Source organism: Trichomycterus rosablanca, chromosome 8 (assembly GCF_030014385.1).
Source record: "Trichomycterus rosablanca isolate fTriRos1 chromosome 8, fTriRos1.hap1, whole genome shotgun sequence".
NCBI lineage: Eukaryota > Metazoa > Chordata > Actinopteri > Siluriformes > Trichomycteridae > Trichomycterus > Trichomycterus rosablanca.
Genome location: NC_085995.1, coordinates 33,460,401 through 33,748,758, shown reverse-complemented (window position 1 = coordinate 33,748,758; position 288,358 = coordinate 33,460,401). Strand labels below are relative to the sequence as shown.

General features: G+C 40.4%; 7 protein-coding genes and 1 non-coding gene across 9 annotated transcripts in view; 6 read left to right on the top strand and 2 right to left on the bottom strand.

Moving 5' to 3' along the window:
- Positions 1–3,195: 3,195 nt before the first annotated feature.
- Positions 3,196–21,815, bottom strand: mmp15a (matrix metallopeptidase 15a). The gene is made up of 10 exons (XM_063000761.1): positions 21,596–21,815; positions 16,494–16,642; positions 15,464–15,595; positions 12,039–12,343; positions 11,697–11,858; positions 10,805–11,139; positions 8,644–8,782; positions 7,675–7,822; positions 6,392–6,507; positions 3,196–3,861 (listed from the first exon to the last, which is right to left on the bottom strand). The coding sequence occupies exons 1-10, from the start codon at positions 21,698–21,700 to the stop codon at positions 3,404–3,406; spliced, it is 2,049 nt and encodes a 682-aa protein (XP_062856831.1). The 5' UTR covers positions 21,701–21,815; the 3' UTR covers positions 3,196–3,403.
- Positions 21,816–24,877: 3,062 nt separating this feature from the next.
- zpd (zona pellucida glycoprotein d) lies at positions 24,878–37,361 on the bottom strand. Its single transcript, XM_063000095.1, has 8 exons — positions 37,339–37,361; positions 34,764–34,873; positions 32,542–32,750; positions 32,286–32,443; positions 30,453–30,695; positions 28,608–28,812; positions 26,407–26,512; positions 24,878–25,244 (listed from the first exon to the last, which is right to left on the bottom strand). The coding sequence occupies exons 1-8, from the start codon at positions 37,344–37,346 to the stop codon at positions 25,126–25,128; spliced, it is 1,158 nt and encodes a 385-aa protein (XP_062856165.1). The 5' UTR covers positions 37,347–37,361; the 3' UTR covers positions 24,878–25,125.
- A 4,979-nt stretch (positions 37,362–42,340) lies between these two features.
- vac14 (vac14 homolog (S. cerevisiae)) lies at positions 42,341–66,438 on the top strand. Its single transcript, XM_063000760.1, has 19 exons — positions 42,341–42,880; positions 47,126–47,276; positions 48,110–48,277; positions 51,000–51,062; positions 51,150–51,257; positions 52,002–52,111; positions 52,225–52,346; positions 52,430–52,567; positions 52,810–52,950; positions 56,638–56,701; positions 56,819–56,963; positions 57,057–57,122; positions 57,562–57,709; positions 58,699–58,831; positions 59,125–59,299; positions 60,578–60,696; positions 60,934–61,013; positions 62,430–62,580; positions 64,926–66,438. Exons 1-19 carry the CDS (start codon positions 42,777–42,779, stop codon positions 65,083–65,085), a joined length of 2,346 nt encoding a protein of 781 aa, XP_062856830.1. The 5' UTR covers positions 42,341–42,776; the 3' UTR covers positions 65,086–66,438.
- On the top strand, positions 54,754–54,824 carry trnag-gcc (transfer RNA glycine (anticodon GCC)). Its single transcript has one exon. It is a non-coding gene; the product is annotated as a tRNA-Gly (tRNA).
- Positions 66,439–133,477: 67,039 nt separating the features above from the next.
- On the top strand, positions 133,478–230,635 carry galnt18a (UDP-N-acetyl-alpha-D-galactosamine:polypeptide N-acetylgalactosaminyltransferase 18a). The gene is made up of 11 exons (XM_062999659.1): positions 133,478–133,688; positions 181,860–182,055; positions 183,892–184,058; positions 189,474–189,657; positions 195,169–195,366; positions 201,209–201,323; positions 211,480–211,665; positions 213,432–213,569; positions 215,188–215,283; positions 224,110–224,274; positions 230,456–230,635. The coding sequence occupies exons 1-11, from the start codon at positions 133,481–133,483 to the stop codon at positions 230,633–230,635; spliced, it is 1,833 nt and encodes a 610-aa protein (XP_062855729.1). The 5' UTR covers positions 133,478–133,480.
- A 12,983-nt stretch (positions 230,636–243,618) lies between these two features.
- Positions 243,619–247,428, top strand: LOC134319097 (protein preY, mitochondrial-like). Its single transcript, XM_063000093.1, has 2 exons — positions 243,619–243,867; positions 247,287–247,428. Exons 1-2 carry the CDS (start codon positions 243,701–243,703, stop codon positions 247,426–247,428), a joined length of 309 nt encoding a protein of 102 aa, XP_062856163.1. The 5' UTR covers positions 243,619–243,700.
- Positions 247,387–247,748, top strand: LOC134319098 (phosphatidylinositol N-acetylglucosaminyltransferase subunit Y-like). The gene has a single exon (XM_063000094.1). It carries the CDS (start codon positions 247,485–247,487, stop codon positions 247,698–247,700), a length of 216 nt encoding a protein of 71 aa, XP_062856164.1. The 5' UTR covers positions 247,387–247,484; the 3' UTR covers positions 247,701–247,748.
- Positions 247,749–273,313: 25,565 nt separating this feature from the next.
- btbd10a (BTB (POZ) domain containing 10a) overlaps positions 273,314–288,358 on the top strand; it is a 42,587-nt gene continuing 27,542 nt past the window's right edge. For both annotated transcript variants that reach the window (XM_063000759.1, XM_063000758.1), the window contains exons 1-2: positions 273,314–273,452; positions 278,624–278,780. In XM_063000759.1, the coding sequence (XP_062856829.1) occupies positions 278,668–278,780 (113 nt within the window). In that variant the 5' untranslated portion in view covers positions 273,314–273,452; positions 278,624–278,667. The remainder of the gene's footprint in view (positions 273,453–278,623; positions 278,781–288,358) is intronic.

Genomic DNA, 288,358 nt, shown 5'->3' with positions numbered 1-288,358 from the left:
CTGAAACGTGGTGTTAAAAGTCTATGGACGTCAGACATTTGCCATATTCCAAACACAAGCTGTAACTATGAGTCGTATCACTAAACACAAAAACTCCAGGGACAAATGGCGAGTAGCTCGAACCAAAAACAGTAAGTGTTTCATAAACAAGAGTGGATAGTTAGTGTAATGTAGGTCATGGTGACAATAGGAGCGCCGGAGCTTCAGCTCCCCCCATCCTCTTTTTTGGCATACTTAATGGAACTCGCTGGAAGGAAATGCTGGCCTGCTAAGAAGCCCCCTTCCCCCATCCCAACTCACTTTCTCTCTCTCTCATTCTTTACCTCTCTTGCCCTCCAAATTCTAAAATCAGCAACATCTGTGTAATGCAAGCCAGGTCCGGCGCCATCGGCACAGACAGTAAAGCCTGAAAGTATGTCCAGTGACATTTATTAAACACTTTAACTCTGTCCTCCCCTAAACGCTTTTACTGAGTCCACTTTTAGGAAGAGTCTAATATTTGTGAGCCTTATCTATCACATCTGTATGATATGGGTTATTGCTACAGATGATTGTATCAGTGTTTCCCTGCACTGAGAAATGAATTAAAGGAAATGTTTGTAAGAAGTTGAATAATCATTAATATAAATTGTAATTTTTCTCACTGCCTTATCCTGGTCAGGGTTGCAGAGGATCTACTTTAAGCCAGACACTGGGTGCAAGGCAGGAATATTGCACAAATTAAAGTTCTGCAATATATCCCATATCCGGACAAATTCCAGCTTTTGTCTTCTCCTTCTAGTTTTCCGACAGATGCCAACTCTTATACCCACAAGCTGACTGGACTTTTAACAAGCAAAACACTAGTTGTAGATGTCTAGTACTGGAGACCTGATCACACCTACATTCGAACCACATTTTGCTGGTTTTTCAGGGGTAGAACAGTGGCTAGTGGAAAGTGGGTAGCACTGTCGCCTCACAGCAAGAAGGTCCTGGGTTCGATCCCCAGGTGGGGCGGTCCGGGTCCTTTCTGTGTGGAGTTTGCATGTTCTCCCCGTGTCCGCGTGGGTTTCCTCCGGATGCTCCGGTTTCCTCCCACAGTCCAAAGACATGCAAGTGAGGTGAATTGGAGATACAAAATTGTCCATGACTGTGTTGTCCATGACTGTGTTGTCCATGACATAACCTTGTGAACTGATGAATCTTGTGTAATGAGTAACTACCGTTCCTGTCATGAATGTAACCAACGTGTAAAACATGATGTTATAATCCTAATAAACAAACAAACAACTGGATTTTCAGTTTTAGCTTCACCACTGTACAATTTCCTATTATTTTCTGTGCTGTGTGTGTCTGTGTGTGTGCTTGAGGCACTGCAGCCTGAAAAAAAAGCCTGAGTTCTGTGTGCCTACTAGGTTTTCAGCATCCTGTCTAAACCAGTTGAAAATGACACAATAGTGATTAAGAACATGCTCCCTACTCGGTCATAACCCATTACATTTTATTGCGCTATAAAGATGTCAAAAGTATTGACTTTATAAAGTTCAATTACGATGGTGCAGTGGGTAGTGCTGTTACCACACAGTAAGAAGGACCAGGTTCGATTCCCTGGCAAGACGGCTAGGGTCGTTTCTGTGTTGAGTTTGCATGTTCTCCCTGTTCCTCCTTTGTGCACAGGGGCACAGTCATGTTGGCACATGAATGGGCCTTCCCTAAACTGTTGCTCCAAAATTGAAAGCATATAAGTTCCCCTATATATTAGAAGGGGTGTCCAAATACTTATGTCATATAGTAAATATTGCGTTATTGCCTGATTGCGTTATGCTTCCTCTCTACTGGTGCTGACCCCCGCCCCTGATTGAGGAGAGCAAACTGACACACGCCCCCTCCAACACATGGGCAGTGCCCGACTGCATCTTTGTACCTGCATGAGGCGAGTTCTCATGCCAATCAGACTTGTGCACGAAGAGCCACACCCTGATCAGCATTATTCCTCGACTCTGTGCAGACGCCATCAATCAGCCAGCAGAGGTCATAATTGTATGAGGTCCCTATCCGGCTCTCTACCTGGATAAACGACAGCCAAACGTTGTTTATATAGCCGCCCAGCTCAGCCGGATGGCGGAGCTGAGATTCTATACAATGTATTCTAAATCTCAGATCTGGTGCGGTAGCATATTTTACCGCTGCACCACCTGAGTGACCGTTTGTACTTAAGTTTGATACGGAAGGATACTGGAAACAAGATGGTAGTGATGTGTGCAGAGCACTTTGTTTTTATTATGCCATGTTATCACATTTGTGATATTCACGGCAGGAATCAGTGTTTTATGCTAATTTTCTTGGTCTTGTATTATATACACCGATCAGCCATAACATTAAAACCACCTCCTTATTTCTACACACATTGTCCATTTTATCAGCTCCACTTACCATGTAGAAGCACTTTGTAGTTCTACAGTTACTGACTGTAATCAATCTGTTTCTCTGCATGCTTTGTTAGCTCCATTTCATGTTGTTCTTCAATGGTCAGGACTCTCCCAGGACCACTACAGAGTAGGTATTATTTGGGTGGTGGATCATTCTCAGCACTGCAGTGACACTGACATGGTGGTGGTGTGTTAGTGTGTGTTGTGCTGGTATGAGACACAGCAGTGCTGCTGGAGTTTTTAAACACCTCACTGTCACTGCTGGAATGAGAATAGTCCACCAACCAAATATATCCAGCCAACAGCGCCCTGTGGGCAGCGTCCTGTGACCACTGATGAAGGTCAAGAAGTTGACAATTCAAACAGCAGCAATAGATGAGCGATCGTCTCTGACTTTACATCTACAAAGTGGACCGACTAGGTAGGAGTGAAACAAGGAGGTGGTTTTAATGTTATGGCTGATCGGTGTATGTTTTTAGTCTTGTATTATTGAGGAGTTTAAGGATTATTTCTGTATTATCTTGGGTGAGGATTTTTTAAACGTATTGGGCATATGTAGCAATTGTCTTTCTTAGTTGTGTTTTGGACATTCATTCAGGATGTTGTATAGTGATTGGTTGTAGACCACTTAGTAAAACGAGAACTCTGGCAGAAGAAAATTCCTTAACCAAGAGCACAGAGAAAATTGCTGACCAGAGCGCTTGTGTTTCCCACAGTTGAGAAGTTTGGACTCATTAAGGAAGCAGAGAATCTGCCTCATACGCACAAAAACACAGAAAAGAACCACGACATAAAGCGACCACAGAACAAATGAAACAATCATTATAAAATCGACATGAAAGTGCAAATTCTGTTCAGAACAGTCTTAACCGGGCAGAGCACCACAATTGTGTGAAGGCTAAAAAAAAAAGTCTCACTGAGAAGATGATGCTGAGATACACTGACCAGCGTGAGGTGTGTTAGGGTCCTTATGTGTGTGTGTTTGCATGTACCCATCACACCCACTGCTGCAGGGATCGTCTACAGTGAACCAGCACTTTAGGAGTCTCTTTGTTCTGCAGAGTTTTGATGATAATGAAAATGGCTCCAAGAATGCACAGCACCAGGACCAGAGGCACCGTCACCAAGACGAGGGTCGTCACACGGTCGTTAGAGTCTTTGCCTTCTAACACCACTTCCACCTTGTCGTCTTCGCCGTCGCTTAAATCAACGTTGTCGCGGTCGCCGTCGGTATCGTCGCTGTCGTCTGTGTAGTTGTTGTCGTTGTCTTTGTCCCGCTCTTTCGTCTCTGGCTCCCGATGGTCTGGCTTCACATCCGGATCTGTGCTGGGATCGAAGTGGACGCGGCATCCCATGAAATCGTTCAGAATGGATCTCGGGTATCCTTGGTCCACCTTCATCCGCTTGTTGTCGAAGCGCCAGTATTTGACACCTTTGTAGAAGTAGGTGTATGCTGGGTAGGAAACACATGGACCGTAATTTAACCAGACGAGCAGTGGAAATTACAAGCAAAATTTTGTCTTAAACTAAAAAGGTTTTTAACCTGCAAGGCATACGAGCACTTCTCAGGAGTGACAGATGACGGGTTATGCTAAGTTCACACTACACAACTACACAAGATCTCATGTTAGTCAGATTAACTGGCGCTGCGTGTTGGCTTCTGGCTGCATCTGGCTTCTTGCCTCTGGGACCGGAGCTGCCCACCCCAAATATAGACAAAGGCACAGAGCTTGGGGGTTCATGACCTTGTTACCTGCTTGCTCTCCCTTTTAGTTATGCTGTAATAATTAGGGGTGCCAGAGTCTAAAGCTACTCTCTGTAAAACTGACATTCTACTGTTAACGATTTTACATTGTAACTACATCTTCTGTTGTTTTACCCCGAGGTGGTTCTAACGGAAACCTGTTTACCCTCTCGAGGTTAAAGACTGCAAGTCAGACTGCCGTGCCAACAATGCTGCTCCTACTAGATGGGATGGGTCCCTGCAGAGTCTGGTTCCTCTCAAGGTTTCTTTCTATAATTTTAAGGGACTTTTTCCCTGTCACTGTTGCCCTCGGCTTGCTCAACAGGGGTTTTTGGTCTGTTGGTCCTGGATTCTATAAAGTTGCTTTGAGACAATGTTCATTGTAAAAAGCGCTATATAAATAAATTTGACTTGACTTGTAATCAGGAGTCTTTCAAGTCGTGGTTTCTCAACACTACACGACTAATCGGCAATAGTGGGTCACACACTAGACAATCTATCACCAGGAGGAATCGCAGACGAGTCTGTCTGGTCTTCCAAACTATGTTTTGTCACAAAAATACAAGCGAGAAGTGACGGGGGGATAATGACACCATGTGTGAGATGTGTTTTTCCTTCCAAAAATGGTTGTCAGCAGGAATTGAGCAATCCAAGTTGTTTGTGTGTTGATATGTAGCAAAAAGACAAGAAGGAAGAGGAAAAGAATCTGTGTGAATCGTGGCAAGCAGGGATAATCTGTTCTTGGTATTTTTGGTTTGGCATGGACGATAAGGAGACAAATACTGTAAAGTGTGTGTGTGTGCTGATATAGTCTAATAGAAACTATTTTGCTTTTACAGCTCCTCCCCCGTTCTCATTGGCTGTAGTTCGACACCACTCTCACTGTCAATAACAACCTGATTGCAACACTTTTCACACTGAAGAATTCAGCAACAGGTCCAGATAATTCAGCACCCTAGATAATTTCCTTGAGTCTTGTGATCGGCGAGCCGCTCGGATCGAGTCGTTAAACAGACAGTGATCTGATTTTCGAGCCCTGAGCGATTTGCCTCCGAGCTGGCGCATATATTGGCTACCTGTCAGCGGGTGAAAATCAGGGTAAAATTGTGCAGTGTGAACTAGGCATTACTGGTTATTAAACTCTACATGGGTTAATCGGCCATAAATAGCAAGCCAACTGTTCTTTTTCTTTCTTTCTGCTGGTCCAATGTCTAGGGATCGCCACTGCGGATCTGCACAGCATACCAGACCTGGCACTTGTTTTTTTTTTTTATGTCAGATTCCCTTCCTGATGCAACCCTACTTTTTTAAATCTGGGCTTGGGATCGGCCGTTTTAGGTTAGGTTACTAGAATATAAAAATTGGAATGTGGCATTTACAAGTGTGATGCCACATTTATAATTTTCCCAGTATAGTACATTTTGAAATACAGATGACGCATTAAATGTGCAGAAAATAGAAAATTTTTTGCTTGTTCCTTGTAAATGATGTTTCCTTTTTTACTTCTTTACTCATTTCCAATTCCCTATTGCAGTTCCACTTCTGCAATCCCACCCCTTTCTGGCTGGGGAGAACACTGATGATAACCATTTATCTTAACCTAGGTTACGTTGATAGATTGCTAGCATAGGATTAACTTCTTCAGAATGAAATTGAATCCTTAATATTATAAAGATGTAGGTGCTTGGGTGGTGCAGTCGTAAATTGCACTAGCCTGGATTCCCAGCGTTAGCCTGGATTCCCAGCGTTTGCTTGGATCCCCAGCGGTGCTATAGGATTTCTACATAACGAAACGGTTGGGTATGTCTGGGGGGGGGGTGTTGAGCCGAGGCCCAGTGATAGATTTAGCAGCATCATTTAGCAGCCGCTTTTATCCAAAGCAACATGTGACATAATACAAAGCAAACAATAGAGGATTAAGAGCCTTACTCGTGGCCCAACAGTGGCAACTTAGCAGAACATTCTGATTACTAGTCCAGTACCTTAACTGCTGAGCTACTTTTGCTTTTTTCACTTAACTGTACATCTGTATCTGTAACTTTAACAAAACTGACGATGCCCAACAGTGTGAAGTGAAGCGTGAAGTAATCCAGACCCAGAAATGGAGCTTTTGGAAATCACTGCAACAGTTTTTCAGCAGTGAAGTCAGATTTTCCCTCTAACAGTTCTACATCAGTTGGTCACCAGTACTCTAATGAGGAGCATTTTCCTGGGCAGCTACTCTGAGGCCCTAACTCACCTCCGTCATCGCTGAGGAAGGCCCCTTTAGGAGAGCTGGGGATAGAACCCCACACGCTGATAGGTCGAGGGTAGTCTTTGTCCACGGCTCGATTTTCCTCACTGAAACGCCAGTACCTGCAGGAGAGAAGCAAGCAAGGGTTTTTATAAGACCCATGATAATAAATGAGTAAATGTAGAGCAGTAAAAATAATAAGCTGAGATGGAACATTTCACCAATACTATTTATGTAAGAACAAAAAGGAAAAACGCTGCACAAAATAAATCATTTGAAATGTTAAACCAAATTAACCTGCTAGAAGATGAATCATGACTTTTTATTTGCTATTTATCCATTTTTTATACATTTTTCCCTTTTTCAGCTTTTCCGTTAAAAAAGCTTGATGTGACAATGTATTAAAAGAACGACATAGAAACACTAAACCTCTCTTAATTATTACTGCTCATAAGTTCTCTCCACTAATGAAATCCGTTGCTTGTTATTTTAGCACAATAAGTCATGTTAATAGGAAATGACGACACAGTTTTGAGAAGCAGTTTTGTCACTTCTCATGTGAATGAGCCTTTACTTTTTTTTCTATTTTATTTATGCATTGTCTCCCATTTAGCGTACTTAATTTGTCTTCTGCTGCTAGGAATCCCCGACTGCATTCGAGGAAGATATATTTTCTGCTCATGCCCCCTCCGACCCTTGCGCAGTCCTTAGCAGATCCCTTTTTCACCAATGCACTCTGCACAGGCACCTCTATCTGCTAATCAGGATCCTTGCACCCACATACTCTGGTCATCCTGCCCTTGCAGACACAGTAGCAAATTAGTGTCTGCTGCAGGCACTGCCACTCATGCCCACAAGATGGCACCCAGCCGACCGGTGGCAACTCCGAGTTTCGAAATGAGGAGTGTGGAATATCCCGCTGCGCCATCTGGTCACCTTGAATGCCCTTTACTAAAGGGAATATGGTATTCCAAGATCAGGCATCTCCATGATTAAGAAGCAGTAGGAAACAATAAAGAAGTAAAGGTAAAGTGCAGGTTTTATTGTATTTTTATATTGATTAACTGGGTTTTTTTTGTATTTCAGTGTTTTTATATTATACTTGTGTTATTTTCAGTGTGTAAGTGTCAAAAACAACCCCATTATTTTACATTAGCCTAAAATATATGCAGTTCCATGGGACCGTGGAACACATTAACAGGTTTCCCAAACATTCTTATGGGGAAAAAATACTGTGAACTCACCACCAATATATATATATATATATATATATATATTATATATATTACCTGTCTCCTCTGAAGAAGTAGGTGTAACCAGATGGCTCCCACCATACAGCTGTGTCTATTTTATCGGGCATGCCATGACCATAGTGATACAGATCCTGAGGATATCCCGGTAGCACATCAGCCTCTCTGAAGAGCCAGTACTTACTGCCTGTAGGGTGAGAAATACCCCTGTTAATATGTCCTGAGTATAAGAATTATATCTGGATAAGGAGACCTATAAAAAAAGCAGATGCATGGCAGCTCAAAAAAAACGCTAGCCCACTTTCATGCAAAGTTTAAGCTCCTGAGTACAAGGTCTCTGGCATAGTGGGTCATTGCATGAGACTGCTGCACCACATCAGTGCAACAGGCTCTTTTTATTGACATTGTTTTAAAAATTCAACTCCAGCTTTTCCACTTTACCTCTAACAGAACTAATTATGAAGTCTTCTGTTTTTGAAAATGATTTCCCTGGTTATAACTCACATCTGCAAACTGAAAGATAGTCGACAGGCCAAGTAGGGTAGGAGGAGCAAAAAGATGGAACAAACAGGGCTTGGTTTTATATCTTTGAATGTCTTTAAAATGACAGACGTGTTATTGTGTGGCATGAAGTGCTTCTTTTTTCAAGTATTGCCCAATAATTTCTCCCAAATGAGCCATGACTGCTGAAGCTCTAACAGTGAGAGTGATTTGTAGTGTGCAGCAGCTGAGACCCGACACACAGCACTTTCCTTTCACTCCTCTTTTTCTAATGTGCAGGCTGATGCAACACAGACCCGATCTGGTTCTTCTGCCAAAACCCCCCTCCCCTTTCCTCTCCGCTTCAAGTGTTTTACCACTGACTCAGTTTGGCCTGTGTGCTATGGCAGGGACATCAGATGTTTTGAAAAAAGTGCATTGTTTGCTACATTTCTACATTTTTACTGGCTAAAATGTCTTAAAGCACTGCCCTCACCACATTATCAAAATTTGTGAGCAGATACGTACCTTTAAAAAATACGAATTTTCCATCGTGACGTTCATAGGCAGCATCTATGTCTTCAGGCAATCCCACCCAGAAGAAAGAAATAGGCATGGGGTAATTATCAAGAACCCGGTTTCTCCTCACCCTCCAAAACCAACGGCCCTAAAAAAGAAAGAGAAATGTACTTATGGTTAAAGCATTAGTTTGTCCCAAAACAAATTTTACACCATTTATTTACCACAAGCATTATAGACATTTGACGTTTGAAGACTATGGTTTTAGTTTTGCACTACAACAAGTCATTCAGCATTACAGGGATAAACTTGTGAGCAGTTGCTGGCTACAACTTTTCATTTGCCAGTGGTGGAGTGTTGTAACACGCATGAACAGCCATGCCATGAACTCTGCAAATATCTCACCAATGACCCATTCAACCCAATGGCGCACACAATTAATTTTGCCTGTTTAGGCACCTACTAAGTAAATAGCACCACCTGTGATTCGAACTTAAGATTTCATTTAGTTTTTTAATCAAAGCTTTATCCTGGTCAGGGTTGCAGTGGTTGCAGTTTCCACAAATTCACTTGGCATAATGCAGTAACACACCCTAAACAGGACACAAGTTCATCAGGGGGCCTCGGCCACCCCTTAGACATAACTAATCATGCCTGTATGCAGACACCCGACTGGCTAACAGCACCACTGGGGACTTGAACCCTGAATACCAGCAGCAGTGGAGCAGCGCAATTCACGGCTGTACCAGGGTGAATTTGATAAACAAATATTTACATGAATTCTAGTCTTTACGGACTTCCAAAATAACTCCAAAGGGGAAAGTGGCTTTCAGACATTGTGTATTTATATAAATGAAGACAAACATATGTGAGATTTAGACTGACACCCCCCTCTCCTTACTGCTGCTGTAACAACCTCCACTCTTTGTGTGCCTGTGAGAATTTGTATCCATTTAGTCAAAAGAGCAAATGTGAGGTCAGGCACTGATGTTGGACTAATGACAAGGTCTGGCTCAAAGCCATTTCTCCACTGTATTTTAAAGGTGTTCAGTGGGGTTAATATCAGGGCTTTGTGCTGGCCATTGAAATTCCTCCACAATAAGCTTGTCAAAGCACGTCATTATGGACTGTGCACAGGAAAAAAAAACCAAAAATATTTGCCAAATTGTTGCCTAAAAGTTGAAAGCTTTTAAGGCCTTTAATTAAATTTCTTACACCTGATAGCAAGCGGGTGTGGCTAAAACCCCTGAACTTAATACTTCTGGTCCCAAAAGTTGAAAGATTTTATGGTATTTAATTTAATATACCTGAGGGGTGTCACTAAAACCCCTGAACTTAATACTTCTGGTCACAGAGTGAAGCTCATTATACACAGATTCGGAATAACATTATGACCACCTTTCCTTATATTGTGTTGGTCCCCTTTGTGCTGCCAAAACAGCCCTGACCCGTCGAAACGGTATTCCCTGATGGCTGTGGCCTCTTTCAGAAGGATAATGCACCCTCCCACAAAGCAAAAATGGTTCAGGAATGGGTTTAAGGTGTTGACTTGGCCTCCAAATTCCCCAGATCTCAATCCAATAGAACATCTGTGGGATGTGCTGGACAAACAAGTCCGATCCATGGAGGCCCCACCTCACAACTTACAGGAGTTAAAGGATCTGCTGCTAACATCTTGTTTTTCACTTCACCTGTCAGTGGTCATAATGTGGTCATAGGCCTGGTCTGTGTATATTTAGTTGAACTTCAAGATGTTAAAATAAGTAGCAATGCCTGAATTTGAGCCTAATTTCTTCTACCATTCAAAACTAGGTGTAAACCAGTCACAGCTGTACAGTTGCCAGGTCACACAGTTTTCAGCTGAATTTGGTTTCAGTAATTTGAATATATATTAAAACATGAGTGAGTGGCCTTGTGATGTGGTCCCCTATCTTTCTTCACCTGTCTTATAAATTATCTCTGTATGTTTCTGGAGTAATATATTCAATGACAAGATTTATGAATTGTGTGAATCTATGACTTTTTGTTAAATATTTGCCATTGTCTTGTCTGCCAAAAGGGATCGATTGGTGCAACACCACATTACTGCCGATGGTCTTGGAATGAAATTATTTTTGGCCATAAAACATATATTTAACACTGGGCAAGTACTGCAGAGCTGTAGCATTACCTTAAAAACAAACATCTCGCCCCTTAGCAATGCAATTGTGTTAAAATCCCCATCACAGATGTCCGGGGGGCCCTGGTCTGACCGGCGGGTGGGCCGTGGTGCAGCTGGAGGAACCCAGGGCTGAGTAGCTCTCTCTGGTGGTCTGGTGGCTCTCTCTGGGGGTCTTGTGGCTCTCACAGGAGGTCTGGTGGCTCTTTCAGGTGGTCTGGTGGCCCTCTTAGTGGTTGTCGTGGTTATTCCAGGAGCAGTGGTGGGCGTTGTCTGGGGCTCAGTTGTAGTGTACGGCTTTGTTGTGGTAGGAGAATGCTCAGTGGTCACAACCTCAGGAAGGAATTCTGTTCACACACATCAACATAGTGCATATTAAGCAAGCAACAAGCTTGTGTTTTTGATGAATCCACACACAATGTAACTGAAACTAACTGGCATCACTGTTTTTCCACTGGTGAGCAGCTGTGGCAGGAATCCAGGGAGGCGCTCTGGCTCAGTGATGCAGCACAGGCCATTTAGTACGCCCACGATGGAGAAAACAGACTAATACGCAATAACTAAAGGAAATTAATGTTTTATTCTGCAGAAGCATGGAAAACTAGAAAAGACTTTCAGTTTGCTGATCCAGGCATACAAAACACAAAAGTGCACAAAAACTTTAATGGATGATTTTTCAGCTGCTAGCTTCAAGTTGACTTATAGGTTAGAAATGCTGTGTTCTTAAAACCATCTACCAATATTTTTGAGTTTAACACATGTCAACCAAGGAGTAGATATGACCCAAACAAGATTCTAAATACTTGGGTAAAAATAAACTGTATTTAAATTAAGTAAGCTCAAACCAAATGGTTGAGCAGATCATTAAAAGGTTAAGCAAAACAGACAATACAAAAGTGCCCACCGTAGAGCTGCTGAATGGCTCTGATGTCATCTTTGCTCAAAGAGAAGTTCTCCGTATCCATCCACTGGTAGAAAGGAGCCATGATGGCCAATGAGTCATTGGAGTGGTCTAGACCCAGTGCGTGCCCCAGCTCATGAACTGCTACCAAGAACAGATCAATACCTAGAGACACAGGGCATGAAAAACACAGACAAACATAGAGCAGTGAGTGCTTATAATTAAACCTGTTTAAATGTGGAAATGGAAATAGAAATCAATTACAGCCCGGAGTAATAGACTTAGGCTTGGTCTTTATTTGGAAAATGGTCTATTATATTGTTCCAAAATCAGATCTGGTGGTACCTGCTCCTTCCTGCTGGTTGAGGGTCCAGGGTTCATCCATATCAAAATGTGTGTCTCCTCCTATGGCAGGACCAGGGTAAAAAGCATGAGCCACTGATCCTCCCTCGCCATCGAACAGTGTCATGTCTCCGTGGTATCCAGAGGCAAACAGCAGGATAATATCTGGCCAAGTACTGCCATTCTTTATTTCATGGTAAGGGACCTCGTCGAATCTCAGGGGTATCACCTTCTCCCAAACTTTAAATGCTTTGCGAATGGCCTCGTACGACTGCTGCTGGCCGACGCGGGGTGAGTGGTTCTGAATGCTGAGAGAAATAAAAATAATGTTATATATTAGTGTCAGAGCTACAGTGCAAAATGTACAAAACAAATGCCAGGCCTCAAACATGCTTTTGGGTTAGATTAAATTTGCATACATTAATTTTTAATTATTTTTACATAATGCAGAAGGCCAGACACAATGCCACAGCTGGCACAGTGGGTGACACACAGAAACATGGGGCCTGGCAAACTGGGTTTGATAGCCGCTTCCAGTTAATGTCTTTAAGGAATTTATTTATTTATTAGGATTTTAACGTCATATTTTACACACTTTGGTTACATTCATGACAGTAATGGTAGTTACTGGTTACACAAGATTCATCAGTTCACAAGTTTAATGTCAAACACAGTCACGGACAATTTTGTATCTCCAATTCACCTCACTTGTACGTCTTTGAGCTGTGGGAAGAAACCGGAGCTCCCGGAAGAAACCCACACAGACACGGGGAGAACATGCAAAGTCCACACAGAAAGGGCCCATACCGCCCCATCTGGGGATCAAACTCAGGACCTTCTTGCTGAGCGGCGCCAGTGCTACCCACCGAGCAACCCCCAGTTCGGAATTGTCTTTTGGTGTATTGGAGTGTCTATCAGGGGGTATTCCTGTCTTGTGTTTCTGAATGGTGCAGGACCCATTGTTATCCTGACCATGATGAAGTGGATCATAAAGAAGAAATAAATGAACGAACCAATGAATTGAATGAACATAACAGACCATTCAAGAGACTAAGATTTAACTTGCTTTGTGGGCTTTGAATAAAGCCACTTTATTCAATAGTCATGTGTCTACATGATTGGATCATGTGACCAACACTCACTGTAAAAGACCTACTTGCCTGCTCAATGAACACTATGGTATATCTAAATGTTGACAAAGAGAAGTGTAGTTCTATAAGTAGTTAAAAAACAAGTTCTATAAGTTCTATATGTAGTTCAGAAACTTTTTGAAGATCCCTCGTATGATAAAGCTTTCTATAGCTTTCACTTCTCTCCTGCAAAATGTTCATGTCAAACTCCCATGTGTTGCAGGTTACAAATTAGCCATGCATTGAATTGTGTTAAATAGGGATGTAACGATGCACCACAAGACATTTAAAATTCGATTTATATCGATTCAAATCGGTTTACATGTATAATGAATCAATATTCATTTTAAACAGCAGAAGGCACTGGCGCTATTCACCTCGCCTGGTTGGCAACACTACAGGGTTGCCAGGTTCGGAATTTTCCAGCCAAATGTATTTATGTGAGGATACGTTCTTCATTTGTATTTTATTTATTTATTTATTTGGGATTTTTACGCCATGTTAAACACGTGTGTCATTTAATGGCAGGAACTGGGTATTATATATCTGTCTTTTTTTTATCTTGTCTTTATCATTTGGTCCATTTTATATTTTCATTTTCATTTTTATGGTTGCGAGGTAGGTTAATACTGTTCTTGTGTTGTCTTGTGTAATGATTTCTTTTATGGTTTCAGGCATGTGCACTTGTTGTCTTTCCTTTGTGTATTTAGGGCATTCGATCAAAATGTGTTATAGTTGTAACTGTTTGGCAGGTTTCACATGTTGGTGGGTTTTCTCCTTTTACCAGGTATTGGTGGGTTATCCTGATGTGGCCAATTCTGCATCTTGTGTATATGGTTTGGTCTATGCGTCGTCCCTGGTGAGTTCTTGGTTTGGTATTGATGTTTGGGTGTATTTCACAGAGTTTGTTGGTGGTCTGAGCGTTCCATTCAACTTGCCATTTTTTCTTGCTGTAGGAGTGTATTAGTGGTTTGTCTGTTGATGGGATTTTGATGTTTGCCGTATTTTGGTTTGTTTTTTCTCTAGCTAATTGATCTGCTTTTTCGCTCCCTTCTATTCCGCTGTGTCCTGGTACCCAGCATAGCTTTATGTCATACTCCAGTTCTGTTAGCATGTTGATTGACCTTTGTACATTGTTGATTATAGGATGGTCTGATGTGCATGATTCCAGGGCTTTAAGGCATGAGTGTGAGTCTGTGCATATTAAGATTTTGTGTTTTTGTTTTCCTTCCGCATATTTTAGTGCCATAAGTATGGCAAGGGCTTCTGCGCTGTAGATGGAGCTGGGTTGGGGTTTCTTCATTTGTATTGTTCATTTATTTATTTAATGTGGGATTTATTTCATTTGTTTTTTTTTTTACACAAAAAGGGAAATGTGCAGCATTGTTTTGCATAGTTTGTACCTACCTCAAAAAAAAAAAAAAATCTCTTTAAAAAATAAGGCATTCATTCTTTAGATAAATAAAATATATTTTATTTTTTAAAGAGAATAAAAGGAAACTTTGTCATAATTTGTCTTCAATTTCATTTTGTATCGTGTATCGTGAAACCAGTATCGTGAATTGCAATGCACTGTGGGTAGAGTGTATCGTTACATCCCTAGTGTTAGCCAGAGGGCTCAAACTCAATCACAGAGAGGGCCAAAATTAAAAAATTTTACTATGATGAGGGCCAAACAGGGTCAACATTTATATTTAGGTAGGTTACACGAGCATAACTGACTTCTGATCTCTGATGAATGTGCAATAGAGTGGAGGGAAAGGTGCAGCTGGGCTTGCAGGTCTTGGCATATTCACTGCTGCAATGCATTCTGGGACTTGTAGTATCAACAGTGTGCATCCTATATAATGGCGGGCCAGATATAGATGTACCTCGGGTCAACAGAATTATTCCCTTTTGTGTTGGGGTCTCTGTAGTGCTTTCTTTGCTATGAAAAACAACTTTTAGTTTGTGTGCTTCTGTAAACACATTATTTTCAGGACATGAATCATTCTCTCTCCACACCACCACTGAAGCAGCGACTCTCTTTAATGCAACAGCTTTCAATGTGCAGTGCAGCTGTTCCCGTTACACACGACACAAACCCACTTCGTGCGGATACACTTTATGCAATATCACTTGTCACCTCCCATTAAGCTGCTGCTGCCTATGCCAGACCCACAGCTGCCTCACAGCAACACAGTGAGCAGTATGAACACATCCAGGGCTGTAGCTGTAAGTATACTGCTCCAAGGATACAGAACCATCAAAGAATATGGTTCAGTGCTCTTTTACGGAAATCAATCTGTTGTTTTTAACCTGTAAGTCAGCCTGACTTTGTTCCACTTGCGGCTCGTCTTGGAATGCAGAGCGTATCTTTTCCGTCTGGCGTGTTCGTCACTGGTCACCTCAAATAGATCAGATACACCACAGCGAGGACGCCTCATCGCTCTGAAAACACATGGGTTAAAAAAGTCAGGAGGTTCTCCTGTTTACAAAAATAACAAAATACCACAGAGAAAATTGTTAAGGGTTACCAGCAACAAATTTCATACAGTGTATTCATCTTAAAGCCAGTATAATATCAGTGATCATTCTGATGTAGGGTTAATGCAGCACTATCATTTTTATTGCACTCTTCTACAATAACACTAGTCTAACTTAAATCTAATAGCGTGTTAAATATAGAAAATTTGCTAAATTGTTGCTTAGTTTTGCAATATGGTTGCTAAGGTGTTTTATCTTATTGTATTAATGGTTGCTAGAAAGTTGCTATGGTATTCCAGGTGGTTGTTAAAATGTCTTTTAGGTGGTTGGTAAGATGTTGCTAGGCGGTTGCTTCAGTATTTTAGGTGGTTGCTATGTTGTTACTACTGATTGCTATGGCATAAGGGCAGAGGTATCTCAGTGGTTAAGGTACTGGACTAGTAATCAGAAGGTTGCTGGTTCAAGCCCCATCACTGCCAAGTTGCCACTGTTGGGCCCCTAAACATGGTCCCTAACCCTCAATTGTTTAAACTGTGTTCAGTCATAATTGTAAGTTGCTTTGGATGAAAGTGTCTGCTAAATGTTGTACATGTAAACACATCCCAGGTGGTTGCTAGTGTGTTGGACAGCAAGGTCCCTAACCCTCAATTGCTCCAAGTGTGTTAAGTCGTAATTGTAAGTCACTTTGGATAAAAGCGTCTGCTAAATGCTGTAAATGTAAATTCATCCCAGGTGGTTGCAGGTATCAGCAAGTAATGTGCATCTAGTCTTAACTCTGCCTCCTACCTCAGACATTCATTAAAGCAAAAACAAGGCTGCTGGATATTAACTGATCCGAGTTCAGTTAAAATAAGGTACATACTTCAGAGTGACAGGGTCCGTCTGTCCGGTGACCTCTAGACCATAGAAGCGCTGCATGGTTTTGATAGCAGTGGACATAATCTTTGCTGACTGCATGGTGGACATCTGCTTGCTGGCCTGAGACAGGTAGCCATATCTTCTCAACCATGTCTTCAACAGCAAAGAAAAAGATAAAGAACAGGGAACTTGTTACATTTGGTAAATCAACACTCACATCAACACTAACTTTGCAAATAAAGATTAATCCCTAATTACATGTCTTAACATGCCATCATCTAGCTTGTTGGTTGACTAAGTTTGTTTGAATATCTGGATCAAAAGATTAGCAAACTAAATCACTCTTGATGATCTTCATTCAGTTTAGGAAAAAAAGTGGCAACCCATGGGTGAACACAGAGAGAGACCCAATGGCCAAATTGCCCAGCCAATAAAAATGTGCAAATGCACACCCCTAGCACAAAAAGACCTTAAAGAATTTCATTATTACAGGCCAGTTGGTAGGGCGGCACAGTGGGTAGCACTGTCACCTCACATCAATAAGGTAGAATTTGTATGGTCTCCCTGTGTCTGTGTGGGTTTCTGCCAGATGCTCCAGTTTCCTCCCACAGCCCAAAGACATGAAGTCACATTAACTGAAAATACTAAACTCAAAAGTTTCAAATGTTAGTAAAGCAGACTTAGAAAACCAGTGGGAGTTAATGTATACACTGATCAGCCATAACATTAAATCCACCTCCTTGTTTCTACACTCACTGTCCATTTTATCAGCTCCACACACCATATAGGAGCACTTTGTAGTTCTACAATTACTGACTGTAGTCCATCTGTTTATCTACATACTTTTTTGGCCTGCTTTCACCCTGTTCTTCAATAGTCAAGACCCCCTCGTACGTAGGTACTATTTGGGTGGTGGATCATTCTCAGCACTGCAGTTACAGTGACATGGTGGTGGTGTGTTATTGTGTGTTGTGCTGGTATGAGTGGATCAGACACAGCAGTGCTCCTGGAGTTTTTAAATACTGTGTCCACTCACTGTCCACGCTGTTAGACACTCCTACCTAGTTGGTCCACCTTGTAGATGTAAAGTCAGAGACGATCGCTCATCTATTGCTGCTGTTTGAGTTGATCTTCTAGATCTTCATCAGTGGTCACAAGACGCTGCCCACGGGGAGCTGTTGGCTGGATATTTTTGGTTGGTGGACTATTTTCAGTCCAGCAGTGACGGTGAGGTGTTTAAAAAATCCAGCAGCGCTGCTGTGTCTGATCCACTCATACCAGCACAACACACACTAACACACCACCACCATGTCAGTGTCACTGCAGTGCTGAGAATGACCCACCACCCAAATAATACCTGCTCTGTGGTGGTCCTGGGAGAGTCCTGACCATTGAAGAACAGCAAGAAAGGGGGCTAACAAAGTATGCAGAGAAACAGATAGACTACAGTCAGTAATTGTAGAACTACAAAGTGCTTCTATATGGTAAGTGGAGCCGATAAAATGGACAGTGAGAGTAGAAACAAGGAGGTGGTTTTAATGTTATGGCTGATCGGTATGTAAATGTCATCCTACATTTTTAATTAAATTATATATATATATATATATATATATATTAGGGCTGTCAAACGATTTAAATTTTTAATCGCGATTAATCTCAGAATTTCATATAGTTAATCGCGATTAATCGCATTAAAAAAAATCTGTGTAAATGTTATAGAAAACAAGGATTTTTATGTGAAATGTTACAATTAAAATGGTGAACACATTTTATGCTAAATGTACTGATGTTAAAAACTGCTGGGACAAGAGAAAACTGTAAGGGAGTTTTATTCCCTCACATACTAGGCAGTAAATGTCAGATTGTAGTTTAGAATTTCTCCATCAGCAAACATTGTAGATCAGCGGTGCTTTAGGTGGGATAAGGCGTAGTTATTGTAACAGACTTTTCTGTGGTTGTATTGTGACAATGGTTTGATGGCCGTTTCTACACGAAGTGAGTGTGTTTTGACCCTTTGGGGCTTCCATAGTGCATGGACTAACGTGCTTGACTCAGCTTTCCGGTATTTGGTACCTTAACAGAATAAGTTAATAAAAGTGTTCTGCTCCCGACAACTTGTGAATACAGCGTGTATTTATTTCTTTATAAGTGCATCACTACAACGCTCGGTTACATTATGTTTTTTAATGTCGGACTTGCCACCGTTTTTCATTTGCGGTTTGTTAACATAATGTAACCGAGCGTTGTAGTTCTACCAGTCAAGTCTCAACATTAACTAGAATTTGCGTTAACGGCACTATTATTTTTAATCGCGTTAAATTGAAATTGCGTTAATGCGTTATTATCGCGTTAACTTCGACAGCCCTAATATATATATATATATATATATATATATATATATATATATATATATATATATATATATATATATTATTCTAATAATTCTAATGTACATTGATTCATTGTAAAGCTGTTAAAAAGAGAGATTTTCATTGAACTCTTCAGCCATGACAGACTGGAGATAAACACACTCATGAGTGTGGAAGAATACAAACAGCTGTTGCAGCTCCCCTTGTTGCTACACTGAGAATCCAGCTTCTACTGGCGTAATTGCATTATGAATTACATCCTGACACACTATGAAATTCAACACTGTAAAATTGATATTGCATTGCTAAAAGACTGCATTCTTTGTTGCCTAAGTCTGCTTTTATTACATACTACCGTCATCATGTTACTTTTCTAACACCAATAAATTGCTTATTTTTTTCATTTATAAATCATATTTCTATTATTAATTTTGGTTAACAATCTTTAATTAACAATCTTTTGGTAAAGCCCTGTTTAAATAAAAAAGTGTCTGTTTAAATATTTGGTCATTGGAAATGTAATTTTCTAACAGTCAGTTCATCAGAGACCAAAATTGTATTCCAGCTGAGCCCCACCTTCCAGGCTGAACCCAGTGAACCTCAAACCCCCTAAATTCACAACATGACCTCCACAGCTGGAGCTGAAAATTTACAGATAAGAAAGAGGAGCCCCAGCAAAGACACAAACATCAGTAAAATATTTATAACTGTCCCGCAGCTGTGCTGAAATAACCTGTCTGATACACAGCAAATCCACAACAAAGAATTTTACAAAGTCAGCAAGTTTAGGGTTTTGCATAGCTTATGCTTTACAGTCAAAAGTATCAAATCCAGATTGTGTTACTCGACTCTGGGGAGATATTTTTCCAAGCTCTGGAGCACGGCTGCTTGAACAAAAGAAAAAACAGCTGTGGTCTAACTCATACCGAGATTAGATAGAGGATTGGATAGAGACTGGGTTGCAAATCTGGACAAAGCATCATAAAACAACAGGTTATATTACATGGCTTAAGGTTTCTGAACAACTGAATACCTACACATAATTTCAAAACCATAAGCAACTGTCAAAACAAGAGCTGGGTAATATGATTATATACAACATCCAATTATGGGAAGGTTTTTACCAGCAGAGATTTGTCTCTACCATTTATATTGAAGTAGTTTCATAAAGTGCCCCTGATGTCAAATAAACTGGACAGGACTGATTTATATAGTTTCAATAGATGTGAAATGATTGTAGAAACAAAATATAATCAAAAGACTTCAAATAAACATCATGGGTTTTTTTTGGCTTTTCCTATATTTTAGGGATGGCCACAACAAATCTGGTACGCATATCAGCCGTGGCCCAATTTCTACACCGGATGCCCTTCTTGATGCAACCCTGCTATTTATTTTGGGATCGGCACTGAGAGCACACTGACAAGTGTACCTCCCAATGGCTAAGCTGTTTCGGTAACCAATCCACCCCCACCCCCCAATAGTGGGATAGTGTAATTTAGTACTGCGCCACCAGAGCGTTTAATCTTGGTTTGTAATTGCACCTTGGGTAATTGGTCACTTATACCAAAAAGAAAAATATAGGATCTTTCCTATCACTTCTATGACAAAACCTGCTACTTTATTAAAAAGATCCATGAAAAAGGTATTGCAAACATACAGTTTAACATCAAATTCTTTTTTTACTGGAACTAAGGAGCACAGCAAAAATACCTTCAAAAATACCTCCATGCCATCTTAGCAATTAAGTATCATTGTAAAGCATTCTTGCCTCCTGGCCTCCTTTAATCCTCCTCTCCTACACTGTTGAATGATATCACCTTAGAGATCATCTCCAGTGTCCGATGCAGTGTGCTTTTCACCCCTCTTGCCAACACTTAATTTGAAATGGAACTTTAAATCATTAAGCTTTAGACGAACAGTTATTGTTCACTCACACAACTTTAAATTCACAATCACACATTTGCTAGTTATTTTAGTAAGGACGTTTTGTTTGAAACTCCATGAACACCCTTTTTGGGAGCACCTTAAGGCCCCTAACATTGCAATGGTACCCTATCGTACAGTATGGTATACATCCAAATCCAGGACTATTAATACAGCATACAGTACAGTATTGTCTGTTTCCAGTCACACAAGGGTACCCGTGAAAGTAGAAGTTTGCTGAAGGTGAGACAGTGAGAGCATTCTCCACCAGACACAGAGAGCCAATATGACACAGTAATTGTAAACAATAGTAGTAGCAACAACAGGACAATTTTTGGCTTGCCCCATTTTGGGTGCTGTGATGTTTTGTTTTCTATGCCTTGTTTTTTACTTGGCAATGAAAATAGACTCAGATTCAAAAAGTATCATACTACAGGGTACCATGCAGTGGAAAAGAAGCAATAAGTATGGTTGGTCTAGGAACATCACGTTGTCATTGCCAATAACTTCAGCATCTTGCTTAGAATAACAGTGTTACAGTAGCCGCTCTAGTGAGTTCCCTTCTAGGTTAGTTTGGAGGAGAGACCTGACCTAGGTAGCATGCCAGGAGCTTCATACTTTCTTTTCTTTCTTTATGAAGAACTAAATTGAGGTCTGGGGTATATTCAAAGATTTTTAAAACGATCTTGTATTGTTATCAGATGTGTATTGGAAACTTTTATCTCTCTTTTTTACATTATGGTGAACTGTCATAAGGTCTGTCAACAGGTATTTAAAGGCACTGTAAAAATGAAAATAACGAACGATCTACCTCAACATTGAACTCGTCCTCTTCTGCAAATATTCCAACACCATTCAGCGCCAACACAACAAGAGAAACAACTGCAGCAGGTGTGAATAAAGCCTGACAGATCATCTCTGCACGGGTTCGAATCCCGCCGGCCGATTCTCTTATCAAAGATGATCAGTTTGAAGTTGTCTTCACTAAGCGTGAACGCTCATGCACTGGCAACCCCAGCAAACTCTGTCCGTCAACACGTACCGACCAATTCCAAGATTTATAAACAAAATACTGTTGCACTTTAGCGTGGACTCCAAAAAAGCTGTAAAATCCAGTTTAGAGCTCGTAGTCTTTTAAAATACTCGGATATAACTTTAGTGAAGTTCCAGTCTTTAACAAATCACAGCTTGTTATTTGTAACGCATTAGCTTCTTTGCTCGTCTTCAAAGTACCACCACATGTCTTCGCGTCTTATCTAATAATAACAATTAAACGAACTTTTTGTTTTTAAACCGCTATTATTTCGAATAAATGGCAGAAAAAGGTCAGCTGTGAACTAGCGCCATGTCCTGTGCTGCTCAGTACCGGCTGAGTTTCGCAAAGAAAAGTTTTATGAAGCTGCAGGGTTGCCAGATTGTATAAATCATACTGTACGCCCAAACTGTGCAGAGTGTGGGCGGTGTGGTGAACAGCGTATCGCATTACATTAGGACACTACACTACAGATCACAGGTCCTGTGCACCAGGATTTAATCCTTAAAGACACTCACATTACTGTTTTTAAGATGTTTGGTATGTTCTCAGTGCAGTCAAATTCACTGAGCTCTGTATAATATGAGCTTTCTTACAGGTACTCTGGTGTCCTTCCACCTCTTAGTGGGTAGAACTGTCACCTCACAGCAAGAAGGTCCTAGGTGGGGCGGTCCTTTCTATGTGGAGTTTGCATGTTCTCCCCGTGTCAGTGTGGGTTTCCTCCGGGTGCTCCCGGTGTCCCCCCACAGTCCAAAGACATGCAAGTGAGGTGAACTGGAGATACAAAATTGTCCATGACTGTGTTTGATATAACCTTGTGTAATGAGTAACTACCGTTCCTGTCATGAATGTAACCAGTGTAAAACATGACGTTAAAATACTAATAAACAAACAAACAAACCTCTTAGAGCATGCAGTAGGTGGATTGGTTACTCTTAAATGCAGAATTTGAATTCAAGTCTCGAGGTGTCACCAGAAATGAGAAGTTGGAACTAGGAATGGCCGATAAATCCTGATTAATCTGAGGCTTAAACTGACATCCAAAGATTTATTAAGTTCCCTAATATTATTTATTTATTAGGATTTTAACCTCATGTTTTACACACCTTGGTTACATTTATGACAGAAATGGTAGTTGCTTGTTACACAAGATTCATTAGTTCACAAGCTGACATTGTCAAACAGGGTCAATTTTGTATCTCCAATTCATCTCACTTGCACGTCTTTGGACTGTGGGAGGAAACCAGAACCCACGCAGACACAGGGAAAACATGCAAACTTCTCACAGAAAGGACCCAGACCGCCCCACCTGGGGATCGAACCCAGTTCACAAGTTCTTGCTGTGAGGCTTGGAAAAAAAACTGACAATCAATTTTGACCTGCACTGTTTTACAACGTGTCAGCAAACGTTTGTTTGTTTATTAGGATTTTAACGTCATGTTTCACACCCTGGCCAAATTCATGACAGGAACAGCAGTCACTCATTACACGAGGCTCATCAGTCCACACGGTCACATCAAACACAGTCACGGACAATTTAGTGTTTGATACATCTCACTTGCACATCTTTGGACTGTAGGAGGAAACTGGAGCTCCAGGAGGAAACCCACGCAGACACGGAGAGAACATGCAAACTCCTCACAGAAAGGACCCAGACCACCCACCTGGGGATCAGGAAGGACCTTCTTGCTGTGAGGCTTGGAAAAAACAATGACAATTAATTTTGACCTGTACTGTTTTACCTTTTTAGTAATGATGTGGCAGTACTGAATGTAACATTCCACACCCCCCCCCCCTTTTCTCCCACATTAGCGCATCCAGTTTCTGCCCATCAATCATACTCTCACTAATGCTGGTCCCCGCTCCTGATTGGGGAGGACGAGGCTGCTCCACGCCCCCTCCAACACTTGCACAGCAATCAAACATCTTATCACCTACACTTGACAAGTGCAGTGCAGTACAACGCTGTGTACGGAGAGCCACACCCTCTACCACACTCCTTTCCCATCTCTGTGCAGGCACCACCAACCAGCCCGCAGAGATCGTAATCACACTAGTCTGAGAGAGTCCCTCTCCGGCTTAATTCTGGCCCTATCTGAACAACAGACCAATCGTTGTTTATGTGGCCGCTCAGCCTCAGCCGGCAGGCAGAGCCAAGATTCGATACGATGTATTCGAGATCTCAGCTCTGGTGAACAGCGTGTGTTTTTACCGCTGCGTCACCTGAGCGACAATGTAACATATTTGAAATGTTGTAAATAAGGATATTATGTGATTATGGTGCCAACATTAACAACTTGAACACAACGTTGGACAGAGATTGTGTGATTGTCAGGTTGATACTTTCAAAATTTCCTTCCAAGATCCACATTTACAACAAAAAAAACAAACATTACTTATTAGTATTATTACTAGTTTTCACAAGCATCAAAAGCCTTAAATGGTAACACAATTTAATATCTATGACAACCCTAAAAAAAAGCTTTTCCCTTGTACAAAATGAGACATGCTCAACACGCATGTTGGAGTATGTGTACAAGTGTGTGTGGTGCATGTTATTGATGGTACTTTAAGGTTGATGGTATTGATGATAATTAGAGGTGGTGATTGAGAACCAGTAATCTAAGACAAACACTACAATAATAACATTTGAAAGTAGAGCACTTTTGTATCATTGGAGCTGTGAGTAATTATGTTGCAATTACGTCATATTGTTAGTGCTGGCAACCATAGAAAAAACAACTTTTTTTCTGAATTTGCCCCCTTTGTAAATCTGGGCCAAACAAGATCATTAAACAGTATCTGTGGGCAACAGCTTAATACCGGAAGTTACTGTATTTTAATATAATCTTTACTCCCACAGAAAATATTTTCTATAACTATCTGTCTATTATTGGCACCCTTGGAAATTAGAGAAGAGTTTATTAAGAGAAGTGGGAAAAACCTCAGTCTGGCAACCCAAAGCCAACTCTTAAACCTGGTGGAAGCCAGATGTGTGTGTGATTTTGTAAGTTGTTTATTAAGCATTTAATACACAGATTGTCATTGTGAAAGTGGGCAACAGGAAAAGTATCACAGGCAATGTTATTTCTTTAATATTTTACGCTCAGTAAACACGGTATTATAAATCAAGTTGCAAATAAATCCAACACAAAACATTACTCATCACTGCCATCTGCTGTTCATATTGTGTAAATCATTAGCTTATTGCTCAGATTGCAGCAGCACGTAATACGAATGTACAGAAGATCTACTCTGTACATACACCTATTGTACACATTTTAAATACATTTACAAGTTTATAGTTTTTAAGGTGACTCGGGAGGCAGGCGTTTGTGGATTGCCTTGGCAAGGGCAATTAGGATGAGGAGAAAAAGTGCCAGGATCCATGCCACAGCCACAGGCAGCACCACCATCAATAGTACATCTACAGAAACACAAAGCAAATACAGTAAGGCTAAAATCAAACAGAAGTAGGCAAGGAAAAGTAAATATATAAACACCAATTCCAAAAAAGGGATTCAAAATACAATTTATTTGGAGAATGCATTTAGAAAAGTGATTTATAAATCCAGTTTGTTCTATATTTCAGCAAAATGACAGGAGGTCAAGATTCTTTTATTACACCTTTTTGTAAGTACACTGGAACCTCCATTTAACGGACCAAAGAAGTGGGGGGGGGGTGGTAAAAAAGTTTTTTTGCCATGATATAGTTTTTTTTCAATAATTTCCTTCGGGATAAATAAAGTATCTATCTATCTATCTATCTATCTATCTATCTATCTATCTATCTATCTATCTATCTATCTATCTATCTATCTATCTATCTATGTAACTCAGAGTATCTATTATTCTGAGTCTGAAGCACTGCTGGGGTCTACTGGAGCAGTGCTGGTGCATAACTAAGCACTAAACATGCAAAAATGAAGCATAAAACACTGAGAAAAAGGCGAGAACAAAGCAAGCCACCCGACTAAATAAAACCTACCACTAATGTAAACAGAGAGACGTGCGCCGGCTAGTGGACAATTCCTGAACTACTGGTCTTGATACACTTCTCGCTGGAATTTTAAACAATCGGACCGGGCATTTAGTTTTCCAGATTTTGTCAGTTAAATCCCAAATCCGTTAAATTGAGGCCCCACTGTACAGTCTATGCTTTGTTATGTTGAGGGGGGATGATGGACTTAATAAAGCACAAAATATGAATGTTGCAGCTGAAGATTTGCATGACCAAAATAGTAAAATATTTTCAGTGCACTCATTAGTGTCTTTAGATTATGTGAACATGAAGCTGTAAAAACCATGCAAGCATCAAACTTGAGATGAAGTTTACTAAAAAAAAAAAAAACAAAGTTCACAAGGTACACAAGTGTTTGTACTGCTTTCAGTTTAATACATGGTCAAAGAGAATTTATTAGATTTATTAGCATTTTACACACTGTTCCAACTTTCGTGGAAATGAGGTTTGCATGACGCACCAAACTAATTGTTAAAGATCTGTACCCGTTTGGTGTGGTAAATTATGTTAAACACCCACTAGCCTATCAGAAATGAGAATTCTGTGGCTATAAACACAACACACTTACCATACTTTGGCCGCTCTGGTACTTCTATTTTGATGGGTCCATAAGAAAGTATACCTTGAGGAGATTCATTCCTTGCAGCCTCTCTTTTAATGATGGATTTACATTCCTGAAAAAGAATTCAGAATTACGGTCAAAACTCCCAGTTCCATCTATTATTACAGACTTAGTGTGATCTATTAGAGTTAAGTATAAAGTCAAAGCCAAAAGGTTACACACACTAAGAGACAGTTTTGGATTTTTCTACAAGTGTTGTTTTCCCCCCTGAATGAACTAAATGATTAACACATTTTTGTCCAGCAAACAGACAAATTTGTTTATTGTAAGTTTCCAAAAGAAAAACAACCCAAAAGATAAGTTCGATCCCTAGGTGGGGCGGTCTGGGTCCTTTCTGTGTGGAGTTTGCATGTTATCCCCGTATCTGCGTGGGTTTCCTCTGGGAGCTCTGGTTTCCTCCCACAGTCCAAAGACATGCAAGTGAGGTGAACTGGAGATACAAAATTGTCCATGACTGTGTTCAATATAATATAAGTTTAGACATATCCATTATTATATTTGTTACAGGCAATTAAAAGTGGATAAATTAGGTGAAAAAACTTATACTAGTGATTATATAGGTGTGCTTTATCCTCCTCACCCCCGAGATTGGACGCTTTGAAAACAAACAATATCCTGTAACAACTCTTGTTCATTTCAGCCTTTTAAATGACATTATACAAAAAAAAAAAGAAATTTTGCTTGGGGACTGTGAGTTATTTAGTGTCCAGTATACTGGACATTTGGAATTAAGAGCATGAAATGTGCAAGATTCTGAAAAAATTTACATATTATTATTACCATTATAACATATCAAGTATTGTACATTTATGGCATAATGTCATACATGTTTATAATATTAAAAAGCATATACTAGTTTATACAGAAGTTAAAATTTACATTTTAATTATTTATATGAATATTTTAAATATTTAATTTAAAACTTTTAATTTTAAAAACTCAAACCTTAAAAATGAAAACTCAAACTTTTTAATTAAAACATTTAGCTGTGTTAATTTCCCCTTTTCTTATAAACAAACTTTCCCTTTATAGATATATTTTAAAAACAAGGAACATTACTAAAACATAAAACAGAATATTCAGTTTGTGAATATTAATTTTAAATTTTAAATTATCCACACATCTATCTTTCAATATAAATATTTTGAAAATAAATGATATCTAAATTATTCAAATCAAAACCTTTTGCATTTCAGCTTTGAGTTTTTCTTTTCTTTTTTTAACGGGACCTTGTGTGGAACTCATAAAAGCAGTTTCGTTCAACTTGAATGCAAAGAAATACATTACATTTTAAACATCTTATGCTTGATTTTTTGGTGCAGCCAGGGTTTCTGCACCTCTGAAAGCTGGTGCTATCACTATCCACCACTGGCAAGTGCTCTGCCCCACTGCATCTAACATCTTGGCTTAGAATCACTTGACTCCCTATCACTGTCCTGTTGATATTCATCCCACTACTCTCAACACTGCAGTCTATTACTATCATCTAGTAATTTAAGCACCTCATCTACTGTCAGCCCTTAACATACACGAAAAAGATATGTACAGCACGAAAAATGCAAAAAGTAATACTGATGCACATCTTCTAATTCATAGTTAGCATGACAAACTAAACAACATTCAATACGTTAAATCCAAATGTCCAGCTGGCTGGACATAAAACATTTGCTCGAAATTTAAGTATGCGTAAATACATATTCATCGCTTACATTGTTACCAATCATTACAAAAACCTTCTAAAAATACATCATTTCTAAAACACTTTGGTTATATGTGCACATTAATAGATAAAAACGTATGTTTTGTTCGGTCACGGAGGCAACAAGCGTCTTTCTCAACAGCTGCCATCTTCGGGTCTTTTTTCAAGAAGCTTAAAAAAAAATTTCAATGTCTTTGACCAACCAGTAGAAAGACAGAGTTGTGTTGGAGTGTCTAAAAGTGAGTGTAACAAAGTAAAACTTCCTGTCGAGTTATAAAACCCAGAAAAAAAATGTCCAGTATACTGGACATTAGGAGTGAGGAGGTTATGTATGTCTTTGACCTAGACGATTTCCACAGTCACAGAAAAAGAACGATTGCAGAACCTGTATCAAGTTTATCAAACATTTTGACTTCAGCTGTAAGTGTAGAAAGTTTTGATAGCTTACAGGAACACAAGAGTCTTCGAGATCCCGGATACAGAGATACACAGCACAGTGCAGGTAGAGCTCATGAGGCTCCATCACAAAACGAAACATCTCAAAGGAGAAGCGCACTGTGGAAGCCACACCGTTTTCTCCCTCCTGAGCCTCTGTACCATTTGGATTCTGAACAGATTCAGTTAGAAATGATACAGTTTCATCATCTGCACATCTGGAAATAGGATGAGAAGAAAATGGGTTTAGTCAAGTGTTTATTTTGGTGTATCACAATACAAACTCATAAAAAAATCTAAATGACCAAAAAACTAACAAAAAAAACCCCACAATTATTGTTCCAAAGGGCTGTTCTTAAGTCAAAATGTTTGTTAGTTAAATCTATTTTTCCCATAAGAAATAATGTAAATAGAATTAATCCGTGCCAGACCTCCCAAACCACCCCTTACCTAACCTTTCTCTTAAATTGTCTTTTTTGTTATAAATACAAGTATATTTTCCCTTAAATCTTAAATTATAGAATAGATAATACTGTAACAATAATAAACACAGTAGTACTGTACATAACGCATATCACATTTCAGTACAGTATGTGTGCTGTACCATACACCATAATACATTTCCTTCTTTTTATATAAAATGTATCTACCAGAAACAGCAATAACTCTCATATGTCTCTCATATTTCCTTCTTTATTTCAATAGCGTTGTATTTTGTAGGTGTAATCGCACGAAAGAAAGAATACTTTACTGAGCCGAATTCCTTCTTCTCTCTCACTCACTGTCCCCTCTGTCTGATACACAGTGACAGCTACTGGCAGGAGTAATTACATAACACAACAAATAGTGATTTTTTCATTTTCTCAGCACGGTGCTTTCTCTGCAGCTTCTTTGGGGACATTTTAATATTGAATTTTACAAAATATAAAGAAAACACCGGAAAAACACCGTCCACTGTCCGAATGTTCGCTCACTGTATATATACTGTGTATATATATAGAGAGAGACGGTTGGAGTCAACTTGTTCGTGACATCACGTGTTTCGCGAATTTCTGTTCGTAATCTGAAATTTGTTCGTACCTTAAGTTGAAAAAGATCGTTCGTAACCCGAAATGTTCGTATGGTAAACCGTTCGTAACTCAAGGGTACACTGTAGTTTAAATAAATAATAAAAAAATGATAGTTGGGGCATTTTGGTACATTACTGTTCCATCATAAAAAGATCAAGCAACATAAACATGTTTTAATGAACGTTTATTTTAAACCTTACCTTCCTAACTTATTACTATTTTTTTTTTTTTTTACTATTTTATTTATGCATTTTCATGCATTTTCTCCCAATTTACCGTTGGCAACGCCGAGTTTCGAACTGAGGAGTTCAGAATCTCGGCTCTAGTTCAGTAATTGTAGAACTACAAAGTGCTTCTATATGATAAATGGAGCTGATAAAATGGACAGTGAGTTTAGAAACAAAGAGGTGGTTTTAATGTTATACTTAATCGGTGTATGTATCTATTAGGTTTAAGTCAAGACTGTGATCAGTCCCCTCAAAACTGAACTAACTTTATTTTTAGTTGTTCAGATGTGGACCAGCTTGCATGATTTGAGTTATGAATTAGCTCAGTAATTCTATTCCACCTCAGCTTCAATGCACAGACAGATAACCTTACACTCTTCTGAGTAATTCTCCCTAATAAAAGTGAAGATCAGTCTGGGAAAACAAATTGCACAGAAATGGCTATTTCTTATGTTGGACTCTGTAAAGCAGTGGTGGCTTTAACAGAGTGAAAACAATGTGATTGCAATATAACAAAACATTCTGGATTAAGCATCAAAGCGACATGGCTGGACAGCTCACCCATTCAGCAGCAGCGTGTGAGAAAGGCTGGAGGTATCGTTAGGTTTGGGAGTCTGGGTTGCCCAGCACTCATCCACTCTCAAATTGAAGAAGTCTGCTGGCCAAGTTACGCTGACCTGTACAAACACCCTGTCTCTGAAGTGCATGGTGGGAATGCTGCTGAAGACCTCAGTGTACCCCTCATCCTTATACACACTCATTTCTACCTTCACGTCCTGCTCATCCACCCGCAGCACCTTCTCACTGTGTACCAGACAAGAATATTACAGAAACATCAACAAGAACAAGCTGTAATCCAGAACACAAGGATCTGTTTGGGTTCTGCTAGAACAAGCTGTAATCAATACAGCAAATAAAAGCTATTTCACCATGATATCAAAAAACCATAATATAGTGCATAACTAAAATTTAGGCTAAGAACATGGTGGTGATACTGAAGAATTTACAAAATTTAAGAAAGCAGTTTTTTCCTTAAACATCCTTCACAGACTTTTAAAAAAAGCAATGAATTTATGGTTTGTCACTGGATGTTTACTTTTGTAAAGTGTTTTAAAAAATACTTTCAGTTATTCAAACACCCACTATAACACAAGGTCTATAAAGACGTTTGTTTATTAGGATTTTAACGTCATGTTTTACACTGTTGGTTACATTCATGACAGACACGGTAGTTACTCATTGGCAATTTAGTATCTCCAATTCACCTCACTTGCATGTCTTTGGACTGTGGGAGGAAACCCGAGCACCCGGAGGAAACCCACGCAGACACGGGGAGAACATGCAAACTCCACACAGAAAGGACCCGGACTGCCCCACCTGGGGATCGAACCCAGGACCTTCTTGCTGTGAGGCTGACCTCAGTCCTACTGAACTACTTTGTGATGAAGTGGCTCAATTAAGGCTTCCTTGACCAACATCAGTGCCCAGGCATACAAATGCTCTTTTGACTAAATAGGGACAAATTCCCACACACGTTAAAGCCTTGTGAGAAGCCTTCTCAGAAGAGTGGCTTCACTTACAGCTGAGAAGATCACATAGATGTCATTATATTTTAACCATTTGTTTTTAAAGTGGGATGTCAAACAAGCTCATGGTGTCCAAATACTTTTTTGTATTAACTGACCATTGGGGGGACCAAATTTACCAAGGAGGCAGGCGGGACGGTTCCTGCCATTCTAAAACATACCTATCATATCAGGTGGGAACTGATGGAACACTGACAGATCCTTAGATTACATAAAGCTAGTGATAGCAATATGTTTATTTATCATTTGCCCCCCCCTCCCCCCAAATATATCGTGATAATGGCCTTGGCGTATACACAGATCAGAGATGGGGTGGCACGTAAGTCGCACAAACATCTGCAGGTAAAAAGTTAATTTCTTTGTTTCCTTTAAAGAGCCAAAAGTATGTAGACATGTAGCCTATTGGGCATCCTATTCTAAAAACATTGACATTATTATGAGGTTGCCCCCGTCTTCATCTCTTTCCAGACAACAGATTTTGGAGTGTGTCTATGGGCTATTTCCCCTTTCAGTTAAAAGGACATTTGTGAGGTCAGGTACTGATTCATTCTAGCTCATCCAAAAGGTGTTCAATCAGGTAGAGGTCATGGCTCTGGACAGAAGATCCACAAAACATGGAATTTAACCAGAGGTCTCCAAACATTTATGCAACTGTATTATTATAAAGGATAGTCTGAGGAATGGATGATTAGTGTTAGTGTAAAGTAAACTTATATAAGTTTGGGTTAGCAACATACCCATCATTATTTTTTTTTATTATGTAAATGAGTCAGTACTATTTATTGGCTAATGGTTATGACCGCACTACCTTAATAAAGGAAGGACAGGGAAGGGCAGGCTGACACTGCGTATATACGGGTATGCACACTTGTACTCGATCTTTATCACTGGCTCTCTCACAATATTCTTGTACACTTGTGCTTCTGACACCAGCACCAGTGAATGTACAATATGAGTGATGTTCGTCTGTAGGGAAGAAAACATTACCAGTGTGATTACGAATACACCGCTATAGATAATAAACAGTGACAAAGTCTGAAAAAGGGAGCAGATGCCCCCCATACCTCAACAGACTGACCACTACAGATCTCAGACTTCTCCGTCTGTGTTCTCACTGTGTAATACACAACGCCAGCGATCACCTTCTTCTTGGCCTGGCAGTCGGGGTTGGACAAGTGAACCGATTCATGGGGCACATTGTAGTATTCAAAAAAGTCTTTGTTCACTGAGATGGTGATGTAATCTTTTCCACACACTACATTCATCATCACATCTTTAAAGGGAAATGTTGAATTGTGTGATTATGATGAAGTTACTTGCAGTTTGTTGAAGCTAAAAAAACTTTAAAGATACTGTAACTTATTTAAAAGTAGCAATGCATGGCAATTTTACAAACAGGCCAATGTTGCAATTCCATTACATACAACAGTACTAAAAAACCTGTCTTCATACATTGGATACTTTGTTGGGTTGTAGTAGCTTGCTCAGCCTCTTGCTCAGCCTAAGAAAGATGAGTTTGTCTCAGAAATCTTTATGAAAATCAATTTTAGAGTGGCTTAACAAAAGAATTGTAATGAAGCTGGACATTACTACAATAGCATTTCTTAAATTCTGAATGTTAATCAGTGGAAGAATTTATTTACTATTGCTACATTCTCTAGGTCGCTCTACAAAGAGCACAGTGTACAATGCTGGAAGAGGTAAAAGAGGCCAAGGTTAACAACCTGCAGTGTACACAATACCATCTACATGTTCCACAAAGCTTGGATCACAGAGAGGCTTTATTGTAAATTGAGCTATATACAAGTACATATTGAAACAATACAACGTTCCGTCAGGACCAGGGTGCAACACAGAACAAAAAGTGCAAGACAATACACTGATCAACCATAACATTAAAACACTTCTTGTTTCTACACTCACGGTCCATTTTATCAGCTCCACTTACCATATAGAAGCACTTTAATCAAGAGATTCAAGAGTTTTATTGTAAGAGTTTTATAGTTCTGCAGTTACTGACTGTAGCCCACCTATTACTCTACATACGTTTTTAACCTGTTTTCACCCAAATAATACCTGCTCTGTGGTGGTCTTGGGAGAGTCCTGACCATTGAAGAACAGCATGAAAGGGGGCTAACAAAGCATGCAGAGAAACAGATGGACTACAGTCAGTAATTGTGGAACTACAAAGTGCTTCTATATGGTAAGTGGAGCTGATAACAGACAGTGAGTGTAGAAACAAGGAGGTGGTTTTAATGTTATGGCTGATCAGTGTATAATATACACAGTGCAGATAAACAACAGTACAATAAATACAAAAGACATTTCTAATCTAAAAAGTAATTAAGGGAGACAAAACTAGACATACATGTAGTAATGGCCAGTACATGGTACTAAGTAAATGATAGGTAAGGTAAAAACAATATTCTGATATACAGTTACACAGCTATACAGCAGTGTAAGGTTTTTATAGCAGCAGAGATATAAAAGAATAAGGTGCAAAAAATGCAATATTGTGCAAAGATGCAAGTAATACAATCACTAAGCAGTTGTATGTGTTGAAGTTGTCAGAGTCCAGGGAACAAGACTGTGTTGGTTGTGTGTGTGTATGTTCATATGAGTGTGTATATACATATGTGAGTAATTATGTGTCACAGTGTAGGTTAGTATGTGTGCAATTAAATATGTGAGTATGTGTGTTTAGGAGTAAGTATACTTGTGTGTCAGCAGGGAATGCTCTGTCTTCACCTGCAACAGGACAACAAGCCCAAACCAATGGAAAGAACCCAGATTTGCCTATGTACTAAAGGTAATATTCCCACATAGTCACAGATGATTAGGAACCACCAAAACAGGTCTGTTATGAATTAAAAGCTGCTGGAACATGAGTGATAAAGTAACCTTTACATTGCATCTAAGAGGCAGATGTCCATTAAAACCAACATTTGGTAAAGTGGTCAACTAGCAAGATTAATAATTCATTAAACCCAGCATGTGTTCAGGCCAATATATAACCAGCTTTGTGGTAAAAAAAAACAAAAAAAAAAACTTACTGGATAGATGAAGTTTTTACAAATATATAATTATACTAGTTTAAATTTTGGCCGTATGTAATTATTCATTAAAAAATATGCAGAAAGCATATTGCCCATCTCAAAGTCTAGCCACCTTATAATACTCTTAGGCCCCAGTTAAGCACCATATATCTTAGATTCAATACATTCTAAAGGTTAATTTACAGAACACTTAGTAGAAACAGCAATTACTAAAGAATGTAGTGAATTACCTTGATTACAGAGATCTCCAAAATACCCAGCAGCACACTTACAGCTTTCTCCATCTTTTGATATAATGCACCGGCTCCCATCCACACAGTGAGATATCTCACATATTCCTGATTTAACACAACAGACATCTCAGTAGATCATAAACCAACACAACTGTTTCATTTTTAAATATGATAAATATTTGCTTACCAAAAATATGCTCAATCGTGCACAGAAAAAGCACTGCAGGTAATGCGGAGGCCTATAACACAAATTACAATAGACATTGTAAATAAATTATGCAGCCTGAAATAAAGGTTAATAATTCATCATTAATGATCCTGAATGACACACCAACATAGAGAACAGCTTTAAGTTCTTATTCTGGGCCATAAATGCTAATTTATTTTAAGATTATCTTGATTTAATGTTTTATTTGTTATGAACTTTAATATTACATATAATTTAGATTTAATCTGAAAGTCTCGAGGAGAACAAGCACTAGATAGAAATAAGTTTACTGTGAGCGCTTATTAGTCTTAATCATCAACACCTGATACTGACTACGGTGCATTCAAGTGCAACTAGCACTTCCCAATTTCCAAATGGAAAGCTAGAACAATGACACACCCACCCCTAATGCAGGGTTAAAAAGGTGGGGGCAAATTGTCAAGTTTTGGTTCAACTGCATCTGTTGTTGCAGATACATGGAATAAAAAGCTGGAGCTGGACAACCCCTAAGCCCATAGTAAAAAAGCCCTCAATTCATTACAGACCTGTTTTAGTGACCTTTTGATTATTTTCTAGCCTTCTCAAAAGACCACTGTTCCATGTATTTTAATGGGTGCAGTTGAAGTAGCCTTATATATAGCCACGGTAAAGTCTCAAGCTATAGTCCATCATTCACCTATGAAGAAAATAAGGAGGCCATGCCACAAAGTTAAAGACCATTTTAGAACTTTTATTCTGTGTATCTAATGCATAATTTTGACCCAGCAAAATGAGAGAAAACCCACAATAAACCATTTAAATCAAATTTATTTCAATCATTTACCCACAGAAATAATACAAATCTCAACACGTTCATGTGTCCTTTCAAGTGTGTGTAAACTTCTGACTTTAGCTATTTAGGTAATTTTGGAACTGGTGTTTATATAATATATCACAGCTGAAGCAAATTAAAGGTGGTTATTGAGTTTCCAATACACCAACTAGGCATAACATTATGACCACCTTCCTAATATTGTGTTGATACCACTTTTGCTGCCAAAACAGCCCTGACCCATCGAGGCACGGACTCCACTAGACCCCTGAAGGTGTGCTGTGGTATCTGGCACCAAGATATAAGCAACAGATTCTTTAACTCATGTAAGTTGTGAGGTGGGGCCTCCATGGATCAGACTTGTTTGTCCAGCTCATCCCACAGATACTTAATTGGATTGAGATCTGGGGAATTTGGAGGCCAAGTCAACACCTCGAACTTGTTGTTGTGCTCCTCAAACCATTCCTGAACCACTTTTGCTTTGTGACAGGGCGCATTATCCTGCTGAAAGAGGCCACAGCCATCAAGGAATACTGTTTACATGAAAGGTTGTACATGGTCTGCAACAATGCTTATAGGTAGGTGGTACGTGTCAAAGTAACATCCACATGGATGGCAGGACCCACGGTTTCCCAGCAGAACATTGCCCAAAGCATCACACTGCCTCCACTGGCTCATGGGCCCCAGTGCAAAAAAACATATATATATACAGTGTATCACAAAAGTGAGTACACCCCTCACATTTCTGCAAATATTTCATTATATCTTTTCATGGGACAACACTATAGAAATGAAACTTGGATATAACTTAGAGTAGTCAGTGTACAGCTTGTATAGCAGTGTAGATTTACTGTCTTCTGAAAATAACTCAACACACAGCCATTAATGTCTAAATAGCTGGCAACATAAGTGAGTACACCCCACAGTGAACATGTCCAAATTGTGCCAAAATGTGTCGTTGTCCCTCCCTGGTGTCATGTGTCAAGGTCCCAGGTGTAAATGGGGAGCAGGGCTGTTAAATTTGGTGTTTTGGGTACAATTCTCTCATACTGGCCACTGGATATTCAACATGGCACCTCATGGCAAAGAACTCTCTGAGGATGTGAGAAATAGAATTGTTGCTCTCCACAAAGATGGCCTGGGCTATAAGGAGATTGCTAACACCCTGAAACTGAGCTACAGCATGGTGGCCAAGGTCATACAGCGGTTTTCCAGGACAGGTTCCACTCGGAACAGGCTTCGCCAGGGTCGACCAAAGAAGTTAAGTCCACGTGTTCGGCGTCATATCCAGAGGTTGGCTTTAAAAAATAGACACATGAGTGCTGCCAGCATTGCTGCAGAGGTTGAAGACGTGGGAGGTCAGCCTGTCAGTGCTCAGACCATACGCCGCACACTGCATCAACTCGGTCTGCATGGTCGTCATCCCAGAAGAAAGCTGACGCACAAGAAAGCCCGCAAACAGTTTGCTGAAGACAAGCAGTCCAAGAACATGGATTACTGGAATGCCCTGTGGTCTGACGAGACCAAGATAAACTTGTTTGGCTCAGATGGTGTCCAGCATGTGTGGCGGCGCCCTGGTGAGAAGTACCAAGACAACTGTATCTTGCCTACAGTCAAGCATGGTGGTGGTAGCATCATGGTCTTGGGCTGCATGAGTGTTGCTGGCACTGGGGAGCTGCAGTTCATTGAGGGAAACATGAATTCCAACATGTACTGTGACATTCTGAAACAGAGCATGATCCCCTCCCTTCGAAAACTGGGCCTCATGGCAGTTTTCCAACAGGATAACGACCCCAAACACAACCTCCAAGATGACAACTGCCTTGCTGAGGAAGCTGAAGGTAAAGGTGATGGACTAAACCCAATTGAGCACCTGTGGCGCATCCTCAAGTGGAAGGTGGAGGAGTTCAAGGTGTCTAACATCCACCAGCTCCGTGATGTCATCATGGAGGAGTGGAAGAGGATTCCAGTAGCAACCTGTGCAGCTCTGGTGAATTCCATGCCCAGGAGGGTTAAGGGAGTGCTGGATAATAATGGTGGTCACACAAAATATTGACACTTTGGGCACAATTTGGACATGTTCACTGTGGGGTGTACTCACTTATGTTGCCAGCCATTTAGACATTAATGGCTGTGTGTTGAGTTATTTTCAGAAGACAGTAAATCTACACTGCTATACAAGTTGTACACTGACTACTCTAAGTTATATTCAAGTTTCATGTCTATAGTGTTGTCCCATGAAAAGATATAATAAAATATTTGCAGAAATGTGAGGGGTGTACTCACTTTTGTGATACACAGTATATATTTGATCCCCTGCTGATTTTGTAAGTTTACCCCCTTACAAAGACTTGAACAGTCTATAATTTTTATGGAAGGTTTATTTTAACAGAGAGAGACAGAATATCAACAAAAAATCCAGAAAAAAACATTAAATAAAAGTTATAAATTAATTTGTATTTAATTAAGGGAAATAAGTATTTGATCCCCTACCAACCAGCAAGAATTCTGACCCCCACAGACCAGTTATGTGCCCATGAGGCACACAAATTAGTCCTGTCCCTGTATAAAAGACTCCTGTCACAGAATCAGTTTCTTCCGTTCAAATCTCTCGACCACCATGGGCAAGACCAAAGAGCTATCAAAGGACGTCAGGGACAAGATTGTAGACCTGCACAAGGCTGGAATGGGCTACAAGACCATCAGCAAGAAGCTTGGTGAGAAAGAGACCACTGTTGGTGCGATTATTCGAAAATGGAAGAAATACAAGATCACAATCACCCTCACTCTGGAGCTCCATGCAAGATCTCACCTGGTGGGGTAAGAATGATTCTGAGAAAGGTGAGGTCAGTCCAGAATTACACGGGAGGAGCTTGTCAATGATCTCAAGGGAGCTGGAAGCACAGTATATACAGTGTATCACAAAAGTGAGTACACCCCTCACATTTCTGCAGATATTTAAGTATATCTTTTCATGGGACAACACTGACAAAATGACACTTTGACACAATGAAAAGTAGTCTGTGTGCAGCTTATATAACAGTGTAAATTTATTCTTCCCTCAAAATAACTCAATATACAGCCATTAATGTCTAAACCACCGGCAACAAAAGTGAGTACACCCCTTAGTGAAAGTTCCTGAAGTGTCAATATTTTGTGTGGCCACCATTATTTCCCAGAACTGCCTTAACTCTCCTGGGCATGGAGTTTACCAGAGCTTCACAGGTTGCCACTGGAATGCTTTTCCACTCCTCCATGACGACATCACGGAGCTGGCGGATATTCGAGACTTTGCGCTCCTCCACCTTCCGCTTGAGGATGCCCCAAAGATGTTCTATTGGGTTTAGGTCTGGAGACATGCTTGGCCAGTCCATCACCTTTACCCTCAGCCTCTTCAATAAAGCAGTGGTCGTCTTAGAAGTGTGTTTGGGGTCATTATCATGCTGGAACACTGCCCTGCGACCCAGTTTCCGGAGGGAGGGGATCATGCTCTGCTTCAGTATTTCACAGTACATATTGGAGTTCATGTGTCCCTCAATGAAATGTAACTCCCCAACACCTGCTGCACTCATGCAGCCCCAGACCATGGCATTCCCACCACCATGCTTGACTGTAAGCATGACACACTTATCTTTGTACTCCTCACCTGATTGCCGCCACACATGCTTGAGACCATCTGAACCAAACAAATTAATCTTGGTCTCATCAGACCATAGGACATGGTTCCAGTAATCCATGTCCTTTGTTGACATGTCTTCAGCAAACTGTTTGCGGGCTTTCTTGTGTAGAGACTTCAGAAGAGGCTTCCTTCTGGGGTGACAGCCATGCAGACCAATTTGATGTAGTGTGCGGTGTATGGTCTGAGCACTGACAGGCTGACCCCCCACCTTTTCAATCTCTGCAGCAATGCTGACAGCACTCCTGCGCCTATCTTTCAAAGACAGCAGTTGGATGTGACGCTGAGCACGTGCACTCAGCTTCTTTGGACGACCAACGCGAGGTCTGTTCTGAGTGGACCCTGCTCTTTTAAAACGCTGGATGATCTTGGCCACTGTGCTGCAGCTCAGTTTCAGGGTGTTGGCAATCTTCTTGTAGCCTTGGCCATCTTCATGTAGCGCAACAATTCGTCTTTTAAGATCCTCAGAGAGTTCTTTGCCATGAGGTGCCATGTTGGAACTTTCAGTGACCAGTATGAGAGAGTGTGAGAGCTGTACTACTAAATTGAACACACCTGCTCCCTATGCACACCTGAGACCTAGTAACATTAACGAGTCACATGACATTTTGGAGGGAAAATGACAAGCAGTGCTCAATTTGGACATTAAGGGGTGTAGTCTCTTAGGGGTGTACTCACTTTTGTTGCCGGTGGTTTAGACATTAATGGCTGTATATTGAGTTATTTTGAGGGAAGAATAAATTTACACTGTTATATAAGCTGCACACAGACTACTTTTCATTGTGTCAAAGTGTCATTTTGTCAGTGTTGTCCCATGAAAAGATATACTTAAATATCTGCAGAAATGTGAGGGGTGTACTCACTTTTGTGATACACTGTATATATAATATAATATATATATATATATATATATATATATGGAGCCCCCCCACCCCACATAGTGCACTAGATTGTATATTAGATAAGAATTTATGTTCCTTACTTAGTGCACTAGATAGTGTACTAGATAATAGACTTATGTTTCTTACATAATGCTTTAGGTAGCGCATTAGTTAAGGGATTTAGGTTCCCTACATAGTGCACTAAATTGTATATCAGATAACGGATTTATGTTCCCTACATAGTGCACTAGATAGTATTTAAGATATGAATTTATGTTCCTTATGTAGTGCACTAAATTGTATATCAGATAACGGATTTATGTTCCCTACATAGTGCACTAGATAGTATTTAAGATATGAATTTATGTTCCCTATGTAGTGCACTAGATAGTGAATTAGACAATTGGTTTATGTTCCCTACACAGTGCACTAGATTGTATATCAGATCATGGATTTATGTTCCCTACATAGTGCACTAGATAGTGTATTAGATAATGCATTCATGTTCACTACATAGTGCACTAGAAAGTATAACTAGATGATGATTTGTGTTCCTTACATAGTGCACTAGATAGTGTATTACATAATTAATTATGTTCCCTACATAGTGCACTAGATAGTGTATTACATAATTAATTATGCTCCCTACATAGTGCACTAAATTGTATATCAGATAACGGATTTATGTTCCCTACATAGTGCACTAGACAGTATATTAGACAATTGATTTATGTTCCCTACATAGTGCACTAAATTGTATATCAGATTTACATTTTCAGCATACGCTTTTATCCAAAGCGATTTACAGAATGAGCGGAACAAGATGAGCAATTGAGGGTTAAGGGCCTTGCTCAGGGACCAAACAGTGGCAACTTGGTGGTGGCGGGGCTTGAACCGGCAACCTTCTGTTTACTAGTCCAGTACCTTACCCACTGAGCTATCACTGGGTAACGGATTTATGTTCCCTACATAGTGCACTAGACAGTATATTAGACAATTGATTTATGTTCCCTACACAGTGCGCTAGATTGTACAGGGGTTGGACAAAATAACTGAAACACCTGGTTTTAGACCACAATAATTTATTAGTATGGTGTAGGGCCTCCTTTTGCAGCCAATACAGCGTCAATTCGTCTTGGAAATGACATATACAAGTCCTGCACAGTGGTCAGAGGGATTTTAAGCCATTCTTCTTGCAGGATAGTGGCCAGGTCACTACGTGATGCTGGTGGAGGAAAACGTTTCCTGACTCGCTTCTCCAAAACACCCCAAAGTGGCTCAATAATATTTAGATCTGGTGACTGTGCAGGCCATGGGAGATGTTCAACTTCACTTTCATGTTCATCAAACCAATCTTTCACCAGTCTTGCTGTGTGTATTGGTGCATTGTCATCCTGATACACGGCACCGCCATTGGATGCACATGGTCCTCCAGAATGGTTCGGTAGTCCTTGGCACCAACAATTTGTCCTCTTTTGAACTCTGGTATGTCACCCATAATGTTGTGTGCATTGCAATATTTTGAGCAAAACTGTGCTCTTACCCTGCTAATTGAACCTTCACACTCTGCTCTTACTGGTGCAATGTGCAATTAATGAAGATTGGCCACCAGACTGGTCCAATTTAGCCATTAAACCTCCCACACTAAAATGACAGGTGTTTCAGTTATTTTGTCCAACCCCTGTATATCAGATAACGGATTCAATACGCGTACGCGTGCGCGTGTGCGTCGTTCTTGGCCGCTCGTTCTAAATTCCGGGAGATTTAATCTGACTTGCGGGCATCAGAGAGCCGCTATGTATATGCGGGAGACTCCCGGAACTTCCGGGAGACTTGGGATGTCTGCGTTAAATAAGGCGAGCAAAGAAATCCTTTCCAAACCAAACACAATCCATTAATCAGGGTTCAACTCATCAGCCTGCAAACGCAGAAGAGAATTAGTAGATCAGGGTTCGACTCCTCGGCCTTTCAGGGAGGGAGAATCATGTGAGCCGGGAGGTAGTGATAGTAACATTTTACTTATGAACTGACTAATGCACATTATATGCAGCATTATTATCGCACATGGACTGGATTTACACCTTTTAAATATAGAAATTGGTGTCGTGTGTGAGCGAAAGTGGGTGTTAGAGTAACTGAGAGGGTTTATTTGGGCTAATCCTCCTGTTTGTACATGAACCTGTACAGAGAAGCAGAAGAACATTGTTGTTCTCACACAGCTGGACTTTCTTTCTCTCTGATCGTGTGTCTACTAGATCTCGTTTAATCTAAAATTCATTTACTCAGATATCTGGATCCTCTGGAAGTGGCTGGCATGAGACTGGCATGAAACTGCACACATCTAGATGAAGTGAAACCTTACCTTTGTTATTGTAGAGCTATCTGATAGTGTGACATCACTTCATCTGTTACAGTCAACAAATAATTGGAGAAAATGAATACAGAAAAAGATTTCTCTCCTTTAACCCCGAATATTGTCAGAGCCCTCAATGATAAGCTGTATGAGAAGAGAAAAGTGGCAGCACTGGAGATAGAAAAGTGAGTACAAACCGATCTAACCTACACACAACTAACCTCCAACACTACACACTTACACTGATCAGCCATAACATTAAAACCACCTCCTTGTTTCTACACACATTGTCAATTTCATCAGCTTCACTTACCATATAGAAACACTTTGCAGTTCTACAGTTACTGACTGTAGTCCATGTGTTTCTCTGCATGCTTTTTTTTAACCTGCTTTCATGCTGTTCTTCAGTGGTCAGGACCCCCACCGAGCAGGTATTATTTAGGTAGTGGATCATTCTCAGCACTGCAGTGACACTGACATGGTGGTGATGTGTTAGTGTGTGTTGTGCTGGTATGAGTGGATCAGACACAGCAGCGCTGGTGGAGTTTTTAAATACCGTGTCCACTCTATTAGACACTCTTACCTAGTTGGTCCACCTTGTAGATGTAAAGTCAGAGACGATCGCTCATCTATTGCTGCTGTTTGAGTCGGTCATCTTCTAGACCTTCATCAGTGGTCACAGGACATGTTAGCCCCCTTTTCATGCTGTTCTTCAATGATCAGGACCCCTACAGGACCACTACAGAGCAGGTATTATCTAGGTGGTGGATCATTCTCAGCACTGCAGTGACACTGACATGGTGGTGGTGTGTTAGTGTGTGTTGTGCTGGTATGATGGAATCAGACACAGACCTCTCTGTCACCGCTGGACTGAGAATAGTCCACCAACCAAAAATATATCCAGCCAACAGCGCCCCGTGGGCAGCGTCCTGTGACCACTGACGAAGGTCTAGAAGATGACCAACTCAAACAGCAGCAATAGATGAGCGATCGTCTCTGACTTTACATCTACAAGGTGGACCAACTAGGTATGAGTGTCTAATAGAGTGGACAGTGAGTGGACACAGTATTTAAAAACTCCAGCAGCGCTTCTGTGTCTGATCCACTCATACCAGCACCATGTCAGTGTCATTGCGGTGCTGAGAATAATCCACCACCTAAATAATACCTGCTCTGTGGTGGTCCTGACCATTGAAGAACAGGGTGAAAGCAGGCTAAAAAGGTATGTAGAGAAACAGATGGACTACAGTCAATAATTGTAGAACTACAAAGTGCTTCTATATGGTAAGTGGAGCTGATAAAATGGACAGTAAGTGTAGAAACAAGGAGCTGGTTTTAATGTTATGGCTGATCAGTTTATTTGATTTTTTAATATATAGGAGATCCTCTCAGCCACAGAGTTTTGATAAAGTTTAAGTTTGCCTTCTAGCTGGCCCACTCAAAGCCATTTAAACACTTTTGCCGAAGCCACCAGTGTTGTTTTGGATGTATGCTTTAGGTCAGTGTTGAGTCAAAAGGTGGATTGTTGCTGTCTGAGTTTGCATGTGCTCGAGAGGATGTTTCTGTATTTGACTGCCTTTATCAGATCCTTTATTCTTACCTCTCTATTGTTTCCTGCTGCTGTGAAGCACCCACACAGCATAATGCTGCCACCACTATGTTTTAATGGATGGATAATGCTTGCAAATCTGTCTAATCTTCTGTCTTGCCTGCCTGTCATTAAGACATGATTTACGAATAAGTTACATAAGTGACTTCAAGTGACTCATTGCAGTTGCATTTTTAGACAAATAATTATGTGCCAGTCATCCAGTCACAGAAAAATACAGTTGCAAAGTAAGTGTAAACTTTAAGACTGGCATGGTATTCGTGTATTTTACAAATGTACATAAACCTTTGATTTTACAGTCAGTTTTGTACTTTACAAAATTGCTGAGTGAATAATCAGCTGACCTGCCATGTGATCATGACCAGTCCTCTAATGCTCTAATGAAAGTCTCCTTTCATGTTTTTAGTTAGACTGTATTAACATGATTTAAAAGGACCCAGAGTAAATCTTTCAGGTTCATTTTTATCTCTTGTCGAGAGAAAACCTAGATAGCATGTCGGTGATGTACAGCTACATAAGTGTTGTGGACCTGGGTCAGAGCTTAACTTCCTGTCCTCCAGCTGCTCAGGTTTTACCTCTCAATGCTTTTGAGTAGATGGACTGAATTGGCTAGTCTCCTTTGTCTTTAGGTGTTGCGGATTGAGGTAAAGGGTGATGCCCTGTGGTTTTGGTGCCCTGTTTAAAGTGCATTTTTGCCTTGCAACCTGTGTTTTTAAGATCAATACTCGAGTCTTCACTGAAGATGAATACATTTATTGATGCCCTTAAATGTACATAGTATAATATCTCTGTAGTAAAATGTATGCTTGTCGTTAGCTTTTGTATTGAGGTCAGGGCTGTGTGCAAACCTTTCAAGTTCTTTCATAATGGAACAAAGTTTTTGAATGGGGGTATTATCATCAAAGTATCCCTAAGTGCTCCCGATCATAAAAACAACCCCAACCCATTATTCCTCTTCACTATGCTTTTGGGCAATTACAGTTCCCCATCTGTCAAACAAAAAATTGTCTGTCATTCTGCCAGATGGTGACACCTGATTTATTAGTACAGAGATTGGCTTTCTCCTGCTCCAGAGTCCAACTGTTGGTTGCTTTTCACTACTCTAGCTTTCACTTGTGTGTTTTTAGGGCTGTTTGCTGCTGCTCTATAAATGGCCAAAATGAGGTACTGAGAGTTGAATTGGCTACAGATGTACACGGTTTTGCACTAGGTGGACTGGTTATGTGAGCTTGTGTTGCCTACTTTTTCATGCTGAGATGTTGATCCCTGCATTTCAGCTTTTAGAGTTGACTGGAGTACCTTGACCAGAAAGTAAGTAGAATGTTGAATGAAACTCAGCTTTTCAATACAACCAGATCTGCACCAGGACAAACCAGAACAGTGGTCAGATGAAACAAAAATAATGAGGGAAAACCTTTTTTTGTAAAAAGGGAAATGTAAAACCTTTTTGTGAATGATTTAGCTTGTCATATTTGGGGAAAAAAGTGTTGTGTATGGTCCCACACTGAACCCACAGTGGTATGGATGTGTGGAGGTGGGGGCATCATGACAAGGGACTGCTTATCTACAAACAACCCTATGTCAATACCAGAAACTAAAACTAGATGTTTTATCAATACAACAAGTTCAAACGTTAAGCCAAAATGGTGCTAGCATGGACTAGTCATTCTTCTGGAGGTTTTTGCAAAGTGTTCATCATAGGGCTCTTGAGGAACCTTGAGGAATTGACAATGGTTTGCCAAAAGCAATAGGCCAAAATTTATTCACACTGCTGGAAAAGGCTCATAATTTGGACTTGTAGTTGCCAACAACGGTTTTAGACTAATAAGTACTAAGTTACAAGTACTAATAGTGTTAATAATTTGTGGTGTATGATAATTGTTTCCCTCTGTCATTTTCATTTACAAACATATCATTGTTTATGAAAAAAAGACTGTTTTTATGTTTATAAGTATAAAGTGAAAAGCTATTACATATGTGATATTGAAGTTGGTTGTATATTGTGTATTAGATTTGTATTGAATAAAACCAGAGGTGGTTAAATGCTCTGAATCTCTACTTCTCACTGTATTTACCTTTGAACATGTGTTCCTGAAATTATTTAAATAAATCAATAGATGTTATTTATTTATAAACACTGTGTGGAATGGTATAGAATTTCACATCACCATAATAAGTGATGTTGCATAAGTGATGCCTCAACTCTCTGAGGTCTTTTTCATTCATGGTCCTGTGTGGCAGCCTGGTGACCCTGCAGTGTGACATTGCTTCTTTGGGAACATCATTTTAGAGCCCACATTGTCAGCTCTGAAGTTGTATTTTTGTGCTTTTCTTACTGTCATGTATATTTTATATTTGAGTGACTGTTCCTTGATGATTCCACTACTAGTAGTGCTTACTTGGGGTTACTTTTTTTTGGAACAGTTTAAAGTTTAAGACAAAATGTGGTAATTCTTGTTTTTACTACCACCTTATCCCAATCAGAATCACTGGAAGCAATGCAGTAACACAATCCATCATGGCCTCCATAGATGTGCTGCGGGGCCTCTGACAGCCCTACTTACCCCTCTTACTATCCCTACAAACCTTAAGACAAGTCAGCAACTATTTTACAGGTGGTTTTCTGTCAGCACTGGAAGCTTTAAATTGGGGCTCAGCTATATACGTATGTGTAACCAGTTGTTGTCCAACATTAAGGATTCAATTATGAAGGCTGGGTGATTTGATTAGTGACGCTCATTCATTAGCTTGAATCAATATGATTAGATCATTATTCTGACAGGCTCGATCCTGCATGATGTTTCTGTGTTTTTATCCACAGACTCGTAAGGGAGTTTGTGGCTCAGAACAACTCGACTCAGATAAGACACGTCATCCAGATTCTGGCATCTGAGTTTGCACTCTCGCAGCACCCGCACAGCCGAAAAGGAGGACTCATCGGTCTGGCTGCCTGCTCCATCGCCCTGGGAAAAGTAAACACATGTTACTCTACTACAGGTTATAATGTTCATTCAGATCTAATCACTTGCATCGTGTGTTTTAAAGAAGAAAAACACCCATCATCCAGCAATCAGTTCTTTTTTTTGCATAGCAGTGGATAGGCACGTGTTGGTGTAACTCTTGACTGTAGACAGTCATTTTTATTAAACTTTTGACTGTGTACAGTCATTTTTATTTCACACTTTCTTTTACTGGTGTTTTTTTATTACATCTGACACCCCCTCCCCTGCATTGGGTGCACCTAAACTGGCCATTTATCTATTTCTTTGTTATTTTATTTCTGCATTTTCTCCCTTTTTCCAATAAGCCAATAAGTCTCCAGCTGCTAGGGACCCCAATCTGAGGAGGGTATATTTACCTGACAACTGATACTCTCTTTGTCCACCAATCCCCTTATTCACCCATACTTTGGTTGAACTGCACGTGAGGCCAGTCCTGCGCACGGAGAGTCACACACTGATCTCCACGTTCCTCCACTTCTGTACTACGCCAAAAACTGGACATATTTAGATAGGCACATAGATTTTTTAACAGCTGTAGTCAGTTATAATCATAATAGTTAGGAGTAGTTCAGTAACATTATAGAACATCTTACGTGGATGTAATCTTTATATATAAAAAGCTGATAGGCTACAATGGAAGATTAAAGAAAATAAAGATTTTTTGGTTTGTTTTATTGGTTGATGTACACAGTATAATCAGGAACATAAATAAGGTAAGATAGTCAGTTTAAGGATAGTTTTAGGTTAAATCTTGACTCTTTTTGATCATCTTTGCATGTATTGATGTTCTCTGTGTGCTGTAGGATTCTGGACTGTACCTGAAGGAGCTGATTGAACCAGTGCTCACATGTTTTAACGACTCAGACAGCAGGCTGAGATATTACGCCTGTGAAGCTCTATACAATATAGTGAAGGTCGCCAGAGCAGCAGTGCTTCCTCACTTCAACGTTTTGTTCGACGGCCTGAGTAAGGTAAGGATTAGTATACAGGTCGTCCATGACCAGGTGCTTTCACTGAGATGGAAAAAAGCAGACGTTTCAGATACGGTTTATCCGTGATAACAAAAAAAAATTGTGTACTTCATTGGAAAATTACATTTTATTATTTAGCATAATAAAACTCACTCACACACACATGCTTGCACTCACACTCACAAACACACAAACAAACTCACTCATACATATGCACACTTGTACACGCTTACATACACTCACACACACAAACTCACTCAAGCACATACTCATTCACACATACACTCTCACATACACACAAACTCACTCAAGCACATACTCATTCACACATACACTCTCACATACACACAAACTTACTCAAGCACATACTCATTCACACATACACTCTCACATACACACAAACTCACTCAAGCACATACTCATTCACACATACACTCACGCACACACTCACATACACACACACTCACACATACTAACACTTACAAACTCACTCATACATACACACACTTGTACACGCTTACATACATACAGTACACTCTCATACACACAAACTTACTCAAGCACATACACTCACGCACACATACACTCTCACATACACTCACATACACACACACTCACACATACTACCACTTACAAACTCACTCATACATACACACACTTGTACACGCTCACATACATACAGTACACTCTCATACACACAAACTTACTCAAGCACATACACTCACGCACACATACACTCTCACATACACACACACTCACACACACAAACGCTTACAAACAACCTCACTCATACATACACACACTTGTACACGCTCACATACATACAGTACACTCTCATACACACAAACTTACTCAAGCACATACACTCATGCACACATACACTCTCACATACACTCTCACATACACACACACTCACACACACACTCACACACAAACACTTACAAACAACCTCACTCATACATACACACACTTGTACACGCTTACATACATACAGTACACTCTCATACACACAAACTCACTCAAGCACATACACTCACGCACACATACACTCTCACATTCACACACACACACTTACAAACAACCTCACTCATACATACACACACTTGTACACGCTTACATACATACAGTACACTCTCAAACACACAAACTTACTCAAGCACATACACTCTCACATACACTCTCACATACACACACACTCACACACAAACACTTACAAACAACCTCACTCATACATACACACACTTGTACACGCTTACATACATACAGTACACTCTCATACACACAAACTCACTCAAGCACATACACTCACGCACACATACACACACATACACACACACTCCCACATACTACCACTTACAAACTCACTCACAAACTCACTCATACATACACACACTTGTACACGCTCACATACATACAGTACACTCTCATACACACAAACTTACTCAAGCACATACACTCACGCACACATACACTCTCACATACACTCTCACATACACACACACATACACACACACTCACACATACTACCACTTACAAACTCACTCATACATACACACTTGTACACGCTTACATACATACAGTACACTCTCATACACACAAACTTACTCAAGCACATACACTCACGCACACATACACTCTCACATACACACACACTCACACATACTACCACTTACCAACTCACTCATACATACACACACTTGTACACGCTCACATACATACAGTACACTCTAATACACAAACTCACTCAAGCACATACTCATGCACACACTCCTACACACATAAACTCATATTCACACACATACACACACTTACGCACACACACACACTCACTCACACTCTCACACACACAAACACGCTCACACTTACAACACTTACACACAAACTCACCTACTTATACATATGCACACTCGTACACGCTTACATACATACACTCTCATACACACACTCACTCAAGCACATACATTCATGCACACACTCATACACACATACTGCATTCTCACATATACACACTCTCACACACACAATCACGCATTCACACTCTCACACACACTCACACACACACACACACACACACACACACACTAAAATTAACATACGCACACTTGTACTTGCTTACATACATACACTCTCATGCACACACACTCACTCAAGCATATACACTCATGCACACACTCATACACATATACACACACACACACACACACACACTCTCTCACACAAACACACTCTTGCACTCACAATCAGGCACACACATCTACTCACACACACACCTGTGACTATATTATTACTTGAATCTTTGCATAATATTGTCTTTTTGCACATTATTCTCTAATATATCTGCTGCTACTCTTACTATTACTTTGTACTTTTACTCAGTGCTGTGGACCTTCACTTTTTAGGTTAGATGTGCCTTGTATTCATTGCAGTTCTTTGTATTTGTTATACTGTTTTTTTTCTGTATTGTGTGTATTGTACTGTTTGCACATATGTTCTGTATTACACCCTGGTCCTGGAGGAACACTGTTTCGTTGTAAATAATACTATTATACTATTAGTATTTACCTGTGTATAATAAAGCCATAAGTAATGTGATTGTAAATATTTTATAGATGTTACAGCAATGGGTTTTCTTTGTTTAGTCAAAAGCACAGCAATAAAACTGCAAACTGCAAACCATAATAAAAAATAATTCATATTGACGCATTTTATTTTGTTCTCCCAGCTTGCAGCAGATCCTGACCCCAATGTGAAGAGTGGCTCTGAGCTTCTTGATCGCCTTCTAAAGGTAAGCCTAAAGGAGAATGAGGCTTCATTTGACTTTCTGTACCAATATTTATAAACCTAATGCTCTGACTTCTTACTGTTCTTATAGGACATTGTAACAGACAGCAACAAGTTTGATCTGGTGGCATTTGTTCCTCTGTTGCGTGAGAGGATCTACTCCAACAATCAGTATGCTCGCCAGTTTATCATCTCATGGGTGAGAAAAGCAACTCGCTTTATAATATTGATTGGTACCTAATCTATAGAAGAGGTGTCTTCTGTGCCTGTTGGTCACAATAAGGAAGGTGTGGTTTCTTTATCTGTCAGTCCAAGTGAAGAAGGTGTGGCCTCTGACTTGCTGTCTCAGTAAAGGAGACATGGCTTCTGTACTTTTATTTTTTGGGACTGAAGGTGTTTCCTTTGTACCTGTTAGTCTTTGTAAAAAGACACATGGGGCATTCCAATCACCCTAGTAGTTCCCTGTGAAGTTGACTACACAGGGAATTTGGCTATATTAAGTGATTCCAGACCATAGGGAACTGCATAGGGAGTAACGATCCTTTCAGGTCCTTTCTGTGTGGAGTTTGCATGTTCTCCCTGTGTCTGTGTGGGTTTCCTCTGGGAGCTCCGGGTACCTCCAGCAGTCCAAGGACATGCAAGTGAGGTGAATTGGAGATAAAATTGTCCATGACTGTGTTTGATATTAAACTTGAACTGATGGATCTTGTGTAACCAGTAACTACCTGTCCTGTCATGAGTGTAACCAAAGTGTGTAAAACATGCATTAAAATCCTAATATAATATATAAATAAATACTAAATAAAAAAATATGTACCTGTCAGTCCCCGTTTAGGAAAAATCAGTTGTTCGTTATCAGTGTGTGTAGGCAGGGGCGTATTTCATGTAACTAATGTTTGTATACAGCTTTGCAATGAATAATTGAATTGTTTTCTTCACTTAGATCTTGGTTTTGGAGTCAGTGCCAGATATAAACCTCCTGGATTATCTTCCTGAAATTCTGGACGGGCTTTTTCAGATTCTCGGAGACGGCAGCAAAGAGATCAGGCGCATGTACGTGTTTATTATTACTTGAGTCCCTTTATTATGATGATTTTTTCCTCCTCTATCTGTATGTGTTTTCTATGTTTCTCACAAAAAATTTTGTGTTTTATTTCATCTCATAGGTGTGAGGTGGTTTTGGGAGAATTTCTCAAAGAAATCAAGAAAACACCGTCCAGTGTCAAGTTTGCTGAAATGGCAAACATCCTGGTCATCCACTGCCAAGTGTCTGACGAGTCTAAACTCAGTAAGTGATCGTATGATCTTAATGTATTTTTCTTATCACTTGTATGTATTTTGACAACATATCTATCCCTTCTCTTTTTTCAGCTAATGATCTGATCCAGCTGACAGCTATGACCTGGATGAGGGAGTTTATACAGTTGGCAGGCCGAGTGGTTCTACCCTATTCCTCTGGCATCCTCACAGCCGTGCTTCCTTGCTTATCCTATGATGACCGCAAGAAAAGTATCCTTCATAACCATAAAAATGGCTAGATCCTCTGTTTTACCCAAAAGTGGCCAAAAGCCAGCCTTGCCACACACAGGCCACAAATGCCTCCAAAAACTAACATTCTAATAAGTAAAAAAAATACAACTTAAAATGTATTAATTTTAACCTGAGACATGAATCATGATATATGTTTTTTTAATTGTTGACTTGATGTACATTGATAGTTTTAAAATTACATCCTTAATCCACTGTACAAGGCACCAAAGAGGCCGCCAGTGCCTGCAACAACAGCCTGATGAAACTTGTGACTCCAGAGGATGATGAAGATGAAGAGTCACAGTCCTTAACCTCTCCAGTGAGCACAGACACGACCAGCAAGACTGAGACGGATCTTAATGGTGAGTTATGACTGTCGGTGGCATTGCTATTCATGTCTATGCAGACGCCCATATGCCTCTGTTTAGTATATGTTAAGAATGATATTGTTTAACAACGTGGAAAAACTATGGAATGAGAGAGGGAGAATTAAAGTGAACTGAAATGAAAAGAGAAGAGCTAAAGTGATAGAAATTGCTCCAAGTGACAATCTGTTACTTTGTCAGCTTTATGTGATCTGTACAGAACTTTTTCACTGTAATTCTTGTGGACCAGTCTAACGGGTACATTCAGACTAACCTTTTTCATACGCTCACCAGCACTAATGCATTAGTCAATCTTCATCAATTATGGGGAATAAGAGACCATGCCACAACGTTTAACAACATAATAGAACTTTTTAAATCAGAAATCTTAGTAGCTGTATTTATAGTTTAGACCAAGCATGCCTGGTCATATTTTTAAAACCAGCAAGAAGTTTGTGGTATACTACATATTTCATACCGTGATCATTAACTCACAGAAAAAGAACACCTGAAGTCATGGTTTGAACTATGGTGGGGTTCACCCCTTAATTAGTACTTTTAGGGGTAAAGAGGTAAAAACACCAGTTTTGGGGGGATCATTAGTTAGCTAAACTGTTCCTTAAGATGAAACCAGTTGATGTTAGTTGACTAGTTAATGCTAATTCAGAAACTCAGCACGACCAATAATGGGAGTGAAGGCAGGGCAGACAAGACACGAAATGGTATGGTCCACTTTAGGGGTGTCTGAAATATTATTCTTCTAATATCTAATAATATAATCTTCTTCTTCCTCGGCCTTTGTCCCGTTCGGTTGCGGGGTTGGCTCTCGGCGGATCATTGGGCACAATCCAGATTGATTGGGCACAATTTTTATGCTGGATGCCCTTCCTGACACAACCCTCCCTATTTTATCCGGGCTTGGGACCGGCACTACAATGCACTGGTTTGTGCTTCTAGCGGCTAGGTATCTATAGGACAATTCAGTGTTTACAATTAGCCTGGTGGCATGTTTTTGGACTGTGGGAGGAAACCGGAGCACCTGGAGGAAACCTACGCGGACACGGGGAGAACACGCAAAATCTGCACAGAAAGGACCTGGACCGCCCCCACCTGGGGATCGAACTCAGGACCTACTTGCTGTGAGGCGACGACAGTGCTACCAACTAAGCCACTGTGCTGCCCTAATAATATAATATAACAATATAAAATAATAATAATATTCTTCTAATAATATTCTTCTGGAATAAAGTGTGAAATATACAGTGACTATGTGGAGTAATTATTAAAATCAAATACTGTCTTGACCTACTTGCCCCTTTAATTTTATGCTTTAATCTAATGGTAAAACGAAAGCTGTGCATTGGCCTGTAATGAACCCTGGTGTCTGATTTACAACTTGCAGTACCACTTCTGACCACTAGTAGCAATGTTATACTTACTGTGCTGTACTGCCGCTGCAGTATCGGTTGTTCACGTTTAAATTTCCTAGTGCATAAAACCGACTGCTTTTCATATAAAATAAAAACCGTTCGGTAATTAAACATGCCAAAATGTACCATAAACAACGTTGTTATTTAATTGCTGCTTTCTTTGCCAAACTGTTACACATTCTAACGTGAACGCGCTTTACCTCGAAGCGCATGCTCGAGACGTAAATACCGCACTGTTTCTACAAAACCGATTAATATTTACCGTAAATTAGTAAAGTAATTGATTAAACGTTATTATGATTTAGTAGTTGGATAATATTACTATCACGTTCCGTTTTTGAGTGGAACGCAGAACGTTGCTTTCAGCGAAGCATTGGTGGTTCAGTGGTAGAATTCTCGCCTGCCACGCGGGAGGCCCGGGTTCGATTCCCGGCCAATGCACAGCTCCTTTTTTTTTTTTAAATCTTGTTTCATGCATTTTGCACTAACTCTTGTCTTCTCGGTGCAATTAAATATAAGCTGACCTAGTAATGTATTTACTGTATTTAGACACGTGCATTTAGATTTTAAATAACATGTATTTTGGTTTTTGTTAACAGCGTTTTCATGGTGTAGGTGTTAGTGCCCAGTGCCATCCCTGGACAGGCAGCCAATCTACCACAAAGTAACACAAGCTCAATCTAGGAGCAACATTAAGCAGCCAATTCTCATCAAGTTTCTGCATTATACCATGCCTACTATTGAATAAGAACAAGCATGATAATACAATAACATGATAAGGACATCACTCTTGTAACTTGTAAAGTGACCTCTGCCAACTGGGTCATTATCATCACTTACAGCCTGTAGAGTTTGGTGCTGTGCAGCAACATGAATCATGGTGCTGGGTTTAAAAGCATACAGTAGATGAACTGGCTACCTTATAACAGCTCTTAGGTGTAGATTAGTGAATCATGTCCAGGGTAAATTCCTTTCTTGCTTCTAAGAAGTGATAGCCATCTGGACCCTGATAAAGTGGTTAAAACTGAATAAATAAAGGCTGTATTTTTCTTTGAAAATCTATCAGAGATCTGTTGCAAAGCAGGAATCAATATCCACATGGACAGACTCTCATTGTAATAGTAAATCTGTTAACATTGCTCCTCTGCTGTCATCAATGGACATTAATTAACTTACTTTTTAGTTGCAAACACTACATTGTATGGGTAGTACTTCCATTATAACAAATCTGGTAAGACTATATTGAATTCAGTATAGGGTTTTTTAAAATAAAAAATAATAAATTATTTAAATAATAGTGGAAAAAAAACTCAATTAAAGTCAGAAATCTGACTTTTTAGCCAAAAAACATTTTGAGCCTTATTGTAAAATGAAAAGGCATTTTATGAAATAAATCATCAGGTTTTGTGTAATTGTAAACAATCAAAATGATTATTTAAATGATTTCTTGTTGAAACAATGCTTTTCACTTTGAACCGCTTCCAAAACACATGTGAAACTTGAGTTCTGGCGACATCTGCTGGACAGTTATGTGCAACTGCATCGAAAAATTTCAAACGAGACCTCGAGTTCAAATATAGTATTTCCATCTGAAAAAAGTGTCAGGATTGCACAGTAACAGAATGAAAGTACTCACTATTTAAACAATGTTTTAACATCTGCATTTTAAAAGGCAGTATTTAGAATACAGATTATTCATTTTGAGAGAGGATGGTAGTTCATGGTGGTGCTCTGGGTCCTGGAGATCTGGGAATAAATCTTTATTTTTTGGTCTGTCGGTCCTGGATGCTGTAAAACTGTTTTGAGAGAATGTCTATTGTAAAAAGCGCTATATATAAATAAATTTGACTTGACATTTTTTTGTTAATTAAGAGTCCCTCTGTGCCCACCAGTGGCACAATTTTGGGCCCCCTCAACAGATTTCATATATATGTTGTAATATAATAATAACGACCTCGCGAGTGCAGCCAATGGGGGAGGGGGGGGCAGTGCGGTAGGGGGTTGAGTGGAGTCCCCCCCCCCCCGCCATGGGCCCCAGTGCACCTGCCCCCCTTGCCCCCCCGGCAGTTACGCCCCTGGTGCCCACTTGTCTTTTATAGCTACTTATTTCCTTCCGTGTCCGAACACATAACCTAAATCGCCTCTGCCTATATAGGAATGAGTGAATAGGTTAGCATGTTGTATCCTGTGATGATTGTTTCCCTTATTACACAAACTTAGCCTTTAACGTCTTGCGTCTCTATTTTTCTTTCAGATTCTCTGAATGCCTCACAGGAGTCTGTTGGCTTGAGCAACATCTCTTTCTTCACACCAACCGGGTATGATGATCTATCGATGAGTAGATGATTTTAAACTCATGGCTGGTTGTTTGTTGACAGAGGATGGAATTATTTCAGTTGAAGATTTAGAAAACATGTACATGCATGTGTCTGTAGAAATGACCGGGTGCAGGTGACGCTGGACCTGGATAGCATCGTGCAGGTTCTGGACAGACATTTACACGACTCCTTCACAGGCATGATGACACGCATTGCTGTGCTAAAGTGGCTCTATCATCTTTATATCAAAACACCTCGCAAAGTAAGATCCCCAGAACATGATTTTTATTTCTTTGGATTATTCTAGTGACATCATGCTTTGGGTTAACATGTTTAACCTGTGAATTGTGTGTAGATGTTCCGTCACACAGACAGCCTGTTTCCTATGTTGCTGAAGACTCTTTCTGATGAGTCTGATGAGGTAAGAGCCTTTTTTATTCTTCTTAATTAATGTTTTGTCAACAGGCACTAAAAGCACAGCTGTAGAGAAGATCATGTTCACAGAACTTACCTTAGTGTTCACGAGTTTCAGAGATGGGCTGTATAATCAGAGCATTTGGGTCAGCCTTTTATCACATTCAGCTTGAGAGTGAAAAGAGGGTCTCATGGTTGTTGAGCATTGAGTCAGAGGATGTATTACAGTTTGAAATTGTCATTAGATGACAAGTCCTAAAGGCAGATCTTGACCTCTCCTTTGATGACACTGTTCTAAACAGAAACTGTCAGGTCTGCATGATCTGTACCACACTCTGCAGTTACACCACCTATTATGTCATTCTGATAGGCAGGTTAATGTCGGCTCATACTTGCAACCAGTTAAGTATAAAAGATGATTTACCAGCGCAAATAACTCCAAACAGGTGATTCTGAAAGACCTGGAAGTTCTAGCGGAGATTGCATCTTCCCGTGCTGGACAGACAGAGTCATCAGAGTTGAGTGAGGGTGCAAATAAAACTGAGCTTCACATTCCAGATGGGGGCAAAGCTGCACCAAAACAACTGGGAGTGGGTGAGTAATCAGATTTTTTTATTCCTGCTTTACTAAACCTTATATCAACCCTGCATCAACCATATCTTGACTCAAAGATGATTAAAGACCAGGTCTAAAGCCTAATAAGTTTAGCAATGACTACAGAGTCCTGCTTAACAAATGCTGCCAATATCCTAAAACAGTATATAGGAATTAAAAAGGTCAAATTCTGTGATTGTACACATTAGAATTAGATCATTTACTTAATAACATACATTTTTATCACAAAAATATTTCACTGAATTCAGTGATTGTACTAATTTCAAGTCCTGGTTAAACAACATTTAGTTCCTGCTTTTAACAGGAAATATTACACTGTTGACAAAGACAATTAAATGGGCTATTCCACTAGCACACCAGTGTTGTCAACAGTCGGCCTGGCACCATCTAGCCGGCATAATTGGCAGTGTCTGCAAGGAGGGATGAGCGGACTAGGTGGGCGGGGTCTTCAAACGCTGTGTAAGGACGCTGATTGGTGGATAGAGGCACCTCTGTAAAGTGCACGGGTGGAAAAGGGTTCCGTTGAGGGCTGCGTGCTGGTCGGAGGAGCCGTGAGCAGCAATGTACCCACCTCAACTGAAAAAAATCAGGGATCCCCAGCAGCGGAAGTCAAATTGACTATGCTGAATTGAGAAACGCACAAAAATATAATAGTAGAAAACAAAAAATTTAGTTTTCTAAATAGTTAAATTTTTCTGTAAGAAAATAAATAAATTATATATAATATTTTAATTTATTTCCGTATGGTGTAATGAGAGTCAGTGCATAAATGCTTTATGAGTTTAAGCCACAAGCTAGGATGAGTTGACTTACCTTTCTGTCGGGTTTTATACCTTTATATTAAAATCACAGATTTTTTATTTATAGATTAATACAGTGAATACTGTTTTATTTAGATGATTTTAATTTAATAAGATTTTGGAAGTGAAAGTTTGCCCAACATAACATGGTGCATCAAAATCTTGCAGTTTCCAAAGTGGCTGACTCGTCACCCTCCACTCCAAGCATGAACTCCTTCTTCTACAAGTTCATGATCAACCTGCTCAAGCGCTTTAGTCAGGAGAGGAAACTTCTGGAAATGAGAGGGGCTTTCATTATCAGGTAGGATAGTGTGGATATGAGCATGGAATTTGGAATTTGGTGCAATGTCATTTATTTGTTTACAAAGTACATTTCTTTTTTGCCTTTATTATTTCCCAGTTAGTTATATGTATGAAAGTAATGAGTTGTGGGGAAGTGGGGACAAAGGATTATACATGAGTGTATGTTGTATTTCAGCCTACAGAGTAAACCCTGTGCTACCTCTTTCCTTTTTCCATACGCACTACAGAGCCGAACTTGGCTTTCAAACTTTAATGTGTCCTTAAAATCCTCTCTTGACTTTTATGATGCAGGCAGCTGTGTCTCCTCCTGCATGCTGAGAACATCTTCCACTCCATGGCTGACATCCTGCTAAAGGAGGAGGACCTCAAGTTTGCATCCACCATGGTGCAAACGCTCAACACTATCCTGCTCACGTCAGCTGAGCTCTTCCAGCTCCGCAACCAGCTGAAAGACCTGCGCTCACCAGTAAGAGAGACACGTACCAGTACCAGTACCGATTCAATACAAATACAATTTCAATCAAATCACTGATTTCTATTAATAAGTCTTTAAAATCAACCAAAACATTAAAACCACTTCATTGTTTCTACACTCACTGTCTATTTTATCAGCTCCACTTACCATATAGAAGCACTTTGTAGTTCTACAATTACTGACTGTAGTCCATCTGTTTCTCTACATGTTTTTAGCCTGCTTTCACCCTGTTCCTCAATGGTCAGGACCCCCACAGGACCACTACAGAGCAGGTATTATTTAGGTGGTGGATCATTATCAGCACTGCAGTGACACTGACATGGTGGTGGTGTGTTAGTGTGTGTTGTGCTGGTATGAGTGGATCAGACACAGCAGCGCTGCTGGAGTTTTTTTTAAATACTGTGTCCACTAACTGTCCACTCCATTAGACACTCCTACCTAGTTGGTCCACCTTGTAGATGTAAAGTCAGAGACGATTGCTCATCTATTGCTGCTGTTTGAGTTGGTCATCTTCTAGACCTTCATCAGTGGTCACAGGATGCTGCCCACGGGGCGCTGTTGGCTGGATATTTTTGGTTGGTGGACTATTATCAGTCCAGCAGTGACCGTGAGGTGTTTAAAAACTCCATCAGTGCTGCTGTGTCTTATCCACTCATACCAGCACAACACACACCAACACACCACCACCATGTCAGTGTCACTGCAGTGCTGAGAATGATCCACCACCCAAATAATACCTGCTCTGTAGTGGTCCTGGGAGAGTCCTGACCATTGAAGAATAGGGTGAAAGCAGGCGAAAAAAGTATGTAAAGAAACAGATGGACTACAGTCAGTAATTGTAGAGCTACAAAGTGCTTCTATATGGTAAGTGGAGCTAATAAAATGGACAGTGAGTGTAGAAACAAGGAGGTGATCATAATGTTATGCCTAATCGGTGTGTATAGCTCCCAACCTGAGATTTAAACCCTGGAACTAGAGCACTGCTGGCTTAAACATCTAATCTGAGGAACTGGAGTGTCCCCATACTTGTAGCCATGTAGTGTATCTTAGCAGTTGGCTACAAAACTATATTAGGCTGATACTTTGCTGAGACTCGTTGTTGCTGCTCGAAACAACACTGCCTTTCGGCAAGAGATCTGCTACAGTCAGTAACTGTATACATTCACAGATCATCTACAGCCTTGTTGTTGCAGATCCATTTCAACTTAATGTATTGTGTAAGATAAATTAAAGTACATGTAGTACATGTGATTGTTCTCTGTACTGCAGGAAAGCTGTGCTTTGTTCTGCTGTCTGTATCGGTCCTGGTGCCACAGTCCGGTGGCCACAGTCTCCCTCTGCTTTCTCACCCAGAACTACCACCACGCCTACGACCTCATCCAGAAGTTGTATCCTTTATCAATGTGCATTTTCGAACAGGGTGCCAATCGACTGCAGGGCACAACACACCCACCTACTAGCTCGCTCACACCTATAACAGTTCACTGACTGTCTTTTTTTTTAGAAGGAAGGTGGAAAGAAACCAGACTACCCACAGAAAAAAACAACACAGCTGGAAAGAACCAGTAGTGGCTCAGAAATGCCCTCTCGATCACTTTGTTAAAACCTTGACTTGGGCTGAACAGTGGTGATCTGGAGGTGACTGTAGATTTTCTGATCGAGGTTGACAAACTGGTGCAGCTAATCGAGAGTCCCATTTTTACCTGTGAGTGTGTTTTTATTCCTAGTTCTTATTACACAAACATTAAAAGCAAACACTGAACACATTCTATCATTTGGCTACAGTGTGATGCCATGTTAGCAGCCATGATTGTTGAATATCAAGCAAAAACAAAAATTGTTGAATATCAAGCAAAAACAAAAATACAACAAGGAATGTTGTATTTTACCTTCTGTTTATTCATGTTTCCCTTTTTCACACAATCCAGTCATGTCCAGTTGAAGCCCCTCTTTCTCTTGTCACTGCCATTACCCCCATTCCTTACCCCCAAATTAGGAGGGTGTGTCTGTCACATGCTCCTACTGACACATAGCAGGATGACACGCTGGTTAACTATTTTGGGTGAAATATCCTTCGTGCACTTTAAAATATAAAGATGATGTTGGTGTATGCTATCGAAGTGCAATTTCTTAGTGTCTTGGGTGAAAAAAAGGCCTGGGAAGATGTCTGCTTAAATAAATGGCACACACTTTTATTCACAACAGGCCGTAAAGGCTGTGGGTTTTTATGCTCACTGGGCTATAGCTGATAGAATCGATCAGTAGATTAAAGACCAACTATTTAAAAAAGTAAAATTAAATGTTTGCTTGAAGTCTAAAGATTACATATATTTTACACACGTTTTTGTATTTTTTATTTTTTTAAAAAGTTTATTGTTGTCTAAAAAAAATCTACTGAAAGTCTACAATATACACAAAATATACACAAGTTGGATTTTTTTATTTAGTGGTATGAAAGTTCTTTAACGTCATTTAAATTTGTGGCACAGCAGCTTTTTTCTTGTTGGCAATGACTTCTCTGTGCTCATATAAAGTTAGTTAAACTGCCCTCATTGAAAAGTACATGAAACCGTCACCTTATGCTCGAGAACGTTTGTCCAGATGGTCACATGTTATCTAAAAATCACTACAACCAGTTTTGCCATTAAATAACACTGGTAAGACTGGTAAAAACACTGATAATACCGTTAATACTGTTCACAAACAAGCGGGCGTTACATCTTCTATTGGCTTAGAGAAGAACCCCAGCTGATGATCACATGGGTCAAATTAAAAGCAGAGACACTTGCCTATAGTGAGGTGACTTGATTTAAGTCACTTTTCTCAGTTTGAACTTTTTACAATGTTGAGAAGGTGCCAATAATTTTGTTCTGTCTATTTCTGGAATAAAATCAGAATTTGTCCTCAGCTGTTTTGTGTTGAAATAATGCAAACAAGAGGAAAAAAATGTGAATACCAGGGCATTTGTAATTGCAACAATTTTCTGAGAAAAGTGAAGGAATGACAATATTTTTGGCCATGATTGTGTTGAGATTGGTGGTCTTAAACACCCAAATGTACCTTTCCTATCCACTTCATTACAATGTATCACACTGTTTTATTTCTGTTTCTTCCTGTATAGATCTGCGTCTACAGCTGCTGGATGTAGAGAACAACCCGTATTTAATTAAAGCTCTGTACGGTTTGCTGATGCTCCTGCCGCAAAGCCAGGCATTCCAGCTGCTGTCCCATCGCCTGCGCTGCGTCCCAAATCCAGAACTCATGAGGACTGTGTGAGTGCAGCACTCATTACTCACAATATAAATACTTCAGCACCAAGGTCTTAGCTGATCAGCTGATTTATATTGATTAAAAGATTGTGAATGTTCTTTTTTTGTCGGCCCTTGTCGCCCATTTTTCCTGCTTCTAACACACAAACTTTGAGGATAAAATGTTCACTTGGTGCCGTCTTATTCACTTCACTTGTCAGTGGTCATAATGTTATGCCTGTCCGGTGTATTATAATATCATTATATTATTTTTAGTTAGTTAAGAGTATTACAGGCCTTGCTTAAGGGTTAGTCCTTATAACAAACCTCACACTAAACACATGCAGTATGTTTCCAGTGGTTTACTGGCATGGGATTAAAAGTGCAGTGTTTTCAGACCTTGAATAATGGTTCATCTTAGTTTTGTTGTGTTTAGAAATCAGTATTTGGAATATGGAATAATTCTGATTTTCAGTTGTGAAATTTGTGCTTGTGACATGCTCTTCATCAGTCTTTCACACTGATGTTGGGTGATTACATGCCACTCTGGCCGCAGTACTTTTGTTTGGTGCCTTGTGACCTTCCATTTTTCTCCTGATCACTGAGAAAACCAGGGTTAAATAATCCTCAGTCGGTTGGCAGGTTCATATGTTGTACCCTTATTGACCGATTGCATACACTATTTTATACTCTACAGTGGTACCTTGTAACTCACCGTCCCCTAAACTCAAAATCTTTGAAACTCAACACCCTTCGTCAAGAAATTTGCACCCTTAAACTCAACATTTCCCTTAAACAAAACGTGTGTGTGACTGCTGTTTTGTTCAGCGCTCGACTTAAGCGGTGCAGTAAGACGTCATCAAAGTGCAAATATGAGACAAATCTGCATTTGTGTGGAACAACCATCAGATTCACTCTGAAAGCTCCACATGTATCTGTGTTTAATAATGAAACGGGAGGAAAATCCAGATAAACTTGTGTTATGGCTTGAGGTTCTGAGAAATTGTAAGAATCAGCTTTAAGAATCAGCTTTTCCGAGAGTCTAAAACGCTTATCGTTAAATAAAGCTTAGTGTGACTTAATGTATTAAAAGAACGATGTAGAAAAACAAAGCCTCTCTTAATTATTACTAGGGATGTAACGATACACTCTACCCATGTTGCGATACGATTCACAATACGATTTTTGTCCCGATTTTTTTAAACAAAATGAAATTGAAGACAAATTATGACAAAGTTTCCTTTTATTATTTCTCTTTAAAAAAATTAAATAAAATACTGTATTTGTGCTTATCTTTTATTTATCTAAATAATGAATGCCCTTTTATTTCTGAGGTAGGTACAAACGATGCCAAATAATGCTGATTGTGTAAAAACTGAAATTAAATTTTAACACAAATCCAACATTATATAAATAAATGAATAATACAAATAAAGAATAGAGAAGTATCCTCATATAAATAAATTAGGCTGGAAAATCCCGTAACTGGCAACTTTGTGAAGTGCTGTCAACCAGGTGAGGTGAATAGTGCCAGTGCCCTCTGCTGTTTAAAGTGAATATCGATTCATCTTAAATGAATAACTGATTCAAATCGTGGCACATGTGCACCGATTTTTAACTGTCTTGCGGTGCATCATTACATCCCTACTTATTACTGTTTTATTGTTTTGATTTTTAACTGTTTTTTTAATTGTATTTCAGTGTTTTTATATTATATTTGTGTTAATTTCAGTGTATAAGTGTCAAAAACAACCCCATTATTTTACATTAGCCTAAAATATATGCAGTTCCACGGGACCATGGAACGCATTAACAGGTTTCACATACATCCTTATAGAAAAATACCTTAAAACACAACGCTTTTTAAACTCAAGGCCACTCCCAGAACCAACTGACATTGAGTTTTAAGGTACCACTGTATACGAATTATTTACAGAAAGGTCATGGTTTTAAAACATGCCTGCTGTTAGGCTGATTTTGGGGATAAACCCTGATCATAGCAGCGTAATGGGATGTTACATGCATGTCACATGCACTTGATGACATTTTATTGATTCCAACAACTGTTTAATATTTTGTGGCTGAATGATTGGAGCACATACGTCCATGTATTTCATAAGGTCAAAGTTAAACCACAGTACTGCAAAAAGCTTATAATTACTTACTGTAACTATCTCAAAACTGTAATTGCTTATGGCTTTTCATCCATTCCTTAGATTTCTTCTAATATCTAATCCATTAGAGATTACCTAATACACTAGTGCACTAATGCACTAATAAAATAACACATGACATTTTCCTCTAATGCTACAGGAATCCCACTTGTGTTTTGTTAAGTGCCCTTTATTAATAACCACGTCTCATTCCAGGGATGGCTCGAAGCCAGCCAGCACCAAGCCCAACACCCTGCTGCAAGTGGACTACGGAGAGCTGCTGCAGCATTTTGAACAAGTGCAGAGCAAACACCGGGAGGTTCGGCACCAGAGGACTGGCCACGCCGAGCACCCGGACAGGAAGCTGGTGCTTTGATTGCCCTCTGTCTGACACTAGAAGAGACTGGGCACTAAAGACGTGCGCCTAAGTGAACCCGCTGTGCTTCTACTCTGCTTTTAAAGCGTCAGTCCTACTGTAGGCATGAAGAGCTGCGATGTTCCTTGTTTTATTTGTTTATAAAGTGCTTTATGTTCAAGTGACAGAGTTAAATTATGATAGAGACTCGTTTAGGACTGCGGGCCAGTGGTTGTATAATCTTATGCCAGTGGTTTTAGCGTAGCTGGCAATCATAATCAACACAGGCATTCCAAGCTGATATAGATAACCGGCTTGGGTTTTAATAACTGCCGCCTGTATGAGTTGTTCATTCATTTCTACAAACCACTTGATCATGGTCGAGGCCACAGTGGGTCTGGCACACCTGGAACCACTGGGTGCAAGGCAGGAATACTTTTACCTCCACATTTATCAGTACATTTAAACCTTAGATCATTTTTATATTATATGAGGTAGAAAAAACTACCCAGATGGAACCCACAGAGAACATGCCAAATTCTTCATGGCTTGTATTACTTGGCAATGGTCAAATCCAGGCCTTCAGGAACTGCAGCACCACTGTGTCTACAATTTCAGCTGCTATTGAAGTGACAGTCCAAAAATTAAATTGGTACTATTTTTCCCTCTCCATTGTTTTGGTTTTAAATAGATCCTTAGTGGACAACAAATGGTCAGCCATGCTTGAATCTTTTATATTTAGTGTAAATTAAGTGTAGAAGATGGTGGCACAGAGGGTAGTATGGTTGCCACACAACCAGGTCTAAATATTTTCACATGTTCTCCATGTTTCTTTGTGGATCTCCCCTGGGTTCTTCAGTTATCTTTTTTTTTTTTTTTTTTTTTTTTTTTTTTTTAAGTTGCCCACAAGTGTTTTGGCTACTGTAAATTGTCCAGTATGTAGTCCTGCCATGCACCAGATATATTACACTTTGGCTTTGGAGGCACCACAAGCCCTGATCATGATAACATGCTAACTGAAAATAAACCAACTCCATAAAATCACTCGATCACATCACATTTCACACACAGTATGTATGTATATAACAGTAACAAACATTCCTTTGCATATCGCAGACTATCCCTTGAGCAATCTACTGCTTGCTCATGAACGAAATAATTCCACTGGTTTCTACTGTATGTCCAAAGCCCTTTTTTCTCTTCCATGCTTTTATTCTCGTGCATATTATTTTAATGGCATCATGCATTGTACTGCTCTGTCTTACTGATCAGTGTACTGCGAGTCTGTACCCTGGCCTTATTTGAACAGACTGAATTTTAGTCATTTGTCATGTTCCGAGACAAAGATGTAATAAATTGAACCGTGTTCTATCATGTTTGTGTTGGAAGAACCCTTAATTAAATATCTCAGAGACTGGATTGTAAGTAGGAAATAGCTTAATGGTTGTCTGCAGAGTATAATCACACCGACCAAGTCACTAAGAGTGCGATAAAGTTATTCAGACGTCCCTTATGTCCCCTCAGTCTACACCCTAGAAAGTTGTAGAATAGCCTGTTACTGGCAGACAACTATGCTACATTCATGAAAGTTTAAAAAACAGGAGCTTATCATTGGACCACAAGGTCACACATATTCAGCATTTCAGTAATTTCCCCCTGCGACTGCATTCTGCTGTAAGCAGGACTATAACTATGAGGAGTTAACGCACAGGCAATTAAAACCATTAGGGGTCACCACAGCAGATCGTGCATTTCCATCTTGCCCTGTCCTGAACATCCTTCTCCATCACCTCAACCACCTGCTTTTGTGACCTAATGGGCACTAATTCCCACAGACATACTTTGCAGTCTTCAGAAGCCTTCTCAGTAGAACGGCTGTTGTTATAGCTGAAAAGTCTACATAGAGGTCACTCTGTATTAATACCATTTGTTTTTGAAATAGGATGTCCAGCAAGCTCATGCATCTTTCCAACTTTATGACATCATTTTGGGAAATGCCCCCTCCTAGTTCAGCACGAGTGTTTCCCTGGCCACAAAGTGGAGACTCAGTTCAATCCCATGGTTTTAAAATGGGATGTCCAACAAGCTCGTGATCATACTGTATCTCTGACCATCTTGCATGTGTTTTCATTTTGTTCTTGGTCCAGCAGATGGCATTGTTGTTATTCTGGTATCTGTTGTCTATAACCCACAAACAGGACGTGTGTTTATTCACTAGTGACGCAAAATCTAGTTTTGTATATTTAATTTTCATTACCTGTTTTACCCTGGTCAGGTCAGATTATTAGCAGTTCAGATTCCACCCGGACACATTGGCAGCAAAGCATGAATACTCTAAACAGAGCTCCAATCCATTTCAGGGCTTTGGCCATCCTCACACTAAGACACAACCTATCATGCATGTGTAGTGAACTGGCCAGCTATAGCACCAGTGAGATTGGAACCCAGATCTCAGTAGTGGTGGGCAAGCTACAGTATCCAAACAATTAATAAAAAAAACTGGATAAAATTCGGGTGTTTGGGTGGTGCAGTGGTAAAGCACACTACCCCACTACCACTGACATCCAGGGTTCAAATCTCAGCAGTGCTAAGATCAGCTGGTCGGGAGTTTACACAGACTCGCCTGGCTCGTCTGATGGGGGGCTCTCCTAAACAGCCAGTCCCAGGCCCGGATCAAATGAGGAAGGTAAAAGGTTGCATCAGGAAGATAAACTGCCAAATCAGGTATGCAGACCAGTGTCATTTAAAACTAATGATGATTCACTTGGCCATAATGACCAGAAGTAAGTTTTAAGAACAACTAATGAAGCTGCATCAATGCCCAACAATGCCAAACCTACCATAATGTCAACCATGTAATATAATGCTTTGGGGTTATTTTACTGTAAAGAGGACATAGAAGAGAATAATGAACAAGAAATATTATCTCAAGGATCTTAATGCAGTTGGATGTTTTAGCCAGACAGTGATTTAAAACCAACAGTAAATTCATTTTCTCAGTCACTAGATAATAATAACTGCAAATCCCAAAAGTCCCAAGACTGTCATTACAGTACATGACCTCTACAAATACTGTATATGCCAACTTTTATTGTGCATACTTCTTAAAAGTAATATACAGAACAAAGCTCAACCACGAAACTTAATACATATCTGTACATATAAAGTATGTATTTAATGTTAATACATACACTAAAGTGCCAGATAAACTGGTACAATAGGGGAACGTAGTGACCGGTGGTGGCTCCATAATGGTATGGGGTTTGTTTAGCTGGCATTCCATAAGATCCCTGGTGCATCTTCAAACCTCTGACAGGTGAACACTATGTGTGCCTCCTGTCTGACAAATTACACCCATTCATGTCCTGCATTCATTCTTAAGGGTTAAAAAAGAGTTTAAAATGTCGAGAGACACCAGAGACACTAAATTATGGTTAGAGAGGAACACTCATCTGAGTTTGGGGTTTTGCCATTCCATCTAAGTCACCAGATCTCAATGTCATGGAACACATCTGGGATGTCATGCAATGGGCTGTGGAACACAAATCCTACACTGCAGAATACAATAGAATTGTGGACTGTACTGCAAAAAGTATGGTGTTTATTGTCCACGGAATATTTCTGCAAGCTTGTGGAGTCCATGCCCCGTTGTATTCCTGCAGCCCTATGCTCCTGTGAGGGACCTTTTATGTATTAGACTGAATTTTTTCTTTTATGTATTACCAGTTTTTTTGGCACTTCAGTGTACAAACACACAAATCTACACATGCAGTGTGGTCTGAAGACCTGAATATTCTGGCATTTGATAAAATAAGATATTCATCATGCTTAGCTAGAAGCAGTTTAACTGGGGAAGAAATACTGCATGGTGTAACATTTGTCTGGTTTTACTAGAGGTGATATTTCAACACATCCCTAACTGCCCATGTATAAAATGCGAGAACATAATAAAGGGCTATGCTACAGGCTGACGTGACTGAGATGATGGGTTAGTGTGGAGATTCTTCTATTCCTGGGTTTTTTTTTTTTTTTTTTTTTTGGATAAAGTGTGTAACAATTGCACTAAAGCTATTTTTTATCTCTCCACCACTGCTCTCAAATTCAGGTTCTTTTATTCTTTTAATTTTAGTTCATTGTGGGTTTTGTAGTAGTTTTACATCCTCTGGAACCTTTATTTACCTGACAAAAAGATTTACAATGTTTTACTGACCAACTGAAATTGTATTTTGTAATTATAAACAAATTAAGCATTCAGACTCAATGTTTACCATTATGTTACATCCCATTTGTTGTTATTATTACACTTTTTTTTTTTATCATCATTTAAGATGCTTCTTATCAGTCTGTGGTTGGCATTGTTTGATTCCCTTCTTAATGAAAATGAAAAAAAAAATGTTAATGATGCTGAAAACAGATTCTCTGTATCCATGAAGCCATGCTATTGAAATTCATGCAAAATGCAAAAAAGTCTGGTGTTGTTTTACATTTTCATTTTCAGCATTTAGCAAACGCTTTAATCCAAAGCGAGTTACAGTACTCTGACAGTATATTGTCTAAGCAGTTGAGGGTTAAGGACCTTGCTCAAGGGCCCAACAGTGGCAGCACTGCAGTGACACTGACATGGTGGTGGTTTGTTAGTGTGTGTTGTGCTGGTATGAGTGGATCAGACACAGCAGCGCTGCTGGAGTTTTTAAATACCGTTTCCACTCACTGTTCACTCTATTATACACTCCTACTGTTGGTCCACCATGTAGATGTAAAGTCAGAGATGATCGCTCATCTATTGCTGCTGTTTGAGTTGGTCATCTTCTAGACCTTCATCAGTGGTCACAGGATGATGCCTTGGTTGGTGTACTATTCACAGTCCAGCAGTGATAGTGAGGTGTTTAAAAGCTCCATCAGCATTTCTGTGTCTTATCCGCTCATACCAGCACAACAAACACTAACACACCACCACCATGTCCGTGTCACTGCAGTGCTGAGAATGATCCAACACCCAAAAAATACCAACTCTGTATTGGTCCTGTGGGGGTTCTGACCATTGAAGAACAGGGTGAAAGCAGGCTGAAAAAGTATGCAGAGAAACAGATGGACTACAGTCAGTAATTGTAGAACTACAAAGTGCTTATATATGGTAAGTGGAGAAACAAGGAGGTGGTCATAACGTTATGCCTGATCGGTGTATGTAATGTATGTATTATAATAATAATAATAATAATTATTATTATTATTATTATTAATTATTAATCAGATTATTGTAAAAAATTTATTTCTTAGAGTTATAAGAGTATGTTCAATAAAGCACAGGCATTATTTTATTCTGTATTCATTTGACAGTGGTGCTGATTAAAATTGTGTAATTTCTTTTGTACAGATCTTTCCACTACAGGAAGTCTGAGCCAAAAGCAAGCTTTTCTACTTTTTTCTTTTTACAAATAATTGGCACACCAGGAGTTCACGAGAATTCGGCTCCTGCTGTAGAACAACATTCAAGGATTAGAGCGTGAATAAAAAAATCAATTTTGTCTCTGAAGTCCAGCATTTGTGAATGTTTTAAATCTCTTTGTGTTGTAGGCTTTCATTTAAAAAAAGTGAATGGCTCTGTACTGCATGTAGATTGAAATCGATCACAAATCCTTACAAATTCTGACTGGCAGGGTATTTGAGGGTATTTGTTCTCCTCATGCTGCGAAAAAAACAGATGATGGGTTTATTGGACATCAAGGTCCCTTTACCGCTGCAGCTATAACAGCCTCCATGCTTCTTGAAAGGCTTTCTATGAGTTTGTGGAGCATGTAGAATAGAAGAATAGTATAGAACGCCTTTATTTGTCATAGATACACTGATCAGCCATAACATTAAAACCACCTCCTTGTTTCTACGCTCACTGTCCATTTTATCAGCTCCACTTACCATATAGAAGCACTTTGTAGTTCTACAATTACTGACTGTAGTCCATCTGTTTCTCTGCATACTTTTTTTTAACCTGCTTTCATGCTGTTCTTCAGTGGTCAGGACCCCCACAGAGCAGGTATTATTTAGGTGGTGGATCATTCTCAGCACTGCAGTGACACTGACATGGTGGTGATGTGTTAGTGTGTGTTGTGCTGGTATGAGTGGATCAGACACAGCAGCGCTGGTGGAGTTTTTAAATACCGTGTCCACTCACTGTCCACTCTATTAGACACTCTTACCTAGTTGGTCCACCTTGTAGATGTAAAGTCAGAGACGATCGCTCATCTATTGCTGCTGTTTGAGTTGGTCATCTTCTAGACCTTCATCAGTGGTCACAGGACGCTGCCCACGGGGTGCTGTTGGCTGGATATATATTTGGTTGGTGGACTATTCTCAGTCCAGCAGGGACAGTGAGCTGTTTAAAAACTCCATCAGCGCTGCTGTGTCTGATCCACTCATACCAGCACAACACACACTAACACACCACCACCATGTCAGTGTCACTGCAGTGCTGAGAATGACCCACCACCCAAATAATACCTGCTCTGTAGTGGTCTGTGGAGAGTCCTGACCATTAAAGAACAGCATGAAAGGGGGCTAACAAAGCATTCAGAGAAACAGATGGACTACAGTCAGTAATTGTAGAACTACAAAGTGCTCCTATATGGAAAATGGAGCTGATAAAATGGACAGTGAGTGTAAAAACAAGGAGGTGCTTTTAATGTTATGGCTGATCTGTGTCTATATACAGGTGTACTTGTTTGGAAGCTGGGGTCAGAGTGCAGGGTCAGCAATTGTACACCGCCCCTGGAGTAGAGAGGGTTAAGGGCCTTGCTCAATGACCCAACAGTGGCTGCATAGCAGAGCTGGGATTCGAACTCTCAACCTTTCAGTTGATAGCCCAAAGTTCTACCCACTAGGCTACCACTGTCCCACAATCCTTCACGTCTGTGGGATTTTTGAAAAATAGGAACAGAAAAACGGCTCTGTACTGTATGTGGTGGATCACAAATCTGGACATATTCTGTCAGGCAGGGGTACTTACTGTTTAGCGATACAGCAACCCAGTTGTCTAATTGATCGCTTCATATTGATCTGAGTTTAGTAGAGCTGTGCTGATGAAAGTATGGACTCAGAACAAAGGACTGAACTAAGCACTGGTTCTGCAGAGACATCTACGCTACTGAATAAAACTGGAGTGTGGGCATTTTTGTCTCTTGATATTCCGTGCCCAGCTGTCCTCTGCCTTTTTCTTTACTCTGAGATCAGACAGCCCAGCGGCCTCGCAGCTCCGGTCTCACTGAGCACTTCAACTCTTGATCATTTTCTTTACAGTCTGGAATTCAGGACACTTGTATGGTTACATTCTTGAAGGTATATTGCAATGCTTTATTACGCCGTAGCACTGCTCGGGTCTCATCAGCACCTCTCAGTGAGTTATGATGCCAAAGCTGAATAAAAGATGAAGTAAACACTGCATCAGCTGTACCAAGCTCAGCTCTGTTCTGGATAGATCATTATTTGTGGGGTATATGAAATATTTTCAACTGGTTTATGCTTTTGGAAAGAAAAACAGTGCAGGGTATGCAAAAGGATTCAAATGTAGCCCTGTGACAATTTTTGCCTAATATTTATGTGTGAAGCACAGCCTATTTCATATCAAATATCTCATTTGAGGGTATTTGTTCTCATGTTGTGAGGAGCTCTCCTTTTCGTTGCAGCTATAACAGCATCCATGTCTCTGGGAGGGCTTTCTATGAGCTTGTGGTTTATGTGTGCGGGATGTTTTTTAAAAAGGCCTTTTTTAAACATTTCAGTTTATCTGAAAGCATCAATTTAAGTTAAGTTTAGGGCTCTGTACATGCTACTTGAGTTTCTCCAAACCAATTTATTTCCTCTCTTTGTGCATAGGCACACAGTCACACTGAAACAGGAAAAACAGTAGGCCATGGACATGAAAGGCTAATGTCTAAAGTGGGGTGGGCAAAACTGCTTAGCCATTGGGAGGTGCTCTTGTCAGTGTGCTCTCAGTGCTGGTTCCAAGCCTGGATTAAAATAGGAGAACAATTTGTGAAAAAAATTCATAATAAGAGATTCTGAATTCCTCGGTTCGAAACTCGGCATTGCCACCGGTCAGCTGGGCACCATCTAGCGAGCATAATTTGCAGTGCCTGCAGCAGACACGATTCGGCTAGGGCGGGATGACCGGACTTCATGAAGGCTTTCACAGGACATCAGCGCCCACCTAGCCCACCGTCAACAAACCTGAGTAATCGGACAAAAGAGGCAGAACGACAGCGAACCAACATCCCTGATCACCACAAATTTCTATGACCTAGAACCCCTAAGCTCTGCACTTTTGTCTATAGTCGGGGTGGGCAGTTCCAGTCCTAGGGGTCAAAAACCAGGTGCAGCCAGAAGCCAACACATACCGGCCATGGTTCTGTTAGTGGCCGGTATGTGTATATATACATATATATATACTGTATATATACTGTATATATATATATATATATTATTAGTTTTAATAATAAGTTAGTTAGTTTTGTAAATGTTTTGTATAAAAAAGCTATTTAAACAGATATTTAATCTATGCTATTTATACAGAATGTTTTAGTTAAATAACATGACATAATTTAAATATGACTTTCCTGTCAGTTTGAAAAACATGGGAAAATTGTAGAAGTTTACTCAGTAAAAACATTAAAAGTTTTTTTTTTACAGTGTATCCAGTGTAACTGGTAAGATTTTTATCAAATCTTGGCAAAAAGACCACTGTTCCATGAACTTCATACTTCCAGACTATATGACTTGTTATATACACCGATCAGGCATAACATTATGACCACCTTCCTAATATTGTGTTGGTCCCCCTTTTGCTGCCAAAACAGCCCTGACCCATTTAGGACTCCACTAGACCCCTGAAGGTGTGCTGTGGTATCTGGCACCAAGATGTTAGCAGCACATCCTTTAACTCCTGTAAGTTGTGAGGTCCTCCATGGATCAGACTTGTTTGTCCAGCACATGACCCTATCGCTGGTTTACCACTGTTCCTACCTTGGAGCACTTTTGATAAATAGTAGTCCGGGAACACCCCACAAGAGCTGCAGGTTTGGAGATGCTCTGACCCAGTCGCATAGCCATCACAATTTGGCCCTTGTCAGATACGCTCACCATTTTTTCTGCTTCTAACACTTCAACTTGAGGATTAAATTTTCACTAGCTGCCTAATATATCCCACCCACTAACAGGTGCCGTGATGAAGAGATAATCAGTGTTATTTACTTCACCTGTCAGTGGTCATAATGTTATTCCTCATCGGTGTATGCAATGTATTTAGGATAAAATATGTATGTATGGAACAATATTTCACCTTCTTTATAATGAATCACTTTTAAATGTTACTTGAGCTGATAAAGTTATACACTGACCTTTAGGATGACAGCTTAAAAGCACTAATGAAAAAGTCTTCTCTCCAAATTCTTTACATGAATACCAGATTGTACCGATTGTTTTCTAACCAATTACCTCATTTTTTTTCGTCAAGTCAACTTAGCAGCATCGAGGAGAGACCCATTGAGCAAGCCAAGTGAGACGACACATTCATGAGGGCTTTCATGAATTCATTTCTGACCTTATCGTACAAAACATAACACCAACACTGCATTGCAAAAAATATTAATTAACCTCCAACTCACTATAGAACAATCCATGCTGTTCGCATTGCCAAATCCACTCAGATTCATTTATTTTTCCTCTTTGATTTTACGCTGTACATCAGCGCACATACTTTGATCACTCGCTACTTGTTGATGTGCATTTTTGGACGTGGTATCATTAAACCCCTCATCACTTCTCGCGTGTGTTTTCATGACAAAACGTAGTTTGGGAGACCAGAGAAGCTCGTCTGCGATTCCAGTTGGTGATAGATCGTGTAGTGTGAAACCCTTTATCGCCGATCAGTCGTGTAGTGTGTATACACACCGACTTCAAAGGCTCCCGATTACAAGAGATCCAGTCATGTAGCTGATGACCTGATGACTTGGAAAGTCATGTAGTGTGAACTTGGCATTAGTCTATAGTCTGGACGGGCAGTTCTGGTCCTAGAAGTCAAAAACCAGGTGCAGCCAGAAGCCAACACATACCGGTCAGCAAAGTGACAAAATATGAGAGCACCAGAATGCCCAGACCACCAGGATCAGAGCCACACATCCCTGGTTTGGAAAGACTAATCAAAAGTCTGAGTAAATAAATAAGTTTTCAATCTGGACTTCCAAACAGAGGCAGCGAGATTATTTGTCTATTAGATTCCTGCAGAGGGCCTAGTGTGATTCTCGGTTTATTAATGTCACCTCTTTGGGAATTTGACAAGTTATAACCCAGTACCTACAGAATTTATTGCTATTGCTTATAGTTTCCTCATTTTATTACTGCTGTTTTTATTACTGCTCTTAAAACCTACAGCTGTTGTTACTCAATCCCTTTACCCTCCATGGGCCCATCAAACAAACTTAACTTGAGCATGTAAAATAAAAAAAATTACCCTTAAGATGATATTTGGGATCCATTTAAAAAAACTAAAGGAAAGTCAGTTGCTTCAGTCTAGGATCAGGGTTGCCAGATTTCACTAACCTTGATAGAACCCCTTCTGAAAACCCACATTCACGATGAACCAACCCAATCCAGTCTGATGTGATTTGAAAAATAGCACAATATGCTGCAATCTGTCCAATCTGGCAGTCCTTTTAGTTCAAGCTCTGAGTGTGGGAGCATTTCTCTATATATGCATCTTAAACACAGCTGAAGCCAAAAGTTGACCTACACTTGTAATAGGTGTGTGATCGCCTGTCTGTGAGCTTGTTGGACATCCAGTTCCAACATTTCCCTGTGGCTTTAACAGCCGTTAGTCTTCTGAGTGGCTTTAGTCTAGGATCGGGGTTGCCAGAATGCTTCTTCCTAAAACCCATGTTTACTTTAAACCAACCTAACCCAGTCCAGTCTGATGTAATTAAAAAAGAATAATACAATATGCTGAAATCTGTCCAATCTGGCAGTCCTTTTAGTTCCAGCTCTGAGTGTGGGAGCATTTCTTTATATATGCTTTTTAAACACAGCTGAAGCCAAAATTTGACCTACGCTTGTAGTAGGTGTGTGAACTCCTGTCCGTGAGCTTGTTGGACATCCAGTTCCATCATTCCCCTGTGGCTTTAATAGCCTTTAGTCTTCTGAGTGGCTTCAGTCTAGGATTGGGGTTGCCAGATTTCCATAACTTTGCCAGAATTACCCCTTGCTTAAATCCACGTTCACTATGAACCAACCAAAAATATTACAATATGCTGAAATCTGTCCAATCTGGCATTTTAGCTCTAGCTCTGAGTCTGAAAGCATTTTTTTATATATGCACTTTAAATACAGCTGATCTCCTGTCTGTGAGCTTGTTTGACATCCAGTTCCAACATTCCCCTGTGGCTTAAACAGCCTTTAGTGTTCCGAGTGGCTTCAGTCTAGTATCAGGGTTGCCAGATTTCACTAACTTTGCCAGAACGACCCCCATCTTAAAACCCATGTTTACTATAAACCAACCTAACCCAATCCAGTCTGATGTGATTAGAAATATAGCACAATATGCTGAAATCTGTCCAATCTGGCAACAGCATATCTCAGCAGGATCTTCAGTCCTGTGTCACTAAAAGTGCAACATAATTACACTTCTAGCCAGGCCAGACATTTTCATCTGGCTGTGAAATATTAATCAATATATCAAAGGCAGAGTGTTTTGTCCTAGTCAGTGGCTTCATAAATCACACACTCTTCCATTACAGCGCAATAAACACCTTTCACAGAAATGGCTATATTATTATTATCGTATTATATTGTTCTCAGCCCAGGTGCTATACAAATTGTATCTATATTCCCCGTGCGTTTATATTGTTGTGGATGATGCAGGAAACTGCTGCTACAGCAAAACATAATGTTTATATGATGCTATAAATTTCCCCTCTATATTTTTTATTGTGGAGTGGTTTAACTAACGTGCATCATAAATTTAAGTAATTTTGGGATTAATTGATGTAATAGGTTATGCATACGCATTAATTCTGCCTGGAATAGTAGTTACATTGATGACAATTTTTAAACACACATCCAATTTTAACAAGCTCATATCTTGAGATCACAGTTTTGAGAAAGATATCCAGAGTTCAGTGGTTTACTGTAAAAAAAAAAAAGTGATAAAAACATAAAACTGATCTCACTGGTGTCAGATAAGCTAGCGGATATTAAACTAGGGGTGAACAGTGAGCTGCAGTACTGTTTACTCCGGATTGCTTCCTCCTGCACAATAACCCCGCCAGTGTGATTGTGTTTTATTCACTGACAGCCAGTCAATCCTTTTAGTTCCAGCTCTGAGTCCGGGAGCATTTCTTTAAATATGCATCTTAAACACAGCTGAAGCCAAAAGTTGACCTACACTTGTAGTAGGTGTGTGAACTCCCATTCTTTGGCATCCATTTCCAACATTCTCCTGTGGGTTTAACAGCCTTTAGTCTTCTGAGAAGGCGTTCCACAGTAGTGAGTTGAAACTTGTGCACATTTGTGAGGTCGGGCATTGATATTGGACAAAATGGAACAGCTTAGGTACATATAATATCGTCGCTGTCCGATAAAAAACACGTATCTCCACTTTTAGCGGTTTTCACTTTTTTACATGTGTTCATTGTGGGTATAAATCTCTGTCCGTCCATAGCAGCAAATATCAAAATGACCAATGAAAAGATGAAAAATCACACAATCTCTTTAACAAGTATCTCCATTGGTTGCTAGACCTGTCCATCAAAACTGTGTATCTCCTCTTCCTTCCCCTCCGGAACTGTCTGAGAAATGCGTAATGTTTGATCTATACAGTTTATTCAGGATATTCAACTGCATGGTTGTAAACATGATTTATATTTGTACACGTGAGTCCGTTTTACATATGAAACCGACAGACTGACGACCTGATAAAGATATACTTTTATTTCTGTGCTAAATTGTATGTAAATGTCACTATCTGTGGTTTGTTTGCACCGTTACTGTCAGGGGTAAAATTTTTTCTTTTTCCTGAAAAGTTGGGTTTTTGGAGATACGTGTTTTTCATTGGACAGCGACAATATATAAAATATTTCCTCTGGACATAAGATGATAGTTTGTGTGTGTGTTTTCATGGTTTAATGGGCTGTCAAACTAGGCTGATTAACTGGAACAGTCATTAAAACACTGGTAATTTGAACATTTGTACACTTTTCACTTAGATGAAAGTTTTTGATTGTTTTTATTGTATTTTACATTGTCCCAACTTTTCTAAAAATAGGGTTTGTTCTACTGCTTCAAAATGTATCCTTGATTGAATACAGAGACACCATCATCCTGAAATAGTAAAAGGCCTTTCTTAAATATGTTTTATTTAATGAACCTGTTAGCAATGGGTGTGGGTGGAATTCATTATTATAAACTGTGAAACAAACCATTCTTTTACAAAGTAGTATTTTGGTTTTCAAAAAAGAGGACACTTATGGTAAGATGGCAGCATGGGGTAACCGGACACCTGCAGTGGAATGTTTAGTTTCAGGGAGTATTTGGGTATTTGACAAATGCATCAATAATGGAACTTTTGCTGCACTTTTGTGTTTTACTGAACTAGCGCCTTTATTGGACACTTTGCAGGCTATACATTCTGCTTCCCAAGGATTCCGACCACACGAAAACACATTTTTTCTGTAATACATCTGTTGTTTGCACTTGGGCATTTTTAAGAGAAGTATGAGAATGTAAAAACACACAAAGATTAGCGCACGCAGACTATAAAAGCCGAATTCCGGATCATGTGAAAGTCCTGAGGGCCAACAGTTCCTAATGACATTATTTTAAACAATAAAATATGCATATAAATATAATCTTATTTAATAATTTTATTTTCACACAGCAAACAACAAAGTAACCAAATGTAAGCATTCAGATAAACAAATCAGAACATACAGAACAAGCTATCTGAATTTCTAACAGTAATTTAAAACTTTCAGAACTGCGATCTGGATTTACTACGCAGGGCAGGTTTGGTTCGAGTGGTTGACACACGTAAAGTGTCACGTAGGTTGGAGTTAGTTTCAACGATTATCGCAAAAACAGGATAATGTGGCTTTATGTACTAAAAGAACGACACAATAACACTTAGTCTCCAAATTATTACTGGTCATAAGTTTTCTCTACCATTGAAATTCTTGGGTTGTTGTTTTAGTACAATCCGGCACATAAAATTTTGTTCACGCTAAGCGTTGTTTGTACGGCCTGAGCCTCTTTTATTAGTCATATCATTAAGGACATTTCATTCACGGTTTTGCCGCTTCTCTTGTCTTGTGAATGCGTACTTACACAGTGTTGTTCCCACTATCTGGTAAAAAGAGGAATTGCATGTTGAATTTGTAGGATTTTTTCTGTTTGACTGTGTTGGCGGGACACAAATAATTTAAGCAATTTAAGACAGAAGACGCGGGCCGTATAGAATTCGACCTCGGGCCGTGATTGGCCCACAGCCCGGACTTTGGACATGCCTGGTTTAGAATTTGATTCTGAACATTTCCATGTTTTAGTTTGCATTTCGCATTAGCCTTTAGTCTAGTCAGCCATGTTAATAGTTCCTTCTCTTACCCTGTAATGTATCTTAGTATTAAATAAAGGTGTTTTTAGTTCATTGCACATGCGTCTGGTCAAATAATCTATGACAGGCAGACAACTGTAACAGTAACACTGGCGAATGTTGATCAGTTTTCAAAATTATTTCACTGTTTCATTTGAAACTACATTTTGATTATATTGCCCACCACACCTTAAATGTATAGCTACACTATCTTGTGAAATGATCATTTTGTCATGGTTACACTGAATATAAAAGTTGGACGATTTAATCTTTTTTACTTTATGGAAGCCGGCGCCGCTCACATCCAGTATCTCATCATCTTGAGGCTGAATTACTGTAACTCCCTCCTGGCCAGTTTTCCCATCTAATCCCTGTGACTCCCATCAGGTCCTTTCAACTAATTCAGAATGCAGCCCCACATCTGGTTTTCAATCTTTTCAAACACTGCAGTATCACACAACTGCCACACTCCCCATACAAGCTTCCTAAAGTTACTTAGGTCGACTAAGCAGAATACAAAAGAACTTCTGGATAAGAACATCTGCTAAAAGCTGTGAATGTCAATGTCTTTTTACTTAATGTTCTACCTTTGTATGTGGCCCTTTCCTCTATGTTAGTCCTGGTTTGTAATGTCAGATTGGAAATCTTACCATTTTAATGCATTTTGCAGATAAATACTGTAGGGCAAAATAAATCATTTGAGGTGTTTAAGCTGGTCTCATTGCTAACGGATTTATTAAATCAATAGAGGTCCATTTAGTTATGGTTTGATCTGCACTGAGCCCTGATCTCAACCCCAGCTGAAAACAAATTTGGAATAAACTAAATTGTAATTGCGAGCCTGGTCTTCTTGTCCAACTTGTCCAATGATTGGCTTTGCAAATACACTGACGAGGTATAACATTATGACCACTAAGAGGTGAGGTGAATAACACTGATTATATTTTCATCACGGCACCTGTTAGTGGGTGGGATATATTAGGCAGCAAGTGAACATTTTATCCTCAAAGTTGACGTGTTAGAAGCAGGAAAAATAGGCAAACATAAGGATTTGAGCTAGTTTGACAAAGGCCAAATTGTGATGGCTAGACGACTGGGTCAGAGCATCTCCAAAACTGCAGCTCTTGTGGGGTGTTCCCAGTCTGCAGTGGTCAGTATCTATTAAAAATGGTCCAAGGAAAGAACAGTGGTAAACCAGTGACAGGGTCATGGGCGGCCAAGGCTCATTGATGCACGTGGGGAGCGAAGGCTGGCCCGTGTGGTCCGATCCAACAGACGAGCTACTGTAGCTCAAATTGCTGAAGAAGTTAATGCTGGTTCTGATAGAAAGGTGTCAAAATACACAGTGCATCACAGTTTGTTGCATACGGGGCTGCACAGCCACAGACCAGTCAGGGTGCCCATGCTGACCCCTGTCCACCGCCAAAAGCGCCAACAATGGGCACATGAGCATCAGAACTGAACCACGGAGCAATGGAAGAAGGTGGCCTGGTCTGATCAATCACGTTTTCTTTTACATCACGTAGATGGCCGGGTGTGTGTGCGTTGCTTACCTGGGGAACAGGTGTACTATAGGAAGAAGGCAAGCCAGCGGAGGCGGTGTGATGCTTTGGGCAATGTTCTGCTGGGAAACCTTGTGTCCTGCCATCTATGTGGATGTTACTTTGACACGTACCACCTACCTAAGCATTGTTGCAGACCATGTACACCCTTTCATGGAAACGGTATTCCCTGATGGTTGTGTCCTCTTTCAGCAGGATAATGCACCCTGACACAAAGCAAAAATGGTTCAGGAATGGTTTGAGGAGCACAAAAACGAGTTTGAGGTGTTGACTTGCCCTCCAAATTCTCTTGATCTCAATCCAATCGAACATCTGTGGGATGTGCTGGACAAACAAGTCCGATCCATGGAGACCCCACCTCGCAACTTACAGGAGCTAAAGGATCTGCTGCTAACATCTTGGTGCCAGATACCACAGCACACCTTCAGGGGTCTAGTGGAGTCCATGCCTCGACTGGTCAGGGCTGTTTTGGCAGCAAAAGGGAGACCAACACAATATTATAAAGGTGGTCATAATGGTCATAATAGATACGATAAGATAATCCTTTATTAGGCCACTGTGGGACTAATAAAGGATAATCTTATCTTATCTATTCACTCAAAACATTACACCGATTAGGCATAACATTATGACCACCTTTATAATATTGTGTTGGTCCCCCTTTTGCGGCCAAAACACAGGCACAGATTCTCACATACAAGGTCTAAAGTCTTTAAAAAAATTAGGACCAGTAGCCACACTAGGCAAATCCATATTTATGCCCATGGTTTTGGAATGTTCAGATGGCCACATAGTTTTTGCCAATAGAGGAAAACTCATTTATCCCAAAAAGCCATGTAAAATGTAAAAGTATCTAAATGTGGAGAGGTCAGCAGTGGTAAATTTAGCTGTGACACTTCACAATGTGGGGAAAACACTGTGCTGCTGAAGTGAGTTTGGAAAAATTAAACTTTATGCAAATGTACATGAATAATTCATTAGAAGTGGTTCGTAGACAGTCAGGCTATTAATAAAAACTAATTTCCCACAGTCATGTGTTGACCTCAGTGTTAACCAAAAAAATGTTGTATTGGATTGTATAGATAATAAGTGTATAGTTACTATAGATACTAATATAGCCCGATTTACCTCATCACTCAGCTATACTGTACTGCAGATTGTCACTATTACTTAAGCTCTTGTGTGGTTGGGATTGTCAGTAACCATCTCTCACTCTCACCAAAGATGACCATGTGTAACCATTTAGGATTCCTCATGTTGCTTTGCACTCTAGACAGACACGGAAAGGAAAAAGTAAATAAAAGCACATTAAGAATAATGAACAGCTTATGTTTTTAGTGGATTTCTATTAAGCAAAAGATAAAGGTTTTGACCTAGCTGGCATGAAATGAAGGTATACGTTTATACAATAAAAATTTGATTGAAGCTGCTCAGTTGGTGCAACAGTAAAAACACACTAGCACACCAGAGCTGAGATTTCGAGTATCTGGCCCTGTCAGTGTTGGCTTTGGTCTTTGTTCGGTCAGTGTTGTTGGCTTTAGTTGTAGCCACCCTTGGAGTTTGTTTATGGATCTACCAGAGCATCCAATGAGAAGAGCATTTCAATAATAATAGTAAACCAAGAAGTTATAAATGCATGGATCAGTGCCACTAACAAAAAGTACATTTCTTATTTTAGAAATATTGTGCAGATGAAAGAAAGCAACTCTAGTAATATTACTAATGTGTGCATCAAAGGAGAGTCTGAAGCTAGTGTGATGCCCAAGGTTTTTACAACTGAGCTGAGAGTCTCCAGTAAAATATGATCAATAATATCAGAGGACAGTGATAGATTATTAACCACCCTAATAAATTAGGTTTAGGTTGGGTCTTAATCCTGACTGAAATCACTCACTCACTTTCTTAATCGTTTATCCAATTAGGGTCGCAGGGTGGTGCTGGAGCCTATCCCAGCTTTTCAGTGGGCGCAAGGCACAGAGTAACACCCTGGACGGGGCGCCAGTCCATCGCAGGGCAGACACACATGCACACACACATACACACACCCATTCATCTATAGGGCAATTCAGTGTCTCCAATTAACCTGACTGCATGTTTTTTGGACTGTGGGAAGAAACCAAAGTTCCAGGAGGAAACCCACACAGACACGGGGAGAACATGCAAACTCCGGACTGAAAGGACCCCGACCACCCCACCTGGGGATCAAACCCAGGACCTTCTTGCTGTGAGGCGACAGTGCTACTCACCGTGCCGCCCTCCTGACTGAAACGCTTTATTAATATTGTTTCTGTGCAGATAAGGACATAATTGTTGGGAAACTGCTTTTACTACTGCGTTTAGGATTGATATCGATCCATAATTAGACAGCAAATATGGATCTAGACTAGATTTCTTAATGAGGGCTTTAATAACTGTACATTTAAAAGATTTGGGTAAATAACCAAGTGGGTATATTGGTGCTCACGCCTCCTCCGACCCGAGCGCAGCCCTTTGTGGAACCCTTTTTCACCCATGCATTCTGCACAGGTGCCTCTACACACGTGTTACTGCCTCTCTATCTGCCAATCAGGGTCCTTACACAGCGTTTGAAGACCCCACCCACATAGTCTGGTCATCCCGCCCTAGCAGAGATGTGTCTGCTGCAGGCACTGCCAATTATGCCCGCTAGATGGCGCCCAGCCAATGGCAAGTTTCGAACCGAGGTGTGCTAGTGGAATATCCCGCTGCGCCACCTGGGCGCCAAGTTTCTCTTTTTAACTGACAAATGTTAAATCTGCATTGTTACTGTTATTTTGATTACAAACCCGCTCTATACCTTCAGAAAGATTTTAACAGTTTATTTATTTATTAATTAGTTTTGGTGCATTTTAATTGGGTGTTTTTCCATGGATCAGTGTCTAAAATAACTTTAGACTTTTGACCACATGGTAGTGGTTTCCTGAAGACTCTAGAACAAGTTTTACTGTTACAGTAAAGACCTGACAGTGCAACTTTGTTGAACCTTTTTTCACCTATGCGCTCTGCACAGGCGCATCTCTATCTGCCAATCAGGGTCCTTACACAGCGTTTGAAGACTCCGACCACATAGTCCGGTCATCCCGCCCTAGCAGAACCGTGTCTGCTGCAGGCACTGCCAATTATGCCCGCTAGATGGCGCCCAGCCGGCCAGTGGCAATGCCAAATTTCGAATCTCGGCGCTGGTGATTTTAATGAGATTATTCATTAATTAGTTTCAGTGCATTTTGATCAGATGTTTTCTCATGGATCAGTGTCTAAAATAACTTTAGACTTTTGACCACATGGTAGTGGTTTCCGGAAGACTCTAGAACAAGTTTTACTGTTACAGTAAAGACCTGACAGTGCAACTTTCATCTCTCAGTCCAAACCTGCAGATTGCCTCGAGCTGTGAGAAACTAATACATTTTTCATATCTCAGGAAACTGTAGGAAACATTAAAATCACTTTTTCTTTCATTGATTTTAACTTTCTCACCCGTTTCTGGAGCAGAGTGGAAACAAAAGCTCTGACCTTTCAGTTGAAGCTTTAATACTTGACGTATTGAGGCCAGCTTTGTTTTAGCAGTCAGTCTTAAAAGTCTGATTTTCGTAATCATCAGGAATATACACTCAGCTTTGCTTTATCAGTCTGATTTACTGGGCGAAAGGCAGAAAACAAACCGGACAGGTTGCCAGTCCATCACAAGGCAGACACACACACATTCACACCCACACACACACTCAAACGCAATTTTAGTAGCTCCAATTGACATGACTGAATGTCTTTGGACCTGTGGCAGGAAACTGGAGCACTCGGATGAAACTCACATGGACACAGGGAGAACGGAAAAAATCCACACAGAAAGGACCCTGGCCGTCCAGCCTGGGAATCAAACTCAAGCTCTTCTTGCTGTGAGGTGACAGAGCTTTCCACTGCAGCACCGTGCCACACCCGCAGATCAATCAGTCAAACATTTTTTCTAAATTCTAATTCAAAATTGATATTTGATGGGGCACTTAGGTGGCGCAGGGGTAAAATACTGCCATCTGTCTGGGCTGGGAGCCTACATGAACAACGATTGGCTGTTGTTCACAGGGTGGGAAAAGCCAAACCGGGTTCCTCATAACTGGTGCAATTATGACCTCTGCTGGCTGATTGATGGCGCCTGCACAGAGTTAAGGAATAATGCTGATCAGAGTGTGGCTCTACGTGCACAAAGCTGATCCGCATATGAACTCACCTCGTGCAGGTAAAAAGATGCAGCTGGCTATTGCACACGTGTCGGAGGGGGCGTGTGTCAGTTGCGAAGCTCCTCAGTCAGCAGTGGAAAGTTGTATCGGTAGAGGTGAAGCGTAACGCAACCAGGGTAATTGGGTACGACTACATTAGGGAGAGAATTGGAGAAAAAGAGAAAAAAAATTATATTTGAGATTGTTATCTTCTAGAAACATCAAATTTCATAGCCAGTGGGAATATTTGTTTTTATACTGTTTTTCAAAACATTTATATTAAGGCAGAGAAGCAGAATATCATGATGCCTCCACCTTTGTAAATTACTGCAAGGGAAACCAGAGGAACAAATCTGCTCTCAGTAATCTGGTAACCAATTAAAACCAGATTTACTTTATCACTCATTTATGTGCCAGGTGGGTAACTCAGGCTCTGACATGTTATTTAAAGTTAGAAGATTGACGTATTGAGGCTGACTTTGATTTATCAGTCAGCCTAGCACCACCTATATTCCTGGCATTGTGGTTTTACAGCAATCTATACTTCTACAAGTCAAGTTTCATCATTCATCACAAGTATCAAACACAGATTGAGTTTTTATGAACAAAGACAATTAATATAATTGAAAATGAGCTATCCATTACTGACCTAAACTTACATTGGTCCAGTATTAGAAACTTCTACATATATTAGATACAGTATATCAAGGACGGATTAAGGATAGTCTGGGCCCCTGGGCAAAGAGTTCTTCTATATTTTCCAGAAGTCAGACGTTAGGCTACAACAGCCATTGATGATCCTCCTTTAAAATGGGTTCACTGGCCAAAAAGATTAGGAAAACCTGGCTTAATTACTTTTTTTTTTTTTACCTCTGGGTCCTGGTTTGACTGGGTCTCCTTTCTCTACTGCAGGTCTAGGAAGTCCTGATGAGCCAGGTAAGCCAGGAGGTCCCACCAGGCCTGAAAATTTCAAGAACCAACAAACTTTTTTATAATAAACTTTTAATACATTTTAAATAGGGCTGTCACACGATTAAAATTTTCAATCAAGATTTATCGCGGTTAAAGAACCAAATTAACCGCAATTAATCGACTGCAAAAATAACTAAGCAAAATCTGAGCAGTTATGCACATTTTTATTGCAAGAAAATGTCATATATAATATAACGTCGTATAACGTCAGTATAGACCCACATCGTTAACTATGTTAAAGCTACTACAGTCCATTGCGATCCATTTAACACCAGTGTTTGTAATGTTCCCACAACATGTACAGTCCATGAGCTTTCCATTCAAATTCATCTGAAATAAAGTTGTCTGAGCTCTTTTTGCCTGTAACATGTATCCCTGCGCACAGACGCCTGATGAGACAAAGGTGTGCTTTGACCAAAGATGATATTAAAGCATCAATTAATAACTGTAATTTTGTCTAGTGATGATTTCTCACGCTTTTTGAAAACAAAAATTATTATTTGAAACACCCTCTATTTCTCAATATGTAGCAGCAGCAGCTCGAGTAATTTGTAACTCACGATTGCAAACTTGAAAAAGACCGGTGTTATCGTTATACAGTATAAACTAGTGATGGGCCGATCCACAAATTTTCAGTTCCGATCCGATTCCGATACACAACTACCGATACCGATACTGATACTTTAATATTATTATGATTGTTATTGTGTTAAGTGTTACATTATTAGGCTGAAACCACCCAGAACATCATATTAAAAGAGCAAAATAAATAACATTATCTTTTGTCCCGCTATCATGAACTACTGGTACTCTTTAATGTGAAACTCCTGCAGGTGCTTGATTAAACTGGTCATGTTATACGATGAAACCTCACTTCCACCCCTTGACACGCTAGCTTTACACACATTGGAAGTAGCTGTCTTGCTTTGCTTTGTTTCCAGACTAAAATATTTCCATACAAAGGACATTTTAGTAAAATAAACAGTTAATGGTATTTTTTTTCCCTGTTACTGACTGAAGTTGTCACGGGTTTATGGTAAGATGTGTAATGGAACTTGGATCAGTGACGTGCCTCATGTTACATTATGTTAAGTTACGGCGGGTTTATGATTCAGCACAATATGAGGACTGGAATTTGGATCGGTAAGTAGATCGGCCGGTCCGTCAGATATCCGATCTGTATATGACGTCAATATCGGACCCGATACCGATCCGTATATCGGGATCGGATCAGGCCCATCTCTAGTATAAACACAATGTTGCTATGTTAAAGCAGCGCAAATTACCACAGTGACATATGTTTAAAGTGGCACAAACACAGCCCAATAAAAATCGCTTGATTAAAAATTTTATTCTCTATTAATTTTTTTAATTGCGATTAAAATTTTAACGCATTAATCGCGTTAATTAATGCAATAAACGACAGCCTTAATTTTAATCAAATCATATTTGCACATTTATGGCATTTAGCAGCAGCTTTTATTAAAATCGACTTACAAGTGTGACTGAATACAAGGCACGTATTTGAGGGCTAAGGGTCTTGCTCAAGGGCCCAAAATCAGCAACTTCCAATTACTAGTGCAGTACCTTCACCACTGAGCTACCACATCTGCTGATGGAAAAAAATACATGTCTTGTCCATGTATTTAATTTACATTGTTGCTCTTTGTTCTCAGTTTTTCAATGCTGTATAATAACAATTCACCTCTAAACAGACGTGTATGGCCACTTTGCTATGTGATAAAGCATTTACAAGGTTACAACACAAAGACTTCAGAATCTCCTGAGGGTTTCTGTGAGAGTTTTTCAGTAAACAAAACCAACTTATTTTGCATCTGAGCATGCCTAATTATCCTAATTACACCAACTCTGTACAGGACTGGGTGTCTCACAGCAGTGCCTTCCTTTAATCTTGTACAAACAGATACAGACTAACAGCTGAAAACATGTTAGAAGGTAAATAAGGTATCAACGAAAGTAAAGAAATGCTGGTGGTGATGCAGAACCAGTGCAGTATAATTGCATACATAATGTATGTAGGTTATAAACATCAGCACCCACATGTGCGAAAGACTGAACCACAATTAAATCCTGAGGCTGTTTTGATTTGACTTAATAGTTGTTGTGTCAGAATGAATTTAGGTTTGATAAAGTCTCACACATACAGTATGTTTGTACTTCCAAACTAGCTTTGGCTAATTAGATCAGCCTGATCAGCCATAACATTTAAACCACCTCCTTGTTTCTACACTCACTGTCCATTTTATCAGCTCCACTTACCATATAGAAGCACATAGTTCTACAATTACTGACTGTAGTCCATCTATTTCTCTACATACTTTTTTTAACATGCTTTCACCCTGTTCTTCAATGGTCAGGACCACCACAGAGCAGGTATTATTTAGGTGGTGGATCATTCTCAACACTGCAGTGACGCTGACATGGTGGTGGTGTGTTAGTGTGTGTTGTGCTGGTATGAGTTGATCAAACACAGCAGCGCTGCTGGAGTTTTAAAATGCTGTGTCCACTCACTGTCCACTCTATTAGACACTCCTACCTAGTTGGTCAGAGATGCTCACTAATCTATTGCTGCTGTTTGAGTTGGTCATCTTCTAGACCTTTATCAGTGGTCACAGGACACTGCCTACGGGGCGCCATTGGCTGGATATTTTTGGTTGGTGGACTATTCTCAGTCCAGCAGTGACAGTGAGGTGTTTAAAAACTCCAGCAGCACTAAGTGGAGTTGATAAAATGGACAGTGAGTGTAGAAACAAGGAGGTGGTTTTAATGTTATGGCTGATCGGTGTAAATATATACAGTGTATCACAAAAGTGAGTACACCCCTCACATTTCTGCAGATATTTAAGTATATCTTTTCATGGGACAACACTGACAAAATGACACTTTGACACAATGAAAAGTAGTCTGTGTGCAGCTTATATAACAGTGTAAATTTATTCTTCCCTCAAAATAACTCAATATACAGCCATTAATGTCTAAACCACCGGCAACAAAAGTGAGTACACCCCTAAGAGACTACACCCCTAAATGTCCAAATTGAGCACTGCTTGTCATTTTCCCTCCAAAATGTCATGTGATTTGTTAGTGTTACTAGGTCTCAGGTGTGCATAGGGAGCAGGTGTGTTCAATTTAGTAGTACAGCTCTCACACTCTCTCATACTGGTCACTGAAAGTTCCAACATGGCACCTCATGGCAAAGAACTCTCTGAGGATCTTAAAAGACGAATTGTTGCGCTACATGAAGATGGCCAAGGCTACAAGAAGATTGCCAACACCCTGAAACTGAGCTGCAGCACAGTGGCCAAGATCATCCAGCGTTTTAAAAGAGCAGGGTCCACTCAGAACAGACCTCGCGTTGGTCGTCCAAAGAAGCTGAGTGCACGTGCTCAGCGTCACATCCAACTGCTGTCTTTGAAAGATAGGCGCAGGAGTGCTGTCAGCATTGCTGCAGAGATTGAAAAGGTGGGGGGTCAGCCTGTCAGTGCTCAGACCATACGCCGCACACTACATCAAATTGGTCTGCATGGCTGTCACCCCATAAGGAAGCCTCTTCTGAAGTCTCTACACAAGAAAGCCCGCAAACAGTTTGCTGAAGACATGTCAACAAAGGACATGGATTACTGGAACCATGTCCTATGGTCTGATGAGACCAAGATTAATTTGTTTGGTTCAGATGGTCTCAAGCATGTGTGGCGGCAATCAGGTGAGGAGTACAAAGATAAGTGTGTCATGCCTACAGTCAAGCATGGTGGTGGGAATGCCATGGTCTGGGGCTGCATGAGTGCAGCAGGTGTTGGGGAGTTACATTTCATTGAGGGACACATGAACTCCAATATGTACTGTGAAATACTGAAGCAGAGCATGATCCCCTCCCTCCGGAAACTGGGTCGCAGGGCAGTGTTCCAGCATGATAATGACCCCAAACACACCTCTAAGACGACCACTGCTTTATTGAAGAGGCTGAGGGTAAAGGTGATGGACTGGCCAAGCATGTCTCCAGACCTAAACCCAATAGAACATCTTTGGGGCATCCTCAAGCGGAAGGTGGAGGAGCGCAAAGTCTCGAATATCCGCCAGCTCCGTGATGTCGTCATGGAGGAGTGGAAAAGCATTCCAGTGGCAACCTGTGAAGCTCTGGTAAACTCCATGCCCAGGAGAGTTAAGGCAGTTCTGGGAAATAATGGTGGCCACACAAAATATTGACACTTCAGGAACTTTCACTTAGGGGTGTACTCACTTTTGTTGCCGGTGGTTTAGACATTAATGGCTGTATATTGAGTTATTTTAAGGGAAGAATAAATTTACACTGTTATATAAGCTGCACACAGACTACTTTTCATTGTGTCAAAGTGTCATTTTGTCAGTGTTGTCCCATGAAAAGATATACTTAAATATCTGCAGAAATGTGAGGGGTGTACTCACTTTTGTGATACACTGTATGTCTGTGTGTGTGTGTGTGTGTAATACGCTAATACACTAATGTTGGATGAGAAGGCCTTGCTCACAATCACCATTCCAATTCATCCCAAAGGTGTTCACTGAAGATCCTCTCATCACGAGATCTTTCAGTGTTTCTAAACTTTATTTTGCGCCCATTGACGCTATAAAGCTAAAACAGTGAAAGATCAGATGCTCTTAAACATCCACAGATTTATTTAATCAATTACACCTAGGAGCAATATGTTTGACACCACCACTTTATTCTGTGATGTCAGGGTCACGATGGGTCTGGCTTCCCCTGTATCACCTAGAGCAATGCAGTACCAAATCCCGGAGAAAATGTCAAAATGTCAATTGCGGGGTCTCGGCCACCCACCCCCCTTCCACCAGTTTCTCAGACAAAGCCAATCATGTCTTTATGTAGACCGACCGATACCACTGCTGGGGATACAAATCTTAGTGTTTCTAAAGGAAATCTGTACATACACAAGAACACCATGTAAAGCTCCTCATAGTTAATGACCAAAGACGAGCATTAAACTTTCTCAGGACTCATGTTGCTGTGTCACAATCAGTTTACTAGCTTTACCATGTTACTCCTTTTGGGTTTGATATTAAGTGAATGAACCACAAACACATGACAATTTTATTAATATTTACATGGGTGCCAAAAATACTGGAACTGACTAAAGCTTTTTAGTGCCAGTTTATTCTAACAATGTCTATCTAGTTTAAGTAGCTGCAGTCGACACAGCACTTCCATTCAACTGAGCCTGAACCTGCTGGTGGTGGGCCAAGACAGAGTAATGCCTAGTTCACACTACACGACTTTTGCCCAGATTTTCGCTCGGCGACTGGTTGGCGCTAGATTTGCCGGCTCTGGAGCAACTCGCCGTTTGCTCGGCGATCGAAACTCGGCTCTCAATCGCTAAGTGTGAACTACCCAACAACTCGATCCGACTGGCTCAATCTGACCGGATCGAGATTTCTAACATTTCAGATATCTCAATCTGAGTCGCACAACTGGCAATATGTCGAACAGCCAATGAGAGGATACAGTGTGAGGAGAGAGGAGGAGTAACGCAGGGGAGGAGTGTGGCCGTACAGGGGCTTAATACAGTTTATATCATAATACACCGGCACACACACAAGTTTTACAGTATTTCTGACCTTATCGTTCTCTACAAAACACCAACGTTGCATTGCAAAAATATTTATTAACCTCCAACTCACTATAGAACAATCCAAGCAAAATCCAATAAGATTCATTTATTTTTTCTCTTTGTTTTTACGTGCACAAACTTTGATCACTCGCTACTTGTTGACGTGCATGTTTGGACGTGGGATCATTAAACCCTTCGTCACTTCTCATGTTTGTTTTTGTGACAAAACGATATTTGTGAGAGCAGAGAAGCTCACCTGCGATTCCAGTTGGTGATAGATCGTGTAGTGTGAAACCCCCTATCGCCGATCAGTCGTGTAGTGTGAAATACACACCGACTGAAAAGACTCCCTGTCACGTGGGAGAGAAAGGACTCAAGCGCGGAGTTAAAGTAAATAAACGTTTATTTATTAACAGAAAAACACAGAACATCACACACAAGACAGAACTCAAAAACAAACATAAGGAACCCCGATGGACTTCCGCTGGGGAATGCAGGCAGCAACAAAAAGAAAAGAAGAAAACTAAAAGACGCTGGGCGCGAACCCCGGCCGCTCGGGTGAGAGCCGGGCGCGTAACCAGCGCGCTGCTGCAGCGGGGGAAAGCAGATGACTTCATGCGCTTAAGGCGCTACAATTATTTTCGGCTACAAAGCCTCGAAATCGCCTCAGGCGCAGTTCGAGGTAACAGACGGCTCCGTTATCAGCCGCAGCTAGAGCCAATCTGTTAAAGCACACAAAAGGGTGCGGATTCGAACCGGGGCGGCTGGCAGGACAGCCGCGCACTTAGCGGTGTCGCCACCCAGCGGTTGCTGAATCCCAGAATAATTATTTTTAAGCTACCGAAAACCCCGAAATCGCCACTGGCGAAGTTCGGGGGAAACAGAGGGCTCCGTCATCAGCCGCAGCTAGAGCCACTCTGTTATGAGAACTGAGTAACGAAAACCGGTTAACACAACAGTTACCCAAGCTCCTAGTGCGGATTCGAACCGGGGGTGCTGGCAGACCAACCGAGTGTCTTACCGAGACGCCACCCACCGGCTGCCGAATACCACAGCTAGATTAGCTAGGTCATCATTAGCGGGGAGAGGACCAGCGCCGTGTCACGGGGCTGGCTTCACCCGCTACTGCTAAATGCTAACGGGCAAAATAAAAACAGTACGAGGACTGCACGACATCGCACCACGCTACTTCTAAGAAGGTAAAAGAAAAGCTAATTACCTCAACCTTGCAGTTTACACACCCTGATGGCCTAATGCCACCGGGGGTACCTCTAAAACTACAAAAGAAGCGTGGGGGAGCCGTCAGCAGTCCCCACGGACACCGCAGTGCCCAAAACAAAAGGAGCAAACAAGACAAAAGGTGCGACACCTGCAGCCAGGCGGCGTACCCTTAAATAAGGGAGCCGCAGCTGCAGGTCGTCACCCTAACGAGCTGGCCTCTTACTAAAGGCCTAGCTCAATACTGCTCTGTAAGGCCTGTGACGTCGGGGAAGAGTGGTAAGTCCCACAAACGCCACAGAACCATTACAGTACCCCCTCCTTAAAGGGACCTCTCCTGAGGTCCCTAGCCAGCGGTCCAGTTCCCCCAGGTTGCTACTGGCAACCGGGGGATTCCCCCAGGTTGCTATAAGCAACCAGGGAGTGCCCCCCCAAAAAAATTATTGGGAGAGAATGGGGGTCCTCCACTGAGTCCAGAAATGGTCGCACCTTTCTGTCACGTGGGAGAGAAAGGACTCAAGCGCGGAGTTAAAGTAAATAAAAGTTTATTTATTAACAGAAAAACACAGAACATCACACACAAGACAGAACTCAAAAACAAACATAAGGAACCCCGATGGACTTCCGCTGGGGAATGCAGGCAGCAACAAAAAGAAAAGAAGAAAACTAAAAGACGCTGGGCGCGAACCCCGGCCGCTCGGGTGAGAGCCGGGCGCGTAACCGGCGCGCTGCTGCAGCGGGGGAAAGCAGATGACTTCATGCGCTTAAGGCGCTACAATTATTTTCGGCTACAAAGCCTCGAAATCGCCTCAGGCGCAGTTCGAGGTAACAGACGGCTCCGTTATCAGCCGCAGCTAGAGCCAATCTGTTAAAGCACACAAAAGGGTGCGGATTCGAACCGGGGCGGCTGGCAGGACAGCCGCGCACTTAGCGGTGTCGCCACCCAGCGGTTGCTGAATCCCAGAATAATTATTTTTAAGCTACCGAAAACCCCGAAATCGCCACTGGCGAAGTTCGGGGGAAACAGAGGGCTCCGTCATCAGCCGCAGCTAGAGCCACTCTGTTATGAGAACTGAGTAACGAAAACCGGTTAACACAACAGTTACCCAAGCTCCTAGTGCGGATTCGAACCGGGGGTGCTGGCAGACCAACCGAGTGTCTTACCGAGACGCCACCCACCGGCTGCCGAATACCACAGCTAGATTAGCTAGGTCATCATTAGCGGGGCGAGGACCAGCGCCGTGTCACGGGGCTGGCTTCACCCGCTAATGCTAAATGCTAACGGGCAAAATAAAAACAGTACGAGGACTGCACGACATCGCACCACGCTACTTCTAAGAAGGTAAAAGAAAAGCTAATTACCTCAACCTTGCAGTTTACACACCCTGATGGCCTAATGCCACCGGGGGTACCTCTAAAACTACAAAAGAAGCGTGGGGGAGCCGTCAGCAGTCCCCACGGACACCGCAGTGCCCAAAACAAAAGGAGCAAACAAGACAAAAGGTGCGACACCTGCAGCCAGGCGGCGTACCCTTAAATAAGGGAGCCGCAGCTGCAGGTCGTCACCCTAACGAGCTGGCCTCTTACTAAAGGCCTAGCTCAATACTGCTCTGTAAGGCCTGTGACGTCGGGGAAGAGTGGTAAGTCCCACAAACGCCACAGAACCATTACACTCCCGATTGCAAAAGATTCAGTCGTGTAGTGTGAACTTGGCATTAGCCAAAGTACAGAAATACAAGCTGAAATATATTGTTTTAAAGCACCCACAATAATTAAAGATTCACACTCCATGGTCAGAAGTATGTTCTTCTCTTCCTAATTATTAAGTTCAGATGCTTCAGCCACTACCACTGCTGACAGGTGTATAAAATCAATCGTATTAAATTAATAATATGCTCTCAGCTTTGACAAGTTTGGCGTGAATAACTCTAGTAGCCTGCTCATAGCTCTGACCCCAACCCTAGTGAACTAATCAGGTGGGTCAATTGCAAGGCAGGTCTTCTTCTCCAATATCAGTGCCTAAACTCTCATCAGACCCACTCCAAAATCTTGTAAAAATACCTTCTAGAGGTGTGGAGGTTATTTTGGGCACAAAGTAGAAGCCAGTTCCATATTAATGATCATGATTTTGAAAGGAAAAGTCTGACAAAGTCATGGTTGGGTGTTCACAAAAGTTTGGGCTTACAGTGTATTTTAATGTACCTCTTTACATCAGCACACAAGGTCGAGCGTGTATTTTAATATGCATGCCTGGTCTCTACCTAAATAGTTTAACATCATCCCACCGCTGTGATCTCTCCACGGGCTTCCTATAGCTGCCAAGACTTAAAACGATACCTGACTACATAAAGAAAATCGAGCATCCCCCACCTACATGAAAGCACTAGATGTCACGTATCCAGCCTGTCTGTTCTCCTGGAGTGCTCCTATGTGCCATGCCCCTCTGCCCGGGAGCACATGTTACAGGAGTGTAACAACGTGAATGGTCTCCTGTTGACGAGCCACAGCTGCACCTTGTTTTAGGTTGAATACTAAGAGGATTTAAGGAAGCATCTGTGGGTCACTAATGGGGGACCTTTGTCATGTTGGTTTGTGTCCTAGCGCATGTTCTTTTGGTTTGGTTTGGAATTCTCCTGTTTAGTTCATGCTCCTGTCTAGTTCATGCCCTTGTTAGTTTGCTCATGCTCCTTGTTTAAATCTTGTTTAGTTCATGTCTTGTCTTAGTCTAGTTCGTGTTTAGTTTAGCATTCTTAGAGTAGGGTCTAGTGTAGTTGAGTCAGGTTGCATGTGTGTTTAGTATTAACAATAAGTTTAGCTTTAGCTTTGTTCTTGTGTGTTTAGATTAGTGTTAGCTTAGTGATTAGCATTAGCATTTAGGTTAGCTTTAGCATAGGTCATGTTTAGTGTCTTCTTCAATCCTGTTGTTTCTTGTCTATTGTTTTAAAATAAATCCTAAACATCTCTGTATGTGTGTCCGCCCCTCTTGTCACATGCTTGTCAAATCATTACACTTGACAAGCAGTTCATGACATAAAGGCATCACAATGGTTATATTTTACCAGTTCTAAAAATAGTGATACTACCACCTGACTTTAAAAAATTCATATTAATTCCGTTTGTACCTATTTTGTCTTTATAAAAACTTACAGTATGTGTTTTATATCTGTGATGAGATAAAACTTGACATCTGGAAGCATAAATTGCTGTAAAACCACCATGCCAGGAACCCACTGGTTGTAGATTATAGGTGGTGTTTTAGATTGTATTGTATCTGTTAAGATGAATTCCCTCTGGTTAAAGGAACAGCCGAGTCTCTTGCTGTTTTCAAACGTAGACTGAAAACCCACCATTTCACAAAGGAATAAGAAACGAGCGAAAACATCCTGCTTCCCAAAACTGATTTCACCTGTCGTCCTGTTTCAAAATAAAAATGTAAGAAGTGAATCCATAAAGGAAACAAGCAAGACATGCATTTTAAGATTTGTAGAATTGGGTGGGTGGCTCTGTGGGTAGTACTGTCACCTCAGAGCAAGAAGGTCCTGGGTTTGATTCCCAGGTGGAATGGTCTGGGTCCTATCTGTGTGGAGTTTGCATGTTCTCCCTGTGTCTGTGTGGGTTTCCTCTCACAGTTCAAAGACATGCAGTCAGGTCAACTGGAGCTACTAAAATCGCTACTAATAGGTATGAGTGTGTGTGTGTGTGTTTGGTCTGTGATGGACTGGCGACCTGTCTGGGGTGTGCACTTTAAGCTACACGGATCAGCCATAACATTAAAACCACCTCCTTGTTTCTACACTCACTGTCCATTTTATTAGCTCTACTTACCATATAGAAGCACTTTCTAGTTGTACAATTACTGACTGTAGTCCATTTGTTTCTCTACATACTTTTTTAGCCTGCTTTCACCCTGTTCTTCAATGGTCGGGACCCCCACAGGACCACAACAGAGCGGGTATTATTTGGGTGGTGGGTCATTCTTAGCACTGCAGTGACAATGGCATGGTGGTGATGTGTTAGTGTGTGTTGTGCTGGTATGAGTGGATCAGACACAGCAGCGCTGCTGGAGTTTTAAAATGCCGTGTCCACTCACTGTCCACTCTATTAGACACTCCTACATAGTTGGTCCACCTTGTAGATGTAAAGTCAGAGACGATTGCTCATCTATTGCTGCTGTTTGAGTTGGTCATCTTCTAGACCTTCATCAGTGGTCACAGGACGCTGCCCACGAGGTGCTGTTGGCTGGATATTTTTTAAAAACTCCAGCAGCATTGCTGTGTCTTATCCACTCGTAACCAGCACAACACACACTAACACACCACCACCATGTCATTGTCACTGCAGTGCTGAGAATGATTCACCACCTAAATAATATCTGCTCTGTAGTGGTCCTGTGGGGGTCCTGACCATTGAAGAACAGGGTAAAAGCAGACTAAAAAGTATGTAGAGAAACAGATGGACTACGGTCAGTAATTGTAAGACTACAAAGTGCTTCTCTATGGTAAGTGGAGCTGATAAAACGGACAGTGAGTGTAGAAACAAGGAGGTGGTTTTAATATTATGGCTGATCATGTATATCATTTATAGTATATTGCCCTGTGATGGGATGGTGAACTGTCCAGGGTGTTTCCTGCCTTTTGCCGACTTATCAGACCACCGTAATCCTGACCAGAATAAAGCAGTGGTAAAACAGACAGTGAATGCTCAGTCTTCCATTTACATTAGACTATATAGTGTAGCTGCATGAGTAAGAAGCATACATTAATACTTTCTTTTATAATGACCACTTATGGGAGTGTCAGCAGCGGAATCTGCTTTCATATTTCCTGTTAGTGTGGGCGAATGTAACACTGCATACATAAAGCAAGAGGAAAATGAAATGCTCTTGAGTTTAGGAAGAATGGTACAGTGAGAGCTGTGCTGCTTTTTCATAACTGTCTAAATTCATGCCAGAGGTAATATTTCATCAACATTACTGCCAAAAAAAAAGAGTGTACACATCTGCCCTGTCCCTCACCTCTGTTTTTCAATTGTGCCTCACACAGACATGCCAGCTTTCTCAGATGAACCCTCTTGGTGAACTGAACTGCATGATGGTTTATCACTGCTGCTCTGTGCTTATGGTGTAATTCAACTTTTTATTACTCAAGTACATCACTGTGTGCACCACGTCCCCATCCCAAAACATTTTAGGTGTGATTTCTATAGCATTACTGTAATTATTCATGTGGTGAATTGGAATGTAGGGCAGGTGTAGCTTAGTGGTTAAGGTACTGGACTAGTAATGAAAAAGTTGCTGCCACTGTTGGGCCCTTGAGCATGGTCCTTAACCCTCAATTGCTTAGACAATATACTGTCACAGTATTGTAAGTCGCTTTGAATAAAAGCGTCTGCTAAATACTGAAAATGTAAATGAATCCAGTATAAATGGTGCAGCTGGTGTGATGGGTGCTGTCTAGTTACATGGATCCTGGAAATCACAGAACCTCAGAAAATGTTGGGACAGTAGGGAAAATGCAAATAAAGAAAACACTGTGTTTCTTATTTTAGCTTTTGTATCATTGCAGACAGTAGGAACCCGAGATACTTTATTTTATTTTTATTTTTTTAATGCATTTTCTCCCCTTTTTCTTTCTTTTAGTGCATCCAATGGCCGGATTGCGTCATGCTTCCTCTCCACCAATGCCGATCCCCGCTCTGATTGAGGAGAACTAAGCCAACCCACACCCCCCTCCGACACGTGGGCAGCAGTTGAATGCATTTTGTCACCTACACTTTGACGAGTGCATATATGCGAATCAGCACTGTGTACGGAGAGACACCCCTTTGATCTGCACTGTTTTCCCGTCTCTGTGCAGGCGCTATCAATCAGACAGCAGAGGTCGTAATTGCATTAGTTATGAGAGTGTCCCTATCTGGCTTTAATATCCCACCCCTATCTGAACAACAGGCCAATCGTTGTTCATGTGGCTACTCAGCCCAGTCGGCAAGCAGAGCTGAGACTTGATACGGTGTTCCAGCGTGTGTTTTTACCGCTGCGCCACCTGAGCGGCATTATTTTATTTGTTAATATACATACATTTCTGCATTTCAGGTCTGCAACATATTCCAAAAAAGTTGGGACAGGGGCAATTTATAGCTAATTTTCTATAGCACTACTGTAATTATTCATGTGGTGAAGTGGAATCCGGAAGAACTGGTGCAGCTGGCGTGGTGGATGCTGCCTAGTTACATGGATCCTGAAAACCTGGGTTTGATCCTTATGTCCAGTTACTGTTTATAAGGAGTCACACGTTCTCCCAGTGTCCAAGTGGCTTGTCACTGGGTAGTCTGGATTTCTTTCACCTTCCAAAAATGCAACACAAAATCTGCAAATGTTGGGACAGTATGGAAAATGCAAATTAAAAAAGCAGTGTCTCATATATTTACTTTGAAAGTTGGGACAGGGGCAATTTATGTTTAGTAATGAGGCAAAAAAACTGAATAATGAAGTAATTTTCTATAACATTGCTATAATTATTCATGTGGTGAAGTGGAATCTGGTGGGACAGGTGCAGCTGGCGTGGTGAATGCTGCCTAGTTACATGGATCCTGAAAACCTGGGTTTGATCCTTACATCCAGTCACTGTTTATAAAAAGTCACATGTTCTCCCAGTGTCCAGATGGTTTACATTCACCTTCCAAAAGGTGCATTGGCTACTCTAAATGCTTCCTAGTTGTAAGAAGGTGAATCAGAAAATGAATACGTTGCCTTGTTCTCAGTGTTTCTGGTAGGTATCAGACCATCCACAGTCCTGACCAAGAAGAATTACTTCTAAAGCACTGTTTTATGTACCAGACTAGGCATAGCACAATTATCAGCAGTTTTTCTCTCCTTTACTCCCTGAAGCAGTAATAAAGTTGCAGTAATGAAATCTCACTAAAGTGTGGTAAAATTACAGCCCTTGAATAAATAAATATGCCATAGAAACGACCATAGAAACAGGAGCCAATTTCCCCCATGAAGTGAAAGCTCCAGTCCTACACGAAGCCCACTGAGCCATTAAGTATTCTTTTCCATCTAAATAACTCTTCAAATAATTTGTTTCAGTTTCTGATTTGCATTAGAAAATGAAAACAGCTGCACTAAAGCAGGTATAAAGAAGTGGTTTATGGAGTTTAGTCAGAGTAATAATAAAACGGTCCAATGGAGCATCATGAAGGATTATTAAATCAGTAGGGATCTGTGTGGATGTTTGTTCAGGTTCAAAAGGGAGTTTAATTCAACGGTGGGATTTAATGAATTCACAAAAACATAACTGAGTTCCAAACATCTTTACTGCTGAAATATTTACTATAGTTTTTTTTGTTTGTTTATTTTCAGACCTCTACATCCAGAACGGTAAGAAGGCCAGCATCTGAAGATCTCAGTGAATGGGTTGGTGTGTATAAAACTAAAGGTTCAGAGAGGTAACAGGGGGCAAATCTGTGTAGTGCTTTATACATTTATACTGACAAGTATTTTAAACTGGATATGAGCTGGAACTGGATGTGTAACATGGTGGTGGCTGAATGATGTTTAGCAGCTGATCCACATTAGAAGCCATGTCTCTCTACGTTGCCTATGTTGGCCCGGCAAATGGGGCAGGGAGGTGCAATAGTGTGAGATCTGTCAATCCCTCTTGATTAGCAATTACCTTTGCCTTATGAGTCGGGATGTAACGATACACTCTACTCATGATGCGATGCGATTCACGATACTGGGTTCACGATACGATTTTTCCCCGATTTTTTTAATTGAAATTGAGGACAAATTATGACAAAGTTTCCTTTTATTATTTCTCTTAAAAAAATAAAATACTGTATTTGTGATTATCTTTTATTTATATAAATAATGAATGCCCTTTTATTTTTGAGGTAGGTACAAACTATGCAAAACAATTTTTATTTAAGCCCAATTTGGCTGAAAAAGCCCGAATTTGGCAACCAGGCATATAGCACCAGTGCCCTGTTTAAATTGAATATCGATTCATTTTACATGTCAAATCGATTTGAATTGTGGAATTTTTGAATCGGTTATTAACTGTATTGTGGTGCATCGTTACATCCCTACTTATGAGCGTTATTTGTTCCAGGTGGAGCCTTTTCTGGAGCGGGCACACCAGTAAAATTGGTAGTTTGGTACGATAGGGGTTCTGTTCGTGCATAGCCAATCTGGCAGGTTCTGATTCTATTTACATGCTCTGGTTTGTGACATCCTGTTATCACATCTGTGCTATCCTTGTTCTGTCCACTTTCTCCATCACGGGGTGCTGTTTTTGTGGCTTTGTTTCTATTTATTCTATTTATTATACTTTTAATTAGCAAGTTTCCTCTTATAAACATTTACACTTGGCTCTATTTCCATTTATGCAAATATCTGTATTCACCTCATTCTTCAATAGAGAGGCACGTCCAGCCCTTTCCTCAACTCTGTTGCACATTCAGTCGAGGTCAAAAGTCAATTACACTCATTACTTTTAATTATACTTAATAAGCCATTCACAAGAAATGGCAAAATGAAAAGTGGACTATAAAAACAGGGGCTTTCAAGAAAGGTGGGGGCAGAGTATATATTTACATACATTACCAGTAAACCAGTTTGCCTTGTTTGTGAAGCTGGCGTGGCCTTAATCAAAGAATATATTTTTTTGCACTAATATCCTGTTTAATAAATGTAAAGATAGTCCCGGTTTTTCATTTTTTCTAATTGGATAATTAAACAAATTAGCAAGTAAACAAGTGTTTCTAATGACGTGTTGACTGACTAAACAATCCAAGCATGCATATAAACAGTTAAGGGGTTAAAAATCCCACCAGCAGCTCTGGCAGTTCTACTTCTTGAACTTGCAACCTTTTGGTCACTAGCACAGAACCTTCTGAACTTCTGCCAGCCGTCCTTCAAACTGATTTTGCCAGTGTTCACGTTGGAACTAAAAATCAATGTTATATAATCCCTTTCCATCTGCACTTTATTGGTGGTGTAGCCTGCTGGCCTTGTAGCCTTCTGTGATTTGTGATTTTTGTCATGTCTCCAGAGTCTTAAATCTTCAGTGTCTGTACCCAAGATAAGTGCAAACATTACAGGTGTAAAACTGGTATTAAAAAATCTCAGGCTTGTTCTGACTTGTACTTTATATGGTAATATTTATGTGGACACCCCTTCAAAGCGTTAAGTTTAGAAGATTCAGCCACATCTAATGCTACTAGGAGTGCATGTATAGTCCCTTCCTGACCCTGCATGACAGTGTGCCTGTGCACAAAGCTCGCTCACTCACTTGCTCACTTTCTTAACTGCTTATGTTATCTTATTAGGGTCGCGCCTGGGGTTGGGTGGGTGATGGAGCCTATCCCAGCAGGGCAGACACACATACACACACACACACACACACACACACACACACACACACACACATTTACCTATAGGGCAATTGAGTGTCTCCAATCTCCACACAGAAAGGACCCGGACCGCACCTCCTGGGGATCGAACCCAGGACCTTCTTGCTGTGAGGCGACAGTGCTACCCACCGAGCCACATAAAATCTGTAAAGAGATGAATCAAGATGCCCAGGTGGTGCAGCAGGTTATTCCGCTAGTACTCTAGTGTATCGATTTTGATCTCTCCGAGTTCAAATCTCAGCTCTGCTACTGGTCGGCTGGGTGCCCCCTAGCAGGCGCAATTGGCAGTGCATGCAGCAGACAAAATTGGCCACTAGTCTGCTGGGTAGGAAAAGACTGGACTGAAATGGGGGTGGGGTCTTTCACAGTGCCTGTACAGAGGTAGAGGATCATGGAGATCAGGGCGCGACTCTCCATGCGTGAGACTGGTGTCACATGTGAATCCATCAAAGTATAAGAAAATAAGAAGAGGTCAGTGGACTGCGCACACATGTGTCGGGCAAATACACCCTCCTCAGATGCAAAGATGCAATCGGGGTCCCCAGCAATTAAAGACTGATTGGCTATGCTAAATTGGGAGGAGAATAAAAGAAAATGCATAAAAATATTGATTAACAGCAAGGGCTTCTTGTTCAATACTAGTGTTCAACCTAAAAAAAATCCCTCTTTTGATTGGCACAAATTCCCACAGACAATCCAAAATCTTGTGGAAGGTCAAGCTAGAGGAGTGCAGGGGGTAAGGGACAGCTCTATTCTTGCCCATGGTTTTGCAATGGGACGTCGAACAAGGTCATGGTCTGGTGTCCACATAATTTTGGCCAAACAGTGTACATTAAGCTGAGTAATTAAAAGACACAGTTTGAAGACAACAGCTCATATTGCTTCTTGCCTAATACACAATTCTAGGTCTAGTCTAAGACTCCAGATCATTGTTCTTCCTTGACTTTAGTGTGTTACCTCTGTGAAACATCTGCCCTGTCTGATTTCTTTACTGGTAATTATTGATTTAATATTGGAATTGTCTCCTGCTTATTTTACAGAGGTTAAATGGAACCACAACATGTTCAATCTGTTGTGTTTCAAACAATCTCAGTAGAATTCTAATAGTGTTTTTCAGTCGTGGACTTTCTGTGTGGCATTAGATGAGGTGTCTCATTTCCACCCAATCAATCTGCTCTGGAACTGAAGTGGCTGGAAAGCAATTAATCAGCTTCTAGAAATGCGACAAGGACTGATTGGTGGGTGTTTGGAGTCAGACTTCGGTCCCGGAGGGTCACATTACTACATAGTTTAGCTTCCTCCCTCATTCATCACACCTGATTCAACTCATCAGCTAATTACCAACACCTACCTGAGCTGAATTCGTAGTTGGCCTTCCAGGACCTGACATGGCTGATTTAGAGAATAAGCTGAGTATAAAGATCTTCTTAATAAGAAAGGATGAATGTGTGTGTCTTTGGAAATATCTTGGGTAAGATCATTTCTATTAAATTAAATAAATGTTAGCATGGTAGCTCAATTTCAAAACTTCCTGTGCAAAAGTTCTTGTGATTTTATATATAATCTACAACCCCAGATCAGAAAAAGTTGGGACAGTGTGGACAATGCAAATAAAATAAAAATGCAGTGTTCCTTACATTTACATTTATTTGATTTCAGAAAGTTTGAACCCAAGATATTTCATGTTTTGTCTGCTCAACTTCATTTCATTTGTTAATAAACATCCATTCCTGTATTTCAGGCCTGCAACACATTCCAAAGAAAGCCGGGACTGGGGCAATTTAGGGCTAGTAATGAGGTGAAAAAACTAAATAATGATGTAATTCCAAACAGGTGATGTCAACAGGTGATTGTAATCATGGTTTGGTACAAAAGCAGCATCCAGGTTAGGTTGAGTTTTTGATGAGCAAAGATGATCAATTTGTCAACAAATGCACGAGAAAATGATTGAAATGTTTAAAAATAATAAAAGATTGGAAGGGATTTGCATATTTCTCCCTCTACAGTGCATAATATCATTTAACAATTCAAGAATTCGGGAAGAATGTCAGTACGTAAAGGCCAAGGGCTCAAGTTTAAGCTGAATGCCTGTGATCTTTGATTTCTCAGACGGCACTGCATCAAGAACCACCACTCAACAATAGCTGATATAACCACATGGGTGAGGGATTACTTTGGCAAACCTTTGTTGAACACTACAATACAGAGTTACATGCACAAATGATACTTAAAACTTTACTGTGCAAAAAAGAAGCCTTATGTTAATCATGTCCAGAAATGGCGTTGACTTCTTTGGGCTTGAAGGCATCTAGGATGGACCATCACACAGTTGAAACATGTATTATGGTCAGATGAATCAGCATTCCAGGTCTATTTTTCCTTTTTTTAAAAAGGACGCTGTGTGCTCCGGACCAAAGATGAAAAGAACCATCCAGACTGTTATCAGCAACAAGTCCAAAAGCCAGGGTCTGTCATGGTATGGGGGTGTGTCAGTGCCCTTGGCAAAGGTCATTTACACTTCTGTGATGGCAGCATTAATGCAGAAAAATACATTGAGATCTTAGAGCAACATGTGCTGCCTTCAAGATGTCATCTTTTCCAGGGACGTTCATGCATTTTTCAACAAGACAATGCAAAAACCACATGCTGCACACATTACAAAGGCATGGCTGCGGAAGAAAAGGGTGCGCGTAATGGACTGGCCTGCCTGCAGTCCTGACCTGTCCCCAGCGAAAATGCGACAACAACGAACCCGTACTGTTGTACATCTTAAGACGTGTCTGCAGGAAGAATGAGACAAAATAAAAGCTGAAACACTAAATCACTTGGTCTCCTCGGTGCCAAAACGTCTTTTAAGTGTGGTGAAAAGGAATGGCAACAATACAAAGTGGTAAATGCTATACTGTCCCAACTTGTTTTGGAATGTGTTGCAGGCCTGAAATGAAGGAATGGATGTTTATTAATAAATGAAATGAAGTTGAGCAGATAAAACATGAAATATCTCAGGTTCATCCTGTCTGCAATCAAATAAAAGTCAAAGTAAATGTAAGAAACTCTCTCTTTATTATTTGCATTTTCCACACTGTCCCAACTTTTTCTGATTTGGGGTTGTATGTATTGCATATGAATGTGTCATGAAGCCCCAGTGTAGTTAGCCCTAAAAAAGTGTTACATTTATATTTTTGGCATTTAGCATACACTTTTACCCAAGTTGTGACAGTATACAATTTAAGCAATTGAGGGTAAATGGCAACTTGTGATTACTAGTCCAATGCTAGTATTTAGAATTTAATGCCTCAGTTGCCTCAGCATGCCATGTTGTTATGTGTACTTTGACTCTCTCATCCAGAGTTATTTACAGCAGTGCTCAAATAACAGTTCTTTATTGTTACATTTATTTAATAAAAATGTCAGAAGAATTTCTCTGACTTTGCTTATGACTTTATGTTCTGCTGCATGCTTCACTATACAGCCAAAAGCATGTAGACACTGACCGTAATCTTGTTGGAAAGCCCATTTCAAGACCAGTTAAAACCCCCCACACTTTTGCAGCTCAGTTAAAAAACAGTTTCTATTCATTTTTTCCATTTTTTTATTACCGTTATTTCAAATATTCCTCTTATAAGTACAAAGGTGCACTATGTAATATTCATATTTACACTGATCAGCCATAACATTAAAACCACCTTATTTCTACACTCACTGTCCATTTTATCAGCTCCACTTACCATGTAGAAGCACTTTGTAGTTCTACAATTACTGACTGTAGTCAATCTGTTTCTCTACATACTTTTTAACCTGCTTTCACCCTGTTCTTTAATGGTCAGGACCCCCACAGTACCACCACAGAGTAGGTATTATTTGGGTGGTGGATCATTCTCAGCACTGCAGTGACAATGACATGGTGGTGGTGTGTTAGTGTGTGTTGTGCTGGTATGAGCGGATAAGACACAGCAATGCTGATGGAGTTTTTAAATACTGTCTACTCTATTAGACACTCCTACCTAGTTGGTCCACCTTGTAGATGTAAAGTCAGAGACGATCGCTCATCTATTGCTGCTGTTTGAGTTGGTCATCTTCTAGACCTTCATCAATGGTCACAGGATGCTGCCCACAGGGTGCTGTTGGCTGGATATATTTTTGCTTGGTGGACTATTCTCAGTCCAGCAGTAACAGTGAGGTGTTTTAAAAACTCCATCAGCGCTGCTGTGTCTGATCCACTCATACCAGCACAACACACACTAACACACCACCACCATGTCAGTGTCACTGCAGTGCTGAGAATGATCCACCACCTAAATAAAACCTGCTCTGTGGTGGTCCTGGTAGAGTCCTGGCCATTTAAAAACAGCATGAAAGGGGGCTAACAAAGCATGCAGAGAAATAGATGGACTACAGTCAGTAATTGTAGAACTACAAAGTGCTTTTATATGGTAAGTGAAGCCGATAAAATGGACAGTGTGTGTAGAAACAAGGAGGTGGTTTTAATGTTTTGCATATACTATATTTATAATAATATAACAGTATACAGTGGTACCTCGTAACTCAACATCCCTTAAACTCAAAATCAGCGCCCTTCATCGAGAAATATGCACCCTTAAACTGAACGTTTCCCTTAAACTCAACATGTGTGCGACTGCTGCTTTGTTTAGCACCTGGCTTGAGCAGTGCGGTAAAACGTCAAAGTGCGAATATGAGACGAATCTGCATTTGTGTGGAATAATTGTCAAATCCACTCTGAAAGCTCCACATGTATCTGTGTTTAGCTGTATTTTTCTCCTGTTTCACTTTTAGACTTGTGTTACAGCTCGAGGTTCTGAGAAATTGTAAGAATCAGGTTTTCCGAGAGTCTAAAAAAGCTTAAAGTGGTTTAATGACACAGGAACACTAAACCTCTTTTAATAATTACTGAATTAAGAAGCATCAGGAAACAATAAAGAAGTAAAGCTAAAGTGCAGGTTTTATTGTATTTTATTTGTTATTGATTTGTAACTTTTTGGTTTTTAATTGTATTTCAGTGTTTTTACATAATATTTGTGTTATTTTCAGTGTATAAGTGTCAAAAACAACCCCATTTATTTTACATTAGCCTAAAATATATGCAGTTCCACGGGACCATGGAACGCATTAACAGGTTTCCCATACATCCTAAGGGGGAAAAAATACCTTAAAACTCAACACCTTTTAAACTCAGTCACTCCTAGAACCAATTGACGTTGAGTTTCAAGGTACTGTATTACACATTTTTTGCCCTGATTTTCGCTCGTCGACTGATCGGTGCTAGTTGCCGACTCGGGAGAAACTCGGCGTTTGCTCGGCAATCGAAACTCGGCTCTCAATCGCTATGTGTGAACTACTCAACAACTCGATCCGAGCGGCTCGCTGAGCGCTCAGCGACCTAAGAGAGATATCTAGCATGCTAAATATCTGGATCTGAGTCGCACAATTGGAAATGAGTGCTATGTCGAGCAGCCAATGAGAGCGCAAGATACGGTGTGAGGGGAAACACAGGGGAGGAGTTGTAAACAGGTGGAACAGGGGCATAATATAGTTTTTATCAGAATACATCGGCACACACTCGTTTTACAGTATTTCTGACCTTATCGTTACAAAACATAACACCAATGTCGCATTGCAAAAAATATTTTTTAACCTTCAACATACTATAGAACAATCCCTGCTGGTCGTGTAGCCAAATCCACTCAGATTCATTTATTTTTTCTCCTTAATTTTACGCTGCACATCAGCACACACACTTTGATCGCTCGCTACTTGTTGACGTGTATTTTTGGACGTGGTATCATTAAACCATGTTTGTTTTTGTGGCAAAATGTACTTTGGGAGACCAGAGAAGCTCGCCTGCGATTCCAGTTGGTGATAGATCGTGTAGTGTGAAACCCCAACAAAAGCCACAACAACTTGAAAGACTCCCGATTACAAGAGATCCAGTTGTATAGTGTGAACTGTACAGTGACCTGACGACTTGGAAAGTCATGTAGTGTGAACTTGGCATTAGTTGTCTTTTCCTTTCTGTTTTTACCACCTTTTTCTTGTACTGCTGTAACAGGTTAATTTCCCCAAGAGGATACATAAAGTCTTAACTTAACTTATACTATCTACAATCTGGAGAAATTGTATCACTGTCTGAAATTGGACAATAAGGCCTGGCTTGCAGTTGACGGTGCTCTGTGCAGGCCACTGTTGTCCGTCCACACCTCAACAAACCTTAATTTGTTGAAAAAAATGACCTTTCTCCTGTCGTGGCTACTGAGCTGGAAGTATAATTGATTGCTACACCTGTTAGCAATGGATGTGACTGAAAAGCCTGAGGTCAATAATTATACGGGGTGTCCATAAGCTTTTTACCATTAAGTGTAATTGAGACATGTAATGAATAGCTGGTTGAAACTGTTTTATTGGATGGATATGACTCATGAGCCAGACTGAACATCATTGCTTTTAAATGGAAAAAAAAGTCACAAGAAAAGCAACACCTACATTATTGGATTTATTTTCTGCACAATAACATTGACATTTACTGTAAGTGATCATAACAAATAGAAAAAAAAGACTCTGTTGGCACTGCCAGTACGTGTTTTATGTTTAATACGCTCGAATTTAATTCTGCCTCACTACTTATTCACTTTGGATAAAAGCTTCAGCCTAATGTAATAATGTGCTGTTGGACTTTATTACCCTGTTCTGCATCAGATGCTCATTTATTTAATGAGACCTGCCAGGAGAACTGATCTCAGATATGGAAAGTCTGGCTCTGCTTATGACTTTTTGTGAGGAAAATGAGTTTGTGCCCTGTGAGTGCTCCGTCTTCTTCTCTCTCGATCCGTTCCTATTATTATTATTTCTTGTTCACTGGTTGTCATCAGGGCTGACATGTTTTGCTGCGTTCTACATCAAAGATTCTGCTTTTAGCTGTTTTTCTGAGGATGCAGACCTCATTTCATCCCATCACCAAAGGGAATTTGGTTAAATTTAGGAATTTGTATGTTCTGACTTTATTCAGTGAGGATTTTAACAGACCTAGATTTTAACAGGTGGACCGTATCTGGACTGTAAACCTCTCATACAGAAATGTGGATATACAATTACTGACTTTGTTTATTAGGATTTTAACGTCATGTTTTACACTTTGGTTACATTCATGACAGGAAATGGTAGTTTATCTTCACACAAGGTTAATCAGTTCACAAGGTTATATCGAACACAGTCATGGACAATTTAGCATCTCCAATTCACCTCACTTGCATGTTTTTGGACTGTGGGAGGAAAACGGAGCACCCGGAGTAAACCCACGCAGACACGGGGAGAACATGCAAACTCCGCACAGAAAGGACCCGGACCGCCCCACCTGGGGATCGAACCCAGGACCTTCTTGCTGTGAGGTGACAGTGCTACCCACTTAGCCACCGTGCCGCCCATGTAAAGATACAGTACAATGAAATTATTTTTTTATGTATCCCTGCTTGTTTGGAAGCACGGGTCAGAGTGCAGGGTCAGCTATAGTACGGAGCCCCTGGACAGGGCAATGGACCGTGCAGTGGCTGCAAAGCAGAGCCTGGATTTGAGCCAAAAATCTGACAATTGATTGATCCCAAAGCTCTACCCACTGGGCTACCCCTGCCCCTTAAAATATAAATGTAGTGTTTTGACTCCTCTCAATTTAAACTGAATATTTGAAGATTGATTAGCAAGTGAATAGTTGGTGCCTGACATGCTCTTTCTCTGCAGCCATTAAGTGTATTACTTAATGGTAGTAAGTAAATCCACCGATCGACTGGCTCTTCGACTGCATCCAGGTGAGGACAAACTGTAAATTTCTATTTCTGCTGAACTATTCCTTTAACTGTACTGACTGTTGCCATCCATCAGCTTATTTTGCCGCATCTGGCTCCCACAGTGCAGAACGAGCCCATCCTATGGCATCTCCTTCTCTCTCTTAAGGCATCCAGTAAAGGGTGGCATTTACATTTACCCACACGTGCATGCAGGCGCAGGAGTATAAATGGAGGCTGAATGCTAAAACCAAGACTATTAAGATACCAACTAGAAGCCACCTGAGGCAAATTCTCATTCTTCAGACTTTCTGATCAGGCGGTTGCGATTAATTAATCATAAATGTATAATTTCGAAGAGCTTTTCTTGCATGGTTGCTGCATTAAGAAATGAAAAATGAGGCACATTTACCCTGACAGCACCTTCTACTAGGATTATAGCTCAGGCCTTAAGCAGAGGCGAAGCTTCACTGTTATAGCTTTGGGTAGCATGAGACAAAGGAAAAAATTAACAATTCATAAAAGCATGTATAGACATCTCCTAATTATTGGTTTAAATGTATCAGCGAGACCCAGTGCTAACGTGTAAAGTTTATTATATTAAATAATAAATTTTATTCTTTTAGCATTGTAGCAACAACAGCAGGGCACAATAAAGACATAGGCTGCATTCGAAATCACATACTTCCTAGGTACGTACTAGATTCGAGGAAGTATACACTGCTCAGCCGGTAAAGCAGTAAGCTCTTTCAGTACGCAAGTGTGCAGTATGCATGCAACCTTGTACGTACTACGTCTGCCATCTTATCAACGTCACGTGATGCATGACGTCTCATCGCAGTTATAACAATTTTAAAATCGGACAAAATTAATTCTGTTACTCATAACGTTACAGACATCGCAAGTCTCCCGGAAGTTCCGGGAGTCTCCCGCATATACATAGCAGCTCCCTGATGCCCGCAAGTCAGATAAAATCTCCCGGAATCTAGAACGAGCGGCCAAGAGCGACACACACACGCGTATTAAATCCGTTATCTGATATACAATCTAGCGCACTGTGTAGGGAACATAAATCAATTGTCTAATAACAGTGTGCACTATGTAGGGAACATAAATCCGTGATCTGATATACAATCTAGCGCACTGTGTAAGGAACATAATTCAGTTGTCTAATATACTGTCTAGTGCACTATGTAGGGAACATAAATCCGTTATCTGATATACAATTTAGTGCACTATGTAGGGAACATAATTAATTATGTAATACACTATCTAGTGCACTATGTAAGGAACACAAATCATCATCTAGTTATACTTTCTAGTGCACTATGTAGTGAACATGAATGCGTTATCTAATACACTATCTAGTTCACTATGTAGGGAACATAAATCCGTGATCTGATATATAATCTAGTGCACTGTGTAGGGAACATAAACCAATTGTCTAATTTACTATCTAGTGCACTACGTAGGGAACATAAATTCATATCTAAAATACTATTTAGTGCACTATGTAGGGAACATAAATCCGTTAACTAATACGCTACCTAAAGCATTATGTAAGAAACATAAGTCTATTATCTAGTACACTTTCTAGTGCACTAAGTAAGGAACATAAAATCTTTTCTAATATACAATCTAGTGCACTATGTAGGGAGCATACATCTATTATCTTTCACACTATCTAGTGCACTATGTAGTACACATTAATGTGTTTGTGACGCAAACACATGTCTACAAAATCATAACATGTTTAATGTCCGCTTCTGCCATCTTTCTTCTTTGCTACAAACGCCTTTGCAGCTCCAGTTGCATTATGGGAAAGATTATCAAAAGTGGTTGCCTAGGTAGAAAGTCATCTCAAAGTCAAATCTCAGTTAGTCCCTTTTCTAGTTTAGAGGGACAGCTAAACCTAGATACAGAACTTTTTGCCTTTAATTTGATACCTTACTAGAGGTATGAATGCTTTTTAATATCATATGTGTTTGCTTTGAAGTGAAGTCTTTAACTTGAACAGCCTTTTGACTGAATGAGCATAAAGTCTGGTGAAAAGCTTATACAATAAAGTGAAGGATGTGCAGACGCCTCAGCCGGTAAGCAGAGGCCACACCTGCACCAGCAACAAGGAGCCCAGTTCAGCCATTGTCCGTCCTTCTACAGATGCACAGCCAATTGTACGTATGTGTAGGTGCTCAAGACGCTATGCCGTGCAAACAACACAATGTACATAGTGCAGGTAAAACCAGTACAATATATGAACCTGAGAGCTTAAGATATCAGCAGTGGTAGACTAGAGTGTTTTTTCCACTGTGCCACCTGAAGGTCTAGAAAATGACCAACTCAAACAGCAGCAATAGATGAGCGATCGTCTCTGACTTTACATCTACAAGGTGGGCCAACTGGGTAGAAGTGTCTAATAGAGTGGACAGTAAGTGGACATAGTATTTAAAAACTCCAGCAGCGCTGCTGTGTCTTATCCACTCATACCAGCACAACACACACTAACACACCACCACCATGTCATTGTCACTGCAGTGCTGAGAATGATCCACCACCTAAATAATACCTGCTCTGTGGTGGTCCTGTGGGGGTCCTGACCATTGAAGAACAGCATGAAAGGAGGTTAACAAAGCATGTAGGGAAACAGATGGACTACAGTCAGTAATTGTAGAACTACAAAGTGCTTCTATATGGTAAGTGAAGCTGATCGGTGTACACAAGGTGCAGAGTCAGCCACACCAGAGTAACCCACCAACACCTGATAAAAGGAGAAAAAAACAACAACATGTAAAATCTGCCAAACACCTGTCCCGATAAAACACATCCTGATAGAAGGCCTCAATACACCAAGGAAAGACAACAAGCACTCTTACCTGAAACCATAAAAGGAACTTTTACACAAGACAACACAGGAACAGTTTTAACCTAACTAGCAGCCATTAAAACAAAAAATAATACATATTTTGCCATTAAATTACACCTACAGCATGTGTTAATCATGGCGTTAAAACCCTAATAAATAAAGTTGCAAAAACTGGTTCTGTTTTGCACAATCTGTCATCCTTTACTCCACCCACATCCATAAAAATTGACCACCACAGCCCAGATGTTATTTTGCTGGTGGACAAGAGGGAGGCTGGAGGAAAAGTGCATAACAGATGGGCTACAGTCAGTAGTGGTACACAGACAGTATACCTGATGAATAAATAATGTAGGTAATATTGCAGAACATGCATACTGCATATTGCATTATTATGTAGATTGAGCATATTGTAAACAATTCTGTATAGTCTGATTTATGTGTCTGACTGTGGACTGAATCAGAAGTGGATTCTGCTGTGTTTTAATACATGCAGTGCAAAATGAGCAAATGTAAATAAGGGCCAAAAAGCTTGAGGCCAAACAATACTAAAAACAGTGCTTATTCTCCTGCAATTACTTCTTTTCACTTCTCTCTGCTTTGTCCAGCAAATTTAATGACGATTTGCTGGCATGTGGTTGCTTCTGTTGAACAGGCTGAAGTGGTATACGTATAAGAGAATTATTTCTAAAAAAAAATTATTTTATGTAAACCACTTTTTTGTTTCTACACTCACTGTCCATTTTATCAGCTCCACTTACCATATAGAAGCACTTTGTAGTTCTACAATTACTGACTGTAGTCCATCTGTTTCTCTGCATGCTTTGTTAGCCCCCTTTCTGGCTGTTCTTCAATACTCAGGACCCCCACAGTACCACCACAGTGCAGGTATTATTTAGGTGGTGGATCATTCTCAGCCTCAACAGTTAGTATGTGTTGTGCTGGTATGAGTGGATCAGACACAGCAGCACTGCTGGAGTTTTTAAATACTGTGTCCACTCACTGTCCACTCTATTAGACATTTCTACCTAGTTGGTCCACTTCGTAGATGTAAAGTCAGAGACAATCGCTCATCTACTGCTGCTGTTTGAGTTGGTCATCTTCTAGACCTTCATCAGTGGTCACAGGACGCTGCCCACGGGGCGCTGTTGGCTGGATATTTTTGGTTGGTGGACTATTCTCAGTCCAGCAGTGACAGTGAGGTGTTTAAAAACTCTATCAGCATTGCTGTCTTATCCACTCATACCAGCACAACACACACTAACACATCACCACCATGTCAGTGTCACTGCAGTGCTGAGAATGCACCACCCAAATAATACCTGCTCTGTGGGGGTCCTGACCATTGAAGAACAGGGTGAAAGGGGGTTAACAAAGCATGCAGAGAAACAGATGGACTACAGTCAGTAATTGTAGAACTACAAAGTGCTTCTATATGGTAAATGGAGCTGAGTGTGTGTAAAAACAAGGAGGTGGTTTTATTGTTATGGCTGATCAGTGTATATGCCAATTAAAGCAATTGAATTAATTTTAATACAATTGGCGACAATATAATAGGATTTTCACAAGATTCTGAAGTGTGTCTGTGGGTATTTTTGCCAATTAATTTAATGCATTTGCTGTGATTTTTATATGTGGCTCAGATCAGGGCTTTGTACAGGCTGCTTTAGTTACTTAATTTTTGGCTAAAGTCTTTATGGCTTCGTACACAGATGCACAATCATGAGTACAGGAATAGGATATTTAGGGTCTTCCTTAAACTCTTGACACTAATTTGGAAGCATAAAATTGATCTCATGCATCCAAGGCAAAAGGTGTTGCTAAGAAACGTAAATTTAGAAGTGGTGTTGACATACTTTTGCCCACATAATGAATACTGCAGTAGATGATTTGGGATTTATTTCTCACCCCTCTTTAAAAAAACTCATATTTTTATGCAAGATTTTTTGCTTCATAAAGAGAGATTTTTTTTTACCTCCACTGATCTGGAGAGAATGTATCTACTCATGTGGAAAGGTTTATGATTGAAAAGCAGTCGGAGCTTCAGTGGGCCTCATTAAAGTGTAATCTGGTTAGAAAATGAGGCTGCGTATTAATAAACCTTCACTTCCTCAGTGTAAGCTAATTTATTTTAGGATTGTGAATAAGACTCATTTAATTCCAGTCACAATTATCAGATCTCATCTGTCCTCAAATCAGTCTCTTTTTTTCAAGCACGATTTCACGTTTTCATTTCATCGTAGGTGATATTAGGACAAGACAGCATTTGGAAAATGCAGGAAAGTTCAGATCTGTGTTATGGCTGCTCTCAGTAAGGGTCACTACTGAAATGGACTGTTATACACCGATCAGCCATAACATTAAAACCACCTCCTAGTTTCTACACTCACTGTCCATTTTATCAGCTCCACTTACCATATAGAAGCACTTTGTAGTTCTAGAATTGTAGTCCATCTGTTTCTCTGCATGCTTTGTTTCCCCCTTTCATGCTGTTCTTCAATGGTCAGGACTCTCCCAGGACCACTACAGGGCAGGTATTATTTGGGTGGTGGGTCATTCTCAGCACTGCAGGGACACAGACATGGTGGTGGTGTGTTAGTGTGTGTTGTGCTGGTGTGTTGCATCTCAGTCACTGCTGGACTGAGAATAGTCCACCAACCAAAAATATATCCAGCCAACAGCGCCCCGTGGGCAGCGTCCAGTGACCACTGATGAAGGTCTAGAAGATGACCAACTCAAACAGCAGCAATAGATGAGCGATCGTCTCTGACTTTACATCTACAAGGTGGACCAACTAGGTCGGAGTGTCTAATAGAGTGGACAGTGAGTGGACACGGTATTTAAAAACTCCAGCAGCATAGCTGTGTCTTATCCACTCATACCAGCACAACACACACTAACACACCACCACCATGTCAGTGTCACTGCAGTGCTGAGAATGATCCACCACCTAAATAATACCTACTCTGTGGTGGTCCAGGGGGAGTCCTGTCCATTGAAGAACAGCATGTAAGGGGGCTAACAAAGCATGCAGAGAAACAGATGGACTACAGTCAGTAATTGTAGAACTACAAAGTGCTTCTATATGGTAAGTGGAGCTGATAAAATGGACAGTGAGTGTAGAAACAAGGAGGTGGTTTTAATGTTATGGCTGATCAGTGTATGGTCAAATGTGGTAGACATCAGATATCCAAGCATCAAATAAAAAAGAAACATTTAATATGAGGTTGATTCCCTTGTAGTACTATTTTCCTCTGTTAAAGCTGTCCCAGTATTTGGAAGGCGACTGCAGGGATTCACTTCCGTTCAACCACAAGAGCATTTGTGAAGTTATGTCCTGCCTTGCAGTCAGTATTCAGTCTAATTTGAAAATACTGTATATGAGGCATTTTGTGCATGAGTCACTCCCCAAACTGTTGCCAAGAAGTTCAAAGCACACAATCTCTTAAATGCCATTAAATGTTTTATCAAATTTCTCTTCGCTGCTTCTACAGAGCCTAAAGCATCAATCAATATTCAGCCCCTGGTCATTATTTTAGACGTTCACCTCTCAGTATGTGTGATAAATAGCTCAGATGTTAAATCCAGCATGCTGGAAGCACAGAAACCCCCTAAAAAACTGTAGTTACAGTTTTCCTATAACCAGAGTTGATGAACCCTGCTTAGTACGACCTTAGCCGATGCTTGGCATTGTGCATGGAGATCTTAGGCTTGTGTGCAACAGTTCAGCTGTAAAAACTGGAACTGTCAAGGTCCTGATTAACAGATCCAGCACTGACTTATGTTATGGGTGGTTTGAAACCAGAGACGGTGATCATGATGTTTCAGAGACCATTAATTTATGTCAGCTTTCTTTATTGGTGGTTCTTGTTGCATGTGACCATTTAGACAAATTTCCTCTAAGCATAGAATGACAGCAGTGTATTTTACAGGTCAAGTCACAAGTCTTTAGGCTAGAGTCAGAATCAGGTCACAAGTCTTTAGGCTAGAGTCAGAGTCAGGTCATAAGTCAATAAAATCTACACAAAACATATATTGGATATGTAGCGTAGAAATAAACATATAATATGTAAGTTCAGATAAACAACAGCAGATTAGCAACTGTATTTACTTTCCTAGTCATTGTGCAAATGAATGTAATTTCCAAAAAATGCAAAAAAAATCATAACCACTGCTTATCTTAGCTTATGCTCTTCCAGATGCTATTACATTTATAATCGTGTGTCCCATTAGAAATATAATCCGTTATTTTGTAAATGAGCTTATAATTAAAAACCTTCAAACTTTTCCCGGTTGTGAAGTAAAACACGAACTTGTTAGAAATTAACTCAAGCGTTCCATTGACACATCATTTGTGTGACGCAAACTGAATAAATGCAGATAACAAAATTTCTTAATAAATGGTTCAGAAAGCGGTCTTTCAACCATTCAAGCCAATTCTGTAGGAGCGTTCCATTCACCCCAGTTGTTCCTTGAAGCTGGCGGTAACATTTACCCATTGCGTGCGTTGCGGGTTAAGACGGCCGGAGCATTATTAGAGAGCAGAATATTTATAATAATTATATATATATAAGTCATTTGAAACAAGTCATTTGAAACAAGTCAGAGTCGAGTCTGAAGTCGCTGGGTGTGCGACTAATGCCTAGTTCACACTACATGATTTTTGCCCTGATTTTCGCTTGTCGACTGGTTGGCACTAGATTTGCCGGCTCGGGAGCAACTCGGCATTCCCTCGGCGATCGAACTTTGCTCTCAATTGCTATGTGTGAACTACTCAACAACTCGATTCGAGCGGCTCGCCGAGCACAAAAATCTGGATCTGAGTTGCCCGACTGGCAATGAGTGCTATATCGAACAGATAATGAGAACGCAAGATACAGGGTGAGAGGAAACGCAGGGAAGGAGTTGTAAAAGGGTGGTACAGGGGCATAATGTAGTTTATATCAGAATACATCGGCACACACACAAGTTTTATACAGTATTTCTGACCTTATCGTTCTCTACAAAACACAACACCAACGTTGCATTGCAAAAAATATTTATTAACCTCCAACTCACTATAGAACAATCCATGCTGGTCGCGTAGCCAAATCCACTCAGATTCATTTATTTTTTCTCTTTGATTTTACGCTGCGCATCAGAGCACAAACTTTGATCGCTCGCTACTTGTTGACGTGTTTTTTTGGACGTGGTATCGTTAGACCTTTTGTCACTTCTCGCATGACAAAACATAGTTTGGGAGACCAGAGAAGCTTGTCTGCGATTCCAGTTGGTGATAGATGGTGTAGTGTGAAACCCCCTATCACCGATCAGTCATGTAGTGTGAAAACCACACCGACTTGAAAGACTCCCGATTAAAAGAGATCCAGTTGGGTAGTGTGAACTGTACAGCTACCTGACGACTTGGAAAGTTGTGTAGTGTGAACTTGGCATTACGTGCGACCCATCTCTGGTGTGTGTGTTGGCCCTGTGATGGACTGGCGACCTGTCCAGGTTGTTTCTTGCCATTTGCCCATTGAATTGGACCCACTGTGATACTCACCAGGACAAAGTGTTGGTAAAACAGACAATAAAAGAATGAATTTAGTGTATGTACCAGTGGCGATTTCTCTAAGACTGCAAGGGAAGCTCAGCTTCCCCTAAAATGTCCAAAATTAAATGGTCAAATATGTACAGTTGTGTTAACATTTCATTGACTACAAATGCGTTAGAACACGTTCATCTCGAAGACGAGTTCGTTCAGAATCAGCTAATTATCACAAATCGACTCGATTTTCTTAACTTCACTCATACATTCCCGTAGCGTCAATGCATTTGCCCGCAGAAGCTGAGCGTTTCTTCACTTCTATGGGACTGCGTTGAGGTTTTTTTTTTATGCTCCGAAACTCGGACCGGACGCTGAGCGTCTCTGGGGGTGAATGGGGCTGTGGGCGGGTCTGGACGCTGAGCTTCTGCAAGATGATTGGAGGATCAGTGGAAAGGCTGAATCCCGTTTTGATTGACAGCTCATTTGAGCGCTACACCGTCACTTCTCAAACTCAAACTCAAAAGAAGCTTTATTGGCATGACAAATAGGGACATTCGTATTGCCAAAGCAATACACTTCATTAGTCACTTAATCACTAGGAGCTTCAGTCCCATCGCGGATTTTGCGAGTGAAGTCGAAAGACAAACTGCAACCCATTTCAGGCCATTTTCTTGTAAAAGGAACAGAGGGCAGAATTTATGTGTAAATAAATTGAGAAATTTTATGATGTAAGCCGACAATGAGCTTCCCCTCTTTGAAAGACCAGCAGCCGCCACTGGTATGTACCTAGATGTATATAAAGATTTGGGTGATCTATTAGATCCTAAACCTTTCCATTTGGAAAATAAAATAATAAATCATAAGAACATAAGGTTCTAATCTTATTACAGGAGCAAATTATGTAAACTACTATAGCAAGCATTTACCTAAAGGAATTATTTGTCAGAAAAGTGAAATCTCTCCAAGCGATACTGCTCAGAGCCTCATTTTTCCATCTCCTATATTTAAATCAATAAATCCTGGTAATACTGAAATAGAATGAGTGAGAGAAATAAGGTGACATATTTCCTGAATCATGCCCAATTTCATTAAAGGCATTTCACCTTCAATAAAGCAGCGGTTACAGATTGAGTCCTGTCCTAAACCAGAAGGAATTTAAAGTGCCTGTCTCCTCAAACGACGATATAATCAGGTTGTTCAGATGAGCGTGAAACTTGACTCTGCCTTTTAATGGATTCTGGAAGAATAAGCGACACGCTGATATGAACCTCACGACCCTCCACCGCTCAGCTGTCGGAAAGCTGTGGAGCGACAACGTACGGAATAAAGACTTATGATAGTTTTACTATTAAACAAAAATGTTTAATAAGAAAAGCAGCAGTCAAACAGATTTTCATCTCCTGTTTTCTTCACTGGCCTTGTAGCAAAGATCATGTCACTATGTGCAACGAGACCTTGAAATGAGACCCTGGAAAATATATCTGATATTTATAAATGATCTGAAGTCTCAATCTTCTAAAGTTATAAACTGCTTTTGGAAGTTAGAACAAAAACTGTTCATCAGGAGCTTGATAGTTTGGGTCGCTGCCCAAGGACATTGTTTACACTTCATCCAACCTATATGCTAAGTATCAAAACTTCCTGACTGGATCAAGTGTATAGAGAGCAGGGAATGCTATAAACTCTGCAGGATCCCTGGTATACACAGTATACAGTACACCACCACAGTGGTATAACTAGGAGCTCATGGGCCCCAGTGTGAAAAAATTTATATATATATTCATATACAGTATATACTGTGCACTTTATACCACACACACACACACACACACATATACTGTATATATATATATACACGTGTGTGTGTGTCTTTTAGTTATTTCAATATTTTACTTAACAAAAATATTGTAATATAATAATAATGACCTGGAGAGTGCAGCCAATGGGGGGGCAGTGCGGTGGGGGGTTGAGTTCATATTGTGGCCCCCCACGGTAGTTACGCCCCTGCACCACCAATGGACTCATGAACTGGCATTTGGAAGACATTTACATTTTCAGTTGACACTTTTATCCAAAGCGACTTACATTATACAGTCTAAGGAATTGACAATTAATGGCCTTGCTCAAGAGCCCAACAGTGGTAACCTGGCAGTGGTGGCGTTTGAACCAACAACCTTCTGATTACTACTCCAGTACCATAACCGCTAGGCTGCAACTGCCTAGAAGACAATATTCTACTTAGTAGTACATAATAATATTAAGAATTTATGTTGCAATTTTTATCCACATTTTCCTCCAAAAAATCTAATGCTTCTATGCTTGGACAACACCCAGGTCCGTATACTTGTCAGTGACAGATTTGTATAGAGAGATTTTAAATATACAGAGGAACACGCTATGCTTTCTGTATATCCCCTACCACTAGGTTGGCATGTCGGCCAGACAGTAGGACCCACTATTGCATCAGCACAGTCGAACCCAGTAAAACAGTAGAACCCACCAATGCATCAGCAAGTGGATGAATCTTTATCTGTCATGTGACACATGTTGCAGGTGATGGGCTTGCATATTCAACTGCTACGGCATTTTGGCACACCTACAGTCTGTAACAAATACAAAGGGCAACAGTTTGGACAGAGAGACAAACTGTTGAGGATGTCTTCTTTAAAGGACATACAGCCCAAACTTTAGAAATATACATAGATAAGTGTGTACTGAGTCCTGGTCTCCAGGACCCTGGAGCTGTGTGGCACATATGATCAGCTGAGCCACTGTGCAGCGTTGGCCTAATCACAGCATTACTCTGTATGACTGGACAGTAATTAATCACAATGTTGGATGCTCTAGGGCACAGTGAATTTGAACTTGGTGATTAGAATTTATATCTATTAATTAACTACATTATGCACACGTTATGCACACGGATAAACTACCTGGAAATATTAAAAACCTCAGGACTGCTTTAGGAATCTCACATGAAATTAAGGACTGGCTTGATCAGTCCTTCTGCCTTCTGAATGTTTTTGAGAAATAGAAGGACTCAGGGTGAGCCTGACCACAGAAAGGAGTGAAACCCAGGTCATTAAAGCCATGTGCCGCCCAACACAAATGAAGTCTTTTGATGTTAATGATCCACAGCTGCTACTCATTGCAGGTAATGCTCAGGGCATTTACGGGAGCAGCTGTGGATCTTTTAGTGGAGACTATTTTGCTGTGCTGTGTTGTTGTCTAGTTCATGTGTGTGTGTCTTGTCTTGTGCAAACCTGTCTAGTGTCATCATTATTTTATTTTATTTATTTATTTATTTATTTTTTATTATTATTTTACCCCTTTTTCTCCCAGATTAGCGCATCCGATTTCTACCCGTCAATCATCCTCTCACTAATGCTGGTCCCTGCTCCTGATTGGGGAGGACGAGGCTGCTCCACGCCCCCTCCGACACGTGCACAGCAATCGAACATCTTATCACCTATACTTGACGAGCGCAGTGCGGTACAGCGCTGTGCACGGAGGGCCACACCCCCTACCGCACTCCTTCCCCATCTCCGTGCAGGCGCCGCCAACCAGCCAGCAGAGGTCATAATCGCACTAGTCTGAGAGAGAGTACCCCATCCGGCTTTAGTCCCGCCCCTTATCTGAACAACAGGCCAGTCGTTGTTCATGTAGGCACTCGGCCACAGCTGGCAAGTCAGAGTCGATATTCGATACGATGTATTCGAGATCTCAGCTCTGGTGAACAGTCTTATCATTATTAAACCGTTTGCTATACATCTCTGCGTGTGTCCGCCCTCTCTTGTCACATCTAAGCCAAATTCATTACAATATCTTAGTAGAATGCCTCAAATATATCAAAGAGAGACACCATACATGCATCACTGGAACTGTTAAAGTAACCCTCACCCAAGAAAACACAATCCTAAATCAAACAGAGACAAGAAATGATAAGAACTAAACATAACACCGATCATGCTATAAATTACACAATAAAGATTTTGAAGATAATAATCAATACCCTGTGATTGAGACACACTAGTACATGCCTTGTTATTTAAATAAGTAGTGTACACTGTGCACATTCAGGTCAGATATAATAATAATAAACCTGATCAGATTTCTGCATTGTCTGCATTGTGTATTGTTTAAGTAATCAGATTAAGTGAATTGCTCCCGGCTCTGAGTGTGGCTGAAAAAGCAAGCCTTTAGCCATTGATATTCCACACACTGCCTCCTGCTACAGTGCTGAAATATCCACCAGCTCACCGTATAAATTACGGCCCAATAATATCACTCTGCAGTGGGGGGGTTGGTGCTTGGAGCACACACTGTGCTCGCTCATTGATCTTTTGAACTGCTGAGGCATGGGTGCCATGCAAAAGTACAGAAGCGTATTTCTTTTAAAGTCTGTTTGGGAAACACTACGCTGAATGAACTCCAGAGGCAGAAAATATACCTGTGCAGTTCTGTTTACAGGGAAAGATTTTCAGTGCTTGTTTGGCTTAAAATATAAATGCAAAAAATAGCCTTCTTGACATTCAGTATACTATATGGCCAAAAGTATGTAGACGCCTCTCCTACTTGTTGAGTTTAGGTGCTTCTGCCAACCCACTGCTAACAGGTGTATAATAAATAAAGTATATGCTTTCCTTTTCTGTTCCAGCAGTATAAAGAAAAGTCAAGAAAATCATTGTTTGACTAGTTTCGTGTAGAAGAATTCCACTGGCCTGGACAGAACTTTTACCATAACCCCTGTGGAACACCAGTCGGATAAACTGGAACCTCAATTTCAAACCAGGTATTTTTCTCCAACATTGGGTCCTGTCTAGCAGGCATCACACACATTCCTAAATGAATCAGGATAAAACATTAATTTTTTATAGTCTTTTTGTTCTGATGTAAAATGTTTACTGAGCGGAGGGGTGGCACGGTGGCTCGGTGGGTAACACTGTCGCCTCACATCAGGTCCTGGGTTTGATTCCCAGGTGGAGTGGTCGGAGACCTTTCTGTTTGGAGTTTGCTTCTCCCTGTGTCTCCCCAGGGCAGTGATAGCTCAGTGATAGCTCAGTGGTTAAGGTACTGGACTAGTAAACAGGTGGTTGACTGTTCAAGCCCCGCCACCACCAAGTTGCCACTGTCAGCAAGGCCCTTAACCCTCAATTGCTCATCGTGTTCATCCCATCATGTAAGTTGCTTTGGATAAAAGCGTCTGCTAAATGCTGAAAATGTAAACGTAAAATGTCTGTGTGGGATCCTCTGGGAGCTCCAGTTTCCTCTCACAGTCCAAAAACATGCAAGTGAGGTGAATTGGAGACACAAAATTGTCCAAGACTGTGTTTGACATTAAAGATTTGGTCTGAGAATCTTTTGTACCCAGTGATTACCTGTCCTGTCATGAATATAACCAAAGAGTGTAAAACATGACGTGAAGCACTTTTGTATATCTCTCTGTATGAGTGTCTGCTAAATGCTCTAAATGGAAATAATGTTCCTTGTAAGAATTTAGTGAATCAGAACCAAATTAGTGGGTTTGTCATTACGGGTTCTCAAATTTGCTTTTTTATTTTACACAACTTTGATTAATGAGTGCCAATGTGTTTTAATGTTGTACTGAAATATAAACACAAACTTTTATTAGTTGTATCAGTATGTTCTTATGCTGCAAAAACTATGATGGCGTATTAGGGCTACTGTAAAAAATATTTTAAGTTTTAATTTCAAGAATAAAGTCTAAAGTAGGCTTGTCAGTTTTGAGAAGCACGGGTCTCAGTACCTGGATCGGCCCCCAAGCGCTAAGGACAGCCTCCAATGTGCATTACTGTACTTATCCAATAACCCGCGATTATTTTTGGGTGGTTGTTTGTACTGGACGCTTCCATCCACATGACATGACGACTAAACCCGTCAATGCAACCATTTATAACGATGCCATACGTCTTCAGTTTATCATACGAGTCCATAAGGCTCGGTTGAAGTTTTGGCGACAATGCAGAGCGCACCAATCTTCTAAATAAACACAGTTTATTGCAAAGCCATTTCAGAATCCTTATACTAATAACAAACTGGTGCTGATGTGACAGGAGATTGGGGATTTCTTTATTTGTGAAACTGATACGAAAGTATAACTTCACCAGATCATGAACATCCCTCATTTTAACATGAGGAGGTTGCTATGGCCATCATATTTCGACTTTATTCTCGAAATAATTTCGACTATATTCTTGAAATCATTTCGACTTTATTCTCTAAATCATTTCGACTTTATTCTCGAATCATTTTGACTTTATTCTCTAAATCATTTCGACTTTATTCTCGAAATCATTTTGACTTTATTCTCGAAATCGAAATAAAAAAAATATTTGTCTTTAAAGTGGCCCTAATACGCCGTCGTAAAAAACACATTCCTGTGCCAACTAAAAAAACATTACCACTGGTAAATAAGATTTCACACAATTGTTTTAATTTTAATGAAGCTTTCTATAACGTCTTATGGATAGAAGTATTAAACACTAAAATAAAAAGCTACAGAACCACAACAAACCTCTCAAAAATCAATACAAGAACAAGTGATTTGATAAACTGCAAAGTCTGCTCTCAGACTAATGACAAGGGAGGTAAGAAAAGGCCATCATTCAAAGAGCTGTTGCTCTACAGACACAATTAGTGTACAGGAAAGGGAAGGCTAGGTAAGGATTTACCTTCTTGCCACTGTAACAGCAACTTCCACCTGCACATGTGGTGCAGCAATAGAGTGAAAATTGGTAATAAAGAAGTAGTTGGTTGCTATGCAAGTTTGTACAAATGTACAATTGAATAGAGTAAAATTGTACGTCACTGTATTTAGATGTGAACAGAGCATTTTGGCATCTTCCAAAATATACTTGAACATGACAATAGTAGGTGGGCGGCACGGTGGCTCGGTGGGTAGCACTGTCGCCTCACAGCAAGCCGGTCCTAGGTTTAATTGCCAGGCGGAGCGGTCCGGGTTCTTTCTGTGTGGAGTTTGCATGTTATCCCTGTGAGATACAAAAATTGTCCATGACTGTGTTTGACATTAAAGACATCATGAAGAATGAATCTTGTGAAACAGTGGTTACAGTCATGACAGGACAGGTAATTAAAGAGTGTAAAACATGACATTAAAATCCTAATAAATAAATAAATAAAAGAACAGTAGGTGGTTGTATGGTGGCGGCATTTAAATGTTTTTCATCTTAACAGAAAGGCTTCACTTGTACCTAATCAGCAGCACAGAACATGTTGAAGGTCAGGTCAGACTTTTGCTAAAGGGTAGTGTTAGCTGAGCTTAAATACTATTGATCAAAAGGTTGTTGTTTCGGGTTCCTCGGTCACCAAGCTGCTACTGCTGTGCTTCTAAGACGAGCTTTAACCATCATTTGCTCGCTTTGGATTCAATCACAGCTTTAATCCACTTAAAGTGTTTACTCAATTCGTCAAATGTAAAGTAAGGCTTTTTAGTTGTTTTTTTTGTTTGTTTGTTTAGTTTTTTTTGCATCTTCCCCCAATTTTCCTCCCCATTTAGTTGTATCAATTGCCCGATTGCATTACGCTTCCTCTCTACTGATGTTGACCTCCACTCCTGACTGAGGAGAGCCGCGACTAACACTAACACTCCTCCTCCAATACATGTGCAGTACCGACTGCATCTTTTCACCTGCATGGGGCGGGTACATATGTAGATCAGCTTTGCTTGGAGAGACGCACCCCGATCACACATTATCTCCCGTCTCTGTGCAGGCACCATCAATCAGCCAGCAGAGGCCATAATTGCACCAGTTATGAGGAATCCCCTCCAGGACCCTCCATGTGAATGAGTCAATCATTCGTTAGGTGCCCAGCCGGCCGGTAGCAGAGCTGAGATTCGAACCCCACAGCTTTGAGATGTCAGCTCTGGTGTGCTACCATGTTTTACCGCTGCGCCACCTGAGCACCTCCACGAATTTGGCGAATTTGCATGTAGTGACTCATAGTGACTCGACTTGTACAGATCGCAAGCTTCAGTTACAAATCCTGCTCTGCACACTTGCAGAGTTTTGCCTTCAGCCTATATCTCAAATCTACAAATGCTGTTTTTATATTTATATAAGTGAAAGATACGATAAAAAAAAAAAAGTGATCTATGCCTTTACAAATGATGTTCTACAAATAGTGTATTTCGAAAATGCTCAGCGGTTAAGGTACTGGACTAGTAACCAGAAGGTTGCCGGTTCAAGCCCCACCACCGCCAAGTTGCCACTGTTGGGCCCCTGAGCAAGGCCCTTAACCCTAAAAGGCGTCTGATAAAAGCGTCTGCTAAATGCCTAAAATGTAAAATGTAAAGTTGTAAACTGTACACACACACACACACACACACACACATTTACAGTAAGCCCAGTACCCCCCCCCCCCCCCACACACACACACTTGGCAGAGGAACAGGAGGGATGAATCAATATAATGTTTCTAAAACAATATATCATGCAGCTATACACCGATCAGCCATAACATTAAAACCACCTCCTTGTTTCTACACACACTGTCCATTTTATCAGCTCCACTTACCATATAGGAGCACTTTGTAGTTATACAATTACTGACTGTAGTCAATCTGTTTCTCTGCATGCTTTGTTAGCCCCCTTTCATGCTGTTTTTCAATGGTCAGAATTCCACAGGACCACTACAGAGCAGGTATTATTTAGGTGGTGGATCATTCTCAGCACTGTAGTGACAATGACATGGTGGTGGTGTGTTAGTGTGTGTTGTGCTGGTATGAGTGGATCAGACACAGCAGTGCTGCTGAAGCTTTTAAACACCTCACTGTCCCTGCTGGACTAATAATCATCCACCAATTAAAAATATATCCAGCCAACAGCGCATTGTCCTGTGACCACTGATGAGGGTCTAGAAGATGAACAACTCAAACAGCAGCAATAGACTGACTTACCTACAAGGTGGACCAACTAGGTAGGAGTGTCTAATAGAGTGGACAGTGAATGGACATGGTATTTAAAAACTCCAGCAGCACTGCTGTCTGATCCACTCATACCAGCACAACACACACTAACACACCACCACCATGTCAGTGTCAGTGTAGTGCTGAGAATGATCCACCACCTAAATAATACCTGCTCTGTGGGGGTCCTGACCATTGAAGAACAGGGTGACAGCAGGCTAAAAAGTATGTAGAGAAACAAATGGACTACAGTCAGTAATTGTAGAACTACAAAGTGCTTCTACAGTGTATCACAAAAGTGAGTACACCCCTCACATTTCTGCAAATATTTCATTATATCTTTTCATGGGACAACACTATAGACATGAAACTTGGATATAACTTAGAGTAGTCAGTGTACAGCGTGTATAGCAGTGTAGATTTACTGTCTTCTGAAAATAACTCAACACACAGCCATTAATGTCTAAATAGCTGGCAACATAAGTGAGTACACCCCACAGTGAACATGTCCAAATTGTGCCCAAATTTGTCGTTGTTCCTCCCTGGTGTCATGTGTCAAGGTCCCAGGTGTAAATGGGGAGCAGGGCTGTTAAATTTGGTGTTTTGGGTACAATTCTCTCATACTGGCCACTGGATATTCAACATGGCACCTCATGGCAAAGAACTCTCTGAGGATGTGAGAAATAGAATTGTTGCTCTCCACAAAGATGGCCTGGGCTATAAGAAGATTGCTAACACCCTGAAACTGAGCTACAGCATGGTGGCCAAGGTCATACAGCGGTTTTCCAGGACAGGTTCCACTCGGAACAGGCTTCGCCAGGGTCGACCAAAGAAGTTGAGTCCACGTGTTCGGCGTCATATCCAGAGGTTGGCTTTAAAAAATAGACACATGAGTGCTGCCAGCATTGCTGCAGAGGTTGAAGAAGTGGGAGGTCAGCCTGTCAGTGCTCAGACCATACGCCGCACACTGCATCAACTCGGTCTGCATGGTCGTCATCCCAGAAGGAAGCTGACGCACAAGAAAGCCAGCAAACAGTTTGCTGAAAACAAGCAGTCCAAGAACATGGATTACTGGAATGCCCTGTGGTCTGACGAGACCAAGATAAACTTGTTTGGCTCAGATGGTGTCCAGCATGTGTGGCGGCGCCCTGGTGAGAAGTACCAAGACAACTGTATCTTGCCTACAGTCAAGCATGGTGGTGGTAGCATCATGGTCTTGGGCTGCATGAGTGTTGCTGGCACTGGGGAGCTGCAGTTCATTGAGGGAAACATGAATTCCAACATGTACTGTGACATTCTGAAACAGAGCATGATCCCCTCCCTTCGAAAACTGGGCCTCATGGCAGTTTTCCAACAGGATAACGACCCCAAACACAACCTCCAAGATGACAACTGCCTTGCTGAGGAAGCTGAAGGTAAAGGTGATGGACTAAACCCAATTGAGCATCTGTGGCGCTTCCTCAAGTGGAAGGTGGAGGGGTTCAAGGTGTCTAACATCCACCAGCTCCGTGATGTCATCATGGAGGAGTGGAAGAGGATTCCAGTAGCAATCTGTGCAGCTCTGGTGAATTCCATGCCCAGGAGGGTTAAGGCAGTGCTGGATAATAATGGTGGTCACACAAAATATTGACACTTTGGGCACAATTTGGACATGTTCACTGTGGGGTGTACTCACTTATGTTGCCAGCCATTTAGACATTAATGGCTGTGTGTTGAGTTATTTTCAGAAGACAGTAAATCTACACTGCTATACAAGCTGTACACTGACTATATCCAAGTTTCATGTCTATAGTGTTGTCCCATGAAAAGATATAATGAAATATTTGCAGAAATGTGAGGGGTGTACTCACTTTTGTGATACACTGTATATGGTAAGTGGAGCTGATAAAATGGACAGTGTGTTAATACAGTAATTCTAAAACAATATATCATATCATAAACCCCTTTAAGCTGTTTAACATTCCATTTAAACATCTGCTAGTTTATTTCTTGTTTAACTATTCCTAAAATGGTTTAATTAATAATACTAAGTATTACTAAGTAATAGTCAGGAAGGAGCTGATGCAGTAAAAGCTGTTTCTAGTGGCTCATTGCTTTTTTTAAAAACTTACTTAACCTACCCATAGCAATTACAGCTCTAACATTAATCAAAACTGAACTGTGCAATTTGCTCTTTCAGTAATGCACCTCATTTAAACCACTGCAGGTGTCGTGTGCAATTATAAGTTTCAAATTCCCTCTGAAAATCTCACACATTAATGTTTCAGTCAGTGTCATTCATATTTCATGATATTCGCTGTTCCCTCACAGACACTCTGTCAGTGAGAATCCTGAACTGGCCAGGAGCAGGTTCACATACAACAGCGAAGACACAGATTGATTGATCTCATCTAAAAAGTTCCTGATTTGCACTTTCATTGTCTGCAAATATCTAGTACATTATACTGACTAAATTACTCATGTTAACCTGTGTAACTAAAAGTATGTGGACACCCCAGACCAGTAGCATGTTGGACATCCTATTGAAAAACCACAGGCATTAGTATGGAGTTGCTGCAGGCTTGCAATAGACATTCTGGTTCAAACCAGAGATTTTCACTGACCTGCACAGTCCTGATTCCAGACCTCAACCCCAGTAAAGTTCAAACTGAACTACAGTACACTGATCAGCCGTAACATTAAAAACCACCACCGTGTTTCTACACTCACTGTTCATTTTATCAGCTCCACTTACCATATAGGAGCACTTTGTAGTTCTACAATTACTGAATGTAGTCCATCTGTTTCTCTACATACCTTTTTAACCTGCTTTCACCCTGTTCTTTAATGGTCAGGACTCCCACAGGACCACCACAGAGCAGGTATTATTTAGATGGTGGATGATTCTCAGCACTGCAGTGACAATGACATGGTGGTGGTGTGTTAGTGTGTGTTGTGCTGGTATGAGTGGATCAGACACAGCAGCGCTGCTGGAGACTTTAAATACTGTGTCCACTCACTGTCCACTCTATTAGACACTCCTACCTAGTTGGTCCACCTTGTAGATGTAAAGTCAGAGACGATCGCTCATCTATTGCTGCTGTTTGAGTTGGTCATCTTCTAGACCTTCATCAGTGGTCACAGAACGCTGCCCACGGGGCGCTGTTGACTGGATATTTTTGGTTGGTGGACTATTCTCAGTCCAGCAGCGACAGTGAGGTGTTTATAAAGTCTAGCAGCGCTGCTGTGTCTGATCCACTCATACCAGCACAACACACACTAACACACCACCACCATGTCAGTGTCACTGCAGTGCTGAGAATGATCCACCACCTAACAGCATAAAAGGGGGCTAACAAAGCATGCAGAGAAAAAGAAAGTACAGTCAGTAAATGTAGAACTACAAAGTGCTTCTATATGGAAAGTGGAGCTGATAAAATGGACAGTGATTGAAGAAACAAGGAGGTGGTTTTAATTTTATGGCTGATTGGTGTAATTATAAGAGGTCCACTAACTTTTAGCCATACAGTGTAGATTTCGGACCCACTGTGGTCACAGAACAAAGTGCTTACTAAGCATAAATAAGTGATTGAATTAAATTTATAGAAAGGTCACTAACACTATCTGTTTAGTAAGTTTTTTTCTCCCAATGCCTCCATGTGTAAATGAATGAGTGTAATGTCCTGTGATCAACTGTCCATTGTGTATGCCTGCTTTCTGTCTAGTATTTTAAAAATAGACTTTAGACACACCATGACCCTGACTAAATTAGTTATCTACTATCTATGACTTTCAGCCTGTGTGGAGATTGTTGCTAGGAGTGATGACGTTTAAGGGTGTATACTCTTGCATTTAAGGTTCTAAAGGCTCTGTACCCACCAATTTTGACCAGGATAAAGCATTTACTAACAGTGTAGGGGAATGTTTTCTTTTTTATGGTGTGTTTGCCCTGAGCGTGGTCATATTGGCATACATTACAAAGTGGTTACTGAGAATAAATAAATGAATGAATTAATGAGTAAATGAATCCATTGCCAACTGTACATCTGGTTGCTGTGATGTATGGTATGGTTTTCTTTCCACTGCTCTAAAACATGACAGAAGGTGTGTGTGTGTGTGTGTGTGTGTGTGTGTGTGTGTGTGTGTGTGTGTGTGTGTGTGTCAAAGAGAGAGATACTTTTTAATGAAGTGACACTGTCCAAGGTTTGCTTCCCTCTGTATCCAGTACTTCCAGGAAAGGTTTCAGACACAAGCTGTTCATCAAGGTGCATCAATGAAAGATTACCCATGGTCTGTGTAGGTTCTTTCTTGGTACTCTATTTTTCCCTAAATCTCAAAAACATGCTGTTCGGTAGATTGGCTATTGTACAGTAAATGTGTGCTTGAATAGGAAATTAGTGTATTGTGTGCTTTGATTGACAAATGTACTGTCCAGGGTGTACCCTAACCCTAACCCAAACCCTAACCCTAATTTTGTGTTTGTTTGTTTGTTTGTTTGTTTGTTTGTTTATTAGGATTTTAATGTCATGTTTTACACTTTGGTTACATTTATGACAGGAACGGTAGTTACTCATTACACCAGTTCACAAGGTTATATCGAACACGAACAGTCATGCAGTGGCGGTTCTGGGGGGAATACAGTATATGTAACTCAAATTGAATATGAAAAAGCAAAGGACTGAATAAATGACATTTAAGCAGAGCAAATGCCTTAAATTGTGATTCTTTGTTGATCTGTTTACATCCAACTCAAGAAAATGTAGACTGAAAACTGCATAAATAAAATGTTGAATTCTATTGAATATTGACTGTTTCCTCTTAATGCCCACAATGCACATTTGGGCAGAAAGTAATTGGCCCCTCTAACATAGCCTCTGGCCCCCTCACCTCACATGGTTTTCTCTCACAGTCCGAAAACATGCAACTGAGGTGAATTGGAGATACTAAATTGTATTGTGCAGTGGCTGCAGTCATGGACAATTTAGTATGTCCAATTCACCTCACTTGGATGTCTTTGGACTGTGGGAGGAAACCGGAGCACCCGGAGTAAACCCACGCAATCACGGGGAGAACATGCAAACTCCACACAGTAAGGACCCGGACCGCCCCACCTGGGGATCGAACCGAGGACCTTCTTGCTGTGAGGCGACAGTGCTACCCACTACCCACTACGCCCGAATTTTGTGTAATAAGTAACTACCGTTTCTGTCATGAATGTAACCACAGTGCGTAAAACATGACGTTAAAATCCAGATAAATTGATATCATGTTATGCTCCGAGCCCACCGCGACCCTGGTAAAATAAAGTAAAGACATCAATGAATAATAGACCAACCATCAGTGTGTGTAAACTTTGACTGAACAGGTTGTAAACAGGCTCGGGTCTCTGCTCGTCAGTAGCGCATCTCACCGGCACTTGCGCGCCTCGGTTTGATTGGCTGCTCAGTCAGCTGAAGCGCACCGAGCGGAGCGGAAACCACAGACAGAGAGCAACCGGTTACTGATTCTGCACGATTAGCATCGAGATCCCGACATGTCTGGTCATAAAACAGTCCCGTGCAGAAATGTGGAGCATCTGTGATCGCGATCGGTGTGTTTCAGACAGAAGAACCTGACGGATTTTGCCGAGTTTCTGAGCCGCGCACGCACACACACGCACCGGGATGTCGGGATGGCATGCGGGAGGAGAATGAAAACTTTTGCCTCGACCTGTGTCATTATCAGCGGCATGACCAACATCGCCTGTCTCATTTATGTCGGCTGGATCACCAATTCTAGCAAAAACCCGGTGAGAAAGTTGGAGGAAGATAAAGGAGAGACGCAGCGCATCATGGAGAGACTTGAGAAACTGGAGAATGTGGTGAATACTCACATCCAAGGTACAAACACATTTATACACTAGTACTGAGAACTGCATGTGGTTTATAATCCAGAGCTTTTAGTTTTCATTTTTTTTGGCTGTGATTTGTGTTTTAAAAGCTGCATTAATGTGGGGAAAAGTTTGGACACACCAAAAACACTACAAAACTCTGGTGGCGTGATTACTGATGTCCAATTATTTATATTGCACCTGTTGGAACAGTGGTTTCCAACTATTTGTGGTTTATGTACTTGCATGCTGTGTGTGTGTGTGTGTGTGTGTGTGTGTGTGTGTGTGTGTGTGTGTGTGTGTGTCTGTGTGTCTGTGTGTGTGTGTGAGAGAGAGAGAGAGAGAGAGAGAGAGAGAGAGAGAGAGAGAGAGAGAGAGAACTGAACAGTAATACTAATATAGAGTTGGTCCCCTTTTGCAGCTATAACAGCTTCCACTTTTCTAAGAAGGCAGGGTGGCTCAGTGGGTAGCACTGTCGCCTCACAGCAAGAAGGTCCTGGGTTCAATTCCCAAGTGGAGCGGTTCGGGTTCTTTCTGTGTGGAGTTTGCATGATCTTCTCATGTCTGTGTGGGTTTCCTCCGGGAGCTCCGGTTTCCTCCCACAGTCCAAAGACATGCAAGTGAGGTGAATTAGAGATACACATTGTCCATGACTGTGTTTGACATTAACTTGAACTGATGAATCTTGTGTAACCAGTAACTGCCTGTCCTGTCATGAATGTGACCAAGGAGTGTAAAACATTTCTCACATTTCAACAGTATAGACCCGAGTGGCTTCTGTGTAATCTTTTCAGCTTTAACAACAGCCACTTTTGTGAGAAGGTGAGAAGCCCTCCTAAAAAACATTGATGTCTGTGGGAATTTGTGCCCATTTAGTGAAGAGTATAGCTGGACACTAAGGTAGTCACACAACGACGGGGTCGGTAAAACGAATCAACAAACTCAAATACACATTTGTACCGCCATTTCCAAGACTACATATTCCTTTTTGATATTTAAATTCTTGTATGTACAGTGTATCACAAAAGTGAGTACACCCCTCACATTTCTGCAGATATTTAAGTATATCTTTTCATGGGACAACACTGACAAAATGACACAATGAAAAGTAGTCTGTGTGCAGCTTATATAACAGTGTAAATTTATTCTTCCCTCAAAATAACTCAATATACAGCCATTAATGTCTAAACCACCGGCAACAAAAGTGAGTACACCCCTTAGTGAAAGTTCCTGAAGTGTCAATATTTTGTGTGGCCACCATTATTTCCCAGAACTGCCTTAACTCTCCTGGGCATGGAGTTTACCAGAGCTTCACAGGTTGCCACTGGAATGCTTTTCCACTCCTCCATGACGACATCACGGAGCTGGCGGATATTCGAGACTTTGCGCTCCTCCACCTTCCGCTTGATGATGCCCCAAAGATGTTCTATTGGGTTTAGGTCTGGAGACATGCTTGGCCAGTCCATCACCTTTACCCTCAGCCTCTTCAATAAAGCAGTGGTCGTCTTAGAGGTGTGTTTGGGGTCATTATCATGCTGGAACACTGCCCTGCGACCCAGTTTCCGGAGGGAGGGGATCATGCTCTGCTTCAGTATTTCACAGTACATATTGGAGTTCATGTGTCCCTCAATGAAATGTAACTCCCCAACACCTGCTGCACTCATGCAGCCCCAGACCATGGCATTCCCACCACCATGCTTGACTGTAGGCATGACACACTTATCTTTGTACTCCTCACCTGATTGCCGCCACACATGCTTGAGACCATCTGAACCAAACAAATTAATCTTGGTCTCATCAGACCATAGGACATGGTTCCAGTAATCCATGTCCTTTGTTGACATGTCTTCAGCAAACTGTTTGCGGGCTTTCTTGTGTAGAGACTTCAGAAGAGGCTTCCTTCTGGGGTGACAGCCATGCAGACCAATTTGATGTAGTGTGCGGCGTATGGTCTGAGCACTGACAGGCTGACCCCCCACCTTTTCAATCTCTGCAGCAATGCTGACAGCACTCCTGCGCCTATCTTTCAAAGACAGCAGTTGGATGTGACGCTGAGCACGTGCACTCAGCTTCTTTGGACGACCAACGCGAGGTCTGTTCTGAGTGGACCCTGCTCTTTTAAAACGCTGGATGATCTTGGCCACTGTGCTGCAGCTCAGTTTCAGGGTGTTGGCAATCTTCTTGTAGCCTTGGCCATCTTCATGTAGCGCAACAATTCGTCTTTTAAGATCCTCAGAGAGTTCTTTGCCATGAGGTGCCATGTTGGAACTTTCAGTGACCAGTATGAGAGAGTGTGAGAGCTGTACTACTAAATTGAACACACCTGCTCCCTATGCACACCTGAGACCTAGTAACACTAACAAATCACATGACATTTTGGAGGGAAAATGACAAGCAGTGCTCAATTTGGACATTTAGGGGTGTAGTCTCTTAGGGGTGTACTCACTTTTGTTGCCGGTGGTTTAGACATTAATGGCTGTATATTGAGTTATTTTGAGGGAAGAATAAATTTACACTGTTATATAAGCTGCACACAGACTACTTTTCATTGTGTCAAAGTGTCATTTTGTCAGTGTTGTCCCATGAAAAGATATACTTAAATATCTGCAGAAATGTGAGGGGTGTACTCACTTTTGTGATACACTGTATATATCGGTTATAATCTACATTATTTTATCTACATATATTGCTATTATTATTATCATCCGTATATTACCACTACTATACTCATCCATACCTATGTCTGATATATTCTAGATCTGATGCACAGTCTATAGTCATATTCTATTATGTATATACTGTATATATATATATATATATACATATATAATTTATAAATATTTACATTGTATATATCTATAACTATAGCAATATCCTTATTTCTATATTTATTCTTATATATCTGTATATATTGTTTATAAGAATAGATACACTACTGCTTCTGTTACCAGATGTACCAGATGCACAATTTGCACATACTGTTTTTCTGTTGCATACCATATGCTGTATAAATGCACCTTATTTACCTACTTACTTAGTTTGTATTTGTATTAGTTTCTCTTTTTTTTGCTTGTTAAACTACTGGAGACCAATAATTTCCTTTGGGATAATTCCTCCATCCATCCATCCTAATCTAAGAAAGCCTTAACTGATGTTCCAGTTAATTCCAAAGCTGTTTGTGCACAAAGGTACTGGAACCATAAAGGGCCTTCCCAAAACCGTTGAAGCAAAGTTTGAAGCATATAATTTCCTTCATAAAATTGATTGACTTGTGTTGTGGAAGAATGAGGTGAGCTGATAAATGAAAACAGATTACAGTTAACTGGATTGAAAGAATTTATTGGCACCATTGTGGGTTCTTACATAGGGGAATAGCTGAAGAACAAGAGACAGAGCTGTGGGCCTCTCTTTATATTGCTTTACTTACATTACATTAGGTGCTGGACTTTGAAACCTCCATTCTGTGCTGTTGTTTCTTATCTGCTTACAACAGACATGTTGCTTATCTCTGTACTTTAGACTCCCAGTCACATCTCAAGCAGCTACATAAGGATTTAAAAACTATAAGTATTTAATGCACAAGCTGTAAAATACTAATATTCAGACGTAATATCTAATTTTTGCATAACACTTGTGTTTGAAAATGTGTTCATGTTGACATGATTGCAATGCGATTTGTCTGCTACATATTTGTCCACATCCCAATGAGGCTCTGTTGGATTCAGATCTGATGAAACACGTGATCTAAGCTTTTGACTTTAACTGAATGCCAAATAATAGCCAAGTAACATAGACTACCCCAAATGTTCATCAGCCAAGATGTCCATTGTTTACTTACTCTCAATCTTCTGTAAATACACATCCACACATTTTACACAAACCTCATCAGTTAAGTCTCGAGTCTTTTTCAGATGTTGGATTTACTGATTTTGCACTCTGAGTGAGTGTTCGGGCCACTCAGGCTAATTAGCTGAAGTAAATGGCAGTGGATGTAAGGTCAGGCTGGTAACAACACAGCGTCTAAATCTCATCAGTGTGAAATCAATGGCCTTTGCATCTGAGACAATAATTGTTAGTGAAGTGTGGAGAGAGTAAAACAGAACGAGTATAAAAACCAAGATTCTGTCTGAAGGAAAAAGGTTATAAAGGTTCAATGACTCATAACAAACCATCATTTAAACATGTTGAGATGTTTACTTACAAATTAAATCAAAAGTAGATCCAAAAGACTTGCAAGGTAGAGATACACCGATCAGCCATAATATTAAAACCACCTCGTTTCTACACTCACTGTCCATTTTATCAGCTCCACTTACCATATAGAAGCACTTTGTAGTTCTACAATTACTGACTGTAGTCCATCTGTTTCTCTGCATACTGTTTTTAGCCTGCTTTCACCCTGTTCTTCAGTGGTCAGGACCACCACAAATCATTCTCAGCACTGCAGTGATACTGACATGGCGGTGGTGTGTTAGTGTGTGTTATGCTGGTATGAGTGGATCAGACACAGCAACACTACTGGAGTTTTTACATACCGTGTCCATTCACTGTCCACTCTATTAGACACTCCTACCTAGTTGGTCCACCTTGTTTTTAGTTGGTGGACTATTCTCAGTCCAGCAGTGACAGTGAGGTGTTTAAAATTTTCAGCAGCATTGCTGTGTCTTGTCCACTCATACCAGCACAACACACACTAACACACCACCACCATGTCAGTGTCACTGCAGTGCTGAGAATCATCCATCACCTAAATAATACCTGCTCTGTAGTGGTCCTGGGAGAGTCTTGACCATTGAAGAACAGCATGAAAGGGTGTAACAAAGCATGCAGAGAAACAGATGGACTACAGTCAGTAATTGTAGAACTACAAAGTGCTTCTATATGGTAAGTTGAGTGATGGTAGAAACAAGGAGGGGGTTTTAATGTTATGGCTGATCAGTGTACAATACAATGTGAATGCTTGCTGAGCTTGTTTGACATCCCTGACTCATTTTCTGGTTAGGCTTTCCACAAAATTCTGAGGTATGTCTAAGAGTTAGTGACAATTCTGTCAAATGAGCACTTGTGAGGTCAGACACTGATGATCGGGCAGTAAGACCTGCCTCGAAATCAGCATTGTTCAATAGAGTTGGGGTCAGATGGGGTTAGGTCGATCTGGTCAGGTTTTGAATAGAACAAGTGTAAAAATGAAATCGAAAAAGAAGACTGCTAGGGTCAGAGAGTAGGAGTGGATAATATGAAAAAAATATATATATCATAAAATGGGGTGGCACGGTGGCTCAGTGGCTATGTTCAGGGTGTTTCCTGCCTTTTGTCATGGTAAAACAGATAATATAATAAAACGTGAAGATAGCTTCATCATGGAGGCTATTATAGCTGGTCATCCAGTGAAGAAATTGTGACTCTACAGCTAGACTATACACTGATCAGCCTTGTTTCTTCACTTACTGTCCATTTTATCAGCTCAACTTACCAAATAGAAGCACGTTGTAGTTCTACAATTACTGACTGTAGTCCATCTGTTTCTCTGCATGCTTTGTTAGCCCTTCTTTCATACTGTTCTTCGATGGTCAGGACACCCACAGGACCATCACAGAGCAGGTATTATTTGGGTGGTGGATCATTCTCAGCACTGCAGTGACAATGACATGGTGGTGGTGTGTTAGTGTGTGTTGTGCTGATATGAGTGGATCAGACACAGCAGTGCTGATGGAGTTTTTAAACATCTCACTGTCACTGCTGGACTGGGAATAGTCCACCAACTAAAAACATGCAGCCAACAGCGCTTCGCGGGCAGCGTCTTGTGACAACTGATGAAGATGACCAACTCAAACAGCAGCAATAGATGAGCGATTGTCTCTGACTTTACATCTACAAGGTGGACCAACTAGGTGGACAGTGAGTGGACATGGTATTTAAAAACTCCACTCATACCAGCACAACACACACTAACACACCACCACCATGTAATTGTCACTGCAGCACTGGGAATGATCCACCACCTGAATAATACCTGCTCTGTGGGGGTTCTGACTATTGAAAAACAGGGTGAAAGCAGGCTAAAAAAAACTATGCAGAGAAACAGATGGACTACAGTCAGTAATTGTAGAACTACAAAGTGCTCCTATATGGTAAGTGGAGCTAATAAAATGGACAGTGTGTGTAGAAACAAGGAGGTGGTTTTAATGTTATGGCTGATCGTTGTATAAAGGCATTACAAGAATGATAGATTAATGGAACACTATGCTTATATAGATTGGTAATCTACTGTATTATTTATTGCTGTTGTTTATAAGAAAGGTTGCCGTTGGGTCAAGGAGATGTGTAATGTGTTTATGTTCTGTCCCAACTAATCACCAAAACATTGTTATTTTCCCCATCGAGTGCTATTATTTACTGAAATATGTTTACCACAGGCTATACATCATAAGCATGTTTGAGTATTCTCAGTTTTCCTGAGCTGATAGCTCAGTCAGGCGGATCTGTCTGTATAAAAAACAGGAAGAGCTTACTTCAAGTGCATGCTGCTCTGCTGTCTGACAACTGTACTGAGGCAGCAGAGGTTTTTTTTTACCAGGGTGATGCCTATTGCTCCAGAATCCATTAAAAGACATTCACGCTCATCTAAACAAGCTGATTATATTGTCGTTTAAGGAGACAGAAACGTCCGATTCACTCTACTTTAGAAGCAGCCACAGAACAGTTTATTGAAGGAGATGTAGAACAAAGTAAAACGCATTAACAGCGACATCGTTCCTGCGTTTGCTTTCTCGCTGTGCTGCTACCGCACAGCCTAATTAGTGGAAGTAAATGGCAGGGGATGTAAGGTCATAGTGGTAACAATATGCTTGCTGAATGTCATCGGTGTGAAATCAGTGCCTTGTGCAGCTTAGAATCGCTGATTTCAGAGCATGAGCAAGAGTAAAACTGAGGGTCATAAAGTAGTGGTGGGCAATAAAGCAAAAAACTAAATTACACTTTAAGATGTCTTCGTGCCATTCTAGTAAGGGAATTGTCAGTACTAGTAAAGAAGGTGCAGCCGATGACTCTTCACTGGGACAGTTGGCACCAGGGTCACATCTTTTGGTAAATAAGGCCGCTACTCTTCACTGGGACAGTTGGCACCAGGGTCACATCTTTTGGTAAATAAGGCCACTACTCTTCACTGGGACAGTTGGCATCAGGGTCACATCTTTTGGTAAATAAGGCCGCTACTCTTCACTGGGACAGTTGGCACCAGGGTCACATCTTTTGGTAAATAAGGCCACTACTCTTCACTGGGACAGTTGGCATCAGGGTCACATCTTTTGGTAAATGAGGCTGCTACTCTTCACTAGGACAGTTGGCACCAGGGTCACATATTTTGGTAAATAAGGCCATGCCACTACTCTTTACTGAGGTTTTTTACCAGGGTGATGCATATTGCTCCAGAATCCATTAAAAGACATTCACGCTCATCTAAACAAACTGATTATATTGTTGTTTAAGGAGACAGAAACGTCCGATTCACTCTACTTTAGAAGCAGCCACAGAACAGTTTATTGAAGGAGATGTAGAACAAAGTAAAACGCATTAACAGCGACATCGTTCCTGTGTTTGCTTTCTCGCTGTGCTGCTACCGCACAGCCTAATTAGTGGAAGTAAATGGCAGGGGATGTAAGGTCATAGTGGTAACAATATGCTTGCTGAATGTCATCGGTGTGAAATCAGTGCCTTGTGCAGCTTAGAATCACTGATTTCAGAGCATGAGCAAGAGTAAAACTGAGGGTCATAAAGTAGTGGTGGGCAATAAAGCAAAAAACTAAATTACACTTGAAGATGTCTTCGTGCCATTCTAGTAAGGGAATTGTCAGTACTAGTAAAGAAGGTGCAGCCGATGACTCTTCACTGGGACAGTTGGCACCAGGGTCACATCTTTTGGTAAATAAGGCCGCTACTCTTCACTTGAACAGTTGGCATCAGGGTCACATCTTTTGGTAAATAAGGCCACTACTCTTCACTAGGACAGTTGGCATCAGGGTCACATCTTTTGGTAAATAAGGCCACTACTCTTCACTAGGACAGTTGGCACCAGGGTCACATCTTTTGGTAAATGAAGCTGCTACTCTTCACTAGGACAGTTGGCATCAGGGTCACATATTTTGGTAAATGAGGCCGCTACTCTTCACTAGGACAGTTGGCACCAGGGTCACATATTTTGGTAAATAAGGCCATGCCACTACTCTTTACTAGGACAGTTGGCACCAGGGTCATATCTTTTGGTAAATAAGGCCACTACTCTTCACTAGGACAGTTGGCATCAGGGTCACATCTTTTGGTAAATGAGGCCGCTACTCTTCACTAGGACAGTTGGCACCAGGGTCACATATTTTGGTAAATAAGGCCATGCCACTACTCTTTACTAGGACAGTTGGCACCAGGGTCATATCTTTTGGTAAATAAGGCCACTACTCTTCACTAGGACAGTTGGCATCAGGGTCACATATTTTGGTAAATGAGGCCGCTACTCTTCACTAGGACAGTTGGCACCAGGGTCACATATTTTGGTAAATAGGGCCATGCCACTACTCTTTACTAGGACAGTTGGCACCAGGGTCATATCTTTTGGTAAATAAGGCCACTACTCTTCACTAGGACAGTTGGCATCAGGGTCACATCTTTTGGTAAATGAAGCTGCTACTCTTCACTAGGACAGTTGGCATCAGGGTCACATCTTTTGGTAAATGAGGCCGCTACTCTTCACTAGGACAGTTGGCACCAGGGTCACATATTTTGGTAAATAAGGCCATGCCACTACTCTTTACTAGGACAGTTGGCACCAGGGTCATATCTTTTGGTAAATAAGGCCACTACTCTTCACTAGGACAGTTGGCATCAGGGTCACATCTTTTGGTAAATGAGGCCGCTTCTCTTCACTAGGACATTTGGCACCAGGGTCACATATTTTGGTAAATAAGGCCATGCCACTACTCTTTACTAGGACAGTTGGCACCAGGGTCATATCTTTTGGTAAATAAGGCCACTACTCTTCACTAGGACAGTTGGCATCAGGGTCACATCTTTTGGTAAATGAGGCCGCTACTCTTCACTAGGACAGTTGGCACCAGGGTCACATATTTTGGTAAATAAGGCCATGCCACTACTCTTTACAAGGACAGTTGGCACCAGGGTCATATCTTTTGGTAAATAAGGCCACTACTCTTCACTAGGACAGTTGGCATCAGGGTCACATCTTTTGGTAAATGAGGCCGCTACTCTTCACTAGGACATTTGGCACCAGGGTCACATATTTTGGTAAATAAGGCCATGCCACTACTCTTCACTAGGACAGTTGGCACCAGGTTCATATCTTTTGGTAAATAAGGCCACTACTCTTCACTAGGACATTTGGCACCAGGGTCACATATTTTGGTAAATAAGGCCATGCCACTACTCTTTACTAGGACAGTTGGCTTCAGGGTCACATCTTTTGGTAAATGAGGCCGCTACTCTTCACTAGGACATTTGGCACCAGGGTCACATATTTTGGTAAATAAGGCCATGCCACTACTCTTCACTAGGACAGTTGGCACCAGGTTCATATCTTTTGGTAAATAAGGCCACTACTCTTCACTAGGACATTTGGCACCAGGGTCACATATTTTGGTAAATAAGGCCATGCCACTACTCTTCACTAGGACAGTTGGCATCAGGGTCACATCTTTTGGTAAATGAGGCCACTACTCTTCACTAGGACATTTGGCACCAGGGTCACATATTTTGGTAAATAAGGCCATGTCACTACTCTGCACTAGGACAGTTGGCATCAGGGTCACATATTTTGGTAAATGAGGCCACTACTCTTCACTAGGACATTTGGCACCAGGGTCACATATTTTGGTAAATAAGGCCATGCCACTACTCTTCACTAGGACAGTTGGCATCAGGGTCACATCTTTTGGTAAATGAGGCCACTACTCTTCACTAGGACATTTGGCACCAGGGTCACATATTTTGGTAAATAAGGCCATGCCACTACTCTTTACTGAGGTTTTTTACCAGGGTGATGCATATTGCTCCAGAATCCATTAAAAGACATTTACGCTCATCTAAACAAGCTGATTATATTGTCGTTTAAGGAGACAGAAACGTCCGATCCACTCTACTTTAGAAGCAGCCACAGAACAGTTTATTGAAGGAGATGTAGAACAAAGTAAAACGCATTAACAGCAATATCGTTCCTGCGTTTGCTTTCTCGCTGTGCTGCTACCACACAGCCTAATTAGTGGAAGTAAATGGCAGGGGATGTAAGGTCAAAGTGGTAACAATATGCTTGCTGAATGTCATCGGTGTGAAATCAGTGCCATGTGCAGCTAAGAATCAGTCATTGAATTCAGAGCGTGAGCAAGAGTAAAAATGAGCTTTAAAAAAAAACTGACTACTAGGGTCATAAAGTAGTGGTGGACAGTAAAGCAAAAAAACATAATTACACTTGAAGATGACTTTATCTTTGTGCAATTCTAGTAAGGGAATTGTCAGTACTAGTAAAGAAGGTGCAACATTTTTTTAATAAATAAGGCCTTAAAAATAATGTCTTAAAAATAATGTCTTAATTACCAAAAGATGTGACTCTGGTGCCAACTGTCCTAGTGAAGAGTTAGCGCCCCTTCTGCCTTTTTGTACTTCTGTATAGTAAGCATTTTGCATAGTGTCTGTCATGTATTGGTCAAGTACAATAAAATCTGCCTCAAATATCTAGGCATCATTTTAGTCTTTGTTTGGGGCACTTTTCCCATCCCAGCGCAGTTAGGATGTTTTAGAGACAAAATTAGGGAGGAGGGGTTAAGATGGTTTGTGCTTGTGCAGAAGATGGATGAGTTATATTGGGAGAAGGGTGCTGAGGAGAAGAGGAAGGTTTATAGATGCAATGAGGAAGGACATGCAGGTGTTTTGGTGACAGAGAAAGATGTTTAGGATGGAGATGAATGATCTGCTGTGGTGATCACTAACGGGAACACAGAAGGTTAAACTCACTGACTGTGATAGGTGGACACTAAGACAACCACAGAAATCAATGAGCACCTCTATGACCCATACAAAAAACTGCAAATTCTCAAAAGGATTGCCAGTGACAATGACATGGTGGTGGTGTGTTAGGGTGTGTTGTGCTGATATGAGTGAATCAGACACAGCAGCGCTGCTGGAGTTTTTACCGTGTCCACTCACTGTCCACTCTATTAGACATTCCTACCTAGTTGGTCCACCTTGTAGATGTAAAGTCAGAGACGATCACTCATCTATTGCTGCTGTTTGAGTTGTCATCTTTTAAACCTTCATCAGTGGTCAAAGGACACTGCCCACAGGGCGCTGTTGGCTGGATGATTTTGGTTGGTGGACTATTCTCAGTCCAGCAGTGAAAGTGAGGGGTTTAAAAACTTCATCAGTGCTGCTGTGTCTTATCCACTCATACCAGCACAACACACACTAACACACCACCACCATGTCAGTGTCACTGCAGTGCTAAGAATGATCCACCACCCAAATAATACCTACTCTGTAGTGGTCCTGGGAGAGACCTGACCATTGAAGAACAGCATGAAAGGGGGCTAACAAAGCATGCAGAGAAACAGATGGACTACTGTCAGTAATTGTAGAACTACAAAGTGTTTCTATGTGGTAAGTGGAGCTGATAAAATGGACAATGTGTGTAGAAACAAGGAGGTGGTTTTAATGTTATGGCTGATCGGTGTATCACATTACAGTGATGGGAAAATTATAATTCAACACTTGTGTTTTTGTCATGTAATATACTGTACATTCAGTGCACCTAACCTTCTCAAATGTACACATAATGCATATACGTACATGCCTGTTTATCTGTATGTGATATGTCCATAGTAAGAAATCATTTCTTCAGCATTGTGCTTCAAATTTAGCTCATTTGTCTTAAACATTTTCACTTTCCCAAGATAACAAGCTTTCCTCTGAGGTACAAGTACATTGCTCTGTTAATTTTTCTTTGTTGATGATACCACAGTACTGTTTGCACAGAAGCACTGCCGAGTTCTATTTGAATTTTATCAGACCAGATTCTGTTGTTTCATGAGTGAGTTGAATTGCCTAAATCCTTGTGTGTAGATTAGTTTGATGTGCTGCTTTTTTAAACAAAAGAGGTTAGTATAGGGTGTCGGAACTAGAGCTGGGCGGTTCCTGAATCACCCGGGTTAATGATTCGAATCTTTGTTCTGAATCAGGAATCACGAGTCTGAAATCTCAATTAACCCGGATCCTATGACTCCTCTGACTGGCTGCTGCTAAGTACACAAGGCGAGTGAGCAGACTTACTGAAACACCGTGGACTCAGATGATTCTTCACTCCAGTCCGTAAATCTAAGTAATAAGTTAGATATTTCAATAATCAAGCGGTTAAACACACTGGTGTTTGTTATGTGGCTGATTTTATGCACATGCTATTATTATTATCAGTAGTCGAGGTATAGAAGAGTACTGCAGCATATTTTCTTGTAAGCAAAACAACAACAAAATCTAGTTATATTATTATTAAAATGCAAATGCTTACAGGCTACTTTAAGACTGTACCACTTAAGGAGTATTGTAGCCCCCATGGTAACTTATTGACTGTTTGTTTTGGTGCCACTGTGGCTGCCTGAATGGGTGAAGTTACCATGGCAATTTGTTGTTGACCATCCCCCTTGAACCCTTGACCCATTAATATACCCATCTGATTGGTAGGTGAGTCCACCCCCCTCTCCCGAATGATCAAGATTCCACTTAGAAAAAGTGCCAACTTGTCACTGACAAGAGAAGTGTGAGGTGCCAAGATAATTAAGAGAGAAGGATTTATTTATTTACAGAAGATGAGTGCACAGAAGACAAGTGATATTTGGATGCATTTTCATGCAGTAAATCAATCGCAATCGAGATATCAGTACAAGTGACTCAACTGACTCAAGTGAACCGGTTCACATTACTGAGTGACTCAGATTAACCCGAGTCCATAAAATGAATCGGATTTACCACCACTAGTAGGAACAGAGATGATTGCAGTGCACTTCATTGATTACTGATCTCTGTTTGCTCCTCGTTGTTTGGCAGCTCTTGTTGAGTGACTGCTGCACCTTTCTAACCTTCCTTATTATCATTCTGAGAGAACATTGTGGACGAAATTGTGGACGATTTGTGTTGCCATAAATTGTCTACATGTGGATTATCCAATCAGTTGTACTGACAGGGATGTTTAAGGTGTTTGCTGTGGCTCGGTAGCTCGTACCATTAGTGTTATTTAATCATTTTGTCCTTTTCTCCTTTAGCGTAAATGCTGCTTGTTAGATAAAATTCTTCTGAACAATACAAAATGACCATGTGCTATGTGCACAATATATTTATTTATTACATGCAGCATTAGTATTTAAAATGAATTCATACCTAGTTGGTCCACCTTGTAGATGTAAAGTCAGAGATGATCGCTCATCTATTGCTGCTGTTTGAATTGGTCATCTCTGAGATCTTCATCAGCAGTCACAGAACACTGCCCACGGGGCGCTGTTGGCTGGATATTTTTGGTTGGTGGACTATTCTCAGTCCAGCAGTGACAGTGAGGTGCCTAAAAACTCCATCAGCATTGCTGTGTCCTATCCACTCATACCAGCACAACACACACTAACACACCACCACCATGTCAGTGTCACTGCAGTGCTGAGAATGATCCAACACCTAAATAATACCTACTCTGTAGTGGTCCTGGGAGAGTCCTGACCATTGAAGAACAGCATGAAAGGGGGCTAACAAAGCATGCAGAGAAACAGATGGACTACAGTCAGTAATTGTAGAACTACAAAGTGCTTCTATATGGTAAGTGGAGCTGATAAAATGGACAGTGAGTGTAGAAACCAGGAGGTGGTGTTAATGTTATGGCTGATCTGTGTATGTTGCGTGTATATTGTGAGTGTGTATGAGTCTCAGCGGTTCCACTGGTCTGGCCGGGTGCTTGAGTCATAATTGACCATAGGACTGGCATGAGTACTGAAAGAATTCTGAGAGAGTTGTGGGGTCCTCCATACTTGCAAGGGCTCTTGAAAAGAAACTGCCGTTGGCTATTCTAAGGAAGCCGTCTGTGGCTTCACATGTGCCGGAGGAAGTGTGTGCTCATCTGCTGCTCTTCTCAACTAGTGTGGGTTTTAAGCCCAGGGGAAAAAAGACAAAACTATTTCCACCAATCTCTGCACAGCTGAGGTTCCAACAGCAGAGATTGGTAGGCTAGTGCAATCGACCTTCCTCTTAGCTGGTTGTACCTGAGGGCAAAAGGCGGTGAAAACAAATCTGTGATTTCTTCTAAACCTTTTAAACCTTCATTTAAGAGAAGATTTTCAATGTTTTTATTCATTCACTCATTTTCTTAACCGCTTATCCTGTTAGGGTCACACACCCATTTACTTAACCAATTAACCTGACTGCATGTCTTTGGACTGTGGGAGGAAACCAGAGCTCCCTTTGGAAACCCACGCAGACACGGGAAGAACATGCAAACTCCGCACAGAAAGCACCCGGACCGCCCTGCCTGAGGATCGAACCCAGGACCTTCTTGCTGAGGCAACAGTGCTACCCACTAAGCCACCGTGCCACCCTTAATGTTTTTATTGATCAACTAAATTGTAGTTTATAACCAGCAAGCTTCCTAGTCCATTACCACAACCGTTAAGCTACCACTGACCATCTGGTTAAGTTTCTTATTAGTGTAAAGTAGCCATTTGAATTTTTTTATTACCTTTGGCAAGAGGCCATTGTTTTATGCACCTACATTTACGTTACATTTATGGCATTTAACAGATGCTTTTTTTATGGCATTAAGTTGACAATTGTGCCTGCTGTGTACATGTGGGTTTACTACAGCTATAGTAGGTAAATCCAGGACACCCAAAGACGATGGGTCCCTGCTGAGTTTTTCTCAAGGTTTCTTCCTGTAATTGTAAGGGAGTTTTTCTTTGCCACTGTCGCCCTTGGCTTGCTCAACAAGGGTTTTTGGTCTGTCGGTCCTGGAGTCTGTAAAGTTGCTTTGAGACAATGTCCATTGTAAAAAGCGCTATACAGATACATTTGACTTATCTTGAATCTAAGCATTTGAGGGTTATGTGTCTTTGCTCAAGAACACAACAGTGGCAAACTGACTGTCGGGCTTGAACCAGCAAGCGTCCTAGTCCATTACTACAACTGTTAAGCTACCACTGACCTAATGTAAAGCTAATGGTTTGAGAAAGACCATTTTTGTTCTACGTAGTATGACTGTACCCTTGTATACAAAACAAGGTGTATAAAGATATGGGTTGGTGTTGAGGAACTCCAGTAGCCTGCACGTCCTGGTCTTAACCACACTGAACACCTCCGGGATGAAGTGAAACATCTATTGTGAGCAAGACCTCATAACTGGCGCAATTACGACCTCTGCTGGCTGATTGATGGCATCTGCACAGAGTCGAGGAATAATGCTGATCAAGGTGTGGCTCTCTGTACACAAAGCTGATCCGCATATGAACTCGCCTCGTGCAGGTGAAAAGACGCAAATGTGAAAAGGTGAAAGTCGGCTACTGCTCATGTGTTGGAGGGGGCGTGTGTCAGTTGCAAAGCTCTTCAGTCAGCAGTGAAGTGTTGTATCGGTGGAGGTGAAATGTAACGCAATCAAGGTAATTGGATACGACTAGATAAGGGGGAAAGAAAATTAGTCAGTTCTCTCTCCTCAATTTAGGTGGAGGTCAGTGGCAGTAGAGAGGAAGCATAACGCAATTGGGTAAAACATTGGGAGAAAATGGAAGAAAATGCATTAAAAAAAACAGTCATGTGAAAAGTTTGGCTCGAGGGAGAACCTTAGATAATGTTCTGGAGGTGCTTGTATTGGGGGGGGGGCATTAAAAACAATTTATTTTACTGTGACCAACTAATCGGAACTCTAACTCAGACTCTAGCCTAAAGACTTGTGACTTGACTCGTACTCTAGCCTAAAGACTCGTGATTGGACTCAGACTCTAGCCTAAAGACTCATGATTGGACTCGTACTCTAGCCTAAAGACTCGTGACTTGACTTGGACTCTAGCCTAAAGACTCGTGACTTGACTCGTACGCTAGCCTAAAGACTCGTGATTGGACTCAGACTCTAGCCTAAAGACTCGTGATTGGACTCAGACTCTAGCCTAAAGACTCGTGACTTGACTCGGACTCTAGCCTAAAGACACGTGACTGACTCGGACTTACATTTTATGACTTGTGAACATCGTTGTTATAATGACATGATGTTTTTCTCCTTGAGTTCTTTGCCAAATTAACTATTTCTTAGCAGCTTAGCAAGAAAAAAGAAAGAAAGAAATCCCTCGACCAGCTGTGAGGCAAAAAATCGATTTCAATCCCAAATGTCAGCATCTCCACTTCATCATTCAGCTCAGAGCTGCCGACAGAGAGAGATTGCAGGAGGACTGTAGGTTACAATAACGAGCTTTTTGTTAATTAAGTTCTCCAACCGTGACGTAAGGGGGACCATATGATGAAGTAGCAATGCACACTCAACCACTGTAGTTCCAACACAACAGCACTTCATATTTATGAGCTTACACACTCAGACATCTGCAGTTCATCCCCCAAGGACCCCAAGCCAGGACTCATTTTTCTTCTCAATACACCTGTGCCAGGTAATCAATTGCTGTGCAGTGTAAATTATTACATGCACCTGTGCCAAGTGAGCATAAACCTCTAGTGTTTAATACCGATGTGTCCGATCAGAGCAGATGTGATTAAAAATGTCTGCACTGTGCGAGGATGTAGAAATCAATTCCTGAAAATAGTTTATATTCAAATTTCTTCCAGGAAACATCAGGATTGAGCTGTCACAAGATACTGTTGGACGTCCTTTCCAAAACATTGCCTATTAACATGGACTAGCCTTCTCCCATGTTGTATCTACAACAACCATCTAGTGCCTATTTAGTCAAGGAACATGTGTGAGGTCAGGCACAGATGTTGAATGCGAAGGCCTCGCTCACAACAGACTCTTCAGTTAATTGAGATCAGGAAGTGCAGGTCACTGAAGGTCATCCACACCAACTTACCAAAGCATCTTTTTGGTGGATCATTCTCAGCACTGCAGTGGTGGTGTGTTAGTGTGTGTTGTGCTGGTATGAATGGATCAGACACAGCAGCGCTGCTGGAGTTTTTAAATACCATGTCCACTCTATTAGACACTCCTACCTAGTTGGTCCACCTTTTAGATGTAAAGTCAGAGACGATCGCTCATCTATTGCTGCTGTTTGAGTTGGTCATCTTCTAGACCTAGGACGCTGCCCACGGGGCACTGTTGGCTGGATATTTTTGGTTGATGGACTATTCTCAGTCCAGCAGTGACAGTGAGGGGTTTAAAAACTCTATCAGCACTGCTGTGTCTGATCACCTCTGATACCTGCTCTGTAGTGGTCCTGTGGGGGTGCTGACCATTAAAGAACAGCATGAAAAGGGGGCTAACAAAGCATGCAGAGAAACATGAACTACAGTCAGTAAATGTAGAACTACAAACTGCTTCTATATGGTAAGTGGAGCTGATAAAATGGACAGTAAGTGTAGAAACAAGGAGGTGGTTTTAATGTTATGGCTGATCAGTGTAAATGGCAATTCACTGGGGTATAAGGTCTAAACTATAAAATTCATAGAAGCACTTCATTTTTTGAGTATAATTTTTAAACACTGTTCATCTCACACTTGCAATCCAAGAGGGTGCTCTGTAATTTACCACTGACCCAAAACTTTTAAAAATTTGCTATTAAACATGCCAGTTTAAATCAGTTGATGGAGCAGAATCTCGTAAAAATGAGCATATTACATTTTATATAAATCCAATTTGTTATTACAGCTTGATTAGTACAGACAGATCCAATATGCCTAGGTGATACGTCTGTGCAGAGACTCATCAAAAGACATTGCTTCAGAGAGCAAGGACGTCTCATTTGCAAAACACATTTTGCATTGATTCCTCTGTCCTTGCTTGCCTTCCTTAAGTGTTTGGACAAGTATAAGCAGCAGAAAATACAGTAAGAAAGAAGCTGTGCGTGCATACATTTCAGGTTTGTGTATTTTGCTGGTTTTGAATTAGAAGTGTTTATTCATGGTTTCAGCATTTCAGAAAAGTAAATTAATTGTAAGCGTTATATTAGGTAAGAATTGTGTAGTTGACTAAAGTTGGCTTTATTTATGTGAGGAGATGGTTGCTGTTTACAGGTTAAGCAGGGTTTTATTGTTGATTGGCAACCTCTAAGACCATGGTGATGTGAAACTCACTTAACTGTGGACTGTAGTATAACGCTCAGCTCATCAGCGCTTTGTCTGTAAAGTGACAATTCTGGAGCAGGGACCTTTTTACTGCGCTTTCTTAATACCATAGTGATGTAAAATTTGCTTGATTGTAGACAGTGTGATCCATGTAGCTGCAGCAGCTTCTAATTTATGGCAGCTCTGACTTCACTGGTTCGACCATCTGGTTGAATTTTTTGTAGCATAAAGGAAACAACTGTTTTTTTACTAACTTTGGAAGGAAGCCATTGTTTTATACTTCTACATTTACGTTACATTTATGGAATTTAACAGATGCTTTTTTATGGCATTAAGTAGACTTACACTGATCAGCCATAACATTAAAACCACCTCCTTGTTTCTACACTCACTGTCTATTTTATCAGCTCTACTTACCATATAGGAGCACTTTGTAGTTCTACAATTACTGACTGTAGTCCATCTGTTTCTCTGCATACCTTTTTAGACTGCTTTCACCCTGTTCTTCAATGGTCAGGACCCACACAGGACCACCACAGAGCAGGTATTATGTAGGTGGTGAATGATTCTCAGCACTGCAGTTACACTGACATGGTGGTGGTGTGTTAGTGTGTGTTGTGCTGTGAGTGGATCAGACACAACAGTGCTGCTGGAGTTTTTAAATACCGTGTCCACTCACTGTCCACTCTATTAGACACTCCTACCTAGTTGGTCCACCTTGTAGATGTAAAGTCAGAGACGATCGCTCATCTATTGCTGCTGTTTGAGTTGTCATCTTCTAAACCTTCATCAGTAGTCAAAGGATGCTGCCCATGGGGCGCTGTTGGCTGGATATCTTTGGTTGGTGGACTATTCTCAGTCCAGCAGTGACAGTGATGTGTTTTAAAACTCCAGCAGCGCTGCAGTGTCTTATCCACTCATACCAGCACAACACACACTTACACACAACCACCATGTCAGTGTCACTGCAGTGCTGAGTATGACCCACTACCCAAATAATACCTGCTCTGTAGTGGTCCTGTGGGGGTCCTGACCATTGAAGAACTCCATCAGGGTGAAAGCAGGCTAAAAAAGTTTGTAGAGAAACAGATGGACTACAGTCAGTAAATGTAGAACTACTATATGGTAAGTGGAGCTGATAAAATAGACAGTAAGTGTAGAAACAAGGAGGTGGTTTTAATGTTATGCCTGATCAGTGTATATCAACAAGCAAGAATGAGGATGGAGACGCATTTACATTTTGAACCCTTTTTTGCTATGCTGTCGTACATGGTCATCCTCAGAGCACTTTTTATTGGCAGTCAAACAAATCTAATTTACTCTTGTTTTTTTCCACCATCTGCCCACATATACTCAAGGTGTACAGCGGAAAAGCTGCGTTTTACTCATTCAAGCAAAAAAAAGGAAAACAAAACAAGGCTTTCTATCCCAAAATTCCATTTCCATACTGATGGGAGGCCAAAACACAGAGAAGAACTTTTCTAAATGTTTTCTAAAATACACTAAATGGCCTAAAGTATTTGGACACCTGACCATGAGTTTAAAAGACATTCCATTAAAAAAAGTGACCCCTATGTGATTTTTTTCAGCTAAAACAACAGCCACTGTTCTGAGAAAGCTTCTCACAAGACTTTGGGCACAAACTTACACAGACATAGTTTATACTATCGAACACACAGTCATGGACAATTTAGTATCTCCAATTCACCTCACTTGCATGTCTTTGGACTGTGGGAGAAAACCGGAGCACCCTGAGTAAACCCACGCAGACACAGGGAGAACATGCAAACTCCACACAGAAAGGACCCGGACCGTCCCACCTGGGAATCGAACCCTGGACCTTCTTGTTGTGAGGAAGTGCTACCCACTTAGCCACTGTGCCGCCCCAATGTTTATTGTAAAACACACTATTCAAATAAATTTGACTTGACTTGATTTTGGAAAAGAGCATTTGTATGGCTGGGCACATCATGGCATATGGCATCACAAATGCTCTTATCTGAATGGGCACAAATTCCCACAGACATATTTTAAAGTCTTGTGAGGAGCCCTCTTAGAACAGAAGAGTGCCCTCTGTATGATCTTTTTACTATATTTTCGTACCAGTTGTTTTTGAAATTGAAGGTCTGAGCACATGGTCAGGAGTCTAAATACCTTTGGCCAAATGTGGTGTATTTCTTAGGTGATCTTTAATTTATTTAAGAAAAAGGTTTATGCAACTTATTACCCATGTAAAAACAAAAAGTATGCCCTGTAAAATTAACTGGTTGTGCCACCTTTATCAGCAAAAAAGCAACCAAACACTTACAGTAAGTAGCAGAGATGGGGACTCGAGTCTGCGACACACAGCGAATTCAGACTCGTTTCAAATGACTCAAACTCGACTCATGACTGATTGGCTTTCTAACGAGTTAGTGTTTTACTTCACAACCGGGAAAAGTTTGGAGGTTTTTAATTATAAGCACAAATTTACAGAATAACGAATTATATTTCTAATGGGACACACGGTTATAAATTTAACATCTTTAGCAAATTTAGCATCTGTAAGAACATAAGCTAAGGCAAGCAGTGTTTTGGAATTTGGCCGCTGTGCCGTGATTTATTGCACGCTTTTGTTTTGCAATGAAAACAAAATGTATCAGTTTAAGCTTCTGGTACCTTCTTGTTATGGAAATTACATTCATTTGCACAATGACTAGGAAAGTAAAGGCACTAAGTAAAATGACAAAATACAGTTACTAATCTGTTGTTGTTTTTTATCTGAACTTGCATATTATTTATTTCTACGCTACATTTCCAATATATGTTTTGTGTATACTATATTGACTCATGACTTGACTCGGACTCTAGTCTAAAGACTTGTGACTTGACTCTGACTCGTATGTGACTTGTGAACATCTGTGGTAACTAGACATCAGTTTTTACATGACTAAAATGGATTTTGGCCCATTATTTCTGTTGAATTGCTTTAATTTTAATTTAAAGCATAAACTGCTCTTTTTAACTGCTCCTACCCAAGCATTTTGATTGGCTTTAAGTCAGGACTAACAGGTTGTTCCAAAAATGTATTATTATCTTTTTTTTTTTTTATCCCTTCATTCCACTCATCAGTCCACAGATTATGACACACACAGCATTGTTCTACGTCTGGGTTTGTAAATAAATGTTTGTGTCTAGGATGGAAATTTAAACTGACTTGACGAGTTTATTTCCTGTCAAAATGTCATGACCGCTTATATCACACAAGTTGACAAGCGTTTGTCAATGTTATGACGGACAGTTGAAGTGTTACTATCTTCTCTCACACTTTAACTTCTTTCCTCGTCCAACAGACCAGCAGTGTTTATTTCCGAATCATTTATGGCCATTAGTCAGCGTGAGGTTTTTGCAGTTCAGAGAACTGAGAATTTCTCCATCTGGGTTCATTTTTAACTGCTCATCCCTCTTGTATGTTGAGGACGGTTTGTGGGTGATTGGCATGGTGTCTCAGAGGGAGTGGCGTTCATTAGCATACTTCACAGAGCGCTGAACAGAATCAAAGACTCTCACACCAGAAATATCTAGACAAATCCAACCTATAACTGAGTAACTTTATTCTTATAAAATACAAACTATTTATATTTAACATCATCATGTCTTATAATTTTACCTACACTATTTAGTATTGTTTGCAACTTCCAGAGGTGGGCGATTAAATTTTCCAAGGGGCAACATGAGAAACTGGGACTGTTATGGAGGGCCAGACTAAAAGTCTGAACTTAATTGTGCTCAATATTAGTTTATCTCTTTATATCATGCAGTAAATTGTACATTTTAGGTAAGCGGTCACTTTTATATTTATATACACTACTATATTGCCAAAAGTATTCGCTCGCCTGACTTCACACGCATATGAACTTGAGTGACGTCCCATTCTTAATCCATAGGGTTTAATATGATGTGGGCCCACCCTTTGCAGCTATAACAGCTTTAACTCTTCTGGGAAGGCTTTCCACAAGGTTTAGGAGTGTGTTTATGGGAATTTTTGACCATTCTTCCAGAAGGCCTGGCTCACAGTCTCCGCTCTAATTCATCCCAAATGTGTTCTATTGAGTTGAGGTCAGGACCTTGCTTTGTGCACTGGTGCGCAGTCATGTTGGAACAGGAAGGGGCCATCCCCAAACTGTTCCCACAAAGTTGGGAGCATGAAACTGTCCAAAATCTCTTGGTATGCTGAAGCATTAAGAGTTCCTTTCAGTGGAACGAAGGGGCCGAGCCCAACTCCTGAAAAACAACCCCACACCATAATCCCCCCTCCACCAAACTTTACACTTGGCACAATGCAGTCAGACAAGTACCGTTCTCCTGGCAACCGCCAAACCCAGACTCATCCATCGGATTGCCAGACGGAAACGTGTGATTCGTCACTCCAGAGAACACGTCTCTTGTATGTAGCTGAAATGACAATAAAACCTCTCTGACTCTGACTATTTGCCACAGCATCCTCTGACCCCACTCTGTCATTTTACGTTGCCTACCACTTTGTGGCTGAGTTGCTGTCGTTCCCAATCGCTTCCACTTTGTTATAATACCACTGACTGTTGACTGTGGAATATTTAGTAGCGAGGAAATTTCATAACTGGACTTGTTGCACAGGTGGCATCCTATCACGGTACCATGCTGGAATTCACTAAGCTCCTCAGAGCGACCCATTCTTTCACTAATGTTTGTAGAAGCAGTCTGCATGCCTAGGTACTTGGTTTTATACACCCGTGGCCATGGAAGTGATTGGAACACCTGAATTCAATTATTTGGATGGGTGAGTGAATACATTGGCAATATAGTGTATGAGGGTTCTTCAAAAAGTTTCCGCACTTTTTTAACTCTATAGGAATTTCAAAACAAATGACAACGCTTTTCTCTAGCCACGTTCCGATGCATTTTTCCCAGCATTGTACCAACGTTTTTAATGCCATCAGCAAAAAATGTTTTGGTTGAGCACGTAGCCACTGATGCACTGCTGCTTTTATATCATCACATGAAAATTTCCTTCCCCTTAAAGCTTCATTGAGCGTTCAAAAAGTTAGAAATCAGATGGTGCTAAATCCGGACTATAAGCGTCTCATAGTCTCTAAGACACGACCAATTACTACTTCTCCCACCCTCACTGTTTCCAAACAAAATATAAAAGTGTGCAAACTTTTTAAAGATCCCTCGTAATAAGTACTAACAATAATACTGGCACAAATATATAACACAGTAAATGTATTACAGCCCACCCTAAACAGACAAATATTCTATTATAAGTCTGAAACTCTGCACTTTTTAAGGATGAAGAAAAACTTACTTTGGCGTCCTTGTTTCCTCCAGACACTTAGGGAAATTAGTGATCAATGAACCTGACTTGTTCTAATTTCTCTTACGTCATGTTGGAAGGTCAGCGTCGACGTCTCGTCTGCAGGATTTAGGCGTTCTCGTTCTGCTCTGGGCTCCTGAGACGAAGCCTGAGCTGCACCGAGCCTCTGTAATTATCAGCTCTTCTCAAGGATTATCAGCTGCATACACTGCAGTAATTAGAGGCAATGGAGTGTAACTCCTGATTTACTGAGCGGGGAGAAGCTTTCAGGCCCGATGAGCAGCCTGAAGAGGAGGAAGCGAACAAGGGGGTTTTCACATGCCAAAAAATCGTACTCATTTTTATGATTAAAAAAGATTGGTCCTCTGCTGTCGGATTTAATGATTCTTGTGAAAGCTTTTATGTTTTATGTCTATTTTGGATATTTTGAGTATAAAGCTGGATTTGATACAGCCATGCAATTAAGCTAAGAAATGATTTTTGATAGAAGAGTCCTTCATGCACTGGAAGGATGATTCATGCTTGATTTTGTGTGGAGGAAATTAAATTAAAACACCTAAACATACATATATACACTGATCAGCCATAACATTAAAACCACCTCCTTGTTTCTACACTCTCTGTCCATTTTCTCAGCTCCACTTACCATATAGAAGCACTTTGTAGTTCTACAATTACTGACTGTAGTCCATCTGTTTCTCTACATACTTTTTTAGCCTGCTTTCAACCTGTTCTTTAATGGTCGGGACCCCCACAGGACCACAACAGAGCGGGTATTATTTGGGTGGTGGGTCATTCTTAGCACTGCAGTGACAATGACATGGTGGTGGTGTGTTAGTGTGTGTTGTGCTGGTATGAGTTTTGCCTGTTACAGCATGACTGTGTCCTGGTGCAAATTGCAAGGTCTACAAAAACATGGTTTCATAAGTTCAGTGAACACGTGTGCAGTAGCCGACTGCGTCTTTTCACCTGCACGAGGCGAGTTCATATGTGGATCAGCTTTTTGTACGGAGAGCCACACCCTGAACACATTATTCCTTGACTCTGTGCAGGCGCCATCAACCAGCCAGCAGAGGTTGTAATTGCATCAATTATGAGATCCCTACTCGGCTCCCCACCCTGTATAAACAACAGTCAACAATCCGCCCAGCCGGAGTTTCGGACCGACAAGTTCAAAATGTCAGCTCTGGTGTGCTAGTGTGTTTTACCGCTGCACCACCTGAGTGGCCCCATAGTTTTTAAATAGTTGTTTTTTTTTATCAGTTGTGTCCACATACTTTTGGATGTATAGTGTATTTTTACAAACTGCTTCATTCTGGTATTGGATAACAGTGAGTCTGCCTTGAACAAGGACAAAAACAAGTCACCAGTTTACCCCAGTTTTCTGCATTGTTCAAACAGTGAGAGAAAACAGGAGTTCATGAAGAAATTTCAGCTGGACATGAGAGAAATGGACAGTGACCAGAAGAGTGGATGGAAGCCAGATTTCCTGATGGACCCATGTTGCTATAGGGGGCACAGTTATGTTATGTTGTGCTTTTGGGGAGGCTTAATGATTTGTAGCCTGTTCACAAAATCCTCAGATGTGATGCTCAGTGCCGAATCCTAAAACACCCTCTTTGTTTTATCCCTCTATTTTATTCCTCTTTTTATTTTGAAATCATTTAAATGTATGTGCTTTCAGCAAAATCTGATCACACAGGCTCTGTTGGCTGACAGATGGAAAGCCTCGATTAGGGGTTTTGGGACCTGCAAACAAAAGCTGTGTGTTTCTAATTCCTCAGCGATTTCACATATACAAAAACATTCCGGAATGGCTCAGAAATAAAATGGAATGTTACATTAGAAGTTTATAGTGTTATTATTGTGGTGGCACAGTGGCTCAGTGGGTAGGACTGTCACCTCACAGCAAGAAGGTCCTGGGTTCTATGCAAACTTTCTGTGTGGAGTTTGCATGTTCTCCTCGTGTCTGTGTGGGTTTCGTCCGGGAGCTCCAGTTTCATCCCACAGTCCAAAGACATGCAAGTGAGGTGAACTGGAGATACTAAATTGTCCATGACTGTGTTTGATATTAAACTGTGTGAACTGATGAATCTTGTGTAATGCGGCATGGTGGCTAAGTGGGTAGCACTGTCGCCTCACAGCAAGAAGGTCCTGGGTTCGATCCCCATGTGGGGCGGTCCGGGTCCTTTCTGTGTGGAGTTTGCATGTTCTCCCCGTGTCTGCGTGGGTTTCCCCCAGGGTGCTCTGGTTTCCTCCCACAGTCCAAAGACATGCAAATGAGGTGAATTGGAGATACAAAATTGTCCATGACTGTGTTCGATATAACCTTGTGAAGTGATTAACCTTGTGTAACGAGTAACTCCCGTGTCTGTCATGAATGTAACCAAGGAGTGTAAAACATGACTTTAAAATAATCCAAATAAACAAACAATCTTGTGTAATGAGTAACTATCTGTTCTTTAATGAAAGTATGTAAAACATGACGTTAAAATAACTTTAGGTTTCTTCCACCTCCAAAAATCCATCCTGCAGGAGTTGGATTGTGTGTGATGCCATATGTGTGGTCTGGGTGAAGTGTGTGATGATCTGTAATGAACTGGTGCCCAGAATAGGGTGTATTGTATTCCTAACGTGCTGCTTGAATGAGTTAATCCAAAACAATGTTTATAATTATAAACAAATGATTTAAAAAATGTATACCACTGTTGGGCTTGGTGGGTAGCACTGTCTCTCACAGCAAGAAGGTACTGGGTTCAATCCCCAGGCAGGGTGGTCCTTTCTGTGTGAAGTTTGCATGTTCTCCCCGTGTCTGCATGGGTTTCCTGCGGGAGCTCCGGTTTCTCCCCACAGTCTAAAAACATGCAGTCAGGATAATTGGAGACACTAAATTGCCCTATAGGTGAATGGGGGTGTGTGTATATGTGTGTGTGTCTGCCCTGCGATGGACTGGCGCCCCATCCAGGTTGCTACTGTGTGCCTTGCGCCTATTGAAAAGCTGGGATAGGCTCCAGAACCTAATGAACACAACCTAATGAATTGGATAGAACTTGATTAGGGGAGAAAATTGGGGGGAACAAAGAGAAAGGACCTGCACCCTCCACCTGGGAACCAAACCCAGAACCTTGGTGCGTGGTGACAATGTTACCCACCGAGCCACCGTGCAGCCCTACTTAAACAACAGTTTACCAAATTGAATAGTAAGCCAATTTAGTCTAGTGAAAAAGTCTAGTGCTTTAGGACTCCAGTAAACAACAGAACGAGCCATTATCTCCAACTAGGGGATGCGAAAGACTAATATTAACCTTGAGCGCTGTTTTCTGTCCACTGTGCACAAAGCAAAGTCAATAAAAACATGATTTGACACTTTTAATGTATAGGAACCCTGAACTAAACCTCAAACAATACGATGCCCAATGAGCTCATGGTCAGGTGTCCACATACTACAGCTGTGTCCATCATTAACATGTCTTCTCCCTGGTCCAGTTTGCTACTCTCCTTGTCCTGCACACTTTGGTTCACTGCAACTCATTGCGGAGCGGCGTACTTGCTTCTGCTTTAACAGTTTGATATTATTAATGTATGAGACTTGAGGTTATACCCGTTAACGTAATTAGGACTTAAACAGATAATTAGAAATCACAGCAGGTGTGCAAAGTCAGCCAAGCAGCAAGGATTTATTCAGCTCTGGTGTGTTAGAAGCCTTCATGTGTTCTGTTATAGAAGTCTGTACTAGGGCTGGCTCGATACCACTTTTTTTTATGTCCGATACCGATACTGCAAGTTGAGTAACTGCCGATACCGATACCAATCGGATACCGTCATTTCTCCTCTCAAACCACTAAGCAGTAATAATACATGTCTCAATGCACCATGGTTAAACTAGCTATCTAAATAACAAAGCTCAGACTGTGAAACTAATATTCTAATGGAATAAATACAGAACCTACAACATCACACTTCTGCAAAACTGCTGCTTTTATTTGAACTTTTACACACAGAACATTTAGCAGCATTTTTGGTTTCACTTACGTTTGAGCTGTTGTTCACGTGACACATCTCGCTTTACGGCGTGTCGTCCAAAGTGTCTACAATTGGAAGATGTGGATGTCAAGCAAACGCGATGGACCAAATAGAATTGATGCAGAGTTGAGATTTTCCGTTAAAGTTCTGTCACTTTTTTAGATTATTAAACCCTGCTGGATTTTGAAGAGGACATCTGTGGCTAAACGGGAAATGGTGTAGTTTGTTTTATTTCATAACACTAATGGATTAACCGTTGAGGATGTGAGAGATCTCCAAGCCGGGACAAGATAGGTTCTTTATCTCAGGTGAGCGATGTATCATTTATAAAGCGATTTTTATTGTGTTTAAACAGTGTTTTTAGATGTGGCAGTATTAGATGATTTTTATTGTGTTTAAACAGTGTTTTTAGATGTGGCAGTATTAGATGATTTTTATTGTGTTTAAACAGTGTTTTTAGATGTGGCAGTAGTAGATGATTTTTATTGTGTTTAAACAGTGTTTTTAGATGTGGCAGTAGTAGATGATTTTTATTGTGTTTAAACAGTGTTTTTAGATGTGGCAGTATTAGATGATTTTTATTGTGTTTAAACAGTGTTTTTAGATGTGGCAGTAGTAGATGATTTTTATTGTGTTTAAACAGTGTTTTAGATGTGGCAGTAGTAGATGATTTTTATTGTGTTTAAACAGTGTTTTTAGATGTGGCAGTAGTAGATGATTTTTATTGTGTTTAAACAGTGTTTTTAGATGTGGCAGTAGTAGATGATTTTTAAAATGCAAATAGTTTAAGTAGATCAGTGTGTTTTGATTTCTGAATGGCTGTTGCGGATGAGTTGTAGATCAGTGGCACATGTTAATCGATGCCGAGTGAGCTGGCAATCAACGGCGCTCTGTTGGAACGTATCTTCATGTGTTATTTGCTTTACACACAAACAATGGCCTTATTTACATTAAGTGTTATTTACATTAAGTGTTATTTACATTAGGCGAGAGTATCGGATCAGATTACAGGTTTTTTCCTTCCGATATCCGATCCAGTGATTTGGGCCAATATTGGATTGATACCAATATACAGTATCGGATCCGTGCCAGCCCTAGTCTGTACCTGATTCTTTATCCGCAGATATCTGCAAATCAATTGTGTAACCCAAACCAACCCATTTATACACAAACCACAAATCTGCTGCACTCGCTCATTATGTCTGCCACCTTTTATTGGGTTTATTTATTACTCGTGCTGTAAAATTTAAAAAAAGGAAGCTAAATGATTTAATAACTTGGTCACTGACCAAGTAGTTGCTTTGTTTTTGGCTATACAATACATAGTTTAAAAAGAGCTGACCCTGCAGCTAAGACGGCAGCTCATATGTTACCGGAGTGCAAACTTAAGGGCACAAGGAAGTGTTTCGAAAACTGAATCTGTAATGCTGCATTTGCATTGATTAACTAGCTGCTTGGAACATATAGGAATAGAAATAATGATAAAAATCTGGTCCACACATGCTTTCGTTTCATCAGATTTGCTTAATTTGCACCACAGGCTCTATAATTTATTTCCTTACATTAATATTTTAGCACAGTGCTATTTCACCTACAGCAAGCAGTAACCAACCATAAACACACAGACAGCATTTTTGTTTATGTGCATTACAAATAATTATGACAAAACAAAAGTCTCCAAAACTTACAAAATGAAAACTGATCTTTGCAAGTTGAGAGCAAAGCATTAAGAAATTACTTCTCCTAACAGGTAAGGGGAATCGAACACAGGCCCTTCTGAACCCACCACTCACAGATCCAAACCTAATAATACCTCATTAACATGTCATGATTTTTATTTTTTTTTAATGCATTTTCTCCCCATATTCCTCCCAATTTAGCACAGTCAATTTGTCTTCCCCTGCTGAGGGATACCCGATTGCATCCCAGGACAGCACATCGCTGCTCACGCCTCTTTCGACACGTGCACAGCCTTCCTCTTCTCACCCCTGCACTCTGCACAGGTGTCTCTTCCGCAAATCAGGGTCCTTACACAGCGTATGAAGATCACACCCACACATAGTCTGGTTGTCCCACCCGAGCAGATATGGTGGCCAATTAGTATCTGCTGCAGGCACTGCCAATTATGCCCAGCCGACCGGTTTCGAACAGAGGAGTTCAGAATCTCGGTGCTGGTACATCATGATTTTTTAAATATTTGTGACCTATTGACATGATACTGTTACTCTAAACTGATGCAAAGACCCATCATTAGTAATATTTATCATATGAAATAGTTTTATAATAGAAAAGGGTTTTTTTGCTTCCTGAATTAATTTGCTTTTTAATTGGTTAATTAAACAGCTTTGGATAGGGTGATATGGTGATGAATAGGGTATTAGATCACTCTTCCTCAAGTACCTCAAGTTGTGCTTTCACTTATAATACCAGATGACTTAAAATAATGATCTGAAATTGTTTAGTGTGAGAATGCACTAACAGAGCCAACTGGAATAAAGGCAATTTCAAATTTTTTTTTACTATTTTATTTATTAATATTCTCCCCTTTTTTCCCCAATTTAGCGTAGCCAATTAGTCTTCTGCTGCTGGAGACCCCGATCAGGTTTAAGGAGGGTATATTTCCCTGACACACACTCCTTCCAACTCGTGCACAGTCCAACAATTCCTTCTTATTCGCCCATACTTCAATAGATTCGTGCTTGAGGCCAGTCTTACACTGATCCCTGCATTCCTCCACTTCTGTACAGGCACCTTGGATTACTAATTAGGGTCCTTACACAGCGTTGAAGACCTCACCCACTTTTTAGTCCGGTCTTTTTCCACACAGCGGACTAGTGGCCAATTTTGTCTGCTGCAGTCACTGCCAATTGTGCCTGCTAGGGGCGTCCAGATGCGGAGCGGAGATTCGAACTTGGAGAGTTCAGAATACCAGTGCAGTGCTGGCGGTATATCCCGCTGTGCCACCTGAGTGCACATTTACTTTTTTAACCCACTGTATTTGTATGTACTGTATTGTTATGCTGTACCTCTATTGGTGTAGGTCTACAATACAATCAGAATAATGTTAATGTACCATGTGAAGTGCTTTAAAACCATAGTTTTCTACTCCTGACTGAAAATTTGTGCATTTTGTACATCAGTTAAACCCACAATGGGATTATCAGAGACCCACCTAAAAATGAACAAAGACATTTTTGATCTCCAAAAGCCCTTCTGTCTGATTTTGAACAAAACTGTGTCAAACACACAGAAGTTTTCCTGCAGCTGCCGTGATTCTCTCTTTAATTAGCAGAAAATGAAACAACCGATGCTTGTTAAACGTTACACCCTACTGCTCACTGCTGGACTTCAGTGACCGCCTGCTGATTCTGCAGCAACCTGCTGATTCTAACAACTTTAAAGACCCCTCACCCAAGTGCACCAGGTTATTGATAAAACAGGATCTTTAGTTTTTCTTGCCTTTGTCTCTGGCAGAACAGAGCCTTGATCTGAACACAGGTTTAGATAGATTGAAGACTGTTTATAAACCTTAAACCTTTTCATTACAGCAATGACCGTGGCAAGCATCAGGAGACCTAACCCCCACCCATGTATTACACCCCAGCTTTCTTATGGTATAGGAGCTATTATTTATACTTTACCAATTATTATATTAGATTAGATTCAACTTTATTGTCATTGTGCAGAGTAAACAAGTACAGAGCCAACAAAATGCAGTAGCATCTTACCAGAAGTGCAAGATAGAGATTATTTACATACAGTATATTACAGTTAAAGTGCAGAAGTGACCAGATAAGTGAAATGAGGAGACATATGTTAAGAATATTAAACAGATATTGATAATATTAAACAGATAATGTTGATTGTACAGTGTATAGACTAATATATAATTACAGAGTAATGGAAGGTGACTTAAGTGGCTAGATGAATGGGTAATGAATGAGAATAAATTAAGTAGAGTATATAAGTATAGCAGATATACACCGATCAGCCATAACATTAAAACCACCTCCTTGTTTCTACACACTGTTTCTCAGCACTGCAGTGCCACTGACATGGTGGTGGTGTGTTAGTGTGTTGAGCTGGTATGAGTGGATCAGACACAGCAGCACTGATGGAGTTTTTAAACACCTCACTGTCACCGCTGGACTGAGAATAGTCCACCAAACAAAAATATCCAGCCAACGGCGCCCCGTGGGCAGCGTCCTGTGACCACTGATGAAGGTCTAGAAGATGACCAACTCAAACAGCAGCAATAGATGAGCGATTGTCTCTGACTTTACATCTACAAGGTAAACTAGCTAGGTAGGAGTGTCTAATAGAGTGGACAGTGAGTGGACACGGTATTTAAAAACTCCAGCAGCGCTGCTGTGTCTGATCCACTCATACCAGCACAAGACACACTAACACACCACCACCATGTCAGTGTCACTGCAGTGCTGAGAATTATCCCCTGTAGGGGTCCTGACCATTGAAAGCAGGCTAAAAAAGTATGTAGAGAAATAGATGGACTACAGTCAGTAATTGTAGAACTACAAAGTGTTTCTATATGGTAAGTGGAGCTGATAAAATGGACAGTGCGTGTAGAAACAAGGAGGTGGTTTTAATGTTATGGCTGATCAGTGTATATGTATATATGACAAATAAAAGCGTTCCTCTTCTAGGGCAGTCGTAGCCTAGTGGTTAAGGTCCTGGACTAGTAATCCAAAAGTTGCTGGTTCAAGCCCCACCACTGCCAGGTTGTCACTGTTGGGCCCTTGAGCAAGGCCCTTAACTGTCAATTGCTTACAATATACTGTCACAGCACTGTAAGTCGCTTTGGATAAAAACGTCTGCTAAATGTCAAAAATGTGAATGTAGGTCTGAAGTATGAAACCTTCTTCATTCTTTGCCTGGTTGTCTGTACCTTTTTTGGTGATTAAAATTAAAATTCTTTTTAAAGCTTTTGCATTGCAACACATTGGCCACTATTTAAAATAAAGCACAAAGCGTTTGCTCCCTGAAGTTTTAAAGCTCATTTAACCACTAAGACATTAAATCTGTTATATGTTCACAGACTTTCAAACAACCCTCTGATACCCTTCTTAAAAGGACAGCTCGATCAGATGTCTTTTTTTGTTGTAGTCACACTGGCACCAGGATATTTAGCAGTCTGTGCTTACATAACAACACTTATTGGGGTCTTGACCTTCTTCACTGACAAGAGGTTCAAATCACAGGGTGGCTGTTCATGCTGTCATGTTAGCATGCAGATTGTCTACTAATAGGCAAGAAAGTTGGGAGTGGATGATACATTGAGAATTTTGATGTTGTATAGTGTTTTATGGCTCTGATACTTTACACTTGTAAGGGATTTCTATGTCATAAACATTGGCAGAAGTATGTGGACACAGACCCAAATTATTCAATTCAGATTATTTAACTACACCCATTGTCTACAGGTGTGTAACAAGTAACTTATGACCTTCCAAAATTGTGTCAACAGTTTGGGTAAGGACATTTCCTGTTTCAGCATGAATGTGCCCAAATTCGATTCAAGAGTTTTATTGTCATGTGCACAGACGAACCAGCAGTTACACTGTACAATGAAATTCTTACTTTGTTCATCCTCCAAACGTCAATATAAGTATTATACAACAGTTGGTTCCGACCTTACAATCTGATTGGTTGAGAAGCGTTCTAACCGTGCTGATATTTGTGATAACAGCACGGCCTTTTCACACCACAACTGTATTACTCCGCTGACGCATTGACAGTAACGACGACATGCACGCAGACGACACAGACTTTTTTCCCGATCGCGTTTTAAATCCGTGATCTGATATACGTACAATCTAGCGCACTGTGCAGGGAACATAAATCAGTTGTCTAATATATTGTCTAGTGCACTATGTAGTGAACATGAATGCGTTATCTGATATACAATGTAGTGCACTGTGTAGGGAACATAAATCAATTGTCTAATATATTGTCTCGTGCACTATGTAGTGAACATGCATGCGTTATCTGATATACAATCTAGTGCACTGTGTAGGGAACATAACCAATTGTCTAATTCACTATTTAGTGCACTATGTAGGGAACATAAATCCGTGATCTGATACACAATCTAGTGCACTATGTAGGGAACATTAATGTGTTTGTGACGCGAACAATTAGCTTAATAGCCCAGTTTGCAGCTCCTAAAAGTTCTGTTATCACCCATATTCTTTGGTGTGTGCGAGAGGTTTTTTATTTCTTTTTTCCCCTTCGGAGGTTCTTGCCTTCTTCTTACCTCCCTGAAATGAGTTTTTGCAACTTGGGATGTCTGCTTTGTAGTGTTAAACTATATGCCTTTTTTAGCCTACTGTGTTAAGGCAGGGTCGGGAATTTTTACCGTTACTCATTCGTTGTGGAACTACTTTTTGGCGGAAGGTATTGTCAATATTAAAGCATATTTAATATGAAATTCAGGACTTCTCTTATTTATTTTCTTTCTTTATTTTGTAAAAACTGTTGCATAAAAGCAATAGAACACTTGAGGTCGTGTGTTATCGCGAATAACATCACGTGAATAACATTACGGCTGTGTTCTATTGCTTAATTATACATAAAAACAAAATTAAACTAACAGAATAAAAGCTTAATATAAAATCTTTTTTTTAAATATCAATTTAAACTATAAAAACTTTTATATACAATGAATAAAAAAAATGACCTGCACAGTCATACTGAAACGCAGAGCTTTGGGGTGAATTGGAATGTTAATTGTGAGTCACATCTTCTTGTCTGACATCAGTGTCCAACCACCCAAACAGTCCTTAAACTAAATGGGCACAAGTTCCTACATACAAATCCAAAACTACACCAATCAGCCATAACATTAAAACCACCTCTTTGTTTCTACACACACTGTCCATTTTATCAGCTCCACTTACCATATAGAAGCACTTTGAAGTTCTACAATTACTGACTGTAGTCCATCTGTTTCTCTACATACCTTTTTAGCCTGCTTTCACCCTGTTCTTGAATGGTCAGGACCCCCACAGGACCACTTCAGAGCAGGTATTATTTGGGTGGTGGATGATTCTCAGCACTGCAGTGACACTGACATGGTGGTGGTGTGTTAGTGTGTGTTGTGCTGGTATGATTGGATAAGACACAGCAGCGCTGATGGAGTTTTCAAACACCTCACTGTCACTGCTGGACTGAGAATAGTCCACCAACCAAAAAGCAGCAATAGATGAGCGATCGTCTCTGACTTTACATCTACAAGGTGGACCAACTAGGTAGGAGTGTCTAATAGAGTGGACTGTGAGTGGACACAGTATTTAAAAACTCCAGCAGTGCTGCTGTGTCTGATCCACTCATACCAGCACAACACACACTAACACACCACCACCATGTCAGTGTCACTGCAGTGCTGAGAATGATCCACCACCTAAATAATACCTGCTCTGTAGTGGTCCTGTGGGGGTCCTGACCATTGAAGAACAGGGTGAAAGCAGGCTAAAAAGTATGTAGAGAAACTACAAAGTGCTTCTATGTGGTAAGTGGAGCTGATAAAATGGACAGTAAGTGTAGAAACAAGGAGGTGGTTTTAATGTTATGGCTGATCAGTGTACATATCATATACCAGTGTGTGTAAATGTTTGACCTACATTGTAAGTCCTAAAATATCTAAATAAACAGACTTTTACAAATAGTAGACTTAATTTTGCATATCGTATTGCTTTGGAACCAGAATCATACTAAAGCTGCTATGTTTGCAGTTTTTTCTCCGGTCAGACGAATGGACATTCGAAACACGTCCATTCCTTCTGACTTCCACAGGTTAGCTCTTCACTCCAGCCACTCTGGGCTCTCCTGAATTCTTTTACTACTATTTTATCTGTGTTTCTCTCTCCCAGCAGAAAGTTACAGGGAATTAATTCTTCTGCAAAACTGACATTTTATACAGTGAGCTGTTCATCTCCATAAGCTGCTCAGGCAAAGCTGAGAGATAGATGAGGAGTGTCTTTGCTGATAGTGGGTTTAGTCTGTTAATGGAGAATAGTCGTGTTTGGGCTGTGTAATGCCTGAGTGCTGGGGGAAAAAAATTCTCAATAATGTTTCCAAGAATGGGGCCATTGATGTCCTTCATACAGTACTGAACTACCAAGGACAAGTATGGACATAATGTAGAAAATTATTTGTTTCTATTATTGGAGTAGTATATAACATTTACTGTATATCCCTATGCTTGACAGGCACAATGGCATCATTTGTCTGAATTTCTGAGGCTTTTTCATACATAGACATTCACTGATCAGCCATAACATTAAAATTACCTCCTTGTTTCTACACACATTGCCATTTTATCAGCTCCACTTACCATATAGAAGCACTTTGTAGTTCTACAATTACTGACTGTAGTCCATCTATTTCTCTACATACTTTTTTAGCCTGCTTTCACTGTTCTTCAGTGGCCAGGACCACCAAAGAGTAGGTATTATTTGGGTGGTGGATCATTCTCAGCACTGCAGTGACATGGTGGTGGTGTGTTAGTGTGTGTTGTGCTGCTATGAGTGAATTAGACACAGCAGCGCTTCTGGAGTTTTTTAATACCGTGTCCACTCACTGTCCACTCTATTAGACACTCCTACCAAGTTGGTCCACCTTGTAGATGTAACGTCAGAGACGATCGCTCATCTATTGCTGCTGTTTGAGTCGGTCATCTTTGAGACCTTCATCAGTGGTCACAGGATGCTGCCCACAGGGCACTGTTGGCTGGATATTTTGATTGGTGGACTATTCTCAGTCCAGCAGTGACAGTGAGATGTTTAAAAACTCCAGCAGCACCACTATGTCCAATCCACTCATACCAGCACAACACACACTAACACACCACCACCATGTCAGTGTCACTGCAGTGCTGAGAATTATTCACCACTGAAATAATACCTGCTCTGTGGGGGTCCTGGGAGAGTCCTGACCATTGAAGAACAGCATGCAAGGGGGCTAACAAAGCATGCAGAGAAACAGATAGACTACAGTCAGTATTTGTAGAACTAGATAGTGCTTCTATATGGTAAGTGGAGCTGATAAAATGGAGTGAGTGTAGAAACAAGGAGGTGGTTTTATGTTATTGCTGATCGGTGTATACTTGATTAACCTCAACTTTGGCTGTTTTTTTGTATTATTAGCTGATGCTTTTATTTTGTACAGTTCTTGTCCTGTACTTAGTAAAAACTACAAACTGTCATTTATCATGATGTCCATGTCCTCAGACAGTTAAAGAAAATAGAACATTTCTGTTTCAACACTTTTTATTTATTTCTGATGCTTGTTTGTCAGTCTAAAGGAGTTAGTAACTCAGTCAATGACCCCCCCCCCCACACACCCCAGTAATTTGCTTCAGCACCAGGTGAGTTATTGTCCTTGTTGGTGAAATTCTCTGAGCTGAACAAGACTCATGATGTATTGACAGAACTGCTGAGAAAGCAACAGCGTTCACTTAAACAGCCTCTCGGTTTTTATGGGTCAGCGATGGCTTCTGCCCTGCAGCGACATTTCCTTTGTAAGCAGTATTGGTTTGTTAGCGTGATAAGTTGATGATGAATTCTTTGTCATTTTTAATTACGTTTATATTTGCAGCATTTAATGGAAGCTTTTATCCAAAGCGACTTACAATTATGACTGATACAGTTATGAGCAATTGAGGGTTAGGCCTCACAGCAAGAAGGTCCTGGGTTCTTTCTGTGCGGAGTTTGCATGTTCTCCCCGTGCCTGCGTGGGTTTCCTCCGGGAGTTCGGGTTTCCTCCTACAGTCCTAAAACATGCAGTCAGGTTAATTGGAGACACTGAATTGCCCTATAGGTAAATGGGTGTATGTGTGTGTGTATGTGTGTCTGCCCTGCGAAGGACTGGCGCCCCGTCCAGGGTGTTACTGTGTGCCTTGCGGCCATTGAAAAGTTGGGATAGGATCGCGTGACCCTACTTGGATAAGGGGTTAAGAAAGTGAGGGTTAGGCACCTTGCTCAGGGGCCCAACAGTGGCACAACTTGGTGGTGGTGGGGCTTGAACCGCCAACCTTCCGATTACTAGTCCAGTACCTTAACTGCTGACCTACTGTATCACTGCCCTAAAGTCTTTTCATCTGGCGGCAGCAACCATGGTTTACATATACAAGTTGTTTTCGTTTGATGCTTTTATCCAAAGTGACTTACAATTAGGACTGTATACATTGCAAGCAATTGAGGGTTTAGGGACCTTGCTCAAGGGCCCAACAGTGGCAACCTGCAGATGTGGGGCTTGACCCAGCAACCTTCCAAATACTAGTCATATACCTTAACCACAGCTGTGAATTAGGAAGGGTCTTAATTATAGGTGTGCATGTAAGTAGGGTTGTGGGAGGGTTGTCATGCTGGTACAGCAGCTGGAGTTATCCTGATAATTGATTTTAGACTGAAACAGATTTAGAAAAGTTAGTGAATGTAACACTTTTATCTGCAGCAGCTCTGTAGTGTTTGACACAAGCAGCCTAATGCCAAACATTTGCTCTGTCGTTCTAAAACAACAAACCAGCAGAACATCAGCTGTGTGAGCAAACACTGTCCTGCACAACATAAAGCTGAATAAACACGTTTTTTGATTAAGGACGTGTGTGTGTGTGTGTGTGTGTGTGTTGTTGGATTCACCATGACCCTGACCAGGATAAAGTGTTTACTCACCCACTTTAAAACTGCTTATACAATTAGGGTTGCGGGGGAGGGGGGGGGGGGTGATTGGAGTCTATCCCAGCCCTGGACGGGGCGCCAGTCCATCGCAGGGCAGACACACATACACACACACATACACCCATTCACCTATAGGGCAATTCAGTGTCTCCAATTAACCTGACTGCAGGTTTTTGGACTGTGGGAGGAAACCGGAGCTCCCAGAGGAAACCACGCAGACACAGGGAGAACATGCAAACTCCACACAGAAAGGACCCGGACTGCGCCGCCTGGGGATCGAACTCAGGACCTTCTTGCTGTGAGACGACAGTGCTACCCACCGAGCCACCGTGCCGCCCTAAAGTGTTTAGTAAAGCCAAATATATTGATAAACACAATATATGGACACAGTTATTAGGGCACCCCATCTAATGATTAAATGCATGTGTTTCCACCACAATAACTGTTAACAGGTGTAATAAATCAATAATATAAAGGAAATCATATGCCAAAAGGAAGGCCTTTTTCTGTTTCATGACTGTGTCCCAAAGTCCACAAAGCAAATTATATAAAGACATGAAGCAAAGCTTGGTTTAAAGAAACTCAGCCTCACTGAACAGCTCTGGAATAAACTGGACATTACATTAATTGAGGCTTTCTTGACCAACATCATTGCCCAGCCATACAAATCCTCTTTTGACTGAATGGGCATAGATCACATAGAGGTCACAGTATTTGAATGACATTTGTTTTTGAAATGGGATGTCCATCAATTCATGGTCAGGTGTCCAAATACTTCTGGCCATATAGTGTTAGTATGATACCCTGGTTTTTAAATGACTAGTCGGTTGTTCTGACACATCCCTGGCATGTCTAGCACTGGTACTGCTGGGAATACAATACACAGGGTACATCTGTTTAGCCGAAGGCAGCATCTGGGTTCCAGAACAATATACTGCTGTGTAAAAGTATTTGCCCCCTTGCTGATTTCTTCTTTTCTCCCTTTTGCCTGATTGCGTCATGCATCCTCTCCACCAATGCTGATCCCCGCTCTGATTGAGAAGAACGAAGCTAACCCACACCCCTTCCGACACGTGGGCAGCAGCCGTATGCATTTTGTCACCTACACTTTGACGAGTGCAATGCGGATCAGCACTGTGTATGGAGAGACACACCCTGAGAGCACTCTTTTCTCATCTCTGTGCAGGCACCATCAATCAGCCAGCAGAGGTCGTAATTGCACTAGTTATAAGAGAGTCCCTATACAGCTTTTAATATCCCACCCCTATCTGAACAACAGGCCAATCAGTTGTTCATGTGGCTACTCAGCCCTTTCGGCAGGCAGAGCTGAGATTCGATATGATGTATTCAAGATCCCAGCTCTGGTGTTCAGCGTGCGTTTTACCGCTGCGCCCCTTGCTGATTTCTTTAGTTTTTGGATATTTGTTTTATTTAAAGCAACATGGGTCATGGAGGCCTGGGTTTAGTACTTACCTCCAGTCACTGTCTGTGAGGTGAGCAGTTTCCTCACACCTCTCATAATCTGCAAATAGAAAAATAACGCAGTTAGTAAAATTAAATAGAGTAGATTAATGTTTTATTCAGTTACACTGCTGGCTGTTTTATTCAGGGATCCTGTACGCAGCTGATTGTGTTATTCTGAGTAATGTAGGAACATTAGATCAGTAATGAGCCTTGTTAGGATTTTTAGCAAACGTCTGTCTTCCTCTGTCACATCCCCTACGAGACACCAGAGTGCACCAACATCGTCCATTCTTATCCTTCTGATTTTCATGGCATTGTCTTGCACTGCAGTTTAAAAGATATGGTAGCTTTACTTGTCTCAGAGAAAGCACTTGCTAGCCCAGTTTATTACCAGTCCTGCGAAAGAGTAGATAGTGGTTCATTAACTTGGGTGACCATAGAGCCAGCCATACCAATAAAACCACCTCCTTGTTTCTACACTCACTGTCCATTTTATCAGCTCCACTTACCATATAGAAGCACTTTGTAGCTCTGCATTTACTGACTGTAGTCCATCTGTTTCTCTGCATGCTTTCACTCTGTTCTTCAATGGTCAGGTCTTTCCCAGCAGCTATTATTTAGGTGGTGGATCATTCTCAGCACTGCAGTGACACTGACATGGTGGTGGTGTGTTAGTGTGTGTTGTGCTGGTATGAGTGGATAAGACACAGCAGTGCTGATGGAGATTTTAAACACCTCACTGTCACTGCTGGACTGAGAATAGTCCACCAACCAAAAACATTTAGCCAACAGCGCCCTGTGGGCAGCCGCCTGTGACCATTGATAAGGGTCTAGAAGATGACCGACTCAAACAGCAGCAATAGATGAGCGATCTTCTCTGACTTTACATCTACAAGGTGGACCAACTAGGTAGGAGTGTCTAATAGAGTGGACAGTGAGTGGACACGGTATTTAAAAACTCCAGCAGCGCTGCTGTGTCTGATCCACTCATACCAGCATATTACACACTAACACACCACCACCATGTCAGTGTCACTGCAGTGCTGAGAATTGTAATTGTAGAACTACAAAGTGCTTCTATATGGTAAGTGGAGCTGATATAATGGACAGTGAGTGTAGAAACAAGGAGGTGGTTTTAATGTTATGGCTGATCAGTGTACATGCAGATGCTTTCAGAGTGGATTTGACGGTTATTCCACATAAATGCAGATTTGTCTCGTATTCGCACTTTGCTGATGTTTTACCGCACCGCTCAAGCCGAGCACTGAACAAAGCAGCAGTCACACACATGTCGAGTTTAAGGGTACACATTTCTCGACGAAGGGCGTTGAGTTTCAAAGATTTTGAGTTTAGGGGATGTTGAGTTACAAGGTACCACTGTATTGCCTTATCTGTCATGGTTCATTCTTGTTAGCCTGAGTCTGGGAACTCACCCGGTCTCACAGTGTTTTTTGGGCCTAACGATGGAACAACCCTGGAGGAGTAAATTCCCCCAGAAGCAGTGTGACATTACTTTTCCGGAGCGGACTTAGCACTAGGCTTTCCTGGCTTTCTTTTTTTCTGAGAGCTGAGTTCTGGAGCAGGCTGTCATATTTTGTCAACCAATTTTGCACTGTCCCTGTTCTGTTCTTTCTCTGCAGATGTTTGTCACAGTATTTTTCTACCTTGGTTAAATATTCTGCACTTGGATTCATTTTTAAATTCATGCAGATACAGGGCTTCACCCACGCTTCACTTGCGAGGTGCAAGACGATATAGATGCAGTGATGTTTACACGTGCATATTTTGCAGTTACCATGATTACAAAATATTCCAATTGTGACACCACTGAAATTATATTTTAATTATTAAAATGATAATCAAAGGCACCCAGGTGGCACTGCGGGATATTCCACTAGCACACCAGTGCCGAGACTCTGAACTCCTCTAATTGCCAGTGCCTGCAGCAGACATGGTTCTGCTAGGGCGGGAGGACCGGACTATGTGGGTGGGGTCTTTAAACGCTGTGTATGGACCCTGATTGGCAGCTATAGAGGCACCTGTGCAGAATGAATAGGTGAAAAAGGGTTCCGCTAAGGGCTGTGCGTAGATCGGAGGAGGTGTGAGCAGCAATATACCCTCCTCGACTGCAATCAGGGATCCCCCAGTAGCGGAAGACAAATTGACTACGCTAAATTGGGAGAAAATGGGAGAAAATACATAAATAAAGTAGAAACTAAATTATATTCAAAATTACAACAAAACAAGGATTGTTAAAAGGTAAAGAGTGTAAATAAAAAGTTATTTAATATACTTATAATAGAAGTTATTTTTTATTGTTTTAATGAAAGCAATTTATCTGAATAGTTAAATTCCTTCATCACTCATTTTTTCTTACCTGTATTTTGAGGTATTTTGAGCAATTTGTGCATTTGTACCAAATACGTTTTTGTCACAAATCACAAGCAGCTAATGGTCCACAGCTGCTCCTTGTTGCAGGTAATGCTCAGGGCATTTAAGGGAGCAGCTGTGGATCCTTCAGTGGATACTTTTTTGGTTTGTCATGATTTTGACTTTGTCTTGTTGGTTTGGTATTTTTACTCCTGTTGATTATGTTTTGTCATGACTTTGGTTTTCATGCTCATGTAAAGGTTTGACAGGGTTTTAACTTTGTCATGTTCTCATGCTCATGCTTCTTGGTTTAAAGTCTTGTTTAGTCTTGTTCCTAGTGATGAGCAGATGAAGCCTCACTGAAGCTTTTGAAGCTTCTTCCTAATTGTACTGAAAATTATTTGAAGCATTGAAGCATTGAAATTGGACATCAGAGCAGAGTGACACCTGGTGGCTGTAATAATGCATTGCAGCCTGCAGCTACTCAACGCTGTAAAACATACAAACCCTCGATCAGTGAGTCAGTGAGATAATGGACAGCACCAAAGCTTTAAATCAGTCCCGCCCATTTCTGGTGGTTTATTGACGTTTTCCAAGCTCCCAACGTCATAGTCACGTGAGGGTAGGGTCTTCAATACAAGCTCCGATACACTGAGTCGACTCAGCGAGTGTTACAAAGTGAAACAAGCTTTGAAGCCTCGGTATGGAATGTCCCATCCCTACATGTTCCTATTTTGTGTTAGTCCAAGTTTATGTTTAGCTTTAGCATTATTGTCTTAGCTTAGGGTTTAGAATAGTATAGTCAGGTTTTTTTTATTTATTTTTTTATATATATTTTGTGCATTTTCTTTTCAATTGCCCGATTGCATCATGCTTCCTCTCCACTAATGCCGATCCCTGCTCTGATTGAGAAGAACATGGGCAGCATGCCGTATGCATCTTATCACCTATACTTTGACGAGTGCAGTGCAGCTCAGCGTTGTGTACGGAGAGACACCCTGAGGGCACTCTTTTCTCATCTCTGTGCAGGCACCATCAATCAGCCAACAGAGGTCGTAATTGCACCAGTCATGGGAGAGAGACCCCATCCGGCTTAGTCCTGCCCATATCTGAACAACAGGCCAATCGTTGTTCATGTGGCCGCTCAGCCACATGAACCGGCAGGCAGGCAGAGCTGAGATTCGATACGATGTATTAGAAATCCCAGCTCTGGTTCCAGCGTGTGTTTTTACCGCTGCGCCACCTGAGTGGCCTGTATAGTCAGGTTTAATGTGTGTTTAGTTTAGTAGTTAGCTTAGCATTTAGCTTAGGTCTGTGTTGGTGAGTCTTGTCTTGTGCTACCTGTTTTGTGTCTTTTTATTATTAAGCACTATGTTTAAACATCTCTGCATGTGTGTCCGCCCCTTGTCTCTTGTCTTGGCCCAGTTATTACAGTTGTTCTGCTTTGTTTCTTGTAGCACCTCTTCTTAGATGCGAATCATTATATTTCATGAAATAAATGTAATTCTTTATTCTATTTAAATTCCATTCCATTTTTTTAAAATTTCACTAATACTTTAACGTTTATACTGTTTTGTTGGTGTGTGATGTGCAGTTTGGCAGGAAGCAGTTACTTTAGGGTGAAATGTATAAAGAATGAATTGTCTAATTAAATTAGGAAAAATAAATTGCCTCACTGGCACTAAAGCACAGAAAAATCTCTGATCAACCTGCTGTATCATACCAGAACAAAAGATCAGCTGAAGCCCATACATTAGCCTTGTGTGCTGCATGCTAAAATCACATCGCCTCTCCTGTCAGTTAGCAGCCCATAGTGATCTGCATTAGCCTTTTAGCATTAGGGTGACCTTGCCAGGGTTTTATTGGTTAAGTGCTTTGAAATAATAGATGTGACAGTATTGCTGTGCTCCGCTGTTCTGTTCCCTGTAGATTTCAGTGATTGTGGAGGCTGTGGAAATTTCACTCTCATTTCAACAATTATTATTCTGTCACTGAATGTTACATTAAAAGCTTTTTTTCCTTTTCCTGGGTGAAACAAAGAAAAAGGACAGCTGAATGGAAATATCAATCTGTGTAAAGGCGGAGTGTGTAAGGCATGAGTTATCAATGATTTTTGGCCAACTACTTCAGTTTAAAAATGTACTCAATACTGCCACAATCCCACTCACCGCATTGTAGCCTTTTCCCACAAACACTATTGTAAAATAGTGCATATTTAACACATTGTTTATATAAGTGCATCAAATGAAATAGTTATCAGATTTTTAAATCCTGTTCAACAGCATCAACACTAAAATCCTAATAACACTAATACATCTGTTACACTTACACCAATACATCACACTCTGTTATTATCAGTGTAAAGTATAGTGTATTAGAGGGCGTCTCATGTGGTCCATTTCGATTAAGGGAGAAATTGGGTAGAGGAAGGTGACAACTAAATGTGCAAAGCAACAGATGGACTATAGTCAGTTATAGTATACCCACTAAGCTTATCTGTATTGTAGATGTAGCTTATGAAATAATTAAAGAATTTATGTACCAGGTAGGTGTGCTTAATAATGTGCTTGAGTGTACATACTGTATATTTGTTCACATGCAGGGTAAAAAAAAAAACACATTACAAGTATATGCATGAGTACCGATACTCATACTCGCAAACGAGGCTCCGATACTAAACATCCGATACCGTGTGCCTAGTGCACGTTGCTGCGTTATGCCTGGTTCACACTACACGATTTTTGCCCTGATTTTCGCTCGGCGACTGGTCGGCGCTAGATTTGCCGGCTCGGGAGCAGCTCGGCGTTCACTCGGCGATCAAAACTCGGCTCTCGATCGCTAAGTGTGAACTACCCAACAACTCGATCCAACCGGCTCGCCGAGCGCTCGAGTTTTCTAGCACGTCAGATATCTGATCTGAGATGTGCGACTGGGAATGTGTGACCTGTCGAACAGCCAATGAGAACGCAGGATACGGTGTGAGGGGAAACGCAGGAGAGGAGTGTAAACAGGTGGGACAGGGGCGTAATATAGTTTATATCAGAATACACCGGCACACACACGTTTTACAGTATTTCTGACCTGATCGTTCTCTACAAAACATAACAACAAAACACCAACATTGCAAAAATATTTATTAACCTCCAACTCACTACAGAACAATCCATGCTATTCGTGTTGCCAAATCCACTCAGATTGATTTCTTTTTCCTCCTTGATTTCATCACATCAGCGCACAAACACTTTGATCACTCGCTACTTGTTGACGTGCATTTTTGGACGTGGTATCATTAAACTTCTCCTCACTCCTCACGTGTGTTTTTGTAAAAAAAACGGTATTCTAAATAGGTATTGGTATCGGCAAGTACAAAAATACATGTACTTGTACTTGTACTCGGTTGGGAAAAAATGGTATCGATGCATCCAAGAGCAAAAATCATTAATATGTTATTAGTCTAAGTTTAAACATATTAGGTGTAAGAATATTGGGATTATTGGAGTGTGTTCAATATCAAACAGATGTGGTTGAATACCTGTAAATGCTACTCTTGTATATAATATAAATAGACCTAAATTAGCCCTACTAAATTAGGCAGCGGCTCATTAAATAGGAGACGGCTCATTTCACGGTCCGGCCATGAGTTAGGTAGGGCCTTAAATATAAAACAAATGACATTGCAAAAAAGAAGAAATGACACATTTGCTTAATGATTTTAGGCACTGTCAGTAACTTAGTAGCAGGTTATTATGTGTGTGTTTAGATGTCTTGAAAGCATCAATGTAAAGTATTTCTGTAATCTGCTTTCAGGTTTTATTTTGCTCATTTAATTTAAGGCTTAAATTGTTTGATTTGAACACTTACATGAGCACAACATGGGCAAAAATGTGGCAACCAGTAGGATACAGTGGAGACCAAATGTCTCAGACAACTAATGAAAATGCTTCTATTGTTGCCTTTTCTTGATAATTATACATTGTTATGCATATTATATTATCAGCATAACAATATGAATGTTTGAAAAATGTTTATAAATTTTGTAACTATATAGTCATTTTATGAGAAACTGTGTCATAACAACTACATATTATATTGTTATTATAAAATGCCAAAGATCTAACCTTTGTGGTGTTATAATACATGTTGGCATACAAGAGGCTCCACTGTGTTTTTGATTTGACAGTGCTGTTGACTGAATCAATTTAATGTTACTTTATGCTTGGCTTAAGTCACAGTGAAATCACAGTGAATGTCACTGAGCAGCTGGTATTTGGTATTTTTGGTGTAGTATTTTTTTCATTATTCACACATCGTAAAGGATTCTTAAATCTCAGCATCTAAACAGATGTAAATATCAGTCAGACAAATTAGACATTGCGTTATTCCTAACCGAGCATCTCCAATGGCATGGCAAGCGTCACGCTCATTAGAAAGCATATTTTCTCGTAAAAAAAAGTAAAAAAAAAAAAAAAACATTTTCTGAAGGGTTTATTTTCTATTCTGCTTCACAGCAATACACTACTGTAATACAGGCTCTGTCTGATAACCTAGTGAGCTGCCTTGCTGCCTACTGCCTACCTGGGCAGCTGCCTCAGTAGAGATGATTCTGATAAGACACTCATAATGAAGATTATTTTGACGCATGTGAAAAAGTTAGGACACCCCATGAGAACCTTTGTTTTTTTGAACACATTTAAACATATGAACATTTGAGCTTCATTTGAACAGTACTGAGAGATGGAGCTTAAATAACTAAACAAATAAAACTGAAAAAATTACTTTTAAACTGAAGTTGTGAAATGTAATGAACAAAAATGGAAATCTATTGCGAGGAAGAAGTTAGGACACCCTATGCTCTAATAACTGGTATTTCCCCCTTTGGCTGAAATAACCTCAATTAGATGTTTCCTATAACCATCTACCAGTCTCTGACATCGACTGGGAGAAAGTTTTTCCCACTCCTCCATGCAGAATTTCTTCAGCTGTGTGAGGTCTTGAGGGGTTTCTTGCATGCACAGCCCGTTTCAAATCACCCCACAGCATCTCAACTTTTTCACATGACTGTATACAGTGATGATGGCAATTATGTCACGACAGTTTTTTACTTACTAAGCTAACACATTTAGCCTCAGGCCATTCAAACCAATGGGCTGAGGCGGCACAACCCGCTTGCATGCCAGCTAGCGTCTCCCTAGTGTACCGAAAATGGTTAAATTGTTACTAACAAGCCTGAATTTGCAAATACAAGCCCCCTGGGGGGGAGGGGTCACATCAGGGATCCTAATTTTAATATTTTTATTGTAGGTTTTTTCTTTGTTGGGTTGTTTCCTTAATTTAGATAAACTCATTGTTTCTGTGCACTTTTTAACCATTGTTGGTTACACAACACCATTGCTGGCTGAGGAGGACTGCAGACTGACACATGACTCCAGTCGATGATTGATACCTACAGAAAATCTTGGTATTTTTGTGTTGATGTCTCAACCAGACAGCAGTTGCTGTTACAGCGGCAGGATAAATATTCTGTAACCTAAAATGCTACTGCTACTCACCATCTTACATTTAACTCCACATGAGCATCAAACAGAGCCACTACTGGTGCACTGGCAGCCGTCCAGCCGCTCACACGAGCTCGGATCAGACCCTGCTGCCGGTCATGATGCACCACCTTGATGATGTCTGGACGCCGCTGGTTAGTCTCCTCCACAAACCTCTGCAGGTTACCCATTAGTTCAGCTATCAAAAAGAAGCAAGAAAAAAAGGAAAGGAAGTGAAATAATTGAAGTATGATTATAATAAGGGAGAAAACAAGAAAGGGTACAAGATAAGTTTAAAAAAAACAACACATGTGAAAGGTTATTTGTATTTAGATTTGCCGTACTGAGCTGTGGGAGTCCATTCAGATTATGCCAATATACTGTTGAGCTTTCAGCCAGTCCTGCGTAGCTTAGTATTCATGTGCAATTATAACTGAACTGTTTTCTCATTTCTGTAGAAAGACCTCAGAAGGAAGGCGAAGACGTGGCTGATGTTTCCCTCTCAGACTCTCCACTATTCTCACGTTGGGGTCGGGACCTGGGACCCGAGAGTCGCCGTGTCGCCCAGCACAAGTTTCAGTATTACGGTTATAACGCCTACCTCAGTGACCGTCTCTCTCTGGACAGAGCTATCCCTGATCTAAGACCAGATGGGTAATAGGCTTTCTTTTATATTCTTCTTTCAACATTTCCTTCTTAATTGTCCCTCTCTGTCTCAATTTTTCTTCCCTCATGTATATCGTCTACTTTTGCTTGAGCAGACAAACAGATGCCAGGCGCACAGACAACTCCTGCTGAGCCTCTTGAATCTTGCTCGAAGGAACAATGCGAAATGGGGCATGTTATCAGCTGGAAATAAACACATGGTCGTTTGCTTCGCTGGACTACTGTGGCTTTTATTCTTTAGATTTTCTTTCTTTTATTCCATTTAGATGCAGATCTTTTGCACCAATGCATCCCTTTCTCCCTCTCTTTCTTTATATATATATATATATATATATATATATATACTGATTAGCCATAACATTAAAACCACCTCCTTGTTTCTACACTCACTGTCAGCTCCAGTTTATCAGCTCCACTTACTATATAGAAGCACTTTGTAGTTCTACAATTACTGACTGTAGTCCATCTGTTTCTCTACATACCTTTTTAGCCTGCTTTCACTCTGTTCTTCAATGGTCAGGACCCCCAAAGAACCACTACAGAGCAGGTATTATTTAGGTGGTGGATCATTCTCAGTACTTCAGTGACACTGACATGGTGGTGGTGTGTTAGTGTGTGTTGTGCTGGTATGAGTGGATCAGACACAGCAGCGCTGCTGGAGTTTTTAAACACCTCACTGTCATTGCTGGACTGAGAATAGTCCACCTACCAAAAATATATCCAGACAACAGTGCCCCGTGGGCAGCATCCTGTGACCACTGATGAAGATCTAGAAGATGACCAACTTAAACAGCAGCAATAGATGAGCGATCGGCTCTGACTTTACATCTACAAGGTGGACCAACTAGGTAGGAGTAGGACACAGTATTTAAAAACTCCAGCAGAGCTGCTGTGTCTGATCCACTCATACCAGCACAATACACACTAATACACCACCACCATGTCAGTGTAACTCCAGTGCTAAGAATGATCCACCACCCAAATAATACTCTCTAGTGGTCCTGTGGGGGTCCTGACCACTGAAGAACAGGGTGAAAGCAGGCTAAAAAGATATGTAGAGAAATAGATGGACTACAGTCAGTAATTGTAGAACTACAAAGTGCTTCTATATGGTAAGTGGAGCTGATAAAATAGAAAGTGTGTGTAGAAACTAGGAGGTGGTTTAATGCTATGGCTGATCGATGTATATATATTTATATACATGCACAATACACACACATTGGTGTATGTACTATGTACCAATTTTTTAAAAAGGTTAAACATTAAATAAGGTCTGGGTACTTTTATTATGAACAGGTTAAACAAAATTTACAAATCACTTTTTTATTTGCATTTTACATACTGTGCCAACTGTTGACTGTGTATATCTGTTTACTGACCACCGCTAATGTTAAGAGTCCTCTCAGCTTCAGCAAGCAGTTTAACTATCAGCTCAATAACTAATTAATAGTTAGACTATAATAGATGGCTATCCCGACACTAATTCCTTTTCTTTTCATTGACTGAAAGCTTTATTCCACCATGCTCCATCATTAAAGAGGTTTTATTGTTAGTGTGTCCACAGAGCACTCTCTGGAGTGTCGTTGAACACTTGAAAATGGGAAATTAATTCTGACAGGGTTTTACTTGTGTGTATATTGTGTTACGTTTTGGTGAACAGTGTTTGTCTTTTATTCATACTTAAATGATCAGACAACACTTAATCAAATGGCACTTTAAATTTAATTAACAGGCAGTTTTAAAGGACTTACAAACTTGCAACCAGAGATTTATATTTGATTTAAGGACTTACGATTGATTCTCTCTTCTTATTTTCCTCTTTAGATGTAGAAACATTTCATATCCTACCACGCTGCCTCAAATCAGCATCGTCTTTATTTTCCTGGACGAGGCGCTGTCGGTGATCCTGCGCTCCATCCACTCAGCCATGCGCCGAACCCCCTCACACCTGCTGAGAGAGATCATCCTGGTGGATGACTGCAGCAACAATGGTACACACACTCACCCACACACACACACACGTTGAGAACTCATTACTATGCTGTAGCATTGCTTGTTTGTCTGACAGGTGTTACATAGCGGGCATCACAAGCATGTGTTTTGATCTCTCTGAATCTTTGATATCAGCATGGTGACTGTGCCAGAAGGTAACACAGTGCTGTCGGAATATGGATACAGCTTTGCACGTACATATTTGCATTTTTCGCTCTACGCTGTATGTATGGAGCTGTTTAGATGATATATAACTCAGGAATTAATTACTTGCTTGGTTTGATTAATTGCGAAGCATTTGGCTATGAAGGAGCTGTATACAAGATATACAAGTTCTAATGTATATGAAGGCTTTAATATACACTATATTACTAAAAGTATTCGCTCGTCTACCTTCCCACGCATATGAACTTGAGTGACATCCCATTCTTCATCCATAGGGTTTAATATGATGTCGGCCCACCCTTTGCAGCTATAACAGCTTCAACTCTTCTGGGAAGGCTTTCCACAAGGTTTAGGAGTGTGTTTATGAGAATTTTTGACCATTCTTACAGAAGTGCATTTGTGAGGTCAGACACTTATGTTGGACGAGAAGGCCTGGCTCACAGTCTCCGCTCTAATCCGTCCCAAAGGTGTTCTATCGGGTTTAGGTCAGGACTCTGTGCAGGCCAGTCAAGTTCTTCCACACCAAACTTGCTTATCCACGTCCTTATGGACCTTGCTTTGTGCACTGGTGTGCAGTCATGTTGGAACAGGAAGGGGCCATCCCCAAACTGTTCCCACAAAGTTGGGAGCATGAAATTGTCCAAAATCTCTTGGTATGCTGAAGCATTAAGAGTTCCTTTCACTGGAACTAAGGGACCGAACAACCCCACACCATAAACTTTACACTTGGCACAATGCAGTCAGACAAGTACCGTTCTCCTGGCAACCGCCAAACCCAGACTCGTCCATCGGATTGCCAGACGTAGAAGCGTGATTCGTCACTCCAGAGAACACGTCTCCACTGCTCTAGAGTCCAGAGGTGACGTGCTTTACACCACTGCATCCAACGCTTTGCATTGCGCTTGGTGATGTAAGGCTTGGATGAAGCTGCTCGGCCATGGAAACCCATTCCATGAAGCTCTCTACACACTGTTCTTGAGCTAATCTGAAGGCCACATGAAGTTTGGAGGTCTGTAGCGATTGACTCTGCAGAAAGTTGCCGACCTCTGCGCACTGTGCGCCTCAGCATCTGCTGACCCCTCTGTCATTTTACTTGGCCTACCACTTGGTGGCTGAGTTGCTGTCGTTCCCAATCACTTCCACTTTGTTATAATTCCACTGACAGTTGACTGTGGAATATTTAGTAGCGAGGATATTTCACGACTGGACTTGTTGCACAGGTGGCATCCTATCACAGTACCACGTTGGAATTCACTGAGCTCCTGAGAGCGACCCATTCTTTCACTAATGTTTGTAGAAGCAGTCTGCATGCCTAGGTACTTGGTTTTATACACCTGTGGCCATGGAAGTGATTGGAACACCTGAATTCAATTATTTGGATGGGTGAGTGAATACTTTTGGCAATATAGTGTACATTTTAAATTATGTAACACTCACAAACAACAGCTCAATGCAGTCAAACTTTGGATGAGACCTTATTCTTAAAATGTAAATGTGAATGCTAGTTAGTTTTATACTGGGTTCTGTTTGTAGTGAGTAACTCGACAGACTGCGTACAAACCCAATTCCAAAAAAAGTTGGAAAATATGTAAATAAAAGCAGACAAAACTAATTTGATAGTCATTTTAACAGTCTGTATGTGCCAGCATCGTGTAAAATCTGAACCTGATCCAGTCGACATGTTTTTTGTCTCATGAGATTACCCAGTTATCCCAGTTAAAAGAGTCTGGCCTTGTTAAATACCCCCCAAATCTGTCTGTGAGCTAAAAATACTTACACAGGCTAACCAAAGGGATTCAGCACATGTATGCTACTGATGCAATAGCTAGAAATGTTCAGGTTAATTAAGGTAAAGCAGAAGCTATTAAGTTCAGAACCACACAGTCTCAGCTGACCTTGTTAAAGTATCCGGGTCATTCATTGGTGGGTCTTCAACCTAACAAAAAACACACTTCCATAAACAGTCTGCACAGGGTGCCTGTTCATCACAGACTATATGTCATTTACCTACCTACTCAGTTAGTCACACCGAGGTGCAATTAAGAGCAGCCTACACACCTATTAGTATGTTATTGGGAGGTTAGAGCAAATCTAAATACGTAAATGAAAATGACACAGACTGTGGAAGAACATACTGACTCCTCACAGACAGTGATCACATGACAATTCCTGTTCTGCCATGCAACCACTGAGCCACTGTTGGGCCCTTGAGCAAAGTTCTTAACCCTTAACGCCTGCTTTCACCCTGTTCTTCAACGGTCAGGACCCCCACAGGACCACCACAGAGCAGGTATTATTTAGATGGTGGATCATTCTCAGCACTGCAGTGACACTGACATGGTGGTGTTATGTTAGTGTGTGTTGTGCTGGTATGAGTGGATCAGACACAGCAGTGCTGCTGGAGTGTCCACTCACTGTCCACTCTATTAAACCCCCCTCCTTAGTGGGTTCACCTTGTAGATGTAAAGTCAGAGATGATCGCTCATCTGTTGCAGCAGGTCATCTTTTAGACCTTCGTCAGTGATCACAGGACGCTGCCCATGGGGCGCTGTTGGCTGCATTTTTTCAGTTGGTGGACTATTCTCAGTCCAGCAGTGACAGTCTGATCCACTCATACCAGCACAACACACACTAACACACCACCACCATGTCATTGCCACTGCAGTGCTGAGAATGATCCACCACCCAAATAATACCTGCTCTGTAGTGGTCCTGTGGGGGTCCTGACCATTGAAGAACCGGGTAAAAGGGGGCTAACAAAGCATGCAGAAAAACAGATGGACTACAGTCAGTAATTGTTGAACTACAAAGTGATTCTATATGGTAAGTGGAGCTGATACAATGGACAGTGAGTGTAGAAACAAGGAGGTGGTTTTAATGTTATGGCTGATCGGTGTATATATAAAAAATTATGTTTATTATAGGTTTATGACACAGAGAAATCATAACATGTTTCAATCTGTGACAATTATTTGTGTGTGGTAAGTGGTGTATTAGGCAAATAAATTTGGCTAGTTCCACAGTGTACTGTGACTAAGTGAAGTGTGACTACACGATTTCAGCCTTACCTTCAGCTAGCCGGCCGAGCAGCTGCTAGAGTTCGTTGTTACAATACCCTTGGTTTATTTCTTGCATACCATGCCACAGAAGGACAGCAGGCACCCCTCTAATAAAGCTGGGCATCACATCAGGTTGATAGGAGCCAGGCACTCGCTGGCCTTTTCCTAGAGGGCAATAAAGATCCACTGACTGAGACGAACATGTGATGTGATGATTGATGCAACCCTTATTGGTGTAAACAGTCCTCCAGAAGGGTGAAGGTGAATTTAGATTAGAGTGCAATGAATATGATCAAGCGGACTTCCATCAATCTGTCACTTCTCACCATTGTTGGTTTAAACGCTTGATATGGAGTGAGAGGGAAGTTTTATAAAACCAAGCAAGCTGGCCCAGTGATTCAGATTGAAAGCATTATTTATGTGACCCTGCCTGTGCACTCTTGACATCTTTTTTGTCCGGTTTTTTTAAGTCCACAAATTTTGATGTTGTTCAACTTGTTTTTGATGAAGGTTAAAAATACAAAAGTGCACTGTGCTACCACACACTCCTGTGTATTACCAGAAAATGGGGCACTTTGCTGTCTGTTTGACCCTCGCTTTATCCTATTCAGGGTCGCAATGGGTACAATTCACCAGGCAACAAGCAAGAAACACCTACCCAGGTCACCAGTCCATCACAGGGCAAACACACACACATATTCACATCTAGGGCAATTTTAGTACAGTAGACCCTTGACCTGTGAATTTAATTGGTTCCGAAGGGCTGTTCTTAAGTCAAAATGTTTGTTAGTTAAACCTATTTTTACCATAAGAAATAATGTAAATTGAATTAATTCGTGCCAGACCTCCCAAACCACCCCTTACCTAACCTTTCTAATGTCTTAAATGGTCTTTTTTGTTATAAATACAAGTATATTTTCCCTTAAATCTTACATTATAGAATAGATAATACTGTAATAAACAATAATAAACAACAATTCACAGTAGTACTGTGCTGTACATAAAACACACACATCACATCTCAGTACAGTACGTGTGCTGTATCATACACCATAATAAATTTCTTTCTTTTTATATAAAATGTATCTACCAGAAACAACAATAACGCGCATATTTCTCTATTATTTTCTTTCTTTATTTCAGTAGTGTTGTATTTTGTAGGTGTAATTGCACGAAAGAAAGAATACTTTACTCCGTGAATTCCTTCTTCTCTCTCTCACACTCACTTTCCCCTCTGTCTGATACACAGTGACACCTACTGGCAGGAGTAATTATACAACAACAAATAATAATAGATTCATTCTTTGAGGCCATTTTAATATAGAATTTTACAAAATATAAAGAAAACACCGAAAAAACGCCGTCCACTCTCCACTCACTGTATATATATAGAGAGAGACTGTCTGAGTCAACTTGTTTGTGATGTCACGCGTTTCGCGAATTTCGGTTCGTAATCCGAAATTTGTTCGTACGTTAAGTTGAAAAAGATCGTTCGTAACCCAAAATGTTCATATGGAAAACCGTTCGTAACTTAAGGGTCTACTGTAGCTCCAATTAACCTGACTGCATGTCTTTGAACTGTGGGAGGAAACAGGAGCTTCCAGAGGAAACCCACCTGGAAATCGAACCCAGGACCTTTTTGCTGTAAGACCACAGTGCAACCCACCGAGCCACCGTACCACCTTTTTTGTTATTAGCCTGTCAGGTGGTTACTGAACTGCCTCTTAAAAATGTGAACATGTGTGGCTGGGTGGCTATATAAACAACGTTTGGCTGTTGTTCATCCAGGGAGGGAGCCGGACCAGGGTTCCTCATAACTGGTGCAATTACGACCTCTGCTGGCTGGTTGATGGCGTCTGCACAGAGTAGAGGAATAATGCTGATCAGGGTGTGGCTCTCTGTGCAGAGGGCTGATCCGCATATGAACTCGCTTTGTGTAGGTGAAAAGATGCAGTCGGCTACAGCTTACGTGTCGGAGGAGGCGTGTATCAGTTGCGAGGCTTTGATACAACTAGATTAGGGAGAAAATTGGGGGAAAATTTTGGAGAAAAAGAGAGGTACATCTGTGTCCTGTGAGTGGACAGTGAGTGTAGACACAAGGCGGTGGTTTTAATGTTATGCCTGATCGGTGTATATTCCTACTTTAATTATTTCATTCCCTTTTCTTTCTTTTTTGCTTCTTTTTGATAGCTGAACTAATGAGTAACCTGCAGAGGTTTGTGGAGGAGACTAACCAGCGGCGCCCAGACTTCATCAAGGTGGTGCATCATGACCGGCAGCAGGGTCTGATCCGAGCTCGAGTGAGCGGCTGGAGGGCTGCCAGCGCACCAGTAGTGGCTCTGTTTGATGCCCATGTGGAGTTAAATGTAGGATGGTGAGTAGCACTAGTATTTTAAGTTACAATGTATTTTCATTTAAATGCTGCTTTTTAGGTTTGATTAATATTGCATAGGGATACAATTAGGCTCTGGAAAAATAAACTGAGAACCCATTATCTCCTCTTACGGGTGTCCTGGGAAAAGCCTGCAGCTCAACAGCATGTCCTAATACTTGCAGTTGGTAAATAATATGCAGTCTGTTTTTGACCAAGTAGTTTAATGTTTGTGTAATGGGCGCTCCTGACATAGAGTACTTCTGCGTGTCTCAGTTACGTAATCATGTCCTTTTTGTTGAATATGGCCAGCAGAGGAGGCGTGGAGGCGTAGATGATTGATGTGTCTGTAGAAGTGCTTCTATTTATCACAGTTTCTTTCTTACAGATTTGATGCTTTTTCTGGAAACCATTATGCAAGGCTTGATATGGTCCAGTTTTCTGCTGGTACATGATGCCAGCATATTTCAACTTCTTCTGGGCTGGCATTGTGGCACTTTTTGGCCGTTAGAAGGGAACCACCCTGAATAAGCATGCTGGCCCAGAGGCCTTTTTTCCTAAGCGGGCCAAACGTTTGGACCCAGCTGGGCACAGGTTGTGCCAGTTGGAGGGATAGGGTGCCACTTGTGCATTGCTGTCACCAGCTTGTTCTTGGTGTCATTTCTTTTCTATTTTACTAGAGAACTGAGTTGTCACAGGCGCTCTGAGCAGCTTCCCATATTGTAATGACCAGTTTTTATGTTTGCACTGCTTTTCTGTCCACTTTCTCTGTTGTGGGCTGCTGTTTTAGTGTCTTTCATCTGTTTCTTGGTTTCCATTGTTATGTCCTTTTATCACTTTTTGTTTAAGGCTTTTTAGCCACAGTATTGTTCTACCTTGGTTACTTTGGTTTAATTTTTTTAATGTGTGGGACTACTGGTGCCTCAGTGGCGAGGAGCAATCTGCCCTGTTACAAAGATAATGGATAGAAAACGATGCAAAAATTAAACCTGGTAGTCAAAATTAACCACTAAAACAACTGTTTTGAATCTGTTGTAAGTGAATACATCTAAAACTGTGAATATTTTAAAACTATGCAGGGGTTTAAAATAGGGCTGTCATTAATTGCGTTAATTAACTCGATTAACGCGTCAAAATTGTAATCGCGATAAAAAAAATTAATCGAGGGCCGCTTAGGTGGCGCAGCGGTAAAAACACACGCTGGAACCAGAGCTGGATCTGGAATACATCGTATCGAATCTCAGCTCTGCCTGCCGGCTAAGGCTGAGCGGCCACATGAACAACGATTGGCCTGTTGTTCAGATATGGTGATAAGATGTGATAAGATGCATACGGCATGCTGCCCATGTGTTGGAGGGGGCATGGGTTAGCTTTGTTCTCCTTAATCAGAGCAGGGATTGGCATTGGTGGAGAGGAAGCATGATGCAATCGGGCAATTGGACGCGTTAAAAAAGGGAGAAAAGGGGGGAAAATGCATAAAGAAAAAAAATAATTTAATTGAGATTAAAATGTTTAATCAAACGATTTTTATTGGGCTATATTTGTGCCACTTTAAACATACGTCATTGCGGTAATTTGCGCTGCTTTAATATACATAACATACATACACAACATTGTGTTTATACTGTATAACGATAACACGGGTCTTTTTCCAGTTTGCGTCATGAGTTACAAATTACTCGAGCTGCTGCTGCTACATATTGTGAAATGTAGGGTGTTTCAAAAAATATTTTTGTTTTCAAAAAGCGTGAGAAATCATCACTAGACAAAATTACAGTTATTAATTGACGCTTTAATATCATCTTTGGTCAAAGCACGCTTTTGTCTCGTCAGGCGTCTGTGCGCAGGGATACACGTTACAGGCAAAATGAGCTCAGACTTTATTTCAGAGGAATTTGGATGGAAAGCTCATGGACTGTACATGTCGTGGAAACATTACAAACACTGGTGTTAAATGGATCACAATGTACTGTAGATGCTTCAACATAGTTAACGATGTGGGTCTACATGACGTTATACATGTTGCATCTAGAGATGATTCACTGTAGTACCCTGAGCGCCTGTTGTCAGTGGCAGGGTTATGAACAGATTCTCACTTTTGCCAGATAGTGTTGCCAGACTTTTCTATATAAGCATTGGCTGACTTTCTAAAGATAATTTAGATTTAATAATTTTATCATAATTTTTTTTTTTTTTGGTAAACATTTTCTTAATAAAAATTAAAAAATGTATTAAAATACAATAAAAATGTGCATAACTGTTAAGATTTTGCGTAGTTATTTTTGCAGTTGATTAATCGCGATTAATTTGGTTCTTTAATCGCAATTAATTTGGTTCTTTAATCACGATTAATCTCGATTAAAATTTTAAATCGTGTGACACCCCAAGTTTAAATCCTTGCAGCCTGCCCAACTGACCACAAAATCTCCCACTGCTCACAAGATTAAACTGAACTAAACCACAAAGTTGAATCAGTTCATCTGGACACAAGTTTGTTGTAGAGATACGTTTCGCCACTCAATCCAAGTGACTTCTTCAGTCTGAAGAAGTCCAGACTGAAGAAGTCACTTGGATTGAGTGGCGAAACATATCTCTACAACAAACTTGTGTCCAGATGAATCGATTCAACTTTGTGAATTTGTGTACCTGGATTATTGAGCATGCATCAAGAGAAACTGAACTGATGTTCAGTGTTGGATGTTCAGGCTGAAGAGAGAAAAGTTGCAGGCAAAAATCTGACATAGATCAAATCTTATTCATTGATTTTCATATTTTAGGGGGAATTGCAAATGATAGTGCTTTGTTCAAAAGATCAAGATTAATTAATCTAACGCGATTTCAAAATTTCTAGATTTTTTTTATTATTATTGAAAATGCTATTTTAATGAAAGCATTGTTTCAATTTGTTAAATACAGTAGATGTAATTAATATGTAAAATTCAACATCATTGTCTGTTTTACCCTCTGGGTTTCCTCTGGGAGCTCCGGTTTCCTCCCACAGTCCGAAAACATGCAGTCAGGTTAATTGAAGACACTGAATTGCCCTATAGGTGAATGGGTGTGTGTATGTGTGTGTGTGTGTGTGTGTGTGTGTGTATGTGTGTCTGCCCTGTGAAGGACTGGCACCCCGTCCAGGGTGTTACTGTGTGCCTTGCACCCATTGAAAAGCTGGGATAGGCTCCAGCACTCCCCCGCGACCCTGATTGGATAAGCGGTTAAGAAAATGAGTGAGAGTGTTTTACCCCTGTTTATCCTATTAAGGGTCATGGTGGGTACAATTCACTGGGCGAATCACCCAGGAAACACCCCGCCAGTCCATCACAGGGCAAACACACATTCACACACACACACACACACACACACTTAGGGCAACTTAGTATCTCCAGTTAACCTGACTGCATGTCCTTGGACTGTGGGAGGAAAATGGAGCTCCAGGAATAAACCCACACGAACATACAAGAACACAGAAAGGACCCGGACCGCTCCATCTGGGAATTGAATCCGGGACAGACAGCTTTTTGGAAGCAGATTTTAAAAAAATGTGACCAAAACACATCTGTGTTATTGCTGATAAGTATTGTGATCCTTCATAAGGACACTTACAGAATAAGAGTTTTCAAATCTGTAGTTGCTGAGCCTCTATCATCCATCATTAACACAAATGCTTTGCTGTTTGGGATTTTAGGCATGCATCCTTTCTAAACTGTAAAATATTGTAAAATGTATTGCCACCCTTGGTAAGATTTCTTTGTCCTTGGGGTTAGTTATCTCAGTCCCAAAATGAAAATATAAGATATTTTTATGTAAAGTCAATTTATTACCAGGAAAGTTTCTCAGTCCTCCCTCAATGTCTACAAATCAGAACCAAGTCTTCTCCTATAATGCTAAACCCTTGTGTAGTCTTACCATTCTAAAATGTATACTTCCTATGTCCTACGAGTAAAAAATGACCTATCTTTTTATAAACCCCTAAAATAAGGCAGCTTAATTCATTTTCTTTATTTTGCATAAAGAAATAACCTGTCATTTATCGCAAACTTTCTGGGGTTACTCTCTGGGGTTACTCTAGGAAGTCAAATCTGCTGATAATCATATTGGTGGGTCATTTTTGACCCTTAAGACAACTCAAGGGTTAATGGGACTGGAGTAAACAGAGCAAGGCATTTGTCCAGTTCTTCCAAGCTCCTAGGTCATCTCTTGTGGGCTCTTTTCTTCCATGAAGAATAATTACAGCTTTTATTGTTATAAGCTTAGTTACTATATTTAGATATGTAGCACATTAAAACCACCTCCTTGTTTCTACACTCACTGTCCATTTTATCAGCTTCATTTACCATATAGAAGCACTTTGTAGTTCTACAATTACTGACTGTAGTCCATCTGTTTCTCTGAATGCTTTGTTAGCCCCTTTCATGCTATGTTTTCAATGGTCAGGACCCCCACATGACCACTACAGAGCAGGTATTATTTAGGTGGTGCATCATTCTCAGCACTGCAGTGACACTGACATGGTGGTGGTGTGTTAGTGTGTGTTGTGCTGGTATGAGTGGATCAGACACAGCAGCACTGCTGGAGTTTTTAAACACCTCACTGTCACTGCTGGACTGAGAATAGTCCAGCAACCAAAAATATATCCAGCCACTAGCACCCCTTAGGCAGTGTCCTGTGACCACTGATGAAGGTCTAGAAGATGACCGACTCAAACAGCAGCAATAGATGACCGATCTTCTCTGACTTTACATCTACAAGGTGGACCAACTAGGTAGTAGTGTCTAATAGAGGGGACAGTGAGTGGACACGGTATTTAAAAACTCCAGCAGCGCTGCTGTGTCTGATCCACTCATACCAGCACAACACACACTAACACACCACCACCATGTCAGTGTCACTGCAGTGCTGAGAATGATCCACCACCTAAATAATACCTGCTCTGTGGTGGTCCTGTGGGGGTCCTGACCATTCAAGAACAGGGTGAAAGCAGGCTAAAAGTTATGTAGAGAAATAGATGGACTACAGTCAGTAATTATAGAACTACAAAGTGCTTCTATATGGTAAGTGGAGCTGATAAAATGGACAGTGAGTGTAGAAACAAGGAGGTGGTTTTAATGTTATGGCTGATCAGTGTATGCTGCCTTATTTATCGAATGCACTAAGTTCATAAAGAAATGGATTAACAAGCTTAGTGTGGAATCAGACCCAGTGTGACCCTGACCAGGATAAAGCGGTGGTAAAACAAACAATGAATGAATGAAGCTTAGTGTGGAGGAACTATAGTGGGTTGCACAGAGCCCCACTGAACACCTTTAGAATAAAATGTAACATTGATTGAGAGCATCATCAGTGCCTGACTTTACAAATGCTTATTTAACAAATCCAACAGACACACCAAAAAAAGCCTTCCCACAATAAGGCTGGTGGTTTATGAATGACCTGTCCAACAAGATGAAGGCCAGGTGTCATTACCGGTCATTCTGGAGTTTACTGTGTCTGTTTTGTTTGTGTTGGTGTTTAAAGGGCTGAGCCAATTCTGCACAGGATTCAGGAGGACCGTACACGAATCATCTCCCCTTCCTTCGACAATATTAAGTACGACACCTTCGAGGTGGAGGAATACCCTCTGTCAGCACACGGCTTTGACTGGGAACTGTGGTGTCGGTACCTGAACCCTCCCAGAGCCTGGTGGAGTCAGAACAACCACACTGCACCCATCAGGTACCACACAAACACCTTTATTATATACGTTAGTCTAGGGAATGTTTACATTAATTGCTTTAAAGTTCATTTTGTGAACTTTGATTATATTTTTTTTTTCATTTCATTTATATGTTTTTTCACTTTATCATGGTCATGGTCTTGGTGGTTCCAGCTTTCTGGAATCATTTGGTTTAATGCAGTTCATTGCTGGGCTTCAGTCATTCTGCCCCCATTCCATCAGAAATAGTCAACCATGTTTGAGGAATGTTTGTAGATGCCTGACCGGCTAATAGTATTGCTGAAATGAAATCACTGATCCCAGCGGTAGTGGTCTAGCGCAGATTACAGTTTTTTTGCACTCTAGTAAACATAATACACCTAATAGAAGTCAGTAAAATAATGAAATCAATTTAAATTGTTAACAAAATCACAATAAATTGCAATGTGAAGATAATTATTTAGCCATGCATTATACTTATGTTATATTGTTTAACCTTGAGCCTGCCTGACATCCTATTCCAAAACCATGTCATTTCAGTTAGATCCCTTTTGAGACCATAACAGCCACAACTCGTCTGAAAAAGCCTTCCACAAGATTTTACAGAGTGTTTCTGGGAATCTCTGCCCCTCCAGTTAAAAGAACATTTGTGAGGTCAGGTACTGATGTTGGCAATGAATGCGGTGAAACAACTGAACTCAGTGAGAAGTGTACACTTCTATAGTGTACTTGTGATCATAATCAATTCTAGACTATCTAACAAGGTCAAAGCTTTTTATGTGATTATTGAGAAGTAAAGAGAAAAATGGGAGTAGAAATATGGCACATATAGTTCATGATTATTAGAATTTATATTAAAAAAATTAGACTGTTTACATCATAAAAATTCTAAGAATGTGTATTTATTTTATATAGTTGAGAAATGTATCTTATCTTATTAATCTTCATTAAAAAAGATATGATAAAATTAGTAAAGAGGCATTGCAGTGGCACAGCAGTCTGTTATGCTCGACTTACGGCTGCCAGTCTGGTCTACAGGCACAGATAACTACGTCTGAGGAAATAAAGGCTGGTTAGGGTACTGCCACTGCAAGGACGGCAGCTGCTGTGTGTTCAGGGTGCCTGCACATATAATAGAAAAAATATTTCAGTAATGCATGTTGCTCCATGGGTGTTATGGCTTTATTGTAAAATCTACCACTGGCTGGTGAAAAGAAGGACCTAAAGGCTACACTCATCAAAGGGTGTGTGTGCTAGACTGGGGTCCTCCTTAGCCAGCATGGATGTTGTGCATGAGGCAAAGGTTGGTGTTACAGAAGGGGGAATGGGGGCGGGGGGGGGTATTTTTACTACTATAGTCTGACTGACAGAAAATTGTCTTTATTAAAATGTAATGTTTGCCATTGCAGATAAACTTGGTAAACCTTAATGAATTAATTACTGGTATTACAAATGTTAACTGGTACAGAATTTTTGCAACGATTAATCCATGTGTTTTATCAAATACAAACGAATTATTGTGGTGCCCAGGTAGCACAGCGGGATAATCCGCTAGCACACCAGCGCTGGGATACTGACCGAACTTGTTATAACCTTGTGAACTGATGAATCTTGTGTAATGAGTAACCACCGTTCCTGTCATGAATGTAACCAAAGTGTAAAAAATGACATTAAAATCCTAATAAACAAACTTTCCTAAGTAATAAAGTTTGTATCAGTCTGATATGCAGTAAAATGTGAGTGAGCAGACTGGCTGGTTTTTTTTTATAGATGAAAGAAATTCATATGTGACATCTAGGGTCACTTTGTCAGACACCAAGAAGATAATTAACATCAAACTGTCAGATTAAAGTGTAACCACCATGGTCTGAGGGCTGAAGTTAATATCTGATTGACAGAATTGTGTTAGCATAAGCATTAGAATCTGGATATAATATGGCTGGTTTTGAGACATAGACATGAGGGAAACAAGAGGGCAGACAGAGTGAGGAGGGTAAAAAAGGACCTCAAGTTATCTGTGACTATGACTGGAAATCTTCTAAGAGAGAGAGAAAGAAAAGAGAAGTCTTAATAATGCTTGTAGAAAATCATTGGTAATTTGACATTCAGTTATAAAGTGCATGTACACTCACCCAGCACTTAATTAGGTACACCTATCTGGTACACACATTCATTTTATAAGTTATACCTACCGTACAGACGAATATCGTGGGTATACAATTACTTACTGTAGCCCGTCTGTTTCTCTGTACACTATGGGTGTGTTCGAAAACCTAGTGAGCTGCCTTGCTGTCTTACTGCCTACATAGGCAGCTGCCTAAGTAAAGAGGATTATAATAAGTCATCGATTTATAAGGCAGGTTATTCGAACGTGCTACTCAGACAGCGATTCCATCAGTTTTCTCTTACTAAGCTAACACAGTTAGCCTTATGCCATTCGAACCAATGGGATGGGGTGGCACAACACGCTAGTATGTCAGCTAACATCTCCCTCTGTGTACCGAAAACGGTTAAATTTGCTAACAAGCCCGAACTTGCAAATAAATGACACTTGTGCAAGTTTATACAAATTACAAATCAATAATAATTTATTTACGTTTGAAAATAACTCGTTCATTGCTCTGCATCGTCCACCATATATATATATTTTTTTATTGTGGGAAAAGTTGTGCCGCATTGAATGCTGGGATTGCCATCACCGCTAAGGTAGCATTGGATGCTCCCTCATTCTTGAGTCAAAATACTGTTAAAGTTTTAAGATACCTTACTAGTGAGCATATTAAGGCATCTAGGATTTCGAACAGCTTAAAATGCTGTCTATGTAGAGAGCTCCCTAGGTTTTCGAACACACCCAATGTCACCCTTCTGTACCCTGTTTATCAATCAATAGGACGTCTACTGACCAAATTTTGTTTGTCTCAGCAGTGATCTGCCACTAACACGGCACCAGTAGAATAATTCTTCATCGCAATCGTCCATCAATTTTTCATTTCCATAATGTCCAGCAAGGTCAGCTACAGTGCTATGGGCTGTAACCTTCTTAACAGACACATGAGATTTTCCATGATTTTGAATAGTTTTGGTTCTTACATCCTCTATGGGGTACATAGTAACACTAAGATTAAGTTACTTTTCTCAATTTAAACTGGTTGATAGTGTGATTTCTATACTGCAGCACCTGTCACTTGCCACAGGTGAGTTTAAGTACAAATTAAATGAGCATCATTTGGGGCGGCACAGTGGCTAAGTGGGTAGCACTGTCACCTCCCAGAAAGAAGGTCCTGGGTTCGATCCCCAGGTGGGGCGGACCGGGTCCTTTCTGTGTGGATTTGTATGTTCTCCCCGTGTCTGTGTGGGTTTCCTCCGGGTGCTTCGGTTTCCTCCCACAGTCCAAAGACATGCAAGTGAGGTGAATTGGAGATACTAAATTGTCCATGACTGTGTTTGATATAACCTTGTGAATTAATTAATCTTGTGTAATGAGTAACTACCGTTCCTGTCATGAATGTAACTGAAGAGTGTAAAACATGACGTTAAAATCCAAATAAACAATCAAACTTACAATTCTGAAAATAATTGTGTCCAGTTCATTTCAAAGTTCTGTGTCAAATGATATCAGATTGGACTTTTTTAGCTTTTTTGGAGGTTTTCCAATGCAAACATGCTTAAAAGAAATAAACGTGAATACCAAAGCATTAGTAATTGGAACAGTTGTCTGGGAGAAGTGCTGTAATAGGTGTGTATATATTAAAATAGTGTATGTGCACTGAAAGTATATTAAATAACAAAAACAAAAGTGGGTAAATACCAAATGTATTAAATAAATAAATATAAATCTTAGCTGAATTGTGTACACTACATTATAACAGCGTATTAGGGCCACTGTGAAAAAATAAGTTTTGATTTCTAAAATAAAGTCATATAAGTTTAAATTTTGAGAATAAAGTTGAAATGATTGTGAGAATAAACTCGAAAGGATTTTGAGATTAAAGTTGAAATGATTATGAGAATAAAGTTGAAATGATTTCGAGTTTAAAGTCAAAATGATTTCGAGATTAAAGTTGAAATGATTATGAGAATAAACTCGAAATTATTTCGAGATTAAAGTCGAAATGATTATGAGAATAAAGTCAAAATATTATGGCCAAAGAGTGTGCAGCGGTCATAGGTTTGTCAGTTCAGAGAAGCACGGGTCTCAGTACCTGGATCGGCACGCAAGAGGGCAGCCTCCACTGTGGTTATCCAGTAACCATTTATAACGATGCCATACGGCTTTAGTTTATCGTACGAGTCCATAAGGCTCGGTTGAAGTACTGGCGACGACGCAGACGCAGAGTGCCCCAATGGTGCACGTTCTTTTAAATAAACAGTTTATTGCAAAGCCGTTTCAGCGGCTAGGTATTATACTAATAACAAACTGGTGCTGATGTGACAGGAGATTGGAGATTTTTTTATTTGTGAAAGTTTAACTTTACCAAATCATGAACATCCCTCATTTTAACACGAGGAGGTTGTTATGGCCATAATATTTTAAACTTTAATCCCGAAATCATTTCAACTTTATTCTCAAAATCAAAACTTAAAAAAAAAAATTTCTTTAAAGTGTCCCTAATACTATTAGAAAGCCTGCGGTAGCTGGTGAACGACTCCCGGGTTCCCGGAGAAGCAGGCGTTACAGAGCTCAGGAAACAAAGGCTTTAAGTAGGAAGCCTTCCAATTAGGGCTGATTGCCTGCAGCTGGGAGCTGGCTTATTTAAGCCAGCTCTGCTCAGCAGCAGGTGTCGCACCTTTTGTTTCTTTGCTCATAGTGGCAGCTCGTCCACACTCCTTTTTAGGGTCAGTAAGGTACCCCGGGTAGCGCTAGGCTAGTCGGGTGTGTAGGCTGAAAGGCCGAGGTAAGAGCTTTTATTTCACCTCTTACAGGGCCAGTGTGGTGCGACGCCGTACAGTCCTCGAACTGCTGTTGTTTTGCTCGTTAAAGTTTTGCGCAAGCGGCTTCGCTAAGCGCTAACCTTAATGTGCTGTAGCTTGCCGCTTCAAAGCGCTAAAACTGTTATATTGGTTCCGGATTCTGCTAACCGCTGGGTGGCGCCGCCGTAAAGCGCTTGGCTGGTGAGCCAACGTCCCCGGTTCGAATCCCAATCCTTGCCTTGATCGTTTTCTCTAAACTGATTTTTCTCTTTTACAGATCGGTGCGCTTCCCCCGTTGTATTCCGGTGAAGTGTTCGCCGACAACCCTCTGTCTCGACCAACCGCCTCCCAGGGTTGGTCACAAGCGAGCATTGCCGTTCTAGTAGCGGTTTCTCCGCAGCGCTATACAGCGCTTATTCTCTTCTCTAACCCGCGTCTACATAGCGCGGTGGTAACGCACCTGGCGCGCACCGTCGCGACCCAGGTTCGCGTCCTGCTTTTCTAGTTTTCTTTTGTATTTTTCACTTTTGTTATCTGCAGCGCCAGCGGCCTTCATCGGAGGTTCCGATTGTTTTTTGTTCCTTTTTGTTTCTTTTTGTATCTTTTGCTTTAATAAAATAAAATCATTATTTTATTTTCAATCTGCGTTTGAGTCCACCTTCTTCCACATGACAAATACACTGTCGTACTACATGGCCAAACGTATGTAGACGCCCCTTCTAATTATCAAGTTCTAGCCATCCAGTATGACTGTTTGAGTTTGAGAGGATTTGCTATAAAAAATAGGATAAACTGCTCAAATTTGCATGTGCAATGCTTGTAAAAAACATTTCCAAATTCTGAAGCTCTTTATAGATTTTTTTAAAATAATAAGTGATAAATTATAATGTTCTTTAGTAATTTGAGGTAAAGCTGGTGATTTATAACATCTTCTCCTGCTGATGTGGACAGGAGTCCAGCGCTGATCGGCTGCTTTGTGGTGGACCGGCAGTACTTTCAGGAGATTGGTCTGCTGGATGAAGGCATGGAGGTCTATGGAGGAGAGAATGTAGAGCTGGGAATTAGGGTAAGACATTTAAGTCTTGTTTTTCATATTGAGACCCCACTCAGAACTATAAATATTATAATAGATAGTTCCTTACTGAAGAGATCTGCTTAAACTTCACAGTAAACACCAACAACTTAAATCTTCTCTAGTTTATTTGCAGATACAATCAGACAGTTCAGCAACATCATCAACACAGCGGTCTTGCAGCATCTCATTATCTCTGCTTGCTTTTATAGCACTGAGCAGAAATTATGGTCAGGTGTGAAAATGTGTCTTCAAGCTGGCTGGGTGATTTCATACTAGACATTGATTTGTGAATTGTTCCTCCACCATTAGTGAAGAATTTCAGAAGGAATCAAAGCGAGCCAACAATCCACCGATCAAACAGTAGTCTGACAGACGTCCTGTAAAGCCTTTTGATTTAGCGGGTGAAACTGTACTCAGTTTGCTCTCTGTGTGAGGGGAAAAACAAGGACTCAACCACTTCATTTTAATGATTTAATCCTCCCAGTGCATACATCCATGTCCTATGAATAGAAATAAGAACATATTTACATCAATCAGCCATAACATTAAAATCATTTCCTTGTTGTCCATGTTATCAGCTCCACTTACCATATAGAAGCACTTTGTAGTTCTACAATTACTGACTGTAGTCCATCTATTTCTCTACATGTTTTGTTAGCCCCCTTTCATGCTGTTCTTCAATGGTCAGGACCACCACAGAGCAGGTATTTTTTAGGTAGTGGATCATTCTCAGCACTGCAGTGACACTGGCATGGTGGTGGTGTGTTAGTGTGTGTTGTGCTTGTATGAGTGGATAAGACACAGCAGCACTGATGGAGTTTTTAAACACCTCACTGTCACTGCTGGACTGAGAATAGTCCACCAACCAAAAATATCCAGCCAACAGCGACCCATGGGCAGCGTCCTGTGACCGCCGATAAAGATTTAGAAGATGACCAACTCAAACAGCAGCAATAGATGAGGGATCGCCTCTACAAGGTGGACCAACTAAGAAGGAGTGTCTAATAGAGTGGACAGTGAGTACTCATACCAGAATGATCAACCACCTAAATAATACCTGCTCTGTGGTGGTACTGTGGGGGTCCTGACCATTGAAAAACATGGTGAAAGCAGGGTAAAAAGTATGTAGAGAAACAGTCAGTAATTCTAGAACTACAAAGTGCTCCTACATGGCAAGTGGAGCTGATAAAATGGACAGTGAGTGTAGAAACAAGAAGGTGTTTTTAAGGTTATGGCTATAATACACTACCATATAAAATATATTTTACCAATTACCCTGATGCACTTTAGACCAGTTGTTGATTACATTAATGGTAAATTAGATTATGGATGCACACTGCAGCATTACCATTATTCGATCTGCTTGTACCACTGTCAGTTGGTCATAATGATTTGTCCCCTATCAAAGTCACTTAGGTCTTAATGCCTGTCCATATGTGTTGTATAGAACATGTGTAATACAAGTAACCATTACAAGCACTGTGAGCTGATAATGACCGTCAGCATCTGGGGTTCCAGCTGCCTCAGCTGTCCTAAAGCGCTTCACTTTAAAGCTTCTTATGTGAAGCTAAAAACAAATCTGTTATACCAAAGCTCGGGTTCCTTTTGATTAGACCTAATTAAGCAGTTCGGTCATTCCTCTGCAGGTCATCACGTGAAGAATCAGTGCAGAAATGAAACAGAGGTTTATTTGTCTTCACCTATTATGTGTTGAACTAATAATAATGTTTAATTTAGCTTTTATGGCAATTACACACATAGTAATTATTTATAGACGGCCGTGTGAGGAAATTAAAGACAACCTGAACGCAGCATATAAAGCCCCTGAGGTGTAACTATAGCAACCAACATTAAAACTTAATTGAGGTTAACAGGTTTTCCTAGTAAAATACCTTAATTTATATAAAATATGGGACAGCTAATAAAAAGCATGATTTGAAACCATTTTTTGCTAGATGTGGCTGAAACACATGAAATTGGGCAGTGGTAGCTCAGTGGTTAAGGTACTGGACTAGTAATCGGGAGGTTGCCGGTTTAAGCCCCACCACTGCCATGTTGCCACTGTTGGGCCCCTGAGCAAGGCCCTTAACCCTCAATTGCTCAAAATTGTGTTCAGTCATGATTGTAAGCAGCTTTGGATAAAAGTATCTGCTAAATGACATAAATATAAATTTATAGTTAGTAAAAGTGCCAACATATTTTCTGCCATATAGTGGTTCTTATAGTTTAAAACTATTGTTTTCAGATGTGCAGGATCTTTCAGTAAGTAAAAAATGTAAGAATATTCATTTGCTCCTGAACCTTTTGGCCTGTGAGTCAGTTTAGCAGATTTTCGATGTAATGAAATCTGACAGCTACTTTCTGCAGCGAAATGCAAGTGTGTCTGAATGCTCGATGAGAACACACATTATTCATTCATGAATCATCAACCCTGTTCATTAATAATTATGCCAACCAACCATTGCGCTGGTGAATCAAAGCTCTGCACATCTGTCTGCTTACTGTTTAGATTTTGCATAATGAATGTTGTTTGGAGCTAATGTGATTTCTTGTCCTCACTGTTGGTCATTCCCAAGAGAAAACACACATCCATGTGTGAGTGTTGAAAAATGGATAAATACGTCTTGCTCTGATCCTGTACACCAGATGTGCGCCGGCGTTTGATCTGAGAGTCAGTGACAGAAATGACAAGGTTCAGGGATGTACTGGATATCAGCTCAGACTTACTATGAGCTGAGTATTATCAGCGTGTTAAAGGTAAGAGAAGCCATTCGAGCATGTGACTTTACCAAGAGACTGAGTGTACATGGAAAATAGAAGTAGACCAAGTACAGAACCTGTGGGACTCGGTTAAAAGATTGCATTGAGATGATGTAAGTCCACTTTATGACACCTGGTAGGAACCAGAGATGTTCACAAGTCACAAAATACGAGTCAGAGTCAAGTCATGAGTCTTTAGGCTAGAGTCAGAGTCAAGTCACGAGTTGTGTATAAGCTACACAAAACACATATTGGAAATGTAGCGTAGAAATAAACAAATAATATGTAAGTTCAGATAAAAAACCACAGCAGATTAGCAACTGTATTTTGCTGTTTTACTTAGTGCCTTTACTTTCCTAGTCATTGTGCAAATGAATGTAATTTCTGTAACATGAAGGTACCAGTTACATGCTCAAACTGATACGTTTTGTTTTCATTGCAAAACAAAAGCGCACGATAAATCACAGCACAGCGGCCAAAATCCAAAACACAGCTTATGTTCTTCCAGATGCTATTAAATTTATAACCGTGTGTCCCATTAGGAATATAATCCGTTATTTTGTAAATGTGCTTATAATTATAAACCTCCAAACTTTTCTCGGTTGTGAAGTAAAACACTAACTCGTTAGAAAGCCAATCAAGCGTTTTATTGACACATCATCTGTGTGACGCAAACTGAAAAAATGCAAATAACAGCATTTCTTACTAAAAATTAAAATCAGAAGGTCTGATTGGTTTAGAAAGCGGTTCTTCCAACTATTAGCTCCAGTTCTGTTGGAGCATTCCATTCACCCAGTTGTTCCTGTGAACTGCACTACGTAGGGTATTCCACCTTTTTAAGTGAGATTCCAATCCAAAGGTAATGAAAATGTTCAAATGAAGTGACCTTTAAATATAATTGTCACACGTAACTAATGTTAACACATGCTGACGCTAGGGACGCTAGTTTATGAGTCATTTTTTGAGTCTGAGTCATTTGAAACGTGTCAGAGTCCAGTCTGAAGTCGCTGTGTGTCTCGAGTCCCCATCTGTAGAATAGAAAGAAAATATAAAGAATGGCAGCAATTCTGCCAAAGTAATTGATAAGGCACTGCACTGACAGCATGGTCATTAAAAGTACAACTTATATATGTATAACTTCTTTATTTTTCAGTAAAAGTATAACTTGTATATGTATAAATTCTTTATTTTTTAGTAAAAGTATATCAAAACAAATTGAAGTGTCTTTAATTGGAAGATAGACTCCCAAAATTCTGCTTACTTTTGATGTTACTCAACAACAATGTATGATGAATAATTATTTTATATTTCCAAAAAGCATGGATCCATAATTTCAGGTTTCATTAACAATTATGAGACCCTTTGAACAGTGTAATGAAAGGAAACCGTATTTTTACCTATGTTGAGGTTTGCAAATGGTTTAGACAACAATGTTCAATATTCATCTTGCACAGCGTGTGTGTGTGTGTGTGTGTGTGTGTGTGTGTGTGTGTTTGTTTGTGTGTTTGAATGTAGGTAATAAAGTATAATTTGTTCTTTTCTTTACTGCTGTCACCTGCTGATGTCCTTTTTATGTCCATGAGCATGTAAACAACCTTCCTAATTATGGAGTTCAGTTTTTGAAATTTACACCCATTGCTAACATTGTATAAAACTACATGCTTATACATTTTTGGCAACAGTTTGCAGAAGGCTCCTTCCAGCATGACTGTGCCAGTGTGCACTAAGCGAGGTTCATAATGACATTGTTTTTTTGTTTTTTGTTTTTTTTTATTGCTGCTCACGCCTCCTTTGACCCGTGTGCAGCCCTATGCGGAACCCTTTTTCACCTCTCTATCTGCCAATCAGGGTCCTTACATAGCGTTTGAAGACCCCATCCACATAGTCTGGTCGTCCCTCCCTAGCAGAACTGTGTGTGCTGCAGGCACTGCCAATTATGCCCGCTAGATGGCGCCTAGCCGACCGACGAGCTTCAAACCGAGGAGTTCAGACTCTTGGCACTGGTGTGCTAGCGGAATATTACGCTGCGCCACCTGGGCGCTCAAAATGACATTGTTTCGTTTATGCATTTTCTCCCCTTTTTCTCCCTTTTAGCGCGTCCAATTGCCCGATTGCGTCATGCTTCCTCTCCACCAATGACGATCCCTGCTCTGATTAAGGAGAACGAAGCTAACCCACGCCCCCTCCGACACATGGGCAGCAGCCGTATGCATTTTGTCACCTACACTTTTACGAGTGTAATGCGGATCAGCACTGTGTACCGAGAGACACACCCTGATCAGCACTCTTTCCCCTTCTCTGTGCAGGTGCCATCAATCAGCCAGCAGAGGTCGTAATTGCATCAATCATGAGAGAGTCCCTATCCGGCTTAATATCCCACCCTTATCTGAACAGCAGGCCAATCGTTGTTCATGTGGCCGCCCAGCCCAGCCAGTAGGCAGAGCTGAGACTCGACACAATGTATTCGAGATCCCAGCTCTGGTGTTCCAGCGTGAGTTTTTACCGCTGTGCCACCTGAGCGGCCTCATAATGACATTGTTTGACATTTTTGACAAGTTTGACACCCAATAAACACCTTTAGGATCAATTGAAAAATTGATTGCAAGCTAAACGTCAGTGCCTGACCGTACATTTTGACTAAATGGGCAAAAATTAACAAATACACACACAATCTCTTTTGAAAGCATTCCCAGGTAAGTGGTGGATGATTTTTTGGAATTTGGGTGGTAATAATAGTGAGAATAGTAATTTAAATAAGCTTTATTTGGACAAATTGGGTGGCACAGTGGCTTGGTGGGTAGCACTGTCGCCTCACAGCAAAAGGGGTTTTTTTCTGTGTGAAGTTTGCATGTTCTCCCTGTGTTTGCATGGGTTTCCTCTGGGATCTCTGGTTTTCTCCCACAATTTAAAAACATGCAAGTGAGGTAAATTGGAGATTGACTGTGTTTGATATTAAACTTGAACTGATGAATCTTGTGTACCAGTGATTACCTCTACTGTCATGAATGTAACCAAAGTGTGATGGTAAAATCATAATTAAATTAAATTAAATATTTGGACATACCTAACAGTGTCTGGAAGCTCTCCTGTAAATTAGTGCTTACTTCATTTACATTTAAATTTACTTTTTCGGCATTTAGCAGACGCTCTTATCCAGAGCGACTTACAGACGTGCTTCCATAGTAAACATTAACTTACTCTAGTTTAAGTAGACAACAGTCCAAGAACACAAATCTGCTAAAACTCAGTTTTTTTGGGTTTTTTTTACAGGAAATGAATAAGAGTGTTAGTAAGTAAGTAAGTACAAGTCAGCTTAAGTGCTTGGTAAAGAGGTGATGAAGGTTTTTAATCGTTTTTTAAAGACAGCAAGAGACTCAGATGTTCAGACAGACAGAGGAAGTTCGTTCCACCACTTGGGTGCCAGTACAGAGAAGAGCCTTGATGCTCGTCTTCCTCGAGTTCTGGATGGAGGATCACGTCGAGCGAGACTAGTGGCTCGTAGGTTGCGTGGTACAGAGCGGGGTTTGATTAGACCTTGAAGGTAGCTTGGGGCTGGTCCGTGTTTGGCTTTGTAGGCGAGCGTCAGTGTTTTAAACTGAATGTGTGCAGCTACAGGAAGCCAGTGAAGAGAACGCAGCAGTGGGGTGATGTGGCAGTGTTTAGGCTGGTTAAAAACCAGGCTGGCAGCTGCATTTTGAATGAGTTGCAAGAGTTCAATAGTGGACATGGGAGCACCTGCCAGGAGGGAGTTGCAGTAATCCAGTTGTGAGATTACAAGTGACTGCACAAGAATCTGAGTAGCTTCCACGTACCTAAAACCTAACAACTCTTTTACTTGTGTGTGGTAAATTGGTGGAAATGAATTATTAATTTTGTTATTTACCAGCGTTAAGCTTAGATTCGTTATAGTCTCTTTGTACAAAAGCTTTTATCAAATCATTCAGTTAAAATATACTTTCATTTTCTCTTGCTTTTATTCCATAAAATGCATAATGCTGCTTTTCTCCTTTAGACCTTTAGCGAGCGCTTTTATAAAGTGAGTGCTTGGATTATTCTAATCGATAGAAAAGTAAACAGTAAATATGTCTGTAGTGCTCAGCAGGGGTGCAGCTGGTGGATAAAAGGCAATCAGAGAGAAACAGAATCTCACACACATCACAGGCTCATCGCTACACATTGTTTGTACTACTGATAAGTTTGCTGTATCTTAATTCAGTAATTCTCTGTGTAAACAATCCTACAAAAGTGCTACGGGCTTTATTGTATTCAGCACGGCGCTCGCCATTTAGTTTCACAGCAGCTGGGAATCAGTAAATCAGCTCTCAGTAAATCAGTGTTAACGCCATATCAGAGGAATCTTTTTAGCAGGACTAAATACAATCATCCATACAGAATAGCACATTCATTTACTATGACGAAGTTTGAGTCTCAGCAGGGTCGCCGGTATGTCCCTGAGAGATAGAAAATGCTGGATGGGAAATCAAAAGACATAATAAAAGACGTAAAGGCAGGATTGGGTTTGCAGGTAGATGAGTTTCATTTTGTGACAGCATTACATATACTATTATTAAGTCTTCTTTAGTTCTGATGTTTCAGTTACATCCACTGTTAACAGATGAATAAAATCAATTAAGTTTGGGGAAGATCCTGGCTTGCTCTATTACTGTCCCCTTGTGCATAATGCAATGTCCATTAAAACAGTGGTTCTTAAACAGGGGTCCCATTGCATTTTATTAAAAAGAGAGTAAAAATAATCACACAAAACCACTAACATTAAAACCACCTCCTTGTTTCTACACTCACTGTGCATGTTATCAGCTCCACTTACCATATAGGAGCACTTTGTAGTTCTACAATTACTGACTGTAGTCCATTTGTTTCTCTGCATGCTTTGTTAGCTCCCCTCCCTTTCACCCTGTTCTTCAATAGTCAGGACTCTCCCAGGACCACTACAGAGCAGCTATTATTTGGGTGGTGGATCATTCTCAGCACTGCAGTGACAATGACATGGTGGTGGTGTGTTAGTGTGTGTTGTGCTGGTATGAGTGGATCAGACACAGCAATGCTGATGGAGTTTTTAAACACCTCACTGTCACTGCTGGACTGAGAATAGTCCACCAAACAAAAATATCCAGCCAACAGCACCCTGTGGGTAGCGTCCTGTGACCACTGATGAAGGTCCAACTCAAACAGCAGCAATAGATGAGCGATCGTCTCTGACTTTACATCTACAAGGTGGATCAACTAGGTAGGAGTGTCTAATAGAGTGGACAGTGAGTGGACATGCCAGCACAACACACACTAACACCACCACCATGTCATTGTCACTACAGTGCTGAGAATCATCCACCACCCAAATAATACCTGCTCTGTAGTGGTCCTGTGGGGGTCCTGACCATTAAAGAACAGGGTGAAAGCAGTTTTTTTTTATGTTATGGCTGATCAGTGTACAGTAGATCTCATGGTGTAATATAAATCTATTTTAAACTACCGTAGCCTACTCTAGATCTTTGAAAATGGACAAATATACACAGAAATTGTTTGCTGCAATGACAGGCATTCAATTTAAATGTAGGCCAAGACGAAGCATTGAGGATGACATTGTTTAATCAAACAGAATAATCAGTCGTCTTCAGCAGCAGTCATCACACAGATAAATGAATCATGAATCAATGAATGAATTTTTAAGGAGATATTGAAGGTCTGTGTAAAAATGTTGAACAGAAGGCTAACAAAAGTCTGTTTGAAACCCTTTTGTCATACCTTTTGTCATTTTTGCTGAGAGTGTATGAATAATAACATAACACACGTTTAAAGGGGTCCAAGAAAAATACCTTGAACACAGAGGGGCAATAATACATGGTTTGACAAGTTTATTGTTGTGAAACTCCAGTGACCTTCACAGAGCCCTGACCATAACCCCAGTGAACAGCTTTATGATGAATTGAAATGATTGATTGCAGCTCAGACCTCCTCATCCGACATCAGCAGAGTACAAATTGTTGAAGTAGTATTTTTTGATTATGCATAAGTAACTTAGTGTACATGACAATCACCAAAGCTACTCTAACGGTACTTTACTGTATCTGTATTTGTATCTGACAGCATTAGAACAATAAAGTGTTTTTTTGTAATATTTTTACTATTAAGTGTAACAAATGCTGTGGTGAATTAGGTATATTTATTATTTAAAAGTACCAAATGTTCCATTTATTGCCAGTTTTTGTGAATTATGCTGACTATAAACTTTATATATATATATATATATATATATATATATATATATATATATATATGTATATATATATATATATATATATATATATATATATTTGTTTATGCATTTTTCTCCCCTTTTTCTCCCCTTTTAGCACGTCCAACTGCCCAATTGCATCATGCTTCCTCTCCACTAATGCCAATCCCCACTCTGAGGAGAACGAAGCTAACCCACGCCCCCTCCTACACATAGGCAGCAGCCGTATGCATTTTGTCACCTACACTTTTGACAAGTGCAATGCGGATCAGCACTGTGTACAGAGAGACACACCCTGACAGCACTCTTTTCCCCGTCTCTGTGCAGGCGCCATCGATCAGCCAGCATAGGTCGTGATTGCATTAGTTATGAGAGAGACCCTATCCGGCTTTTAATATCCCACCCCTATCTGAACAACAAGCTAATCGTTGTTCATGTGGCTGCTCAGCCCAGCCGGCAGGCATAGCTGAGACTCGATACGATGTATTAGAAATTCTAACTCTGGTGTTCCAGCATGTGTTTCTACCGCTGCGCTGTCATTTTTTACAATAATTGTTTTGTTACAAGCACAGTCTTTAAATAAGCAACAGTTTAAATGTTGTAAATACCCTGGGTTTCGGCCCTGCATGATATATAATAAAAAGAAAGTTGTAGAACCTGTGAGAAGAGTGCTTGTAGATGGAGTTTTCACACGAGATGTAATTTCTTGTTAGATTTTTTTTGTGTATTACTGGTAGTATAAATAAACATATTTTTTCCATGGTAGAATCCTGTGGCGTAATACTCTGATTTGTTTACCACCAATTAGATTTGATTCACCACCTGTTTGCATTACGGTTTGTTTTATCTCTTTTAATGTAGCTGATAACACATTATGCAGTAATAATAGCTTTTCTTCTAAATGTGGTTTAATCTGGGCTGTGCTGCTGAATAAATTGTGATAAACGAGCAGCACTGGGTATTTTGTTTGTATAAATTGGCTCTAAATGAAATTCTGACATTTAGCTCAATTGGCAGTTGCAGTCCATTAGTGAGGTGTTGCATTTCTCAACTGGGTTAATGCCCAGACTGCAGGCTGACAAAATTATGTGTGTGTGTGTGTGTGTGTGTGTGTGTCTGTGTGTGTATTCCCAGGTTTGGCTCTGTGGGGGCAGTGTGGAGGTTTTGCCCTGTTCCAGAATAGCTCATATTGAGCGTGCTCACAAGCCCTATACAGAGGACCTGGCAGGTCACGTTCGCAGGAACGCTCTCCGGGTGGCTGAGGTGTGGATGGATGAGTTCAGGAACCATGTATACATGGCCTGGAATGTTCCACTACAGGTACAACAGTCCAACAATGCACCATATTAAAGTGATTTTGTGGAACCAGACTAAGATGACTTGTGATAAGAAAGCACTGTCCATGTGGTTAGATTTCCATCGGCAGCCAAAACTGTCGAAGCAAGGCTAGTTAATTGAATTGTGTTCTGATTCTAGTATCTGCATGATCAAAGTAGAAACCAGGATTCAGGATTCATCATATCAGTAACTGTAACTGAGTTTGTGTTCACTGTAGCATCAAAATTACGTCATAGGTGTAAAGGAGTGGAACTCTATGGAGGTAAATATGTAAACTGCAGCAAAACTGCAACCGCTAAAAAAATTTACTGCAGAGTCCGTTTGTGCAGTTTTATTCATTTTTGGATGTTAATTAGCTGAGAATGAGATGAAACTCGAATGTCAGGAGAATGTCCAATATAGAACTACCACGGTTAAACTCATTAGCTAAAAAGTTGACATTAACTAGCAGGCAACACGCAGGCAGCATCTACCATAAAACCCACAGCAACACTAATAAGGAAGTTATGACATAAGTTACGATGTTTCATGATCCAACTACACTGAGACTTTGTGATTGTTTGGCATTAGGCAGCCAAACAGACACGCTTCTTGGTGTGCTAAAAAAGGCTCCTTTGATTGGTCGGGAATTACGTCTATTTCCCCCTTTGTCCACCCCCTGCGCCCCTACGCCACGGCCCTCGCCAGCTACAGGTACAAATCAGTTTTGCAACAAGCTGACTGAGATATTTGTTGCAAAACTTTTGGCGGCCAGATTTGAAACTGCGATGTGATGTTTTTATTCTCACACTGAAAATAAAAGTACAAATGTATTTTCAACAGTTAAACATTTTTTTACAGTACAGATTTTTTTTTTACAGGTACAAATGTATTTTTTACAGGTACAAATTTTTTTACAGTACAGATTTTTTTACAGGTACAATTTTTTTTTTTTTACAGGTACTATTATTTTTACAGGCACAATTTTTTTTTTACAGTACAGTTTTTTTAAAGGTACAATTATTTTTTACAGGTACATTTTTTTTACAGGTACAACTATTTTATAGTACATATTTTTTTACAGGCACAAATTTTTTACAGGTACAAATTTTTTTTACAGTACAGATTTTTTTTTTAAGGTAAAAAATGTTTACAGTACAGTTTTTTTTACAGGTACAAATTAATTTTTTACAGGTACTTTTTTTACAGTACAGATTTTTTTTACAGATACAAATGTATTTTTACAGGTACAAATTTTTTTTTACAGTACAGCTTTATTTACAGCTACAATTTTTTTAACAGTAGTTTTTTTTACAGGTACGAATTGATTTTTTACAGGTAAATTTTTTTTACAGGTACACATTTTTTTTACAGGTACCAATTTATTTTTTACAGGTACAAAATTTCTTTTAAAGTACAGATTTTTTTTTTTTACAGTACAGATATTTTTACAGGTACAAATGTATTTTTTACAGTACAGATTTTTTAACAGGTACAAATTTTTTTTTACAGTACAGGTTTTTTTACAGATACAAAATTTCTTTTACAGTACAGATTTTTTTTTTACAGTGCAGATTTTTTTACAGGTACAAATGTATTTTTTACAGTACAGATTTTTTTGCAGGTGCAGAAGTTTTGCTACATATTTACCTCCATAGAACTCCTTTATACAATGCCCTACTGCGACATATCTGGCTGATTGAGAAATTACACAAATAAGCAGGTGTTATGTTTTATTATATTAATGGTAATAATGTGTGTGTTTATAGAACTCAGGAATCAATATTGGAGATATCAGCGATAGGAAGCTTCTAAGAGAGAGGCTGCAGTGTCGACCATTCCACTGGTTCCTGCAGAACATTTATTCAGAAATGAGAACGTACACTGACACCATCGCCTATGGTGTTGTAAGTACATCCTGTCATGCTTCTGTCATGTCATGTCTTACAGTGTGCATGATGAACCACAGCTTTGGTTAATTAATCGGTAATGCAGGACAGATTGCAGTTACAGGTTGCGTAGACCTTGTCATCTTTGTATATACAGTTCCAGTTATTTTTATTATTCAGAACTTAAAGATTTTGCTTTTAAGATGCAAATTAATTCTCATGTAAAGATAATGTTTTTGTAAGCACGCATTTTCCTATTAATTGCAGCATTTAGCTGGCAATTCAACTAGTTTATTGTATAATTATATAGCAAAACAAAGTGCCAGATTCATTTCTTTCTTAACGGTGAATGATAAAAACATTAGTAATAAAATTATATTCATCTCCTCAGGCAACCTCTATTAACATTTCTAATTGGTTCATTTTTAACAATCCGAGGCTGGTGGAGAAGTTTGCTAATTGCTGTTCTTTTATGGACCTGCATGATTAAGTGCTGTGTTGGGAGGAAAAAGCCTGTCTGAGCTACAGAGCTCTGAGGATGAAGTCGAGGCTGTTAACAGAACAAAGGAAATGGCTTCTGATTCATAATCTGTTCCTCCGTACCATTTGCTTTTTAATTAATATTTGCATAAATGATAACTTGAGGTTTGTATTTTACTAGGAACCTTAATTTTTAATCAGACACATTTTTGCAGTATAGAACAAAAAAACTATTAGTTTCAGGGCTGCTTGGATGGTGCAGTGGTAAAACTAAACACTGCTAGCCCAACAGTGCTGAGATCCCAATCTCTCAGGTTCAAATCTCAGCTCTGCTGTCAGCCAACTGGTTGTCTACACAGACCCACGATTGGCTGTGGGACTGAAGAGTATGAACAATGGCTGAACAATGGCTGAAGCAGGTTTCTGTTGGGGCAAGTGGGGTGTCTGTGTACCAGTTGATGTTGGTTGGTCATGAATGGCAGTGCATGGCTCTTTGCCAGTAATACTGCACTTTTTTTGAGACCCCGTAGGCAGGTGAAAAGAACTGATCAGTGGCTGCATGCATGTCAAAGGGGCCGTGCCAGCCTCAGCCCTCATCGATCAGGGGTGTAGGTAGCGACAGCAAAAAGAGAGAGATAAGCTCCAAATGGCAACGAATAAAGTTACTTTACTAGATTTTAAATATGCTAGTGAAATCAACGGAACATGCAAATACGAGGGATCTTCCAAAAGTTTCCGCACTTTTATATTTTGGTTGGAAACGGCGAGAGCGGGAGGAGTAGTAATCTGTCGTGTCTGAAAGACTGAGAGATGCTTATAGTCCGGATTTAGCACCATCTGATTTCCACCTTTTTGGATGCTCAAAGAAGCTTCAAGAGGAAGAAGATTTTCATGTGATGATGTGAAAGCAGCGGTGCATCAGTGGCTACGGGCTCAACCAAAAACATTTTTTGCTGATGGCATTAAAAAGTTGGTACGGCGCTGGGAAAAATGCATCAGAAGGTGATGATGTAAAAAAGTGGTGAAATGTATTTTTAAAATTCTTAATAAATAGAGTTTTAAAAGTGCAGAAACTTTTTGAAGAACCCTTAGATCTTGTGTAGCTGAAATTTTTTTAAGGCATTGTAAATTCTAATCTAATTGTCTGTTTGTGCAGCTGAAGAATAGTGTGAGACCAGATCTGTGCGTGGATCAGGGGCCAGACTCTGACAACATTCCCATTTTGTATTACTGCCATGGCATGACGCCTCAGGTGAGTGCCCACTCGAATCCTCCTGACCTGTCACTCACTGATATTTTCATCTGTCACTTCATTTAAAGTGTCTCTGTGTCAGTAGGGAGAAAAAGCTCACTTCAAAAAATACTATTAGTTCAGGTCTGGTGTTTGAGCTTAGGATAATAAACCAGAAACGACTGGTGAACACAGTGAAACAGAATGTGGTGAATGTGAATGTGAACAGACTAGGGCTGCCACTAACAACTGTTTTTCTATTGATTAATCTATAGACTATTTTACTGATTAGTCGATTAATCTAAACGATTTATTTTCCTCCAAGAAATTTAATTCAGAATCTCATTTAAGCTTCTTTTATTTTAACAACAAACTGTATGGCATAATAATATGGCACAAAACTAAATGTAAACAGGGTTTATGTCCATATTATCAAATTCTCAAGTGCTCCATATTAAACAAAGTGCAACATGTGTTTATGACATTCCGTACACAAAGCAATGTGCTTAAACTTGGCAAGTTAAGCCCAACATACAGTAACAACAGAATGAGCCCAGATATTAACCTACACGTTTACTCAAAACTTACTTCAAATTCTAAGCCATGTAAACAAAGTGATAATTGTTATGGCGCATTCACATGAGAAGCTTTTTGCGCTTTGAGCACCGCAGCAACCGAAAAAATTTAGTGCCCAATGCAGCGAAAGTGCATGGCGCGTGGGAATGTGCCCTAACTGAACTCGCTAAAAAATCTGGTATTCAGGACTGCTAAGGTGGCACAGCGGTAAGACACATGCTGGAACCAGAGCTGGGATCTCAAATACATCGCATCGAATCTCAGCTCTGCCTGTCGGCTAAGGCTGAGAGGTCACATGTACATTGATTGGCCTGTTGTTCAGATATGGGCGGGACTAAGCCGGATGGGGGTCTCTCTCTCATGACTGGTGCAATTATGACCTCTGCTGGCTGATTGATGGCGCCTGCACAGAGATGAGGAAAGAGTGCTCTCAGGGTGTGTCTCTCCGTACACAACACTGAGCTGAGCTGCACTGCACTCGTCAAAGTGTAGGTGATAAGATGCATACGGGATGCTGCCCACGTGTTGGAGGGGGGCGTGGGCTAGCTTCGTTCTCCTCAGTCAGAGCAGGGATCGGCATTGGTGGAGAGAAACCATGGCGCACTCGAGCAATTGGACGCCCTAAAAAGGGAGAAAAAGGGGAGAAAATGCATAAAGAAAAAAAAATCTGCTATTCCAAGATCTCCGCAAATAAGAAGCTTAATGAAACAATATAGAAGTAAAAATGTGCCCTAACTGAACTCGCTAAGAAATACAGTATTCCAAGATCTCGTGATTAAGAAGCTTAATGAAACAATATAGACATGCAACATCGTGCTAGTGCTGCTGTGTAGTACACAACAAGCAGTGCTGAGGGAAATCATATGAATGGTTATATGAATGGAGACGAAGGGATCATTTATAAACATAGTTTTAAAAACGATGCATCAATTTAAAATTCTGACGTGTCGCACTTTTAGCATTGGCGTCATTGATTAGGTCAACCAACTGCGGCAGAACAGACCAAGTGCATCGGGAGAAAAAAATTGAACCAGGCTGGCCAGATTCCATTTGCCCTGCTAGTTATTTTATAGAATTATCCCCGAAACCTCTTACCTTATTCCTTAACCATGCCAGTAATTAAATTAAAACATGGAAAAAAACATGACTTGACATGGTTAGCATTTAGTGATCCATGATTAATGTGGACCAGACAGAATCTGATTTTATACTTTACCTTGTCAGTTTGCAGTAGTTGCACAAGGTTTCTTTCCTTCAGGTTAAAATTCTCTTTTCACATTTGATGTCCACACTCATGTGATATTCCAAACTGCCCTGGGGCATCATTAGACCCAATTTAACTGCAGTTCATCACTGCAGTGACTGTGCAAAGTCAGCAGTTTCTTTCCATCAGGAGAAAATTAGCTTTTAATATTTAATATCCATATGAGTCGTCTTATTCAGTAAAGAGAATCTAAAAATCCCAACCTGCTCTTTTTTTTAATAATGAGTGACAACCCCAAAACTGAACTTTCTTAATCTTAATTCTGACCATATCTGACCATTCTGACTTCAATAATTGAATCGTATTCTTCGTTATGTTCAATACAAGGGTGGCATGGTGGCTAAGTGGGTAGCACTGTCGCCTCAAAACAAGAAGGTCCTGGGTTCGATTCCCAGGTGGGGTGGTCCGGGTCCTTTCTGTGTGGAGTTTGCATGTTCTCTCGGTGTCTGCGTGGGTTTACTCCGGCGTGTGTTTTTACTGCTGCGCCACCTGAGCGGCCTGAGCGCAGAGATTCTTAACTCCTCGGTTCGAAACTCGCCATTGCCACCGGTCGGTTGGGTGCCATCTAGCGGGCATAATTGACACTGCCTGCAGGGGGCCAGAATATGTGGGTGTAAGGACCCTGATTGGTAGATAGAGACGCCTGTGCAGAGTGCATCGGTGGAAAAGGGTTCCGTTAAGGGCTGCGCGCGGGTGGGAGGAGGCGTCAGCAGCAATATACCCTCCTCAACTGCAAAAAATTGGAAATCCCCAGCAGTGGAAGACAAATTGACTACGCTAAATTGGGAGAAAATGGGAGAAAAACGCATAAAATATATATATATAAAAAGTACATTTAGAAAATGATTGCTATATGTATATGTACGGCAGTAAACCTGACGAATTCATCATTCCAACTCAGTTTCTTTCTGGAACTCCATTGGGCTCCTTGTGCTGAATGTGTTATGCAGCTTGCTTCTGCATCAGCAAAAATTCACAGGAGAACATTTTCAAATCTGGAGCCATGGGAAGAGGTTTGCGAGGAGCATGAACTCGCAGTGGGAGATGAGGACACACATATTGCTGGATGTGAGATAAAAAATGCGTGTTTATAAGTTAGAGGAAAGGTTCCTCACATAATAAGAACAGATGCAGAGGTGATACGTAAACACACTTTTCATGTATTTTAAATTTTGTTTACATATGCTTCATAGCCAAAATTATGTGGACAGCCCTTTCGAATGCTAGGTGTATCAGCCACACCTATTGCTAAAAGAAAAAGTTGGGACAGTATGAAAAATGCAAATAATAAAAAACCACAGAGTTTCTTACATTTACTTTAACTTTTATTTGATTGCAGACAGGATGAACCTCAGATATTTCATGTTTTGTCTGATCAACTTCATTTCATTTATTAATAAACATCCATTCCTGCATTTCAGGCCTGCAACACGTTCAAAAAAAAGTTGGGACAGGGGGCAATTTAGGGCTAGTAATGAGGTAAAAAAAACTAAATAATTATGTGATTCCAAAAGGTGATGTAAACAGGTGATTGTAATCATGGTTTGGTATAAAAGCAGCATACAGGAAAGGCTGAGTCTTTGATGAGTAAAGATGATCAGAGGATCTCCAGTTTGTCAACAAATGTGTGAGAAAATGATTGAAATGTTTATAAACAATGAACCTCAAAGAAAGATTGGAAGGGATTTGCATATTCTTCCCTCTACAGTGCATAATATCATTAAACGATTCAAGGAAGCGGAATTTCAGTGTATAAAGGCCAAGGGCGCAAGCTTAAGCTGAACGCTCGTGATCTTTGATCCCTCAGACGGCACTGCATCAAGAACTGCCACTCAGCAATAGCTGATATAACCACATGGTCAATGGATTACTTTGGCAAACCTTTGTCAAGCACTACAATACAGAGTTACATGCACAAATGCTACTTAAAACTTTACCATGCGAAAAAGTCTTATGTTAACCATGTCCAGAAGCGGCGTCGACCTCTCTGGGCTCGGAGGCATCTAGGATGGACCATCACACAGTGAAAACGTGTATTGTGGTCAGATGAATCAGCATTTCATGTGTTTGCAGGAAGAATGGGACAAAATAAAAGCCAAAACACTAAATCACTTGGTATCCTCGGTGTCAAAACGTCTTTTAAGTGTGGTAAAAAGGAATGGCAACATTACAAAGTGGTAAATGTTTTACGTTAATGTGTTGCAGGTCTGAAATGAAGGAATGGATGTTTATTAGTAAATGAAATTAAGTTGACCAGACAAAACATAAAATATCTCAGGTTCATCCTGTCTGCAATCAAATAAAAGTCAAAGTAACTAAGAAACTCTCTGTTTTTTTTATTATTTGCATTTATATTATGCTATCCCTGCTTTTTCTGATTTGGGGTTGTAAAAAAAAACAGTACCCAGAGAAAACCCAGATAGGCACAGTCCATAAATAACATACCTATCTCTTGAAGGCAAAGTTTAAACCCAGGCACCCAGGGAGTAGATTTGAGTGAATGCAGTGTTTGTAGATGTTGAGATGTGGTATGATAGAAGATCAGGCCTGCAGAAATGAAACAGAAATGATCTTGTTCCTGTGCAGCTCTCTAGTATTGATACATAATAAAGATGGATGCTTAGAACCACCACTGTTGTTTACAGAAGATGTCCCAACACCAGCTATTTACTGCAGTATTTCTGCTGAAACTTAATTTTGTTCCCAGTGGGTGCAGAATATATACACCAGAAGGAAAAACTTTTACTGGTGAACTACATTTGCATTTGCATTGCAACCCTATTAAACTTCTGAACTTGTAATCCAAAAGCAGTCCCTGACCTCACGAATAAATATGTTAAATACACAGTGATCTGAATGAGAAGCAGTTTGACCAGTAGTTATGGGTAGGGCAGTGGCGATTTCTCTAAGACTGCAAGGGAAGCTCAGCTTCCCCTAAAATGTCAAAAATTAAATAGTCAAATATGTACAGTTGTGTTAACATTTCATTGACTAGAAATGCGTTATAACACGTTCATCTCGAAGACGAGTTCGTTCAGAATCAGCTACTTATCACAAATCGACTGACTCAATTTTGTTAACTTCTCATACATTCCCGGAGCATCAATGCATTTGCCCATAGAAGCTGAGCGTCAATTCACTTCAACGGGACTGCATGGAACGGTTTTTTTCATTGCTTCGAAACTCGCCGGTTATTGGATAAATGCCACGATTTCGTCCCGCCCCCGGACGCTGAGCATCTCTGGGGGTGAATGGAGCTGTGGGCGGGTCTGGACGCGGAGCTTCTGCAAGATGATTGGAGGATCAGTCGAAAGGCTGAATCCCGTTTTGATTGACAGCTATTTTGAGATCTACACGTCACTTAATCACTGGGAGCTTCAGTCCCATCGCGGATTTTGCGAGTGAAGTCGAAAGACAAACTGCAACCCATTTCTTGGTATTTGCTTGGTGAAATTACTTGACCATTTCCATTGTTCATTGTGTAAATAAAACACACTCATAGTATTTGTTTCAGTTTAACATAATTTTAACATTTCCTTGTTCGAGTTCAGGCCATTTTCTTGAAAAGGAACGGAGGGCAGAATTTATGTATAAATAAATGTACAAATTTTATGATGTAAGCCGACAATGAGCTTCCCCTCTTTGAAAGACCAGCAGCCGCCACTGGGGTAGGGCGTGTACATTATTGACTAGATGTGACATGTGAAAAGGCGAGATCTACAAAGAAGGATTAAAGAAATGCAAGAATGCATATGCAATGTTTGGCAGCTGTAATAAACCAGCGTAAACATTAAATCAACCCAAACCCGAGACATTTTTAGCAGTTTTAGAAATCCTGTCCGGACACATTCCCAAAAAGTGTCTTGCACTCGGGGTCCTTTAAAATTAGAACGTGACTGCAGTGTACCTGAAGGCATAATCTGTTTCTAGAGACACGACGATCAATACGGTCTCAGGCGGAGAGCTCTCCGGGAACTGTGTTGCATTTGATAATGAAACGTAGTGCCTAATATGGATTTTATGGAACAAAATCCACAGATGTGGTTTCCTTGCAGATTCTTGCTGACATCTGGTTTCCAAAAATCATTAAAAGACTATTTTCAGACAGCAGCTCTCTCAAAGTTATGATGAACTAAACACTGTATTTTTTTCCCCAATTTTTGGGTCAGCAATGTCTGCTGATACTAAATTCAAAACCAGACTTGATATTTTAGATGGCATAATGTATTAAGTACAACTCATGGCCAAAAGTGTGTGGACATCAGACTATGAGCTGGATGGACATCCATTTTTTTTTCATATGTTCCAATATGGACCCCCCTGGATATTTGTTTCTGCAACAGCCTCCACTCTTCCACGCGGTTGTGGAATGTTCCTGTGGTCATTTGTGCAAATTTCGTCAAAAGATCAATTCAGAAATCAGGCTCCAATATCAGACAAGCTCACAATCAACATTCCTTCCAAACTTATCAACACATGTATTTATGAACCTTTGCTTTGTGCCCAGTAATACAGTCATACTGGAACTGGAAAGGGCCTTTCCCAACCTGTTGCCACAAATTTTGAAACATATATACATGTATGACATACCTACACTCAATAATCAGAACAGTTGTTCACATACTTTTGGCCATCTAATGCAGGGTTTTTTAAACTTTTTTTCAAGTGACCTGCATTTAGTCCTGGATTTTTACCACAAACCCAGGGAACACAAACAATGCATTAAAACAAAACACAAAACAAAATATTGTTAATTAATAAAAATGGTGGGCCGCTCAGGTGGCGCAGCAGTAAAAACACACGCTAGCACACCAGAGCTGGGATCTCGAATACAATGTATTGCGTCTAAGCTCTGTCTGCCGGCTGGGCTGAGCGGCCACATGAACAACGATTGGCCTGTTGTTCACATGGGCGGAGTATTAAGCTGGATAGGGACTCTCTCATGACTAATGCAACTACGACCTCTGCTGGCTGATTGATGGCGCCTGCACAGAGACGGGGAGAAAGTGCGGATCAGGGTGTGTCTGTCCGAACACAGAGCTGATCCACAGCTGATCTCGTCTAAAAAGTCGGGAGAAAAAGGGGGAAAATGCATAAACAAAATTTTTAAAAAAAATAATATAAAAATGGTAGTAATCTGGTCCCACTGTGATTTACAAGATATAAAGTCTGCACAAGGGAGCGTTCGTGTACAAGTTCATTTTGTGTTTATGTGACTGTTAAAATTACTTTTTTTTCGGCGACCCATTTTTTTGGCTCGTGTCCCACCCAATGGGGTCTGATCTCGTGTGATCTAGTGTACAAGGTTTTCTAGTCAGCCAGTTAACTTCACACCCAATGTACTAAAATGCACAAATATCAAATGCACATGAGTCATCCTCATGACTAAGTGTAAGCCTCGTTGGATTATTTTTATTAAACAAGTAATAGGTTCGGTTAGGAAATATAGTAGTATAAAATAAATACAGTTGTCTGTAGGTACAAAGGACATAAAAGTGGTCTCTCTGTCAAGGTCAGGAAAAAACCCAAACTGTCATCCTATATTAAAGAAATTTTTTTTGATTGTCAGATACCACCAGTAATACAAGAACCAGCAAAAAAAGGTCTGCCATGAGTTAGATGCCACCATCCAGCTCAAAGGCTTAGAGGCTGTTAGAAACCTGTGCTTCCAAATCATTACAGAAAGCTTGACTGACATTCGTTACTGATCACATGGACTCAAGAGCATCCTTTCACTTAGCATTAAAGCATTAATTCAAGCATTTCTGATCGGCCACTCAGGTGACGAAGTGGTAAAACATGGTAGTGCACCAGAGCTGACATTTTGAACTCGTCGGTTCGAATCTCAGCTCTGCCATCCTGCTGGTCTGGGCAGCTACATGAACATTGGCTGTTGTTCACACAGGGTGGGAAGCCGGACCAGGGTTCCTCATAACTGTGTGAATTACGACCTCTGCTGGCTGATTGATGGCACCTGCGCAGAGTCAAGGAATAATGCATTGATCAGGGTGTGGCCTCGTGCAGGTGAAAAGATGCAGTCGGCTCTTGCACACGTGTCGAAGGGGGCGTGTGTCAGTCTCGCTCACCTCAATCAGAAGTAGGGATTAGCATCAGTAGAGAGGAAGCGTAATGCAATCGGGTGATTGGATACGACTAGATTGGGAGGAAAATTTAGGGGAAAATGCAAAAGAACATTTTTTTTTATATTTCTTTACGCATTTTCTCCAATTTTTTTTCTCCCTTTTTTTAGCGCGTCCAATTGCGCGATTGCGTCATGCTTCCTCTCCACCAATGCCGATCTCTGCTCTGATTGAGGAGAACGAAGCTGACCCACACCCCCTCCGACACGTAGGCATCATGCCGTATGCATCTTATCACCTACACTTTGACAAGTGCAGTGCAGCTTAGCGTTGTGTACGGAGAGACACACCCTAAGAGCACACTCATCTCTGTGCAGGCGCCACTAATCAGCCAGCAGAGTCGTAATTGCACCAGTCATGAGAGAGAGACCCCATCCGACTTAGTCCCTCCCATCTGAACAACAGGCCAATTGTTGTTCATGTGGCCGCTCAGCCTCAGCCGGCAGGCAGAGATTCGATACGATGTATTCGAGATCCCAGCTCTGGTTCCAGCGCGTGTTCTTACCGCTGCGCCACCTGAGCGGCTTGTTTTTCTATTTATCATATCATTGCCACAAAACCCTCTAATGATCCATTTATTCAAACCCATAGCAGCTTTCCTCATTAGTTCCAGCATATGATTTGTTAAAGATTTTTGAAGGAAATGAATAATTAAATGAAGAATGTATTCTTATGTTCTGTAAGACAAAAAGTAATTAGATAAATACATTTAAAAAGCTGTCTTTTGTTAACTGTAGGTTGTCTTTTTCATAATCATCTTACTTTTACACACTTCTCAAAAGAATTAAGAATGTCTTCTTTTTTGCAACCGGCATTTTCCTTCTTTGTGTATTACTCACTATTTTTAACTCCTTTTTATGATTTCAGAATGTGTACTACACCAGCTTTGGGCAGTTACAATTGGGTGTGTTGAGTCCAACTATAGATGACAATGATAACAAGTGCCTGGTGGATGTGAACGGACGCCCACGACTGCTGGAATGCAGCTACGCTCGAAACAAGCACATGAAGCTCTCCTGGTTCTTTACTCAGGTTTACTCACAACCCACAATTTTCTACATCCTACACATTACAAACCACTGCAGTGTCATGTAACTGCAATATTACGAAGACTAATGAGACGTTAAGCTGGGACAGGTTACTGATTTATTTTTGATTATTAAGGATAGCATGATAGCATAGCTGTGAGATGAATAAACAAAATTGATCATTATATCCGTCTGTTAACCAAAAACTCCAGTCTTGGTTTAACAACACTGAGTTTGTAGGCAAATGCTAGTGGCTACTGGCATGTTCTGCTGGACACTAAAAATAGCAACATGATATCTGACAGTACTTTGACAGTCCACAGATAAGCTGTTTTAAAATACTATTAAAGAATGTAGAATTTAGGATGGCAATGTGTGTAACAAAATGCTAAGTTTACAGTTTTATAAGATTTACAAGACTCTAGACAATTAAATATTCCTACAATTCAAAGTAAATTTGAATTTGAAAATTGGTGGATCATTCTCAGCACTGCAGTGACACTGACATGGTGGTGGTGTGTTAGTGTGTGTGTTGTGCTGGTATGAGTGGATCAGACACAGCAGCACTGATGGAGTTTTTAAACACCTCACTATCCCTGCTGGACTGAGAATAGTCCACAAACCAAAAATATCCAGCCAACAGCGCCCCATGGGCAGCATCCTGTGACCACTGATGAAGGTCTCGAAGATGACCAACTCAAACAGCAGCAATAGATGAGCGATCGTCTCTGACTTTACATCTACAAGGTGAAGCCACTAGGTAGGAGTGTCTAATAGAGTGGACAGTGAGTGGACACGGTATTTAAAAACTCCAGCAGCACTGCTGTGTCTGATCCACTCATACCAGCACAACACACACTAACACACCACCACCATGTCAGTGTCACTGCAGTGCTGAGAATCATCCACCACCCAAATAATACCTGCTCTGTGGTGGTCCTGTGGGGGTCCTGACCACTGAAGAACAGAGTGAAAGCAGGTTAAAAAGGTATGTAGAGAAACAGATTGACTACAGTCAGTAATTGGAGAACTACAAAGTGCTTCTATATGGTAAGTGGAGCTGATAAAATGGACAGTGAGTGTAGAAACAAGGAGGTGGTTTTAACGTTATGGCTGATCTGTGTATATATATATATATATATATATATATATATATATATATCACCATTACAAATTGACACCGTCACACTCTCTAAATGGCTGCATACTTCTTGGCTCCAAATTCCTCTGCTCTGTTTTTTATCTATGTGATAAAAACAATTTTCACATGCAAATGGATTATGTAAATGTTGTTTTGATAGGGCTATAATAAACCAATTCTGATGGGTCTAAGACAATTAATAGCTGAGATTAACCTGGGATTGTTTCTAATGGAAGTCCAAATAAGAGTGACACCTAATTGAGAGACAGGACAAAATACACTAACCAATGTAGTTAATATTAAGTGTTTACGCTATATAAACACTAGGAAGTGGTTTGTGAATCAATGTACGTTTTTTTGTAGTTTTTAATTGTTTTGGCATTTGTGCAGTGAATGAATTTAAGCAGACAACTGATTCAGTATTTTATTAGGTAGAATGTTAAAAAAAAAATACAGCGCCTCATGGGCAGCGTCCTGTGACCACTGATGAAGGTCTCAAAGATGACCAACTCAAACAGCAGCAATAGATGAGCGATCGTCTCTGACTTTACATTTACAAGGTGGACCAACTAGGTAGGAGTGTCTAATAGAGTGCACAGTGAGTGGACATGGTATTTAAAAACTCCAGCAGCACTGCTGTGTCTGATCCAGTCATACCAGCACAACACACACTAACACACCACCACCATGTCAGTGTCACTGCAGTGCTGAGAATGATCCACCACCTAAATAATACCTATTCTGTGGTGGTCTTGTGGGGGTCCTGACTATTAAAGAACGGGGTGAAAGCAGGCTAAAATTAGTATGTAGAGAAATAGATGGACCACAGTCAGTAATTGTAGAACTACAAAGTGCTTCTATATGGTAAGTGGAGCTGATAAAATGGACAGTGAGTGTAGAAACAAGGAGGTGGTTTAAATGTTATGGCTGATCAGTGTACAGTATATTTAAACAGTATCTTAGGAAGATTCATGGCCAAGTACTCCAGCTCTTCTCATTTTATGTACTTTTTGGATCTTAGTAAATTAAATGCTACAAATCATAGTTTATACTCCCAACTGATTAATTTTATCAGTCTAAAAATGTATGAGGCTACTATAGGTGTTAGAATGTAAATAATCATCCTTTGCGATCCTCTGCAGTCGTTATTTTTATTCAAGAGGGTCATCAGCACCCGCTTCACGTTAAAGGCCATTATTCTTCACTAGCCTGCTGCCTCATTAAACTTTACTATTCCCCAAGCTGCCTCATTATTAAACCAATGCCTTTGTAAATCATATTAAATGTCAAAATTTGGTTCTGTCAGAGGTTTGTAAGACCTCCTTCAAGTTTTGGACATTATTCATTTGGTAGAGCTGGCTGTCATGATGTGTACCATGTGTAAACGTTTACGTCAAGAATAAAGCACATGACCGGCTCGGCTCGGATGTGCGATATACTTTAAGTGCTTAGAAATCCACTGTGAGAATGCATTTGCTCTCTGTACAGACTGGCTGTAATTAAATTCCCACTCCTGAGCACTGCAGACATCTCAATTTCCTTTTCTCGCCACACTCATCTTGTACCTTTCAGCAGCTCGGGCAGAATGCATAGTTTCATTATTCGAAAATTAGCATGCCAGTCAGTTTGTGTCAGCAGGTGTCACCTCAAGAGTGTCTGCCATAGATCTGGATATTACACACATGTATGGCATCACTGTAAGAGCCTTGAAGTGATTGGCAGTTCAGTCAAAATACTAAATCAAGGCATGTCAGCAGGCCCACGGGACTTTGTTGTTTAAATGTGCCAAATGTGCTGCTTTTCGGGAGTCAGATCCTCTGTGGTCTGTGTTCCAGACTGTGAATTACTGTAGTGAATAGGTTTTTGAACTCATGGAAATGACTGCAAGATGAACTGGAATTAGTTTGGGTCTGCGCCATGTCCTTCTGTGCTCTGAGATCTGCATGGTTGATTCAGGCAGCTTGACAAATGCACCATTTTACATTTACATTTTCAGCATTTAGCAGATGCTTTTATCCAAAGCGACATTATACAGTCTAAGCAATTTAGGGTTAAGGGCCTTACTCAAGAGCCCAACAGTGGCAACCTGGCAGTGGTGGGGTTTGAACCAGCAACCCTCTGCTTACTAGTCCAGTACCTTAACCACTAGGCTACAACTGCACCAGAAGAATGCAAACATGTTCAAAATTGCAGAGACCAAAAACATCCACATCTACTTGTTGAACATGTCATTTTATTACCATGAGCAATCATACTGAGACCACATGAGCACTAATGAATTCATGCTCTGTTTTTGACAGTAAACCTGGTTCACAGTCAGATTTCCAATTCATTCCAAATGCTTTGTGCAGGCTAGTCATTTTATTTATTTATTTATTTTTATATTTAGTTTTTATGCATTTTCTCCCCCTTCTTCTCCCGACGTTTTGGTGCATCCAATTGCCCGATTGCGTCACGCTTCCTCTCCACTAATGCCGACCCCCACTCTGATTTGAGGAGAACGAAGCTAACCCACGCCCCCTCTGACACGTGGGCAGCAGCTGTATGCATTTTGTCACCCACACTAGGCGAGTGCATATATGCGAATCAGCCTTGTGTATGGTGAGACACACCCTGATCCGCACTCTTTCCCCACCTCTGTGCAGGCGCCATCAATCAGCCAGCAGAGGTCGTAATGCATCAGTTACGAGGAGTCCCTATCTGACTTCATACCCCACCCCTATTTGAACAACAGACCAATCGTTGTTCATGTGGCTTCCCAGCCCAGCTGGATGGCAGTGCTGAGACTCGATGCGATTAATTCGAAATCCCAGCTCTGGTGCACTAACATGTGTTTTTACCGCTGCACCACCTGAGAGGCTGCTAGTCAATTTATTAACTCTGCAATTCTTTTTGTATTCTCCCGGTCTGCAAATCAGGGTCCTTGCACAGCATTTGAGAACTGCTAAAGGCACTGCCAATTGCGCTCACTAGATGGTGCCCAGCTGACTGGTAGCAGAGCCGAGATTCGAACCAGAATTCAGAATCATGTCTCGGTATAAAGAGTAGAGGAGTATCCTCACATAAACACATTTGGCTGAAAAAAATCCAATACCTGGCAACTTTGTGAAGTGCCGTCAACCAACGCGAGGTGACTAGCGCCAGTGCCCTCTGCTGTTTAAAGTGAATATCGAGCCATCTTAATGAACATGTGCACCGATTTTTAACTGTCTTCTGGTGCATCATTACATCCCTAGTTATAATAAAATTGGATAGCAAACAGTAAAAAAATTTTGACTGAAAAACAGTAACAGTAACAGCAAACAGTAACATTTATCAAATATGACTGAATAAAATTAGGAGTTTAAGACCTTGTTCAGGGGCCCAATGGTGCAGCTTTTACCAACAACCGTTGAGTAGTATTCCAGTACTGTAATCATTAAGCTACCTCTGCCCTGTAAGATAGTGTTTTTCATAAAGTCTGAAACCTAGAACATGTCACTTTCTAGCTGTGAAGCAAGAAAAAAATCCATAGCATTTCACTTTGGCTTAAATAATATTTGGTCTACTCGAGCTGTTGAGAGCGTACACCACTACATTAGCAAAGACTCTTAACATAGCCGTTTATAGGCACTTACATCCCATCAGTATGCTCTCTCGAGACATCCTTCAGCGAGAAGTCGGCTCTGTCCCTGACATCTGCTCTTACAAATAAGAGCTATACCAAGCCAAATATTACAATTTATTTCCACTTAAACTGAGTGGCCCTACGAATACAGAACATCCCCAGACAAGCATTCATTTTACACTACACTTTACAGCTGACACAATGTATTTGAAATGTAAAGGCCTTCTGCTATCCATCAAGCCCAGACATTTCTGTCAGACTGACAGCTTTAAAAAAAAATTTAAGTTGTTACTGTAGTGAGTTTTGCAGCCAACAGATGAATGTTAAACACAACGTGCTTTAGGTCCCAAAGGTCTTGTTGTGTTGACTTCTGTGACCTACCACATTAATTCTGAGCTAATGATGGTCCTGCATGTTTCCACTTAACTGCACTTATTGACTGGGACAGCTCGAGCAGGCAGAAAGTAAATAAATTACTAAATATAAACACACCGTCCTCAAGATTTTCCACAAATTTTTAGTTACATACTTAAATTAGATAATATTTCTACTACAGAAAATAATCTACCAGAAGGCTCTAGAGTTTGTTACAGAGCATATATTGATCAGCCATAACATTAAAACCACCTCCTTGTTTCTACACTCACTGTCCATTTTATCAGCTCCGCCTACCATTTAAAAGCACTTTGTAGTTCTACAATTACTCACTGTAGTCCATCTGCCTGCTTTGTTAGCCCCCTTTCATGCTGTTCTTCAATGGTCAGGACTCTCCCAGGACCACTACAGAGCAGGGTGGATAGAAGATTTGGGTGGTGGGTCATTCTCAGCACTGCAGTGACACTGGCATGGTGGTGGTGTGTTAGTGTGTGTTGTGCTGGTATGAGTGGATAAGACAGCAGTGCTGCTTACACCTCACTGTCACTGCTGGACTGACAATAGTCCCCCAACCAAAAATATCCAGCCAACATGTGACCACTAATGAGGGTCTCAAAGATGACCAACTCAAACAGCAGCAGTAGATGAGCGATCATCTCTGACTTTACATCTACAAGGTAAAGCAGGTAGGAGTGTCTAATAGAGTGGACATTGAGTGGACACAGTATTTAAAAACTCCAGCAGCGCTGCTGTGTCTGACACAGCACAACGCACACTAACACACAACCACCATGTAATTGTCACTGCAGTGCTGAGAATGATCCATGTAGTGGTCCTGTGGGGGTCCTGACCATTGAAGAACAGAGTGAAAGCAGGTAATAAAAAGTATGTAGAGAAATAGATGGACTACAGTCAGTAGTTGTAGAACTACAAAGTGCTTCTATATGGTAAGTGGAGCTGATAAAATGGACAGTGAGTGTAGAAACAAGGATTTGGTCATAATGTTATGCCTGATCAGTGTATGTGGAAAACTCATGTTTTGTCGTTCTGTCTTTCTCATAGGGAGCTTCCATCCAGAACATCGAGTCAAAGCGCTGTCTTGAGCTCATCAAAAGCAAGGATGTGGAGGTTGGCTATCAGCTTGCTCTACAGACCTGCACAGACCAAAAATGGACGATTACGAACATACTCCCTGGCAGCTTTGAGGCCGTCCAGCCCAAACGAAGCTTTACAGTAAACTAATATTTTAAAACATAAACTTTATCCCTTTAAATACAAAGGCTCAGTTTAGACGGATGCAGTGAAATTAAGATTAACAGTAAAAGGATACAAATGCAGACATGGTCAGTATGATTCAAATGTGTGTAAACCATAAATATACGTATTAAAAGAACTACAAGGCTGTAGGGCTGTGCGATGTGACAAAAAAGTCATCTCGATATGCTTTTGAGAAGTGGCATATACGATACGATATAATGTAAAGTACAATAGCAGGCCACTGCTCGTATTTTAGCTTATTTTAAGTTATCTTAAATACATAAAATACTGTAGTTCTGATGCATTCTGACAGAATTACAGTGTTCATATTTTTTATTATTACAAGGCTGTATTTATATTCATATTGACAATATTAAACAAACCAGCAGAATCTCACAGTCACATTTATGCTGTCCAATTTACTTCAAATAAATGAGCATCAAAAAATCCCGCAAACGTTTAATATTTGATAATGCTTTGCTATCATGGCAAAATAAAAGCCCACGGTAAACAGCAGCACTGCGACCCAGATTAACCACACAGCAGCATAAAATCATTACCACTGCTTACCTGAGCTTCTCTTCTTCAAATTGAGACCAAATCTATATCCATGTGTTGTTCCATTAGGAATATAATCCACTTTTTGTCTTCTTGAAGGCCATCTTGTATGTTTTCAGAATATTTCCAGAATATATGAATCCATTTCCAACTGTGTTTGTCCGTCTAACTAATAAAAATTGTTTTAGATCATTTATTCTCTCGGCTTTAGCGGTAAAAGGCTAAAACTGGTAATTCGTTAACTAAACTGTCACTTATACAACAACCAGTGAAGAGAGAGATTAAAATTCCGTCCAAAATCTGAATTCTGAATCTCTGCTTGGTTTATACATCTGAATCTCTTTAACAAATGAACTGATTCATGGAGTTGTTTACACAAAACGAATAAATCTTCACCATAGATAAGAGCACAGCTCCCTGATTCGATTCCAGTGAATAATTTGTTTGAAAAGAGTCATTTCTGACTCGTTGACTCAGTGATTCAGTTTGCATGTGTGTGCGTGCACGCGCCCACCCGCTCTGCGCAGCGCTTTTGTGCTGTTTTAAATGTTTTCAAATGGTAACCTGTGTATCTCAGGCGTGCTCGATATATCAAATATGGTCATTTTCAACATCGTGTAAAAAGTAATATCGGGTGCCCAGGTGGCGCAGCGGGATATTCTGCTTGCACACCAGCACCGAGTTTCTGAACTCCTCGGTTCGAAACTCGGTGTTGCCACCGGTCGGCTGGGCACCATCTAGCGGGCATAATTGGCAGTGCCTGCAGCAGATACTAATTGGCCACCGTATCTGCAGGGTGGGGACCGGATTATGTGTGGGTGGGTGGGTCTTCATACGCTGTGTAAGGACCCTGATTGGCGGAAGAGACGCCTGTGCAGAATGCAGGGGCGAGAAGAGGAGGGCTGTACACGTGTCGGAAGAGGCGTGTACAGCGACGTGCTCTCCTCGGATGCAATCGGGTATCTGTCAGCAGCGGAAGACAAAAATTGAGTGTACTAAATCGGGAGGAAAACGGGGAGAAAATGCATTTTTTTTTTTTAATTATTAATTAAAAAGTAATATCGAATATATCGATATTTGCGATATACCGCCCAGCCCTACAAGGCTGTAAAAATCCTCTTTTCAATTGCCTCATCACAGCTGTGATTATCTACTCTAGATATGGCAGGTTCACAGTAACACATTACTTCAAATGTTCTGCTGGTTTTATATAAGTTATGCAAAGTAACAAAGTGTAACAAAGAAAACACTGGATTGTTTTAAAAATTAAGAAGAATTTATTTCTGCCACCAGAAATGTACAAACTCCAAACAAACCCTATTTATTAAGAATTTGGAACATGTAGTATGTAAAATGCAATAAAAACATGAAGTTTTAACTTCAAATAAAAGGTGTTCAGTGTTTCAGTGACTGTTTTAATACCTGCAACATGCTCAAATAAAACTGGGACATTGCATGTTTCCAGCTGTGTTACAGCACATTTTCTATCAATGCCATCCATTTGATAATCTGTGGTGGTATGACAACATCAAGTGGCACCATTTACCATGTTTTGCTTCCACACACAGTAGCAAAGCAGATTATAGATGTGAGTATAGACAGACTGGTATAGACAGACCTCATGTAGTGTTTAAATATGTATATCTATGGTGAAAACACATATAATTGTTTTTTGATAAGTTATATATACATAATACATAGTATATTTACAGTTGTGTCTCCTCACTGAAATACATCAAAACAATGTTGATTTAAAGTGAGTTAAAGGGGCTGATTTAGTGGTACATTTAAAGACTGGATTAACGGTTTTGATATTTTTGCTACTGTGTAGCAGGTGTTTGCAATGTTTTCATATTTATTCTTTTTTCCTCACATGTCTCAGGTCTGTGGCGTTTGCATGAGCTGTGTTCTTGACAAATGGGAACCGGAAAATAACAGACTTGGCTCCTCTTAGAGCATCTCTGCTTATTTAGATGTTTTCAGTCTTAAAAATGGACAGTAAGCTAGTACTTGGTATTGCAATTATATACATACTGTATATACCTGTATATATAACTCACAAAATAACCTTTTTCGCTGCAACGAGACGCTGCTCCAACCTGGGGGTGATTGGAGACATTAACCCCCGTAAAAAAGTAGTATTTTCATTGCTGATGATGTGATCTCTAATTATTTATTCTTTCTGTGTGGCCCAGTAATAAATGACCCAAGGACCGGTACCGGTCTGTGGCCCAGTGGTTGAGGACCACCGATTTAAATCACAAGACTGCCATGGTGTACGTCATGTTACCTTTGACCTCAATTGTATTGAGTATTAAAAATAGTCCCAAAGTATTAATGAATTAAGCAACAATTGTATTGACATTTATTTTTTTACTTTGAAAAAATGTCCAGTTCCCACTTGGACATGAACACAGCATTCTGATACATTTAAGTTATGCAGTTTAATGTCAGCAAATGCTAATATTTTACAAATGTCCATATTATTTCTAAGGATTTTTCATAATAAAATGTTTAAAGGAAACACAGTGGTTGTATTTTTGGAGTATAGACCTTCATGAAAACTTTTATAAGCAGTAAGTTCAAATAAAATATAAATAATTAACCAACCATAGAGGACTTTTAGGCCTTAAAAGGAATGTTACAATAAGTGAAGATTAAAGATCCTATTTAAGAATGCAGACAAAGTCATTTTGTGCTCACTGAGAACAGCAACCTCATCCCAGTGGCCTATTTTCTCTCAGGGACAAAAAAAATCAACCACATTAATCAAAAGTGCTTGATGGTTTGGATACCTAATGCAGCCTGCTTTCCCCAAGCACAGCCTGGCATAAAGATCATTTAAGAAAGGAAAGCAGTGAAATGACTTTGAGCGCTGTCTCTTAAAGTTAAGATGAGCTTTGGGCAGTCAGGGCCCAGAACATTTAACTCTTTAGTTTCACCTTAATCACTGTAATCCAAAATGTGTCCAAAATGCAAAAATGTGTGTGTGTGTGTCTGTGTCTGTGTCTGTGTGTGTGTGTGTGTGTGTGTGTTGTGTCAAGTTGTGTTTAGATGAAATTTCTGGCCAGTGTTTAACTGATAATAGTACTGATGCCTAATTTTGTGTTGTAAATATAAATATATATAAATATAAATATATATTATATATATATATATACAGTATATATACTGTATATATATATATATATATATATATATATATATATATATATATATATATATATACACTGATTAGCCATAACATTAAAACCACTTCCTTGTTTCTACCCTCACTGTCCATTTTATCATCTCCACTTACCATATAGAAGCACTTTAGTTCTACAATTACTGACGGAATTTGTAGTCCATCTGTTTCTGTACATACTTATTTTTGCCTGCTTTCACCCTGTTCCTTAATGGTCAGGACCACCACAGAGCAGGTATTATTTGGGCGGTGGATGACTGGGTGGTGTGTTGTGCTGGTATGAGTGGATCAGACACAGCAATGCTGCTGGAGTTTTAAACACCTCACTGTCACTGCTGGACTGAGAATAGTCCACCAACCAAAAATATCCAGCCAACAGCACCCTGTGGGCAGCATCTTGTGACCACTGATGAAGGTCTAGAAGATGACCAACTCAAACAGCAGCAATAGATGAGCGATCGTCTCTGACTTTACATCTACAAGGTGGACCAGTTAGGTAGAAGTGTCTAATAGAGTGGACATTGAGTGGACAGAGAAACAGATGGACTACACTCAGTAATTATAGAACTACAAAGTGCTTCTTTATGGTAAGTGGAGCTGATAAAATGGACAGTGAGTGTAGAAACAAACAAGGAGGTGGTTTTAATGTTATGGCTGATTGGTGTGTATCTGCACACAATTTTTGTTATAGGCTATTTTGGAAATTAATGACCAACAAGCTTATGGTGCATTGTTTGCATTGTGAATGTACATGATGACCACAACAAGTCTGGTCATCCATCAAGTTTTGACCTCAAATGTACATGTTAATTGGTAGCTCCTGGAATGTGAGAACTGAAAAGTAAAACCAGGCCATTGTTACTAATGAATGAGCCCAAAACCCCACCTGGACTTGTTTTCTAGTCCTAATCACGACTATTTAAAGTTCTTCCACACCAGATTGCATTTTACTGTTGTGTAACCAGAAGAGTTTATTTAGGCAGCTGCCTTTTTAATTATGAACACTGTTGTAAATCAAAATTATTGAGAATAAAAAACACCTCCATCTACTTTCACTGTGTCTATTAAAACATTTCAGATTGCCATGAGGCCTGTGAGAGATAAAATGCTAGGTCAGCTGGTGGAAAACTAGAAAAATGAATCTCAGAGCTTTCAGCTTGAGCTTCTGACCTTATTCAATTACAGTTTCTGCCAAGAGAAGTCATTGTGTGGTTTTATCTACTGCATGCAGATGTGTAAAGGACTTAGACAATTAAGAATTTATGGAAATAGACAAAAAGTGTACCAACATTATATAGTGATGAGGAAAATCACTGTGGGTAATACAGATATTTTCAAAGTATGTGTACACTGTAGTGAAAATAATGTACAATTGCAATGAGATATATTCAACTCCCCAAAGAAATAAGGATTTATTATTCTAAATGAAGCCTTCATCAGGAGATGAATACAGCAAACAAAGAAAAGTAGCAGGTTTAATAATACTTTTAATAATACTGCCAGATAACAATTATTCAACCCATACATAATACACTGATCAAACTCACTGTCCATTTTATCAGCTCCACTTACCATATAGAAGCACTTTGTAGTTCTACAATTACTGACTGTAGTCCATCTGTTTCTCTACATACCTTTTTAGCCTGCTTTCGCCCTGTTCTTCAGTGGTCAGGACCCCCACAGAGCAGTTATTATTTAGGTGGTGGATCATTCTCAGCACTGCAGTGACAATGACATGGTGGTGGTTTGTTAGTGTGTGTTGTGCTGGTATGAGTGGATCAGACACAGCAGCGCTGCTGGAGTTTTTAAATACTGTGTCCACTCACTGTCCACTCTATTAGACACTCCTACCTAGTTGGTCCACCTTGTAGATGTAAAGTCAGAGACGATCGCTTATCTATTGCTGCTGTTTGAGTTGGTCATCTTCTAGACCTTTTATCGGTGGCCACAGGATGCTGCCCACGGGGCGCTGTTGGCTGGATATTTTGGTTGATGGACCATTCTCAATCCAGCAGTGACAGTGAGGTGTTTAAAACTCCAGCAGCATTGCACAACACACACTAACAAACCACCACCATGTCATTGTCACTGCAGTGCTGAGAATGATCCACCACCTTAATAATACCTGCTCTGTGGTTGTCCTGGGAGAGACCTGACTATTAAAGAACAGCATGAAAGGGGGCTAACAAAGCATGCAGAGAAACAGATGGACTACAGTCAGTAATTGTAAAAGTGGAGCTGATAAAATTGACAGTGGTTGGTCCCCCCTTCTGCTGCCAAAACAACCCCGACCTGTCGAGGCATGGACTCCACTAGACCCCTGAAGGTGTGCTGTGGTATCTGGCACCAAGATGTTAGCAGCAGATCCTTTAACTCCAGTAAGTTGTGAGGTGGGGCCTCCATGGATCGGACTTGTTTGTCCAGCACATCCCACAGATGCTCGATTGGATTGAGATCTGGGGAATTTGGATGCCAAGTCAACACCTCAAACTCGTTGTTGTGCTCCTCAAATCATTACTGAACCATTTTTGCTTTGTGGCAGAGTGCATTATCCTGCCACATGGTCTGCAACAATGCTTAGGTAGGTGGTACGTGTCAAAATAACATCCACATGGATGGCAGGACACAAGGTTTCCCAGCAGAACATTTCCCAAAGCCTCACACTGTTTTTGCCGTCTTGCCTTCCTCCCATAGTGCATCCTGGTGCCATGTGTTCCCCAGGTAAATGACACACGCACCCAGCCATCCACATGATGTTAAAGAAAACGTGATTCATCAGACCAGGCCACCTTCTTCCATTGCTCCGTGGTCCAGTTCCGATGCTCACGTGCACATTGTTGGTGCTTTCGGTGGTGGACAGGGGTCTGCATTGGCACTCTGAATGGTCTGCGGTTATACAGCCCCATACGCAACAAACTGCGATGCACTGTGTATTCTGACACCTTTCTATCAGAACCAGCATTAACTTCTTCAGCAATTTGAGCTACTGTAGCTCGTCTGTTGGATCGGACCACACGTGCATCAATGAGCCTTGGCCGCCCATGACCCTGTCACCGGTTTACCACTGCTCCTTCCTAGGACCACATTTAATACTGACCACTGCAGACATCACAATTTGGCCCTTGTTAAACTCGCTCAAATCCTTACGCTCGCCCATTTTTCCTGCTTCCAACACATCAAGGATAAAATGTTCACTTGCTGCCTAATATATCCCACCCACTAACAGGTGCTGTGATGAAGAGATAATCAGTGTTATTCACTTCACCAGTCAATGGTCATAATGTTATGCCTGGTCGATGTATATGTTAATATAATCTTGAGGCTTCTGTTTCACCCTCTGCATGTTGCTGCCTTGAAAATGAAAAAACAAATTGTCCGCCAGTGTCTACACCATTACTCTATAAACACAAAATGCTCCAGAGAAGAACTCTAGGTTTCTGTGGTTTTCTTTATATAAGCTTTTTCTGTAATGTTCATTGCTCACCAAAGAAAATCAAATAAAGGTCCAATCCCATTTACTTATACCTCTAAGCTATGTGTGAAAGCTGCTCCTCTGAGTCCAGACTGTCTGCAGCAGAAGCCATTAGATGTACCAGTTATGGTGCTCACCAAGCCCAGAGGCTGATTACTGAATCATTGTAGGGGACATTTTCAGTATGTGTTGCTTTCTCTCAGGGCCCAACAGGGAACAGAACACTGAGAGAAAAATAAGCTATTTAGACTGTCAGAGCAAAATTCTTCACAAGAAATCCAAAATATATATGATGAGGCATCTTTCCCAGACAGGTGGTTCACTGTCCAGGGTCTGTGCACTCAGCATCCCACCTTGCACCCAGTGCTTTATCCTGGCCAGGATAAAATGGTTAAAAAAATAATGGCTAAATATGACCAGTATTAGAGACACAGCCGTGTAGAAGGTGGTTGAGTACTACATAGGCTCTGGACTCTGGGGACCTTATCCATTCAAATTTTTCGATACAATATTAGAAAGTAATGTATACACACAGCAGCAACAGACAGTGTTAGTAGTAGTAGTAGGTAATGCTGTACCACACAGCTTCAGCAACCCAGGTTCAATTTCCACTCTATATCTGCAGTTCAGCATTTTCTGTATATATCTGCAAAAACATGCCGGTATTGTCTGTTTTATTCCACAGAATGAGTGTATGTATGTGTGTGTGAGAGAGAGAGAGGGAGGGAGAGTGACGTTTATGGTGTATTTCTGCTTTATACCCAGTATTTTCCGGGCTGGACCTAAGCGAACATGATAGCATTTTGGTTCAATTTTGAGCCCATTCCCATGATCAAGTACCATTACCAGAGGTTTCGAGAGTTTCACTTGCAGTTTAAAATCCATCATACATTTTCAGTGTGATCAGGATTGGTTAGGCCAATGCAAGTACCTTTGACTTTAGCTATCAGTTCTACATTTTGGCTTCATGTTTGGGTTTGTTTTCTTAATAAAACATCCACTTTCTCTTCAATTTCTTGGATGACTTCCTTTTAAAAGCAGGTGCAATATATATATTAATAGAATAGGAACAGAGTCAAAAGAGATGTGTGTACATGTGGATAAGTGGATATATGCAGTAAGGTATGTTGAATAACAAAAAAATATATACACAGACCAGGCATAACATTATGACCACTGATAGGTGAAGTGAATAACACTAATTATCTCTTCATCACGGCACCTGTTAGTAGGTGGGATATATTAGGTGATGGCTACACAACTGGGTTAGAGCATCTCCAAAACTGCAGCTCTTGTGGGGTGTTCCCAGTCTGCAGTGGTCAGTATCTATCAATAGTGCTCCATGGAAGGAAGAGTGGTAAACCGGCGACAGGGTCATGGGCGGCCAAGGCTCTTTGATGCACGTGGGGAGCGAAGGCTGGCCTGTGATCCAACAGATGAGCTACTGTAGCTCAAACTGCTAAAGAAGTTAATGCTGGTTCTGATAGAAAGGTGTCAGAATACACAGTGCATGGCAGTTTGTTGCATATGGGGCTGCATTGTTGCAGACCAGTCAGGGTGCCCATGCTGACCCCTGTCCACCGCCAAAAGTGCCAATAATGGGCAAGTGAGCATCAGAACTGGACCACGGAGCAATGGAAGAAGGTGGCCTGGTCTGATATATCACGTTTTCTTTTACATTATGTGGATGTAACGCCGGGTGCGTGTGTGACGCTTACCTGGGGATTCGAAAATCTTTATTTTATTAATGCCAGAACTGTCAAATCTAAACATCAAACAACAGTCATTAAAATCTACCAGTCTGAAAAAGGTAACAAAGCCATTGCTAAAGCTCTGGGACTACAGCAAACCACAGTGAGAGCCATTATCCACACTGTGATAACTCTGTTCAGGGGTGAACCATCCCAGGAGTGGCCGGCTACCAAAATTTCACCAAGAATGCATCAACAACTCATCCTAGAGGTTACAAAATAATCTAAATATCAAAAGAACTGCAGGCCTTACTTGCTTCAGTGAAGGTCAGTCTACATGATTTCACAGTTAAAAGACATTGCAAAAATGCCATCCATAGGAGAGTTACACAGCGCAAAAAAAAAAAAAAACATGACCCTTAAAACTTTTGGGATAATATTCTATGGACTGATGAGAGAAAGGTGGAACTTTTTGGAAAGACATGGGTGCAGTTACATCTGGCATAAAGTTAACACTGGATTCCACCATAAGTCAAACATGATGGTGGTAGTGTGATGATCTGGGGCTGCTTTGCTTCTGCAGGACCTGGACAACTTGTCAGGTGATGAAACATGAATTCTGCTCTTATCAGAAAATCCTGAGGGAGAAAATCTGCCAGTCAGTTTGTGACCTAAAGCTAAAGCACAGTTCCAAAGCTCACAAGCAAGCCCACCACTGAACGGCTCAAAGAAAAATAAATTAAAGCTTTGGATTGGTCTGACTCAATGAGATGCTGTGGCACATCCTTAAATAGGCAATTTGTCCTTGAAAAGAGAGTCCATCAAGAACATCCATGGGAAATTGGCAAACATGAGGAAAAAGGTTCTCTGGTCAATAAGACAAAGATAAAACTCTTTGAGTTGAACAGCGACGGTGACAAAAACCAGGCACTCAACATCACCTGGATAACACCATCCCTATAGTGGAATATGGTGGTGGCTGCATCCGCTGCAGAACTGAGGGAAGTATTGAGGAACAGATGAATAAAACCAACTACAGGAACATCCTTGTATATTTGGTAGGTTTAAAGCCCATGCTATAAACACAGGTCCAGGGACAGTGCTTATTTGTCCTTATTTGTCATGCCAGTAAAGTTGCTGTTGAATTTGAATTGAGTGAGTGAGTGAGTGAGTGAGTGAGTGAGTGAGTACATGTGTGAGTGAGTGAGTGAGTGAGTGAGTGAGTGAGTGAGTGAGTGAGTGAGTGAGTGTGTGAGTGAGTGAGTGAGTGAGTGAGTGAGTGAGTGAATGTGTGAGTAAATGTGTGAGTGAGTGAGTGAGTGAATGTGTGAGTGAGTAAATGTGTGAGTGAGTGAGTAAGTAAATAAGTAAATGAGTAGGTAAATGTGAGTGAGTGAGTGTGAGTGAGCAAGTAAATAAGTAAATGAGTAGGTAAATATGAGTGAGTGAGTGTGAGTTAGTAAGTAAATAAGTAAATGAGTAGGTAAATGAGGTGAGTGAGTGAGTGAGTGAGTGAGTGAGTGAGTGAGTGAGTAAATAAATGAGTTAGAGAGTGAGTGAATGTGTGAACATCCTCGTATAAGCAAGGCCCTTAACCCTGTCTGCTCCAGGGTCATACAATGCACTCTGACCACAGCTTCCAAACAAGCTGGGATATGTGAATGAAGAATGTTATTGTACTGTACACACGTATATGTGTATCTTCTAAAAACACTAGGACATTAAAGGGCATCCACAATCACTCATTCACACTCAGCCAGGAGCTGTGCTGATTTTTAGGGAGATGTGGTATTTCTATGAGAATGTACTAGGTGGGAGTGTGTATTTTTATTTACACACAGCTGTAAACAGCTTTCAGCCATAATGGTGCATGAACATGTAGCAACACTGACACCCTGCGTTCAAATCAGACACCTGTCTACTAAATCGTCAAGCAAATTTACAGTTTTACACATGGAAGTCATTAAGAGTGGCCAGTCGACCTACTGGTATGTTTTGTGAAGTATAAACCGCAGAACTAAATTATTTAAAGTAATACCTTTAACAGATGTGTGGATAGATCTCAGAGCACTGTTACACCGTGCTACCCATTATATATTTGGGTTAAAAGTCTAATTCAATAAAAACAGCCAAAACCTGTCTAAATGTTTATTAGAATATTTAACGGCTAGTCTCTCAGCGGCTAGTGTGGGTGCCCCTTTTGTGGTTTTATTCCTAACCTCTGGTCACCAGTTGAGAAGTTTTGCAGGTTTCCTCTCATCTTCCAAAATCATGAGTGAGTGAATGTGTGAGTGAGTGAGTGAGTGAGTGAATGAGTGAGTGAATGAGTGAGTGAGTGAACGAGTGAGTGAGTGAGTGAACGTGTGAGTGAGTGAGTGAGTGAGTGAGTGAATGTGAGTGAGTGAATGTGTGAGTGAGTGAGTGAATGAATAAATGAGTGAGTGAATGTGTGAGTGAGTGAATGTGTGAGTGAGTGAATGAATAAATGAGTGAGTGAATGTGTGAGTGAGTGAATGTGTGAGTGAATGTGTGAGTGAGTGAGTGAGTGAATGAATAAATGAGTGAGTGAATGTGTGAGTGAGTGAATGTGTGAGTGAGTGAATGTGTGAGTGAGTGAGTGAGTGAATGAGTGAGTGAATGTGTGAGTGAGTGAATGTCTGAGTGAGTGAGTGAGTGAGTGAGTGAATGAATAAATGAGTGAGTGAATGTGTGAGTGAGTGAATGTCTGAGTGAGTGAGTGAGTGAGTGAGTGAGTGAGTGAGTGAGTGAATGTGTGAGTGAGTGAATGTGTGAGTGAGTGAGTGAGTGAATGAGTGAGTGAATGTGTGAGTAAGTGAATGTCTGAGTGAGTGAGTGAGTGAGTGAGTGAATGAATAAATGAGTGAGTGAATGTCTGAGTGAGTGAGTGAGTGAGTGAATGAGTGAGTGAATGTGTGAGTGAGTGAATGTCTGAGTGAGTGAGTGAGTGAGTGAATGAATAAATGAGTGAGTGAATGTGTGAGTGAGTGAATGTGTGAGTGAGTGAGTGAGTGAATGAATAAATGAGTGAGTGAATGTGTGAGTGAGTGAATGTGTGAGTGAGTGAGTGAGTGAATGAGTGAGTGAATGAATAAATGAGTGAGTGAATGTGTGAGTGAGTGAGTGAGTGAATGAGTGAGTGAATGAATAAATGAGTGAGTGAATGAATGTGTGAGTGAGTGAGTGAGTGAATGAGTGAGTGAATGAATAAATGAGTGAGTGAATGTCTGAGTGAGTGAGTGAATGAATAAATGAGTGAGTGAATGTGTGTGAGTGAATGTCTGAGTGAGTGAGTGAGTGAGTGAGTGAGTGAGTGAGTGAATGAATAAATGAGTGAGTGAATGTGTGAGTGAGTGAATGTGTGAGTGAGTGAGTGAGTGAATGAGTGAGTGAATGTGTGAGTGAGTGAATGTCTGAGTGAGTGAGTGAGTGAGTGAGTGAATGAATAAATGAGTGAGTGAATGTCTGAGTGAGTGAGTAAGTGAATGAGTGAGTGAATGTGTGAGTGAGTGAATGTCTGAGTGAGTGAGTGAGTGAGTGAATGAATAAATGAGTGAGTGAATGTGTGAGTGAGTGAATGTGTGAGTGAGTGAGTGAGTGAGTGAATGAATAAATGAGTGAGTGAATGTGTGAGTGAGTGAGTGAATGAGTGAGTGAATGAATAAATGAGTGAGTGAATGTGTGAGTGAGTGAATGTGTGAGTGAGTGAGTGAGTGAATGAGTGAGTGAATGAATAAATGAGTGAGTGAATGTGTGAGTGAGTGAGTGAGTGAATGAGTGAGTGAATGAATAAATGAGTGAGTGAATGTGTGAGTGAGTGAATGTGTGAGTGAGTGAGTGAGTGAGTGAATGAATAAATGAGTGAGTGAATGAGTGAGTGAATGAATAAATGAGTGAATGAATAAATGAGTGAGTGAATGTCTGAGTGAGTGAGTGAGTGATTTGATAAAGATCAAAACAATAATCAGCGCTCGGGGAAGCTTGTTGCTTGATAGGAACGTTTGTGCTGATTGTGTTTCCTCTAAACCGATTATTGAGACGCACCGTGTATGTGTATGGTGTTGCGGATTGAGGACAGGTTAAACTAGTTTGGTTTGATTCTTTATAAACGCTGTTTATCGGACATGTCTCAGAATGTACTGATCAGATTATCTACACAGTGTATCAGAGGGTTTGTGAATATCGGATCAGGTCTGAGGTTGTTTCAGACTTCAGCTGCAGTGAAGGACGAACAGTTCGATGTTTCACTGCTGCAGTTTCTGGTGTGTCCTCTCTCCAAGAAACCTCTCAGGTAATCATCACACATCTCACATCAAACATCCCAGTATAATGTTCACTAAACCTGTACAAGCTTTAGAGTGGAACAGTTTACACTATTACTGTCTGTGGATTTAAGGGCTAATGAAATAAGACTTTATTGTCATTGTAGTTATATAACGAGACTTTGTTTGGTAGCTCTCAGTAGGACCAGCAGCAATAAAAACATATATAAACTTGGTACAAGATAAAAAATAAGTATATAAATATAAAAATAAATATATAGAACATGTAGAACATTTACATAGCGATATATGTTAACACTAGTTATTATTGCACTGTAGTAATTTAAATGAGGATATAAAGTGATCAGTACTGTAGCAGTTTAGGCAAACCGGTAATAAACAATTACTGGCCACATTATTTGGAACACCAGTTTCGAATCTTTATATACCCCGATCAACCATAACATTAAAACCACCTCCCTGTTTCTACACGCACTGTCCATTTTATCAGCTCCACTTACCATATAGAAGCACTTTGTACTAGCCCCCTTTCATGCTGTTCTTCAATGGTCAGGACCACTAAAAAGTTGGTATTATTTAGGTGGTGGATCATTCTCAGCTCTGCAGTGACACTGACATGGTGGTGGTGTGTTAGTGTGTGTTGTGCTGGTATGAGTGGATCAGACACAGCAGTGCTGCTGGAGTTTCTAAATACCATGTCCACTCACTGTCCACTCTTGTCAGACACTCCTACCTAGATGGTCCACCTTCTAGATGTAAAGTCGGAGACGATCACTGATCTATTGCTGATGTTTAAGTTGGTCATCTTCTAGACCTTCATCAGTGGTCAGAGGACGCTGCCCATGGGGCGCTGTTGGCTAGATATCTTTGGTTGGTGGACTATTCTCAGTCCAGTAGTGACAGTGAGGTGTTTAAAAACTCCAGCAGCACTGCTGTGTCTGATCCACTCATACCAGCACAACACACACTAACACACCACCACCATGTCAGTGTCACTGCAGTGCTGAAAATGATCCACCACTTAAATAATACCTGCTCTGTGGGGGTCCTGACCATTGAAGAACAGGGTAAAAGCAGTCTAAAAAAGTATGTAGAGAAACAGATGGACTACAGTCAGTAACTGTAGAACTACAAACTGGTTCTATATGGTAAGTGGAGCTGATAAAATGGACAGTGAGTTTAGAAACAAGGAGGTGGTTTTAATATATACAGTGTATCACAAAAGTGAGTACACCCCTCACATTTCTGCAAATATTTCATTATATCTTTTCATGGGACAACACTATAGACATGAAACTTGGATATAACTTAGAGTAGTCAGTGTACAGCTTGTATAGCAGTGTAGATTTACTGTCTTCTGAAAATAACTCAACACACAGCCATTAATGTCTAAATAGCTGGCAACATAAGTGAGTACACCCCACAGTGAACATGTCCAAATTGTGCCCAAATGTGTCGTTGTCCCTCCCTGGTGTCATGTGTCAAGGTCCCAGGTGTAAATGGGGAGCAGGGCTGTTAAATTTGGTGTTTTGGGTACAATTCTCTCATACTGGCCACTGGATATTCAACATGGCACCTCATGGCAAAGAACTCTCTGAGGATGTGAGAAATAGAATTGTTGCTCTCCACAAAGATGGCCTGGGCTATAAGAAGATTGCCAACACCCTGAAACTGAGCTACAGCATGGTGGCCAAGGTCATACAGCGGTTTTCCAGGACAGGTTCCACTCGGAACAGGCTTCGCCAGGGTCGACCAAAGAAGTTGAGTCCACGTGTTCGGCGTCATATCCAGAGGTTGGCTTTAAAAAATAGACACATGAGTGCTGCCAGCATTGCTGCAGAGGTTGAAGACGTGGGAGGTCAGCCTGTCAGTGCTCAGACCATACGCCACACACTGCATCAACTCGGTCTGCATGGTCGTCATCCCAGAAGGAAGCAGACGCACAAGAAAGCCCGCAAACAGTTTGCTGAAGACAAGCAGTCCAAGAACATGGATTACTGGAATGCCCTGTGGTCTGACGAGACCAAGATAAACTTGTTTGGCTCAGATGGTGTCCAGCATGTGTGGCGGCGCCCTGGTGAGAAGTACCAAGACAACTGTATCTTGCCTACAGTCAAGCATGGTGGTGGTAGCTTCATGGTCTTGGGCTGCATGAGTGTTGCTGGCACTGGGGAGCTGCAGTTCATTGAGTGAAACATGAATTCCAACATGTACTGTGACATTCTGAAACAGAGCATGATCCCCTCCCTTCGAAAACTGGGCCTCATGGCAGTTTTCCAACAGGATAACGACCCCAAACACAACCTCCAAGATGACAACTGCCTTGCTGAGGAAGCTGAAGGTAAAGGTGATGGACTAAACCCAATTGAGCACCTGTGGCGCATCCTCAAGTGGAAGGTGGAGGAGTTCAAGGTGTCTAACATCCACCAGCTCCGTGATGTCATCATGGAGGAGTGGAAGAGGATTCCAGTAGCAACCTGTGCAGCTCTGGTGAATTCCATGCCCAGGAGGGTTAAGGCAGTGCTGGATAATAATGGTGGTCACACAAAATATTGACACTTTGGGCACAATTTGGACATGTTCACTGTGGGGTGTACTCACTTATGTTGCCAGCCATTTAGACATTAATGGCTGTGTGTTGAGTTATTTTCAGAAGACAGTAAATCTACACTGCTATACAAGCTGTACACTGACTACTCTAAGTTATATCCAAGTTTTATTTCTATAGTGTTGTCCCATGAAAAGATATAATAAAATATTTGCAGAAATGTGAGGGGTGTACTCACTTTTGTGATACACTGTATATATATATATATATAGAGAGAGAGTTAAATAATAAATAATTGTGATAGGACTGTATTAACAAATTATCTGGTGGTATTTTAAAGCAGCAGATCATTTATAACGCTGAACTTCTTAATACATACTGTTAGTCTGTATGATCTAAAGCTGGATTACAACAAGATTAAATCGTTGCGACTCCAAAACCACCCTTAATATGCTTCAGCAGTAATGTGATGCAACTATGGTGAAAACATTGCGGCGGCTCCGTGGGTAGCACTGTCGCCTCACAGCAAGAAGATCCTGGGCTTGATCCCCATGTGGGGCGGTCCGGGTCCTTTCTGTGTGGAGTTTGCATGTTCTCCCCGTGTCCGTGTGGGTTTCCTCCAGGTCCTCCGGTTTCCTTCCACAGTCCAAAGACATGCAAGTGAGGTAAATTGGAGACACTAAATTGTCCATGACTGTGTTCAATATAACCTTGTGAACTGATGAATCTTGTGTAACCATTAACTACCTGTCCTGTCACGAATGTAACCAAAGTGTAAAACAACGTTAAAATCCTAATAAACAAACATGGTGAAAACATTGAATTTCTTTGTATGAGATGTGTTTACCTCACAACATGCTAAAGTCCAGTTGCTTTCAGATATGAGGAAACAACAAACGAACTGATCAACGATGAGCATGGCATCGCATATCCGATCCTTGATGGCATCCCTAACATGATTCCTCAAGATGCACGGCTGATCAAGAAGACTGAAGGAACTGAAGAACCAACTCAGTCTTAGGTGGATCTTATCTAGACGTCTTTTTTTTTGTGCACTAACGAAATCTCTAAGCCACAATGCTGTTTTCTCTCTCTACTGTCACTGTGCTGGTACCAGTTCTATCTTTACTTGGACTTCTGTACTCTGCAAGTGTGGATGAAAATTTTCCACAAGGCTGCACCAGCACTAACAGTCTGTGCTTCTACAGTCTGTTGTTACCTGTGATGATTCCTGTGTATGTGTTTTTCAGCTTGTGGAGATGGATGGGAATCAAACTGTTCAGGCACAATTGAAATAATTGTTTGATTTTGTGGAATAAATTTTTATTGAATCAACATGAATTGTGGTTAAACTTGCATTTTTATGAACATCCAGCTACACATTGAAAATCTAATTACAAAATGTTTTGTATGGTGGTAACACCTAAATCAGGTCTAACACGTCATAACCATCAGTAACAACTTTCTCAGTATAAAATACACTGATCAGCCATAACATTAAAACCACCTCCTTGTTTCTACACTCCATATACATATACCATATAGAAGCACTTTGTAGTTCTACAATTACTGACTGTAGTTCATCTATTTCTCAGCATGCTTTGTTGTTCCCCTTTCATGCTGTTCTTCAATGGTCAGGACCACCACAGAGCAGGTATTATTTGGGTGTTGGATTATTCTCAGCACTGCAGTGACAATGACACGGTGGTGGTGTGTGTTGTGCTGGTATGAGTGGATCAGACACAGCAGCACTGCTGGAGTTTTATAATGCCGCGTCCACTCACTGTCCACTCTATTAGACACTCCTACCTAGTTGGTCCTTGTAGATGTAAAGTCAGAGATGATCGCTCATCTATTGCTGCTGTTTGAGTTGGTCATCTTTGAGACCTTCATCACTGGTCACAGGACGCTGCCTGTGGGGTGCTGTTGGCTGGATATATTTTGGTTGGTGGACTATTCTCAATCCAGCAGTGACAGTGAGGTGTTTAAAAGCTCCATCAGCACTGCTGTGTCTTATCCACTCATACCTGCACAACACACACTAACACACCACCACCATGTCGGTGTCACTGCAGTGCTGAGAATGATCCAACACCCAAATAATACCTGCTCTGTAGTGGTCCTGGGAGAGTCCTGACCATTGAAGAACAGCATGGAAGGGGGCTAACAAAGCATGCAGAGAAACAGATGGACTACAGTCAGTAATTGTAGAACTACAAAGTGCTCCTATATGGTAAGTGGAGCTGATAAAATGGACAGTGAGTGTAGAAACAAGGAGGTGGTTTTAATGTTATGGCTGATTAGCGTATACTCTATTATTATTTCACCCAATCACTACTATTTGGAACCATTCTGGCTATTCCTGGTTTTACTTAATGCTATCTGACTAAATATTTTGTCTGAACACTGTACTGTCCAGTAAGTTTGTGTGGTAATAGTAAGCGCCACGCTGTTGATAATATCAGTGTCTGTGTTTGTGATTTTCAAATTCCTGACTCTGCTCACAACTACAGGAGGTGCTTGGCATTATGTGAACCTAGCCAATGAGGGGGACACGTATCAGAACACCTTTGGTGCCAGTCCCAAGACCAGAAAAATAGGACGGTCAGGTTAGGACGGGAATCCGGCATCAAAACTACCAAATCAACAATGCAGGTGAAAGATCTGTTGTGGTGTCCCCAACCAGGAGCAGACACACAGAAACATTTCACTGTTTGTGCATTTCAAAGCTGTAAATTAATTTAAAAGTCTGCAGTCACATTAAGTGACTGAACTACAAGGTATGTTTCAAACCAACACAAAACATTGTTAAGTCATTTTTTTCCAATCTAATCCTATTACATGCTGTAATTGTCACATGAACAGTGCAAACTTATATCTAGAATCACACACATGAGTTAGAGCACACCTTTTACAGTGTACATTACATCAGATTAGTACTGGTACATCGCTGTTAGTGCTGACATTGTGTCGTACATGGACATTTTAGGATCCCTGTAGCCCTATGAGCTTCCTCTAGGTGGTACCCATGTACCAAATTTGGTGCAATAAAACTTTGCCTGAATTTGACCAGTGCAGAATTTTGGGGAGTAATAAAGCTCAACAAACAATAAACAAATGAATATTAACAACGTTCACACTAACAATGCACACACTGTTTACACGTTGGTCTGTGCATACACAACATCAATAAATGAGGACCTTGCCCTAGAGTTTTTCCAGGATGAATCATGCCCGCATAGCAAAATTTGAGTGTAATAATCTCTATATTGTAAGAAACACCAAAGAGAACAAAGTGATTTTACTTAAGCACATCCAAACTATTTATATTAGATTAACCATTCTAAATTTACACTAGATCAATGTTGCAGTTGCTCTTACTACTTCTTTTTCTCGACGCTGCCTGTAAACTTCATGAGAGGTGACCTTGGCTTGGGTGAATCCACCTCTCCTTTCAGCTTGAAGAAGAAAGACTCGTTGAGCCGCGTCTGAACCACCTTTACTTGGGACAGATCAGATTTGGTCTTTGCAGTCGTGTCGCTGTCATCACTCGAGTTCACATCTGTAACTGTTAACTGTGGATGAAGTGCCCTGAATCTTTTAGGCAAGCTCAGGTCCAGCGGTTCCTCAGTGCACCTGCTCAGACCATTAAACCTGAGAGAGGTAGCAGGCATGGGAGATGTGAAGAAGTTTTCAGTTTGGGTAGACGCTTCAAATGTGTGTTTGCACAATGTTTTGTCTTGTGATAATGGTCTGTATGACTGTTGTGCTGGAATAGTGTCAGTCTCCTCAACACTGGCGCTGCTGCAGATGTCTATATAGGGTTCTGAGAAGGACTTCTGGGTGATGAACAGATCTTGGCTGTTGATGTCTTCAGATGGAGTTTGAGAAAGGTTTTCTTCTACAAATGACTTGTTTGAGAGTCTGTTTGTAGAGAGGACAGGATTTGGGGAAGGTAGTTTGGCAGTGCTGGACTGTGGCTGATGGTCTCTTGCTGTTGGCTGAATCAACACTGGTGACAAGGTAAATGTAACCCTTTTCTTATTTTGATTCTTGTCTTTTTGTGTCAAGTTTTTATTAGTTTCAGGAGAAGTTGCTGGCATTGCTTCCAGTTCAGCAGGGCCTGGATGGACAATTCCCACAATTCTGTGTGTGCCTGTGGCACAATTGAAGTTTTTATGCTTTTTATATGGTTTTGACAGTTTTACATCTTTGGACTGAGTTAGTGGCAATAAAAACTCATCATTTAAACTGACCTCAGTTTTCTTTACCTTTTTTTTCTTCATCTCAGGCAACTGTGTACAAATGCTGGACTCAAAACACTCTGTGTAATGCTTTAGCCACTGCTGATTTTTCTTCTTCAGTTTGTCCTTATCCATCTTGCTCTTTTTTAACTTCTTGGACTTTTTCTTCCTGTGTTTTTTTGAGTCCTTAAGTGTATCAGCTGATAGAAATCTCATCAGTTCCTTTACAGAAGACATCTTCTACTGAAAGAACAAAAGTCAATATTATTTTACACTAGAAATGTCCTGATCGCATTTTTAAATACACCGATCAGCCATAACATTAAAACCACCTCCTTGTTTCCACACACACTGACCATTTTATCAGCTCCACTTACAGTGTATCACAAAAGTGAGTACACCCCTCACATTTCTGCAGATATTTAAGTATATCTTTTCATGGGACAACACTGACAAAATGACACTTTGACACAATGAAAAGTAGTCTGTGTGCAGCTTATATAACAGTGTAAATTTATTCTTCCCTCAAAATAACTCAATATACAGCCATTAATGTCTAAACCACCGGCAACAAAAGTGAGTACACCCCTAAGAGACTACACCCCTAAATGTCCAAATTGAGCACTGCTTGTCATTTTCCCTCCAAAATGTCATGTGATTTGTTAGTGTTACTAGGTCTCAGGTGTGCATAGGGAGCAGGTGTGTTCAATTTAGTAGTACAGCTCTCACACTCTCTCATACTGGTCACTGAAAGTTCCAACATGGCACCTCATGGCAAAAAACTCTCTGAGGATCTTAAAAGACGAATTGTTGCACTACATGAAGATGGCCAAGGCTACAAAAAGATTGCCAACACCCTGAAACTGAGCTGCAGCACAGTGGCCAAGATCATCCAGCGTTTTAAAAGAGCAGGGTCCACTCAGAACAGACCTCGCGTTGGTCGTCCAAAGAAGCTGAGTGCACGTGCTCAGCGTCACATCCAACTGCTGTCTTTGAAAGATAGGCGCAGGAGTGCTGTCAGCATTGCTGCAGAGATTGAAAAGGTGGGGGGTCAGCCTGTCAGTGCTCAGACCATACGCCGTACACTACATCAAATTGGTCTGCATGGCTGTCACCCCAGAAAGAAGCCTCTTCTGAAGTCTCTACACAAGAAAGCCCGCAAACAGTTTGCTGAAGACATGTCAACAAAGGACATGGATTACTGGAACCATGTCCTATGGTCTGATGAGACCAAGATTAATTTGTTTGGTTCAGATGGTCTCAAGCATGTGTGGCGGCAATCAGGTGAGGAGTACAAAGATAAGTGTGTCATGCCTACAGTCAAGCATGGTGGTGGGAATGCCATGGTCTGGGGCTGCATGAGTGCAGCAGGTGTTGGGGAGTTACATTTCATTGAGGGACACATGAACTCCAATATGTACTGTGAAATACTGAAGCAGAGCATGATCCCCTCCCTCCGGAAACTGGGTCGCAGGGCAGTGTTCCAGCATGATAATGACCCCAAACACACCTCTAAGACGACCACTGCTTTATTGAAGAGGCTGAGGGTAAAGGTGATGGACTGGCCAAGCATGTCTCCAGACCTAAACCCAATAGAACATCTTTGGGGCATCCTCAAGCGGAAGGTGGAGGAGCGCAAAGTCTCGAATATCCGCCAGCTCTGTGATGTCGTCATGGAGGAGTGGAAAAGCATTCCAGTGGCAACCTGTGAAGCTCTGGTAAACTCCATGCCCAGAAGAGTTAAGGCAGTTCTGGGAAATAATGGTGGCCACACAAAATATTGACACTTCAGGAACTTTCACTAAGGGGTGTACTCACTTTTGTTGCCAGTGGTTTAGACATTAATGGCTGTATATTGAGTTATTTTGAGAGAAGAATAAATTTACACTGTTATATAAGCTGCACACAGACTACTTTTCATTGTGTCAAAGTGTCATTTTGTCAGTGTTGTCCCATGAAAAGATATACTTAAATATCTGCAGAAATGTGAGGGGTGTACTCACTTTTGTGATACACTGTACCATATAGAAGCACTTTGTAGTTCTACAATTACTGACAGTAGTCCATCTGTTTCTCTACATACCCCAATAGGTATTATTTGGGTGGTGGATGATTCTCAGCACTGTAGTTACACTGACATGGTGGTGATGTGTTAGTGTGCTGGTATGAGTGGATAAGACACAGCAGCACTGATGGAGTTTTTAAACACCTCACTTTCACTGCTGGACTGAGAATAGTCCACCAACCAAAAATATCCAGCCAACAGCGCCCCGTGGGCAGCGTCCTGTGACCACTGATAAAGGTCTAGAAGATGACCAACTCAAACAGCACCAACAGATGAGCGATCGTCTCTGACTTTACATCTACAAGGTGGACCAACTAGGTAGAAGTGTCTAATAGAGTGGACAGTGAGTGGACACAATATTTAAAAACTCCAGCAGCACTGCTGTGTCTGATCCACTCATACCAGCACAACACACACTAACACACCACCACCATGTCAGTGTCACTGCAGTGCTGAGAATGATCCACCACCCAAATAATACCTACTCTGTAGTGGTCCTGGGGATTCTGACCATTGAAGAACAGGGTGAAAGCAGGCTAAAAATGTATGTAGAGAAATAGATGGACTACAGTCAGTAAATGTAGAACTACAGAGTGCTTCTATATGGTAAGTGGAGCTGATAAAATGGACAGTGAGTGTAGAAACAAGGAGGTGGTTTTAATGTTATGGCTGATCAGTGTATCTAAACCAATTACAATATTGGAGATACAAATATTGGCTGATCCCAATACTGACAATCAAGCAATTTTTTGTTAGCCAAGTTATGCTGAACTTTAAAGGCATTGGTGGTGTTCTTAAAGATATGTGTTATATTTTCATATGACTATGCCATGCCAGTCAACACAGTATAAAATACATTATTGGACTGGAACAGAAAATGTCCACATCTGCTCAGATACCACATGTAAGCATTAACGACCTATATGCCTAGATTTGACAACCATGGAATGTATTTAAGCAAAACTTGACCCAAAATTAAATAAGGTTTGGAAGACCTCAGTGTAAGGTAGCTGGTTTTAGGGCTTGATGATGAATTTTATCAATATATTTCGAGCAACCGGTTTTAACCCTATTTGCCAGAATTAGGTTTTTTTGCTTTGTGTCCTGCTGCATAATGTGTTTTAGTTTTCTAAAAATTTATGTAATGTATACAAATTCATCTGCATTCACACACCACATAACCAATCTCAAAATTACTGGAGTATTTTATGCTGTGAAATGTATGCTGCTGACATGCCACCATCACACCTGTAGTGTTTTCTGCAGGACTGTCAGTATATGATCAATACTGGATAGTAAAAATAACACTGCTTTGGTGTCTGATATAGTTAAAGTAACAAAAATTATACAATCCTTGTATGAAAACACTTGAATCCAGCAAGTTTAACAGACTGTTACAAAAAAGCAACAATAACAATGTTAATCATTTAAGTCTTGTCAGTTAAATATTGTGTAACACAAATAAGAAATGCACATGCAAAAGTGCATGATGAAAACATGAATTGGGAGTTGGTTCTTTGTTTACAAGACTTCTATAAAAAGGGTTTCCCAGAAATTGGCAAATGAACCACTGTACTTAAATATCTTACCTTGTTTTACTGTTTTCAGTCAAATACAGGTCAAAAATAGTTTGGAAATCAGTGTTGTTTGTTTTTATTCACATGTCCCCACTGTCCCAACTTATTTGGAACTGTAAGATTTCGTTTCAAGGACTTTTTTACGATCAAGAACAACTGTTGCCGTTTGTATCTCCAAAAAAGTACAAAGTGACAGTTTAATTGTAATAAATGTACATTTGTATCAAACGATGATGAAGATGTACTGTACGGAACACTGTTACTGACGAGATGTTGCAATGTCTCGAGCACACAGAGTTCACCTGCTCTGGTTAATACACTATGCTAACTAGTCGTTTTTATTTTAAACTACGTAATTTAACAGCTTTTATAATGTACACGAAAAGGCTGATATATTAACGCGAGTTTTTAAGCTTGTAAACAGTATTAAGATATAAATTAAAATGTACCAGTATAAAGTCACAGGCGCCTCTCTTCTCGTCCCGCTCGATAATTGCGCATGCGCACTGCAGTCCAATCGACTTGAGGTCAGTCAAGCTGAACACTGTTAATATTAACAAAACAATTAAATACATTAAAAGGCTTCGACTTAAGGCACGATTTTTTAGTCTAATAGTCTTATTACTTTCCTTATTAGATGTTACCTGATGAAATTATACGTATTATACGTAATACAAAGTCAGCATATATGCAGTAAAATAAAAAGTTTATGTACTTTTATGTATATAAAACTTTATATATTTTTGTCAACTTTCTGTAACACCAGTTTTACTAGGAGCAAAACAGCTTAATAACATTTTACATGCTTTACCATTTAATTTGCTGGTTCAAACCCCATCTTTGACGAGATGTCACTTGGGCTCCTGAGCAATTAATTGCCTGCTTTGTATTTGGTCACAACTGTATATCACTTTAAATATTATTTATTTATTAGGATTTTATGTCATGTTTTACACACTTTGGTTACATTCATGACAGACTGTAGTTACTCGTTACACAAGATTCATCAGTTCACGAGTTTATTGCCCAACACAATCATGGACAACTTTGTATCTTCAATTCACCTCACTTGCACCTTACATGTCTTTGGACTGTGGGAGGAAACTGGAGCTCCCGGAGGAAGCCCACGCAGACACGGGGAGAACATGCAACTCCACACAGAAAGGACCCAGACCGCCCCACCTGGGGCTCAAACCCAGGTCCTTCTTGCTGTGAGGCGACAGTGCTACCCACTGAGCCACCGTGCCGTCCCTCACTCCATCTCCTAAATGTCATAAATGTGAATGTTAACTGCCCTTCTCCATAAACATAAACTTACAAATACCAAAGATTGCCACTAATTGAAAGGGAAAACAGAAATGCCAGTTCTTCCACTCAGACAGCATGGCCAACCAGCTTCTGAATCACAGTCATGGATGGCTTAGGTCATGGTCAACACTTGAACTTGCAGCCTTGCAATTCCCATAGACATACAATTACACTGTCATAAAATACCTTTTTATAACAAATCTGTTTAGTCTCCTTGTAGCCTTGGTCAACTCAGAGCACAGTGATATATGTCAAAGAAACAACAGTTACAAAAAAGACCTGAAGTCTTGAAGATAGTAGATAAAATGGCCAGTTTTTGGTTGCAATAATACTGAATTTAAACCTTCACTGGTAAGATAGTCTGAACAAAACTTATTCATTAGGAGATTCATTCATTGAATTTAAATAGCCTATATACAGTGGGGCCAAAAAGTATTTAGTCAGCCACTGATTGTGCAGGTTCTCCTACTTAGAAAGATGAGAGAGGTCTGTAATTTTCATCATAGGTACACTTCAACTATGAGAGACAAAATGAGAAAAAAAAATCCAGGAAATCACATTGTAGGATTTTTAAAGAATTTATTTGTAAATTATGGTGGAAAATAAGTATTTGGTCACCCACAAACAAGCAAGATTTCTGGCTCTCACAGACCTGTAACTTCTTCTTTAAGAAGCTCTTCTGTCCTCCACTCGTTACCTGTATTAATGGCACCTGTTTGACCTCGTTATCTGTATAAAAGACACCTGTCCACAGCCTCAAACAGTCAGACTCCAAACTCAACCATGGCCAAGACCAAAGAGCTGTCGAAAGACACCAGGAAGAAAATTGTAGACCTGCACCAGGCTGGGAAGAGTAAATCTACAATAGGCAAGCAGGTTGGTGTGAATAAATCAACTGTGGCGTGTCCCCCTGCTTAAGCCAGCACATGTCCAGGCCCGTCTGAAGCTTGCCAGAGAGCATATGGATGATCCAGAAGAGGATTGGGAGAATATCATGTGGTCAGATGAAACCAAAATGGAACTTTTTGGTAAAAACTCAACTCGTTGTGTTTGGAGGAAGAAGAATGCTGAGTAAACACCATACCTACTGTGAAGCATGGGGGTGGAAACATCATGCTTTGGGGCTGTTTTTCTGCAAAAGGGACAGGACGACTGATCCGTGTTAAGGGAAGAATGAACGGGGCCATGTATCGTGAGATTTTAAGCCAACACCTCCTTCCATCAGTGAGAGCATTGAAGATGGAATGTGGCTGGGTCTTCCAGCATGACAATGATCCCAAACACACCGCTCGGGCAACGAAGGAGTGGCTCCGTAAAAAGCATTTCAAGGTCCTGGAGTGGCCTAGCCAGTCTCCAGACCTCAACCCCATAGAAAATTTGTGGAGTCCGTGTTGCCCAGCGACAGCCCCAAAACATCACTGCTATAGAGGAGATCTGCATGGAGGAATGGGCCAAAATACCAGCTACAGTGTGTGCAAACCTGGTGAAGACTTACAGGAAACGTTTGACCTCTGGCATTGCCAACAAAGGTTATGTTACAAAGTATTGAGTTGAACTTTTGTTGTTGACCAAATACTTATTTTCCACCATAATTTACAAATAAATTCTTTAAAAATCCTACAATGTGATTTCCTGGATTTTTTTTTTCTCATTTTGTCTCTCATAGTTGAAGTGTACCTCTGATGAAAATCAGACCTCTCTCATCTTTCTAAGTAGGAGAACTTGCACAATCAGTGGCTGACTAAATACTTTTTGACCCCATTGTAAGCAGCTTCAAACCAGCACAAATCACAGCATAAAATCCCAAGTGTCAGCTGGAAAAGTGTAAAGTACACTTGACGGGAGCAGTGAACAAGTGTTTTCTGTATTAATACATGTGACATAGGAAGTTCAATAAGCACATATGAATTGTCAGTGTTTACTGAAAGTGTGTTTAACACTGAAAGCATTAATAAACAAATATTACAAATCTGCAATTTGTAGGTTGTTATGTCAATTTACAGTGTCTGAACTTAAATGGTAAAATGTTAGTGAATTCAGTTCACTCTGTAAAAACTACTTGGTTGGCATGGAAATGATGGGTGACATAAACTGAGTCAGCTCTGCCCTGCTGTCCTCTCCTCTGCGTCACAGTTCTTTGGTGCTGCAGCGTTTCCTGCCCGAGACATTACTTTTTCACAAAAGGGAGCACTCTCTTCTTTGTCTTGGGAAAATGCCTCAAATCCCTTTTAGCTGGATGACGTCAGCAAACAATAGGAAACATGGTTTCCACTGCCATTCCTGCCAGGCAGCCAGAGAATACAGCCAGTTAAAATAGCTCTCAGGGCAAGGTAACTCTTGATTACTTGATTACACAAATGTGGATACAGTGTAATGTAGTTATTTTGGGAGTTGTACAGTGCCTTGCAAAAGTATTCGGCCCCCTTGAACTTTTCAACCTTTTGCCACATTTCAGGCTTCAAACATAACGATATGAAATTGTAATTTTTTGTGAAGAATCAACAACAAGTGGGACACAATCGTGAAGTGGAACGAAATTTATTGGATATTTTAAACTTTTTTTAGAAATAAAAACCTGAAAAGTGGGGCGTGCAATATTATTCAGCCCCTTTACTTTCAGTGCAGCAAACTCACTCCAGAAGTTCAGTGAAGATCTCTGAATGATCCAATGTTGACCTAAATGACTGATGGTGATAAATAGAATCCACCTGTGTGTAATCAAGTCTCCGTATAAATGCACCTGCTCTGTGATAGTCTCAGAGTTCTGTTTAAAGCGCAGAGAGCATCATGAAGACCAAGGAACACACCAGGCAGGTCCGAGATACTGTTGTGGAGAAGTTTAAAGCCGGATTTGGATACAAAAAGATTTCCCAAGCTTTAAACATCTCAAGGAGCACTGTGCAAGCGATCATATTGAAATGAAGGGAGTATCAGACCACTGCAAATCTACCAAGACCCGGCCGTCCCTCTAAACTTTCAGCTCAAACAAAGAGAAGACTGATCAGAGATGCAGCCAAGAGGCCCATGATCACTCTGAATGAACTGCAGAGATCTACAGCTGAGGTGGGAGACTCTGTCCATAGGACAACAATCAGTCGTACACTGCACAAATCTGGCCTTTATGGAAGAGTGGCAAGAAGAAAGCCATTTCTCAAAGATATCCATAAAATGTCACCTGGGAGACACACCAAACATGTGGAAGAAGGTGCTCTGGTCAGATGAAACCAAAATCGAACTTTTTGGCCACAATGCAAAACGTTATGTTTGGCGTAAAAGCAACACAGCTCATCACCCTGAACACACCATCCCCACTGTCAAACATGGTGGTGGCAGCATCATGGTTTGGGCCTGCTTTTCTTCAGCAGGGACAGGGAAGATGGTTAAAATTGATGGGAAGATGGATGGAGCCAAATACAGGACCATTCTGGAAGAAAACCTGTTGCAGTCTGCAAAAGACCTGAGACTGGGACGGAGATTTATCTTCCAACAAGACAATGATCCAAAACATAAAGCAAAATCTACAATGGAATGGTTCACAAATAAACTTATCCAGGTGTTAAAATGGCCAAGTCAAAGTCCAGACCTGAATCCCATCGAGAATCTGTGGAAAGAGCTGAAAACTGCTGTTCACAAACGCTCTCCATCCAACCTCACTGAGCTCGAACTGTTTTGCAAGGAAGAATGGGCAAAAATTTCAGTATCTCGATGTGCAAAACTGATAGAGACATACCCCAAGCGACTTGCAGCTGTAATCGCAGCAAAAGGTGGCGCTACAAAGTATTAACGCAAGGGGGCTGAATAATATTGCACGCCCCACTTTTCAGTTTTTTATTTCTAAAAAAAGTTTCAAATATCCAATAAATTTCGTTCCACTTCACGATTGTGTCCCGCTTGTTGTTGATTCTTCACAAAAAATTACAATTTCATATCTTTATGTTATAATATAGTTTGAACTCACTGGCCTTTTCATAGGAACTGAATTTATTCGGTAGAAATCATTCCCTGTTTGAATATAATTGCAGCACTGGTCTCAGTGTTTTTTACAGGTTACAGAGGCAAGATATTCAAGTCCTGAACCACAGGCTGCAGTTGCAACCCTGCTTTCATTTGGCTTCATGCCACACGGTTTGCAGACGTCACCATGGTGCTTTGTGCGTGTGTGATGTCAGGGAGATTTAGGGTTACAGCCCATTTTGTCAGCATGCATCGTTCCAATTTGGCGTCACACTATTATTGTACAGAATCACCCCGAACCAAAGTTCACTCAGGAATCCCATTTTGGGATGAAGCTTCTTGCCACCAAGAGAGTGCAATAACTGTAGGGCCACACTGTGAGAAATTTGAACTCCTGAACTTCAGGATTGAACAAGGATTTAACCATGGTTCTCAGGGTGCATGTTGCTGAGTATCAAACACTTTACAATCATTGCTACCATCCTGCTTGTTGGGGATACAGTTGAAATGAAATGATTACATACTCTTGTAAGTGAAGTGTCATTTTCAGGATTTCCAGGCAGTTGTAGCTTAGTGGTTAAGGTACTGGACTAGCAATCAAAAGACTGCCGGTTTAAGCCCCACCACTGGTTGCCACAGTTGGGCCCTTGAGCAAGATCCTTAACCCTTGGTTGCATAGATTGTATACTGTCACAACTGTAAGTCGCTTTAGATAAAAGCACCCGCTAAATGTCGAAAATGTAAATATAGTTTTTTTTGGTACTGACACTTCTTTGTTCACAAAGTTTACAAATTTGATTTATTTTATAAGTTTTATGTGAGTTTTAGAATATATATTGGGTCAAACATATACATACAGTAACAATGATTAATAATTACCTATCAAAAAGTACGAGGAACAGTGGTCTCAAGGTCAGAGACAAATCACCAGATGTAATCCATCACTCACCACAAACAGGTCTGCCATAAATAAAAGCCAGTGAGACATGTGACACTGTCCACAGTCAAGCAAGCCATAGATTACCAGGGGTTAGAGGTCTCTGTGCAAGGAAAAAGTTCTGCTCTTTCCTTGTCCTTTGTCTTAATCCTTTGCACTATTCGTCATATAGTGTATGTTTTACCATCATCTACAACCCCAAATCAAAAAATGTTGGGATAGTATGGAAAATGCAAATAAAATAAAAAATACAGTGTTCCTTACATTTACTTTGACTTCTATTTGATTGCAGACAGTTTGAACCCAAGATATTTCATGTTTTGTCTGCTCAACATCATTTTATTCATTAGTAAACCTTTATTTCTGCATTTCAGGCCTGCAACACTTTCCAAAAAAAATTGGGATGGGGGCAATTTAGGGCTAGTAATGAGGTGAAAAAACTAAATAATGATGTGATTCTAAACAGGTGATGTCAACAGGTGATTGTAATCATGGTTTGGTACAAAAGCAGCATCCAGGAAAGGCTGAGTCTGTGATGAGCAAAGATGATCAGAGGATCTCCAGTTTATCAACAAATGCATGAGAAAATGATTAAAATGTTTAAAAACAATGTACCTCAAAGAACGATTGGAAGGGGTTTGCATATTTCTCCCTCTACAGTGCATAATTATATAATATAATAATATTATTAAACGATTCAAGGAATCGGGAGGAATTTCAGTGCATAAAGGCCAAAGGCGCAAGCTTAAGCTGAACGCCCGTGATCTTCGATCCCTCAGACGGCACTGCATCAAGAACCGCCACTCAACAATAGCTGATATAACCACATGGGCGAGGGATTTCTTTGGCAAATTACATATGTTACATGCACAAAAGCCACTTAAAACTTTACTGTGAAAAAAAGAAGCCTTATGTTAACCATGTCCAAAAGCGGCGTCGACTTCTTTGAGCTTGGAGGCATCAAGGATGGACCATCACACAGTGGAAACATGGATTGTGGTCAGATGAATCAGCATTCCAGGTCTTTTTTGGGAAAAATGGACGCCATGTGCTCCGGACCAAAGATGAAAAGGACCATCCAGACTGTTATTAGCAACAAGTCCAAAAGCCAGGGTCTGTCATGGTATGGGGCGTGTCAGTGTCTTTGGCAAAGGTCATTTACACTTCTGTGATGGCAGCATTAATGCAGAAAAGTACATTGAAATCTTAGAGCAACATCTGCTGCCTTCAAGATTTCATCTTTTCCAGGGACGTCCAGTCTGTTTCAACAAGACAATGCAAAACCACATGCTGCACACATTACAAAGGCATGGCTGTGAATAAAGAGGGTGTGGGTACTGGACTGGCCTGCCTGCAGTCTTGACCTGTCCCCAATAGAGAATGTGTGGAGAATTTTAAAACGAAAAATGCGACAACGACCCTGTACTGTTGCACATCTTAAGACGTGGTCGCAGGAAGAATGGGACAAAATAAAAGCTAAAACACTAAATCACTTGGTCTCCTTAAGTCTAGGTAAGTCTAGATGTTAATAAATAAAGTGGTTCGTATTTAACAATTTAACTCAAGTCTCAAATTGTGAAATCTGTTGATATATATGTCTAGTGCAAGTGTACGTAACATTTGACTTTAACCGTTGATGTTTCTTGCTTTAATTGACTTTCTACTCCTTCATTTACCCAGACTGATGTAGCTTCACTGTGACATCTTTTCCCTTCATGTTTACACCACTGTGGTCTCCTGAGGATAAATACATGGTAGGAACATCTTAAAAAGTTAAGGCACTGATGCCATCCATAAAATATGGGAATATACCTAACGTTGCAGGATGTGACCACTCATCTGACTCAGAGGAAATGAGGCTCCACAGCTTTTCCAGACAGACGAATGTTGTTTCTTTCTCCTCATGCATGAATCCTGCATCGTTAGCCTGTCATTTTATTTATTTCTTTGGTGAGCAACTTATTTCTTCCTAAAGTTTGTGGAGATCATAAAATACTTGTGGAGATCATTAGCTCTGGAATACCTTAACAAAATGCTGGAATTAACACTGTGTCTGGATCAACTAATGCACATAAAGACACACAAAAGCAGACCTACTTTACATTTTTTGGAGGGGGGGGATTGTACACTTTCTACAGCTAATTTTGGCAATTTTTTATTTTATCGGTAACTTCTATGGTAGTGACAAACAGGCCATTAAATTTAACACGAGCTGCCATAAGGATAAACTGCCATAATATATGGATATACACTAATCAGCCATAAAATTAAAGCCACCTCCTTGTTTCTACACTCACTGTCCATTTTATCAGCTCCACTTACCATATAGAAGCACTTTGTAGTTCTGACTGTAGTCCATCTGTTTCTCGGCATACTTTGTTAGCCCCCTTTCACCATGTTCTTCAATGGTCAGGACTCTCCCAGGACCACTACAGAGCAGGTATTATTTGGGTGTTGGATCATTCTCAGCACTGCAGTGACACTGACATGGTGGTGGTGTGTTAGTGTGTGTGTTGTGGTGGTCCTGTGGGGGTCCTGACCATTGAAGAACATGGTAAAAGCAGGCTAATAAAGTATGTAGAGAAACAGATGGACTACAGTCAGTAATTGGAGAACTACAAAGTGCTTCTAAATGGTAAGTGGAGCTGATAAAATGGACAGTGAGTGTAGAAACAAAGAGATGGTTTCAATGTTATGGCTGATCAGTGTATTTCAATATTTATACTACATTTTGTGCTCTTTTTGTGAATGTTACTGCTATCAGTAATAATAACCACACTACAACAGGTTTGCGCCTAATTGAATGGCAGGTTGAAAGCCATGTGTCAACATTACAACATCCAGGAACACCACCAACGTCTCAGGACTCATGCTCAGCTGAAATTAATTGATGCACGGTGGAAATGTGTATTTGTCATCTGACAAGCTCACCTTTATGTTTATAAAAAAACAGACATTGTGTTTTCTGGGCCAAAAAGGAATGGAAAATCCAGATTGTACCAGGGTAACATTTAAAAGCCTGTCATAGTAAGTATGTCTGTTAGTGCCCATGGCATGGGTACATTGCACATCTTTTAGGGGACCCTTAACGCCTATTCACATATACACATAGCAGCATCATGCTATGAGGGTGCTTCTCAGTGGCAGGGACAAGGAGACCAGTAGGAATTAATATATAGATTAATGCAGCCACATACATATACACCCTTGAAGAAAACCTCTTTCAAAGCGCACAAAGCTTAGACAGTGGTGACAGTTCACCTCTCAACAGCCAAAACAACACTGGAGTGGCTTCTGGGAGGTCTCTGAATGTCTTTTTCCTAAACCACATTAAACATCTGGCTTCTAAATAAGAGATTTTAATTAATTTTGGGGAAAAATACTTGTTTTATGTTGTTTAATTTTGTCATTATGGATTTTGATGGGTAAAAATTTAAGTGTTAATTAAAAATCAAATCCACTAAACAATAAAGTGTGCAAAAAATCAAGCGGTCTGAACACTCTGAATCCACTGTATATACCCACAGAGTGGAAATCTATGGGGGTTTCATAAATTTGAGATTCATGACAGTTGTTTTCTTGTGGACAAATAAGTATATGTTCCAGCCATTTATTCTTAGAAATACAGGTTGCAGTTTTGAAAGCTGACGAAGATGACATACAGTACATGTCCATTGCTAGCATACTTTGTCTTCCTATAAGCTTATATCATGTTAATTATTGGTTTGTTTATTACTATTTTACACATAAAACTTCTAATTTTGTGTCCGTTTACCAGCTGCTGGCTGTTTTAAGATTCAATGACAGATGACAAAGGGTTTTTCAGAAGGTATATTTTGCAGCAAATAAATTTAGCACTCATAAAATCATTCAAGGAAAACAAATATAGCTGTACACAAATTGTTCACTGTATTATTGGGTTTGTGCATTTGTCCTGCATTTCCTTTTTTAATCCCAGTTGAATTCCTGTGTATTACTGGCACATACCTGGAGCGATGTGACTTGCATTGGTCAAGCATGAGGTAATGAGAACTACAGTATCACTCTGACCTCTGTGAGGCCTTATACTGCATAAGACCTTGTGGACAAGCTTTAGGCTCTCATGCAAAGGTCAAGGGTCTATTTGTTTGGTGGGTGTTGTCTAAACAAGCCATGCCCACAACAGGCCATAAAAGCACCAGCAAGTCTGCAAAGGGTTCTTCAAGGGGCACCTACTAGCGCATAAATCATCTTAATGTGGTATGTAAACAACTTAAATTGCTTACCATCTGTGAAGTTTGATTTGAATGCTTGTAAATCACATTGTAGATGCCTCAGCAGGTGCAATGCACAGGATCAGTGTCCACTGCTGGGTATCTCCCGTAAGCGGTATTGGATCCAGTGTTTGCACATCATACTGGCTGATCCATTAAACTGTGGATATTGGGTGACGATCTGTCCTGTCTTCTGCACTCCACGGGTTGAAAAGTTGCTGATGCTCTTGCCTGACATCACTGAAGTGCCAGATCTCTGCCGTCATCTTCTTTTTTATCTCTATAGCTTGCAGAGAAACTCTAACCATGAGAGAAGATCTATGAGTAGGACCTGTTTGGTTACCTCCCTGTGTCATGACCGTCATTCCTGTCCACATTTAGAAAACTTCACTCATACTTACCTAATGTGTCATCCTGCATCCATAAAAGTAGGACAGAGCTTTTCTAATCCTGTGGTGCTTTATGATTACCTGGAGGTGTTGAGGGTTGCAACACCAATATCTCTACACTGATACGTGAAATTGAGTACCATGGTTGTTTGGTTTCTAAGATCTTGCTTTGAATTATGGAAGTAAAAGTAAAAACAATGAAAGTTATTACAAGCTTATGTTTTATAATCTTAGTTGTGTGTACATCTGAAAATCGGGGGTTCTTCTAAAACTACTACTATTTTACTGCTGCTTTACAGTACTTAATGTCTTGTCAAACAACAGATGGGTCTGAATTTATTCAGGTAAAATCTGCCATGTTTGGATTGAACTGGTCCCTTACAGAAATGGGTCACTGCAAATTAATGCACCTTTAAGATGTAATAATAATAATATATATAATAAATATGCTGGGACATTTCTATACTAATTAAAAAGATATTTTCTGGGATATAATGCCCACATCTACATGGCATAAAAGGTCACTGAATGGTTTGATAAGTAAAAATCAATGCATTTGATACGCTATGAACCCAATTAAACAACCTACATTTCCAAAGCCGTTGAAGCTGTTCTGGTGGTCTGTAATGGTTTTTCCTTTTAATTAGTCACCAATGTGTAGAAATAAATATTTTTGACCAATCCATTGTTTTTCGACCTACATCCAGTGGAAAAGTTGCAGCCTTTGACATAAGAAAGTGATTCTTGCACTTTCATATTATGGCAGGAAGCAGGACAACCTGAAATTAGAAAGAACAACAGTTACACGGACAACTACTGCCAGTTGCAGTCACCTCTGTTTCTTCACCCTTTGAAAAACTATTCTGTCAAAAGAGAAGCTCAAAAATCCATCTAAAATTAGCATCCAAACATTTACATAAATCAGAACAATGAACTCTGGTCAGACAAAATGAAAATAGAACTCTGGCTATATTTTAGTTTATTATGTTTAAAGAAAGAATAGCTGCAAATATAGTCCTGAGAACATTAAGATTATAAAAGTACTGGGGGGTTAAACATTATTAAAAAATAAACACGGATGAAGTAATTATGTAATAAGGAAATAATAATGTATTTATGATTATTATTATTATTATACTGTGCCGTCAAGTTAGTTATCAAGTAGATCCAAGAAACTTGGAGTAAAGATGGACATTTTAAAAAGACAACAGGCCAACCCAGTTAAAGTAATTCATGGATGGTGATTACATGGCTTTGCCAATTCTCCTAAATTTAGGAGGAATTTAAATTTGCAAGGTAATTAGAATGTACCTTGTAACCTTCAAAAACTGAAGATGACTTGCCAAGAGGGAATAGGTGAAAATTAAACACAAAGCTAATTAAAAAAATATATTTTGTACTCCACTACCTTAAAAACTGAGCTAATACTGCACGGTTTATTTTATTCCTGAATTTTGTTCATATCTTTTTTGTTTAAGTACAAAGACAAAAGGCATTGTTTGTACATTTAAAGTGAAACTATAGACTGAAAGTGGCTGACAGCATTTTTCCTTCTCACAGTTTGTGGCATATCACAACTGACACATATAAGGGACAGTGGTAGCTCAGTGGTTAAGGTACTGGACTAGTAATTAGAAGGTTGCAGGTTAAAGCCTCACTACTGCCAGGTTGCTACCGTTGGGCCCCTGAGCAAGGCCCTTAATCTTCAATTGCTCAAACTGTGTACAGATTTGTAAGAATTGTAAGTCACTTTGGATAAAAGCGTCAGCTAAATGCTGAAAATGTAAATGTATCGTTTATAAAATGAAAATCTCTATTTTTTAACCCCACTCTATATTTTAGTCATATTCAGTTCCCCATTTGTAACTTCCTTTGCCACTGTAGACTCGTCTACAAAACAATAAATACATTTGTAATTATCTTTGTGGATCACTTCCTTAGTGATTATGATTGAACACAGCTGTTGACTTCCCTGTGCTCAATAAAGAGGGCAAGTTTGCTTGCACCCATGTAACAGTTATTTGCCAAGGCAGAAGTAGCTGTCTTAATCTTAGCAGTTCATTATTTTTGTCATTATTTCTTCTGATAATAATAATAATAATAATAATAATAATAATAAAAAAAATTTATGTAGTATATTTAATAAATGTTCCAATATCCATTACTCATAATTTAGCAGTTGTCAAATTAGTACATAATACATTTGTTCACATTTTTATTAATTTACCCTTGACCAAAATAAGGTTTTATAACACTTTATTATTAATGTTTTTATTGTTATTAAATAAAATTGTCGTTTTAAAGTTAAAGAAAAAGGTTTAAAAAAAAAACAGCATGTATTTTAGTTTTTCTTGCTGTTGTTTTTCTTGCTTTCTATTGAATTGTGTAATTTTTTGATACATTAGCTGTTGTTCAAAAAGCATAATAATAAGCATTTCTTTAGACTTTCGGTTTTTTTTTCCTCGTTTCCTAATTATTTAATAGTTTTAGTTTTGTGTTTAAAAGTTTACATTTAAGCCTAGTGAGTGTATGTGCGCGCTTTCTGAATAGGTCGCAGTGCGCATGCGTGACTCTATCAGCGCACAGAGGCGCTCGGTGATGAATGGAGGAGTGAAAGGGAGCATCAGTGCAGCGGTGCGCACATATAAAAGCAGCAACACTTCGCTTATACAACAGTTACCTTCTCATCAACTACAGAGAAAACACACATTACAGCTGCACCAGCACACGTGAGTAACTAAAATTAACGTTCAAACTTTTTCTTTTATTTTGCACCATGTCATTATATTGCACGTGGTTTAAGCTTTATAATGTAATATATTCAAAAGAAACACGAGAAAGTGAAATAAAAAGTGATATAAATACATGGTCAGTCTCAATTTACTTTTGTCTTTGTTTTTAACAGGTTTACAATGGTTTCCAACAGTTGTTGTGATAAATTTATCTTACTTCTGTGCATATGCATTTTATACTACACGAGGTTGGCAGACTGCAGACCACTGAGGTAAGTAATCAGCTTTAATAATTACATTTAATGCTGAATTTTAAAATGAGGTTATTTTTCCATGAGTGTAAATTTGAATAACTTGTAATATTATTTATTTTACTTACTAACTTGGAACACAATTAATTATATTATATATTACAACTGCCAACTGTGAATGTCCTGTAGGTTAGTCTGTATAAGAAATGATTTTTTTAAATTTAATTTCCCCTTTTTATGTTTTAAATAACATAACATAAGTAACATAAGTATCAAAAATAAAACTTTTTCATATTATAACTTAAATTAATATACTGGTTTTGACACTGACACATGGCCACATAGGGTCTGAAGAAAATTAATTAATAATACATATAATACATATATTAATACATATTAATATTAAATAATAAATATTCATATGTAAATTAATATAATGATAAATAATTAAATATCAATTATTATATTAATAATTAATTGATTAATTAATAATACTTAATTATATACAAAACAATTGTTGCGGATCAAAGATTTTTAACAATTGTTAAAAATAGCAATTGTTAGAAATGTGACGTCTGCCTATAGGAAGATCTACTTTCCAGTTTCCAACTGGATGTTTTTTTAATCTTTTCAGAGACTAAATAGTTTTTGTGAAAGGGGGTTTTATAAACATTTTACATAACTGTACAAATCTGTCTGTAAAAGTATAAATGGGAATACACCAACATGACCAAAAACTTGTATCATTATGCAATTTCTTGCATAAACAATATTGTCCACTACAATATTTTTTATTAATGTTAAGTTTTAAGATAAAGGATAAAATGCAATATGCCCCTGCTGTTGGTCTTTAGATTTATGTGTGTTTTAAAAATAGATAACAGAATTCCTAAGTTTCAGAATCTCAGATAACTACGTTAGAACGCCTTATCATTTTTTTTACTCAAGACAATTGATTTATTATTGCTCTTGAGCATTTAAGTATTTTTCTAAAAGATGGGCAGTTTTTAGAGTTGTAGATTTTGTGACCTTGATATACTCAGAAAAACATACTGTCATGTAATATGTTGTGATAATAATTGCAGACTGAGTGTATCTTAATATATTATGTTCTTTAATATTATTTACACCTACTATGAACCTACTGTCAGAGTTAATGTACAGTGTATCACAAAAGTGAGTACACCCCTCACATTTCTGCAAATATTTCATTATATCTTTTCATGGGACAACACTATAGAAATAAAACTTGGATATAACAGAGTAGTCAGTGTACAACTTGTATAGCAGTGTAGATTTACTGTCTTCTGAAAATAACTCAACACACAGCCATTAATGTCTAAATAGCTGGCAACATAAGTGAGTACACCCCACAGTGAACATGTCCAAATTGTGCCCAAAGTGTCAATATTTTGTGTGACCACCATTATTATCCAGCACTGCCTTAACCCTCCTGGGCATGGAATTCACCAGAGCTGCACAGGTTGCTACTGGAATCCTCTTCCACTCCTCCATGATGACATCATGGAGCTGGTGGATGTTAGACACCTTGAACTCCTCCACCTTCCACTTGAGGATGCCCCACAGGTGCTCAATTGGGTTTATTCCATCACCTTTACCTTCAGCTTCCTCAGCAAGGCAGTTGTCATCTTGGAGGTTGTGTTTGGGGTCGTTATCCTGTTGGAAAACTGCCATGAGGCCCAGTTTTCGAAGGGAGGGGATCATGCTCTGTTTCAGAATGTCACAGTACATGTTGGAATTCATGTTTCCCTCAATGAACTGCAGCTCCCCAGTGCCAGCAACACTCATGCAGCCCAAGACCATGATGCTACCACCACCATGCTTGACTGTAGGCAAGATACAGTTGTCTTGGTACTTCTCACCAGGGCGCCGCCACACATGCTGGACACCATCTGAGCCAAACAAGTTTATCTTGGTCTCGTCAGACCACAGGGCATTCCAGTAATCCATGTTCTTGGACTGCTTGTCTTCAGCAAACTGTTTGCGGGCTTTCTTGTGCGTCAGCTTCCTTCTGGGATGACGACCATGCAGACCGAGTTGATGCAGTGTGTGGCGTATGGTCTGAGCACTGACAGGCTGACCTCCCACGTCTTCAACCTCTGCAGCAATGCTGGCAGCGCTCATGTGTCTATTTTTTAAAGCCAACCTCTGGATATGACGCCGAACACGTGGACTCAACTTCTTTGGTCGACCCTGGCGAAGCCTGTTCCGAGTGGAACCTGTCCTGGAAAACCGCTGTATGACCTTGGCCACCATGCTGTAGCTAAGTTTCAGGGTGTTAGCAATCTTCTCATAGCCCAGGCCATCTTTGTGGAGAGCAACAATTCTATTTCTCACATCCTCAGAGAGTTCTTTGCCATGAGGTGCCATGTTGAATATCCAGTGGCCAGTATGAGAGAATTGTACCCAAAACACCAAATTTAACAGCCCTGCTCCCCATTTACACCTGGGACCTTGACACATGACACCAGGGAGGGACAACGACACATTTGGGCACAATTTGGACATGTTCACTGTGGGGTGTACTCACTTATGTTGCCAGCTATTTAGACATTAATGGCTGTGTGTTGAGTTATTTTCAGAAGACAGTAAATCTACACTGCTATACAAGCTGTACACTGACTACTATAAATTATATCCAAGTTTCATGTCTATAGTGTTGTCCCATGAAAAGATATAATGAAATATTTGCAGAAATGTGAGGGGTGTACTCACTTTTGTGATACACTGTACCTGTTGTATCTGTAATTAGTGCTCAGTGTGTTATGTGTGTAATTACGTCTTCTGGCTTGTTCTGATGTTCACTTTTTGGTATTAAACAGCAGAAGGTCGATCAGTGAGGTTCAGCTGATGCACAGTGTTGGTGTGCGCAAACATGTGCAGCAGAGGCAGGACTGGCTGGAGGCACATATGCAGGACATACACACCGCTCCACTGCATGATGGGAAAGTTGGTGCAGAAAGAAATCCATCGAGGCGCTTACTTCCTGGGGACCTCATGTTCAGCACACAGAATAAACCTGGACATATAGGACATAACATGGAAAAGCTGCACTCACAATGAGAAGAGAACTCCTCCCTGTCATGGAGGGTCTGTCTGTCTAAACTTTTTAAATGTAACTTATTGCTATTTAATTTTTTATTTATATATTTAAGTATTTATTTGTATGTACAAATTTTTAAAAATACGTATAAACATAATATATAATATATATACACATTATGGCCAAAATGTTTGGACACACCATTTCAATTTATTGAGTTCAGGTGTTTCTTTGTGGCAAGCAAAGTCTATTAAGACATGGTTTGAGGAGTGTAGAGGAACTCCAGTAACCTGCTTACAGCCCTAAAGCTAACCTCAGAGCACAGCTTTGGGATAAAATAGGGCCACTGATAGCAAACGAGGCCTTCTTGTCCAGAATGAATGCCCAACCTCACAAATGCTCTTTAATTGAAGGGGGGCAAATTCCTATTAACACACTCCAAACTCTTGGGATGGGCATATGTGGGATGGGCAAGTTCATATGCCCGTGGTTGTGGAACATAGTGTACATTTATATGTAAGTCAGGTGAGAACTACACACAGCCTGTATGTGTGAACCTAAACTGAATTTAAAAGCACTTTTATTTTATTTTATTTATATTAAGTTTTAATCATGTTTACCGAAGCCAGGAATTGTAGAGTAGGACCAAACTATTTTAACTAAACAGAAAGAAAATAGAATTAAAGAACTATTTTTAAATTACTAACAAATAATAATACAAGGGAATTTGACAACTGGCTGTTTTCCCACAACATTAAAATGTATTTAAATTATTGTAAATAAATATCATGAATACATTACAAATGTTACAGAGATTACATTAATATTGCTTAAATATTTCTTTTGGAATAGTATTGTCAACCATGAATTACAAGGAAGAAAAGTATTGTGCCTTAAGGACATATGTTTTCTTGCTCTTTGTATTGCCAGTGATTTACATTTATAAAAATGTATGTGGCATTTGCATATTGTCATAATGATTACGTTAAACAGTTTTACTGGCTGAAAACTCATAGGTATATCTATTTTTATGCTTCTATTTTGTTTGGAAATATTTTTATATTTCTACCATAGTCTGAATATATATTTTACAAATAAGACTATTGTACGTCTAATAATGCAAATAAAGGCATTTGGAAAAAGAGGCATTCTTTTGTGATTTGTGGTCTAACAATTATTTCCTTACAAGTGAAAAGATGATTACCTTTAAAAACTTGTTATATTGTTACATTATTTATATGGCAACAGGTGCTGAACCTTATTTATATGGCAATTTGAACTGAGAAAATGGCTACGTCACAAACTGCATCATACAGTACACAATACACTGTGGTGGGTCCGAAGCCAATTGGAAACTTTCAACAGTACACTAATTAACAGCTGTCTAACATACTCTCACACACTTAAACCTAGTGGCAATTTAGCAGCCAGTCCAATGTATCTGTGTTTTGGGAGGTGGAAGACACTCTGAGTACATAGAGAAAACTCTGCTGACACATAGAGAAAACTTGTAAAACTTCTTACTGACATGAACCAAAAGTGAGGATTAAACCCAGGTCTCCAGGACCTACTGTATGTTGCTTTACTCATTTTATACCCTATAAATTAACCCTAAGCCTAACCCCTAACCCTAATTTAAACTGAGGGCTGGTTAGAGGTTTCTGTTCTTTTGTCACTGTAAGAAAACGTATTGGACATTATTGTGGTTATCTTATATGTTACACTAAAACACTGAGAAACTAAGAATTATACTTTAACCTGTAATGACAATAATAATTGTCTTATGCATTAATAGTTATATACAGAATGTTGTAACATAAAAATATTGTGCATTTTTAAAAATGTCTATGCTTTATTTGTCTATATATATTCATTAATTGTCATTTTTAAATTGTTACTTCACCAAAAGAAAAAAGACGAGGCCATCGACGAGAGGGAGGGAGGGTTGCCATAGTACATGCAATATACGCATGCGCAACACTTTATGTGGTATTTCAAATAGCAAAATCTGTGACATAAAGGGAACTAAGTAGGGCGTATATGCGGTTACTTCTTACCCTATCTAGTGCCCTCAGTTAGAGATTAGTGTGCAATTTGGTTTTCGCCGAATGTTCTTGACTTGTGGGCTGCTTTTCTGTTACAAATCCTTCTTTACTGAAGTCGAAACCGAATTTTGCTTTTTACAATGAACTGCTGAACGTTCTGGTTTAAGGCTGGTATTTACCAGGCACAGTTAGTTGTGGTGAAGCCCTTCGTCTTGAACACTGACTGGTGAGAGAACTTTAAAATGCTTTGTTTATTTTACTGAAGCTAACTTGCTAGCAAGTACTACCTGTTTTGGCTAGCGAGCTAACAGCTTGTCTGAGGTAATTGTACGTTAAAGGTAAATGTCATGTCCAAATAAAATTTGAGAAAGAATATTTACTTGTATGTTTCGCTAAGAAACGAGACGACTACATACAAAAGTGCTAACTAGTATCAGTATGTAGCTTTCAAACTAGTGAGCTGCAGGAGTGTAAAAGTTGGCTTACCAAGTTAGCCAGCTAGTACAAAACTGCCACACAGTTTGTATTTTTATCGAGTTTATATTCAAGTATATAACAAAAATAATAAAATATGTTAAAAAAAAGCTAATAAAAACCGTGTTTCGTCATCGATATCCAAAAAAGAAACGCAGTTATTGTGTAATTAACGAAACCTGGTGCTAATAGTCAACTGCACGGAACACTGTGACACAACTGCAGTCACCAATCTGCATCATCTTCATCATTACTGGCACCCTATATAATAACACATGTCATAAGACATATGCCAATCTCAAACATGCCAGGACGTTGTAAAGCTTTGTCATAAAGCAGTGCATTATGTATGTTTACACATGGTATTGTAGAGTGTAGCATTTAAAGGTCACCGTGTATACATAAATATTATATGTATTAATTTAATTCTGTATGCTTTTGTATACATACAGTGTATCACAAAAGTGAGTACACCCCTCACATTTCTGCAGATATTTAAGTATATCTTTTCATGGGACAACACTGACAAAATGACACTTTGACACAATGAAAAGTAGTCTGTGTGCAGCTTATATAACAGTGTAAATTTATTCTTCCCTCAAAATAACTCAATATACAGCCATTAATGTCTAAACCACCGGCAACAAAAGTGAGTACACCCCTTAGTGAAAGTTCCTGAAGTGTCAATATTTTGTGTGGCCACCATTATTTCCCAGAACTGCCTTAACTCTCCTGGGCATGAAGTTTACCAGAGCTTCACAGGTTGCCACTGGAATGCTTTTCCACTCCTCCATGACGACATCACGGAGCTGGCGGATATTCGAGACTTTGCGCTCCTCCACCTTCCGCTTGAGGATGCCCCAAAGATGTTCTATTGGGTTTAGGTCTGGAGACATGCTTGGCCAGTCCATCACCTTTACCCTCAGCCTCTTCAATAAAGCAGTGGTCGTCTTAGAGGTGTGTTTGGGGTCATTATCATGCTGGAACACTGCCCTGCGACCCAGTTTCCGGAGGGAGGGGATCATGCTCTGCTTCAGTATTTCACAGTACATATTGGAGTTCATGTGTCCCTCAATGAAATGTAACTCCCCAACACCTGCTGCACTCATGCAGCCCCAGACCATGGCATTCCCACCACCATGCTTGACTGTAGGCATGACACACTTATCTTTGTACTCCTCACCTGATTGCCGCCACACATGCTTGAGACCATCTGAACCAAACAAATTAATCTTGGTCTCATCAGACCATAGGACATGGTTCCAGTAATCCATGTCCTTTGTTGACATGTCTTCAGCAAACTGTTTGCGGGCTTTCTTGTGTAGAGACTTCAGAAGAGGCTTCCTTCTGGGGTGACAGCCATGCAGACCAATTTGATGTAGTGTGCGGCGTATGGTCTGAGCACTGACAGGCTGACCCCCCACCTTTTCAATCTCTGCAGCAATGCTGACAGCACTCCTGCGCCTATCTTTCAAAGACAGCAGTTGGATGTGACGCTGAGCACGTGCACTCAGCTTCTTTGGACGACCAACGCGAGGTCTGTTCTGAGTGGACCCTGCTCTTTTAAAACGCTGGATGATCTTGGCCACTGTGCTGCAGCTCAGTTTCAGGGTGTTGGCCATCTTCTTGTAGCCTTGGCCATCTTCATGTAGCGCAACAATTCGTCTTTTAAGATCCTCAGAGAGTTCTTTGCCATGAGGTGCCATGTTGGAACTTTCAGTGACCAGTATGAGAGAGTGTGAGAGCTGTACTACTAAATTGAACACACCTGCTCCCTATGCACACCTGAGACCTAGTAACACTAACAAATCACATGACATTTTGGAGGGAAAATGACAAGCAGTGCTCAATTTGGACATTTAGGGGTGTAGTCTCTTAGGGGTGTACTCACTTTTGTTGCCGGTGGTTTAGACATTAATGGCTGTATATTGAGTTATTTTGAGGGAAGAATAAATTTACACTGTTATATAAGCTGCACACAGACTACTTTTCATTGTGTCAAAGTGTCATTTTGTCAGTGTTGTCCCATGAAAAGATATACTTAAATATCTGCAGAAATGTGAGGGGTGTACTCACTTTTGTGATACACTGTACATATCTCACATGCTGGTGGAGAGTCATACCTGGATTTCATGCACTGATTTGTTCAATTTCTAACAGTAAAATTCCATTTAAAAGATAATATTTACTGACTTTATTAGTTGTCAAACATTTTATATTATTAACATAAGTTGATACATTATTATTATGCAAACTGAGACAGAATGACTTTCTTTAGTGTTCATCCAGTGTGCATCCTATGTTAATGATGTGTTGTGTAGTCCAAATCACATCTATTTACACAGCAGTAATGGGTTAGTGGATTTATTTAGAAAAGACATCATGTCCTATCTGATACAGATACTGCTTTTGAAACCAGACCCGTCTCTGCTGTAACCTGTATCAGGATCAGAATCAGAATCTTTATTTTTGCTAGGTGTACAAGGAATTTCTTTTGGTGCTGGTGTCAACATATAAACATCTAATTAAATAATCAAAAGTTGTATTATATATAAACAGAATAAAAAAATTTAAAAAAATAACAGCAACAACAACAGTATAGCATCTGACAAAGTGTGCAATACAGATGTATAGTACAGTACACTGCCAGACTTCAAGTTTAGAGGAGTTAAGCCTCTGATGTATAGAAGCTCATTCCGATTAAAAGTAATACGAATTGTGTTGCTATACGCGAGTTTAACAGATAAAACAAACACACGAGACACCAAAACACCGGGGCTGCCTCTCTGGGTGCCGATTTCACACGTACTACCTGTGTATGACACTAGCATTGTTAAACATCTTACCAAAAGCTGTATGTCTGATGGACCAACATGTTCAAGAGAGGTCAGACAGTCAGGTCGCTTATGCCACAGAGAAGCATTGTGTGTGATAACAGATTTTCATATGGTGTGGGAAAACACAGCCAGGGTAATCTGTGCCTTGTATTTAGTGCCAAGTGTACATCATTGTTTGTGTTTTTGTTTTAAACATAAGGTTGAGGTCTTTATATTGTTTAAAATTGTGCTCTTTTGAATTAACAAACCGTGTTAACAGTGTTTGACCTTATAGCTTTTTCATTTAGGAAATTCTTTAGATTGTTATTCTTCAAAGGTGGACCACTAGCCCCAAATTTCTTTTCTTTCAGTGTCTTTATTGTGAAAAGTTACTACAGTGAAATAAATATCTTTGTTTGTTAAATAGGTGATCTCTCGCTACATTTTGGTGGCACAGCAATATGTATTGATGTTGCTGACAAAGTAACAAAAAGTTATATTTTTTGCTTTCCTGGCAAGTTCATATTCAGTGTATTTAGTAGGGATGCATCAATACCATTTTTTCCCAACCGAGTACAAGTACATGTATTTTAGTACTCGCCGATACCGATACCTATTTAGAATGATGCAATCTGGAGCATTATGGAATAATGTAGTTTTTAGTGTAAATTAGTGCAGTGGAACAGTTGCTTGGGTTGCCATCACTAATTGTAAAAAAAAAAAAAACAACCACCGCACAGACATCATTGAGAAAGCTTCTGACAAGCTAACGTTAACGTTCATTAATAAACGCACGTAATTAACGTTGTGCACATCATACATGCGATGCGATTCTGCTGATTGAAATATTTACTTTAAAAGGATAATACAGTCCGATCCCATCTGAGCCGATTCTATCAGCACATACATTCGTGGTTCACCTCGGTAAATCGTAAACGACTCTGAGTCGGCTCCCGCTCTGTGGTAATAACCAGTATAATTAAGCCTGAGCTTTATAATGTAAGCGAGTCACACAAAATGTTCTGTAGTAGTTGGTGTTTATTTACAACCGCATCATTTATTATAACAGTAAACACGGAGAGATGACTGAGAAAAGAAGCTTAACATGAGTCGACTCCTGAATCACTTGTATCGACACTGTGAACAGAGTATTGAACACAAACACGTCCTATAACAGCGGTCGCTGCTTTTGTAACCGGTTGTAAAAGTTTTTTTTTTTTTTTCAAACGGAACTAAATAACATTAAATGTGCGTGTGAGCGTGGTCAGAGAGAATAATTCAATCTGTCTCCCGTGGGTGAAAAATGAATTGCTTTAGTTTTAGAAGTAAAAAAATCTCGTAATGTCACGCCCCCCGGTCAAGCACTCGCGCCCCACAGGTTGAAAATCCCTGCGTTAACGCAGCAACGTGCACTAGGCACAAGGTATCGGATGTTTAGTATCGGAACCTCGTTTGCGAGTGCGAGTACGAGTTAATGAGCGCGGTATCGGGCTCATACCCGATACTAGTATCCGTACTCATGCATCTCTAGTATTTAGTGTTGTTCTACAGAAGGTGTATACTTTTTGTTGAGGCAAGCCATAGCCTAGTGGTTAAGTTACTGTACTGGACTAGTTATCAGAGGGTCGCTGGTTTAAGCCCCACCACTGCCAGGTTGCTGCTGTTGGTCTCTTGAGCAAGGCCCTTAACCCTCAATTGCTTAGACTTGCTTTGATAAAGGTGTCTGCTAAATGCCAAAAATTTAAATACTGAGGGACAATTTGGAACAGTTTTTGTTTTCTTGTTTTAGAAAAAAAAAAATCTAAAAAAATTTTTTTAGTTATGAGACATTTGTTAGGATTTAAGAAAAATAAAAAAAAACAGCCTGGTGAAACCTTAATAAACCAGAAAGTGTTTGCACCCTGTTAGTGAATGGGATATATTAGGGAACTATTATTTTTTGAATAGTGTCAGTAACTGGTGTTAATGAGGATGGGGGTGCTTTGCAATTAAGTTAGCCAGCTGCATGACTGTTATTTAAAAAAAAATTACAAAGTTGGTTAACTGGTTTAACAAATATATTGCCATGATAATTAGTTTATTAAGTTATTCATTCTCTTATTGACAGGGCATGAGCTTTGCTTTACCCATCCATTTTTAATATCCCGTTTGATGTGGTGCAACATGGCTGCGCGTCCAGTTTCTTATGACAGCAATTCCAGCGACACTGAAAACTCTGAGCAAAGATCGAGCAGTCGACCTCGCAGAGTTTACAGACACTCAAGGTAAATTACACTTTTTCTTCTATTATTTTGTACAGTGCCTTTCAGACAGACATGTTATTGGTTCCTGTGCTGAACGATACTTGCTGTCTCCTGCCATTGTGCAGGGCTTTTGTTGTCACCTATTGCAGAGCTCCTATTATTTTATGTACCAAGCAATACGAACTTGCATAATCAAGGTTGTTTGTATTTAATAGCTTTTATCCGCTTGTTAAGTGGTGACGTGTCGACCTTATGATACGTCACATCCGGGTCCAAGTTGTCTGAGTCCCTCGTATTTTCAATATGCCACAGTGCTGTGTCCCGTACTGCTTCAACAGGAAAAAAAACTACCCAACTGTCTTTTTACCGCTTTCCTTGCGATTAGATATCATGAAGTAATATTTTTGTTCATAATTCAATGTAAAAAGGTAAACTGTCAAATTGTTTTATTCATTACACGTGTTTCAAGCTTTTTTTTTTTTTTTTTCATATAATAATGTGAGATTCTGGATTTTTACTATATAAGCTATACTGATTGAAAGTAAAACAGCGACACGAGTTCCTTAAGTTTTCCACAAACATAATTTATTGTAACTTTCTTCTTACATTGACTTATCCATTAATCCAACTTTCTCATAAAAACTAAATAAAAACTCGCTGTGTTCGCAATTGGCGTATAACAAACAAAACTTCGATCAAAAATCTGTTGCTCCACGTCCTCTTTCTTTCCGTATATTTGATCAATATTGTCGGTATATAGAGTCAGTACAATTCTGCCCTCCGCAGGCTCCACCGAAGAGGACTAATGAATAACAGCATAACAATGATTACCAGGAAAAATCATCAATAGTTGAAATACCAAGTCTCCACCTCAAATAAGTATTCTTTAACCAAACAGAAAATATTTATGACAATAAACATCGAACATTACAATTAGTGCAATATGGATCTTACAATATATATATATATTAGGGCTGTCGAAGTTAACGCGATAATAACGCATTAACGCGATCTCAATTTAACGCGATTCAAAAAAAGTGTCGTTAACGCAAATTCTATACAGGAAAAATTTACCTATACAGGCAGTGAGTGCCATGTAGAATTACATCACGAAGACCCGCATTGTTATGTTTTGTACTTAACCACGAAATACAAATGACACTAGTTATGTGGAGAACGTGTTTGTCTTTATTGCTTAATCCACAACTTGGAGCATCACACTTAAACATAACACACCGTTACCCGCTGGTCACCTGATACACATATCAGCTCAGTGACGTACAACACAGTGGTAACGTGATACGCAGATCACGTAAATGATATATATCACACGCATGATAATAATAAGCTTTTTTTCTCTCTTCATTTTCCCTGACAAGTGAAAAACCAAAATATAGCAACCGTAACATTATGAAGAAGAATTTCAAAGATATTCCTTTGCAATACTTTATCATTTCAAGAATATGATACAGACTGACCAACACCATTAAGCCAAATCAGCATTGAAAATTTACTTCACTTTTAATAGCCTTCTACAATGCTGGTGCTTCTTAAAACGGCCGCTCAGGTGGCGCAGCGGTAAAAAGAAACGCGCTGCAACCAGGGCTGGATTCTGAGAACGTGGTATCGAATCCAGCCTTGCTTTACCGGTTCGAAGCGGAGTGGCTATATGAGCAACGATTGGCCGGTTGCTCATATGGGGGGTGGGACAAAGAACCGGATGTGGGTCTCTCTCTGTCAGAATGCGATTGCGTTCTCTGCCGGCTGATTGGAGGCGCTTACACAGAGATGGGAGAGGGTGCCCTTAGGGTGTGTCTCTCCGCATGCAACGCTAGGTGGCGCCAAACTCGTCAATGTGTGGGTGGCAAAGATGCATCTGGCTGCTGCTCATGTTTCGGAGGGGATACGGGTTAGCTTCAATCACCTCCGTCAGGGCAGGGTTCGGCATAGACAGAGAGGAAGCACGATGCTAATTGAACAATTGAATGCGCTAAAAGGGGAGAAAAAGGGGTAAAAATTAAAAAAAAAAAAAAAAAAAAAAAAACTGAATATTTTCTTTTAAACAGAAGTGTTATTTAAATGCTATTAAATTGTTTTCCAACAAAATCCGCCCAATTTGGCGGATAACCGCCCAATCTGGCAACACTGGAACGCATTATTATTATTATCGCGTTAACTTCGACAGCCCTAATAAAAACGTATTCTGATATCCAGTTAGCAGTGTAGGGTTTATACAGCAGCAGGTAGAATAAGGTGAGAATAAGGTGCAAAAACAATGCAATATTGTGCAAAGATGCAAGTAATATAGTCACTAGTATGAGTTGTCAGAACCCAGGGAACAAGACTGTGTTGATTGTGAATGAGTTTTTGTGTATGTTAGTGTATGTACACCGATCAGACATAACATTAAAACCACCTTCTTTATAAAAAATAAAAATAAAAAAATAAATGCGATTAATCGCGATTAAAAATTTTAATCGTTTGACAGCCCATATATATATATATATACAGTGTATCACAAAAGTGAGTACACCCCTCACATTTCTGCAAATATTTTATTATATCTTTTCATGGGACAACACTATAGAACTAAAACTTGGATATAACTTAGAGTAGTCAGTGTACAACTTGTATAGCAGTGTAGATTTACTGTCTTCTGAAAATAACTCAACACACAGCCATTAATGTCTAAATGGCTGGCAACATAAGTGAGTACACCCCACAGTGAACATGTCCAAATTGTGCCCAAAGTGTCAATATTTTGTGTGACCACCATTATTATCCAGCACTGCCTTAACCCTCCTGGGCATGGAATTCACCAGAGCTGCACAGGTTGCTACTGGAATCCTCTTCCACTCCTCCATGATGACATCACGGAGCTGGTGGATGTTAGACACCTTGAACTCCTCCACCTTCCACTTGAGGATGCGCCACAGGTGCTCAATTGGGTTTAGTCCATCACCTTTACCTTCAGCTTCCTCAGCAAGGCAGTTGTCATCTTGGAGGTTGTGTTTGGGGTCGTTATCCTGTTGGAAAACTGCCATGAGGCCCAGTTTTCAAAGGGAGGGGATCATGCTCTGTTTCAGAATGTCACAGTACATGTTGGAATTCATGTTTCCCTCAATGAACTGCAGCTCCCCAGTGCCAGCAACACTCATGCAGCCCAAGACCATGATGCTACCACCACCATGCTTGACTGTAGGCAAGATACAGTTGTCTTGGTACTTCTCACCAGGGCGCCGCCACACATGCTGGACACCATCTGAGCCAAACAAGTTTATCTTGGTCTCGTCAGACCACAGGGCATTCCAGTAATCCATGTTCTTGGACTGCTTGTCTTCAGCAAACTGTTTGCTGGCTTTCTTGTGCGTCAGCTTCCTTCTGGGATGACGACCATGCAGACCGAGTTGATGCAGTGTGCGGCGTATGGTCTGAGCACTGACAGGCTGACCTCCCACGTCTTCAACCTCTGCAGCAATGCTGGCAGCACTCGTGTCTATTTTTTAAAGCCAACCTCTGGATATGACGCCGAACACGTGGACTCGACTTCTTTGGTCGACCCTGGCGAAGCCTGTTCCGAGTGGAACCTGTCCTGGAAAACCGCTGTATGACCTTGGCCACCATGCTGTAGCTCAGTTTCAGGGTGTTAGCAATCTTCTTATAGCCCAGGCCATCTTTGTGGAGAGCAACAATTCTATTTCTCACATCCTCAGAGAGTTCTTTGCCATGAGGTGCCATGTTGAATATCCAGTGGCCAGTATGAGAGAATTGTACCCAAAACACCAAATTTAACAGCCCTGCTCCCCATTTACACCTGGGACCTTGACACATGACACCAGGGAGGGACAACGACACATTTGGGCACAATTTGGACATGTTCACTGTGGGGTGTACTCACTTATGTTGCCAGCTATTTAGACATTAATGGCTGTGTGTTGAGTTATTTTCAGAAGACAGTAAATCTGCACTGCTATACAAGCTGTACACTGACTACTCTAAGTTATATCCAAGTTTCATGTCTATAGTGTTGTCCCATGAAAAGATATAATGAAATATTTGCAGAAATGTGAGGGGTGTACTCACTTTTGTGATACACTGTATATAAAGGTTCACAGGTTTAGCCATAGTTGTTTGCGACTAAAGGTTCGTTTGGCCCCGGAAATGACGCGTGACGTCACACTTAACAAGCGAATACAAAGGCACATATAGTGGGGAAAAATAGACATAGCCTAGACCTGTTAAAGTGGCTCACAGTTATATAAGAATAACAAAACTTTCTTTTGTTTGTTTTAACAAAACAAAACAAAAAAGCAAAGTAGGGCTGCTCATGCGGTATGGTGGTAAATTGAGTTAGCCCACTACTGCTTGGATCCATAGTTCGAATCCCCAGTGTTGCTAATGGCCGGGTGGGCGTCTACATACAGTCATGATTGTCCATGTCTGAGGATGACTGAGGCTGGATGGATTGGCATGGTTTCAGATTAAACCAGGCTCACAATGACCCTGACCAGTTGGTGGTAAAAAACGGTCCGGGTCCTTTCTGTGTGGAGTTTGCATGTTCTCCCCATGTCTTCGTGGGTTTTTTCCGGGTGCTCCGGTTTCCTTCCACAGTCCAAAGACAAGCAAGTGAGGTGAATTGGAGATACAAAACTGTGTTTGATATAACCCTGTGAAATGATTAATCTTGTGTAATGAGTAACTACCGTTCCTGTTATGAATGTAATCAAAGTGTAAAACATGACGTTAAAATCCTAATAAACAAACACAAAACATAAAAACATACAAAACCATATTAACAGACTCTATAAACCAGCTTTATTCATAAACAGTTATTTTATTTATATAAATGTATAAAAAGTTCATATTACAAACTCCAAATGTGGCTCTACACAGAGCTGCCTAATATATTTGATCTAGACCTATAACCTTAACTGTATAATGCTGGCCATCTACATTATACTCCATAACAAGTAGTCAAACAAATGTATTCTTGGAAAATAATCCATCTGCAGGATATGCTTACAGCAGGTGGCCGTTATGAAAGAATTATTGATGACATTAGACCACACAAGCAGAATCATCCAAATCTGTTGGTAGCTTAATCACTGAAATGAAACTTTATAGCACTGATGTAAGATACAGCTTTCTTATAATTGTAGGTTGCAGTTGGAATTTATTGTAAGCGGATTATTGACATGTATGGCGAGGCTGAAAGGTCAAATGTTGACTGCAGGTGTATATGCATGAATGTTTATTAATTACATACATTTTTAATGTAATAAACAAACACAAAACATAAAAACATACGTCATACATGTAAGATGATTTACAGGACAGTCTCAATCTGCTTGCCATCATGTTCAACACACAAAAACCAGCGAGCAACAGTAGCATTTAAAGCCCAGACACACATTTCGTGGGGAATAGATCCATTAGTGTTAACATAATTTTGACTCACCCTGTAAATAAATTACCATTGCAGCTACCAGCATAATTAGTTGATGGGATGAAAAACAATGGAGATTTTAAAATAAGCTTTACATCTTGCATGCATTTTGATTTTCTTAAATCATACTTGCGTTCCTATTAAGTTGCTAACTGATAGAGTTTATTACTTTTGGAGATCTACAAAGTCTGGTTTGGGCAAGTCTATCACAGTGGCTAATAGGGTTGGGGTTTATATTTATATTTTATATTCCGGTTCTTATCGATTCCCTGTTTTGATTTTTAAGTGGTAAAAAATACCAAGATACCAAAAATTTATTATTATTATTATTATTTTAAGAATTAACTGAACAATCACAAAGTAAATTGACTACAATAAACTAGAGATGCAGGAGTACGGATACTGGTATCGGGTATTAGCCCGATACCGCGCTCATTAACTCGTACTCGCACTCGCAAACGAGGTTCCGATACTAAACATCCGATACCGTGTGCCTAGTGCAGGTTGCTGCGTTAACGCAGGGATTTTCAACCTGTGGGGCGCGAGTGCCTGACCGGGGGGCGTGACATTACGAGATTTTTTTACTTCTAAAACTAAAGCAATTAATTTTTCACCCACAGGAGACAGATTGAATTATTCTCACTGACCACGCTCACACGCACATTTAATGTTATTTAGTTCCGTTTGAAAAAAAAAAAAACTTTTACAACCGGTTACAAAAGCAGCGACCGCTGTTATAGGACGTGTGTGTGTTCAATACTCTGTTCACAGTGTCGATACAAGTGATTCAGGAGTCGACTCATGTTAAGCTTCTTTTCTCAGTCATCTCTCCGTGTTTACTGTTATAATAAATGATGCGGTTGTAAATAAACACCAACTACTACAGAACATTTTGTGTGACTCGCTTACATTATAAAGCTCAGGCTTAATTATACTGGTTATTACCACAGAGCGGGAGCCGACTCAGAGTCGTTTACGATTTGCCGAGGTGAACCACGAATGTATGTGCTGATAGAATCGGCTCAGATGGGATCGGACTGTATTATCCTTTTAAAGTAAATATTTCAATCAGCAGAATCGCATCGCATGTATGATGTGCACAGCGTTAATTACGTGCGTTTATTAATGAACGTTTACGTTAGCTTGTCAGAAGCTTTCTCAATGATGTCTGTGCGGTGGTTGTTTTTTTTTTTTTTTTACAATTAGTGATGGCAACCCAAGCAACTGTTCCACTGCACTAATTTACACTAAAAACTACATTATTCCATAATGCTCCAGATTGCATCATTCTAAATAGGTATCGGTATCGGCGAGTACTAAAATACATGTACTTGTACTCGTACTCGGTTGGGAAAAAATGGTATTGATGCATCCCTACAATAAACTTTTAAATGCACTTTGAGAACTATAATAAGTTATAAACTGTGAAATACACAAATAATCTCTGAGAAAACAAAGTCTGAGCAGCAACAGGGCAAAATGCTGGAACCAAAGTCTATATAGTTCACAACACACAGCTACCTGCAACCAAATCCAAATTCACTACATAAAACAGCCTTTGTTAAAGGTGTATGCAACTCAGCAGTTCTTGTTAGGGCAAATCAGCATACCCTACTATGGTCAAACTTTTTTTTAACCTTGCCTACATGAATGACAACAGTAGGGTTCACACATGTATTGCACTTTGCCTTGTTGTTTAGTTTTATGAAGTGAAGCCACACGTTTGACAGTTTGTACACACTGCCTTTAGTTTAGCTTTGCACGCTAGCTCAGGCACGCTGTTGTGTTGATGTGTGACATAGTAACACAGACAGATCCTGGCAGATATGTATGTGATTGATTGATTTTTTTATTAAACAATTTCATATTTTTAAACATAACAAGCACTCCAGCTCTCTCTAGATGCAGTACCTCTTGTAAAAACGGAAACAGTCAGGGATAACACGAAGTCCGAAGACTTATTTCCATTGTGGCCCCTACGTCCTTGCAGATCTGTTTCCTGTTTTTTTAACAATAATAAATGGTTATCGTGTTTAGGAACCGATAAGCAGAACCAACATTTTGTTTGTACCTGGTAATTGCCATTTTGCCATTTAATTGCCATTGCCAACCCTAATGACTAAGCAGCAAGCTTTTCTGCTAGCTTTACTGACAGGTGTGCTAAAGTTGCACATGGGAGCGATAATATCACTGTTAAGATGTTTCTGCAAGCCATGACATTTCTTTGAACTGACCTATGTGCCGAACTTGAAACTGCATTCACTGGTCTGCTACACTTAAGGCTAAGGTACAAACATGGCATTTCCTCCCTCACCTTTATCTCTCAGTCTAGTTGTTTGTAGTTTCCTGTTACAATACCCTTGCCACTTGTACCACCCACACGCAAGTTAAAACCATGCAAGGAGTTTAGGAGTTAATTAATCACAGCTCATGAAAGCTTTTTAGAAGTGCCCCACCTTACTTGAGAATTCTGGTCAAATAAAAGCATCATTTAAACGTGGTAGAAATGGTTCTAATGGTTACTTATTCATGCTCAGGGGATTTCATTAAATTGTAACCATTAACATGAGAGCCAGCAAATAGTCAATTTATTTTAAACAAATGGTACATTAAGTTTGCTCCTTTTGTTCTTTTAATCCTGAGCTTCCTAACTGTAATTCCATACACATTTCTTTGCATACTTTATTTTAAATAATGTACCTTAAGTAAAACAAGTGCATTAAGTCACTGCTTAGTTACCTACATATTTGATTATTTACTGTTTTGAGTTTGGAGTGTTTTTCTGCTTTTTATAGATGTGATATTAAAGCTTTTCCTGACACCATTAGTATAGCAATTGTTATATGAGCAAAGTTTTACATTAATACTGAGGTGAGATGATTAATATTTTTCTGAGGAAAAACATTGTCAGACTCTATACTGACTCAAACCAGCTTCATTTTTGTGATTTTAATACGTAACAGTTATTTGTAATTATATAAATGTATAAAGAGTTCATATTACAAACTCCAAATCAAACTTAATCTAAAACTACAAACTTAATCACTGAAATGAAACTTTATAGCACTGATGTTAGATACAGCTTTCTTATAATTGTAGGTTGCAGTTGGAATTTATTGTAAGCGGATTATTGACATGTATGGCGAGGCTGAAAGGTCAAATGTTGACTGCAGGTGTATATGCATGAATGTTTATTAATTACATACATTTTTAATGAGACTGTTGCTTACCAACTGGTCTGTTATATTCAAAGCATTATTAGTGTTTACTAAAAAATAAATATAATGAAGAATTTGGTCATCAAAAAAAGTAATAAAATGCTTTTTTTTATTTATAAACGTGTGCTGCTCTTATTTCATACCTTTGTCCCAAGCAAACTGTCAAAGTGATGCAGCATTTAAGACAAAGGTTTGACACCCCATCTGTATATTGTGGTATCATGCTGATATAATGCATTTGTCAAACTCTGTTTACTGACTGTTAGGACATTTCTAGCAGGTTTACCTATTTTCATTTAGCAGGCCCGGTTCCAGCTGGAAACACTGGGTGCCAGGCAGGAATATCCTGGGCAGGGCACCAATCAATCACTGGACTTCGGCCACCTGAGATGCAGCCAGCCGTGTCTGTGTAGATGCCCGGTCGGTTCCCAATAGCACTACTGAGATTTGAATCCAGATCTCGGCAATAGTGGACTAGACTGCTGCACCCACCTGAGCGCCTTAGGGGACTTTGGGTGTCGACAGCAATTTAGTTAGCATCATGCTATTTAAACCAATGGGATGGGGTGGCACAACGCGCTAGCATGTCAACTAACATCTCCCTCCGTGTACCGAAAACGGTTAAATTAGCTGACGAGCCCAAATTTGCAAACAAATGACACTTATAATTCAATTATAATTTATTTATGTTTGAAAATAACTCCATTTGTTTCTTTCTATTTTTCTGTGAGAAAAGTCGTGCCCGCACTGAATGCTGGGATTGCCTTCACCATGATAATGCCAAGTTCACACTACACGACTGGATCTTTTGTAATTGGGAGTCTTTTAAGTCGGTGTGTATTTCACACTACACGACTGATCGGTGATAGGGGGTTTCACACTACACCATCTATCACCAACTGGAATCGCAGGCGAGCTTCTCTGGTCTCCCAAAC

Coding starts and splice junctions, on each gene's coding strand:
- vac14 (XM_063000760.1), top strand. CDS start 42,777: ATGAATACAGAAAAAGATTTCTCTCCTTTAACCCCGAATATTGTCAGA. Junction 52,112..52,224: donor AGCAAAGAGATCAGGCGCAT/GTACGTGTTTAT, acceptor TTCATCTCATAG/GTGTGAGGTGGTTTTGGGAG. Junction 52,347..52,429: donor GTCTGACGAGTCTAAACTCA/GTAAGTGATCGT, acceptor CTCTTTTTTCAG/CTAATGATCTGATCCAGCTG.
- mmp15a (XM_063000761.1), bottom strand. CDS start 21,700: ATGATCTGTCAGGCTTTATTCACACCTGCTGCAGTTGTTTCTCTTGTT. Junction 12,344..15,463: donor AAAGTCAGGCTGACTTACAG/GTTAAAAACAAC, acceptor TATTTCTCTCAG/CATTCAGAACCACTCACCCC. Junction 11,140..11,696: donor AGCCATTCAGCAGCTCTACG/GTGGGCACTTTT, acceptor GTGTGTGAACAG/AATTCCTTCCTGAGGTTGTG.
- LOC134319098 (XM_063000094.1), top strand. CDS start 247,485: ATGCTGTTTTCTCTCTCTACTGTCACTGTGCTGGTACCAGTTCTATCT.
- galnt18a (XM_062999659.1), top strand. CDS start 133,481: ATGGCATGCGGGAGGAGAATGAAAACTTTTGCCTCGACCTGTGTCATT. Junction 211,666..213,431: donor CCTGGAATGTTCCACTACAG/GTACAACAGTCC, acceptor GTGTGTTTATAG/AACTCAGGAATCAATATTGG. Junction 215,284..224,109: donor GCCATGGCATGACGCCTCAG/GTGAGTGCCCAC, acceptor TTATGATTTCAG/AATGTGTACTACACCAGCTT.
- zpd (XM_063000095.1), bottom strand. Junction 32,444..32,541: donor GTAGTGGTCAGTCTGTTGAG/GTATGGGGGGCA, acceptor TCTTCCCTACAG/ACGAACATCACTCATATTGT. Junction 28,813..30,452: donor CACACGCTGCTGCTGAATGG/GTGAGCTGTCCA, acceptor TCCTATTTCCAG/ATGTGCAGATGATGAAACTG.
- LOC134319097 (XM_063000093.1), top strand. CDS start 243,701: ATGTCTCAGAATGTACTGATCAGATTATCTACACAGTGTATCAGAGGG. Junction 243,868..247,286: donor CTCTCCAAGAAACCTCTCAG/GTAATCATCACA, acceptor AGTTGCTTTCAG/ATATGAGGAAACAACAAACG.